This window comes from Giraffa tippelskirchi, chromosome 12 (assembly GCF_054371585.1).
Source record: "Giraffa tippelskirchi isolate mGirTip1 chromosome 12, T2T-mGirTip1v1.2.pri, whole genome shotgun sequence".
Taxonomy (NCBI): domain Eukaryota; kingdom Metazoa; phylum Chordata; class Mammalia; order Artiodactyla; family Giraffidae; genus Giraffa; species Giraffa tippelskirchi.
In genome coordinates, this window is record NC_137286.1 from 19,431,951 (window position 1) to 19,671,965 (window position 240,015).

At 36.8% G+C, this 240,015-nt stretch overlaps 5 protein-coding genes, 1 long non-coding RNA gene, 2 other non-coding genes and 1 pseudogene across 46 annotated transcripts; 5 read left to right on the forward strand and 4 right to left on the reverse strand.

Moving 5' to 3' along the window:
* Positions 1-3,589: 3,589 nt before the first annotated feature.
* On the reverse strand, positions 3,590-80,993 carry MIA2 (MIA SH3 domain ER export factor 2). Of its 31 annotated transcripts, XM_081547778.1 has the most exons (31): positions 80,102-80,993; positions 79,666-79,781; positions 77,763-77,896; positions 75,123-75,209; positions 71,720-72,947; positions 65,200-65,418; positions 64,993-65,093; positions 51,762-51,890; positions 45,165-45,186; positions 44,989-45,077; positions 40,284-40,355; positions 38,758-38,784; positions 38,097-38,207; positions 37,379-37,450; positions 36,397-36,501; positions 32,144-32,266; positions 29,975-30,095; positions 28,501-28,547; positions 27,456-27,546; positions 24,883-25,021; positions 24,136-24,237; positions 23,048-23,108; positions 22,463-22,498; positions 19,137-19,204; positions 17,831-17,913; positions 16,088-16,216; positions 12,970-13,128; positions 10,147-10,269; positions 5,918-5,976; positions 5,027-5,261; positions 3,590-3,919 (listed from the first exon to the last, which is right to left on the reverse strand). In XM_081547778.1, the coding sequence occupies exons 2-31, from the start codon at positions 79,778-79,780 to the stop codon at positions 3,753-3,755; spliced, it is 4,254 nt and encodes a 1,417-aa protein (XP_081403904.1). In that variant the 5' UTR covers position 79,781; positions 80,102-80,993; the 3' UTR covers positions 3,590-3,752. The 31 variants fall into 31 exon arrangements, with proteins under 31 accessions (XP_081403904.1, XP_081403905.1, XP_081403909.1 ...); XM_081547779.1 differs by lacking the exons at positions 16,088-16,216; positions 38,758-38,784; XM_081547783.1 differs by lacking the exons at positions 16,088-16,216; positions 38,758-38,784; positions 71,720-72,947; positions 75,123-75,209 and having other exon boundaries at positions 79,666-80,493.
* On the forward strand, positions 41,784-46,910 carry LOC145528805 (mortality factor 4-like protein 1; annotated as a pseudogene).
* On the reverse strand, positions 64,869-64,941 carry TRNAW-CCA (transfer RNA tryptophan (anticodon CCA)). The gene has a single exon. It is a non-coding gene; the product is annotated as a tRNA-Trp (tRNA).
* A 16,352-nt stretch (positions 80,994-97,345) lies between the features above and the next one.
* PNN (pinin, desmosome associated protein) lies at positions 97,346-104,245 on the reverse strand. The gene is made up of 9 exons (XM_081547818.1): positions 104,094-104,245; positions 103,361-103,432; positions 102,900-102,968; positions 102,314-102,386; positions 102,102-102,196; positions 101,866-101,941; positions 100,777-100,932; positions 100,562-100,700; positions 97,346-99,800 (listed from the first exon to the last, which is right to left on the reverse strand). Exons 1-9 carry the CDS (start codon positions 104,204-104,206, stop codon positions 98,428-98,430), a joined length of 2,166 nt encoding a protein of 721 aa, XP_081403944.1. The 5' UTR covers positions 104,207-104,245; the 3' UTR covers positions 97,346-98,427.
* A 3,693-nt stretch (positions 104,246-107,938) lies between these two features.
* TRAPPC6B (trafficking protein particle complex subunit 6B) lies at positions 107,939-121,721 on the forward strand. 4 transcript variants are annotated; one of them, XM_081547822.1, is made up of 6 exons: positions 107,939-108,293; positions 115,921-115,988; positions 116,931-117,048; positions 118,000-118,083; positions 119,775-119,868; positions 120,578-121,721. In XM_081547822.1, exons 1-6 carry the CDS (start codon positions 108,213-108,215, stop codon positions 120,607-120,609), a joined length of 477 nt encoding a protein of 158 aa, XP_081403948.1. In that variant the 5' UTR covers positions 107,939-108,212; the 3' UTR covers positions 120,610-121,721. The 4 variants fall into 4 exon arrangements, with proteins under 4 accessions (XP_081403948.1, XP_081403949.1, XP_081403951.1 ...); XM_081547823.1 differs by having other exon boundaries at positions 107,939-108,290; XM_081547824.1 differs by lacking the exon at positions 107,939-108,293 and adding an exon at positions 115,419-115,542.
* A 1,391-nt stretch (positions 121,722-123,112) lies between these two features.
* Positions 123,113-145,787, reverse strand: GEMIN2 (gem nuclear organelle associated protein 2). 2 transcript variants are annotated; one of them, XM_081547819.1, is made up of 10 exons: positions 145,636-145,787; positions 145,189-145,273; positions 142,255-142,344; positions 141,923-141,982; positions 137,487-137,600; positions 135,909-135,953; positions 134,687-134,755; positions 133,277-133,387; positions 130,812-130,870; positions 123,113-126,541 (listed from the first exon to the last, which is right to left on the reverse strand). In XM_081547819.1, the coding sequence occupies exons 1-10, from the start codon at positions 145,770-145,772 to the stop codon at positions 126,502-126,504; spliced, it is 810 nt and encodes a 269-aa protein (XP_081403945.1). In that variant the 5' UTR covers positions 145,773-145,787; the 3' UTR covers positions 123,113-126,501. The 2 variants fall into 2 exon arrangements, with proteins under 2 accessions (XP_081403945.1, XP_081403946.1); XM_081547820.1 differs by lacking the exon at positions 135,909-135,953.
* A 129-nt stretch (positions 145,788-145,916) lies between these two features.
* LOC145528810 (uncharacterized) lies at positions 145,917-156,810 on the forward strand. Its single transcript, XR_014070709.1, has 3 exons — positions 145,917-146,000; positions 149,688-149,754; positions 155,639-156,810. It is a non-coding gene; the product is annotated as an uncharacterized LOC145528810 (long non-coding RNA).
* LOC145530634 (U6 spliceosomal RNA) lies at positions 150,472-150,575 on the forward strand. The gene has a single exon (XR_014071951.1). It is a non-coding gene; the product is annotated as a U6 spliceosomal RNA (small nuclear RNA).
* A 5,468-nt stretch (positions 156,811-162,278) lies between the features above and the next one.
* On the forward strand, positions 162,279-222,478 carry SEC23A (SEC23 homolog A, COPII component). 5 transcript variants are annotated; one of them, XM_081547813.1, is made up of 20 exons: positions 162,279-162,453; positions 166,253-166,494; positions 167,879-167,936; positions 168,167-168,253; positions 169,167-169,403; positions 170,603-170,682; positions 171,627-171,771; positions 177,886-178,044; positions 179,441-179,556; positions 183,745-183,868; positions 186,485-186,565; positions 187,944-188,033; positions 189,655-189,761; positions 194,376-194,529; positions 199,426-199,503; positions 201,199-201,360; positions 206,402-206,488; positions 208,706-208,861; positions 210,870-210,935; positions 220,977-222,478. In XM_081547813.1, exons 2-20 carry the CDS (start codon positions 166,274-166,276, stop codon positions 221,064-221,066), a joined length of 2,298 nt encoding a protein of 765 aa, XP_081403939.1. In that variant the 5' UTR covers positions 162,279-162,453; positions 166,253-166,273; the 3' UTR covers positions 221,067-222,478. The 5 variants fall into 5 exon arrangements, with proteins under 5 accessions (XP_081403939.1, XP_081403943.1, XP_081403941.1 ...); XM_081547815.1 differs by lacking the exon at positions 162,279-162,453 and adding an exon at positions 162,520-162,961; XM_081547814.1 differs by lacking the exon at positions 162,279-162,453 and adding an exon at positions 162,525-162,751.
* The last annotated feature ends 17,537 nt before the right edge of the window (positions 222,479-240,015 follow it).

Below are 240,015 nucleotides of genomic sequence, written 5' to 3' on the forward strand. Positions count from 1 at the left end.
CTCAAACTGTGTCTTTAGCTCCAAAGGTTTACACACCTTAGTTTGATGCATCATCATAAGACTAGGAAGAAGGTTAAAGGTACGTGCTCATTTTATACATGGGAAAAGGGTTACCTGCAAAATGAAGAAAGGGAGGACCTGCACCCTCTTCACAAGTTCTTTCTAGGCCGAAGAGCAGTTAAGCAGTATACACATGGAAGGTGAATTCTGTGAAGCTTCCTAGAAGCATACCCGCATAACACTTGGAAATTTTTTACCATACTCTGGGGGGCTGCTGCTGGTGTTTAGTCACTAAGTAGTGTCTGACTCTTCTGCCACCCCATGGATTGTAGACCACCAGGCCCCTCTCTCTCCGTGGGATTTCCTAGGCAAGAGTACTGGAGTGGGTTGTCATTCACTTCAAAGGGTCTTCCTGACCCAGGGATTAAACCTGTGTCTCCTGCGTTGGCAGGCAGATTCTTTACCAACAGGGAAGCCCCTCAGGGGGGGTACCCCAGTTTGAAAACTATAGCTTCTGTGACAAGAAATATTAACATGCTAATTTCCACATTATTTACAATGAAAAATCAGCAGCAACCTAATGACCATTAATAACAGAATAGAGTTACTATGGCAAAGCCACACAGTGGAATACCACACAGTGGTCAGAATGAACTAACTTGACCTACATTTATTAACATGATGGATCCCAAAATAATGTTGAGGTAAAAAAAAAAGCCAACTCATAAAGGATATGTGTGTGTGTGTGTGTGTGTGTGTGTGTGTGTGTGTGTGTGTAGATAAAGATGTTATTGATGTACATTTTTGAAAGGCAGGAAAAATAAACCTATATACTATACATAAACACATTTAACTGGAAAAACAAAAAAACATTCACACCCTTCACAAGAGTACTTACCTCTACAGCATGAGGACAACTGTATCTGAACATTTTTTTTTTCTTGAAAAAAATTAAGGCAAATGTTAAATTGGCTCTCTAGGTAAAGGAATATTCTTTACATAATTGTTACAGAAAACAACCTCGGCTATTTGCAGTATGGCCAAGAATCCACAAGCAAATATAAAAGGTTTGTGGGAGATTATTCCCTGTACTAAAAGGCATCAAATTCAGTAGAGCCACTTGTTTCCTTCCAGCTCATTTGTTCTCATGTTCAGCATAATTCTAATAAGTCTGTTTGTTTCTCGGTCTCCAGTAGATTAGAAGTGGAGAGAACAAATGACTGTGGAAGGCAGAAGCTTACAATCCTCAAAAAAGAATATAACTAATCTTAAGTCATTGCAAAGGAACTTGAAATAGACCTAAACAACCCCATAACAAGCTTTAAATACACTGTAATGATAAATGCAATGACTCTGAAACAATATAAAACTATATTCAAAATATCTCTGTACTGTTAATAGAACACAATACATTTTGGAAATCCTTTCACACAAGATGGTTAAAATAGATATTTGTGTTTAAAAGAATGGATTTTAATCAAGAAATACTTAAGTGAAATTTTCTAAGAAAACACAGTTACTAGCTAAGAAATATCATGACTGATAGAAAGTGAATATTTACTGTGTACAAAGCATAATTTTAACCACTTCCCAATAAAGTATTTTATGTAGTTCTCATAGCAACCCTATAAGACGTATCACCCCTATTTCATATATGAAGAAACTGAAACACAGAAAGTTTTCTTTTAAGAATCTTGTCCAAGGTCATAAAACTAGTAAGCAGTCAAGCAGAATTTGAACCCAGTTGACAAAGCCCCAATATCATACAACCTCTGTCTCTGTATTCTGGGGCCAGTATTTGGGACAGAGGAGAAAGGATAATTCTTTAGGGATACATTCCTAAAATATAGAGAAAAGCCCACACAACAACAAAAACCCAGCAAGGCCAAAAATAAGTAAATAATTTTAAAAAGAGAGAAAAGATATACCAATAGAGGTTTAAATACATTAAAAATTGCAAAAGCAACAATAGAAAACTTTAACTGGGATAAATATCAAACGTGAAGAAGAAAGGAAAATGGGGATGAGAATAGTACAAGTGCATTAAGTCCCAATTTTTCATCTCAAGGAATCAATACACATACAAATTAATAAATTTAAGTTCCTAGATTATATGCATATCTTCTAAAATTCTAAAATCACCAGAATTAAAAAGAAAAAAAAAAAGTTAAAAGAGAAAATGTCTAGGATGTATAACTGGGCATAAGGAATAAATGGGGAAAACTTGAAATTGATCCTTAAATTCTATTATTTGATTTATTCCCAGTTGTTCATATTACCTTAATAAAATGTATTTTTAAACTAATTATGTTCCTTTATTCTGGAATCCCAAAGTATTTTAGACCCCTCAGCCATATCAAGTCTCCTGCCTTCCACCATGCTCTCATCTGCCTCCTTGGTTTATTACCATTCTCTCTGTTATATTTGATTTGCCTTCTCCTCTCTCCTGTCTTAAGCCAAGACAAGTCTTTCCTACCCCAGGACAAAAAAATTTTATTTACTTGATTAGAACATTCCACATTACTCCTCTTACATTTCTCTTCTTTCCCTTTCCAACTTAAAAAAAAAAAAAAACAGTCTTTATTTCCTACTGAAGGCTGCCTTTTAATACTGAATATAATGATGCTTTTTGGTCCTCATTCTACTTATTATTTTATCCAAGCATTTCACATGGAGCCTTTCTTTTTAGCCTTTTTTCTATGGCAGGGGTAAGAATGGAGAGGGAGTGTAAATGCCTCACAAGAACAGCATTTCAAAGAACATCTATTTAGTCTCTTGGCACTAAAGGAAAAAATCCAAGTAAACAACCAAAACCAATCAACTTTTCAATATAAATAGTGTAACACTAGCTATACTTAATTGCTTTTCCTTTCATAATCATATTAATGTGCAAAATGACTAACAATAGAATACAAACCCGAGTTACAGAGACATTCTAAAGATACTGAGTTCAAAGCTCAAAATGACACACTGCCTCAACACAGCTATCTTACAGTAAATCTCAACATTCCCCACTAAAAACAGTAAATATCTTACAAATGAAGAGAAAAACAAGAAAAAAATAAAGCTGCACAGGAAATCAGTGAATTAACTAAGAATATCCAAATTCTGAAATTTGCCATTAGACAATATCCCGGTTTTAAAATATGATCTTTAAGTGTATTAACTTTTTGCACTGGGTCATTCATGTCTATTTATAAGAAAAGGGCACAGTTTTGGTTAAGATAACTGAATGGGAAAGATCCAAAAAGGTATTGTTTTTAGCCTCAAAGCCATTGGTAGAAGTAAAAAAAAACTAACTAATGGAGCCATATTTATGACAAAACTAGCTGATTTTATTATTATCAATGCCAATCAAGTCTTTAAATCAATCAAAATTTATTTAATTAGGCATAAAGTTACTTTCACATTTGTCTGCAACCATAGTAAATACAGTCTTGGCATAGACACACAGCCTTTGGAGTTTAAAATATCCCCAACTGCAGGATTACATTTATAAAACTCTCTTTATTGTTTATGTTATAGTGGATGAATTAAATTAATTATACCATCTAGAACAAAATAAAATGGAAATAATTTACTCATAAGATTCATATTTAAATCATCTTTATTTACAAAATACTATCCTGAGAATTATAATTCCATTAAGCTCCAATTTGAGCAAAAGTATAATCACTTAAGTAACAGCAGTTACTTAAACTGAAAATGAGAGAGAAGTCAAAATTACTTTTGAAGAGAGACCAACAATATGGTCAAGTTTCTTGCGGTGGCTCTGGATGCTCAGTAGTAGGCTCATTTGAAGGTGGAATCAGCCCTGACGGGAACTCACTTCTACTTTCAGGATGTGGAGGTGGGGGAAAAAACCCAGCTCTCGGGGGAAGATAATGAGGAAAACCTCTTGGTGGATAGACATTTCTCACTGTTCAAAGAGATTGGAAAAATACAGGTTTTAACTTTCAGCACGTGCACTGCGAACCCCATAAATCATTAGCTTATAACTCCCAGCACCTATCTTTATTTTCAAAAGATGACACCAGAAGAATTACCTGATTTAACAAAGGAATTTTTACAACATTCAGAAAAACATATGCTCTTCAACTACATGTGATTCACGAGAACATCACTAATTTTAGCGGCAGATTTTTGTCCTATGAAAATCTAACATCTTAACACTTTACAAAAAGAAGAATTATTTCAAAATAGAGTAACTTACTCTCAAAAAGGTTTCATGTAATGTAATTTTCACCAGTCTTAAAATTAAGATCAGTAATTCACAAATCTAATTTGCCAGTATCCTAAAATATTTAGTTATATCAAAAACTGTCTTGAAATTCCTCAAATAAAATTCATTTTAGTTCACTCTAAACTTTAAAAAGAGGAGGAATGAGGGAAGGAATGACTCTATCAGGCAAATGATAAGCTTTTTCCTAGTATATTTATTCTGTATTTATTCTGCTGAAACCTGTAGTTCTAAATGGAAACAGATAGTGATAAAAGCAATAATCATCTCTTTTCTCAAATGTGAGGCTATGAGGAATTTTAATAAATTCAACAATTAGTCCAAACATGATGATAAACACATTCTATGTTTTAAATAAGTAGGACTGCATGGGAGCTACTTATGAAAAAGGATTTTAAAAGATTTTTTAAAATACTTTAGCCAGTCATTTTAATGCGAAAATATAAACTGTAATTATTTTTACTAATTGACATAGTACCCAATTTCTGTCTAATAAGATACAAATAATTTTAGTCTTAACATAAGACGTTGCAAAAAGCCAATGATTTTCTTGATTAGTGAAACAAAGAAGTAATTCTACATCTATTAAGATGAATCAAGTTGAAGCCTCATTACTAATGAGACCTCATTACTGATGGCTGGCAATCTTCCCAATTTGGAAAAATAATGGTACACTTACAGAAGATGAGAAAAATTTTCCTCCATTGTATTACTACATGAATAGAAAGTAAAATTAATGCTTCTGATCTACTCTATAAGACATATATAAAGCTTTATAAAGCATACTTGCGAATGGTGGAGGTGGTGGGCCAGGGAAATCCCTTGGTGGAAAATAATCTCGGGGAGCTCCATACATGCTTCCTGGAGGAGGTGGAGGAAAAGGAGGCCCTCTTCTTATGAAAGGACCCCTTGTATCCATTGGAAACAATGGAACTCTGACTGGAGGACGAGGTGGAGGAACAAAACCAGGTCCAGCTGCTTCATTTTCAATGGGAAGAGATGAATCAGGAACATTTAAGTTCTACAACAAATTGACATACAGCAGTCACTGCAATACCAAAGTTTGCAATAGCTTTCCTTATAAACTTAGGCTTAGAAGAAGGAATCTAGGCACCTAGGCAGAAAGCAGTCTATGATACCATAAAAGGCTCCAGAGAAAGATTCCATTTTCTACATCAGATGGATTTTAGATATCATGAATATTTTATTAACTCAACAGAAAACAGCTTTAACCAACAAAGTAATTGTCCAACTAAATATAAAACATAAGAATAGCCCAAGAGTACCAAAATATACATTCTTTTATCAAGCATATACTAAAAAAAATGCTTATGTTATTATTTTCAAGGTGACCAAAAAACAAGACTGTAAGCACAGTAAACAAAAAACATACTTTAAAACAGTCCTGGATTTAAAATAAAAGCCCAAGAGGGAATTCAAGTTCTTGTTTAACTATATAAACTAAATCAAGCCTTGAGTCTGTCTGTTGTGCTTTATCACCATGGGGTACAATCCAGAAAGGAAATAGCTATAATGCAAAGTATGAAGTACATTTGTCAAAAAGAAAGCAGCAGCTTTTAATCAAAAAAACAGACGCTGGCTAAATTACTATTCTAGTAAACCAAGAGATTAGAAAGATCCTGAATACATGGATACAATTCCACTTTCAATACTTACACCAAGATCATCTTTGCTTTCATTTCTACTGGATTCCATTTCTGAAGATACTGCCCCATCTAAAAATAAAAGTTAAACTATGAAAAATTCATGGTTTATCACGCCATTCTTACAGCTTCAGATCACAAAAGACATTGATATCCCACTCCCCTTGTCGGCACATAAGCCAGCTTGACACCAGCATCCTGTATTAGGGCCACAAGGACAGCTTGAGGTCCGTGGAGCTTTCAGCAGACTCAGAGTTCTGCAAAGGCATATGTTTGTGGTTTCTCCACCACGTGCCTTGACAATCCTGCAAGCTGCATCGTTAAGGAAGCTTCCAGGAGACAGCATTCCTCTCCCTCTCCCCACCTCCTTTCCCTCCTGCCTTCCTTTCCTTTCCTTTCCTTTCTTCCTCCCTGCTCTCTCCAATTTCCTTCCTTATTCCTCCATCACATAACATAGACTAGCCACTGAATTAGCCACTGTTTCTAAATAAATGTGCCTGGGCTTTATCACCAAGAATTGCACAGGCTATGAGAACATAAATTTAAACAACCCTCTCTTTGACCACAATTACCTGTCCCTTCCCAGCCTTTTCATTTCATTACCCTCTCTATACTTGACCTTGGGTATCACTGAAGCTTCCAGTCCTCTGATCTCTCAGTTTCCTCCTTTCTTCATTTCCTTCCCTAATTAGCTGATCTTGGAGACTCCATTGCTAACAGCCAGTCATTAGCGTCTTTATCCTACTGGCCATTTTTCACCTGCCTAGGATTCTTCTAGACAATCTAAGAGCCTGATTCTGTGCTCAGAGTCCCCTGACTCGAGCTTCCGCTGGGATCTCCCATTCTGTTTCCTCCCTCCACCCTTTCTGCTAGACCCATCCTATAGGCAGGTCTCTCCCAACTACTACTTTAAAATTAGACAGAAAAAGAGAATCACCCCCTTACAGCTATCACTCCCCTTCACAGTCAAAAGTTCTTCTAAAACAAAAAAGGTTTTCTATATATATTATTCAGAATTCCTCCCATTTTGTCTCTCAGTTCAGTTCAGTTCAGTTCAGTAGCTCAGTCATGTCCGACTCTTTGCGACCCCATGAATCGCAGCACGCCAGGCCTCCCTGTCCATCACCAACTCATTGTACTCAATCTATGTGCAGCATACACCGCTCCACTGAAATTATATCCCCCAAGATAAAATGTCTTTTTTTTTCTCAATTAAAATAGAACTTTAAATTCTTATTTAATGTAATTTCTCACATTGTTGACTATTCCCTCCCTCTTTCAACCCTCTCAGCCTTCACCTTCTGGGAGGGCACCTTCTCTCCCTCGCCTTTCTAGCTGCTCCTTCTCAGTCCCTTCAGTGGGCTCCATGACTCCTCAGGGATGATCTCTTCAGAGTTCCACCCTCAGCTTCCTCTCCTCTCATTCTCTCCTTGAGAAATGTCACCCATTCTACAGCTCTAATTTGATGTATTCTACTACTGTATTTCCAGACGTTTAAGTCAGATCTAGATATTTCCCCCAGGACTTCCGAGCTTCAAGTGCCTACCTGAATAGCCTTGCAGCTGTATCACAGGCAAGCTAATTTAAGTTCAAAGCTAACTTAAAATATTTCCCACCAAACATTATACTGCTTCTTGCTCCTTGTCTCAGAACAACGAATGGCCCACATGCCTTAGCCAAGAACCCGAGTATCAGCCAAGACTCCCCCTCCTCCTTCACTCCCTTCAATCTGAAGTCCTCCCAATTATGTTATCTCTGTGTCTCTTCACATCTTTCTGTCTGCTCAGCTAAGTCACCACCATCATCCATGTAGATTTCTGTCAGTCTTCTAAAAAGTTACCCTCTCTCCAATCTCAACCGCTCCCTCTAATCTATTCCCCATAACACAACTAGAATAATTTCTCCAAAATGCAGGTCTGATCTGATTATTCTCCATTTAAAATCCTTTAACATGTTCCCATTATCCCACAAGTAGGTCCAAAATTTCTGAACAGGTTTGCAAGGCCTTGAAAACTTTATGCACTGCTTACTTCTACACTACTTGTTTCAATATTCTGACTTCCACTCCATGTTGCAGCCATAATTACACGGCATTCCTACCTGTGTCTTTAAATATGCTATTCTCTCCTCCCAGAACATTATCAAACATCATTCTGGCCCAGTTAATTCCTCCTTTAATTCTCAGCTTATACATCATTTCCTCCAAAAAGACTTCCTCGACAACCCCACATTCAAAACATCACCCCTTCTCATCTAGGTTAGTGGCTCGTGGCCCATAAGCTCCCATAACATTTTGCACTTGTTACTTTTGTTACTATATAGTGCAACTGCCTACAGACCACAGGTATAAGGAATGCTGACCTATTCACCCACTCCAGTATTCTCACCTGGAGAATCCCAGGAAGGGAGCCTGGGGGAGCCTGGTGGGCTGCCGTCTATAGGGTCGCACAGAGTCAGACACGACTGAAGCGACTTAGCAGCAGCAGCAGACCTATTCACTACTGAAACACAGCAGCTACCACAGTGCCTGTTAAATGGTAAACAGTCTATAGATATTTAGTGCATCAATGGCAGGGCTGAGGCACTAACCTGATCCACTACCCTCTCATTTCAGTAAAGCCTAAGGATCAAGACCATGGCTCTGAAGTCAGACAGGGTATCAAATCCTAGCTCTAACACCTCCTACCTGAGCTCTTAAGCACTTTTTTGAGCCTTGGTTTCTTCATCTGTAAAATAAGGGTAATAGTATCTACTTTACAGGTTTATTGTAAAGATGAAATGAGGTCTTTCATTTCATTCAATAAATGTTTACTGAGCACTAGTGTTACTTAATGTATTTCAACCATTTCACACCACTTTCCTTCATGTAAATACCATACACTGATACACCAATAACAAAACATTACATATATATAGAAATTTTTCAGCTTACCAAATACTTCCACACACATTAACTCATTTAACCCTCATAAGATCAAGGGATTCATATCTCAGTTTAACAGGCATTATCCATCAATAACTCATGCTCTTTTCTTTATTTTTGCTTATACTCTTCATTATTACTGGCACAGACCTTTTACCTAAATTTTCAAATTCCCTCAAAAGCAGCTCAAATGCCACCTCTTTCACAGTTTTCCCTGATCCTTCAACTATATGGGCGTTTTCACTTTCTGTGAACATAACATATTCTCTAATGGGACTTATCATTCTGACTAGTATCAGTCAAGCATATATATCTGTCTTTCTCCTCTATTAGTAATTATTAGCTCCTTAGAGCTAAAAACTATACCTTACTATAATTATATTGTCTACCATGTCATGCAGTGTACCTTCTACAGTGAAAGAACTTAAAAATTACTCGCTAAATTAAATACTGTTCAATTACAAAAAAAATGAACAAAAATGTGAAAAATTTTAAATAGCATAAGTTTAGAAATAGATGTTTAATCACACATACTTTCATTCACATTAAGCTTGAATTAATGCAGGAAAACAATTTCAAACACCAAACAGAAATAATTATAATAACAGAAAACCAGGCCACAGGTCTCCTTCTTTGTTTATTATTCAGAGAAGAATGATTTTCCAAAATAATACATATTCCAACTGGATAATTTCCCTCTCCTAAAATATATACCCTTTCCTGAGGAAATCTTTTATCCATAAATTTTTCATTTTCTACTTTTAATCTTTTGTTATGTACTTCTAAAATACATTGGGTGTATGTAATTCCCAATTTCAATGGATTGCTATGAGGTGGTTTAAGAAAATGAGCCCCAGACAAATTGTTGGTTGCTCAGTAAATGTTAAATCTACTTAAGCATGAAAAATTTAAACAAGGTAACTAATTAACCCATCAACAGAGCATGCACTCAAATTATTTCTCTGGTATATTTTCACATATCATTCACATAGCCTAATTTCTCTGATTACTACACAGGATTTATGTAAGTGGACTGGAAAAACTAGAAAATTAATCATGGAACACAGTAAAATTTACCATCATAGGTACACAGAATAAAGTCATTGCAATAGTGCCCAAACCAACCACCAACACATGTGCAGATGCCATGGATGTGTACAAAATAGCAAGAAACATAAAACCAGGAAGTTCTCAGGAAAGAAATTGTGATCTTAAGAGCCAAGCAGAAATCACAATTATATTGGTCCTTTATGCAGCTTCCAGTTCTTTAGTATGCCATCATTACTAAAAAACACATACACTCACAGAATATTTCTTACCTGTTTTATCCAAAGAAGGCATATTAAAACTTCTGAGTTCTGCTGGTCCAGAAAGTCTACCAGAATTAGAATAAAATCTCTCTTGCCTTTGTGGAAGAAGAACTGGATCAGGATATGGCTGGCCTAGAAAACATGTTTTTAAAATATCTTCATTAAAGATAAAAATCAAGTTTGCTTAAATTTAATTCATTGAACATAGAATTTTTCTCTCTAGAAGACTTTGACATATATTCTTGGTAGATGATAGTAAACAATTTTAGGAAAACTACACACTTTACTTAAGGCAATAATTTTGCTTTTTAGTAAACACAAATATGGTGATACCTTGGAGTTTGAAAGTTTCCATTACTACATGTACATCAGAATATATAAACAGAATTTAGTTATATATATTTATAGATAGATTTAACTTTAATTTTAATAATAGTGGAAGGAAGTGGATACATCAATAAATCAAAAAAGGCTTTGAGGAGCTGCTGCTGCTGCTGCTAAGTCGCTTCAGTCATGTCCGACTCTGTGCGACCCCATAGATGGTAGCCCACCAGGCTCCTCCGTCCCTGGGATTCTCCAGGCAAGAACACAGGAGTGGGTTGCCACTTCCTTCTCAAGGGCTCTTCCCGACTCAGGGGTCAAATCCCAGATTCTTTACCACTAAGCCACCAGGAAAGCCCCAAATGCACCAGATGGGCTTAACAGCAGAATGGAAATAACACTGGAAAGAGTCAGTAAACTTGAAGATAGATCAACAGAAATTATTCAACCAAAAAGAGAAAGAAAGGAAAAAAATTTGGCAATAAGATGAGGAGACAGAGATCTATGGGACAACATCAAAAAGTCTGAAAAATTATAGGTTTCAGGCAATTGTTAAACAACATGTCAAATATGTTCCAATTTTATGAGTAACGGTCACTATTGTTTGAGTTCCAGCCTCAGCTCCTCACCTAGCTAACTGTTCTAACCTAAGACTGTCAGGGAAAATCCCTCTTCTGGGACTCAGTTCCCTTCTCTATTTAGTAAGGGCACTGGATAAATTGGTAGTTTTTAAATTTAGCTATTCCTCAGAACCTCCTAGAGAGGTTTTTTTGGGAAATACAGATCTTACCTCCAGAGATCACATTCAGAAGGTGTAATGACAACATCGTTAAGTCAACTATACTTCAATGAAATTCACAGAAAAACAAGGGTGGGAGAATGTGGTGAAACCCAGGTATTTGCATTTTTTTAAGTCCCCTAGATTATTTCTGATGATAAGCCAAGTTTGAGCATCACCACACTAGATAATACTTGGAGGGAGAGGCAGAGCATGTGACAGGGACTCTTGGCACTGACAGCTTGTAAATGCTCAAAAGGAACATCCTTTACAAAAATATGAGATTCCCTGGTGGTTCAGTGGTTAAGAATCCACCTTGCAATGCAGGGGACACGAGACTGATCCCTGGTTGGGGAACTAAGATCCCACGTGTCTTGGAGCAACTAAGCCCATGCACCACAACTAGAGAGTCTGTGAGCCACAAAGAAAGAGCCTGCTAAGACCTAATGCAGCCAAACAAAAAATTTAAAATATATATATATGTATATATATACACACACACACAGAAATACAATACAAAAGCTTGAAATCAAACTCCTTAAGAAAGGGGCTGTAAATTATTCATCTTTATTTTTATCACATCTAAAGTTTAAAATGAATGCTACTCAAGAAAAAAATCCTTAAAAGGAGGATGTTCTATGCCACCTATTAACAGATTCTTAAGTCTGAAAGTCACAGCATATATATTTCTAAATATGAAAACAGAAAGAAAAATATTCAGCTTTCTCAGAATTATTTGGATATTCATTCATTCAACAAATATTTACTGGGCAAATACTACAGGCTTAGCATTTTTCTAGGTTCTAGAGATACAGCAGTGAACTAAAGTGACACAAATCTCTGTTTTTATGAAGCTGATATTCTACTGATATCAAACAAAAGTAACCTCAAACCAAAGAAATATCCACTCCATACGACATACACACACTAACAAAGCAAAGGCTAACTCTTGGAATTAAAGGTTTTTTTAACCACAATATTCTTCCTTCTCCAACTCCTCAGGAAGCAATCTGAACTAGTATTTTTTTTTTAATGTAACTAATTTATGCAAAGAGGTATAGCTCACTTTACATAACAGTGTCTGTCCCTGAAACACTGTGCATAAATAAAAGTTTAGCAAACTGAATAATTTTAATAACATTCCTTGGGCAAATAGAGGTTATAAGGGAATAACAGTTATTGCCTTACTTCAGAATATTCTACTGTGAGTCTTCTGGTAAATATATTTATCTTGACAATTAATCTAAGATATACTGTTCAAGGGCAAAAAGACAATTATAAGAAGGTGAATGGTATAACTGCACAGACGTGATGAAGGAATAGGTATACCTATGTTTATGAAAGCATATCAAAAAAGAACTCCGTAAAAGATATAAAACTACATTCTGGGAGGGGGATGCTTAAGATGACAAGGGCAATTTTTTCACTTTCCTAATTACACATTTCTCCACTGTTCGAATTTTCTAACATAAATATGAACATGTATCACTTCTATGAGCAACAAAAACTATAAACACATTGCATGGTGGGGGTGGAGGGAGGACAGTTTTCTGTAATGTGAATAATTATCCCTAATTATTCTCTTTGGAAATTTATGTTACTACTGTTTTCTAATAGGTATCATGGTTCTCCTTAAGACAGGACACACGTGTTCTTCTCTCTTCTTTCATTCCTGTATGTTGCACATACTGGCTGCCTTTCAAATATACACACTAACTATACTCATTCCATACCTGATGGAGGAATCATCATCCTACGATCTTGTTCCCAGGGAGGTGAAAGGGAACCAGTGTCAGAAGATGCTCTGTGAGGATCAGTTAACCTATCAGAATTTGATTCTCCTCTTTCATTGGTTATCGGATGGTCCAGAGGATTCCCTGGGCCTCTTGAGCCTAATTAAAGAAGAAAGATACAACTGTTTTATCTAAAAAAGTATTATAAGATTTCTCATCAAATAAAATCCAGGCCTTTTTTGAAAGCCAAAACAATGAGATTCCAAGCAAGTTTTCCTAAGATACATTAGGCTATAACTCTATCCTACCAACGCCATTTCTAAAACAAAAGGAAATATTTTGTCATATACACAAATACTTGCCTATAAAACTCATTCTTGAATGTTATTACCATTATTTACATATAAAATCAGTGGTTAAATTGGAAATTATAAATACTAAGTCTGAAAAATAAGAGTAGAAAGTAAATAGCAAAGTAAAGGATTTCAATATCAGATGTAATAATTATGAGATTTTTGTAATTAAACTAATATGCCATAGTCAAAGAGTATGAGGCCTTTAAAACAGTCATCTTAGAGGCTACATACCTATTTTAATAATTCTGCAACTACTCAAAGTATCTTTTAGAAATGTACTCAGATTAACTTAAGAGCCACTCAAGAAATTGCATCTTACTATTGTAGTAAGTAGACTCATGATTCTTCTTCATGACTTCTGCCTCAGAAATGATTTTAACCAGTCTGATTACAAAATTTATATATGCCAAATAAATTTGGCTTTAAGTGGCTTCTAGCAATTTTTAAATATCAAGTTCACCTCCAAAGAGAGCTCACAACTCTGAAGACAAGTCTAAAACAGAGTTTCAAAAGCAACAGCACTGTTGAAATAAACACTCTGAACAAGGTAACAGTCATTTGGATAAGAAAACCTGACATGCTAACATTTATAAAGAAAGAGAATCATTCCAAAGTTCCCTTCCTATGACCACAGAAAGAATGGCACCTCAACTAACAACCCATACTCAATTAAAATGAAAAACACAAATATAAAAAGTTTTAATATTAAATAACAAAATTAATTAATTAATATTTCAACTGTCATTGAGGGGGGCATGAGGTCTCCTCAAAATTATATTGCCCACAAAACAAAAGCTTATTTAACTTTTCAAAGAACAACTTTAAAAAATAATTATTTTAATAGAAATCATTCTAAAATGCTCCCCACATTTCAGTACTTCCTTTAAGAGATAAAATTAATATGACCTTTTCATGCTAACTTGTACCAATCAGTATAAGCATTCTTTTTTTTTTTTTAATTTTAGCAATTTTTAAAATTGTTCTATCTACTCTTGTTGTCAGGAAGCCAACTGACTTTTATGTCAGAAGGTCAACTTTTCCTTATTCCTTCTAGTTTGTTCATCCTTCTAATCAGTTCATCAGAAGGAAAAAAAAGGCTGGGAAAGCAGAAAATTAAATCGGTGAAAAATGTGCAAGAGTCAATTAGGCTGAGATTGTCTAGAGTGAAAAACTGATCTTTAAAGGAAACATTCAAAGACTTTCTCCTGATTGCTTACTTCCAGAGGAAAAAAGTACAGGCCAAGTGACTATTAGGTGAAAAACTGCCAACATGAACACGCTAAAGGTCAAGGTTTTTCATTCAGTCCACAAGTTACATACAATTTACTCTAAAAAGAAATTATTTTCCTTACACTCAACCTTACTCAAACATGTATCTCATCCAAACTTTCAAAAAAAAAAAAATGATAAGAGGAAGGAAAAGAAAGGTCATTCTTCTTTTGTGGGTCATAGAAACTTTCAGTTCAAAGCAACTCTTTTAAGACCTGCTGATAACTTACCTAAAACTTCTGTAGCTTTTCTAACAAACAGTAAAACACCCTTGCAAATGATCTAATCACACTGTATCTTGAAAGTTATTTTAAAAAGAAAGGAAAGTAATTTAAATAGGAGAGGAGAAATCAAAGGTAATTTTTACTGTTATTTCAAATATTCAATTAACTACAAGCAATCCTTGACTTATGTCATTCAACTTATAGTGATTCACATTGACAATTTAGCCAGTTTATACCCTTACTTACAGGGCACTGTTTTTCAGACTGTTGGCTGCAACCCATTGTGGTGTATGAAGTTAATCTTAACTAGTATTCTTTCTTAATGAAATGGAATAGAACTGAATAGAAGTTACCAGAAAGCATCAAAGATAGTAAGGTACTATTTCATGTGACTGGCTTCAATCACACTTATGTTCATGTGTAATATGACATAATATAAACACAAATTCAGGGCTAAAAACCTAAGGCTCTTGATTTTGGAATAAATGTGTTTGAATTTTGCCACAGCGCAAGAGAAAGTTTTAAAGTAACTTGGCAAACAAAATATAGTTGAGAGATCAAAAGAGGAAAACTCCAGATCAAAAGAGGTATACAGGTAACATCAGTGCTGATGAGATAACTGCAGAAAGATCAATAGCTAATGCTTGGGCTTGAATGGCTCTGGAAATTCTCAAAAACACATAAGGGGGTAACAAAGCACACAATCTTGGGTCAGTTTCTCAAAGTATCGGGCTCTTTTAAGGTTCCCAACAAAACTATGCCTACAAGAGAGCACTTCTGAATTCCTTATTTCTTAAAAAAAAACACAAAAGCTAAGTTTTTCACTTTCACTTTCTGATTTTCTACAATAACAAGATCATGAATCATGATAATAAAGTAAAAAAAGATTTTTAAAAAATTCTGTATTCCAATAATCCTTAATTAAAATACAATTTTATGCTAGGTTATATGGTTACTGTATTTCATATATACTTTTATAAAGTTATATATTATGTAGTAAAAGATACAGTTTTTAAAAAGATTTTAAAAAATGATGTATCAAGTCCCTGACCAAAATGTAATCCATTAGAAATAGGTTTCTAAGGGAAAAATATATTCAAATTAGATGTCACAGAGTTCCTTTTCCAAACAAAAATTAACCCAGAGTAAGTGCAAGGAATGCCTGTATTTTTCAAAGGTTTATTTTAAAGATCATTTTAAAGATAAGTTGAGATGAAAATATAAAGTAAGGAAGAAATCTAGAGTAATAAAGATGTTTAAACAATATACCTCTTCCTCCTCCCCCTGGAAGCAAAGGTGAGAGTCTGAGTGGACCCTCCAACAAAGTTGGAGGGGAGAGAAAAGCTCTCATTTCAGGTGAAGGTCGACCCAATGGTGAGGGACCATATGGGGAATGCTCTGGAATAATTAAAACAGCATATTTAAATTCAGTTTCAATTACCTACACTATAGATTAGAATCCTATCGCAGCAATTACCATCGGGTCATTCTATTGTCAATTTAAATTTAATCTCTGTCCTAGATACTAAACGTGCCTTGGGTTTAGCTAATATGGGATAGAGCTATATATAGAACCATGTGTTTAAGTCTATCTACCAAATAGACACTTCAGTCAATGAAAACATCACTCTTTTGGTAACTAATACACTTGAATGATCATACACTATTAAGTAAAAGACACCATATTTTAGAGTTATAAGAGGATTTGAGGGGCATGAAGTTTGTTTGGTTTTGTTTTGTTTTTAATGGCAGTATGCTTCCAGATAGTTCAGCTGGTGAGGGTTGTACCAATAGAAGGGCTCTGTTTAAATCAGAGCCAGATAGGGCCTGTATTGGGCTATGAATTACCTGAGTAAAATTCAGATTTTTAAAAGCAGGAAAAAAAAAACACAAAATACTCTGAAGCATCAGAAATTACTTCTGATTTATCACCAGTGAAAACTCAGTTTTATACATCAAATAAATCACTTTATCATATAACCAAAACTCTGATCATTTTACAAACTTCACCATTCTCAAATAATGGTTAGACTTCCAAAGATCAAAAATCAACAACATTATCAAAAAAACAAACAAACTTCAATGCCACCGAAAATAATACTTTTCAAAACACGCTAAATTTTATTGTGTAGCTTATATAGTATTCAAATGTAGCTACAACAAAAGATCAAAGCATTATTTACCCTGAGACATTTTTGCATTAGATTCATATAAAAATTCTTTCTCTATAACTCCCTCAACTCCAGATTTTGTTCCTATTTGAAATTCATAACAATCTACTATTTCTTAATGTAGAAATACTTAATGAAACTGGACTCTCAAAGTGATTTTTATAACTTTTCAACAGTTATTAAAAGAGGAGTCTACCTAAACAAGTTAGGTTTGTTTTTACTACCCTAGAAGCTTAATTCCAATTCAACCAAAATTATTTTGAAAAATGTAAACTATTTGGAATAGTATGAGATCAGAAAGATGCTAACTCACTAATGAATGGACAGAAATATTAAATACATCTTCCAAATAACTGGTTCTTTTGGGGGTAATTAAAGCAATCAAAACTCAGATTAATAGTTTTCCCACCTTTTTAATGAAGTTTTAAATAATTTAAAACCAGCTGTTTTAATTCTAATTTTTAAAATTCAAGCAAATTCCAAAGAATGATTAATATGTAAACAGTCACAATGCTATTCCATTTAAGCAATCTTTACCCATTCACTTTCCAAAAAACTAATGAGTACCTTACTATGTACCAAGCACTTTGTTTCCCAAGGAGCTCAAGGTACTAAACATACATCATCCTACAAAATGCCACTGAGAAAGCCATTATTCACATTATTGCTAGAGAACAAAACTCAGACTTGGGAGACCACAAGAGAACTCAGATTAGAACCCTATCTCCAAAATCTAAAAAATTCATAAGGAGTAGTGTTAACTCACACTAATATAAATGGTATGTACAAAATATAATAAAATAAGTATTTTTTTAATGAGGGGTTAAAAAAAAAAAACTACCTCTGCCAAATGCTGTATTTGGAACATCAAGTGCATAAGGATCTTTTTCTAAAAGTTCAATTTTAAACTCTGTTTCAGTTAATCTGCAAATAAAGAACAAACATCACTAAGTTACTTATCTAAGAGAAGCACTCACATTTCAAGAAAAACGCCACTATTATAAACTACTTTTTATTATCTCATTATCTACATAAAAGAAACAGGTCCTTTAAAATTATTCTGACCAAAATACCTTTATATATCCCCCACGATTTATTTTAGGGTAACAGGTTCCTTTTGCCTCATGATAGTGATGTTTTGTTGAGGTTTGGAGTTGTTTTGTTCTCTTTCATAGAAACTAGGCTACAAAGAATACCGTATCACAGAATCCAACTTTTAGAAAGATCTTGAAGGGCCCTCCAAGGTCAATGAGTTCAAACCTATTATTTTACAACTAAGGAAAGTGAGGTTAGGAGTTTAAATGATTTATGCAAAATGAAAGTACTCGGGTTAAAACTCAGGGCTCCCAGCTCTGAGTCACATAAGCTTTCCATTGTAGTGTTACCCATATGATTCCAATCATAACATAAAATTGGAATCTGATTAATTCATCCTACTATTTTATTCCTTTCCAAACTTTTTATCTGAAAAATATGACATTTTAAAAGAATCTTATTTCTAGTTCTATACCATTAGATCTGAAATAAAACATTTAATCATATGGCTTTAATTTCTGAGTAGAAAAGACAAGAGACTAAAACTAATACCAGATAATGTTAATAGTACATTCTTCAAGAAATTATAACACTATGGGAAGACTTTTACAGTCTTCATAGAAAACCATTTACTCTTCCCTTCAACTGTATGTTGTACTCTTTTATCCTCTTGTTCATTTTGTTATTGTAAAGCAATGCCATCCAATATAACAAAATCATGGAAAAAGAGAAATAATAAACATTCTATCCATTTATTCATTAAAAGATGCTAATACTCTGTGAATTACCATGTCAGAGAGATTTATCCTTTCTATCTCCATTTCTTATAATCTCCTTCTACCCAGCCTGGTTTAAACAAAATTTTTTTAAGTTATACTTTTTACAAAAAAATCTATGAAAAGTTTCTTTCTGTTACAGTAACCTCTAAAACAAGTGTTTCAAACAAAAAATCTAGTAAATTCTAACAGAACTAAGGTATACTTTTCTACTAGATATGTTGAGTCACTGAAAGTCTGTTTATCCTTATAAAAATATTAACTACTTAATCAAATAACAACTAAGAATAAAAGTCATAAGCAAAGTTTTTAAAGTATTCCTACTAAGATACTTACTTTTGTCTGTTGTGAGCATTTTCTTTCCTTAAATCATTGAGGTTTCTTTCAGCAGTCCGAGCTGCCAACTTAAGGAAAATAATATATTTTTAAAATAAATTTATGAAAACTTGAAATATAAGCATACATAAATATCTCAATAATTGCATACAAATATCACAATCACTTAAGTATGTAAGTATGCATTTCAGTAAACTCAATGTAAAAAAATTTAATTTAGAAAATTATATCAAAAAGGAATGAGTTTTATACAACCAGATGAGCCTAAGGCTGGAGTTTAATCAGGTACTTGCCAAGAAATGCTTTCAGCTAGATGCGAAGTCAAGGATTAAAATTACTTGGTGTTGTAAATATCCAAATAACATGACAAGAGCAATGGAAGAGGACCCAAGCTTAGAAATGGAGACTCAGAATTATTGCGCATGGCAGCATTGGCAGTGGAACAAAGTAACTATCTCTGGAAAGAAAATCACTGTAATTCTGTGAAACTATAAAGGTCTAAAAAGGCTGGTAAAGGCCATCTTTTTAAATGGCTGAATATAATCAAAGCATGCTGCATGTTTATTAAGTACACAGCACTGTAGAGATGCATTCCTTTAGTCTTTTACATTTACTTAAGACACTTTCATTTAATAAAAATCAGAGTACCGATATATATGTTACACGAAAAAAAAGCTTATACCAAGAATATGCAATAAACTCAAATAGCTGCAGGTAAAATTAAGTTTGCATAGAATACTACATGTTTCCCTGTTATTCCGTGGGCTCTCCAGAGTAGAAGCAGGAGAGTGTGGAACATCACACCTGACAGATTAATGCAGTTCACTAGAGCAAATGTGACAGTCACCAAAAGGTAGGTAAATTAATTCAGTCTATAATTTTGAACTGTACCTGAGAATTCACTTTAACTGGGCAAATATTCACCAAAAATATAGCTTAACCACATGTTAGCACTCAATATCAAAAGCATTTCAGGTGTAAATCTTTTCCCGAATTATATAATCAATTTTGTACTAACAAAAAAGACCACCACTGTAACAATTTTTGCTATCAAAATACCAATTCATTTAGCTTTTAATGATGCAGAACTAAAATCATTTCTAAATGTTTGCTAATGTGTAACAGATTTACTCTTAAACATATGGCACAAAAATGTGTAGTTAAGTCAAAAGTAAGTTCTACTCTGATTATAGTATAGTATATATTAAAGATATACCTACAACAAAGAAATATAAAAATAGACTGATAACAATGATTCACACTTGAAAAATTTACACCCAGAAGTTAGCAAAAACTGTAATTTTAGTAAATAACCAACCATATTGTATTCTAAAACATTTAGAGTCAGATATTGAACACTTAACAATACAATACCAAAAAAGATTCTATTAGGTACAGGTGTTAAGAAGGAAAACAAAACAGTCCCTATAAGCTTAAATCTGTGGTAAGAACAAATACAAATAACCACAGTACTTGCCACAGGATACAAAAAAAAAAACAAAGTACTATGACAATTTAAAGGAAGATTAAATCTAACAGGATGGAGCAAAGAAATGCTCAACAGAGAAAGTAACACTAAAATTAAGAAATTATTTATTACAGTAAAATAGTGGAAACAAACTAAAAGTTTATAAAATGAAAAACTTCATAGAAAATATAAAACTTCATAAAAAATATCTATGATACATTAAGAAAGGTTATAAAACAATAATATATGATCTTGTTTTTTTAAACATATATATGTGCTTTATGTCTCAATGTATCTATAAAAGCATGGAATAAAGTATTACTGCTGATTACTTCTTTGTACTTTTCTACATGGTATAAATTTTTGTTCAATGAGTATATATTATTTTAATAAAATATCTTTTTAGTTTGAGACATGAAGGGCATATTTTCTGTATGTTTTAATTTAAGGTCAATGTCATCATTTACTAAACAAGAATTTCAATGTCTTGAAAAGAAATAGTAAAAGACTTGGAATCTAAAAAAAAAAGTATAAGACTTAGAATCTAAAAGGTCAGTGTTTCAATCTCCAATCTTAACTCTCTAATCAGGTGACCTAGGGCTGTTTCCTCATCAGGAAGACCTGAATTACAATACCTATTTTTTTTATAGTTATTGTGTGGACTGAGTGAGTAATATATGTAAAATGCCTTTGAGTACAGTGCCTAGAATATATGCAATACTAATAAACATCAGTTCCTCTCCATCTTTAAAAAATAATTTGCATCTGAGCATTTAGAAAGGGGTGAAGAAGACTAAATTCATTTCCAAGACCAGCATTTTATTTCAATAACAAATCTTCACTTGAACCCTCATTACAGAAGCATATAAAAGCTCAAAATTGGGAAGGACCCTGATATTCAACTTATCTAATTTCTTACTCTAAGCTGAAATCTCCATTCCAAGAAACATCCATGCCTAAAAATAAAAATATCTTCCAAGCTTCAGTACAACAGTGATAATTTAACAGTTAACATTTACTGAATGCCTACTATATGTCAGCTACTTGGCTATCAGAATTATCTTATTTAATGTCATCACAATAACTGTGAAATAGATACTAATAATATCTCTGTCTTTAGGTAAGGAACAGGTGGTAGGTGATAGAGCCAGGATATCAACCAAGACAGGCTGACTCCAGACCCCATATTCACTTACTGTGCAAATCGCTTCCCCTTGAAGACTCTGAGGGGCAAGTCTTTCAAAGGCCAGCTATTAACAACAATTCTTCATGATAGAGAGACCATCCTGATCATTACTCAAAATCTATATAGTTATCAGTTCCTCATACAGTTCCTCCAAAGCACTGACATGTCATTTCTTGTGATGGTCTTTTTCTTAATGTATAACAAGTAGTTAAAAATCAGAGAATCAGATACCTGAATTATATTAATATAACTTTTAGAACTAGGACGGGCTTTAGATTATTACATCAGCTAGTCCCATTGTTTTACAGATGAGTAAACAAGCCCAGAGAATTTAAAAAATTTGTCCACAAGTAATTAGCTGGCAATCCACTGCCTGAAACAAGTCTATGAACGTTGCCTCACCTCCCCCAGAGTATAAGCCCCAAAGAGTAAAGCTCCTTGCAAAGAAGTAATGTGCTAAAAGCAGAGAAGGAAAAATCAGATTTTGTGAATAACTGTATCATAACAAAGTATTTAGTTCATAAGGGATGTAATTCCACTACCGGTGAAATTAAAAGAAACTGATTTAACTCTCCCTTTTTTCTCAGTTGTAAAAGTATACCTTTACACTGCTCATCTAAATTAGGAAAAAGAACAATTTGACAAAAAAGCCTAAGAAAATTTAATACTTACCCAATTATCATGTGCTTTTTTCTCATGAGAAAAAATCTGAAAAAGAAAAGTCATTAAAATACTACTAATAACTATTTTTTCTGTAAAAAACATTCATACCTACAACTATGATTTAATATAAAACTCATAAACTCAAAAATAACTCAATCATCTCCAGAAAGTCAGCAAGTATTATTTTACAGCAAATTTTCATCTACATATGATCTACTCTGTTATACTTCTAAAACAAAAACAATGTAAAGACAACTGAAATTTTTGTCTAGTACATTTCTGTTTTACACAATAATCAATTACAACAGGAGGTACCAATTAAGAGACAACTAGCCAGACTGGCTATATATATACATATATATAAAAGATCCTAATGCTGATATATGTTGATTTATTTATGCAACTCAAATTCCCAAATCAGCAGTAGTTCACTTAGCAACTTTAAACAATGTCTCTTGTCCCCGAATCTTTGCTCCCTATAAATGTTCCGCCACCACATGCAAAACCTCAAGAGACTAACTACACTCCTGCATCAAAACAGATACGAATTCAAACAAATCACCACTGTTTTAAGTTACACACACACACACATACCTGTCCTTGATAAGAATGAATCGTTCTCTCCAACTCTTCTTCTAGATCTTTGGCTCGCTTTCTATAAAGAACAAACAATCATTCTACTCTTAACATAAACTCAGAAATGACAGAACACACCATCTCTACTGAAAATATTAATTAATTTAACACCTAGACTGCTTAGTTTCATGTAACTTTAGAACTCCACATGTTCATCACCTTTGGTGGTGGTGGTTTAGTTGCAAGGTTCTAAAGCATATTTTTTTCCTGATATAATTTAAACATTAGGTAAGCTTTAGGAATACCACTACTTGAGTTTACCTAAAACAGAAATCATGAAAAGATTTAGATGGAATACTGGCTCATTTTCATTTTTAAGAAGCATATTGGGAGATGTATTCAGATGTCTATAGTCTTAATAGAACTCTAGGAAATTAAAGATCTGTGAGAAAGAAAATGCTATTACCTTTATAAGACTAAAAAGACTTAAAGTTCATAAGACTATAAAAAGACCTTATAAGACTAAAAACTTCTTTTGGATAAAATTCAAGCTTGTTCTTCCTAATGTAAAATGAAGTATCACAACTATTTGGAGTACTGCTTAATCTTGTCACTTACTTTCTCTAGGTTTTTATTATTTCTATTATTTTAGGATTGATTATTTCAGTAAGGATTGAGCTAAGGTAAAAACTAGATTTATGGTCTTATAAACACTTCTTCATAACTTTAATTAAGGCTTATTCTTCTTTTTGCAGCATACTCCTCAAATTGATTAATATTATATACATTCTTTCCCATGTGAACCAAAGAGGAAAGATCTTAAAATTAGTCACATTCATAAAGTTCTTAACCTTAACATAATATAGGATTGCCCATATTCAAATCCAACTAATCTAATAGATTTTGAGTTACATAGAATAAAAGAAAAACTTTTTTCCTTTTTATATTTTCTGTATAATCACATAAGAGCAAGACATCTAAATGAAAAATAATAAAACAAAATTATGGGGGATTTTTTTTATTGCTCTATTATTTTTTTCTGCTTTTGGGCTTTTGTATGGATACCCTTCCTACCTCAAAAAGAAAGGGGTGAAATACATTCATACCTATAGGTCTCCAGCTCTTCAGCTGCATGGTTGATCTTTTCATCAGCTTTGGAAAGTTTCTCCTCTTTCTCTAACCGGTAATTTTCCTCCATTGTCAATTTCCTTAAAACAAAAAGTGTTTTATTTCTGTTATTGGATGTCATAAAATAATCAACGGTATATTTTTAATTATATCACAACTGGTGATTTATTCTACTGCTTCCCATAAAGCAACCTGCAAACATCAATAAAAACATCACACGTAAGACAAAAACAAATATACCTGAGTGTGGAATTTAATATTATAGACTCAAATCGTAAAGCACCTTATCCACTACAGTACTACTAATACAGAAGCTTTAAGAGTTCACCATTATCACTTATATTTTTATCATTGAAGAAAAAGTGTTTCAAAATCAAATAACTTTCTTAAAAAAATAAATTGATGAAATGCAACCCAATCGTAAATTAAGAACTTTGAATAACCACATAGTGAAAGTGAAAGTTGCTGAGTCATGTCCGACTCTGTGACCCCATGGACTATACAGTCCGTGGAATTCTCTAGGCCAAAACACTGGAGTGGGTAGCCTTTCCCTTCTCCAGGGGATCTTCCCAACCCAGGGATCAAACTCAAGTCTCCCACATTGCAGGTGGATTCTTTACCAGCTGAGCCACAAGGGAAGCCTAAATGATCACATAAGCTGAATGCAAAACATTTTTAAGCTATTTTATTTGCCACTCAATGGAGTGACCAATAGAATTTATTACCTGTGAAGTATCATTTCATTTTCTTGATATAGTTCAGTCATTACTTTAAGTTTCTGCTGAAGTTTTTGAGTTTCACTTTCAAACTGTGTATTTTCTGACTGTAAAGATGCTTGTTCAGTCTGGAGATTTTTAATACGCTCTACAGAAAAATTTTTTAAATCACAATTAAGGGAGCAAATATTTTGAGCTACACATTAATGTTTTATAAAAATAAAAATTACAAAAACTAATTATTAATAAACTAAATTCTTTCCAACAGAAAATCGATCAGATATTTTGTTCGCCTAAATACCTTTTAACATGTTAAAGAGCTATATAAATTATTATAATTTTTTTTATTTTTTAAGGATTTCCTAAAAAAAATTTCTAAAACCTTCAGTACTCTAATTCTAGCATCTAATTTTCAGTCTAGGAGACAAAAGTTACTAAAATTCTCAAAGTTTTGGTGATGAGGATTTTGAAGGCAAATACTTTAGCTCACTATTTTCTGTGAACCTCTTCCACATGATTAATAATGCATCTTTTTTTCCCTAGGAAAAAGTTGACCCATTAATACTTCTACCCAGCCTCTTTTTAAGCCAAAGTTTTTATACATGTTAAAAATCAAGCCAGAAATTTGGATTTTCTGATAATGAATGTCCCAAAGTCCTGCTGATTTACACCACATCAAGACTGGAAAGGAAATGACCAACTTTAGCTTTGTTTCAACCTGAAAGAATCATCTATGAAAATTAAAATGAACAATTCTAATTAATCATGATTATAAAATAATTAGTGGATGCACTAATTAGAGAAATTATTTCTCTTTCAACATAACATAATTCAACTCCTCTAAGACTAAGGTGACATCTCCCAAAAAAATGTGTATGAATCACGACCATACCACAAATCTTGAAACAAGGCAAAACTCACTCTGCCTAAACAGGACAATTCCAAAATCATACTAACAATCATTAGAATTTTATTGATATATGTCATGTTACATAATTATTCTAAAACATCTATTCATTAAATATACACACCAAAAAGATAGTTTAATACCTTAACATTAAATGATTAAATGTGCAGGAAATTGTCCACATCTGTCTTTCCAAGAAATTTTTAAATCTAGATCAGTAAAGTTTGTTGACCTTTGGCCTTAAGCCATTGCCATGTCATCTTAACAATTCTTAACAAGCCATTGTTAAGTCACTTAACTGACATTCATGTTGGATATTGCTTCTTTTAAAATTGGATCATCTCTATTTAAAAAAAAATTAAGCCAACACTTAAACCTTCATTATATTTTTTCACTTCTACCTTAACTATTTTGCTTCAAATCCTCTGTATCTCAAAATAGCACTGTAAATGATTACCAAAAATGGCAGGGTCAGAGGAGAAACAATTTAGAAGAAAACCTTTCTGTTCTGAATAGAAGATCAATTATAGAAATTCATCTTTCATGACTCCTTAAAATAAGAAAGATTTGCAAGAAAGGACACAAAGTCTCCAAATACTAGTTTTAGAAAAATAGTAATTTGCCAAGATACCATATTAAGTGATGGGGTAACTGGTGAGCAAATTCTTTACTATCCTAGCACTTACTACAGTTCCTTACTGAGAGCCTGTTAATGTACTAAAATAGGGCTTCCTTGAAAGTAGGCTCCATATCTTTTCCTCTTGTAAATCTCCCATGGCTTTTAGTACCATATATTAGCAAAACTTTAAGTTAATATTAATGTTTTTCAAAATTCAAAAATAACCCAACTACCAGTACCATGTGAATAGGGCAATGATAATTTTTTAAATACTCTGTATCTTTCGGTGGTTCAACCTTTTCAAAAAATGCCTTATTATAAACACAGTTTACTTATTTTAGAAATTTATGAAAATATAGATAAGTAAAAAGAAAACAGAAATCCGTTCATGATCCCATATTCAAAGAGAATCACGGCTGACATTCGAGAATGTCCTTCCATCATTTTTTTATGCTAACAGTTATGCTGAATTTTTTTTTTTTTACAAAATGGAATGTTACTTACATCAACTTTTAAAATTTTGGAATATAACAGTATTTGTTCACTTTAGGAAAAAAAATGCTATCAGCAATTTAAAAAATAAATCTTTTCAATGAAAAAAAACCTCAGTTCTACAAGTCTAACATCATTCCCATGTATGTTAATATACTATGCAAGGACATTAGAGGAAAAAACTGTACCATAAAAAGATCTATAAAATATAGAAGTACCACTACTAAAAATCAAATTTGCAATTAACAAAGATTTTTTTAATTAAGTTTTAATTTGCTACTTTTTAACAACTAAAACCACACCAAATATTTGACACTGAAATTGAAAGTACAGCTTTACATGTTTTTTTTTAAATAATGCCATTAATTTTATATAAATATGGAGGAAACAATATGGCTTTACCAACAGTAAAAACTCAGACTAACTTTTCACAAATACAAACAAAAGTAAAAGTGAAAAAAAAAATCAAATTGTATCTCCCCATAATTGATTCAATTAATGCTCTATTCTCTATAAGGAGACGTATTTATTTAGAGAAACTTTGTAAATCTATAGATTATCTACCTGTAAGCTCTTCTTTTGTTTTATCAACTTCAGATAATTGAGTGTAAATTTGGTTTCTTTCTCCTTCTAGGGTTTTTAAAGAAGCTCTTAACTTCAAAGAATGGGAGAAGGAGAAGAAAAAAAGCAACATTAAACAATTATACCAAAACAAACAAAAATCTCAATACACCATCCTAATCCTTTGAAGCTCTTTTACACTCCGATGAAATTACTGCCCAGACTACACAAGCCAACAGTGGAGTTTCCATCTTAGAAAGTTAGCAAAGTCATCAACACATGTAAATATCAAAACAGGAATAAAGAAGTCAGTGACTAATGCTTGAACAGCAGCTGTTTGCTTTCAGCACATAAATTTTGATCAAAGCAATCTTCAAACTACATTACTGAAACTTCACGTAGATCAATAAAGATCAAGATACCACTACTAGCATGAAAGAGAACAGGGATAAACCACAAGAAAATGAATCTAGCACTTACTTCTCAAGATAAGATATGGGGCAATAGAATGTTAGAAAACACTGAGACCAGAGGATGAAGAACATTCAAAGAGGAAAGTATGGGAAAATATGTAGTAAACATTCTTGAAGTGAAGCCGCTTAGTCGTGTCTGACTTTTTGCGACCCCGTGGACTGTAGCCTATCAGGCTCCTCCGTCCATAGGATTTTCCAGGCAAGAGTACTGGAGTGGGTTGCCATTTCCTGCTCCAGGGATCTTCCCGACCCAGGGATCGAACCCGGGTCTCCCGCATTGTAGGCAGACGCTTTTACCATCTGAGCCACCAGGGAAGCCATTCTTAATACAGTCCTTATCCAAAGAAACGAGTGCACACCTTGAAAATTTTTATTACAATAAATTCTAAAAACTAACGATATGAATTTCTAGTTACCATAAAAAAATTAAAAAGCTACTGAAGAAAATTCTAATCACTTCTAAAACTATCACTTATATGGTAACTATAAAATGGATATTTAAAACAGTTACTAGGATATATGGATTTAATCCATGCTTTATTTGTTTCTCTATATTCTTATGTAGTAATGCAAACCTTAGCAGCATGAATCAGTTTCTTCAAAGCTCCTTTTGGTTGATTATCTATAGTGAAAAACAAAAACACAATAACTTGATGAAACAGTACAATGCCACAACAGACAGCCAAATGATTTTATTAGTTCACTCAACTAGAGCTTTATAATCCCTTGCTACAATAAAGAATTTAACCTAAGGCACAACGGCCTCAGACCTGCTCCCAGGAAGCTAAACAAAAAAAGCAATGGAATTATCATAGTATCATGTACACGGTTCTTCACCACTAACTCCAAAAACAGAGTTAAAAATAAGCATTTGGTAGTCACCTAAATCTAGCCCACAGTTTCAATTATTCTTAAAATCCCTCATCAGACAAAATATGAGCAGAATTATATTCCAAATTAAAATAACACTAAGCATGAGTTTTCTCATTAGAAAAATAATTATTTCTTACAAGATAAAGCAGAAGTAAGAAAGTATGAACAGAACTATATGTCTTTACTTTGGAGTGTACTTTTCTTGCAAGACATTAATGTTATCATCAAAGAAAATCTTTAAAAAAAATCACACCTCCTTAACACATTTTTTACTGATATAGAGGATGGAGGGAGAGAAAAGAGAAAGGTTACAAAAGTCAGGGAAACTATCATTGGGGGAAACTCAATGAAGACACCTGAGACCTCTCTGTACTGTTCTTACAATTTCTGTGAGTCTATATATCAAAACAAGATGTTCTTTTTTAAAGTCAAAAGAACTGATCTGAAAATATACTAAGTGGCTAGAGGGAACCCAACTTTTGCTGAGTTTTCATACTGCAACCAGCAATGGCAATCGAATTTGGGATGGTCAAAATTAAAGTACTGTCACCATATGAACCATCTAAATATATGCATCCTGAGGCATTCGTTTATATAACACTCAATTTTCCAACTATTCACCCATCCATTTGATCAGCTTACAGCACAGGGGAAAATAGGCAGGGAAGAATTATGATGCAATGTGAAGACTGCTGTGGTCGTGGTGGTGGTTTAGTCACTAAATCATGTCTGACTCTTGCGACCCCTTGGACTGTAGCCTGCCAGGTTCCTCTGTCGATGGGATTTCCCAGGCAAGAATACTGGAGTGGGTTGCCATTTCCTTCTCCAGGAGATCTTCCTGACCCAGGGATCGAACACGCGTCTCCTACACTGCAGGTGGTCCCCTACATTGCAGGTGGACTCTTTACCACTGAGCCACCAGGGAAGCCAAAGACTGCTATAATGTACAACACATAAAAAGAACAGAGATGAGGAAGGCTGAAAGTCTATCTGTGGCGCTGAAGAAAGATTTACTGAAATGGAGATCTCCTAGCTGAAACAATCATAAGGGATAGTGAGAGAGGAAAAGAATATTACACAAGTATATAAAGAGTATCATGCACATGGGGAACTACAAGGATATACAAGAGCCAGTCATCATTTTCAGTAAAAGAAGGTTGAGTTATGACTTAATACCTAGGTACGCATCATTTTCTGAATCACTCTTCATCTCCAATTCCAAGTTATCATCATCTGTAATGTCTTCACCAAGTACAGCAGTCCAGTCTTTCATCTTTCGTAAGCGCTCTGTCAGAGACTTGACGTTTACCAAAGGGGGAAAAAAAGAGGGTAATGCCTTATGCTGGCTTTACAACCTCCGAATGCATAACTGTAGTCTAAAAATCAATCCACATAGGTAAAAGTACATGAGCTCTTACTCTCTACCCAGCATAAAATATGTAAATACTCTCAAAAACTAACATTTATTTACTATTAAGATCTACTAGTTAAAACTAACAACTGGTTACTCTTAAATCAAATATGAAAAGTGAAAACTGAAAGTGTCAGTTGCTCAGTCAGGTCTGACTCTTCGTGACCCCATGAACTGTAGCCCACCAGGCACCTTTCTCCATGGAATTCTCCAGGCAAGAATACTGGAGTGGGTAGCCATTTGTTTCTCTAGTGATCTTCCAACTCAGGGACCGAACCCAGGTCTCCTGCGTTGCAGGTAGATTCCTTACCATCTGAGCCACCAAGGAAGCCCAAATCAAATAAATATAATACCTAGTGATGGCCCATTTTTGCTAAATGTATCACATGAGTATACAGTAACAAAACATTTCTTATGTGGCATTTCTCACTTGCCACAATAAGAGTAGTCATTAACATAAGAATAAATTTTGTGTGAAGCCAAACAAATCCCCAAGTGAAGTACATGATATATGAAAAAAGATTTCATAGATTCAGTTTATTCAAGTAAAAAACTAGCTGAGGAGATCAACTGTCACAACTGACAAAAAGAAAAAGAAATTCTAAAAGAGAATCTGAGTTGCAACATTAGAAGTTTTGCTACAGTACTTTTTTGAATTTTCTTAAAGAAAGATATTCTTACACTATAGAGAATAAAATAGACTATTCCATGTATTTCTGCGGAAGGACACATCTAAAAAACTGATTCTGCTCTATAATTTCCACCCTTCAATCTCCTCCCTTTTGAGAGTTCCAGGCACAAATATCATGGCCTACAGCTCTGAGTAGAGCTTGAGATTAGCACCTCATTCTTATTCTGTTAGGAAGAGTCCCAAGTCTTTTAGTAAAGTTTAGGAAAAAATGAAACAGTATGCCAAATTATGAATACAAATCCTAACAATGGAACCATCAAAACATCTTTGCAAGCGTGCTAAGTCGCTTCAGTCGTGTCCAACTCTTTGTGACCCTATGGACTGTTGCCCTCTAGGCTCCTCTGCCCATGGGATTCTCTAGGCAAAAATACTGGAATGGGTTGCCATGCCCTCCTCCAGGGACTGTCCCAACCCAGGGATCGAGCCCAGGTCTCCTGCACTGGCAGGTGGATTCTTTACTGTTGAGACACCGAGGAAGCCCCAAAAACATCCCTAGTAGTGAAGTAAATAGTGTAAATGTATAGCTTTCAAGATGACATTATCCACTTCACTGTACAGGTTACAGAATGTTAGCTGTACATCTTATTAGTTAATATTCATACTTGAGTATCTGTTTGCAGCTTAAAAATGTAAGATTTAAAAGTGTAGGCAGGAAAAACTGGTAGAAGGGAGAGATAAGAAGTAGGAAAAAAATCAATAAATCTTCACAGTAATACCAATTATCTTATTCCTAATAGAGTTAAAGTGCAATTAGATTTACTTAAAATATTCATCTCTGTGAAAGTACATAGACCAGTTAATCTAAGCATTAAAGATATTCATATTTATATTCAATGCATATAACTTCATTTGTCCAATTTATAAAATTCTTGCCAACTCTTTTCATCAACAAAAAAAGATGGCAATCTTAACATAAAAGCTAAAATCCAAAATCTTTTGTCTTTCTTCATTAAATACCTAGGCTAAAATAGAAGAGAGAAGAAAAAAGGACACAGAGAATACATATATGTGTGTGTGTGTGTGTGTATATATATATATACACACACACACTACAAATCGACAAGTTTTCAAAGAACATTTGGCAACAAGGATAAAAACACAGTACAACTAGTAATGTTTGCCAAGACGTACATCTCCTCAAATCTTCTCAAAATAAAAGCTGCTAAAAACAAAATTTTTTATATTTCACAATTAGTATAAAGTTCTAGCTTAACTCAGTCATTAAATCAGCAGGGCCATTTACCTTAATCTGATTTTCTTTATCACACAAAACTTGTTCCATATGTACTCTGGAGTCTTCAAATGTTATTTTCTGTTTATTAAGCTCATTCACTTGTTTTCTCCATTCTTCAGCTTCTTGTAAAAGCTGAAATTTAAACACCAAAGAAAAAGAAAAGCAACTCTTATTATCTCATCATATTTACGTGCAGGTACACTTATTTATGGGCTTCCCTTGTGGTTCAACTGGTAAAGAATACACCTGCAATGTGGGAGACCTGGGTTCCCTCCCTGGGTTGGGAAGATTCCCTGGAGAAGGGAAAGGCTACCCACTCCAGTATCCTGGCCTGGAGAATTCCATGGACTGTATAGTCCATGGGTTCACAAAGAGTCGGACACAACTGAGCAACTTTCACTTTCACACTTATGTATGTAAGGTGTATCATTAATAGAAACTCACAAAAAGGAAAAGTAACTCATATTATTGTATCAAACTCAGGTGTAGATGCACTTGTTTATATATACCTAGGTGCACCACTAATAAACAGGCTTCCCCGGTGGCTCAGTGGTAAAGAATTCGCCTGCCAGAGCAGGAGACCTGGAAGATCCCTTGGCGACAGAAATGGCAACCCACTCCAGTATTTTTGCCTGGGAAATCCCATGGACAGAAGAGCCTGGTGGGCTAGAGTCCATGGAGTTGCAAAGAGTCCAACACAACTTAGCAACTGAGCATGCATGCACCACTAATAAATATTATACAACACAATGTGTTGCTAAGAAGGGCGAGAAAAAAGGAGGTGGTGGGGAAGGAGGAGTGTAATGAGGAAAGAAGGGAAGGAAGGAAGGGCTCCTTTTTTCAAAGAACTTTTAAAACATGGGTTTTAAATTAAAATAACAGACACTTTAACATTCTTCAACTACTTACATGATAAATTTATATCAAATTAAAAGCTTTCTGAGACAAACACACTTGTTAGATTTGGCCATTTCTTGCCATTCTTTATATCCCATGTAACATGCCATACCTCATTTATATTAAAATTTATTTTTTAATCATGTGCCATTTTGTGGTTAATTAACCTTCAGAAATACCCTTAATCTAGAATAGATCAAATTCTGCATAAACAGTCTTTTACTGTACAGACTTTTACAGAGGAGAACTTTCTCAACATGAATAAAAGGTAAAGATGGTCATAAAAGATAAACTTAACTACATAACGCTTATTTTAAAGTTTTTCAAATAAAAAATAACAAAAATAAAATTTAAAAACAACCAAGTAACTAGAAAGAAATATTTATATATACCAAAGGGTTAATAACTGTAATATGCAAAAAGCTCTTAGAAGTCAATAAGAAAAATAGGTCCCCTCCCCCAAAAAATAGAATCAGCAAGTAATTTACAAAAGAATCAGCCCATATACATATATATGGAAAAAAGGCCAATTTTATTTAATCTTTAAAACTCTATTTTATTAAATAGTAATTACTGGGTTTCCCTGAAAAATTAAGGCTTCATCAGCATATTCCCTAGCACACAAAAAACCAGCCCTTCTTCACATATGTTAGTAAAATAAGACAATTTTGACAGATTAAAAATAAATAAGAATTGAAGAATAAAACTTGGATTTGGTGACTGGCTGATCTTTAGTGAGTAACTAAGGAGACTGCATACATAGCAAGCAGTCTTATAAGGTTAAAGAAGGAATGTGTTAGAACATGGAGTCAGTGCATACAGTATAGTTTATTTCAAGAATTCTGATGACCAAAAAGGAGTTAGATTAAAGCAGCTATAAAGAGTAAGACAATCTAGATGAAATATTTTCAGTATACAGAATGTCACTTTTGACTATATTGATAACATAGCAAAATTAACACAGGATGTATTGATACCAGCCACCTCCTGAATCTACTAAGATGACAGTAAAGAGGTTTAAGGGGGAAAAAAAGCATAAACCCACAAGGAGAAAGACAAAATGTGATGAAGAAAAAGATAGTTACAGAAGTGGAAAGTGATGGAAGCATAGTAAAAGACCAGGCAATTGAAATCTAAGGCAGAAGATGGTAGAGTCTAAAAGCAGTGGTGACTTGATACAAACCAGGAAGGCTCATGATTTGGAGGTACAAGTACTAGTTTATAAGTGGAATGAAAAGAGAAGGACTGCTCACAAGTCTGTATGAAAACCAGTTAGAGAAAACCCCATGTTCTCCCCACACATACATATACAAACATTCTAATTCTCAGTCCATCCCTCTCTCCCTTTGTCTTTTACATGCAAGAACACATGCATGTGCACACCCACTTACACAGACACACACACATCTGGCAAAAGCCTGGAGGGTTATTCTCTGGAGAGCTAGAATCTGAAACTCTGGGACACCTGACCCAGGTAAAGGTGTGAGTAATAAGTTGTAAACATAAAAGCATTAAGTGAAAACCAACTTACTGAATAGTGAGATACCAGCCCTCCTTACCTCACTAAGCTGCTTACCTCAACCTCCCAAACAGGAACTGTGGAGGATTCATCCCTGTGGAAAATGGTCTTTGAATACCAACAACTGGACACCCTCCAACGAAACACCCTAGCCAGATTACTATGTAGAAAGGCCCACAAGAACCACACACAGGGCTTCCAACTAGATTTGGAGAGTAAACAGACACCCATGTTAAGTAAACAGACACCCATGAATCACCAAACATCTGAAAAAAGACCCTCTTAGACAAAAGACATAGACTAAAACAGAAAACAAAGGAACTCAAAGGAAACAAGGCAACTCAGGGGAAAAAAAAACATCAAAAAAGAGTGGGGGGAAAAAAACATGACATCCTCAGCAAAGTAAGATATTGCATCCAAAGCAAAACAACAAAGAATTCTCACAAGTAAAAAATATCAGAGAATAAGTGAACAAAAGTTTCATAGTCATAAAGAAACCAAAAAAGACATTTTCAAATAATTTCATACATCATACAAAATACACCCCAAAATGAATGAAATAATTCAAGTAAATTTCCCAGAACTGAATCAAGAGCAAGAGTTTCCAGACAGACTGTATCCAATAAATATATGGAAAAAGACCCACACTAAGCCGTATCATTGTGAAATTTCAGAGAACTGGAAATAATGAAAGATACTAAAATTTTGCACAGGGGAAAAGAGTAGGTCACAAAAAAGGTTCAGTAATCCAAGCAGCACTTGACTTCTTACAAGTAAGTCTGGAAAATGAAGACAATAGAGCAATAATGTCAAAGTTTCAAGAAAAAAAAAATGCAACCCAGAAGATATCCAACCAAAATGTTAACAGTATGAGAGAAGAAGACATTCTAAATCATGAAACTTCTTAAAAAGTTTCCTCCTATACTTTTTCTCAGGAAGATAACCAAGGGAATTTACCACGTAAAGCACACACAGGACATAGGAAATAGAAGATCCAACACAGAAGAAGACAAGTCAAAGGATAGGGGTGAAGTGAAATCTCAGAACGGCAGAAATATAACAGACCTACAGAACAAGTTCCTACTGAACTAGGAGGATGGAAGACCCCAGCAAGTACTGCTTCAAGGAAAAAAAATGAAATTAGTAGATTAACCAAAGCCTTTGCACACATAAACAGAATACTTACATAATCTCTAAAAGAGACCTTTATGATTGAAATACAGATAAATTACGGATAGGTATAAAAGAAACAAGACAGTTATTAACTCTATGGCAAATAAAAAGTTGAGTGAAACAGAATATGTAATCAGAGCACACCATGTGGCTTAGCTGTGAACAATGTTTAGAAAATTATAAATAATGTTATCATTAAAAAAATTTCCCACTGAAACATTCTAACTGTATTGGGAGACTAGTAGGAGAGGAAATATGTTTGGGTATGTGGCAGTGTCTACATATGTGAGGAGGAAGAAGATAAAAGTTAAATCCTTACCATATCTGCCACCATAACTGCTTCTGTCTTTAGGCCCCTAGTTGTAATAACTCTCGTGGTATTCTCTGCTCTCCTACAATCTGGCTTTGAAGATTTGTGCTAAATGCTATTTGCTATTATTATCAAAATGGTGAGTGTCCAGGCTTACTTTCACTCCTGGGGGAAGAAGGTTCCAGGAATACAGACCTTTGTATGCTATACAAAAGAGACACCATAGGGTACAGAGGAGATTACCCTGCTGTTGTGTCTCCAGAAATAGCCTACTTTTGCCCCTAGCATGAGTCAGTCATGAGTATGCCTGGAACATTTATAATTATATACTCACAAGTTGAGGAGTCCCTTTACAGTACACACCTGTTTCTGGCTTTCCTGAAGTTGAGAATTTTCACTCAAAGCATCTTTTATAGCTATCTTAAGTCGCTCTTCATTCATCTGAAATATTTTGAAGGTTGTTTTGGCCTAAGTAAAATACAACATAGTGAGATTACAAGAAGCAGTTTAATGGCCCTTTTTTATACACACTCCTTGAAACTTGGGATTAAAGTTAAAAACGTGCCAATATTAATAGGAGAAGCAGCATGCTATAGCAGAAAAAAGGCTGGCTTAAGCTCACGGTCTAGTCCCTCACAGTCTAGTTGCTCTGCCACTAACTTGCCACATGACTTTGGACAAATGATTTAACCTCTCGTAATGGTCTATGTACTACCTGTCAAATTTCATTAACTTTCCATTGTCTCTCTTCCTAGAACTTAAAATCCCCAAGAGCCTTTCTGTTCATTTTGTCTACTAATATTAAGTGCCAATCACCTTCAACAGTGAACAGTACATACAGCTATGGCTCAATAAATACTATTCAATGAAAAAAAATGAACTTTCCTCAGATACTCTGTATTTTACAACTGTATCTAGGGCTTCCCCGGTGGCTCAGCAGTAAAGAATCTGCCTGCCAATGCAAGAGACACAGGGTCAATCCCTGATCCAGGAAAATTCCACATGCCAAGGAGCAACTAAGCCCGTTTACACTAGAGCCCAAGAGCCACAACTACTGAGTCCATGTACCACAACTACTGAACCTCGTACACCTAGAGCCTGTGCTCTGCAGCAAGAGAAGTCACTGCACTGACAGGCCTTTGCATAGCTACTAGAGAGTTAGCCCCCACTGTCCACAACCAGAGAGAAAGCCCGCACAGCAACAAAGACACAGCACAGCCAAAAATAAATAAATTTTTTTAAAAACCTAATCTAAATTCTAATATTTAATCCTTAAATCATAAAAGTAATAGCAAAAGGTAAATGATTTTTAAAGCAATAGACCTATTAAAATAATTCAACTTACTTCAGCTACTTGTGATTTGAGGTACTTGGATTCATCTTCTAGGGACTGGATCCTTTTTGAAATGTCCAACATCTAAAAAGACAGTATCAATCAACAAGTATTTACTGAACTCCTCCAGTTTTCAAGATGCCATTTCAATCAAGTATATTATTAACCTAACACTTTTGCTCCAAAAGTGAGGATTCAAATTAAGAAAACTTCACAGCTATATGCTTAAAGGGATTTTATATGAAAGTTATATAACAACAATATTTCAACTCATCTTTAATATTTCTTAACATTTAAGTTATATATAAGAAGGCCACTAGCATTATATCTTACTAAATAATCTCATACACCTTAAGATCATCCTGAAGATAGATTTTAAAATAAAGACAAATAAAGGGAAGTTTAAGTTCCTAAAACACTTTCTGAGTAATAAAAAAACAAAACTACTATGCATGTGATTATTCAATTTAAATGATTTATGTGAGCTATTCCATAGTGCAAATAAAAAATTCCTATAAGAATATGCAAGAAATGTAACATAATAATGTTAACTTCTAATAAGTGAAAAGAGCTAGAGGATCCATAAAATTTTATTCTCCACTTTATAGCCTTCTGTATTCTTTGGACTTTTTTTTACAGTGCATGTAATACTTTAACCGATACCATATAATTTTTTTTTAACTCAATAACTTTCTTCTTCCTACAGTCTCCTCAAACACAAAAGTCCTACCAACTCATCTTGCTTCGAATGTTTAGATTTCTCTTCCTTTAACTCTTTTTCTAGAATGAGTATTTCATCCTCAAGTTCAGATTTGGACCCAGTCAGCTTTTCATAGAATGCCTGAAAGGAATAAAACTTTATAAGACAGTCATAGGAATATTTGGTCAAGATAAATCAAATGAATATAATCAAATACACACACTATAAGTTAAATAAGTCTAGTTTATATATTTGTTCATTTTTATAACACGAAATAACAGCAATACTAGCAGGTGTTAGCAAACTTTTTCTATAAGGAGATAGTAAATATTTTAGGCTTGAAAGCCATGCATTTTCTGTACCAGCTAAAGTCATATACATATGTAGTGAGAAAGCAAAGACAATACATAAATGAATGAGCATGGCTGTGTTTCAATAAAATTTTATTTACAATAACAGGTGGAGAGCTCAGAGCCTAGTTTGCCAAATTCTGCTCTAAAGCATTATAAAAGCAGCAATGAGAAAAAATCCAATCTCATATAATTAAATACATAAAATCAAAAATAAACTCAAAAGACAATCAAGATAATATTCTACACTGAATTAAGACATATTTTCTGTGGCCTTTTTAATTTAAAATGATTAGTTATTGGATTATCCAATTGGAATTTAAATACTGCAATAAACATACCTCTGATATTTGTGATCCTTCAATAAACTTGTTAAAAGAAAAATAAACCAAAAGAATCAAAGAACTTAATGCAGGCCAAAATAAAACTAGAATAAGTACATACTATATCATACTGGTTAAAAAGCATATTTATATATATTCATATAAATATATATGCATATATTTCCCCAAATTTGACTCTCTGATGATATGAGTTCTCTGACTTGAATCAAAATTACCCTGATATCTGACTTTATCTACAGATTCAAACAGCAATTTTTGTAACTGTAGCACATTATAGTTTATATTCAACTATGTTTACCAATCTTGAAAGTAAACACTGTATGTTTCAAAAAACTATTAAAATTAGAGAAAAACTTCCAAAATATTCATTTTAAAGTAAAAATTCAATGCCTAAGAATAAATTGGTGTGCTTTATTTTATCCACAACATTGCAAAGCTTAAGTAAATGTATTTGCACTTCAGTTTTTGTTCTTTTGTCAGCATGCTAAATTCCTTGTGAAATTCTATTTTATTCAATCTAATAAATTACTACCAGAACAGTAGTTAAAACAGAGGGTCAACAAATAAAATATAATAATTTCAACAAGTTTTTGAGAATATTAATAGGTAACACGAAGAAAGAAAAGGTTAAGAATTCAATTTTATTTGGAATTCAATTTATGACTCCCTTTGGACTCTACTAGGAAATTCTGATCCATATGCTTTGATGATTATAAACATCAGTGACAGAGAACTGCCAAGCTAAACTGAACACATATACCAAAGGTACAAAGTTCCTCGTTTTCTACTTTAACATTAGTATGTTTTTTACAACACTTCCATCTCTAAACAGTAGCAGGACACTCCTATTACAAACCCTTATCTGTCATATCTTAGCTAAATGACAGATGATGACACTTCCCTTCCTTACTATTAGCCAAATCAAACCTGGCTCAGGAGAGCCCACTCTGTATTTCTTCCAAACTCCACATTCAGTGGCATCATTTGGCACCCTGAAATCGGTCATGGTAGGACTATTTACACAACAGAACTCAGCAGGTGTTGCAAACAAAGGCTCATACTTTTTAGATACCAGCACATCACTGTGTGTAACATTCTAGTCAGCTCCTAATCCTTTGATGAGGTAAAGGCAAGAACTGCCTCAACTTACATAATTTACTATTTCAAATTATTCCTAAAATTGTGAAAATGAATTCTATTTTTCCTTCCTAGAGCAATCTGAGCCAAACAAGGAATGATTACCTTAATACATTTCCCAGGAATGAAGAACTAAGAGCGTCCATATAACTCTAGATGACAGTGAACCGAATATGCTTCACTCAAAACAAGTCATCAACAAAAGCTCAAAATTTTTAAATCCCTTATGCTATTTACTAACATTCTATTTCCTATATTTAACTTAAATTTCTCTAAGTTTTAATATCTATGAAATGTGAGTTTTGAGAAGATACATGACTTTTAAAGTTTATATCATTTAGTAAGAACCTTTCCTTTAACTTTTGTAAGTATCTATTTGTTCTTACCTCCAAACTTTGTGCTTCTGTTGACTCCTTCTCAAAGTTGGCATCCTTTAAAGATGACTCTAAGCCTTCATACTGAAAGAAACCAACACTGTAAGTAAAAGTACTATAAATTTTATTCCAAACTATACCTGCCCTCTGACCCACCATTTCCATGAGAAGCAACAGTAAAACCTCACTGCAGAAAGACAGCATCATCCACAGCTTCAAATTTACCACGATAATTTTTATTATACTATTATTGATACTCAACATGGAAAAATCTGCCATTCAAGAAAACAAGATCTGAGTGAGAATCAAGAGAAAAAATGAACAAGAGAAAAAGACAATCTTAGAGGGTTCAGGTAACAGAGTTCTCCTTCAGACAACAAAATAAGTAAGCTTAACATATAAGAGGAACTAAGGACAATCACTGACCCAAAGAAAAGGAACTGCAAAAAGAGCCACACAACCTTTAGAACCGAAAGAGGCAATAGATGAAACTGAGAAGGTTTAAAAGGTTATTAGGCATAGGTGAAGACAATCAGTAAGACGGAAGCTAGATCAGAAGAAAACATCCAGACTGAAGTGTGAACAAAAAGATAAGAAATCCAGAAAAGAACATAAGAGATATGTGGGACATAGTAAAAAGCTAAGATACAAGTATGTGGAATCCCAGCAAGAGAAGAAAAAAAGCAAAAACAATATTTGAAAAGGTTATGATCAAGAGAATTCCAAAACAAATAAGACATTAAGCCACAGATTCTGGAACATCTTGAAGCCCAGGGATGAATAACAGAAGACACCACATCCATACAATTAGCAACACTGCTGAAAATCAAAGAAAAAGAGAAAATCATAAAAATAGGCACATAGTTTCTTATAAAGTTATACACTTCCTGCCATATGACCCACCAATTCTAATACTAAGGTATTTACAGAAGAGAAATAAAAACATATACCCACACACAAAAAAAGGTAGAATGATCATAGCAACTTTATTCATAATAGCCAAAAGATGGAAATAACCACATTAAGAGGTAAATGGACAAAAGAAAATGTGGTATGTTGATATAATGCAAATTTACTTTCAAGTTAAAAAGAAAAACAAAAAAACCACTATATGCAACAACATAGTGAATATCAAAAATACAATGCTACCTGAAAAAAAGCCAGACACAAAAAAGTACGATTTCATTTAGAGAAACTCTAAAATAGACAAAAACTAATAAACAGTGGTTGCTGGCAGGGGTATGGGACTGAATGAAAATGAGGACAAGGGAAATACAAAGGTGACAGAAATGTTTTATATATTAATGAGGGAGGTAGATTCCTGGGTGAATACACCTGTGAAAATTTACAGAACTGCATATTTAAGAATGTCCATTTAACTATTGAAAACTATACTTCAAGTTTTTAAATTGAAAGAGAAAAATAATACAAAAAAAGACATAACACCAAATTTCAATAAAACTTATAGCTGACTTTGACCCACAAACAACATGCCAAGAAAAAAAAAGTGAAATGAGGTGTCCTCAAAGTGCTTAAAGAAAATAACTGCCAACTCAGACTTCTATACAGAACATTATACAAAACGGAGAAATAAAGACATGGTCAGACAAAAACTAAGAGTTATCGACAGTATATTACAGAAAAAAAAGAACAGGAGGTCCTTCTATTCTTTAAGAGGAAGAAAAATCACCTCAGATGGAAGCTGGAAAGGAAGGGAGGAATAAAAAGTAATGGAAAGAATAAATGTGTGGATAAATCCAAATGAATCTTGACTGTCTCAAAGAATAATAAAATTATTTGTGGGTTTATATAAATATAAAGGCAAAACATAATGCAATGGCATATAAATAAAAGGGGGCAAGTGGAATTAAAGCATTCTAAGATCTCTGCACTATCCATTAAGCAGTATTATAATAACATGAATTTATATTAGAACTCAATAAATTAAAAATATATGCTACAATCTCAAAGGTAACCATTAAAAAAATAGAATCCATAACTAACAAACCCACTGAGGTAGAAAATATTGAATTAGTTAAAAACTGTTTCAATCCTAAAGTAAAAAAAGAGAAGAGAAAAAGGCATGTGGGACAGATGGGTCAAATAGAAAATAGTTAAGATGGTAGATTTGACCCCTAATAAACTAGGAATTATATTAAATGCAAATGAACTAAATAGTTTAATTAAATAAAAAGATTTTTTAGACTGATTAAAAAAAAGAAAAACCTATCTGTATGATGTTCAAATCACTAGCTATGAGGGAAATGTACATTAAAACCTCACTGGACAACACTATAAATCAACCATACTTCAATAAAATTTAAAAAAACAAATACCTCATTGAGACAACATTTCACATCTGTTAGGATGGCTATAATCAAAAAGATATAATAACAAGTGCTGGGAAAGATGTGGAGAAAATGGAACACTCACAAGCTGCTGGTGGAAATATAAACTGGCACGGCCACTGTGAAACACAATATGGCAGTTCTTCAAAAAGTTAAATATAGATCGAACAATTCTACTCCTAGGTATATACCCCAAATAATTTAAAACGTATATTCGCACAAAAATTTGAACAAGAATGTCCATAGCAGCATCACTTATAACAGCCAAAAAGTACAATAACCCAAAGGACCATCAACTGAAAAATGAATATGTCAATTGTGGTAAGGAATATTATTTGGCAAAAAAAAGATATATATAGTATTGATATTTGCTACAACATGGATGAATCTTGAAAACATTATGCTAGGTTTAATAAGCTAGTCACAATGAAGCACACGTTATATCATTCCATTTACATGAAATGGAATCCAGAGTAGGCAAGTTTATAGAAATAGAAAGTAGGTCAGTTGTCTAAGGCTTGGGAATAGGGGAGATTGGGTGAAGCGTGACAGCTAAGAGGTGCAGGGCTCCTTTAGGGTGTAAAAAATATGTTCAAAAACATTTTGTTTTTGTTTTGTTTAGTAAATATACTAAAAGTATACTAAATATACTTAAGTATACTAAAAGTATACTAAAATATACTAGTTATATAAATATTCATTTGTATAATTTAAATGGGTGAACAGTATAGTATGTGAATTATATCCCATAGAGCTGTTAGAAAAACTACTTATAATAGTTTCAAAACCCTCAGATACCAGGGAATAAATCTAAGAAAAGATGTGCAAGACCTCAACACAAAAGTATATAAACAACACTGAAAATTTTAAAAAGACATAATTAGAGGGATATACCATGGTCCATCGATAAATAACATTGTAAAAATGTAAATTCTCTCCAAATTAATCTAAATATTCAATGTAATCCCAAATTCCTAGCAGGCTATATGCATGTGTGCATGTGTAAACTGATGAAGTGATTGAAAATTTATATGAAAAGACACAATCTTGAAAAACAAGTCTGGAGATTTACACTGTCAGATACCAAGACGAGCTAGGTAGATTTTAAAAAGCATGGTATTGGTGCAAAGATATATACATATATATGTGTGTATATATATAAAATAGACCAACAGAACAGAAAATATTATAAAAACAGACTCAGATATACACAGTCACAAGATTTAAGACAATAACACTATAGAACAAAGGGGATGGCCTTTTAATAAATGGTACTGGTAAATTCAACAGCCATATGAAAAACATGGAATACTAACCACCAAATCATACATCACAGACTCAATTCTAGATGGATTAAAGACTGATTAATTTGGGGCTGAACTGAGTTTCCTCTCAACATGTGTTTGTTGAAGCCCAATACCTCAAAATGTGACTGTATTTGGAGACAGGCCTTTTAACGGGCATTAAGTTAAAATGAGCCCATTGGATTAAGATAGGCTCTAATCCAGTCTGACTGGTATCCTTATAAGAGAAGGAAATTTGGACACAGAGAAACCAGAAACACGCACGTGCACAGAGAAAAGACAATGTGAGAACAGACTAAGAGGCTGGCCGGTTATGTCAAAATGACAGGCCTCAGAACAAACCAAACCACTCACCACCTTGATCCTGGACTTCTAACCCCCAAAACTGTGAAAAATTTAATATCTAGTCTGTGGTATTGTGTTATAACAGTCCTATCAGACTAATAAAAAGACTAAATGAGAAAAGTAAAAAAATTAAGTTTCTAAAAGATAACACAGATGAATATCTTCATATTCTTGAGTAGACCCAAAAAAAAAAATTTTAGTAGGAAACAAACAGCAGTCATCATAAAGAAGAGATTGACAAATTAGATTGTTACAAATAAGAACTTCTGCTTTCCAAGACATCACTTGAAATATAAAGGCAAACCACAGAGTAGAAGAAGATATTTGTAATACATGTATCTGACACAGGACTTGTATCCAAAATATAGGAAAAATATATATCAAAAGGAAAAAGATAACTAAAGATTTTCAAAAGATAAAAGATAATTTTAAAAATGTGAAAAAAAATTAACTAGGCAACATGAAACAAAAAGGATATATCCAAATGGCCAATAAAACATCAAAGGGTGCTCAACTTCACTGGTCAGGGACACGAACACTGAAATCACAATGAGACATCACTATGCGCCGACCACAACGGTTACAATTTCGACTGGCAATATGAAAGCAACTGAACTCTCATACTTTGCAAACAAAGCATTAATAATCTTAAACTTACACAGAAATACCTGATCCTAGAGGATCCTAACATGAATGTCAACATTTTCAAAAATGTCTTACCTCCTTTTGAACAATGCTAAATTTTTCAAGCAGCTTACATTTTTCTTCAATCAGTGTAGCAAGCTCTACAGCAAGCTTTTTCTCTCTCCCTAAAAAAGAGTTAATGTTATCATGTTTTTGAGTTTATTTAATTACAAACAACAATGATGTGATCTAAAATAGAAAAAAGAGCTTACCCACATAAAGCCGGCTTCTAACCTGAAACAAATTTTTAACAAAAATTACATTAAAATATACATACATTCAGGCAAATATAACTTATTTAACTGCCACTAACAACTTAAAGTGTTTCTTATTACCTTTAGTATAAATGTAAGCTAGCCAAAAAGTATTCTATTTCCATTGAGAAAATAATAGTACATATTAAAGTCCCCCCATTGAAGATTCACATTATTTATTAGCATAATAAAGGCTCTGAAATAACTCTACCTTAAAGATACCTGTTTCATTTCATTTAGCCCACTGCTCCTCCAACATATTTGACCCCAAAACAAACTACTTAAAGAAGCTCCTATTATCATCTCCCCTAGTACTAATATCTAAATAACACAATTTGAAAAATGTTACCATGGGGCCATGGATCTGCTGACTATAAAGTAAAAAAAATTTTTTTCTTCTTTAACCTCTCTTTCAAACAATGAAGGGAAAATTTCAATTTGTAAGGGGGTAAGGCTTAGGACTAAAAAACGATGGGGACATGCCTGCTCCCCCTTCACTGCCCAAATGGCCACAAGGGCCAGAATAAACAAGTGCAGTACTGAGAAAAAACGCAATGGGGATTTAGATAATCTACAGAAGATATATAGGCATAAAATTAAATGAAACAAGATTTAAAAGTCAAGGTACAGTATAATTAGTTAGATGAGGAACAATTAGTGAACTGAAACAGATTCAGAAACTATCTCAAAAGTTAACAGTGAAGGAGGAGGTGGCAGAGGCGGCAGCGGCGGCGAATCTCTTATAAATGGCACCGAAGCAGGACCAGAAGCCTAAATTCCAGGAGGGTGAGAGAGGGCTGTGCTTTCGTGGGCCTCTTCTTTATGAAGCAAAGTGTGCAAAAGTTGCCATAAAGGATAAACAAGTGAAATACTTTATACATTACAGTGGCTGGAATAAATACTGGGATGAATGGGTTCCAGAAAGCAGAGCACTCAAGTACGTGGATACCTATATGCAAAAACAATGAGAACTTCAAAAAGCCAATCAGAAATAGTATGCAGAGGGGAAGACTCGAGGGGCTGCCCCTGGAAAGAAGACTGCTGGGCTGCAGCAGAAAAACGTTGAAGTGAAAACAAAAAAGAACAGAAGACACCTGGAAATGGAGATGGTGGCAGCACCAGTGAGACACCTCAGCCTCCTTGCAAGAGAAGGGCTCAAGCAGATCCTACTGCTGAAAATGAGGAAACATTCACGAGCAGAGTTGAAGTTAAAGATTCCTGAAGAACTGAAACCATGGCTTGTTGATGACTGGGGCTTAATTACCCAGCAAAAGCAGCTCTTTTATCTTCCTGCCAAGAAGAATGTGGATTCCATTCTAGAGGATTATGCAAATTACAAGAAATCTCGAGGAAACACAGATAATAAAGAGTATGCAGTCAATGAGGTTGTGGCTGGGATAAAGGAGTACTTCAATGTGATGCTGGCACTCAACTGCTCTACAAACTTGAGAGGTCGCAGTACGCTGAGATCCTTGCGGACCACCCTGATGCACCCATGTCCCAGGTGTACCAGACGCCACATCTCCTGAGACTGTACGAATTGGAGCAATGTTGGCCTATACACCTCTGGATGAGAAGAGCCTTGCATTATTACTGAATTATCTTCAAGATTTCCTAAAATACCTGGCAAAGAACTCTGCAATTTTGTTTAGTGCCAGCAATTATGAAGTGGCTGCCCCTGAGTACCATTGGAAAGCTGTGTGAGGTGCGTGCACACACCCACATTTGATCTCTATAAACAGCTTTTTGTTTCTTAGTCCTTCTCGTGTACAAACAATGTACTTTGGAAATGTTTGTGTATACCAAAATTGATGTCTGTTTTCTGTTTGATTTTAAACAGAGAAAATAAAAGGAGTTACATCTCCTTTTTTCTTTCCTTTTTTCGTTTCAAAGTTGCTGCCAGTGTATTCAGTTGTAGGGTGTTTAATTGCTTAGTTGACAAAGCTGCTTTTGAACACTGGTGGTTTCTATTCCTTTGACACTACGCACTTTTATAATATGTGTTAATGCTATATGACAGAATGCTCTGATTCCTAGTGCCAAAGGCTCGGTTATGACCAACCTAGACAGCATATTGAAAAGCAGAGACATTACTTTGTCAACAAAGGTCCGTCTAGTCAAGGCTATGGTTTTTCCAGTGGTCATGTATGGATGTGAGAGTTGGACTATAAAGAAAGCTCAGTGCTGAAGTGTTGATGCTTTTGAACTGTGGTGTTGGAGAAGACTCTTGAGAGTCCCTTGGACTGCAAGGAGATCCACCCAGTCCATCCTAAAGGAAATCAGTCCTGAATATTCATTGGTAGGACTGATGCTGAAGCTGAAACTCCAATACTCTGGCCACCCGATGGGAAGAGCTGACTCATTTGAAAAGATCCTGATGCTGGGAAAGATTGAAGGCAGGAGGAGAAGGGGACAACAGAGGATAAGATGGATGGATGGCATCACCGACTCAATGGACATGGGTTTGGGTGGACCCCAGGAGTTGGTGATGGACAGGGAGGCCTGGCTTACTGCGGTTTATGGGGTCTCAAAGAGTCGGACACAACTGAGTGACTGAACTGAACTGAACTGAAGACCTTCATCCATTTGTGCTCCCCCTTTTTTTATGGTGCTTAAAGTAAAGAGCCCATCCTTTGTGAGTCATCCATCCATGTTGTTCCTTAGGCATTTTATCTTTGCTCAGATTGCTGAAGAATGGTGGCTTGTTTCATGGTTTTTGTATTTGTGTCTAATGCACGTTTTAAAAGCAGAGACATTACTTTGCCAACAAAAGTCCGTCTAGTCAAGGCTATGGTTTTTCCAATGGTCATGTATGGATGTGAGAGTTGGACGGTGAAGAAAGCTGAGCGCCACAGAATTGATGCTTTTGAACTGTGGTGTTGGAGAAGACTCTTGAAAATCCCTTGGACTGCAAGGAGATCCAATCAATCCATCCTAAAAGAGATCAATCCTGGGTGTTCACTGGAGGGACTGATGTTGAAGCTGAAACTCCAATACTTTGGCCACCTCATGCGAAGAGTTGACTCATTGGAAAAGACCCTAATGCTGGGTAGGATTGGTGGCAGGAGGAGAAGGGGACGACAGAGGATGAGATGGTTGGATGGCATCACTGACTCGATGGACATGGGTTTGGGTGGACTCCGGGAGTTGGTGATGGACAGAGAGGCCTGGCGTGCTGCAATTCATGGGGTCGCAAAGAGTCGGACACGACTGAGCGACTGAACTGAGCTGAACTGAACATGATAGATGCAATGCATTATGTAGCTACAGTTTTCTGGAAAAGTTAATCTTTTAGAAATTGTTTTTCAGATCTTCAATAAATTTTTTCTTTAAATTTCAAAAAAAAAGTAACAGTAAACCATTAAAAAAAAATGGAAAAAAAATCGTTAAAGAGATAGGGAAGTGAGAAGAGCCAACATCTTAAACAGCAATAGTCCCAAAGAGAAAAAAAACATGTAAAATGCAGAAAAAACTTCTCAGAATTAAAAAATATAAAAGATTTCATATTTAAATATTTAAGATAATTCAAAGAAGAAATAAGAAAACAGTCAAGCCTAAACAAATTATATTGAAATAAGGATATCAAATTAAAAGCCTGTACAGAGAATAGATCACTTACAAATGAATAAGAATCACACTGACAAGAGACCTTTCAATAAGTAACATTAGATATAAAAAGACAAGGAAGTAAAGGATTTTAAAGTATTAACAGGATGAAACTTTAGACCCAGAATGCTTAGATCAAACAAATTGCTGTTCCAGCATAAGGACTTAATTCAAACATCCTCAAGCATACAAAAGTTTTGCCATACAAAGACCAATACTAAACACAATATAGAAAGAAGTATCCAAATATGAGAAGAATTAAATCCAGGAGACCCTACAAGAGATATGTCAATTATTGATGATCAAATATCTTGGTAATATTTACTGCTGTCTTCAGGGATGGAGAAGGAGTGGAGAGGAAAGTAAAAAAGAAAAGAGAAATATTTTTAGAACTAAAATTCTAGATTATACCAATATGAAAGTAGTTTGAAAAGTGAAAGAGACCAAGGGATGTGAGAGTATGCTAAATAAGGTTCTTGTCTTCTCACTAGGAAAATTTACTTTATGAATGTAGAAAGAACTGAAAAGAAATATATAAAAAGTGGAACAAATTAATAAAATATGCTAGGAGAAAGTGGTCCAAATACATCAGTAGTCAATAATCATAATATATGTAGATACAGTAAACTCAGTGAAAACACAGAGATTTTTGGATTAAATATAAAAAAAAATTCATACAGAACTGAATCACTTTGCTGTATGCGTGAAACTAACACAACACAGTAAATCAACTATACGCCAATTAAATAAAAAGAGAAATTCGTAGAGTACATACATTAAGTAAAAGACCACAGAAAGACTGGAAAATATAAGGATGCAAAAAGATACAATAAATATTACCAAAAAGAAAACTGGTCTAACTGTATTGACATCAGATAAGAAACTTTAAGACAAAAGCATCAGTAGAGTTATAGAGGGTCACTACTGACTAAACAGTTAACCCACCAAGAAGAGATATAGCAATTCTAAACATATATCCACCTAACACAATATTCTCAAAATTTGTAAAGAAAGAATTGAAAAAACTATAGAAAGTAACTGATAAATCCATCATGACAGTGGAATTCAGCCGACTTCTATTCTTGATAGATGAAGGAAACAACAGCAAACAAGAGCAACAACAGGTAATACACGAGCCCTACAAATTAGTCAGGGAGCAAGACTGACCTAGTGATGGACGAATACGGAACGATACACGGGTATCTGTTTTCAACAATCCTCAGTGGAATACACAAAGAGCACAGAAAAGGTCTGCGTCCACGTGGTACTCTCATATGTAGCATGGCAGACAAATGGGAAAAGGAAAGACTATTCAATAAACAAAGTTGGGAAAAAGGTTATTTGGGGGGTAGGGTGAGGAGGATGGGGAATTACAGACTTGCTACCCTACACCAACGGGAAAATTAACTCAAAATGGATTGAGCACTTCTGTGCTAAATGGAAATCGTTTTAATTAAGAATTTCTACTCATCAGAAAACACCTTAAGAACAATGAAAAGATGTTTCATACTGGGACATCTGTAATAGATATAATCAACAAGGATATCATCAAGAATACATAAGGAGGGGATGGGAGGAAGGCTCAAGAGGGAGGAGATATATGTATACTTATAGCTGATTCACTTTGCTATACAGCAGAAACCATCACAACAGTGTAAAGCAATTAAACTCCAATTTAAAACTATTTTTTAAAGAATACATAAGAAATTCCTACAAATAAAAAGGAAAAGAACAAACTACTGAAAAGAAAAAGGGGCATAAGACACAAACAAAATATTTCCCTGAAGAACAAATACATATGGCCAGTAAATATAAAGTTTTCAATCTCCTTAGTGATCAAAGAATACATCAGAACCATGGTAAGATACCATTCAAATGGCAAAAATAAAGAATTTCAACAATAATAACTGTTGGAGAGGACAGAGATCAAATGGATCTCTAGGACCTCTTATATATTGCTGTTGGGAATATAAACTGGTACAGACAACTGGAAAAGAATTTAGCATTACCTTTTAAAAGTAGAACCTCCAGCATGCACTAAGCCAAGTAAATCTCAGACCCAGTATATTCCCAAGAGAAATTTACAAATACACAACAGGAGACAAGTATAAGAATTTACACAGCAGCATGATTTGTAATAGAAAAAACCTGGAAACAACTCAAAGGCCCAAGACCATAAAAAATATAAATTAACTGTAGTATATTCTCATGATGTAATATTAAAACAATCAAAATGAGCCAAAAATACAGATGAATCTTAGCAATATAGGATGGAATAAAAAAGTTCCAGAACATTATATTTGGCATGAAACTAAGCAAAATTACTATACTTCTGAAAGATATATGTATTTAATACATATGACCAAAAATAAATTTTTTTTGAGGCACTGGAATATCAACACAGGATCTTGAACAGGATTACCTCTACTTCAGGGAGGCAGGGGGATGAAATGAGGAGGATCATCTAAATATAACTGACGGTCAACGTCTTTGATTCCAGGTGGGTGGTATATTCACAGATGTTTAGTAGACTATTAAAAATAAACACCACTCCAAATAAGAAATAAGAAATAAAGGCAGGGTTTTAGTATTAATATGGAATACTCGTATAAAGAAATTTTTTAAAATTTCAGCACTTTGAAAAATTCCTCTAGGGATTTCCCTGGCAGTCCAGTGGTTAAGACTCCACGCTTCCACTGCAGGGAGGCATAGGTTCTATCCCTGGTCAGGGAACTAAGATCCCGCATGCTGCATGGGGTGGCCAAAAAATGAAAGAAAAAAAAAATTCCTTAAAATCCATATTCAGTTTCTAGTAGCCACAGATTAACATGAGTAGCCCACAAAATGATAACCTGTTTCCTTGAAACAAAAGATACGTTTTTCATATTACTTATTCAACATGAAGACTGAGTGAACATTCTCTTAGTATACCTAGCGTTGGTTACTTACCGACCGAAAACTTCTCCACAAAAACAAGAGAACAGCAAAAAATCCAACAATAGTTGCGCATATCACCAACTCCCATGGAAAACCATACAAGTTGGATTGTCTCATATCTGCAGGCAATGCTGCCACAGCCTTCAAGACAAAGAAAATTAATTTGTTAAAAAGTTTTGATTACCAGACACCAGATCTACAGCACCTTTATCTTGGTGTTCCCAGCCCCTAGAACTATGATGAAATGTTTAAGTCACTCAGCCTATAGTATTTTTGTTATAGCAGCCCTGTCAGACTAAGAGATAAACATAAGTACAAGTTTACATGTAAACACTACTAAAATCCATTTCATAAAATGGCCTGTTATTAACCACTATCACCAAGTGATGAAGGAAAACAGTATGGTGAAATGTAATGATTTTCAAACCAGAGTTCTACAGAGATGCCTGAAAGTGAGAGCAAGAGAGAAGACCAAAGAAAGAAGCTGAATCAGATGCTCTTATCCTGATTCAATCAGTTTAGGTTTTTTCCGTAGAGTATATTGGCTTCCATATAAGATTTACCTAGGGGTGGAGAAGGAAATGGCAACCCACTCCAGTGTTCTTGCCTGGAGAATCCCAGGGACGGCGGAGCCTCGTGGGCAGCCGTCTATGGGGTCGCACAGAGTTGGACACGACTGAGGTGACTTAGCAGCAGCAGGGAGAGATTTACAGTGTGCATGGCTACAAGTCTGGAGTGCCCATCAAAGTGCCTAGGGAGTTGGAGGCGCTGGAAGGGAGGACATTCATGTATATTATAGACATCTGATTATTTGGATTTTTTTTTCAACAAGTATACTTCACTTTTAGTTTAAAGGAAAGAAAAGACTTAATGCTTTGACATCAGGGTGACTTGGGTTCAGTATAAGTGAGATATAAGGAGGGCCTGAGTTTAAGCAGAATGGAGAGAGATGGGGAAAAGAAAATAAGTGCTACTTTTCTGAGAAGACGGTCTGTTAATTAAAATATTTCAAAGTTAAAAAATGAGCCTGCACAAAATTCTGTAAAGCAATTACCCTTCAATTAAAAATTTTTTTACAAATGAGAAAAAAAAAAAAAAAAGATTTACCTAGGGGGTAAAAAAATGGATCTGCTGCTTTGTTAAAAGTTTAAAAACTACTGATGAAACCTTGGCTTTAGAATCTGAATCCCTCTACCATACCTCTATTGCTTCCTTCTCTTATCTGTAATGGGAATAATGCTGTTTGAACATGGAAAACAGGTGCTCCATACAGGTAACTGTTTCTATTACTCCTCTTCCAAAGACTGTGATACTGTAACCATGGCCTTTCCACATTACTTCTTACCCTAGCAAGTCTTCAGCACAAGACAGCTGAAGGCTCTTGCAGCTGCTTCTGTATTTTACCTTTCTCTGGGTCAATTCATCAAGAGATGGAAATACCAGACCACCTGACCTGCCTCCTGAGAAATCTGTATGCAGGTCAAGAAGCAACAGTTAGAACTGGACATGGAACAACAGACTGGTTTCAAAGTGGGAAAGGAGTACGTCAAGGCTGTATGTTGTCACCCTGCTTATTTAACTTATATGCAGAGTACATCATGAGAATGCTGGGCTGGAAGAAACACAAGCTGGAATCAAGATTGCTGGGAGAAATATCAATAATCTCAGATATGCAGATGACACCAACCTTATGGCAAAAAGCAAAGAACTAAAGAGCCTCTTGATGAAAGTGAAAGAGGAGAGTGAAAAAGTTGGCTTAAAGCTCAACATTCAGAAAACTAAGATTATGGAATACAGTCTCATCACTTCATGGCAAATAGATGGGGAAACAATGGAAACAGCGAGAGACTTCACTTGGGGGGGCTCCAAAATCACTGCAGATGGTGACTGCAGCCATGAAATTAAAAGACACTTGCTCCTTGGAAGAAAACCTATGACCAACCCAGACAGTATATTAAAAAGCAGAGACACTATTTTGTCAACAAAGGTCCGTCTAGTCAAAGCTATGGTTTTTCCAGTAGTCATGTATGGATGTGAGAGCTGGACTATAAAGAAAGCTGAGAGCCGAAAAATTGATGCTTTTAAACTGTGGTGTTGGAGAAGACTCTTGAGAGTCCCTTGGACTACATGGAGATCCACCCAGTCCATCCTAAAGGAAACCAGTCCTGAATATTCATTGGAAGGACTGATGCTGAAGCTGAAACTCAAATACTCTGGCCACATGATGCAAAGAACTGACTCATTTGAAAAGACCCTGATGCTGGGAAAGATTGAGGGTCGGAGGAGAAGGGGACGACAGAGGATGAGATGGTTGGATGGCAACACCGACTCGATGGACATGAGTCTAAGCAAGTTCTGGGAGTTGGTGATGGGCAGGGAAGCATGGTGTGCTGCAGTCCATGGAGTTGCAAAGAGCTGGACACGACTGAGTGACTGGACTGAACTGAAGGGATGAAGTGAACCGAGAATTGGTACTGATTACTAATAAGGACAGGGTTTCTTTTTAGAATGATAAAAGTATTCCAAAATTGTGGTGATGGCTGCACAACACAGAGAACATATGCCCAAAAAATCACTGAATTCAGCATCAAAAATGGGTAAATTTTATGTTATCTGATTATATCTCAATAAATTATTTTTTTAATGCAAAAAATTAAAAAGGAGAGCAGTGTTGTGCAATCTGAGGCCCCAGGCTAGTTTTGTGAGAATAGTGCATTTAGTCAAAAAAAAAAAAAAAAAAAAATCATCCAGGTGAAGATACTGTTCACAGAGCAGAATAACTTGCACAAAATTTGGCTACCCCTCTCCATGTCTCTCTCCACTGACAGTCCCATAAAAACTAAGTTTTGATTATTGTTGGTTTTCATGAAGAAGGAAATGTATGCAACCTGAAATTATCTCTCATCCCACAAATCCTTCCATTTCTACATATACTATCTCTTTGAATGAAAAAACTGCCATAACCAGAAACCTGGGAGTCATTCTAGACTACTTTTCTCTCTCTGATCCTTTGTGTCCAATCAGTAAATTCCTACCCACTATAGCTCTTCGCTACTAAATATTTCCCATTCAGTACCTTCTTCTCTGCTTCCCAGGTGGCTCAGTGGTAAAGAATCCGCCTGCCAGTGCAGGAGATGCAGGTTCAATCCCTGGGTTGGGAAGATCCTCTGGAGAAGGAAATGGCAACCCACTCCAGTATTCTTACCTGGGAAATCCCATGGACAGAGGAGCCTCGCAGGTTATAGTCTCTGGGGTCGCGAAGAGTCGGACACGACTGAGCACAAACACACTCTCTTCTCTATCCCTCTGTGACAAATCTGTCACCTCTCCCTTACACTGTGCTCCTAGTTTCGTTATTCTTACATCTAACCTACATACTTCTATCAGGAAGATCTATTTAAGCCAAAACTCTAACTACTGAAATACTTTGAGGGCTCTCCAGCACCTACATCTCTTGGAACCTGCTTATATTTCCAACAAGCATCACTGCACACTGCTCCCTGAGCCCTCTTTACACTCCAGTAACACTGCTCCTAGCCTGATGTACACACCATACTGTTTTCATTGCTTCCTTAGCCTATTCACTCAGTCTGCAGAGGCTTTCATAATCACTCAAGAAAATGTCGTCTCTCCCACCCCTCAATTTCCTCAGCACTTCGTATGTATGCTTCAGTAAGCACTTTATCCATTTCTACCTTGTACTGTTTTTGTCTTCTCTCCCTTAACTGACAGTATGACAGCAGTGGCTCAGACTATGTTTTAGTCTATTTAGACTCTTCATATAACTATCATCTGTATTTACATTTATACATATGCAGACACTAGACACACTATGGTTGAGTAAGTGAATACCAAGGCAATAGAACTTTATAATTTACATAATAAGAAATCAAAAATTGTAACTGCCCCAATATTTAAAGGGGCGTTTGACATTTCTAACGCAAATAGTTTTTTTAAAAAAATACAGTGATATAAATGCCCCTAAACATGTCAACAAAGACACTTGTAAACAGTTACTAAGAAAAATCCCTGCAACCTGACTATAAACTGAACCTTAAAAAAATAAAAAGAAATTGTGAGCACTGGGAGCTCAATATCTCCAGATCTTGACGTTAACCCGACCGTTTACATTAACAAGACAGAAAGACGCGACGAACAGTCTCACTTATGGTAAAGCACCTCAAAAGAGCATTCTCTTTTAAAAGAAACCGCAGAATTAGAATCCCAATTCCCTGTCCAGGCTTAGATGTCCTTTCAAACAACACGAAGTTTCAGCACTTAAAAGGAACTAATTTCAGAGGATCAGTCCTCAAGTTTCTCACAGTCGTGGAAACCACGTGTCATCAAAATAAATAGCATAACCGAAAGGCTAATTCATTTTAGGAATCAGGAAACTCACCTTTCTAAAGTCCTGCTAAGCATAAGCAAATGCTCTCTTCACCTTCCTGATCTCCAGGTCCCCCTACACCACATCAAAACCCGCCCAAGCACCCTAGGAACCTAGCTACTCCCCTGGACACAGGCCGCAGCCCACCGACAGGTGAGAACTGGCTTCAGGACCTCCGGCCACTGCGGCTCAGACCCCAAAGCCAAAGTCTGCAGCTTCCTTCTCCAGGAGGCACCCGCGACCCCTGGGCCAAGTAACCCTGATCGCGCCTGGACTCACCCGGCGAAGCTTTGCCAGGACCAGCCCCAGGTACGGCTGAGGGGCACTCCCGAGCCCCTCCATCGCGCCAAGGCTGCTCCGGCAGTCGGAGCCGTATCCTCGGCCTGGCCGAGCCACAACAAATGAACAGAACACGCAGCGTTCGGTCCGGAACCCAAACCTGCACCGGGCAACCAGAGCAGACCACTGCGGAGCCGGGTACGGGGGGGGTGCTGGAGATGAATGGCGCCGTCGTGCCTCTAGCGTCCACGCTGACGACCCAGGGAGCTTTGCCACCCACCCCAGGTTACGCTTTGCGTCCCGAAGATCCGAAGGTTCAAACCCGCCCGCGCGAGTCTGCGATCCACACTTTCCTTGCCGCCCTACCCCGCGGTTTGGTTTCGGCCGGGCCGCCGCGGGGAGGCGGGGTCGCGGGGACTCCGTTAATTTCCCTTCCTTCTTCGCGCGAGGTTCGTAGACGTGTCCCTGTCTTTCTCTCTTAAAGGGGCCGGCCCTCTACCTAGAGAAGCTACCCATCCTTGGAAATCAAGGTGCTCGAGGCTGAGAGAGTAGCATTTGGCCTCTGGCCCTGAGTTGTAGCGCGGGCCGCAGACATCCCCACCGAAGGTCAAGACCACAGCCAGAAATCCCCACCACCAGGCTGGCGGTTGCTAGACCTCCCGGAGGCCCCTCTGGGTCGGCCGGCTGGGTGTGCGCGACGCGCCTCCTCGGCCCGGCTGCCGGCACCTGGCCCAAGCCCAGCCCCCAGCGCTTTCATCTCGCAGCCCTGCGAGAGCCTGCGGTCCGCACCCAACAGAAGCCTTGATGGCGTCGTACCCCGGGGGAACCCGCCGGCCCAGGGAAACCGGCCGCCGTCTTCATTCCAGTCACAAAATGGCTTGCGGGGCCCGGGCCTCTGCGTCCTGCCAACCGTGTCCGGACTTTGGACAGGAAGGCGTCTCGGGTCAGCTGTGATCTGGGCAAAGTTTAACCTCTCCCACGCAAGAGAACATCGATCGGGCCTTCGGTGCCCAGCGGAGGGTTCCAGGGGCTACTCACTTTTACCTGAGTTACCTGGACACTTGCTGCGCAAAACTCTTAAACTCCATGAGCTCCTAATTACCCAGACGCCAAATCAAACCCCTATGAACCTCAGCTGGGCGTTCGTTCTCCTCCGAAAAGGGGAGCTAAAAGTAGCACCTTGCCCTCTATATTTAGGACCCTATATTTAGGTCTATTGAATAAAATACCCAGGGATGGATCTGTTCTTAGAGATGGGCATTTTCCAACTGAAGTCCTCGTTGAAGCAACAAGAAAAAGAACGGAACGGGTATGTCTTCCTTACCAAATCACCTGAAAGAACTCAGCAGTTGAACAATATGTTATTAGTTCCTTAGGAAACTTCCCTGATGTTAAACTCCAGCAGCAACAAAAGCATTGTGCCATAAAGAATCCAAAAATGGTCCAAGTTCATGGTGGAAGATTTTCGGAACCAAAATGCCACCTACATTTTCGGAACTCTCATTTGCCACATAAGCCTAAGAAGTTTCAGGAACTATCAGTAGCAAAGAACAGCAGAAATTGCTTAATAATTCTCCATACTTAAGGTATTACACAACCTTCATATGTGTTGGACAGTGTGTACTCAAACTAAACCAGGTGTATAGCTTATTAAGTCAAACAGAAGCCAAACTAAAACTCTGTCTTTAAAATTTAAAAGAATCTTAGAACAAAGTATGCCTCAAAACATTGTATTACTGAATGAAAATTCTTCAGTAAATCTGAACATTTTCAGAGAACTACAGAATCGCTTTCAGGACTTATTTACAACCTAAAACATTTTTTTTAAGTCCCTTTGCTCTCCTAGAGACAGTCTGTGCTCTTTTCTAGTTTATCAATAATTACCATCACAAATATTAAAAACATAGATCAGAGACAAAAGGATAAATGAAATTTTTAAAAAATCTACAAATTTCCCCATGGCAAAAACAGTAAACCTTAATTAAACTCAATGCCAGATCCAAACCTAATTTCTGTACACACTTAATAGTCATATTGAAACTTAACCTCTTCCTCTAGATCTTTCAATTCCATTTTTTAAAAAGTTCATGCATGTTAAAATATCCTAATATGTAAGTAAAATTCTAATAAGTACCTCATATCTTTGAGAAAGATTTCAGGTTCTAATATATCCTGCACTTGCCTGTTTCTACAATGACTGTGATCCTGTTTTGACACTTGTGTGGCAAAGGGGTGCTATAGGTGGAGTTGTGACTACCAACCCATAATCTAATTTCATGGACAAAACTCCTGGTCAATTTTTGTCTTTAAATATCATGCAAGTACTACTCTCTTAAAATCTACAATTGAAAAGAGAAATCCTGGGTTAGGTAACTGATAAAAATAAAATTGAATGTTTTAACATATATTCATATAGAGTACATGATTTTTACCATATTTACATTCAAAGTTTGTTCTCCTTAAGTAGATATGGGATTTTGCCACTTATATAGGCCTACCTAAAAGGAAATGGAGAACACGTGCAGTTAGTGTTTGTGACAGCTACAAGGACCCTTACAAGAACATTGGAAACATGCTAACCAGTAAACTTTGTCCACAATCCAGAAACTGATTTCCTTTCTAAAGGGCCCTGTTGCTAAACTATAAATAGGAGTTACTCCCTTTTAATTAAACACTCAGTGTCACTGGCTATAAGATCTAGTCTTTCAAAGCAAGTCAAACATGCTGACCCACATCTTCATTCTCTAATGATGTAAGTAGTTTGTTCTCAAAACATGTTAAATCAGGAGCTACCTGTTGAACAAGAGTTGGGTAATTTCCATTGTTTATTCCATATATAAATGGAGCATTCTAGTTAAGAATATATAAATGTTAGAACTCAAAGAACCTCTTCAATTATAAAGTAGATAAAAGTGGTGTTGATTCCTATTACTTAATTTTTAAAAAAGCATTTTTTTTTTACACAAAATCTAACTGAACTTATCAACAAATACAAACAATTTAGGCAAGAAAAAAAGGAAACCATTTCACCTAAATTTATGGGTGCTTATTAGACACATTAAGATTGTTGGAATTCCTGGTCTGACAGGAACTCTTCAGAATATTTAGTCCAAACATTATGAACTTAAAGCCATATAGAGGCCAAACAGTTGAAATAAGTGTAGGGAAATGAAAAATGCATGTCTACTCAATACAAGCACTGTTCAGCTTGCACTTCTTGTTGCTGTAGAAGAATGGGAGACTATGTATTACAGTCTTCTACTTTTTCAACAGAATGCAGAAATCCAGATTTTTGTATGAATGCACATTTTAAATGCAGGCAACTGATTCATAATGTTTTATACAAAACTGAAGCCAGTCTATGACCAATAGCCTGTCATCTAACCTCAGATATTAGCGTTTTAAACTGAGACTTCCCCAGAGAATAAGTGACTTTCCAGGGTCACAAGATAATTAATACATTTAAAGTCAATATTTTCATGTCTAAAGAATTTCAAACAAGATGTTCATATAAAATGTATTTGACAAAATGTACTGAGTCCACAAAAGTAAGCATACTTAACATAGCCTATATTAAATAAGCACTTAACTGTATATGAAAGGTTAATATGGTGTAGCAACAAATTATTTTTTAACTTCACTGGTATAATTGATGGGGGGATGACAAGTAAGGGCTCTATCAGTAGGACATACTAATAAGTAGAATTAAATAAGCAGTTGAAAGTTTATTACAACTATTTTAGAAACTACATCATCATTAGCTTTTATTCTCTCCTATGCTAGAGCAGATTTCTGAGTAACGTTTTTAACCAACATATTCAACACCAAATCATACTGAGTAAATTAATCATTTCTCTGAGCTTATTTACTAGGTAATGTCAACTCTCTGGACTCACCAAAGAAAGTGAGGAGGAAGCCTCTGAAAGCAAAACAACATGTGTCATTGAGCTTAGTTTTCACAAATACTCTTACAGTCAGTGGCACCTGGTCACCCTAGCTAGAAATCTGGTAAATTTTCCTATGTTTTCCATTTTCTCCTCGCTACTTTCACTAAATCCAGTGAATTCCATCTGCAAAAGATCTATCTAGTTTGTTCTTCCAATCATTTTAATAACCACTATCAGATACTTAGGTCAGAGGTTAAAAAATATGGCTAATAGGCCTAACTCAACCCACAGAACATTTTGTCTGACCTGCATGGTATTTTTTTTTAATCTTAATATTTACCAGCAATTAAAAATTGGGAGAGCTTCCCTGGTGGCTCATTGGTAAAGAATCCACCTGCCATTTTTCACAGAACCAGAACAAAAAAATCTCACAATTCATATGGAAACACAAAAGACCCTGAATAGCCAAAGCAATCTTGAGAAAGAAGACTGGAGCTAGAGGAATCAACTTTCCTGATTTCAGACTATATTACAAAGCTATCGTCATCAAGAAGACAGTAAGATACTGGCACAAAAACAGAAATATAGACCAATGGAATAAGATAGAAAACCCAGAGATAAACCCACTCACCTATGGATACCTTGTTTTTAACAGGAGGCAAGAATACACAATGGGGCAAAGATAGCTTCTTCAATAAGTGGTGCTGGGAAAATTGGACTGCTACATGTAAAAGAATGAAAGTAGAACACTTCCTCGCACCATCTTAAGTCTCTTCAGTCATGTTCAACTCTTTGAGACCCCATGGACTATAGCCCACCAGGCTCCTCTGCCCATGGGGATTCTCCAGGCAAGAATACTGGAGTGGGTTGCCTGAGCCTCCTCCAGGGGATCTTCCCGACCAAGGGATTGAACCTATATCCCTAACACCATACACAAAGATAAACTCAAAATGGATTAAAGACCTAAATGTAAGACCAGAAACTATAAAATTCTTAGAGGAAAACATAGGCAGAACACTCTATAACATAAATCACAGCAAGATCCTCTATGACCCACCTCCTAGAGTAGTGGAAATAAAAATAAACAAGTGGGACCTAATTAAACTTAAAAATTTTACACAGCAAAGGAAACTATAAACAAGGTGAAAAGACACCCCTCAGAATGAGAGAAAATAATAGCAAATGAAACAAATGACAAAGGATTCATTTCCAAAATAAACAAGCAGCTCATATAAGTCAATATCAGAAAAACAGCCCACTCAAAAAGTGGGGAAAAGACCTAAACAGACATTTCTCCAAAGACATACAGGTGGCTAATAAACACATGAAAAGATGCTCAACATCGCTCAATATTAGAGAAATACAAATCAAAACAATAAGATAGCACCTCACACCAGTCAGAATGGCTGTCATCAAAATGTCTACAAACAAATGCTGGAGAAGGTGTGGAGCAAACAGAACCCTCTTACATTGCTGGTGGGAATGTAAATTGATACAGTCATGATGGAAGACAGAGTGGAGATTGTTTAAAAAAAAAACAAACTGGGAATAAAACCACCATGTGTGTGCTTGCTAAGTTGCTTTAGTTGTGTCCACCTCCACAACCCTATGGACTATAGACCACCAGGCTCCTCTGTCCATGGGATTTCCCAGGCAAGAGTACTGGAGTGGGTTGCCATTCCCTTCTCCAAAACCACCATATGACCCAGCAATCCCACTACTAGGCATATAAACTGAGGAAACCGAAATTGAAAAAGACACATGTACCCCAATGTTCATTGCAGTACTATTTACAATAGCTAGGACATGGAAGCAACCTAGATATCCATCAACAGATGAATGTATAAAGAAGCCATGGTACATATATACAATTGAATATTACTCAACCATAAAAAGGAGCACATCTGAGTCAGTTCTAATAAGATAGATGAACCTAGAGCCTATTATACAGAGTGAAGTAAATCAGAAAAAGAAAAGCAAATATCGTATACTAACACATATATATGGAATCTAGAAAGATAGTACTGATAAAATTATTTGCAGGACAGCAATGGAGACACAGACATAAAGAACAGACTTATGAACATAGTGCAGGGAAGGAAGGAGAGGGTGGGATGTATGGAGAGAGTAACATGGAAATGTACATTACCATATATAAAATAGATAGCTAATAGTAATTTGCTGTCCGACTCAGGGAACTCAAGCCAGGACTGTGTAACAACCTAGAGGGGTGGGATGGGGAGGGAGGTGGGAGAGGGGTTCCAGAGGGAGGGGACATATGTATACCTATTACCAATTCTTGTTGATGTTTGGCAGAAACCAACACAATACTGTAAAGCAATTATCCTTCAACTAAAAATAAATAAATTAAAAAAAAAAAAAAAAAGAAAGAATCCACCTGCCAATGCAGGAGACACAGGTTCAATCTCTGGTCAGAGAAGATCCCATATGCCACAGAGCAACTAAACCCAAGTGCAACAACTACTGAGCTCATGCTCTAGGGCCCTCAAGTCATAACTACTGAGCCCGTGTACTGTAACTACTGAAGCCCCTGCACCCTGGAGCCTGTGCTCCTCAACTAGAGGAGTCACTGCAATGAGAAGCCCTTACACCACAACTAGAGAGTAGCCCCCACTCGTTGAAACTAGAAAAAAAACCTGTGCAGCAATGAAGACCCAACACAGCCATAAATAAATAAATATTTTTAAATATTATTTTTAAAAAACAGGCTGTTTTTTAAAAATGGGAGATTTCACACACAAAAAAATCTAGATTTCCAACTTTTCTTGAAATATCAGAAGATCTGGCAAAAAAAAACAAAACTGAAGGTAAGTAGGACCTATATCCTTTGGAGAAGGCATACACTCTCTAGTTGGCTACAGTTCTCCCCTTTACCTGTGCTGCACTCATTTCATTTGAGTTTATAAACCCTAATTTAGACCTTCACGATTCATTTCCTGAACTCAAGTGATAACTTTGTGACTGTGCTCCCTTCCTCTGGTCTTCATCCATTCAATTCTTATTAATATTGACAGTATTGACTGACAGACTTCATACATGAAACCTTTTCACTTTACTTAAAGCAATTATCCTCCAATTAAAAATAAATTTAAAAAATAGTGCCCCATTATTGAAAAGATAGAGTTCAACTTCCTATCACAAATGCAAAGCTAACCTTTCTCTTTAATCCCAGTATTCAACTTCAGTCTCACTTTATATTCAATCAGACTGAATTGCTTATAAATCGCTTATAAATTTATTGCTTATAAATCCAATCAGACTGAACTGCTTATAAATGCCAGAATCTCTTCCACTTCTGTGCTTGTTAAAATGCGCTCTCAACCTAGAATGTTCATCCTTTCTTGCCTGGCTAACTCCTACTCTTTCTTCAAGATCAGCTCAAATAATACCTCTTCTGGGACATTTTCCCAGGCTCCTCCTCCCCACTCTCTCTACCTACCATTTCCAGTCTACCAGGCAGCTCCTCCTGTGTATCAGTAACATTCTGTGGCCATTACAGCACGTACTACAATTATTGCTTTTTTTTATTGTGTCCAACTAGAATGAACTCCTTGAAGGCAACCAGTGTTAAGTTTCATCTTAAAATGTAAATGAGAAGATACAAGTGCTTCCTCAACTATTTATGTGGTAGCAGTAAATAAGAAAAGGAACAAACACTTGCAAAAGACCTTACGTGCCAAGTACTACAGCTAGGTCCTTTTGTAATATTTCATTTACAATAAATGAGACAGAATTTAATAGAAGTTACAATAAATGAAAAAGCAGACAGATTTTAGAATTTTAGTTATGACTTGGTTAAATTTTGAAGTACTAGTTGTTTTTGCAAGATTCTCACATTATATCATTTTGAGGTCACAGCTGACATTCAAATACTAATAATTTGCTTAAGATTAAGTTTCAGTTCATATTATTTCTGAGTTAAATCTTAGTATGATTTCCTCTGATTTAAAAAAACAAGAGAAGGAAAAAGACCTAATGCTCAAGATCAACAAAGCTTAAGGAAAGGTTTTTAAAAATATCTTTAAGAACATCCATGAAACAAAATATTCATGTAAGGGAAAAGCCTCATAGCTTCATATAAGATTTTATGAATAAGAGAAATATTATGCGTCAATAATATTTACACAGGGAGGATTCACTCAAACATAATTTTCAGCTACTCCTATATTTAGTAAAATAAGTAAAATTATTGGATGGCTCTAGTGATAAAGAACCCATCTGCCAATGCAAGAGACATAGAAATTCAGCTACGATCCCTTGGTCGGGAAGATCCCCTGAAGAAGGAAATGGCAACCCACTCCAATATTTTTGCCTACCTCATCCCATGGGCAGAGGAACCTGGTGGGCTGTAGTTTATAGCCTCGCAAAGAGTCAGACACAACTAACTCAACTTAGCACACACATAAAGGGAAAGGGAAAGGGAAGTCGCTTAGTCGTGTCCGACTCTTTGCGACCCCGTGGACTGTAGCCTACCAGGCTCCTCCGTCCATGGGATTCTCCAGGCAAGAATACTGGAGTGGTTTGCCATTTCCTTCTCCAGGGGATCTTCCTGACCCAGGGATCGAACCCAGGTCTCCTGCATTGGAGGCAGACGCTTTAACCTCTGAGCCACCAGGGAAGTCCAGCACACACATAAAAGTATTGAAAAATATCTAAAAGGTCAACTTACCCTTTCTGTAAGAATTACAATTGGTGAAAATGAAAAATTCAGGAAATCATAAACATCAATTTGAAATAAATATTCCAGAAGCTGACGCCAAGAAGCATCTTCTGTCAATTTATAAATTAAAATATGTTAACACTTGATAAGATACAAATTTTGAGTTTAATTTCTTCCTTAATTGCTGTATTAGAGAACAAATAACTTGTTTCTTACCTTTCTTAGCAATGTAATTTTGAGAAGATAAAGAGTAATCAGTTAAAAGGATCTGACTGTTTGACAGGGTATTTTCCATAGATATGTCCATTTCCACCTGAGTAGGCCTTTCAGTGTCTAGTGATGCTTTTAATTTTTCATCACTATTTTCAGAAGATAGAGTTTTGAAATGAGCTTCTTCATGAATTCTCACAGGGAACTCTATTTCAGAGTCTATATCTGCAAACAGAGAGAAATGTTTAGGGTTTTTTATAATGTTTGCTTTGTTGTAGGCTTCCTATTTTTTTTCTAGGCAGGTCATCCTTTGAATCTTTGTGGGTATTGTGATACTTCATTATGGAAAGAATTCATTGAAACAAATTTATAGTCTGTATTAGTTCCTACTGCAGATATAATAAATTAACACATACTTAATGGCTTAAACAACACAAATTTATTTCTGGAAATCAGAAATCCTAAAACCAAGGTTTTGGCAGGGCTGTATTCCTTCTGGAGGTCTAGAGGAGAATTCATTTCCTTGCTTCTTTACCTTCTGGAGGCCATCTGCATCCTTTGGCTCATGGCCCTGTATGTATGAAGATATATATATATATGCAAATCTTGAGAAAATTCATTTTAAAGAGGATTGTTGTCATTGTTGTTTAGTTACTAAGTTGTGTCCAACTTTTTTGATCCCATGGAATGTAGCCCGCCAGGCTCCTCTGTCCATGGGATTTTCCAGGCAAGACTATTGGAGCAGGTTGCCATTTCCTTCTTCAAGGGCTCTTCTGAACCCAGGGAGTGAACCCGACATGCATTGGCAAGCAGATTCTTTACCACTGATCCATCTGGGAAGCCCTTAAAAAGGATTACCCTTCTCCAAAATTAAGAAAAAAATTTAATTTGAAATATATGTGTTATAATTTTCCACATTTGTAATGTTGCACCATATATTTATGTGCATGCCATGTCACACAGACATGAATTCAATTTTCAAATATAGTTTAAACTGATCACTTGATTCAATGAACTAATCAAACAAGATTTTTTTTTTAAAGGTTCTAACTAGTCCTAGCCTGAGGTATAGTAGTCAAGTAAATTGTGGGATTTATTTCTCAGTTATTTTCTTTTTTTTTTTTTTTTTGGAGGGACTGGTTCTTTATTTCAAAAAGACATTTATCAATTTTCAGTATCAAAACAGTTACACTATTGGTTTTTTTCTCCCAGTTGGTCCCCAAAGAGACCACACCAAAGGAGAGAACGTTTTCAGCCAATTAAGCTGCAGGATGCACACCTAACGGACCTCACTGAAACCTCATCAAAAAAGGGGGATTGGGTAGGGAAAGAAGCTTTCAAAGATCAGCACACTGCTAGCCCACAGACTGCAGAGAACTCTCACAGGCAGAGGGTGACCAGTGTGCCCCAACCCCAAAGAAGCAAAGTTCCGAAATAATATAAAATTTAAAAAGTTTTGTACATAAGCTTTTCAAGATTTCTCCAGCACTAACCAATACAAAGCACAGTGAGATGGCACTTTTAGAGACAGCAGCTTCAGACCCAGAAAAGGGTGGTGAGATGAGTTTCATATGGCTAAATCAGTGGCAAAACATAATTTTCTTTCCTTTCTTTCAAGGAAGCAGGAGAGCAAATAAGTGGTCACTTAAACATAAGGGGCACATCTCAGTTACTTTCTAAAACAAGAATAGAAAAGTATCATTGCAGTCCTGAAAAACAATATTAAAGAATAGTCCTAACTGAATTATTCAATATTTAACTTTGCTCTTTGAGTTATGAATGTAACATATCACTTTCATGCTGTCACCTACTTAGTTAGCATTGTCCCAAGTGAGCAAACAGATACCTATAATTTAACAATGCCACATGTGTACATTAAAATTTAAAATGAACAATCAATTCAGGAGTCTGAATATAATTGGACCATTGTAAATACAGGACTCAAATAGTGATCTACAATGATGTTTAATGGCATAAGAGGAAAAAAGACTTATTCAACAATTAATTTCACAAAATTTATGTGTGCCTAGATTGATTCTTTTTAAAATATTATCTTATACTGCACTTGAAATAAATATATGTGAAAAAAATGAAAACTTCCTATATTATTTTCATATTTAATTATACTTCTGAGGTATTATTTTTACATTACTTAAACATAAGCCTTAGGATTTACACTAGAAGCCAAAGCAATCTTGAAAAAGAAGAATGGAGCTGGAGGAATCATATTCCCTGACTTCAGACTATACTACAAAGGTACAGTCATGAAAATAGTATGGTACTGGAACAAAAATAGATACATGGATCAATGGAATAGTCTAGAGATCCCAGAAATAGCCCGACACACCTATGGTCAATAAATCTACAACAAAGGAGATAAGGATACGCAATGTAGAAAAGATAGTTTCTTCAATAAGTGGTACAGGGAAAACTGGACAGCAACATGTAAAAGAATGAAATTAGAACATTCTCTAATATCATACACAAAAAATTTAAAGATCTAACTATAAGACTGGATACTATAAAACTCCTAGAGGAAAATAGTGGTAGAACACTTTTTGATATAAATCACAGCAATATTTTGGGGAATCTGTCTCCTAGAGTAAAGAAAACAAAACCAGAAATAATTAGGACCTAATTAAACTAAAAATCTTTGCACAGCAAAAGAAACCATAAACAAAACAAAAAGACAATCTATGAAATGGGAGAAAATATTTGCAAATGACACGATGGACAAGGGATTGATTTCCAAAATATACAAACAGCTCATACAGGTCAATATCAAAAAAGCAAACAACTCAATCAAAAATGAGTGGAAGACCTAAACAGACATTTCTTCAAAGAAGTCATCCAGATGGCCAAGAAGAAGCACATCGCTAATTATTTGAGAGTGAAGTCACTCAGTCGTGTCCGACTCTTTGTGACCCCATGGACTGTAGCCTACCAGGCTTCTCCGTCCATGGGATTTTCCAGGCAAGAGTACTGGAGTGGGTTGCCATTTCCTTCTCCAATTATTAGAGAAATGTAAATCAAACCTACAGTGAGGTATCACACCAGTCAGAATGACCATCATCAAAAAGTTGACAAACAATGAATGCTGAAGAGGGTGTGGAGAAAAGGAAAGCCTTCTGTACTTTGGTGGGAACGTAAAACTGGTGCAGCCACTAGGGAAGACAGTGTGGAGGTCCCTTAAAAAACTAAAAATAGAACTTCCATAGGATCCAACAACACCACACCTGGGCGTATACTGGGAGAAAACTATAATTTGAAAACATACATGCATTATTTACAATAGCCAAGACATGGCAGCAATCTAAATGTCTATCAACAGATGAACAGAAAAAGAAGATTCATACAATGGACCATAGGCCATAAAAAAGAATGAAATAATGCTATTTGCAGCATTGGATAGACCTAGAGATTATCATATTAGAGGAAGTCAGATAGTGAATGACAAATATATGATATCACTTACATGTGAAATCTAGAAAAATTATACAAATGAATTTACTTACAAAACAGAAATAGACTCATAGACAGAAAACAAACTTATAGTTACCAAAGGGAAAGAAAGGGAGGGCTCAATTAAGAATTTGGGATTAGCATTTATAGACTACTGTATGTAAAATAAATAAACAAGGTCTTAATAATAGCACAGGAAACTATATTCAATATCTTATAATAACCTATAATTAAAAACAATCTGAAAAATAATACACATTCTTATGTATGTTCTCATATATGTTCTTATATGTGTATATATATATTACTATATATATAACTGAATCACTTTGCTGTATATCTGAAATATTGTAACTACTTCAATTTTTTAAAGATTTATATTAGATAGTTATGACTTTCTTACAATTGTTAATAAATTAATAAAGTTTTAATTCAAATAAAATAATGAATATTCTTTCATGTTTAACTGTACTTGGAAAATTCGTTATTTAAATAAGCTCAGTTGGAATCCTTTTATAAAAATAGCTATTAATATTGTAATATAAATAGTTTATCTAATTAATTTGTTTTGTAAATTCTTAGATCAGCAATGTTGGCTTTTTGTAAATGTGGTTACCTCAAGTCTCAGCTTTTTACAAATACTTATTCAAGATCAGCGATTCATATTTCTTATGCATTCTTTACAAATAAGTCCAGTTTTCACTTGTTATTCCCTAAAAGGGGTAGCGAAATTATCTGAAAATATTGGCTATTTTAGCTATTTCTCAAATATCCAGAAAATAGACTCTGTGGCTTTAACTGAATCTTTCCTTTAGTATTCTCTTTTTTAATAGCAAACTTTGCATGACCCTGGTTTGTTTTTCATTAATAGTGAAATGTTTTGAAATATTTGTAGAGTAAGGCATCTTTTTTCTGAACCTTAAAAGAATTTAACACTTTTATAAAAATCCTTCAAAACTAGTTATAATTGCATAAATGCACTGCTTGATTATTTACCAAGCTATTCTCCCAGCATCACTACATGAAATAAATTCTACTAAAATGATATTCAGAATGCCCTGAAGTTTCTATAAATAAGCTCTAAAATATTTTTATATATCTATATTTTGAAACGTCTATATTTCTGGGTTAATATTGCTTTGTTTTATTCTCTCCTTTCCAGTTACTCTTATCTGCTTTTTCACAAATATCTCTTTAGGATCTAACAAGCTTAGAATAAAATAATTTCCTCTAGCCTTTGAAAATCTAGGTCTCTAACGTTTTCAGTCATGGAAATCATCATATCTACACCTTTCGTATTTAGAAAAGTGTTAGAGGTGGCTCAGATGGTAAAGAATCTGCCTGCGATGCAGGAGACCCAAGTTCAATCCCTGGGTCAGGAAGATCCCCTAGAGAAGGGAATGGCTACCCACTCCAGTATTCTTGCCTGGAGAAATCCATGAACAGAAGAGCCTAGCCGGCTACAGTCCATGGGGTCGCAAAGAGTCTGACATGACTTTGGAACTAATACTTTCACTTCACTTAGAATCTAAAGTCTATATTCTGGTTAGAGGATGTTGATCAAGTAAAGAACTCCCATTTTGTACAATATTAAGAAATAACTTAAGATAGTTCTTCTGGAAATTCAAGGAAATCAACTAGCTCCAATGAAATGTGTTTCTTTCTGAGTCTGCAACATTATTGATCTCTTCTTGTGAAAGTTTTTCTGTCATTCTAAGGTTCAATCGTTTCTGTATTATTGGCCAATATTTGTTGAGTTTCTAATCTGTCCATCATAAAGACATCAGAATGGAGACATGAGAAAGTCATGTTATATAACTCCACTTAAAATATAATCCACATGTTTTTAATCATAGGAGTCACTGATGCTTGGACACCTAGAAGTCTCCTCTGCTACCCTAGTCTCTTCTGTTGCCTTCTGTTGAGCTCCCAGAATTGAGAGACTTAAGGGAGAATGTGGAAAACTTTTTATATTGTTTTTGCTTGAGTTTCCATATTATCTTGCACACTTAAAGAAAACCCTTGTTATCACAGATCTTCTTAGGGGGGAGATGAGGAACTATAGATCTAGAATAAAATATTATTTAGAAAACAAGACTATTTTAAATTAATGAAAGGTGTTCTTGGAATAACCTAATAAGCAAAATTATCACCTAACAGAACAGAAAGTCAATGGACATTATCTAAAATAGGTTAATCAAAGAAGAACAATATAAATATTTTATTTAGAAAATAAATACTAAAAGAAATTTTCTCTAAAAAATAAATTATTATCCTTGGGAGAGAGGTAGAAGTAGAATGGACAAAGGGAACAGAGACTGCTTTTGTTTAAAAAAAAAAAAAAGCCTTAGCACTACATATATTTTTAAACCTGTCTATATATAACAGTTTGATTAAAACTTATTGTAAAATACCTAGAGATCTTGAAATATCCATATATATCCAATCATTCCTTGTCCCTTGGGATTTTATGATATTAAGATCTACTAAGGGCTTCCCTGGTGGCTCAGACAGTAAAGAATCCCCTGCAGTGTGGGAGACCTGGGTTTGAACCCCGAGTTGGGAAGATCCCCTGGAGAATGGAATGGCAACCTGCTCCAGTATTCTTGCCTGGAGAATTCTATGAACAGAGGAGTCTGTCAGGCCCCAGTCCATGGGGTCTCAAAGAGTAGGACATGACTGACTTTTACTTAACTTTAAGATATACTAAGTTCCAGAGCAAACCAAATATATTGATAAAAGGGTGATTGACAAGGTTGTTGTTGATTATTGTTTATTTAGAAAAACAAGGATTCCTGGATTTTTCATGTGATTTGTACTTTTAAAAATAGGCTCAGACGGTAAAGAATCGGGGAAACCTGAGTTCGACCCCTGGGTTGGGAAGATCCCCTGAAGAGAAGAGCTACCCACTCCAGTATTCTGGCCTGGAGAATTCATAGACAGAGGAGCCTGGCGGGCTACAGTCCATGGCACCTCAAAGAGTCAGATACGACTGAGCAACTAGCAATTTCACTTCTTCGTGTGTTTAAAAAAGAAATCACATTATAGATATTTTTATACTAACCTGGCTGGCTGTAACCACTTTTCAACATCATATCTTCTACATTATCTGTGGGGTACTTTTCAGCTGAAAATTCTTCTGTTTTATCATTTTCACCTACATTACTTTCATCCAGAGTCTGTTTGGGAAATGTCAATTCCATTTTCTTTGGAGTGTTCTGGAACCTCCAGCGGTTGTTAAAATTATACAATAACTTTTTAAAATATGGTACAGTATCAGAATCATCCGTTTTCTCTAAGACCCTTTCCTTGCCTATTTGATTTTCAGTTTCCATAATTTTTATTTGTTTTATTTCTTGTTCCTTATCAGGGTCAAATTCACTTGTTGAAGGATGTCTATGTTTATCTCCCTCACCTCCTTCATTTTTTCCATCATCTGACATCATTTTATCTTCATTAGCATATGCAAATCCTAGCATAGCAAAACCAAAATCAAACCAACTTGGCTTGAGAATTGAACTGTCATTAGTGATTACGTCTTCTTTTTCTGTTAATATTTCTGTACACGGAATAGTGGGTTCTTCCTCAGAGGATATGGAACTAGGAACATCTTCTAATGGTGGGTTGCTTTCTTTGGATGATAACTCAAGCTCTGTGTCCTCACCTCCAAAGCCCAAATAACTTATAAATCCACTACCAAACCAGCCAGTGTCTTGAGGATTGAGAATGTGCTCTGACTCAGATACTAGGTCAGTCTGTTCCTTTGGCACCGAATCAAACTCTGATTCAAGTTCTTGCTTATGTTCTGTTTGGGGCTCACCGCTGTTTAATTTCTCTGGGTCATTCCCATCTTCCACTATTTGTCTACTTTGAAATGAGCTCTCTTCCTGAGGTTCAGTAACTGATTCAAAAGTCTTTTCTTCTTCAGCTTGGTCATTTCCAAATCCAAACCATCCTTTCACTTCAGGCACAGTTGAAGATGGTGGGACATGATCCTCTCCTGGAATAGGATACTGTTCTATACTTCCAGCTTCTGCTTCCCAATCTTCTGATTCACTAGTACTTCTGATATCTTCAGGAGCCTCTGAAGCTGGAAATTGGTCTTCAAACAAACTACCTTCAGAAGTTGAATAAAAGCCAGGTTCTATCTGGAAATCATTTTCATATACACTAGATTTGTGGTTATTATCTTCTTCATATGGATACATATTTTCACTGTTATCACTGTTTAACTCACTAGCTTCATTTTCAAATATGTAGCTTATTCCAAGAAGACAGAAAAAGTCAGATTCCTGAAAGGAAAACAAGTATATGATTGACATTAATATACTGAAACTCCTTGTTTGTCCAAAATCATTCCAAATGAGTGTCATTTTCCCAAGGCCACACAACTAGCTCAACAGCAGAGCAAAAAATCCTAATCGCAAACACTTGTATCATAACTGACTTTTCAGGGTTAGTGATATAAACCTCAGTGAGATCCACTTGCATTAGGATTTGTTATCAAATAGTTGAAGAACTTTAGAAGAAAAGGCAATCCAGTATTGAGTATATTCTGCAAAGAAACTCTAATGAAAAGGTGTACATGGCCACAAAAACATGCTCCTTGTAAGGGTATACTGAATGGACACATGGAGCTGTGCAGTGGTTTCGGAGTGGAATTTACAGCACATGATCAAAGCTCAGAAAAACCAAAGACTCTAAAGCATGATGGCCTGGTTAGAAGCTACACTAAAACACTTAGGCTTCTTTAATTGAGTTACTGAAAGCAGCCAATGGAGGCAGGGATCCCCTTGCTCATCTCACAGAACAACCAAATTTTCAAGAATAAAATGGTAAAAGCTATTTTTTTTATCTGAAGGTATGAGACACTGATATGCACTGCTCTTTGGTTATCACCATTATAAAATGAGAATAAACTCAGAATTTTACAAAAAATAAGCTTCAGAATTGCAATTTTACAGTATATTTTTGGCACTGCAACACTGTAGGTGATTAAAAGATGTTGGAGCCAAACACTATGGATTGAAATCTTAATCCCGCTGTTTACTAGCTCTGTGACTTTGGGTGAATTAGATGACCTTTCTATGCCTCAGTTTCTTCATTTGTAAAATGAGAAAAATAATACCTTATAGGGCTGTTGTGAAAAGATTAAATGAGAATCAAGAACTTAAAATAGCAACTGTCTCTAGTAAATACTAGCCTAATGTAGCCCAAGGTTATACTACCCCAGATGAGCCAGTCATGCAAGGATAAAAAGGCCCAACCTCTTACCTCTATTCAGGACAAATCTGAAAGGCCATCCCAGCCTCTAAGTTCCTTATAGAATCACCTGAAATCATTGCTGTAACTACATCATAGTTCAACTTCTCTGTCTGTCCAATCCTGCTTTTTCTGGTGTTTCCTTACAAGTGCTATTCCCAAGAGTACTCCCCAGTACACTTCTTGGATGCAAAAGTCCATCTATTTCCCAGGGGACTTGACCTAAGAATCTGGGCCTCCTATATGCCTACTATGTGCTCTGCTCTGTTCCAAGTACTGAAATTCTACAGTAAACAACAGAAACAATAAATAATAGATTGTGATAAGTGCTACGCAGGAAATAAACAGGAAGTTGTTGTTGAAAAGCAATAATTCCTTTAGAATCATCATGGAAGAGCTCTCTGAGGCACTGATGTTTAAGCTGTGACCTACAGCTTAAAGATTAAACAACAGATACAACTTAAAGACCAAACAACAACAACAAAAGGATAAGGAGGAACTAACCAGGTGAAGAACTTAGGGAAAGCATTTTAAACAAAGGGAATGACCTGTTTGGGTTTCTAGGCAGGGAAAGGGCTTGGCATGGTCTAAGAACAGGCAATAGGCCAGCATGGCTAGGAGCAGAGTGGGTGCCAGAAGAAAAGCATAAGACAGGGTCAGCAGAGGGCAGGAACAGATCATGCAGAGCCAGGTAAGGAGTCAGGGCTTGATTCCAGATTCAACGTAAAGCTGTTAAAAGGCTTTAAACCAAGTGAATGACAAGATCTGATTTTTTGGATTTCAATTCATGACTGTGTTAACCAAGAGATTTTAAATTCAACTAATAACCAATAAGGGAATGGCAACACAGTCCAATATTCTTGTCTTGAGAATTCCATGGACAGAGGATCCTGGTGGGCTACTGTCCAAAGGGGTCACAAAGAGTCAGACATTAATGAATGACTAACACACACACACACACACACACACACACACACACACACACACACACACACAGAACAACTATACTCCAATATCAATTAATTAAAAAATAAATTAAATAAAGAATATATTCATTAAAAGGAGAAAGAAGAAAAAGAAAACTGGTAATTGGAAAAGAGAATTCATGGGTGTTCATAATTATTTCTTTTGTTAGAGAAAAAATATATAACTTTATTTTAAAAAAATAAATCAGTTCAATTAACAACCAAAATCTGTTTACTCACTTTTGTTGGTATTTGAACTTCCTCAGATATGAATACTTCTTCAATCTGGACTGCATCTCTGGGAAAATACCCAAAGTCTTTTCCTTTCTATCAAAATGAATAAATATTAGCAAGTAAGAGTGATCAAACCAATAGCTATTGAGCCTAATTTTGTTCCATGTCCTTGACTTTCATCTATTTCAAATCACAAATATTAATTGGTTTTCATTTACTATCTGAAAGAAAGTCCAATGAAATCATATTCCGTTTGCTACTCAACAGAACAGGGTTAATTTGAGGGAACAAAGGGCCAAGCTATAAAATGGCACTTTTTCAGATTTCAGAGGGAAAACCACTCATTTTCTTCCTTTTTCTGTTCTTAATGACCTTTCTTGCCCAGTGGACCACAGATTTATACTAATAAACCTGGAATATCAAAAAACAAGGGACTGGTGACAGTAGCCAAGCTAGATGGAGCTGTGACATATTCAGCATTTTCAGGATGTCAAAATAAGATAAGATGTTCAAACTCTGAAGGGTCAAGATGGATTCATCAAGATCATAAAGATCTACGAGTCCTCCAGAGGGGATTAGGTTCCATTCAACTTCTGTACCTTGGTGACAGAGATCCTCTTAATCTCGTTTAAGTGCCTGCAAGATGTCCCCCAAGAGTGAAGGCTTCACACGGTCACTCTCAGCCCATTTCCTACCCCTGTCCAAATTTAGAGAGTGTATTTCTTTTGGCCCTTTGATTTAGCACCATTACACCTCAATTCTGATTTTTCCAGCTCTTCAGTTGCTGCAACTATTTGAAAACTGACAAAGTGAACTCCGCAGTGTGGCTTCTTTTCTATGGTCGCAAAACCTGGTTTGCAGGATCTTAGTTCTTTGACCAGGGATTGAACCCTGGCCCTCGACAACGAAAGCCCAGGGTCTTAATCACACAGTGTGGATTCTTTTATTTATTTACTTATTTTTGGCTGTGCTGTGTCTTTGTTGCTATGCAGGCTTTTCTCTAGTTGTAGCGAGAAGGGCCTATTCTCTAGTTGCGGTGTGCAGGCTTCTCATTGCAGTGGCCTCTCTTGTTGCAGAGCATGGGCTCTAGGGCACATGGGCTTCAGTAGTCATGGCACGTGGGCTTAGTAGTTGTGACTCCCAGGCTCTAGAGTGCAGGTTCCATAATTGTGGCCCACAGTCTCAGTTGCTTCGCAGCATGTGGGATATTCCCAGATCAGAGATCAAACCCATGTCTCCTGCCCTGGCAGGTGGATTCTTTACCACTGAGACACCAGGGAAGCCCATAGTGTGACTTCTTAAATGGCTATCTGCCTGGACTAGACACCTAAGGCACAAAACTAAGTGTGCTTGAAACTTCACCCTGGCTCCACACATTACATGTTGCTTTGTGCGGAACTATCATTTTCACACATAGTAGACAAGAAAGAATGCTTTCTTTTCTTCTTATGATACCTACTGTTTAATTTTTCTTATAGTTGCATTAGATACCTCCAGTGCATTCAAGGCAGAGAAATAATGTGTTTAAAGAACCATAAACAGTAAGAAGTCTTGGGACCTGCAAAGTCCAGGTTAACAATTCTGGTCAACAGTGTCTGAGGTTCAGTCACATAGCCTCTAATGCTAATAAGCAGGATTGACCCACATAGAATCTGCTCCTTCAAATAAAGATCAGAGGCTTCCTGTGTAGATGCTATACAAGGAAGAGATCTTATGCATATGCTATATGGAAATGATGTATGTATCAGGTTGGTCTTGCTTGCTCAGCTTGGGAATAAAATCATGTGTCATGGTATGTTTTCATTCTAAAACATAATGATATAATCTAACATAACAATCTATTTTCAACTGAAAATATTAATTATTAATTTGTCTATGTTATGTATTCAGAAAGATGATTCAGGTGTCTAGGAATTTCAGTGTAATAGGACTTTGGGCCAAATAAAAGTGTCTCAGTTATTCTTTTTTTCCATGAAAATTTCATATATCTCATTTCCTTAGGCTACTAATCTTTCAGAGGACCTCTTCAATAGCAACTCAGTCCTTTATTTGTTCAGAAAGACATGTCTTTTTTATTTTTTTTGGCCAAGTGAGATCTCGGTTTTCTCAGTTAGGAAATGGAACTGCACCCTTGGCAGTGAAAGGTGATAGCATGGAGCTCTAACCATTGGACTACCCAGGAAGTCCCAAGACATGTCTTTTAATCTGATTAACTAAAACTTTCCAGTCTCTTTTAAACTTGGCCGTTGGTAGCACCAAGGGATGGCTGGGCTTACCTAGTCACCCGGTAATCTCTATAAGTACCTCTAAAGTCTCTCCAAACAAATATAAAAGTTAAGTTCAAAAACTATGCATGCTATGTAAAATAAATTCAAGGCATTCTTAAGCCTTCATCCCAATCAAACTGGCTTCCCCAAAGCTACGTTTCTAGAAATTCTGGAACCAGCAGTGAACATGTCCATGTTTGTTTGTTTAAATATGTCAAAGGTTTTATATATATATATAAAGGTTTTACATATTACATATATATATATATATATATATAGTACTTTGAAATGTTTAAAGTTCTTTTAGAGATGAAAACCAGGCTTTTTCGTGCAAGCTGGTCATTTATTCTGTATTCGATTTATAAGATTAGATACTTACACTTCCTGCCCACAAGTCTTCCCTTTTTCCTGAGAGTTTAACATAAACCGATATCTCTTCTCCCTTAGTGAAGTTCAGGTATCGACAGTCAGGTCCTCTGTAATCTCTTATGGCTAAGACTCTGCTTATTAAAGCTATGTAACATGCAAAGTAGAGAAGGAAAGGGAAAGATAATTAGTTTTCTTCCTGGCACCTACTATATTCCAGGCATCATGATAAGCTCTTTCATACCTTTTATCACTGTTATTATTAAATTCTCAAAACAGCCTATGAGGTAAATAATCTCATCTCAGACTAACAAATGAGCCTTTAATTAAGTCTCAAAGAGATGGTCACACACCTGATAAACAGTGGAGCCAGATCTGAACTGACTTTCTTTTCACTGCAACATCCGCCTTCTATATTCTGAGCTTTTCTTTCTGTTTTTCCCTAAACCTTTCTAGAAATCCATCAGTCTCTCTTAATGCATAACTCATATCCTACTTCTTATATGAGATATCCCTAATTGGTCCAGCCTACTCTGCCCCTTCTCTGAATTTCAAAATTACCTATTATTCTTATGTTTTCATATTGACCTGTCTTATCATAATTTACTAGAATGAAAATCCCTGGAGGAAGAGAAACTTATCTTACATTTTATTTTATTCCTCTTAGATATACACCCCTCATCTTCCAGACCCAGCACATAACAGACCCTTAGTAACTATGAATGATTAATATCCACATATTCTAGAATTAGCCCTTCAACATGTAAAGTAATATACATACCATATTAACTATTATAATTATACTGACATATGTAAAACATTTTGATTAAGTTGTGCAATTAAAGTTAAAATAACTTTTATCAATTACTATAAATGTGAATGTTCTGTTTACATGATATGTGCCTAACCCTAAGGCAACTAAAATGAGATTGTAAAGAAGGAAATAAAAATTGTTTTAATTATTATTATATAATTAGATAATAATGTAATTATATAATGGTTATATTATAATAATATTATTATCATCTAGTAAACATTCTCTCTGTATTAAATTACACATCTAAATTACTAAGGAAAATGTTTACACGTAAAAATTTACTTTTAAATTATTTATGTTAATACTATTTTGCAATTTTAATTTCCATGTTGCACATTAGAAATAATTCTCACATACTGGAGGGATAGAAGGTTTAATCCTAATAATTAGGATTAATAATTAGGATTAGGATTAATAATTAGGATTAATAATTAGGTTTCATCCTAATATATTGGGATGAAAGATGGTAGTCATTTTGTACCATAATGCCAATTTCAGAAAATAAGTTCTTAAAAGAACAAAATGAAAATTAATTTATCATTGTAGAAGAAAGCTTAATATTCAAAGACATAAATAAAATTTTCAACTCCTAAAACTGATTTCAGTATTTTTACATAATAAATTATACAAAAATGATTAATGTTTGATAAAGTTTTAGACAATAAATCATGATGGTATGAAATAAAAACAGTCTTAGAAAACTCATGAGAGTCAGAAACTTCTGATTGTGAAACAGAAACTAAAAAATGTAAGAACTTCATAAAAATAGTTATCAAATGTTTGATTTTTTTAATACAAATCATTTACATTTATCTTAAAAAGTAGTAAAAGTATTAGTTTGTTATTGAAAGCTGGATTAATATCCTTACAATTTCTGATATATTTATATATAAGGTTATCCTTACTCCTTTATATTTACATTAAAAACTATCACAAAATATTTTGCTTCTAGCATGTCTTTTTTATAATGGACTATACCTTATAACTACAAATATTTCCCAATGATATTAATGTTCATTTTTTATCATATATGTCCACAATAACATTTTATATCATTTCAGAGCCTTAGTTTAAGAGGAAAAAAAGAAAAGCAACTTACTTTCACATTCCAAGTCACCACATTTTTTTAAGTCTGCCAGCAGTTTTGTGCTCTCCAAACACTTTGTCAGAGAAATAACCAAAAGGAAGATCCTGTGAACTTTAAGATCCGCCATGCTAAAATAAACAGGAATCCCAAACAAGGTTTAAACTGTTTGTTTAGGTAGTAGTTATGCCAGCCAAAACAGGAGATAACCCAACCTATTTTCTAAATGTAAGAGGGAAAGGTTTGAGGTTTTTCAACCCCTTGATAACTACTTTTTTCTATCGGTGTTTAGGCTTAACTTGAGGCACAAACACTCTCTGTTCTCAATCTTCAGTATCTGCAGTGTCAGGTATCCAGATTATACATAAGGGTTTAATAATTAACAGGGATTTTTAGCTGGAGTCATGTCTTATAAAGCCGGCCCATGGAAAATTCTCTTGCTTAAAGGCACCTTGTGTTCCAGAGAACAATTCTTCAATGGCCTCCACAAAAGGTAGTTCATCTCTTTCTGTTAAAGTCTTCAGGTAGATCAGTCAATAAGTACATAGTATTTGCTGCATGTAAATACCAGCATCAGGGAAGATATAGTTAAATGTAGAAGCAATAATAATTTATATTAAAAGCATGGTTCAGGATTATCATGATGAAAGTTATTTGAAAAAATATCCCACTTTCATATTGTAACAACCTTCCATGTTACCTCTGAAGTTGAAACTTGTATTTAGTTTAGTTAAAATGTATTAAGTACTTATTATGATCCAGGTACTATCTTAAACAATTACACAATCTGATTTTACTTTCAAATCAACTCTCTAAGTAGGTAATATTATCATCCCTATTTTTGCATTATGAGGAAACTGAGGGGATGGGTTAACTCACTTGCCCAATGTCACATAGTGCATGGAGAAGAAATTTAAACCTAGGTCCCGTGACTCATCCTCCTCACAACCACAGAAAGATGTCTACTCCATCTGCAACAATACCATTCCAGAAACAGAAGGCACAGCTTCATACAATACATACAGTGCCATTTCATGTATTTAAAACCATATGCATATTTCTGTATGGAGAGGGTGAATGAGAGAGATGTCTGAAAGACTCCTCCCCCATATGGTGGGAATATATCGTTTGAGTTCCAGTTGTTTTCACTTTCCTCTTTGTACTCTTCTATACTGCTTGACTTTCTTCTTGAAAATAAGTAAGCATATATCATTTTTAAATAACAGTAAGGTTATGGGAATTAAATTATTTGAATGACTTGTTTAGTCACTAAGTCACGTCTGACACTGTTTGCAACCCCATGAAGTGTAGCCCTCCATGCTCCTCTGCCCATGGCATTTCCCAGGTATAAATACTGGAGTAGGTGGCCATTTCTTTCTCCAAATTGAATGATATTGTCACTTAAAGGAGATCAAATGCCTATATTGGGAAATTTTGTGTAAAACACTAGGCCAAAGTAGAATTTTGGAAACTAAGTTTGTCCTGTTTCAATCTTAGGGAAATATTTGTCTTAGTCCTTCTTTGCTGTACCTTTTCCCAGTGTCTGGGCATGCCAGCATGTATGCACTTTGCAGAACGCAGCACTTGCAGCACTTGCAGCACTTGTATGACACCACACTCCCCTCTAGTGCCTGAGCAAGCTAAAGTGAAAGTCTGTTGCATTAAAAGTCCTAAAAAAAAGGATGTGTGTTCTCTATTTGTTTTCCAGAACCAATAATTAGTAGGAAACCTGTTCTCTGAGATCAAAGATTTTTGCCTCTTCAGAAAGAATCTGACAGAGCATGAGTTTGAGGATCCTTTGGTTTACAATTAGAGCACTGCATAGCGGTACATGTGCACAATCAAAAAGGTGTAGGTTTGTTTCTTGAATACTTTTGCAAACCTGTAAACTAGGTTTGTCAAAGATATTAAAGAAGCTTTTCAGCTTCAAATTTTGGCACAGAATTACTTACATAGTCTATAGTATCAAGTCAAGAATGTTCAATAATTAATGTACTTCATCCTTTTCTATATTCAGTATTAAAAATGTTAAAACTAAATTCTTAACTAGTTAATTTAATTGTGTTCTGCATTATGAGACAGACAAACCCAGAGAAATATGTCTGTTCATTTGAATCCAGAAAAACAAGAGAAAAATCCTTCCCTAAGACACCACCTTGCAGAGATTTGCTCTTGCTAGAAATGCTCCCACTTTCTTACTACTTGATGCACTCAAATGATCTCATTTTATGTTCAAACCACTATTCAAATATATTTTAACAAGAAATCTGAAAATGTGGTAGCATAATGTCAACTGTCTCTAACAGATCCAGATGAAGAGGTGGTATATGAAAAGGATGAGAACATTTAGTTTAAAGAAACTGAAGTATCAATTTTCACTGCAAAAATAGTCATATTAACTTAGCCAGAAATTATATAATGGCTGATGCATTTTGCAGCTCAAGAGTTGTGTCAATATTAAAATATAATACCGCTTCTGAGGAGGATTTCATAGTACGAGTCAGGAATACTGATTTGGAAGGCCTATCTTCCAAAAGATAGGCCTTTGGAAGGCTTTCTTCCAAATCAGTATTGAAATCAGTTTGCCAACAAAGGTCTGTATAGTCAAAGCTATGGTTTTTCCAGTAATCATGTACGGATATAAGAATTGGATCATAAAAAATGCTGAACACCAAAGAATTGATTCTTTTGAATTGTGGTGTTGGAGAAGACTCTTGAGAGTCCCTTGAACTGCAAGGAAGTCAAACCAGTCAATCCTAAAGGAAATCAACCCTGAATTTTCATTGGAAGGATTGATTCTGAAGCTCCAATACTTTGGCCACCTGGTGTGAAGAGCTGACTCATGGAAAAGACCCTGATGCTAGAAAAGATTGAGGGCAGGAGAAGGGGGCAGCAGAGGATGAGATAGTTAGACAGCATCACTCAGTCAATGGACATGAATTTGAATAACTTCTGGGAGATGTAGAGGACAGGGGAGCCTGGTGTGCTGTAGTCCATTGGGTCTACATTCGAGTGATCAGACACAACTTAGTGACTGAACAACAACAACAATAGCTTTCTTCAGAAACCATACAGGATGTAAGAGTAACTACTGCACTGAGCTAAAGAATCAATCCTCAAAGCCACGAATGTTCAGTATCTTAGAGGTAATACGACAAAGCAGACCTTCCCATGAGAATATACGGACATAATCATGAATGCTGCACTTCTACTGCTTGGTGATGTTATTTCTGATACTATGTGGTACTACCTTTTCTCTTAGTACCTCAGATTTCCTAAAGTGGGATCATACTTCTTCAACCAGCTGCCTGTTATCCTGGCAGTTTATAAAATAGAGAAACTTGACTACAGTGGTCCCATCTTATCCACGTTTTCACTTCCCATGGATTCTGCTACCTGAGATCTGAGAACATTATATTGAAAATTCTGGAAATAAACAAGTCACAAGTTTTAAATTGTGCACTGTTCTGAGTGGTGTGATGAAATCTCCTGCTGTCCTTCTCCCTCCTGCTCAGAATCATCCCTTTGTCCAGTACATCCCATCCATCAGTCACTTAGTAGCCACCTTGGTTATCAGATGGGCTGTCAAGGCATCACAGTTCTTATGTTCAAGGAGCCTTTGGTTTACTTAAAAATGGCCCCAAACACAGGAGTAACAATGCTGGCAATTCAGATATGCCAAAGAGAAGCCATAAAGCACTTCTTTTAGGTGAAAATGGGAAAGTACTTGACTTAATAAGTGGAAAAAAATCATACGCTGAGATTGCTGAGATCTAAGGTAGAAACAAATCTATCTGTGAAATTGTGAAGAAGGAAAAAGAAATTTGTGCTGGTTTTGCTATCACACTTCAAAATGCAAAAATTACACCCACAATGTCTGATAAATGCTTAGTTAAGAAGGAAAAGGCATTAAATTTGTACAATAAGAAATGCTGGAAGAGAGAAGACATACAGATGGCAAAAAACCACATGAAAGGATACTCAATATCACTGATTTTTAGAGAAATGCAAAACAAAACTATTGATACAATGAGGTATCACCTCACACCAGTCAGAATAGATTTCATCAAAAAATCTACAACTAATAAATGCTGGAAAGAGTATAGAGAAAAGGGAACCCTCCTACCTTGTTGGTGGAAATGTGAATTGATACTGCCACTATGGAGAACAGTATGGACGTTCTTTAAAAAAATAAAAATAAAGCTACCATATGACCCAACAATCCCACTCCTGGGCATATATACAGAAAAAAATAATTCAAAAGGAGCATGCACCCCAATATTCACTGAAGCAGTGTTTTACAATAGCCAGGACATGCAAGCAACCTAAATGCCCATTAAATGAGGAACGGATAAAGATGTGGTACATACATACAATGGAATATTACTCAGTCACAGAAAGGAATGAAATAATGCCATCTGCAGTGACATGGATGGACCTAGAGATTGTCACACAGACTGACATACAGTCAGTATGACATACAGATTTTCATGCAGACAAAGACAAATATGTGAACTCAGTCGTGCCTGACTGTTTGCAACCCCATGAATTGTAGTCCACCAGGCTTCTCTGTCCATGGAATTTTCCAGGCAAGAATACTGGAGCAGGTTGCCATTTCCTACGCCAGGGGATCTTCCTAAACTAGGGATCAAATCTGCTTCTCCCACGTCTCCTGATTAGCAGGCAGATTCTTTACCACTGAGCCACCTGAGAAACCTCAAATACTGTACAATATCACTTATAGTGGACTTTAGAAAAATGGTACAGATTTACAGATGAGCTTATTTGCAAGGCAGAAATAGAGTCACAGATGTAGAAAACAATCTTGTGGTTACCAGTGAAGGAAGTGGATGTGGGATGAATTGGGAGATTGGGATAGACATATACACGCTGTTATATATAAATGTATAACTAATGAGAACCTACTGTATAGCACAGGAATCTCTACTGAATGCTCTGTGATGATATAAATGGGAAGGGAATCTAAAGAAGAGGGGATATATATATATATATATATATTATATATATATATATTTATTTAACTGATTCACTTTGTACAGCAGAAACTAACACAGTATTGTAAAGCAACTATGCTCCAATAAAAATTAATAACAAAAAAAAGAAATGTTGAGAGAGAGACCACATTCATATGACTTCTGTTCTAACAATGTACCTATTTCCAGGTCTGCTTCAGCTGCAAAGAGCCACCTTACCCAAGATCACCCCTTCCTGGGTGATCTGATGAATCTCATTAATAAATGACAAGTGAATACAAAAGCAGGATCATCTCAGCCTAAGGCAGGACACTCTGACAGACATTCCTCACTACAGAGCTCCTTGTTGGGTTGACTGAAGTTTGTAGAGCCTGCACTGGAGTTTGACTTCCCTTTCTGCCCAATCCCTCCTTCTCTCCTCTTCTTTAACAGGTGTTAATCTCTTGAACCCAAAACTCCGCTTCGGTATTTATTACCTAGAGGACCCAATCTCAGATGCTAGTGATCCACAGATGCAAAAAGAGGAGATGGCAGAATGCGCACACTTTGACTTGTCATTGGTGCTAGTCACTCCATGGCTCTTGCTTTTGTGTTGCTCAAGGCCATGTTTTAATTTTGACCACCTCCTCTTATTCTGTCAGTCAGAGTTCTACCAGGAGACAGGCATTCCATTTTGAGGGGGGCACTCTTGAGTGATTGTGGAGTTTCTAATAACAGAGGTGTGGGCAGGGTTAAGAAAGCCCAGCAGGGAATGTAACATCCCCAGGCATGAAGGAACAGTAACCACAGCCTGGAGAGAACTCCAGAAAAGGACTACCCAACACAAACTTGAAACCTTCAGTAAAGGAACTCGGTCAAGAGAATCTCTCTTTTTCTGATCTTCTGATTGTATCTCCAATCCATCAAACCCAGTCAGAAGCTAGCAAATAGGTAACTCTTTGAAGCTGTTCTAAAGTTCTGTGTTCTAGAGATTGCAGAGCAGAGCGGTAAAGAGTGGACTGGGAAGAGCAGAAGAAAATACCCTCCATGCTGTCATTATTCCTTTACTGTGTTGTTTTTGAATGATAGTATGCAATATCCTCTATAGTCGAGATGGTATGTGTGTGATATTTGCTGATCAGGGGACTGAATTGGTAAGTCTCATCAGTGGGTAGGAAAGGAATTTAAAGTTTGTTGAACACCAGCTTTGTATCAATAAGCTTAATATTTCACATGCAAATCTCACCTTCCAGGATAGGTATTATTTATTGAGTGCCTGTGATGTGTCAGCCACTCTTCTAGGGACTGGAGGTATAGGAATGAACAGAGCAAAGTCCTTGCTCTCAAGGACTTTGTATGCTAGTGAAGAGAGACAGAGAAGAACAAACAAGCAAATAAATGAACAGGATAACTGCAAGTAGTGATAACTTATTATGTAAGCCTGCTTAAGATAAAATTGTTAAGGAAAGGCATTTCTGGACAGTGACATTTGATTTAAGATGGGGGAGTAGGAAGGCAGAACATTGTGTTCAGAGGGGAGAATTAATGAGAAAGTCATACTTGATTGTCTGAAGTTTGATTGTGTGTGTGTGTTAGTCACTCAGTCGTGTCCAACTTTGCAACCCCATGGACTGTAGCCCACCAGGCTTCTCTGTCCATGGAATTCTCCAGGCAAGAATAGTGGAGTGGATTGCCATTCCCTTCTCCAGAAGTTTGATTACCAAATATGTAAAGAAAAAAAAATGAAAAGGGCACATTGAATGCATTATAGTATGTCAGAAACAAGGCTCTAAAGTGGAAACTGACTTGGCATATATAATCAAGAAACCTAAAGGCAGGTGGAGAGTGGTCAGAGATGAAGTAGGAGACACAGGTCCAATCGTGTAGGGACTTTTGACTTTGGAAATGAGTTTTGTTCTAAGTGCAGTGGGATGCCATAGGAAGTTTTAAGGAAGAGACTGACATTATTTGTGTTTATATATAACCTCACTTTTTTGCTTTACTAACTCCTACTTATTGTTCAAGCATCTTAAGTTAAATCACTTAATGAATATATCACTCAACTTTTTATTGAGTGAATAAACAAATACATTCCTGAATGAATAAACAAACTGATTTCTTTTCAAGGGCAAGATTCGTCATGCCCCATTACTAAATGAAACTGTATCTTCAGCTATGAGGCTCAACTGCTTCTTTCTCTCATTTCAAAACAAGTCAAGTGATCCTTTTGATTAAATTTGCATTGCTGAAGGTGTGTTACAAAAATCTATAACCCACCCACACTGTAATCAGGGGATTGAGATTAACTTTATGTTAGATCTGTATTTCTAATATCCTCTGACAAGGTGTGAGAATGATGCTGGAACAAAGCCAATGTATTGTGAAAATGCTCATAGTCTTATCAACAAACATATTACCAACACTTGAGCAGATTTTGTTTTATATAACCTGTTGACAGAAAACTATCTCCATAATTATTTTAAAAGAAATAACACTTTCAAGTGACAAAGGTGTGAGCATTTTTTTTCCTTCAGGATCAACAATTCAGAGACATTGGAGGGCTTTTACTGTAAGACTGCTTTCTGGGCCTATGCCAGAGAACTGCCTCATGAGAAAGTTCATGTTGGTATATTAGCCATTCGTATAAAGGTCGAGACCTGTCTTACATGGGATTACACTCTACAGAGTACTGTAAACTAGATCCAACATATCTACTTTCACTCAAGCCCCACAACAGTCCTGCTGAGAACTCATGTCGCCTCCACGCATTCTTCAGGACTCCATTACAGCAAAATCGGCACCTAGAGCTACATACACATGTTTCAAAATTTAGTGATAATAAAAAATTCTTTTTTCCAAAAATTCAACTCAAAGCATGTGAAGAGTGAAATGTCAGCCAAAGAGGCTTTTCTGCCTGTCTGCTTTCCTCACATTTGTAGAACACTTTTTCCCCTCGTATTGTAGAACATAAAAATAAAAACTTAAATGGTGCATGTTAAAAGACTTAAGATCTGCATCCCGAGTATTAAATCCTGATTTTTCATTCTCAATTGGAAAGTCATGTCGGGTTATAGTAATCAAGCAATAGTTCAAACAAAAATAATTAGAAATATTATCAAATTACAAAGTATTGCTTCTCATAGACCTGCACATAAAATTCAGACTATTATAAATTCACAGTAATAAAGAGCTACTCAAACGCTTGGAAATTTTTACTTTGAAACTGTGTGGGCTTCTAAAAATATGCCATGTTAAATGAATCACATTGTGGAAAACACACTTATAGATGTATCTCCATGGCTAGCTTTTCAGATGTTGTTGAATATCTTTATGAAAATTCCTTTGGAGATAAGTAATGTGGGAGTTGGCAGTGCATTTTCATCTGATTTCTTCCAATTCCTTCCTATTGCTATCACGATTAACTTCTTTTTCAGAGTGTCATACTATTTAAGCCAAAATGGAAGGTCTGTATTTTGGGCAGTTGACTATTCAGTGCACTGAATGATGGAGCATCCTACCAGAAACTGTTAAATCTGGGAAATGATCAAAATTTGAGGTACAGTTTCTACTGAATACCATAGACTGCTTTCATACTATGGTAAATTAAAAAAATGAAAAAAATCATTAAGTTGAAACTCATAAGTCAAGGACTGCCTATATACACATATGTGGTGCTTTTTTTCTTTTTCTTTTTTGCTAGTATCACCGATCTGCCCAGTTAATTTCTTCCAAAAGAAAAAACATCTTAGATTTTTCCCTAAATTGCCCAGCATACAATATTTCTCATTGTAAGCATGTATCTGTTCATTAAATGAACACTGCTATCATTTCAATGGAAACTAATTCCATTAGAGCCAGCTTTGCTAAGTATTCTTATGGGAAGATTGTGAAAAGTCTGTAGAAGCTAAACCACAATGCACTATAAACATATGAATCTTGACTATTCTCTAGGAAGCAGTGAGGTCTATGTGAATATATTCCATTTCCAGCATCTGGTGTTGAATAGATGCTCAATAAATGTGGGACTATTATCAGTCCTTAAGAGAGGGAAACCAATCAGCTTAAAGTTTTTCTTAGTAATGGAAGGCAAGGACTACCACTCACTCTCTCATTCTCCACTGTCTTCCTTTTACTGAATAAATAGGCTTTCAGGGACTTCCCTGGCGGACTAATGGTTGGGACTCTGCACTACCAATGCAGGGGGTGTGGGTTTGATCCCTGGTTGGGACAACTAGGATCCCACAGGCTGCAGCTAAAAAAAATAATACAAAAATAAAATAAATAGGCTTTCAATAAATATTTCCTAAATTGAATCACTCTAAAGACAAACTAAGATTGTTAACTTTGCTATGTTGAGAGACTAACTTGTTTGGGTTGATTTAGAAGTAGTAAAAATCTATAACCATTCTTGAGATGATCTTAAGGATAATAAAGGTACAGAAAAGTACACAAGTCTTAACTATACAATTCAGCAGACTCCCACAAATATAACCATTATCCAGGCAAAGAAAGAACTTTACCAGCAACTTAGAAGTTTCCTTCATGACCCCTTTCAGTCATTAACCTCTTCATTCTTCCCAAAGGTACCGCTGTCTTGATTTCTAACACCATTAGTTCTAAAACTATGGATTAGTTTTTGAAATTTGTGTCAATGGGATCACATGATATGTATGCCTCCCTGATTTCTTTTGCTCAATATTTCAGTTGTAGGAGGTATCATGTTGATGATGTAGCTGTGGTTCACTTATTTGAATTGCTGAACAGCATTCCATCATAGGAGTATGTCACAATTTATTCATCTCATTGTTGAGGGAATTTTTACAGATTGGGCCATCTATAAACAAGGCTGCTAGGGATATTATGTATGTATCTTGGTGAAGGCTGCATACTTTTCTATTGGATTCATCGATTCAGTTCAGTCGCTCAGTCGTGTCTGACTCTTTGCGACCCCATGGACTGCAGCTGCAGCATGCCAGGCTTCCCTGTCCATCACCAACTCCTGCAGCTTGCTCAAACTCATGTCCATCGAGTTGGTGATGCCATCCAACCATCTCATTCTCTGTCATCCCCTTCTCCTCCTGCCTCCAATCTTTCCCAGAATCAGGGTCTTTTCCAATGAGTTGGTTCTTCGCATCAGGTGGCCAAAGTATTGGAGGAATTTCAGCTTCAGCATCAGTCCTTCCAATGAATATTCAGGACTGATTTCCTTTAGAATTGATTGATCTCATCTCCCTGCAGTCCAAGGGACTCTCTATGTCCAGTTCTAACTGTTGCTTCTTGACCTGCATACAGATTTCTCAGGAGGCAGGTCAGGTGGTCTGGTATTTCCATCTCTTGAAAAATTTTCCACAGTTTGTCGTGATCCAGACAGTCAAAGGCTTTGGCGTAGTCAATAAAGCAGAAGTAGATGTTTTTCTGGAACTCTCTTGCTTTTTTGATGATCCAATGGGTGTTGGCAATTTGATCTCTGGTTCCTCTGCCTTTTCTAAATCCAACTTGAACATCTGGAAGTTCACAGTTCATGTACTGTTGAAGCCTGGCTTGGAGAATTTTGAGCGTTAATTTGCTAGCGTGTGAGATGAGTGCAATTGTGCAGTAGTTTGAATATTCTTTGGCATTGCCCTTCTTTGGGATTGGAATGAAAACTTGACCTTTTCCAGTCCTGTGGCCATTGATGCGTTTTCCAAATTTGCTGGCATTATGAGTACAGCACTTTAACATCATCTTTTAGGATTTGAAATAGCTCAACTGGAATTTCATCACCTCCACTAGCTTTGTTTGTAGTGATGCTTCCTAAGGTCCACTTGATTTCACATTCCAGGATGTCTGGCTCTAGGGAAGTGACCACACCATTGTGGTTATCTGGGTCATGAAGATCTTTTTTGTACAATTCTTCTGTGTATTCTTGCCACCTCTTCTTAATATCTTCTGCTTCTGTTAGGTCCATACCATTTCTGTCCTTTATTGTGCCCATCTTTGCATGAAATGTTCCCTTGGTATCTCTGATTTTCTTGAAGAGATCTCTAGTCTTTCCCATTCTATTGTTTTCCTCTATTTATTTGCATTGATCGCTAAGGAACGCTTATCTCTTCTTGCTCTTCTTTGGAACTCTGCATTCAAATGGGTATATATCTTTCCTTTTGTCCTTTGCCTTTAGCTTCTCTTTTCTCAGCTATTTGTAAGGTCTCCTCATACAACCATTTTGCCTTTTTGCATTTCTTTTTCTTGGGGATGGTCTTGATCACTGCCTGCTGTACAATGTCACAAACCTCTGTCCATAGTTCTTCAGCCACTCTATCAGATCTAATCCCTGGAATCTTATTTGTCACTTCCACTGTATAATCATAAGGGATTTGATTAAGGTCATACCTGAATGGTCTAGTGGTTTTCCCTGCTTTCTTCAATTTAAGTTTGAATTTGGCAGTAAGGACTTCATGATTTGAGCCACAGTCAGCTCCCAGTCTTGTTTTTATTGGATTTATACCTAGTGATAAAATTGCTTGGATATAGGATCTGCAGAGATATTACTTCAGCAGATACTGCCAGTTTTCTAAGGTGGTTATACAACTTACTTTTTCACCAGCAATACATGAGAGTTCTCTTTACCCCATAACCTTACCAGCACATGGCATTGTCACTTTTTAATTTTAGCTATTGTGGTGACCATCTATTTCTGGACTTTTATTTCATTGGTCTGTTTGACTATACTTGCACCAATATGACAGTCTTACTTTAGTTTATAAAAAGTCCTGATATCTGGTAGATATCCAGATATCCTTCTTCAAGGATTAGGTTCTTCACGTTTTCTATTTTCATATACATTTTAGGGATCCCTGTCAATCCTTACACACCCCACCTCTCCCTTCTCCCACATACTTGTGGAACCTATACTAGAATTATATTGAATTGATAGATCAACTTGATGGAAATTAACATTTTTATAATAATCTTAATGATTGAATCTGGTACATTCTTTCACTTAATTCTAAAATTTCTCTCAATAATCTTTTAGTTTTCTGTGTAGTTTTCAATTTTTTTCAATCTTCCTACCATCTGTTTTTTCTTCTTGCCTTATTGCACTAGAGTTGTCCATTAAGTAAAATGTTGAATAAAGGTAGAGATAGTGAATATCCTTTTTTGTTCTTAATCTCAAGGATAAAGTGCTGAATATTTTACCACTGTGTATCATTTTTAATCATTGCTGGATTTGACCTTCCCATAGTTCAAGGTTTTACATTTATGTTTGTGAGTGAATTGCACTGTAATTTTCCCTTTCTTCTAATATCCGTGTGTCATACTGTTACCAGTGTTACACAGGCCTCACAAAATGAGCTAAGAAGTGTTTGCTCTTCTACTCTCTGGAAGGGTTTGTGCAAAATTGATGGAATTCACTGATGAAATAACTGGGGCCTGGAAGTTTTTCCTCTGCTGTTTCCCTCTCCCCTCAGGGGAAAGGTCTGGATTACCTTCAGAGGAGCAAAAATAAGGCCATCATTTGACTTCAAACAGAAACAATGAATACAGAAGGCAATAAAACAAGGTGTTCAAAATACAGAAGGAAATACCTACCAACCTAGACTTCCATGCGGAGGAAATATATCCTGCAAAAATGTAGATGAAATAAAAGAATTTTAGGATAAATAAAAACAGAGACTACATCACCAGAAGACCTGCATTGAAGGATATACTAAAGAATGTTCTTCAGGCAGAAGGAAAATGATCCCAGATCAAAGCTTGAAGGTGCAGGAAGGTATAAAAAGCAATGGAAGGTGTAAATGAATATGAAAGTATGAATCTATAACAATGTGTTATGAGGCTTAAAACATATATAGACAAACTATATGAAAAAACTAGCATATAAATGGAGCAAAATGTTCTAAGGGTATTGCCTCATGCATAGATACATATTGTAAATTCAAGGACTCTACCACTTGAAAACGTGAAAGTATTAGTTGCTTAGTTCTGTCCAACTCTGCAACCCATGGACTGTAGCCTGTTAGGCTCCTCTGTCCATGGAATTCTCTAGGCAAGAATATTTTGGGTAGCTATTCCCTTCTCCAGGGGACCTTCCTGACCCAGGGATGGAACTCAGGTCTCCTGCATTGCAGGCGGATTTCTTACCATTTGAGTCACCAGGGAAGCCCTTAAGAAACTTTAAAAGAATGTATCAAGTTAATAGAGCAGGGAAACAAAATATTAGTAATTACTCATTCAGTTCAAAAGAAGTCAAGAAATATAAAGAAACAGAACAGGAAAGAAAAAAAATCGATTATTAAAATGGTAAGATTTAAACCTAAATATGTCAATAATTAAAGTTAGGCAGACTATTCCAAATAAAAGACAAAGACTATCATACTGGTTTTTAGAAATATCTTGCTTATAAAACACATCTTTAATACAAGGTTTACAGGAAGCTTGAAAGTAAAATGTGGAAAAGAAATTATGCCAACACTATCCCAAAGAAAGCTGCAGTGGCCATACTAGAATCAAGCAAAGTAGACTTTAAGAAAAAAAATATTGTTATAAGTAAACACATTTGAAAATTCTAAAAGGGTCAATTCACAAAGATGATGAAGCTATTTTGAATTTATATGCACTACAACAGCCTTAAAAATACATAAAATAAAAACAAAAGGAGAAAGACAAATTCATGAACTTCGTGGCAAGTTATAACACACCTCTTGGTAACTGAGCCCATAAAGAAATAAGGATATAAAAGATTTAAGCAACACATCAATGATCTAATAGACATAAACTACAAAGAGCTACAGAATCACTATTTTGTTCAAGGCCACGTAATAGTTATTCAACTAAATATATGCAAGGTCTAACCAAATAGTAGTTCTCAACAAAATTTAATCAATTGAAATTACACAGAATAAGCTCTTTAATGACAGTAGAATTAAACTATAAATCAGTAATAAAAAGATACTAGAAAATTCCCATACATTTGGATTTGTATTTGGTTTTGAAAAGTTTTACGATGCTTAAGTGCTTTTTACTTATTCCACTTGAGGTTCAAGACTATGGCCTTATTATGTTTCCTTAGTTGTGGAAGATCCTCAGCCACTGTTCATTGACTGTCTCTGATCTATTGTTAAATTTGGCTACTCTTGATTTCAAAAAGCGTTTCTCAGTTCTAGAATTCCCATTTAGCTCTTTCTTAAAAGTAATTTTCCATTCTGTTAGATTCTCCATCTTTCCTGAGTTCCTTGTATGTATTAAGCAGTTAAAGTCCAGGATTGATTACACCATTATCAGGATTCCCTTTTGACTCTGTCACCTTTGTGTCTGTTGTCTTTTGACCAGGTCTTTATCTCTTTTTACTCCTGGTTATATTTGATCATGTATGAAAAATTGCACAAAAACTTGAAACACTGGTGATGTCATCTTCATATAAAACAACTTTGCTCCTCTGAATCTCAGATAACAATCCAGTAAGGTTCATTCAATCCCTTTGAAAACTGGTCTATTAATCTGATTCAACCTATTCCTAGAGTATATAGTAACTTGGGGTTCCAATTCAAAGCCTGGGGCAGGGGAGGCTTAAAAGGGCTCCCCTTTTTGGTGACTACTGAACTCAAGGTTTTGTCTGCTTGGCACCTGATTCTGTTCATGTTTTCAGCTTCTTGGTAGCCTCTTCCAGAATAGGTCCTGGGGGAAAAGTAACCCCAAACACGAAGCACCTCTTTGTTTTTCTTCCTTTCTCAGATTTTGGCCCTATAATTCTTTAGTACCTTAATGGTTCTCTGAAGGTTTCAGATGTTTCTATCTATACTTATCTATATATATACACAGACATACACACACATATGTCTATATATAAATCACAGCTTTTCTAGTTCTCAGTGGGGAGATAGGTCCAATGTAACTACCTTAACTGGAAATGATACATTTCTTTTCCATCATGCTCTTACCCCATCACTCTCCTCAATCTGTTCTTTAAAAAAATTTATTCAAATAGCTTGTTAATTTTTGTACAGCAAAGTGACTGGTATGTATTTTTTATACTCTTTTCCATTATATCACAGGATATTGAATATAGTTTCACTGTGCTATATATATGGTAGGGCCTTGTTTTATGAAACTGTCCTGAAGTTCACTAGTGACCTGTTTCTAAATTCAAGGGTTCTTACTCTTCATTAACCTATTTGCATCACTTGGCACATGATTATACTACTTCCTTCTGGAAAGACTTCCTTCCCTGACCTTCAAAAACACCACTCCACTCTATTTCCCTGTTTTTCTGGTTTCTCCTTAGCTCCCCATTCTCTTAAAAGCCAAAATGCCCAGGACTCTCATTACAAGTCTTCTCTTCTTACCCTTGGTGATCTTACCACGGATACACTCAGAACTCTCAAATTTGTATTTCCAGTAAAGAATCCCCTGAATCAACTTTCACTTCCAGTAAAATGTCTTGCTTCTTCTACTGCATAGTCACTTGGATATCCAATAGGAATCTCAAACTAAGTTCCTGACCCACTCAACTTCACTATCCTCAAACCTGTTTGTTTATCCTGATCTTTCCCATTTCAGTTAATAGCAATCCACTTCTACTTGTTCAGGTAAAATCTTTAATCACCCCTGACTTCTCACAACATACACTCCACCAGAAAGGAACTATCTTAAAAATATATCCAGAATCTGATAACAACTTCTACTGCTACCACCCCCAAGTCACTACATTGTACCTAATTATAGTAGCTCCTTAACCATTTGTCACTGGCCTTGGTTCCATTTCATCTTTCCTCAGCACAGTAGCCAGAGTAATTCTATTAAATCTTATCATTTAACCTCTTTGTTCAAAACTCTCTAATGACATGCCGTAAATAAAAGCTAAAGAACTTAAGCCAGAATGTCTCCTTGGGTCCAGCTACAATGGTTGGTACATCTGAAACAGTTCCTTGTTTCAAAGAAGCATATTTTAATGTGATAGGAGAGGCAACATAAGCTGCAAAGAAAAAGATCAAGTCAGACAAACATTAATTAACCATAATTTATTCATGATATTGCCTATAATGAACAAGGCCATATCCAAGGTATCTGATTTACAGCAATGGGATTAAAAAAAAAAATCACTTGTGGAGTTTGAATTCTAATGGGACATATACAATATATCAAAGTACAATGTAACTACATAATACTAAGCATTATGGAAGAAAATAAAGAGGATAGTAAGGGTGTTAAACTTAAATAAGGTCCTGAAATGGCAATGGGAAGTATTATGCTAGGTGAGACAGAGAGTAGTGTTTAAGAGATTTTCAGCTACCTCAGGTTTGCCAAGCTGCAATCCTCCCCATTGCCTTCTTACAGAAGCAAAGTCCAAACATGTAAACAGTCAACAGGTTTTCTGGGCTAAGTGCTTTAATGGCAGTTATCTCAAGAAAGGAAACTGATTTTACTTTTACGCGATGATTTAAAAAAAAAAATTATCTAAAAAACTCATGTTAAGAAACTGAACCCCAAAACACGCTAGTGACTTGCTATTCTGAGGGCAATGGCCTACATTACTATCCCGTGTAATCATCTGTCAATTCAGTAGCCTACGAACTCATTCAATTGCTGCGTTAGTGCTTGGCCCTAATACATGTGTATAATTACCAGAATTCTAGATAGTGCAAAGACAAGCCCTAGACTGGATACAGCTCATCAAAGATGATACTATTTTCTAACTTCTGCGGCCATACCTAACGTTACACTCTTAGAGCAAAGCATTTTCTTAACAGCCTCTTAGATGTCTCTAATTAACAGAGAACTCCAAACTAATTTCAGTCCTTGGTCAGTAAATGTACCCCTTTTAAGCGTCTAAATTTTTCCATAAAAATAATTTCTAATAGGATTCCTGTATGTCTTTTTCCCCTAAGAAACTGTCACTACTTCTACATTCTAACATTTCTTGTATCTTTGTAAGGAACCAATTACACGATTCTCTGAACATAAATTCCTTACAATATCATTTACAAGGATAAAGCAAAACCCAATTTTAAAAATGAAACTTTCTAGTTTATAAATGCATACCACTAAAAAGCTAACAAAGTTATTAGAATTTTCTTTATATACGTCATCAGTACAGCTTAACCAAAATAAAATTGCTCTGAATATTCTAAAGATCTTTTCCTTTTTTCTCCTCATGCATTATAATCCCAAAATAATCTTCTGTAGAAGCACCATGACAACAGTTCAATTTTCTGGATAAAAGTGAGTAAACATTTAATTTGTATAAGATCTTAATACATATAAGTATTTTAGATTCATCGAACAAGGATGCTTTAAGAAAAGAATCAGGGTGTCCTATGGTTATCCCTTTTAAGTGTTTACCAACCTTCTCCCCATAATGGCAACACAAGAAAATAAAGCTTATACTGTATGCTGAAAAGTATTAGAATGCCTAGGTAAAGTGACTCTTGTAGAAACAACTGGCCCAGAGATGCAGATATCTAGCTTTGCAGCTTGAGAAGTTCTACACATTTACTATTTAATTGCTCCAAGCAAGGATTTTTTAACGAGATCTTTCATCATGTTCACTAACATTTATACAATGCAAGAAATGTATGTTGACATTTTAACTCTTACCGTTTTCTTGTCAAGAGAAGGCATAATGAATATTCAAAATTAAGCCTAAAGCTACAGTCACAACAAAAATTATGAAGCCAAAAAAAGACCATCTGCAATTTAAGTGCTCTCTTGTATAAAGCATCAAAAAGTTAATACAAGTACTAGTATTAAGCAGTCACACAAGTCTAAGCCACATTTATTTGCACATGTATAGTTATGGGCAACAGATACTCCAAATTTATACAAATTTATAAAACAACAAATAATCATTTGGTACCACTTGCGTGTTATCTTGCTTACAGATTCAAGTGTAGATGAAGTTCCTTCATTTTGTAAACTTTCACACAAATACTTAAACAAAAATTCTTGAAAACACATATTGGCATGTTTCAGATAGGGCCAACACAAAAGTTAAGACAAGACCACAAACTTAAAATGCAAGTTTTGAATATACTTTTCTGCCTCCCTCCCCTAAAAAGTGATTATTTTCTTTAACAGATGTATATGCTGTATCACAGAAGTAACCATGGAGACAAAAGATGCTCCCATAATCATAAAGAAAATGCCAATCGTACTGTTTTATCTACCAAATGTATGGTTTAAATATGAGAAAACAGGAAAAATGGGGAAATGCTTAGACTAAAATAACAAGGGAGATTAGAAAAATGTGGTATGTGATTTTGAAGAACTATGTTCCCATCAAAGCTGAAAAGATCTGACTTTGACAACTCAAAATAATTGTCTAAGGCAAATAAAAGTGAGGAAACCTTCAAAAACATTCTAATCACGTTTAGTATCTAGTGATAAAAGCTGAAAATGGTATCAAGAGGGTATTTATTATACAAGCGTCAACGAGGACATCCCAAAGCTAATGAAAGAAATGCACATTTATTTCTACAAAAGCAATGTATGATACAGAAGGGAACAGACTTAAAGATTTACCTATTAAAATATACAGATTCTTACTGAAGAGTATAGGATATTTAAAAAAGATGACAAGGGATGTTAATCTTTTTTTATTATTATTGTTTTTACATATTTTGGAACCTCACATAATTTTGATAAATAACTCTTACAAAATTATGCAAAAGTACAAGAATGTCTGGTAAACAAACAGTCTGTATTTTCCAAAAAATTTTTTACAACATGCAATTCTTAAGGCAGCATTCTCCTTACAAGGAAAGGTAATCCTTTAACTCATCAAGAAATCTTCTGCTGCAAATAGGCTAAGAAAGCCTGGCTTCTTCCATTAACGCCTCTTGTCTTTCCTGTCTGATTTTCGGTCTCTTTCACTTCTTGAAGATCTTTTGCCTGATCGACTACTCTCTGATATAGACCTCTTTCTGTCAGACCGGGAATTCTTATCCTTTGATCCTTTTGCATCTCTACCACTACCTCCTTTTGAAGACTTGTGACTTCTTTCTAGTCCTGAGGCATCCTTTCGCTTCCGATCCACGCTCCTTCTGTGCTTTCTATCTCTGTTATGTCCCCGGCCCCTACTCCGACTTCTACTCTCACTACTACTAGTCGTGCTGCTGCTACTGTCTCTACTGCTGCTGCCACTTGTACTGGAGCTGCTACTGGAACTACTTCGACTACTGCTACTGCCACTGCTGGAACTGCTTCCACTGCTGCTACTGGTTGAACTGCTACTAGAACTACTACTGCTACTGCTTCGACTTCTACTCTTGCTTGTTTTATTTCTAGCTCGACCTCTACTTCTGCTCCTAGTTTTGGTTTTGTTCTTACTCTCTGAATGTACCAGCAAGACGGGCTCTGTCACCTCAGTGAGTTTTATAGATTCTACAAGAAACTCCTTTCTCTCAGGTGGTAAATGCCCTTGCTCCTGAATAACCTGAGGTGGTGGCTGTGAAACAGCTAAAGGCAAAGTCTCAGGCTGAGAGAGAGGCTGGGGCTGGAGTACTTGTTGGGGCTGAGCCTGGGACTGAGATTGAGATTGGGGCTGGGGCTGAGGCAGGGACTGAGGTTGAGCGATAGGCTCAGATTTGGGCTCAGATTCTTTTTCTTCTTTTTCCTCAGGCTCATTTTCCATTTCTAGAGTACTAGCATTCTCTTTTGCAGGAGAAACAGATTTACATTCTTTATCTGGCTCAACTTCAAATTCCATTTCTGGCTCCAATTCTTTGCTAGTTTCATTTTCTGAAGGTTCTATGCTTTCAACTTGATTGATTTCCATTACCTCCTGCTCAGCAATTACATTTTTGACACTCTCGACCATCTCTAGCACATCCATAACTTCTTCAGGCTGACTATCCTGCTGCTTCTCACTTTCCCTTACCTCAGTTTCCTCCTCCATCTTTACTTCCATTTCCTGTTTTTGTTCCTCCTCCTCCTGTTCCTTCTCTGCATCACTATGAACTATACCAATTTCCTTTTCCTCTTCCTCTCCTGCTTCCTCTATTTCTACATCATTGTGCTGATTACCTGTCTCCTCCAACTCTTCCTCTCGCTGAACCACCTTACCCTCTTCTTGTTCCGACTTCTGTTCTTCATTACGCACCACCACCTGATGCTCTTTTTCCTTCATTGATTGTCTTCTAGGCCTAGCCTCCATTTTGTTTATTTGTTCTGCAAATTCGATGCGTCTACCTTCAAATAAAGCTAAAGAATAAAAATTTACATGTGTAAAATTTACTAAGATTTAAAAAATTCAAAGTCACAATTTGACATCTGGTCACAAAATGTCATTGGAGTTTTATCTAAATTTTTTTTTGTAAAGAGATGACAAGACTGATTATGTCAAGTAAGTAATTCCAAGTTGATATAAGATGACAAAAGCAAACAACCACTGGAAACCTATACACTTCAAGAAATCAGTAGCAGGCAAAACTATACATTATCTAACTGATGGAAAAACAGGACAACCTTTTGCTATTTTACTGTAGACTAAATGCAAAAGAACAAAACTTCTTTTAAACAATCAGTTTCATGGTACCATATCATGAATTAATTTTTCTGATCCCAAAAAGAAAGACAAATGAGCTAATCTTAGTAGTGATTAGTAGTGTCTACCCTTCCATGTGTACTTCCTCTATGGACTACATCAATCTTCACCTTTTTCTTGATTCATAGCATTTGAACCTGGCTACTAAGAATATCAAACAAAAAAAGAAGTCAGGTCACACAAATGCTTTAGAAAAAAACAGGCATTAAGCACCACCTAATATGTTAAGTTTCCTGTATCTAATAGCTGTCATGAAATAAATGATCCTGTACTCCAAACACATTAGCACCTTAAGAATGTCGTTCTAAAACATTAACAAACTGCAACTGCTACATGAAAGAAAGAAACATGAATGTATGTATGAGTCTGTTACCTTACCCATTAAGGAAATTTCAAGGGACCTCTTCTTTACACTTACCGTTCATTTTTCTCTGAGACTCCTCTATTAATTTTTGGGTAGCAGGACACATTCTTCCAGGAATATAGAACAAATGGGGCTTTGTTTTAGTTCTGATATATTTAATTATCTTGGCATTATGCTCATTCCATTCTTCTTGCTAAAGAAAAGGTAAAAGGTCAGTGCTTTTGTCAACATGAAGGATTACCAATCTTAGAATTCCAAAATATACTCACCAGCTGCGCAAGCTCAACCTTCTGTTCCAAAAGCCGCAGTTCTGTCTGTTTAGCACGTCTCTCTTCAAACAGTTCTCTCCTCTCATTTTCAACCTGTTTTCTTTCTTCTTCTGCCTGCACTTCAAGTTTCTGTTCAATTTCCTGGCGTCTCTTTTGCTAAGGATAAACAATAACCTTTAAAAGCTTATTATGCACCCTGATGTGAAACACTGCAATTTTACCGATGTCTACACACGTGTCACATCTGCAATTTAGGACACCAGCTAATTCAAACTTGGCATCTGAAGCAGACTGCAGTTTCCCTTTCAAGAAATGGGGACTGAAGCCTTTTCATGTAAAAATCTAAATTTTAAAGCTGCTAGCTGTAATATCAGTTACTATTCCATTCCAACACAATATATGAAAGAACTTAACCTGAAAGTTCACATGGAAGAGAAGAGTACTGTCTTTATAGGTTATTTTCAGTTACTCTTTTCAAAGCAAAAAATTGGGAGACAAGTGATATCCTAGAACAAAGAAACTAGTTCACTCTCTCTGAAATTTATTAACTTCCTATAACTGAATTGCTATCTCCCTTCTCCCCGAGAAGCAGTAACTTGGTGTTCAACTACAAGGACACAATTTTGTAGCTTCTGCTTCTAGAGTATGTCTGAGTGTGTTTTAGAAATTATAATTACTTAATAAATTACAGTGATTAACAAGTTCAACTTGCTGTTTGAAAGAAAGTACTGTAAGTCCTGAAGAAATGGAGAGTCTTGCCCAAGACCTGAAAATGAGATTGCTATAGAGCTGAAACCCGAATCCAGGTTCTCCTGAGTCAGATCAGGCTCACTGAACAACAAAGAAAAGTTCACTAAGTTACTTAACAGCACCTCAGAAAGAACCAGTTAATAACAACTTAAGAAAGTTTTAAGTTTTCCCCTAGCTTCATTTTAGGCTGGCAATTAAATCTTTCTCCCTCCTTAGGAAATCAGTAATGCACTTTATGAATCTTACAATTAAATCTTAAGATTTATTTTAAACATTTAACAAATAATCAACTACTGTGACAGCTTAATAAAGGAAGCAAAAGAAAAATTGCATAAATACCCTTTCGGTAGCAACAGTGGATTCTTGTTTAAATTTCTGAAGGGTGCCCATCAACAAGCCAAATATTCGCCGGTTCCTAAAGAAAAACAAAATCCAGTTTCAAAAAGTTCTACTTCATTTAAGCCTGCCATGTCCCCAAAGAAGCACAGTATAGACACTTGAACAATTCCTAAAATTTTCATAAAATTGGATTATTTAAAAAGAGTTGTTTTCCTCCAGAAAGATACTCAAGATACCTTTGCTTTCCCTTTTCATCCATATTTTGATCCTGGATAAGGTCTCTCCGTGTGCGCTCTTTGGAGGTAGCTACAACTGAAGACTGCAAAGCTGGCTGCAGGAGAAAAGAAATCTCAGTAATTTAACTTAACAAACGGGTAGCACTCTACTAAATGTAGTAAGGTGAAAATACTATATTCACCCTCTATGAAGTTCTTTTAATCTCAATTACCTTCTTAACATCATCGTCCTCTGGGTCGCTTTCTTGGCGTGATTCTCGTCGACTCCGACGCTCCCCTCCCAGCCTGACATAGGAAAGGGAATTTAAAAAGGCCAATTCAAACTTTGATCTCCTATAGCTCTCAACCCAGTTAAGCTTTTGTAGTGTAAGACAGGAAAGTAACACAAACTATTTCCTCAATCTTATTTTTCTCCTGACTTTTACTGTGCTTTCTTTTTTTCAGTTCTACTAGTTTATTGCTACCAACTCATCTCCCTCCAATCTCCATCGTGCATGCGTGCTCAGTCATGTAACCCTATGGACTGCAGCCTGCCAGGCTCCTCTGTCCATGGACTTTTCCAGGCAAGAATACTGGAGTGTGTTGCCATTTCTTTCTCCAGGTGCTAAGATTTCTGGTACTGCCATGAAGAACTGAGTTTTGAGAAATACTGGCTGTCTCAGTTCAGTCAACCACCAAGTGAAAAGACTCAGAGTAAGTGATATACTATTCAAATCTAATACAACTCAACAATATTAAATATTTATATTCTACCTCATAAAATAAAGTATGCTTCCAGAATCTTGTCCTCCAACATACCTACTGACTGCCCCTTCAAGGTCTCTCTGTTTGGCTGGGGTTCCTCCTCCACTATCTGAGAATCCACGCCTGCAATAAAAACGTCCAACATAAAACGCATGAGAATTAAGAAAAATGGTTACTTCTATTTAAGAGGATAATTTAGTTGCAGTTATTAAAAACTCCTCTTCCAAATAAAATAACCTCAAATGAACATTTACTTCAATATGGGTGTTTTTATAGCATTTCTTTTAGATCTATGAGAATAAATTAAGTTTGCACATAACTGATATAGTTGCTATATTCTTCAATATCTAGGTGTAACTGTAAATGAAATTACAGGGTAACTATACAGAAACCTACAGCTAATCACAGCTTCAAAAAAACCACTTTTCTTAACACTGGCTCTAGCACGAAATTTGTTTAAACCGATTCATTAATTTAGTACAGTACCAACGGATTAAATTTTAAGGAAATCTTACCTCAGCAATAAACTACCACGTCCTCTACCTCCACCAGGACCAGAAAGGGCGAGCAATCTAGCTTGGATGGGCCTAAAAAATATTTACAAATCAGTACAACAATCGTTTCTAACAGCACCAAACACTTCAACGGGTGCGGTTCACCATCAAGAGAAAATAAACAGAAAAGCTCTAAGATGACGGTTTCAAATCCACGTGTTTGAAACCCGGCAAGAAGCACTTTACTAACTTCCTCGTTTTCTCAAGACAAGTTTCACAGAACTGTATTTATCTCAACACCACTACACGTTAACAGGCCCGAGTCAGGTCCGAATTTCACCAACCCAAAGAAAATTGCACGTGGGCAAGAGCCGGAGGGTGAGGCGGCGGACCGCGTCCCCTGAGGGTCCCAGGGCCAGCCCTGAATAGGGTGGCCCGGGAAGGAGAAAGGCTTTGTGCTGCAGTTCCGGGCCTGCGGGGCCGAGGGCGGGAATCGGCAGTCCCGGCCTTCCCACAGGACGGGAGGCCATTCCGGCGCACCCAGGCTCCGCTCTCCTTCGTCACGCACCCAAGACCCAGGACTTAACGCTGAAGGCCTTGGAAATTCCCACCTCACCGAGGACGGGATCCCACGGCTGCCCGGGAACAGGCCTCGATGTTCCAGTATTCTCAGGGCTGACCGCCCTCCCCGCCCCCAATTCACCCCGGCTTCACGGCAGCCTCTGGGAGCCAGCATTTCCCATCCACTCCTTACCTCACATCATTCGGGTCCCGCCCGGTGAGCTTGCGAATATTCTCATCCACATTCTTTAGGCTCTCTTTGGCCTTTTCTAGCTGCTCCTGCAAAGTTCTCACTGCGACCGCCATCTTCTCCCTGCAGCAGGCTTCGAGACTGCTCTATAGGCCGCGCCTGCCTGTGTCGCGCCGCAAGACGCCAGAGGACTGACAGCTGGGCTCAGCCAATGGCAAAAGGAGTTGTATTTCGGCCTCAACCACTCAGCAACCGGAAGGGGGAAAACTGTCGGCCTTTGTGACTCTGGGCCAATGAAAAGTCAGGCAGGGGTCCCCTCCTTCCCCAATTAGCTGCGGGTGGCTGGGCTCCGCTTCTAGCGCAGAGCCGGGGCGGGTTTGAGAGTACCTGGGTCCTCGGAGACGTGGGTTCGCGGCCCAGCTCTTCTGGTGAGAAGAGCGGGGTCTTCCTGGCCCTTTTAACCAGTAGATGACGTGCCTCTTATCGTTTTACCACCTGATGCCCTCAGAGTAGGGTTCAGGCGAGTCTATTTCCCCGTCTTCCCCCGGTAAATGATTTGATTAGGAGAGGGTGCGGCCATTCCGTTGGTGCGCATGCCCAGAGAGGCGGTGGGCGGGGCGCAGACTTCTCTTGATTAGGTTAAACCTTAAAAGAGCAGACGGAAGCCAGTGAAGGAAGAGGAAAAGTCATTCCTCATAATAGCTAATAATTACTTTGTTCTCTGTGAAACACTTTACGTGCACTATACCCCACAAGCCAAAGGCTTGAATAAACTTGTTATTCAGGCTTGTTATTACTGATAAGGAAATTGAGTCTGGAGATAATGTAACTGTCCTAGGTCGCGCCGGTCCAGAATCATCCTATGATCAGACCAGTGCCAGACTGTACTACAAAAAATGATCAGATCATGTACTAAAAAAAAAAAAAAAGAGCGACGATAACTGGTATTAGCATCTACACCTAAGCTGCAGCTGGTTGGTTTCAAATGGGTTCTGAGGAACAATATTATGGATAATCTTTGTGTTCTCATCCTTCACTCGTTAGCCAGGCATCCTTGCACTAAGCTTAGCAGGCCAGCAGTGTTTAATCCGAGTTACCATTAAATTCATCCAACAATCCTTAAAAGTTCTTAATCTGGACTCTGGAAAAATCCTGGAACAAGATAACTGTGGTTCCTGCTTCCACGAAGTTTGTAGCCTTCTCAGGGAGCAAAGACGCTTCCTGTACTTATGCATTCAACAGATATTTATTAAATGCCTACTATGTGCCAGGCACTTGTACAATACAGATACTGTACAATACAGATACATGCCCACAAGGAGCTTGCCGATGGGAAGAATGAGGAGACAGATAAAAGCATAAGTAAATTATAAAACATGGTAGAAATGGGTTAAGTGCTATACAAAAAAAGAAATGGAAAGCTGGCTAAGAAGGATGCGTGTGTACTCAGTCGTGCCTTTGCAACTCTATGGCCTATAGCCACCAGGCCCCTCTGTCCATGGGAATCTCCAGGCAAGAATACTGGAGTGGACTGCCGGTCCCTCCTCCAGGGAGTCTTCCTGATCCAGGGATCTTCTGCGTTGGCAGGCAGGTACTTTATCACTAGCACCACCTGAGAAGCCAAGAAGGATGAGTGTTGATAAATAATTAAATGATTCTGGGACCTCTCTGGTGGTGCAGTGGTTAAGACTCCTAAACTTCCACTGCAGGGGGCTCAGGTTTGATCCCTGGTTGGAGAACTAAAATTCTGCTTGCAGCTGTGGTATGGAAAAAAAATTACATGGTTCTGATTGTGAGCAATCACTGCAGATGGTGACTGCAGCCATGAAATTAAAAGACAGTTGCTTTTTGGAAGAAAAGTTATGACCAACCTAAACAGCTTATTAAAAAGCAGAGACATTACTTTCCCAACAAAGTTCTGTCTAGTCAAAGCTATGGTTTTTCTAGTAGTCATGTATGGATTTGAGAGTTGGACTATAAAGAAAGCTGAGCGTCGAATAATTGATGCTTTTGAACTGTGGTGTTGGAGAAGACTCTTGAGAGTCCCTTGGACAACAAGGAGATCCAACTGGTCCATCCTAAAGGAAATCAGTCCTGAATATTCATTGGAAGACTGATGCTGAAGCTGAAACTCCAATACTATGGCCACCTGATGCGAAGAACTGACTTATTTGAATAGACCCTGATGCTGGGAAAGATTGAAGGCAGGAGGAGATGGTTGGATGGCTTCACCAAATCGATGGACATGAGTTTGCATAAACTCCGGGAGTTGGTGATGGACAGGGAGGCCTGGCATGCTGCAGTCCATGGGGTCGCAAAGAGTCAGACACGACTGAGCAACTGAACTGAAATGATTGTGAGCATGCTTAGTCTCATTGATCCTTATCACAATCCTGTCTAGTAAGCAGTACTTGGAAACTGAGTGTGGTAATAGTGCCATGAAGTGTAACAGTGTTTCCACGGGAAGATGCTTTTAGAGTCAGCCAAAAAGGTAGGATGTAGTCCTACTTCCTCCTTCCTTTTTAATAAGCTGTTAATCCAATCTGTTACTAACATCCTGAGGAAATTTAACAGTCTTATTTACGGGGGATGATCAATAGAATGCCATGTCCAACATTTAGTAATGCTCAATAAATATTAGTTTCCCCTCTAGTCTCCAAAATATCCGAAGACACCGTGTTATTGTGGTTTGAGAAATTGACCTTAGTAAGACACTAGTCTTTTGCCTAATCTTTGACCTTGCTGGTGGTGAGGAGGGAGAATACAGTTGGGACATAAAGGACCTGATTTCACAAATGGGAAATTTTAGTGCTCGAAAAATCAAGATTAAGATTACGAATTACTCTTCAAAATTAGTCTATTTTCAAAGGGTTTGTTGAAACTTATATGCTTGATTTTTTGTGGTGGTTGAAAAAACTGAAACGTTAGAAGAGACATGTTTAAAAAACAAAGCAAAACAAACCCGCCTCAATTCCAATTATGGTACGTGGTCTTAAATTTTATGAAAGGATATGAAGAGCTGAAAGGTTAACAACCTGAGAAACTCAGCGTTACTTTAGGGGAAGCAATGAATTGATTCGGGGAAAAAAATCTCCTCTAAGTTACTAAGAAAAGAACTAATCAGAGGCGCAGCAATGTGTTTAAGCTAAAGTTTGCCAAATTTAAAGTGCGCATATGGTATAACATTTGTATTTGCACGTCTGCAGCGGTTGTCCCACATCCGCCATAGATGCTTAAATGAACTCCATCCCACAGTGACGTCGCTTTTCTTAAACCTTTCATTTGCACTTTCTGATTCAAATTTCCCTGTTCTTTCCTTACTCCGTCCACCTTGTCCCTTGTACCTTACTCCCAGTAAACTTCCTGGCGGCCAAAATGGCTCTAAATCTTACACCTAGGCTTATCCAAAATGAATTGGGATAATTTCTCAATATACCTAAAATTTATCAGTTCAGTTCAGTCGCTCAGTCGTGTCCGACTCTGCGACCCCATGCACTGCAGCACGTCAGGCTTCCCTGTCCATCACCAACCTAAAATTTATAGCCTGAAAACTGACGATTTATTCACTCTTTACAACTTTTCCTATTTAGGAACATATGGCAGAAGTGGAAGCTTTTAATGAAGCTATTAGACATTGTTGTCAGTTCTAACAAAACAAATTAACAGAGACGGCAGCGGGAGCTCTTCTCTTACCAACTTCGCCACTTAGCACACGAAAAAACCTTCCTCCTGTCGGCGCCAGCGGTTCACCCCGGGTACGGAACTCTGTGACCATAGAGCTGGCGGAATGCCGGGGTAGAGGGGACCGGATGTTGTTTTTTTCACCTCCCCGCCTAGGGGCCGGGTCCGGTCTCCGGGAGCTGGGTTTGGTTCCCGTTGCTGTCAGACTCTCCCGTTCAGCCGTAGGGCTGGGTGGTCCTGGGGTGAGCTCGCCCCGGGACCAGACTCGCTCCAGTACCAGTCTTCGGGAAGCTGAGTGGATTTCTCGGTCTCCTAGCAACGGGGCCCGGCCGCGGACTGAGCCAGCCGCGTAGCTGTCCAAGCAGTTGGCGCCCGAGCCAGAATCCCCAAGCCCGACCCAGACGGGAGCCGAAACCCGGAGCTTGGAAGAATAAGCAGGAAATGGCGGATGAGGCGTTGTTTTTGCTTCTGCATAACGAGATGGTGTCTGGAGTGTACAAGTCCGCGGAGCAGGGGGAGGTGGTGAGTGCTGCCACATGCCCTGACACTCTTGTTTCCACTCCGTTCTTTCCTTCAACCCCTGTCCCATCGCATGCCACTCGCCGCCTCCCGAAGTGTAGACAAATTGGTCCACCTTCATGTATCCTAGTCCACCTTCATGTATCCTAAGCCTTAGAACCTGTCAGCTGTCTTCAGTCTTTCATTCTTGTCTCTTTCGTATCTTATGCTCTATGATACCTTTTTGTCCAGTCCCGTGTCTCTGTCTGGCAGGCTACAGATTTTCTTAGTTTTGTCCCTTCCATGTGTTGTCGCTGCCCTGATTTGCGGCAGAGTTAACTGCTGATTTTGGCACCCCAGTTAATTCCACTGTCACTTCAGCACTTCCCAGTTGTCCACTGGACAGACCTCTCCTAGCCTGAGAATCCTGTCCCTCCCGGCATATCCCTAACCCTCACTAACACTCCAGGAAACTCAAAGAAAGGTTAATGAGATTTGAGGTCGAAGCAAAGGAAACTTTGCATGTGTTACTATGATTAGGAAACACAATGTAAAAAAATTTACTTAGTGTGCATTATATGTCAGAGCTGGTAGCTGGGGATAATGTAATGAAGAAGGAAACGATGGCTCCATCCTCCTGGAGGTTACTTCTTATGTGTGAGAGTCTTCATTCACTAACTGATTCATTTAGAAAATATGTTAAGTGTATTGTGGGCCTGACACTGTTAGATTAATAAGATGAAGTCCCTGCCTCACTGTCATTGGGGAATGTGGGTTCAATGAATAATTAACAGTATTGGGTGGTATGAAATAATGGAGTTGTTCAGTTCAGTCGCATCCGACTCTTTGCGACCCCACGAACCGCAGCACACCAGGCCTCTCTGTCCATCACCAACCCCCGGAGTCCATCCAAACCCATGCCCATCGAGTCGATGATGCCATCCAGCCATCTCATCCTCTGTCGCCCCCTTCTCCTCCTGCCCTCAATCTTTCCCAGCATCAGGGTCTTTTCCAATGAGTCAGCTCTTGGAGTTGTAGGATTTCATAAATAAAGTATTCTAAAGTCATTCTCAGGTCAGAAGCGCTAGTTTGTATAATGCTGTTGATAAAGAGGGGTAGAAAGTAAGGGCAGGACAAGCATCCTAGGCAAAGGTAAAGTCATAGTGGAATGAAAGGTGTAGTGTATTTAAATATGCCTGAGCATTCACTGTGGCTAGATTGAATAGGTGGAGAGTGAAAAGTATTGAAAGCTGAAGCTAGAAAGAGCCTTGTATGATTAAAAACATGGACCTTCTCAGTGGAGGATTTTTAAAAAGAATGACACAGTCCGTTGCATTTCAGAAAGATAAAAGTATTCTTTGGACTGGAGAGGGAAGCTCCTGTAGTGAGAAGCTCCATTATTGTAGGAATCCAGGCAGGACATGATGAAGATCTGGATAAAGAGAAAAGGAGACAACGGTTTGAGAGATAGGAGGCCGAATCTCTAAGACTTGATTAGGTATAGGAATGAGAATTGAAAATTATCCCCAGGTGTTGAGCTTGAGCCTCTGGGTTGGATGGAGAAGGAATAAAGAAGAGGTAAAGATACTGAATTGTTTTGGACTGGTTGAATTTGTGGCACCTTAGGACACCCAGGAAGAGGTACTGTCAGTTTGTGAACTGTAAGAAGGATACTGTCTGTTTTAGGGGGCTGTAACAAAGATGCCAAAGTGATTTATAAACAACAGAAATTCATTTCTCACAGTTCTGAAGGCTGGAAAGTACAGATAAAGCACCAGAAAATTCAGTGTCTGGTGAAAGCCTCCTCCTGGTTTATAGATAGATGTGTTTTGGCTGTGTGCTCACATGGTGGAAGGGGACTAGCTAGCTCTCTGGTGTCTCTTTTATAAGGGCACTAATGCTTTTCTTGAGGGCTCCGTCCTCAAGACAGAATCATGTCTCAAGGCCCCTACTCCCTAATACCATCTAGGGGTTAGGATTTCAACATATGAATTTTGAGGAGATACATTCAGTCTATGGTATTAATTATGCATTAGAGATATTAGTAGGAAGACATCAGGAAGAGTATTGGAAATGAAGCAAATTTTATCCTTTTTTTTTTTTGGCCACACCTTGCAGCATGCAGGATCTTAGTTCCCAGATTGAACTCATGCCCTCGGCAGTGAGTCCTAACCACAGAACCACTAGGGAATCCCATAAAGTCTATTATTCAGATCCATCAGTAATAAGAGACTTTTTTCCAAATTACAAACTTTTGACTTTAACATCATTAACAACCAATAGTTAATGTTTAGCATCTGTGCTAAATGCTAGTGCTGAGTAGCAGACATTTGTGTTTGTGTAGTTAGCTTTCCTTAAATCCTTTTCCCTGGAGAATAATGAGTAACACACCTCTTTTACTCTTTTATCATAAAATCCCTGCTCCCTGCCCCACCACATATGCATCAGCTTGCTTCATTCTACTCTCTTCTACCTTCTTTCCCTCTTTCAGCTCTTGCCCAGGAAAACCTTTTTTAAAAATCTCTTTCCCCCCCTCAATGGGTTAGCCAAAATAAAATGGTTGCTCTAATCATGACTGATAATTTTGAGAGATGTGTTTAGTCCTATAAGAGAAAGGAAATCCAAAAGTTTTCAATCATTAAAAATAACTTTCTTTTCCTATTGCAGTTTGTGTATGGTGGGGAAAAAATTGTAAGGGCATATAAGCAAAAAGGATTTTTAAAAAGTTATGTACTAGGCTTGATGATTAGAATCCATACTGGCATCTTGGTGTATGAGGGTTTGTTAACGTCTCTACTTTCAGTGTGCTTCAAATTTTTCATAATAAAAAATGTAAAAGACATAATTCTGTCATCCAGAGATGGTCTTCATATATCTTTTAGACATGAAGTCATAAGTTTAAGTGAAATCAAGGAAAGACTAATGGTCTCACACTTCAAATCAATAATTTTCCATCTGTGCCAAAGAGGTATTAAATCTAATAATTGAATAACTGGACATTTAGCAATTTTGGGGGAATAATTTTTTTTACATTAATGGATAAAATGTTCCTAAGTTTTTCTTAAAAATTTGGTACTTACTAGTGAGCACTCACAGATGCCAAAGTGAATGAACAAGTAGCAACATCAGAAGGTTTTCCTAGGGCTTAATTCAAAAGTTCATGTGATTAATAGTTAAGATTTAAGAATGTCTGCATATAAGCATATTTCCTGCTTATCAATATATTCTTGGGTGATTCTACAAAGAGCAGATTGTTTCACAAAGAGCATCATGACTTACAGGTCATTCTGCCTGAGCATGTTTGGAAACGGGTGGGGAAATTAACAGAGTGGTGCTGTATGGTCTAGGGGAGAAACAACACAATTTGGTTTTTAGAAAGTCTATAGCATAAATACCAGAGAAGGCAATGGCAACCCACTCCAGTACTCTTGCCTGGAGAATCACATGGACGGAGGAGCCTGGTAGGCTGCAGTCCATGGGGTCGCAAAGAGTTGGACACGACTGAATGACTTCACTTTCACTTTTCCCTTTCATGCATTGGGGAAGGAAATGGCAACCCACTCCAGTGTTCTTGCCTGGAAAATCCCAGGGACAAGGGAGCCTGGTGGGCTGCCGTCTATGAGGTCACACAGAGTCGGACACGACTGAAGCAACTTAGCAGCAGCAGCAGCATAGCATAAATACCAGAGAAGGCAATGGTAACCCACTCCAGTACTCTTGCCTGGAAAATCCCATGGATAGAGGAGCCTGGTAGGCTGCAGTCCATGGGGTCACTAGGAGTCGGACACGACTGAGCGACTTCCCTTTCACTTTTCACTTGCATGCATTGGAGGAGGAAATGGCAACCCACTCCAGTGTTCTTGCCTGGAGAATCCCAGGGATGGGGGAGCCTGGTGGGCTGCTGTCTATGGGGTCGCACAGAGTTGGCCACGACTGAAGCGACTTAGCAGCAGCAGCAGCAGCATAGCATAAATACAGAAAATAAGTCAAAGGAGAAAAAACTAGAGACAAGGAATCAGTTGGAAGGCTCTAACTGAAGACCAGGAGAGAAAGGTTAAGAGATAATTTAAGCAGTCAGGAGAGAGAAGATGGATTTGGAAAAGCATGTACATGATAGGCTCCACAAGGACAGAAATGGTAGGGACCTAACAGAAGCAGAGGACATTAAGAAGAGGTGGCAAGAATACACAGAAGAACTGTACAAAAAAGATCTTCACGACCCAGATAATCACGATGGTGTGATCACTCACCTAGAGCCAGACATCCTGGAATGTGAAGTCAAGTGGGCCTTAGGAAGCATCACTACAAACAAAGCTAGTGGAGGTGATGGAATTCCAGTTGAGCTATTTCAATTCCTGAAAGATGACGCCCCAGCAAATATGGAAAACTCAGCAGTGGCCACAGGACTGGAAAAGGTCAGTTTTCATTCCAATCCCAAAGAAAGGCAGTGCCAAAGAATGGTCAAACTACCACACAATTGCACTCATCTCACACGCTAGTAAAATTCTCCAAGCCAGGCTTCAGCAATACGTGAACCGTGAACTTCCAGATGTTCAAGCTGGTTTTAGAAAAGGCAGGGGAACCAGAGATCAAATTGCCAACATCCGATGGATCATCGAAAAAGCAAGAGAGTACCAGAAAAACATCTACCTCTGCTTTATTGACTATGCCAAAGCCTTTGACTGTGTGGATCATAATAAACTGTGGGAAATTCTGAAAGAGATGGGAATACCAGACCACCTGACCTGCCTCTTGAGAAATCTGTATGCAGGTCAAGAAGCAACAGTTAGAACTGGACATGGAACAACAGACTGGTTCCAAATAGGAAAAGGAGTACGTCAAGGCTGTATGTTGTCACCCTACTTCTTTAACTTATATGCAGAGTACATCATGAGAAACGCTGGGCTGGAGGAAGCACAAGCTGGAATCAAGATTGCCGGGAGAAATATCAATAACCTCAGATATGCAGATGACACCACCCTTATGGCAGAAAGTGAAGAAGAACTAAAGAGCCTCTAGATGAAAGTGCAAGAGGAGAGTGAAAAAGTTGGCTTCAAGCTCAACATTCAGAAAACAAAGATCATGGCATCCGGTCCCATCACTTCATGGCAGATAGATAGGCAAACAGTGAAAACAGTGGCTGACTTTATTTTTCTGGGCTCCAAAATCACTGCAGATTGTGATTGCAGCAATGAAATTAAAAGACACTTACTCCTTGGAAGGAAAGTTATGACCAACCTAGACAGAATATTAAAAAGCAGAGACATTACTTTGCCAACAAAGGTCCATCTAGTCAAGGCTATGGTTTTTCCAGTGGTCATGTATGGATGTGAGAGTTGGACTATAAAGAAAGCTGAGCACCGCAGAATTGATGCTTTTGAACTGTGGTGTTGGAGAAGACTCTTGAGAGTCCCTTGGACTGCAAGGAGATCCAACTAGTCCATCCTAAAGGAGATCAGTCCTGAATATTCATTGGAAGGACTGATGCTGAAGCTGAAACTCCAATACTTTGGCCACCTGATGCGAAGAGCTGACTCGTTGGAAAAGACCCTGATGCTGGGAAAGATTGAGGGCAGGAGGAGAAGGGGATGACAGAGGATGAGATGGTTGGATAGCATCACCGACTCAATGGACATGGGTTTGGGTGGACTCTGGGAGTTGGTGATGGACAGGGAGGCCTGGCGTGCTGCAGTTCATGGAGTCACAAAGAGTTGGACATGACTGAGTGACTGAACTGAACTGATAGGCTCCACAGGACTGCAGTGTGTGTATAGGCTTGGCACCACAGAGGTGAAGGAAATGGAAGTTGTCATTGTAGTAACTAGATAGATGGTGGTGCCGTTAATGAGGTTAAAGAATTTTGGAGGCAGAGCAAGCTGAGGATGCTAAGATAATATCATTTTGTACATGCGTATTTAAGGGGCCTGTGGGACCTTGGAGCTTCCCAGGTGGCACTAGTGGTAAAGAATCCACCTGCAATGCAAGAGATGCAAGAGACATGTGTTCCATCTCTGGGTTGGGAAAATCCCCTGGAGGAGGGCATGGCAACCCACTCCAGTATTCTTGCCTGGAGTATTCCAGACAGAGGAGTCTGATGGGCAATAGTCAATGGGTTCGCAAAGAGTTGGACACGACTGAGCATGCACACAGTGGGACTGCTAGATGACTGTGTCTGCTAAAATCTGTACTAGAAATAAAGATTTAGTAGTCGGAGAAGGCAATGGCACCCCACTTCAGTACTCTTGCCTGGAAAATCCCATGAATGGAGGAGCCTGGTAGGCTGCAGTCCACAGGGTCGCAAAGAGTTGGACATGACTGAGCGACTTCACTTTCACTTTTCCCTTTCATGCATTGGAGAAGGAAATGGCAACCCACTCCAGTATTCTTGCCTGGAGAATCCCAGGGACGGGGGAGCCTGGTGGTCTGCTGTCTATGGGGTCGCACAGAGTCGGCCACGACTGAAGCGACTTAGCAGCAGAAGCGACTTAGCAGCAGCAGCAGCAGTCAGCCCTGTTAGTGGAGTACTTAGAAGAAAGTTCAGCAGATAACGAGGCCTGTGGTGGTAATGGAAGACAAAGGCTTCAAAATATATAACATTTCTTGCCCTCTTGTTGCTGTGTTCTAGTAGGTGAGGATGGAGGAAAATGAACAGTATAAAATTAGTAAAATGTATATTAGGTTAAATGGTGAAAGAAGTTCCTTGGAGACAAATTAAGCAGTGAAATCAGAGCATCAGAATCACTTTTGGAGGGCTTCTTAAAACACAGGTTACTGACCCATACCTACAGTTTGATTCACTGAATTGGGAGTGGGGTTACAGAATTTGCAATTTTTGCAAGTTCCCATGTGATGCTGATGTTGCTAGTCTTGGGACACACTTTGAGAATCATTAGGTAGTTTCTGAAGTGGAATGATACTGTAGTTTTAAAAGACTGAAATTAGTCTCATTGAGATGATGACATTTGAGTGAAGACCTAAAGCCAGTGAGGTGGTCATGTGAGTATCTAGATGGAGATACTAGTATCGAGTATCTAGATAGCCTAGAGCCTGCCTGGCATGTTTAAGGACAGCAAGGAAATCAGTGAAGCTGGATGGAGTGAGTGAAGAAGAGGAGGTGAGGTCAGAGAGGCCCAGGAGTCTGGAATGTATAGGGCTTTGTAGGTCATCCAGAGAATTTTGAGAGTCTTTGACACAGGTGTTATTTAAAGCCTTAAGAGTGGATGAGATTGTCAAAGGAAGAGTGAGGCGATTGCATGATTCCAGAAATAGGATGGTGGGGTCATCAACTAAGATACACTGGGAAATGGAAAGCTTGGATGACTCTAAGAGACATTTTGAAGCAGAACTTAGAACTTAGTGACAGCACAAAAGGAATGACAGAAAAAAGTCAAAAGCGATACCTTGACCTTAGTTTTATAACAGAAAGAATAGTTGAAAATGGAAAAAGCCAGGGAAAGCAGGAAGAGTAATTGGGAAGAGGCTTTGGCATTTCTGAAAAGTAGTAACAGTTCTCTGTTTATCTTACTGCCTTATGAAAATGATGAAGAAAATTCAAATATGACCTGTAATTCACTTTTTCTCACAATGTTTCAGTGAAATGTTTACATTACGGCATTCTAAAATTATTCAAAACTCTTATTTTTTTAAATAGGAAAATGGACGCTGTATAACTAAACTGGAAAATATGGGGTTTCGAGTGGGACAAGGATTGATAGAAAGGTGAGCAGTATGGATTTGAAAATTTTCTTCCAGGTAGGTTATGAACAAAGATGATCCATTTCAAAAGATTGCATAAAACTTGAGATACTCTCATTTTAATTCCTAAATTTTATTTATTCTCTATTCTTTATTCACAGATTGAAATTTCTTTTTAGGTCTGATGCTATTTTAACTCAGTTATCCAACTTTCATGTTTCAAAATTTGAAGAAAATATGTATTTGTTTTAAATTTTTTTCCTGAAAACTTTGGTGTGCTGAAACAACTATCTAAAATCTTGTTGCATTTCCTACTTAAGCTCTAGTAGGTTGTTTATCCTGAATGGAATATGGTTTAAATGCGCACCTTAGAGTCTCTGTTTATGCATGTGACCATGCTCAAATTCACAGAGCAGTTTCTTTTAGTATTCCTTTTTCACTATCTGAAATAAAATGGAACTCTTGTTATATTTTCCTGATCTTCCCTTGTGGCTCAGGTGGTGAAGTATCCACCTGCAATGCAGGAGACCTGGGTTTGATCCCTGGATTGGGAAGATCCCCTCGAGAAGGACATGGCAACCCACTCCAGTATTGTTGCCTGGAAAATCCCATGGACACAGGAGCCTGGCAGGCTACAGTCCGTGGGTTGCAAGGAGTCGGACATGACTGAGCAACCTCTCCTTCTTTCATGTTTTACATAACAGTACCATGATCATGCTCAGCTTTTTTTAAAAAAATGTGTCAGCTGTACCTAAAACTGATTACTGTTAGACTAATTTTAGCCCCATCATTATATAACAGAATGTGAATTCATTGAAATGGAAACTACTTTGCTTTGTGCTTATCACTTTATGACTGTCAGTAAATGTTCAGTGCTATTGTGGCATTTGGAAATTAGTGAATAATTTGCCCCTCCTGCTTTCTCTGGATGAAAAGTACTGTATTACTTCTAGTTGATCTTTTTAGGTTTACAAAAGATACTGCAAGGTTCAAGGATGAGTTAGATATCATGAAGTTCATTTGTAAAGATTTTTGGACTACAGTATTCAAGAAACAAATCGACAATCTAAGGACAAATCATCAGGTATTTAGATAAATTAAGGCCTATTTTTTAAAGTCCTTTATCTTAATATAAATGTCCTATTTTAGTGATTTACTTATTATATAAAACTTAATTTCTCAGAAACTTAGGAATGTTTCTATGTTATTAATATATCATTACTTTTTTTCTCTAAATAGGGTATAGTGAATAAAGACAAGGGCAGTTATCTGTAATGACAGCTGTCCCTTTTTCTCAATAAAATTTTAAGTTTTAAAAAGTAGCAAATATCAGAATGATAACAGTTTTAGGACTTTGTTCTTTCATTATTATTACTTAGTGGTGATAATATGCAGAACCACAGATATATCACATTTCTGTCTTTCAAGTAATTCTTGAAGTCTCATTGTAATTCTTGCCTGTTCAGTTGCCATTGTATTTTTTATTCTTAAAATATTTTGTTAATATAAAAGTTAATAGGTTGCCTGAGAGATTATACAAAAATTGACTTATTTTATAAAATTATAGGAGATATTTAGAATATATTTGGCATTTACTGAAGTATAAAAAATGAAAATAATGTTATCTCTTAGCTACCAGTAGAATTCATTTTTTCAGATAACATGAGCCTTCGCCTAGAAGTACTTGAAATGCTTATGGGAAAAAGTGACTCTGATTATTGGCTGTCTAGGTACGAGTTAATTAGATATAGCTGCTAATTTCACCTAGAATGTATTTTCTTTCACACTAGACTGAATAAGGATAGGAACTGTTTTATGTATCTTTGTATCTTCAGTATCTTTAAAGCATTCAGTAAATATTAGTGTTATAAATGATGAACAACTCTTCAACGTGAACACTGCAAAACTTCTTTGTATAAAGAAAATTTGACCAATGGAAGGGAGAGTTTTAGTAACTTTTAAGAATTCTTAAATTGTTTTGAAGGAAAGAGTACAGATTACATTGACTTTGGATGTCTTTCTATTTTTGGGACAGGGCATCTATGTACTTCAGGACAACAAATTTCGCCTGCTTACTCAAATGTCTGCAGGAAAACAATATTTAGAACATGCATCAAAGGTATTTAATGGAATAAAAGATTGGTTTTTTATTATGAAACAAGTAGAAATGTAGGGAAAAGTACAATGCTAATCACAGTAGACTTGAATTCAAAATGTTTTTAAATTGTTCCTCTTGCCTAAATACTTCTCTATGAAATAGAAAGATATTTATCATATTGAAATAGTTTATATTAACTTGTAACTAAGTAGGCTTATGATGACCAATTCAAGAAACACTGTAGTTTAAATGCCATTAAAAATGTAGTTTAATGATAAGATTCTCAAATATAGTATGGATACATCAGAGAAGATACTCAAGCTTAAAAAACTGGTATTAGCTATACAAAATTATTCACCTCAGAGTTCATATTTACAATCTCCATCAGTATATTAAAAAATTTTTTAATATAGTTAATATTTGTTTCTAAGAATATATGTTTTGTATTAAGTATATCTGCATTTCAGGGTTTCATGTATTTTTTTTTCAGTCTCAAGTAGGAATCAATAAATAGGCCAGATGTATTACAGAAAAGCTGACAAGTTTTAATATATGGGTTCCTTTGTAATGATTAAAATACATTGGGCAGTATGTAAAAGCTGCCTTTTTATCTGTAAAATTTGTGCACACCTAAATTATCTGACACAAAGGCAGTTTAGTGTACTGGGAAGAGTATGAACTTGGGACCAAATAAATCTAGATTTTAAGCTAACTCCATAACTTATAGATCCCCTCTGGACCTTAGTTTCCTTATTAATAAAATTGATTGTAACAATATATTATAAACAATCTCTAAGTTCGCTCCCAGTTTATAATTTCATGATTCCATATCTGATTACCTATCAGTACCCATTTATGTATATTGTAAAATAATTTCTCTATTACTCATACATATTGTTGAATATCATGCAATACAAAAATGTAGATGATAAAATACCTTGGACTATTTGATTGTTGGGTCTCATTTTTGCACTGTCTCTGCTATAGCTTAGTCCCATTTCCTTGTTTCCTTAGCAGAGTTTCTCAACATTGGCACTTTGATTCTTTAAACTGGATAAGTCTTTGTTGTGGCAGGCTATCAGTCTTGAACAAGTCAAGATTCTTGGTTGTAGAAAGCAGAAAACAATTTTGATTGAATGGAATCATACTAGTTAGCTTACAAAACTGATGGGAAGGCTCAGAGAACAGGCAAGAACCATGGGAAGGGGAATCTCCTGGTGGTTTAGTAGTTAGGATTTGCGGTGGCCCAGGTTCAGTCCCTGGTCAGGGAACTGTGATCCCACAAGCCATGCAACATGGTGTGGCCAAAATTAACGAGAAAAAAACGGCACCATGGGAAGTTAAAGCAGCCAGATCACTGTACAAGGAGAGTCTAGTTAGAATCCTTCAAGCAGCACTGATGGTAGACACAAACCACCTTTGCTGTCTCTAGAACTAATTCTAACCTGTTTCCAGCTTGTTTTTGTCACTCATTGTAGATTCAGAGTCATGGACTGGACAACTGAGTTGGCTGAGCTTAAGTCATGTGTCCATGTTTAGTTGCCAAGGAGCTGGGAAATCTAATAAGAATTTTTAAAAATTTGAAAAATTATTATACAGCTTTTCCAAATAAGTGACTTATTAACATCAAGGTTTAACTAAATGTCATATTTATCAATAGCTTTACTGTCTTAGTAAATCCTTAATACTTTTTACACTTTCGTTCCTTTTAGTATTTAGCATTTACATGTGGCTTAATCAGAGGTGGCTTATCAAACTTGGGGATAAAAAGTATTGTAACAGCTGAAGTATCTTCAATGCCTGCCTGTAAGTTGACTTCATATTTCTTAACAAATGTTTTTAGCAGTTATTTTTCAGGTCTGGTGTTCTTTTTGTTTATTTCTTGTTTTTGTTACTTAGAGGACATTTAAAATGCTAAAACCATTTCATTTTACTTTTGTCAATTTTAACACTTAATGTAGTGATACGTAGCATACTTGTATTTATGGTCAATGATTTTTAAATTCATAATAGACAATGATTTCAGAAAATGTGCTAAGGAAATGTAAATTTATAAGACAGCTTAAAGGGTGACCCTTAATTTTCAAAGGAAAATTTTAAGATAGCAAATTTTCTTATAATGTTGAAGATATTTTAAAATTTTCTCGAGTACATATAAAAAGCTAGGTAAAGCCAACTAGTCTATCACTAAACTCCTTTTCAAAAATCTCTTCACCACAGCTACTAACCAAGAATAAAATTGGCTTGAGCATCACTGTATTTCCTTTCTATTCATAGTAATTAGTAATGAAATACTTAAAATACAGAAATCAGAGAAACAAAGGCACTCATTCACAAACCAGATAATCATGATAAAAATGAAACTGACTTGATCAAATAGTGTGAAGTGTGAAAAGTCATTTGATATAGCAAGTTTCTTGACTGAAACAACTTATTAAATAGAGCAGAAAACGGATGTTTAGGCATGTTTTCCTTTTATCTGAAATCAAAATGATTTTCATGTTTTCCTTTTTAGGTAAATTTCAAGTGATGATACAGAAGCTATAGAACCTACTGAAATGCAAGGCTTTACTAGTGTAAACAGATAAATTATTCCTGTATAAAGTATTTCAGATGGCAATATTTAATTACATTGTTGGACATTTGTACTGATATAAGCTATTTGCTAACTTGTATAATGAAAGATGCACTCTTAAGCAGAAGGAAGGTTGTATTTTACCAATTTAAGACAGACCTTAAAGCAGGTAGAGACATTCTACTATAATATACACTTTACTGAAACTATTCAGAATGAAAACCTAATTTCAAATAACTAAACACCAATGCAGGACCCTTATTTAAACGTTTTTATTTGCTTAGAGAGATACATATTTAACCAGAAATGGAGAAGCAAAACTCAGGGTTTGGTAAATTAGCATAAGAAAAGTATGCACCAGTCAGAATCATTTGTGTAAAAATGAACAAATTTTGGTTTATGAATTTGTTATTAAAAAAGCAAACAGTACACTAAATTTTAAACTTTATTATCTTATTGCTTATAATTTATTTCTATTAAGAGTTTTAATGCATGTATAAGGATTTCATTATATACATTGTGTGTTGTGTGTGTGATATATCATATTTAACTGCCTAAATTGCTTTAAAACTTTAATAGAATTCAGTTCTTGAAAGCTCCATTAATGTAATAAAGTAAAATATAGATCTAGATAAAGTGGGATACAGATGTGAATTCAGTGACTCCAGAGCCAAAGAATAATAGGTATTTAAGGAAGGAATTGTTATATTTACTCGTTACAGTCTTGACTTTCCATTTCTCTCTCCATATGTGGAAATGCTGGTGAAGATTCTAACATCTGTATTTTTTCCCCTTACTTTTTAGTCCTCCCCAAGGGCAGAGGGGTGGATGAATCGATAGTCACATCAGTATCCATGGGCCCATAAGCTTCTGTGGGTTGAGGTCAGTGCTCATCTAGTGTATCTCTTATCTCTTCTTTCATCTGATGATCATGAAAGGACAAGCATGGAGATGAAAGCTATCATATTGAGGATAACAGGTGCAGACAGAAAGCACCTGGATTGTGCTCCTGAATTAACCAATCCTGGAACTGCTATACCTATGGACTTTTTCTTTTATAATAAATTCCTTATATTGTTCAGTCTCCCTTTTGTGTCTTTTGTTGTGTGTGTGTGTTCAGTTGTGTCTGACTCTTTGCGACCCCATGGACTGTAGCCCGCCAGGCTCCTCTGTCTATGGAATTCTCCAGGCCAAGAATATTGGAGTTGGGTGCCATTTCCTTCTCCAGGGGATCTTCCAAATCCAGGGTTTGAACCTGCATCTCTTGTGTTTCCTACATTGGCAAGCAGATTCTTTACCATTAGTGCCACCACTTGTAACCAAAAAATAAGCCTGTCTTGGTAGAGGTGAGGCAAAAGTTAGGTTATACAAGAAACAGTATGGGAATATTGAATTTTCTTTTTTCTATAGGGGGAGGGGAAGACAAAGGTTTACATTCAAAACAATAAAACCATGAGGTGCTAAAGACAATATGAGGTTTTATGATCTTGTAGTAGAGAAGGCCTTTTCAAGACTTGTAGAAAATCAAATAAAGCAAAATAGTAGAAAAAATTAATAGCTTATCTTCAAGAAATGGTACTGGGAAAACTGAATACACATCCACATGCAAAAGAATGGAACTGGACCCTTATATCATGCACAAAAATCTACTGAAACTGTGTTAAAGACTCAAGACCTGAAACTTTAAAATTCCCAGAGGAAAACAGGGAAAGAGCTTTATAATATTGGTCTTAGCAATGATTTCTTGGATTTGACACTGAAAGCACTGGCAACAAAAGCAAAAACAGACAAGTGAGACTATATCAAACCAAAAAGCTGCACAGCAAAAGAAACAAGAGAGGGTGAAGTGGCCCTGTGGAACGGGGAAAACTGATGCAAACCATGTTCTCTGGTAAGTGGTTAATACCTAAAGTGTACAGGGAACTAAAACTAGCAAAAAACTCATATAACCCAATTAAAAATGAACAGAGGACTGAAACACATATTACTCCAAAAAATACATACAAATGGCCAACAGGTATATCAAAAGATGCTAAGTATCATGACTAGTGAGGGAAATGTATATCAAAGTTACTACCCCACACCAGTTAGGATGGCCATTAAAAAAAACCCAAACCAGAAAAGATGTGTTGGCAAGGATGTGAAGAAATTGGAACCCTTGTGCACTCTCAGTGGGAATGTTAAAATGATACAGCCACTGTGGAAGAGAGTATAAAGATTTCACAAAAATTTAAAACTAGAACTACTATATATTCCAGCTATCCCACTTGAGAGTATTTATTTCAATAATTTAAATCGAGATGTTGAAGAGTTATTTGCACTCCCATGTCCACTGCAGCATTATTAACAGTAGCCAAGAAGTGGAACCAACCTAAATGTTCATTGTATGTATAAGGATTTTCACTATTTGATTATATTCATTGATGGCACTTGATTTGTACTGGCAAGCAAGGAAATAATACGCAGCCAGTAAAAAGGATGAAATAGAGCTGTATGTATTTGCTTACATGGAATGATGATAATTGGTCCTAGAAGAGAAAGGTTTTTTTTTTTACAGGATACCACACATGCAATATATAAAATATATTATAAACATAAATATACATGACTATGAGTATATCCAAAAGACTTGAAAGTTGTAAGTAAATTGTACAGTAGATTATTTTAAAGTAATCCCACAATAAAGATATTTTTATTTGGGTATCTTTCTCTACAACTTTATATTTTAATTATAGTCATCAACAGCCCTAAGTGAACAGTAAACTTGTGTTGAAGAGCAGATGTATGTTTCAAAAGTAAATATACTGTATGAATGACAAACTATGAGGTAGCTTTATAAACTAGTTTATAAACTATAGTCAGTGGCCTATACTAACCATGATGACAGTTCAACCCTTGTCTACTAGCCAAACCTCTATAAAGGAACTTAAGCCTGGAGATGTCATCAGAACCTGTCTTGGTCCATTTGGGCTGCTTTTCTACTATATACTGCTATATTCATCTTTCTCAATTTCTAACACATTTTTATTTTTTGTCCCCAGATGGTAAAACTGGTAACTTGAACCACTTTTCCTCTAGTTCAGTCTCTAACTGACTTATTCTGCTAAGAGACACAGATGAAATAATCTCATCTTTAAAAAAAAATGAATACAGTAAAAGTATGAACACAATTTAATGAATGCATAATATCCTCCTGACCAAAAGAAGTAATGAATCTTTTATGTGGAAAAAAATATAGGTGCAATCCAATTTATCTGGTCCATACCCCCACAGACCTGATTAAACTATTGTATGGTAGCCATTATTTTCAAAATAATTACCTCTAAATTCTGTATTTAAAATGTGTAATTTCTCAATGAACTTAAAAGATTTCTGTGTCAAAGGGTTGGAAAAATTTTCCTCTTCAATTTCTCATTAACATCAGAAGATACTTTTATTTGTTAAAGACTTGATAGACCCTTCAGCTATATTGATAGTTTGCCTAATTATATTTGTGGCTTAAAGTATCTTGTTTCTACATTCCTGAAAAATATCCTTATGCCAAGTTAAGTTACTACAAAAATAAGTTTTCAGTTAAATATTAGAGACCTACAGCTTGCTGGAAAACAGAGGTATAACAGCGTTAAAATAATTTCGTATACCACTTGTCTTCTGCACATGCAAAATTGCCTTTTTTGTTTCTAGTCCTCAGGAACGTTAATTCTTCTGTGTGAGTAGTGACCATAACTACATACTCAGCCACTAGCCGTGGAAAAGTTATACATTAGTTATAACAATAACTGACACTTTATACCTTTACTAATAATAAATCAGTCCCTAGCCTTACCCACTAAAGATCAAATAGCAAAGAACATGAGGCTATTACAAGGCTACTTGTGGTTATTGGTTGGAGATCTGAACTCTTCATGGTAGACACTGCTGGCTGCCTAGTCAACAGCCCCTCTCCCCTCTTGTCTAACAGAACCATTTTTGGTAGGAGTGACAATGTGCTCACCAATAATTACCTTTTCCAGCCTTCATTCTAAGTAGAAAATATCATAATTCTGGCAAATAATGTGTAAGTTGAGGGTTGCTTGTAATACTTTTCTCCCCTGATATGACATCAAGAAGTGTGGTCCCTTTTTATCCTCCCTGCAATGTAGATTCAAAGAGATAAAACAACCATATCATGACTAAAAAGATGAAAACTCACCTCTACGATTGATGAAAGAAATCTGGATGTAGCCTAGGATATTTAAGATAGTTACAGCCAGCTGCTACACCAGCCCTGAACTTCTCAAACCAGAATTAATGAGAAAAATAAATTCTTAATTTTAAAACCTCAGTTAAATTTCAAAAGCAATATTTAACTGTTGGAATCTTATGACTTGCAATCCTACTCTGGGGAACTTCTGGTCAAAGAAAGGAAAAAGTTTTATATAAAGATATTTTCTATATTGGATTAGCACTGAAAACAGATTAAATATCCAACAATGAGAGAGTGTTTAAATTCTGCTAAAACACAACTTAAGACTACTAGGCTACCATTTAAAACTCAGGTTTTTGAGAGAATTCCCTGGCAGTCCAGTGGTTTGGACTCCTTGCTTTGATTACTGAGGGGCTGGGGTTCAATCCCTGGTTGGGGAATTAAGATCCCACAAGCCATTGGGTGCAACCCCCCTCCCCCACTGCCAAAACCAACTTTTGGAAGACAAAACGGTAGAAAAGATTAAAATACAAAATTATATCTGCTCCATTTATAACTAGTGGCAAAACTATTGGTTGCCCGATCCAAGTTTATTCCCAATCCTCTTTTCCTTTTCCATTTCCCATTAGAAAGATTGGAAAAGCTTACAATTTCATTTCCCCATTCTTCTTGGAGCTAGAGGTAATGATTTTATACATTCAAGGCCAACAGATGAACACAAGTCTGCTGTGAATTTCTGGAGTAGGTTTGCTTTTATGAGAAAAGGATCAGATGTGGGAGGCTCTGCCTCCTTCTCCCACTTTTGTGTCTTGAATAGACACACTGCTCTGCACTGCAGTGGCCATCTCACCATGAGGGAAAAATTAACAGACTTGCAGAGACCTTGGTAAAGTGGAGTCACTGAACCAATGCCAGTTCCTTTAGGCTTCTTGTTATATGAGAAAAATAAATCCCTATTTGAAAAACCATTGGATCCTCTGTCACTTAAACTATGAAACACTCCTACCTGATATAGAAGTAGAAAAACTGTAAGTGATACGATAAAAGATGTGGCAGAAAAATTAAGAGTTGACCTTCATAGTATTACAGAAAATGATTTTTAAAGAAAAAATTGCGTTTATGCAAGAAAGCTTTTAAAAATAAAAGTACCAAGCTTGAAGAGAAAACATCAGACTAATTTTGTTGCTAACTATGAATACACAGGCCATGTAATCTAGATTATCTTAATTCTAATACTAAGGACATTAGTCTGCTCTTCTGTTTTGTTAAAGAGTCAAACAAAATTTAGTAACCAAAACATATTTTCAATAAAATTTTATATGTGTGTATGTAAATAAACAACAAAACAGCACCAAAGACCTCTGTACAATTTCACCATACAGTTTCAATGTAGGATGCTTCATCAATAAATCTTTCACTTCTGCTTTAAAAGCACGTGATTACAGAAAACTGCTTAAACTATTCATTAAAAACTGGGTAAGATCTTTCAAAGATACCTCAGATATTCAAAATAATAATCTATCTTCTGAAGATCAACCTGAGTTGCACAGGTAAAGTTGAAGACTCTTCACACAGTGCTGAAAATGTGACAGAATCTGCGCTTGAACTGGCATTGCACTTCCTCAGACTCAGGCTGTCTTCATCACAAGTATCTTCTATCTCTGAGAGATCAGCTACATCAAGATGGCTCATCGGCTAAGTCACGCTGGTCAAAATACCTGGTGAAAAAAAGAATTTGCACAGTGAAGGAAAGCATAAAATGAAAAGGGAACCTATGAACTGGGAGAAAGTATTTGCAAATGATGTGATCCATGAGGGTATAATTTCCAAAATAAATAAACAGCTCATGCAACTCAATAACAAAAAAACCCAATCAAAAAAATAAGCAGAAAACCTATACAGACATTTCTCCAAAAAAGATATACAGCTAGCCAACAGGCACATAAAAAGATGCTCAACATCACTAATTTCTTGAGAAATGCAAATCAAAACTACAATGAGGTATCACCTCACGCCAGTCAGAATGGCCATCATCAAATGATGGAAAGGGTATGGAGAAAAGGGAACTCTCCTACACTGTAGGTGGGAATGGAAATTGGTGCAGCCACTATGGAAAAACAGTATGGAGGTTCCTAAAAAAAACTTAAAATAGAGTTACCATATGATCTAGCAATCCCACTCCTGGGAATATATCTGGAGAAAACTAATTCAAAAAGGAACAAGTATATACACGTATAAGGACTATTACTAAGCTATAAAAAATAATGAAATAATGCTATTTGCAGCAACATGGATGGACCTAAAGATGATCATACAAGGTGAAGTAGGTCAGACAAAGATAAATACCATATGATATCACTTTTATGTGGAATCTAAAAAATGATACAAATGAACAAAATGATACAAAACAGAAATAGACTCCGGCATAGAAAACAAGTTTATGGTAACTGAAGGAGAAAGGTGAGGGGCAGGGCAGGGGAGAATGAATTAGGAGTTCCCAGTGAGCAGATACAAACTACTACATACAAAATAAACAAGGTCCTACTGTACAACACAGTGAACTATATTCAATACCTTGTAATAAACTATAATGGGAAAAAAATCTGAAAAGAATAGTATATATATATATGCATAACTGAATCACTTTGCCATGCACCAGAAAGTAATACAACATTGTAAATCAACTATACTTCAATTAAAAAAATTAATGTATACTTAAAAATATTAATTGCAACACTAATTCAAAAAGATACATCTATATACACATATAAGGAATATTACTCAGCTATAAAAAATAATGTTTTTGTAATAGCAAAAGACCACAAACAACCCAAGTATCCATCAATAAAGTGACTGGCTGAATAAACTACAGTACATCTACATAGTGAAAGATTACAAGGCTTTTATAAAAAAAGGAATAAGGAAAATATCTACACTGCTACCATGTGATTCCCAGGATTCATTAAGTGAAAAAACAAAGTACAGAATGGAAAGCTAAGTATGTTATGTTTTGTAAGCGTGTGAAGAGTATATATACATTTGCTTATATTTTTTAAAAAACAGTGAATGGGAGGATAAATCAAAAATTAACAATAAAACATAACTACAAAAGGGAGAAAAGAGACTACAGAGGATAAAGGTGGATTCTAAAATGCTTCAATACAAATTACAATTTTAACTTTGGAACAATGTAAATATTTTATGAAATTATAATACAAGTTTAAGTAAAAATAAAATCACTAACCAGACTCCACTAAATGAATCTTCTCCTATACTAGGTTGGTGGCATAAACCAAACAGGAAAATAATTTCAAGTAATCTTAAACATGATGTTCTGATATATGTAACTAGTGAGATATACCATAGACAAAAAGAACTGCAAAGAATTCTCAAATGGACTTCAACAGATTTACTACTGGTGATATTGTTAGTATTATTATTCTGAAACTACTATGTGAATATTGTAGGATAAAGTCAATAATTATGTTATTAAGAAAAATCAAGTAATCTTAAATTAGAACTGAAATATCAACTTGGACCTATGATTTTATTTTTCTTTCTAAAAAATACATACTTCATAGCTCTGTTCAGTGAAAAGGCCTAAATACAATGACCAACCCCAAAACATCAAGCTTCCCTAATGTTCAAATTGAGGACTCTAAGATACCATTTCCTACTTTGAAAGAGGAACGAGCACTCCCAGGAGAAAAGACTAATTCCAGATCTGGAGCCAGAAGTGCCCAAGAAATAACTGAGTCATCTTGGCAGAGAAGAAAGTAAGAAAGCTATAAAATACAAAAGACCACTGAGATTATAGACCGAAAAGCATAGGAACTGATCTGAAGGGCTCCCACTATCCAAAGATAGAACAATTTGACCATCAAAAAGAATGACTATTTCCCTTTCCCTGAATGTGAAGGTCAACTTCACACCACTCTACTTGGGACAACCAGACACAAGAGCATACAGTCTTGTCAAACAAACACCGTTATATATAATCAAACCTCTAGACCTACCTACCAGTTTACAAAAAACATGCAAGATAAACGAACCATTAAACACCACCATGCAGTTAGTTGTCAAAACCAAAATATGGGGAATTTTACAGGTCAAAGGATCCAGTTTTTTCAACAAATAAATAGCAAAGAAAAAAACCGAAAGGGCTGATGGGGGCACTTAAGAGACATACCAGACAAATGCAACATCTGCATCCTGCTTGGATCCTGGTTTGAACAATTCAAACATAAAAAGACATTCATGGGACAATTAGGGAGTATGAAACATGACTGGGCATCAGATGATACTGAGTTATCACCAAATTTACTGGCTATGAGACCAGTATTACAGTCATGCTTTTTTAAAAGCCCTTTATCAGTCAGATACACTAAAATAGGAGAAATAATATGTCCAATATTTATTTAAAATATATTAACAAAACAGATAAATGAAATATCCTGGCGTAGAGTTAGTAACTGTGGAACCTGGGTGGTGGATTGGTCTGGGGGGTTTATTTTACTATATTTTTATGTGTTTAAAAACCTCTATAATAAGGAGCATAAAAAATAATTATGATTGGTAAAATAATTAAGGTGGCTAACAGTTACTGGGGGGCTTCCCCAGTGGCTCAGTAGTAAAGAATCTGCCTGCAATGCAGGAGACCTGGGTTAGATCCCTGGGTTGGGAAGATCCCCTGGAGGAGGGCATGGCAACCCACTCCACTATTGTTGCCTAGCGAATCCCACAGACAGAGGAGCTTGGTGGGCTACAGTCTACAGGGTCACAAAGAGTCAGACACCACACTAAAGCAACTATGCATGCACAACAGTTATTGGATCCTGTTTGAATGGGATCCTACTCATCTGATAAGGTATTTCTATGACTTAGCAGCTATTGCCTTAAAGCTATCAAAAGAAAACCAACAACAAAAAACACAAAAGACTTATAACCATGTAGTTACTTACACTGAAGCTGTTACAACAGAGTCAAGGCCTATGTTATCTGGTTTTCAAGCCTGCTATAACCTATAGACTTTTCTAAATGAAGTCTATAGCCTCAGAAACTTCTGCCCTACCTTCTAAGGATTAAATGAGTTCCTATTTTGAAGCACTAAGAAAAATGCCTGGCACAAATTGCCCAGTAAGTATTAATTATCATCATTAGCATAATTATTATAGATCAAGAAACTACACGCTGAACATGTTTATATTTTGAAAAAGTGTCTTGCTTGGCAATGGGAAAAATGAACACAGTATTACTTAACATCCCAATATTTAAATATATTATAAAGCATTGAAAAGTTATTAGTGTTGGAATAAAAACACAGACCAATGAACAAAAATAGCAAGTCCAGAAAGAGACCTAAAATAAATATGTGTGTGTATGTATACACATACTCTCATACAAGAATTTAGAATATGAAAACATTTTCATGTAAATGCCAGGTGGAATTTTAATGTAAGAAATGAAATAAAAAATTTACTAAATAAAAATATGCCCCAACTGAAAATGAACAAAGGACACAAGCAATTGAAAAAAACTGCAATAAAATGAAACATATTCTATCCTTATGGATAACCATACAAAGCAAATAAAAATAATCTGCATCTTTTTATTACTAGAATGGAAATATTTATATTAACTGAAAACGCTCAGTGTTGAATAGTAGGAGATGGGCACTCTCACCAACATTTTAGTGGGAACCCAGAGTGGTATGATCTTTCTAGAAAGCAAATGCAATAAATATCTCGGTTTTACAAGTACATGCAAGCCCTTTAACTTATTTCCAGTAATTTATCCTTAGGCAATAAATAGAGCTGTATGTGTAAGAATCTTCAATGGAGCATTATTTATAGAGAAAAAAATAAAGGGAATTGTGATACATATAATACTGTTTCCTTATGCTTCAACTTCCTCACTGTAAAATGGAAACAATACTTTCTACCACCATTAATAATGCTATTATAAAGCAAGAAGTCAAGGATTACTTACCTGCTGACCAAGCAGATTAATAAATTCAAAGCAGGAACCCTCTCATCATCTTTGCTGTCCTAAAAAATAAAGAAAAAAGAAAAAAAGAAAGCTGTAAATGTAGTCTGTTATCCTCTAATTTTTTCTTCTTTTATTGTGGCCTCGCAGCATATGGGATCTTAGTTCCCTGACCAGGGATCAAACCCATGCTCCCTGTAGTGGAAGCAGAGTTTTAACCACTGGATTGCCAGCAAAGTCCCAATCACCTAATATTTTTGAAGGAAGTTTCCTTTCAAGATGCAAAACATGAACATTTTATTAGATGACAGTAATAATCACATGGATATAGAAAACATCAAAGAAAATAGAGAAACTGTAGAGTTAAGGATTTCTTGAGAAACATCTAAGATCTTTTAAAGAAAGCTCCTGAATATGTCCTGGAAAGAAGTAAGAGTTGAGGGCTCTAAGGAGGATAACTTGGGAGAGATACTTTTCCTGATTCCAAGTGTAAGACTGAAAAAACCCTGCATCCTAAATGGATACTAATGGAAAAAATGTATATAAAAATATTTCAAAGAAAATATTTCAGATCAGGGTTCTCAATGACGAAGGAAGTTATTTCTGAACTACACATTTCCTAAAATTCACTTTAAATATATGGTAACAAGTTACATTTTGCTCAGAGTACAGGCCATTTAAATTAGTCTGTGCCATCTCATGGAAGTTTAATGAAAGTATTTTGTAGTAGTCAGTGGAGAACAGTTATACATTTTATACAGGAAAAAGGAGGAATGAAAAAAAAATCAGCTTAGTCTGGCATCGAATTAATTTATATCCTAATGCTGCAGGCATGAGTTAGAGTAAGGGTCTAACTAGAAAAATTCAAAACCATTATTATGCCAGAAACTGTTAGTTGACCACTGTGGCTTCTTGATTCCCCTTCAGTTCAGTTCAGTTCAGTCGCTCAGTCGTGTCCGACTCTCTGCGACCCCATGAATTGCAGCATGCCAGGCCTCTCTGTCCATCACCAACTCCTGGAGTCTACCCAAACCCATGTCCATCGAGTCGGTGATGCCATCCAACCATCTCATCCTCTGTCGTCCCCTTCTCCTCCCGCCCCCAATCCTACCCAGCATTAGGGTCTTTTCCAATGAGTCAGCCCTTCGCATGAGGTGGCCAAAGTATTGGAGCTTCAGCTTCAACATCAGACCTTCCAATGAACACCCAGGATTGATCTCTTGGATCTCCTTGCAGTCCAAGGGACTCTCAAGAGTCTTCTCCAACACCACAGTTCAAAAGCATCAATTCTGCGGCACTCAGCTTTCTTCACTGTCCAACTCTCACATCCATACATGACCACTGGAAAAACCATAGCCTTGACTAGACGGACTTTTGTTGGCAAAGTAATGTCTCTGCTTTTAAACATGCTATCTAGGTTGGCCATAACCTTCCTTCCAAGGAGTAAGCGTCTTTTAATTTCATGGCTGCAGTCACCATCAGCAGTGATTCTGGAGCCCAAAAAAGTAAAGTCTGGCACTGTTTCCCCATCTATTTCCCATGGAGTGATGGGACCAGATGCCATGATCTTAGTTTTCTGAATGTTGAGCTTTAAGCCAACTTTTTCACTCTCCTCCTTCACCTGCATCAAGAGGCTCTTTAGTTCTTCTTCACTTTCTGCCATAAGGGTGGTGTCATCCGCATATCTGAGGTTATTGATATTTCTCCCGGCAATCTAGATTCCAGCTTGTGTTTCTTCCAGCCCAGCGTTTCTCATGATGTACTCTGCATATAAGTTAAATAAGCAGGGTGACAATATACAGCCTTGACGGACTCCTTTTCCTATTTGGAACCAGTCTGTTGTTCCATGTCCAGTTCTAACTGTTGCTTCCTGACCTGCATACAGGTTTCTCAAGAGACAGGTCAGATGGTCTGGTATTCCCATCTCTTTCAGAATTTTCCACACTTTATTGTGATCCACACAGTCAAAGGCTTTGGCATAGTCTAGCAAACAAAGCTCATTTTTAGATGGGTACACTGTCACCCAACTAAAATAAACATTTCCTATAGTTCCTTATGGTCATGTGACCAAATTCTGGCCAATGAGCTGTTCTGGCCAGATGTGCCTGTAAGAGGCTCTGGGAAGGCGCTTTAGAGAAGGAGGACCTTCTCTACTTCCCAGCTTCCTTTAGGGAAACCTACTGGCGGAACCTGGATTATGAAGTGAGCTTGGGGAGGGAAACCACATGTGGCAGAACTTGAAGCCCTGGGTTATTGCCACCTTAGATCTAATCTGCCTACCTTCATACTTCCTTTGTCTGAGAAAAACACTTCCCTTTTATTTAAGATAACGTTCTTTTGGACTTACGCAGCTAAATCTAATCCTGACTAACAACATAGTCCACGTTTTGTTATTTCACTGAAATTGTTCTTTACCACTGCAGAAGCTGCTGGGTGCTTCCGATGAGATATAGTGAGTATGAACTTACCACCAGAAGCCTGACTTCAGAGCACCTTCTTGCAAGCTGCCGAATCAGTGAATGAGCCTCCGGTAATAAAGGTTTTTCAAGACAAGCCAATAAAGCATAAAGCCATCTTCCCTATACAGGATTTAAAAAAGTAGTAAGTAGGCAAAGTACACCAAAGTAGTAAGTTTAATTTATAATCACTTAATTGTACCTCAGAAAGGCCGTATCAAGTTATATTGCACCAGCAGTACACATGACTGAGTTTATTTGGAGCAACACATCACTCCAGGGACTACTCAAGAGTATTAGAACAAAGTTTAAATAGCAATTTGTGCAACACACTAAGTTAGCTCCTCAAGCAACCCCAAGTCAATGGACTTTTTTTCCATTTTTTAAAAAAATGGTTTCGCTCTATTCAAGCTTTATTTCAATGACTTTTTCTTGAACAAAAAGATTCACATCCAGGTTTCTTTCACAAAGAGTGAGTGGGATTCTCTTCTACATGAAAAGAACAGGTATACATTTAAACTTGACCAGAAGCTTCTGGAGGGCCAAGATTATATCTTGTGTTTTGACTGGGAGCCTTGAAGCTTCAGATCCACTTCAGATATACTCTGAAGCTGGTATTTTTGCAAATATCCTCAATGGTGAAAAATACTTGTTTTTAAAATCAAATCTAACTGCAAAGGATGATAAAATTTCTTATTAGGGGATTAAGTGGACAATTCATTTATATAACATCTATCAAATTTACCCAATTTTGAAGGTGAAAAATTTTTAAGCTCTGAGTGTAAAGCAATAAAATAGAAGGGCAGCACAGTATAGTTGGTCAGAGTGCAGCCAGACTGCCCCAGCATGAGTCTCAGTTCTGCCAGTTATAACCTGTGTGCCCTCAGGCAAGTTACTGAATCCCTATGTGCTCCAGTTTCCTCATCTGTAAAATGGAAATAATAGCTCATAGGTTACTGAAGGATTCAAGGAGTTATTATACATAAAATCCTTAGAACAAAGCCTGGCACATATATTTGCTATTATACCTATTTCTGGTATTCTTTAGTGTACTGGATTTCAAAGCCATTTAAGAAAATGCATTTCAAACTTCTTCAAGCCAGGACTATTTGAAATGGGGTCTGCAGACTGGTAGCCATTCTGTTTGTTACTGATCTGTGAAAAGATAAGCAGCTTCTCCCAGGATATAAACCAACTATTTGGTTGATTTTTTTTCTCCCCAATGCAAGACTCTCAATGAAGGAAGTACTATGTTGATTAACATTCTATTGTAAGTTCCTTATTTTACTGCAAACAAGCATTGTCTGCATTATACATATAGATAAATAACACATACATATATACAAATAATGTAGAGCTTACATATAAGGTAAGTATATATAATTTTGTCTGCATTATGAAAAGAAAAAGATGCAGTACTACCAATTCTGGAGTAAAGTCTCTTTCCCCAAACCAATTATTCAGATATTCCAAGACACTAGTTACTGTTGCCTAAAAAAATGGGGAGGGGAAAGACATGGAAGAACAGCATTAGTAATAAAACACTGACAAGTTCAAGCTGAGTTACATTAAGTTCAGTGAGAGAGCAACTCTGCTTAAAATGGACTTCTTTAGATTTAAAGAGAAACCTTTGACTCTATTTAGTAATTTGATTAGATGGAACACTCAGTGAGATGAGGCTTTTTTGACAAATATTTTTATATATTTTCAATTATCAATACGGTTTAAAGCCTAGGATTTAGTTAGTAACTACTAATTTAGTTGAGAACTGTTTTTTTTAAATTCCACATACTCTTAAAAAAAGTCTTTGCATAAATACCTTCAGCTTATTTTCATTAAATCAAAGTACAAATCTAAAGACAAAGTTAGCTAGAGAAACATTAATTTTAAAGCTATATAGATAGAATCTTCCAAATTCTCTAGCTTATTCTAATATAGATGGGACACTTACAAAAGTCACTCTCATTGAATTTAGTATAATTATTAGAGTATCTTAATGTAAATGATCAAGTAAGTAAAACTGTAGGCCAGTATATTATTTACAACAGAGTATGACTTGTTAAAAAAAATTTATCTTCCAAGGGTATCCAATATATGTGAATACAAAACAATCAAAGTTTTATTTGCTCTTTAAGTGGGTAACAGAGTTCCTAGTGCTGAGAGACTGAACAACTAAAATCCATATTGCTTCCTTTTTGACCCAAGAAATTCAAATTTCATTCTTAATGAAGTGTGTACAACATCTGGAACTAGAAATAGCAATCTAACCTTAGTATTTTCTTCAAACCCCATAATCTAAGACTTATAATTGAAACATAAACGTATGAATAGTTTAGCACCATGATCAAGAGCATGAGTTCCGAAGTGAGATCAACCTGGGATTGAATTCCAGTGCTGCCATTAAAACTTGCTAACAAACCACCTGCAAATGACTTAATCGCCAACTGTTTCCTCATTTATTAAAAAAATGTATATTACTAATAATTCCCCATATAAGGTTGTAGTGAGGATTAAATAAGAATTTTAAAGCGTTTAGGACAGGGTCTTACATACTGTAAATATTAAATAACTGTATTCAAATATCTTAACACACACTGCAAACAGAAGAATGCATATATTCTTATTATTATTAGATATATTTTACCTGATTCATTCTGCTAACAATACTAAGCAAGGGAGGAAAACCAATCTGAAAGAAAAATGAGACTGAAGTTTACTAAGTGGCATTACAAAGAGGAGGCTTCATTTTTTTTAAATTGGTGAATTTGTCAACATGCTGTTTTATAAAAACAAAAAATAGATACAATTCCTTCATTATATATTACAATAAAACATTCCATGAACCATTATGCTAATAATGCCCAAGAAAACAATGTCTTGACATTTGAATACATAAATGTAAAAATATAGAATGATTTGAGTAATGAAGATATTAAAATAAAGTATGTAATAAAAAACATAGTATAGTATTAATAAGTTGTGCACACTCAAAATCTTTAGCTAAAGCAAACATTTTGGGGATGCAAGGGTTCTTGAATGAATTCTTTCAAACCTAATCTGCTTTAAATAAAAAAATTACTTTGGAATTTAATGTTGGGAGCTTTGATTATGAAAACAGTACCGACTTATAAGAAACTTAAGTGGACACGCATTAAAGTGTATTTTGCAATAACAAACGGAATAAATATATATTCTTTGCCAAATTAAAAAATTTTGAAAAGTAACATACATTAGGGATATAATCCAACAGAACAAGTGCTGTATAAGAAACAGCATCAAATTAGCTCTCAAAGAACTGAATCTGTCTACACTCCCACCACCATGCCTAAGAGTGCCTGTCTTCCCAGCCCTTATTAAGAGGGTGTCAAACTTGCTTTACCAATACGTAAACTGAAAAATGCCAGCTCAGTAGAGTTGTAAGTAATGTTTTTATTTTAAGTGAGTTTGGGCATCTTCTCATATAAGAACAATTTGCATTTCCTTCCTGTGAAATGTCTCTTTACATCCTTTGCTCAGTTTTTTTTTTAAATTGGGGTCTTGGTCTTTTTTAGTGATTTTCAGAGCTTTTACATTTAGGGGATGAACTAATTTTAAATGAGAAAAACAAAACGTGGCACCAAAGAGAAAACAATAAATACCTATTCAACAGAACAGACAACATGGAATAGGGAGTTACCAGTAATGCAGATGTATAAACATCTGCAAGCCTGGGGGCAGGTGAATATTGAAGGACAAGCAGCAGCTGGCCACATAATTTATTATTAAAGTCATATGAAATGTAAATAATCTTTATATTTATAAAATATAAATTAAATATAGCCTCAACATTTCACCGCCAGAATATGCAATTTATTAAGTAGTTTTAAGCACCTGAGTCATGTTTTCCTTTGTTTCCCTGACTACTCAGAACTCGTTGTTTGACCCTTGCCTAATCATTAAAAGAAAAAACTCCTATCTAGCTCAAAAAATTATTAAACAGCTAAAGCACACACTGTTTTAGAAACTAGGCTGATATAAATCAGTCATATATTATTTGCTTTTTAAAATATTTTTACAATCTTGGAAAACAAAAAAGCTATTATGTTTCTACGTTTAGCAAATGGGCTTACAAAAAGTCAGGAGACTGGACTTGGCGTAAGCTGTATTCTGCTAAGTCTATACACTAAATCTTGCACCAAAACTATGACCTGTTTTTTCTTTGTTTAGTCACAGTATCACTTACTTGTACATAATCGATTCCAGGATTTTCACTTGCAGCTGGTCCAATAGCCCCTTCAGCACATAACCTTTCACCTAGACAAAATTTTTTCCAGCCTTCTTCATCTTCAGATTTTGGCTTAAAGAAAAGATGAATTTACTTAAGTATTTTCTTTAATACTGAACAATGAAAAAACAAGTGAGGATTCCTTCATATTCCCACCACTTCACACTTGTAATGGAGTGAACTGTGTCCCCTCACCGTGGATAGAGCGGGTCCTAAGCCAATCTGACCGACATCCTTGTGAGAAGAGGAAATTTGGATGAAAAGACATTAGGATGTGTATGCACACAGAAAGCAATGTGAGGACACAGCTAGAAGATGACCATCTGCAAGCAAGAGAGAGAGACAGAGAGGCCTTTAGAGAAACCGACTGACACCTTGATCTTAGACCTCTAACCCACAAAGCTGTGAGAAAATACATTACTGTTTGTTAAGCCACTCCATCGGTGGTGGTTTGTTACAGCAGTCCTAGCAAACCAATACACGACCCAAGTGGTCACACCATATGTGGGACATTTTTAGTATGGATCATACTTTAATGAATACTGGCAGCCAAGTTCAGTTCAGTTCAGTTCAGTTACTCAGTCGTGTCCGACTCTTTGCGACCCCATGAACTGCAGCACGCCAGGCCTCCCTATCCATCACCAACTCCCAGAGTCTACCCAAACCCATGTCCATTGAGTCAGTGATGCCATCCAGCCATCTCATCCTCTGTCATCCCCTTCTCCTCCCGCCCCCAATCCTTCTCAGCATTAGGGTCTTTTCCAATGAGTCAACTCTTTGCGTGAGGTGGCCAAAGTATTGGAGTTTCAGCTTCAACATCAGTCCTTCCAATGAATATTCAGGATTGATCTCCTTTAGGATGGACTGGTTGGATCTTCTTGCAGTCCAAGGAACTCTCAAGAGTCTTCTCCAACACCACAGTTCAAAAGCATCAATTCTGCGGCACTCAGCTTTCTTCACCGTCCAACTCTCACATCCATACATGACTACTGGAAAAACCATAGCTTTGACTAGATGGACGTTTGTTGGCAAAGTAATGTCTCTGCTTTTAAATACGCTATCTAGGTTGGTCATAACTTTCCTTCCAAGGAGTAAGCATCTTTTAATTTCATGGCTGCAATCACCATCTGCAGTAATTTTGGAGCCCCCAAAAATAAAGTCTGACACTGTTTCCCCATCTATTTCCCATGAAGTGATGGAATGTGGTTCACTGGAGAAGGGAATGGCAAACCACTTCAGTATTCTTGCCTTGAGAACCCATGAACAGTATGAAAAGGCAAAAAGATAGGACACTGAAAGATGAACTCCTCAGGTCAGTAGGTGCCCAATATGCTACTGGAGATCAGTGGAGAAATAACTCCAGAAAGAATGAAGGGATTGCGCCAAAGCAAAAACAATACCCAGCTGTGGATGTGACTGGTGATAGAAGCAAGGTCCAATGCTGTAAAGAGCAATATTGTACAGGAACCTGGAATGTTAGGTCCATGAATCAAGGCAAATTGGAAGTGGTCAAACAGGAGATGGCAAGAGTGAACATCGACATTTTAGGAATCAGTGAACTAAGATGGACTGGGATGAGTGAATTTAACTCAGATGACCATTATATCTACTACTGTGGGCAGGAATTCCTTAGAAGAAATGGAGTAGCCATCATGGTCAACAAAAAAGTCCAAAATGCAGTACTTGGATGCAATCTCAAAAATGACAGAATGATCTCTGTTCGTTTCCAAGGCAAACCATTCAGTATCATGGTAATCCAACTCTATGCCCTGACCAGTAACGCTGAAGAAGCTGAAGTTGAACGGTTCTATGAAGATTTACAAGACCTTTTAGAACTTACACCCAAAAAGATATCCTTTTCATTATAGGGGACTGGAATGCAAAAGTAGTAAGTCAGGAAACACCTGGAATAACAGGCAAATTTGGCCTTGGAGTACAGAATGAAGCAGGGCAAAGGCTAACAGAGTTTTGCAGCAAACACCCTCTTCCAACAACACAAGAGAAGACTCGACACATGGACATCACCAGATGGTCAACATTGAAATCAGATTGATTATATTCTTTGCAGCCAAAGATGGAAAAGCTCTATACAGTCAGCAAAAACAAGACCGGGAGCTGACTGTGGTTCAGATCATGAACTCCTTATTGCCAAATTCAGACTTAAATTGAAGAAAGTAGGGAAAACCACTAGACCATTCAGGTACGACCTAAATCAAATCCCTGACAAGCAAGTACGTGCTCAAAAGAGGGTGATAAAGATGTAAAATTGATATAAAAAATAATACTCTGAGAATGCTTACAAGAATGAGGCCTATTTATCCCAAGGAAGGAGACATAATTACATACTTCACATAAAAGGCTGTCCAATCAAAGAAGGAATAGATTTATTCTACACTGTCAGATGAAAAAAGCATGATCTAAAATTTTTTTTAAAAAAATTTATTTATTTATAGTTGATTTATAATATTGAGTTAGTTTCAGGTGTATAGCAAAGTGATTCAGTTAACAGAACAATTTCTATTTGCACACATCACCTCACAAATCATTTTACATACACATGCAGTATTCCCGCCTGAGGATAAAGAGCTTTCATTAGATTCTCAGAAGGAAAACAAAACCCCTAAAAGGTAAAAGCCTACTGTCCTGGAACAATGTTTTCCCATTACTCCATTAGGTCAGAGACTGTTTCTGCTTCAGGTAGCACTGAAAATCCTAATTATTACATACGGTTGGTGCTTACCAAATGATTAGATCAATCAATCAATGTTCATATTTACATAGTTGCCATCAGAGGTTGCTTTAAAAATTCTTCATCTTATTATTTACATGTTTTACATCTGCCATGATGAATATATGTTACTGCTATATAATATTCCCGTTTTGATGGAGGATCTTCATTTATTAAATCAATTAATTATGTTGTCATTTCTTTTTCGACAAAATTATTTCATCATCGTGTTACTGATGCAGCCTCTTTTTGAATTATGTAGGTACCCAAAAGTCCTTACCCTGAGCAAAGAAAAAATGTATCTACCTCCCTACCGCCCTCTCCCTCTTCTTACCAGGAGGCCTCCCTGTACAGTGAAAGGCTTTCGAATCAGACCAAGTTTGGTCTGTATCTCAGCTATAACTGTTATGAGTTAAATGATCTTGGGCAAGTGATGTAAGTGTCTTTTACATTTTCCTTAGAGCAGAACTTCCAACTAGTATACAGAAGCATATAGAGAGGTCACACTGAATCTCTCAGATTTCAGCTGGTAGTCTTAGGCCATGAGAGCAGCTTCCTCCATTTATCCCAAAGTGACATCATTTAAAAGATGTTAGGAAGCACTGCCTAGAAGAAGCTTCTAAAATCTGAAATCTATGGGGAATTCCCTGGTGGGGCAATGGTTAAGACTCCATGCTTACACTGCAGGAGGCGTGGGTTTGATCAGGGTTGGATCTTGGTCAGGGAACCAAGATCCCACGTGGAGCGTAGTATGGCCAAAAAAACCCCCCTGAAATCTATGAACCACCTGAAAAAATGAGCAAAATTGTATGAATAGGTGCATTTTCCCCCCTCTGAAAATAAATAGCTTTCATTTGATTCTCCAGAAGAATATGAGACTCCCTAAGAGGTTAAAGAGCTTCCCTGGTTGCTCAGTGATAAAGAATCGGCCTGCCAATGCAGGAGTCTTGGCTTCAATCCCTGGGCTGGAAAGAGCCCTTGGAGAAGGAAATGGCAACCCACTCCAGTATTCTTCCCTGGGAAATCCCATGGACAGAGGAGTCTGGTGGGCTACAGTCCATAGGGTTGCAAAGAGTCAGACATGACTGAGCGACACACACTTTTACTTTTTCAATGGAGATACAGACACAGGGTACAGACTTGTGGACACAGTGTGGGAAGCAGAAGGTGGGACGAATTGGGAGAGCAGCATGGAACATATAAATTACCATCCTCCAATTAAAAATTTAAAAAAATTAGTCTAAGCTGATAAAACATGAAATAGTACTTTCCAGTAAGCATGACAAACTTTACTAAAAAGTCAGTCACTGGTACTGGCACCATTACCTCATCAGGAAAATCCAAGGAGCCTTTATTCAATCTTTTTGTAAATACTGAAAATGTATTTACTTTCTTGAAAACCAAATGTCTAGAAAAACCTTTACAGTCTTGTAGAGAGTGATCCAAAGTCTTTCAAGATGTGGATTAAGGGTATCATAAAGATAACTTGCATTACTTATTCTATCCTTTTCAGGTGAAAAGACAATGGAACTGTTACTATTAATGGTAGATAGGAGAGAACGAAAATAATAGGGATTAAACAAGAGAGTCGTTAAGAACTGGAAGTAAATACGGACTATTTCAAATAGTTATACACTTTACAATCTAAAGAGAGAAACTTACATACCATGGTCACATTTCTATCCAACTGTTGTGATTTCCAGTGACTTCTATGTCTGTTCACACTCTAAAGGAAGAGAAATCAGACAAATGATCTTCATAGAATGGATAACTCAAAAGAAATCAATAGCTGCACAACATTCTAACAATCTTAAAGCCTGGGAAATGTTTCAAACTGTATTATATCGAATGATAATAATAATAATAATTTGGTAATTGATTCATGAATATTCTTATCTTTATATATTTAGTAGCCCCAATTTTTCCAACTACAGTCGAAGAACAGAAATAAATCTGAAGGAAGGCTTTAATTTGATGAAATGATTAAAGTACACCTACCTGCCGAACAGTTGAAAATTGTGCCACTTGTTGCTGCTGCCACTGAAGAGTGGGGGAATAGCCTTCGGGGGCAGGCTGGCATCCTGAAAGCTAATCAGTTCATAAATTTTAGAATCAATGTTAAGTGTTACCACTACAATCTCAAGCCTCTGCAAAGTAAAAGCAGAATCAAGAGGAAAAATGAGTAATAAAGCAAGTAAGACTACACAAGAAAGGAAGTACTTTTTGCAGATGTAAAAAAGGCGGCAATTCACTTATGTCTGAGTTTAAGACATTAGGAAAAGATCTTTATATAGCTGCTTTAGTAAAAGCAATCTTGAATAGTTTATAGTTGGAGTTTCTACAAAATCCAAATATGAGACCTAAAGATATAACCCAGTACTACCTTTCTATAATAGCAAAACTGTTTGAAACAAAAAGACATAATGCAAATAAAACATTCTGGTATGAGCAGAATGCAAATAATTCAAGACATTTGACTTTACAAGGGCTACTTTTGTTTCTCAAAACAGCACATAGGTCACAATTGATCACGTATTGCCTTGAAATAAAATTGAGTGTGGTCACATTTTAAAAGTCAGGTATACAAGATATCATCTGTCATCAACTAAAAATTTCTGTAAAGAAATCATATGAAACATTATAGTGTCTGAGTTAAAATCTCCTGATAATAAACATCAGATAAACAAATTACTTAGAACGAAAAAGGAAAAGGAACTGTAGTAATTTAAAAACTCTGCTCTCCTTCCACCATCAGTTCAGTTCAGTCGCTCAGTCGTGTCCAACTCTCTGCGACCCCATGAATTGCAGCACGCCAGGACTCTCTGTCCATCACCAACTCCCGGAGTCCACCCAAACCCATGTCCATCGAGTTGGTTATGCCATCCAACCATCTCATCCTCTGTCGTCCCCTTCTCCTCCCGCCCCCAATCCTACCCAGCATTAGGGTCTTTTCCAATGAGTCAACCCTTCGCATGAGGTGGCCAAAGTATTGGGAGTTTCAGCTTCAACATCAGACCTTCCAATGAACACCCAGGATTGATCTCTTTTAGGATGGACTGGTTGGATCTCCTTGCAGTCCAAGGGACTCTCAAGAGTCTTCTCCAACACCACAGTTCAAAAGCATCAATTCTTCGGCACTCAGCTTTCTTCACCGTCCAACTCTCACATCCATACATGACCACTGGAAAAACCATAGCCTTGACTAGACAGACTTTTGTTGGCAAAGTAATGTCTCTGCTTTTAAATATGCTATCTAGGTTGGCCATAACCTTCCTTCCAAGGAGCAAGTGTCTTTTAATTTCATGGCTGCAGTCACCATCAGCAGTGATTCTGGAGCCCAAAAAAATAAAGTCTGACACTGTTTCCATTGTTTCCTCATCTATTTCCCATGAAGTGATGGGACCAGATGCCATGATCTTAGTTTTCTGAACGTTGAGCTTTAAGCCAACTTTTTCACTCTCCTCTTTCACCTTCATCAAGAGGCTCTTTAGTTCTTCTTCACTTTCTGCCATAAGGGTGGTGTCATCCGCATATCTGAGGTTATTGATATTTCTCCTGGCAATCTACCATAGGTTAAATAGTATTGAGTGGACCTTCTGTGACTACTCCATCCAGACTAGTTCTCCCTGTTACTTACTAGTCATTATATGTTAACTTTTTTCACAGCAATAGACACAATATATAATTGTTTGCTTTTTTAATGTCTTCCTCAGGAGAAGCAAATTCTACAAGGGTAGGGACTTTTTCTGATCCCATCACTTCATGGCAAATAGATGGGGAAACAGTGGAAACAGTGTCAGACTTTATTTTTTGGGCTCCAAAATCACTGAAGATGGTGATTAAAAGACGCTTACTCCTTGGAAGGAAGGTTATGGCCAACCTAGATAGCATATTTAAAAGCAGAGACATTACTTTGCCAACAAAAGTCCGTCTAGTCAAGGCTATGGTTTTTCCAGTGGTCATGTATGGATGTGAGAGTTGGACGGTGAAGAAAGCTAAGCGCCGAAGAATTGATGCTTTTGAACTGTGGTTTGGAGAAGACTCTTGAGAGTCCCTTGGACTGCAAGGAGATCCAACCAGTCCATCCTAAAGGAGATCAGTCCTGGGTGTTCATTGGAAGGACTGATGTTGAAGCTGAAACTCCAATACTTTGGTCACCTCATACGAAGAGCTGACTCATTGGAATAGACCCCTAATGCTGGGTAGGATTGGGGGCGGGAGGAGAAGGGGACGACAGAGGATGAGATGGTTGGATGGCATCACCGACTCGATGGACACAGGTTTGGGTAGACTCCGGGAGTTGGTGATGGACAGGGAGGCCTGGCGTGCTGCAGTCCATGGGGTCGCAAAGTGTCAGACACGACTGAGCGACTGAACTGAACTGAACTGAGGGACTTTTTCTATCTCATCCTCTATTGTCTTCCCAGTGCCTGGCGCATACAGTTGCTTAGTTTAATAATGTGCTGGATAAATAAATGAATGAAAAAGGTTCACAGTGGGCAAGTAGGTAGAAAAGTGTGATACTTGGGTTTCCATTTTTAAAAAACAAAACCTAGTCAAATTCAAAACATACAAACTACTCTAAGATTAAACACCAGCCCAATAATAATTATGAACTGGAAAAAGGTACCTTAAAAATAAAGGCCAGCATAAATAACCTATTTAAAGACTCCATGAAGATCGGACCATGCTCCTAAAGTGTTATGAGCATATCTCCACTAATGCCAGGGTTACTGAAAGCCTCTCTGGAGGCATTAACGCCAGCTGTCCTTTTGGGGGAAAAAGTACAAGCACATGTCTTACTGAGCATACAGCAGTCAAATCTTACATTGTAACTGATCCTCTCTGATACTTTCTGACACTATAGGGTGAACATCCGTCTTTTAATTTGTGGGGAGGAAAAAAAATCCCCTGACGCGTAATAACACTCACAGAAACATTCACACTTTGCTTCCTTTTCAACTTCTTTGGGTCAATTTGAGCTACCACAACATCTGGACATTGAGCTGCTTCGATCCTACAAACAAGTAATAAATGCAAAAAACGTGATTACTATTGTTCACGATCCAACTTCTACAGTTCAATATAAAATTACAAACTTCAGAATTGCAATTGAAGCTCTAAACAATACATTTCTCAAATTATCTGGACTGAAAGCAATCTAAGAGCATGTATCTCGTCCCGAGTAATCAGGTTTAATAAAATGAAGTTCACAGAAACTCGCTCACACAAAGATGTAATCAAGGCATTTTGTTCTGACCGAGTATGGGGACGGAACAGAAGTGGGGCTTTATCGCACTTTGGGGTCGAGCGGGGTACGGGCGCGGTGCCCAAAGGCATAAGGACAACCGGCCCACCCGCACAGGGTCCAACACTCACTGGACCCGCCTCAGGTATTCCTGTGGAGTACTCGGAGGTACGCTGGGATCGAAACTTTCCGTCAAGTCGAAGGGCTCCACCGGCAAAAGCCGTGGCATCAACTCCTCCACCGCAGACTCCGCAGGTGCCCACGCCATAGTTTTCAATAAGGAGCCTCCCACCCAGCGCATGCGCCAGAGCTGGAGGTCACAGCGCAGGCGCACGTGGAGGCGCGTTCGGCGCGGAATTGAGCAAGAGGCCGTCCCTAGGGGGCGTAACTGCGCATGAGCAAACCTGAAGCTTGTCCCAGAGTTTAAGGGTCCGGTGGTGTAGTGAAAGACTGCGAACTTAGTTCCTGGTAGAAGTGGTTCTGAAGTTTTTTCTGGGTTGTATTCTTATACCTTTCTAAGACTGAGGGTTATTAACTTTTATGCGTCGTTAGTATTTAGGGAACTGTAAGTACTTTTTAAGTTAATGAGCAGTTACTGTAACGATCATTTATTGAGCTTTAAATTCACATCACCTGCATTTCCTCATGTAATTGTTACTGTCTTTTGAAGTAAGTGGTATTATGCAAGGTTTGTGGGGGCGCAAATCGACTGAAAGAGGGGTTAAGGAAACTTTGTTCTAAAGAAGACCCCTTGGAAAAGACCCTGACGGTGGGAAAGATTGATAGCAGGAGGAGACGGGAGTGACAGATGATGAGATGGCTGTATGGCATCACCAAGTCCATGGACAAGAGTTTGAGCAAACTGGAAGATGGTGAAGGATAGGGAAGCCTGGCGTGCTGCAGTCGACGGGATCGCAGAGTCAGACACCACTGAACAAGAGCAACAAAAGAGAAGAGCCAATTCCAACCCAGATTTATCTGATGCCAAATGAATGTAAAATTAGTTTCCCAGAGGAATTTCTTGTACTTGGCTGTGCCAAAGATCCGTTTACATTTAACCAAAATGAATATTATTACTAGAGTAGCCATCCCTTTTTCTTTTTAAGAAAGATTTCTTAAATAGTGCAAAAAACAAAGTTAATGCCAGCACCCAGAAGTTATCATTATTAATCTCAGGGGCAATCTTGTGAGGGGGTACTATTATTTCCACTTTACAAGTGCGTAAACAAGGCAGAAATGGATTAAGTTAACTTATGCTAGGTCACAAATTGCAAGAAACAATGAAAGTACTATGTCTCAGTCTTTTCTAAACAAGCTCTGAGTGAATACAATTGTTTTCTAAGGTCTGTTTAATTTAAGGTTTTTTGTTTGTTGTTAAATCAATCTTTAGATTGCAAGAAGTTGTTTCAAAACCAGAATGTAACTTTCTAAACTGGAGATAAAGGACACTCTTTAGGTTAAGAGCTAAAGAATTAGTGCTTATAAATACTAACTAAACAATTGGGAGACATGGAGAGAAACTGCCTGGCTGCAAACTAAAAAGTTATTTGGTTAAAAAATCTTACTGATTTTAGAAGAAACAAACTTATAAGAGATATGGAGAAACACTCCTGTCACCAAACATTTTGGTGATGATCAAGAATAAATTAGGAATCATAATGTGTCATTTCTGGATTTTCTTACACATACTTTTTTCTTTGGAAACTAGCTTATTAGCAATTTCCCCCCATTTTTCTGTAGAAAAGAACCTACTAGATCAACCACAAAGGGAACAATTCTTAATACTGGACTCCATATATAAGTGTGTGGCAAAACTACACATGGATAAAGGAAACAAGGAGAGAGATAACAAAATGGAACAAAGCTTGTCCCAGGAAATAATAAGAAAATCTTTTCAAAAGAAGTGTGTAATAAAGTACATCCATAATTCTGAAATGGTTCTAAAATTTTAAATACACAGGTATGAATTCATTCAAGAGAGAGGAAATTAATTAAACATTTATAAGGGTTGCTGTCTGCTCTTTAAAACTGATCTGGCTTAAAAGAATTAAGGAATGAATTTTGGAACACGTTTAATATGGTTATAAATAGGAAATTGCACTACGTATTTTTTTAAGTCTTTATTGAGTTTGTCACAATACTGCTTTTGTTTTATGTTTTGTTTTTTTGGTCATGAGGCATGTTAGCTTCCTGACCAGGGATAGAACCTACAACCCCTGTATTAGAAGGTGAAGTCTTAACCACTGGAACACCAGGGAAGTCCCCTGCACCAAGTAGTTTTGAATGTTTTGATTGAGATGTGAGACAGTTGAGATGAAAATATATTTTGTTGATGAAGTTATTCTGAAGAAAAACTTAACTTTTTAGAAATCCGAACTTCTAAAACTATAATAACCATTTCTTCCTAGGAACAACTATTTCTAAGAACTGCTTCTGAGGCCCTGTTTTTAAAGATTTCCACTCACTTCTCAGTTTTCAGTAGAAAGATTTTTATGTTTCAATGTTTCTCACATTGGTGCTGGCTGTGGGAGTAATATGAAGGTTGTGAGAACAGAATACTCAATGTCTGTTTATTGATGACAGCAGCATCTGCTAAGTCAAACTTGCAGAGCTAAATGCACTATTTGTCCCTGTATTTTATGTCCTTTTAAGCAGCTCAGTTATTTTCAAGTATTAATGTATATGAGAATTATCTTGAAGAAATTCTTTAAAATACAGACTCCTGGGTCCTGTAACTCTCTCCTCCAGAGTTTCTGACTCTGTTTATTGGTTGTAGGACTCTGAAAATTTTAGAAAACATTCCAAGTGAGAAACATAGCTTAGTCCATCTATTTTATCTTTTCCTCCTTATTCGTTAAGATTTACTCCCCTAGAATTTGGGGCTTCCCAGGTGGTGTTAGTGGTAAAGAACTCATCTGGCAATGTAGGAGACATAAGAGACATGGGTTCAATTTCTGGGTTGGCAAGATCCCCTGGAGGAGGGCGTGACAACCCGGTCCAGTATTCTTGCCTGAAAAGTCCCATGGACAAAGGAGACTGGTGGGCTACAGTCCATAAGCTCTCAAAGAGTCAGACAGGACTCAAACATCTTAGCACACACCCTAGAATTGTTCTGTGTTACCATACTTTGTCAGTTCTTTTCTCCTTGGCCACAGTCTGAAATTTCACTTGTCCCTTTATGCCATTAAACTTTAATAAATTCAGTCATCCAATTAACGTTTCAGTTCAGTTCAGTTCAGTCGCTCAGTCGTGTCCGACTCTTTGCAACCCCATAAACCGCAGCACGCCAGGCCTCCCTGTCCATCACCAACTCCCAGAGTTTACCCAAACTCATGTCCATTGAGTTGGTGATGCCATCTAACCATCTCATTCTCTGTTGTCCCCTTCTCTTCCTGCCTTCAATCTTTCCCAACATCAGGGTCTTTTCAAATGAGTCAGGTCTTTGCATTAGGTGGCCAAAATATTGGAGTTTCAGCTTCAACATCAGTCCTTCCAATGAATATTCAGGACTGATTTCCTTTAGGATGGACTGGTTTGATCTCCATGCAGTCCAAGGGACTTGCAAAAGTTTTCTCCAACACCACAGTTCAGAAGCATCAATTCTTCGGTGCTCAGCTTTCTTTATAGTCCAACTCTCACATCCATACATGACTACTGGAAAAACCACAGCCTTGACTAGACGGACCTTTGTTGACAAAGTAATGTCTCTCTTTTTCAGTATGCTACCTAGGTTTATCAGTTTTCTATTATGTGTCTGACACTGTCCTAGGCATTGGGCTTTATTAGGTGATGTGGGGACAGTGGAGGTTTGCTGTCAGGAAATGGGGACAATTTTGAGGAGGCCAATTCTGAGGAGTCCTGTTCCTTGGTTAAATACCTATATGTGATTTTTTAGGCCTGACGATGTGTGCATGCTCAGTCGCTTCAGTCATGTCTGACTCTCTGCGACTCTATGGACTGTAGCCTGCCAGGCTCCTCTGTTCATGGGATTCTCCAGGCAAGAATACTGGAGTGGGTTGCCATGTCCTCCTCGAGGGGATCTTCCTGACCCAGGGATAGAATCAGGGTAATTTCAGGTTCTCAAAAACTGCTTTTCTCTTTCTTTGGGCTAAATGTTTTATACAGATTATCATGATATGTTGTTATTCTAAGTGGTAAGTATAATTATTATGTTTATTTTCAGATGAAGAAACTGGTTCAGAAAAGGTTGTATAACATACCCAGATCATACAATGAGAAAGTGGATGGAGGTGAGAGTCCATCTTGCGTAGTCAGATTAATGAACCATTGCTCTAAAAATTACTATGCTCCACAAGATACAGCTCATCACCTGTGAGAGCCTTGATGACCCACTGGCTGTAGATTAGACAGAGGCAATTCTATTAGGTGCAAGGTCACACCTAGTCTAAGGTCACACCCTTTGGGCATGAGCAGTCAGTCTCTTTATCTCTGAGAATGCTGTTCTTAAGCTTTTGAATCCAGATCCAGCAAAACTGACCTGATGCCAGAAAATTGAGGCAAGGTCTAATTTAATTATAGAAACCCCAAACCCAAAACTTTACTCCCCTTTTAAAGTAAAAATACAAATCTAGCTCCTTCCTTTTAAAGTAGGAGTTCTCTTCTTTGCTACATGGTTTTAATAATTCTTATGTTCTTTGGAAATCAAATAAACATTAGATAAAAAGAAAGTGAAAAAAACTTTAAAAAATATTTTTTAAAAAATTTAAAAATAACCATGTTCTGTTTCTCTAGCTATAACTGAATTAAGAGCAGATCATACAATTTCATTTGTTTTGTTTGATTACATGTACTCAGTAATAATTATGGATTTGGTCAGAGTGGCAGAATGAAATGATATTGAAGTATAATACTGATGGGGCACTCTGTGGAATAGAAACAATTGCTGTTTGAACAAGAGCTAGAAATTTTAATGCCAAGTCTCTCCAACATTTAAAGAGGATATGACAGTGCTCGCTTCGGTAGCACATATACTAAAATTGGAACGATACAGAGATTAGCATGGCCCCTGTGCAAGGATAACACGCAAATTCGTGAAGTGTTCCATAAAAATAAATAAATAAATAAAGAGGATATGACAGGCATGAAACTAATATAAGTGCTCTAAGTTTTAAATGGACATAAACACCCTGACCTTGGATGCTACGGGATTGGACTAACTGATCACTGAGATCTATTTGAGTTTAGAATTCTATAACTCTCGTGTATAATTTATTTTTTTGCAAATTTATAAATTTTTTTATTGAAGTAGAGTTGAATTACCTTGCTGTGTTTGTTGCTGCTGTACAGCAAAGTGATTTGGTTATACATATATGTATATATTTATGCATTCTTTTTTTAATATTCTTTTCCATTATGGTTTATCATAGCACATTGAATATAGTTCTCTGTGCTATGCAGTAGGACTTTGTTGTTTATTCATTCTTTGTATAAAAGCCTGTATTTGCTAGCCCCATCCTCCCACTCCATCCCTCCCTCTTGATAACCACCAGTCTGTTCTCTATGTTTATGGTTCTGTTTCTGTTTCATAGATAGGTTCATTTGTGTTATATTTTAGATTCCATATGTAAGTGGTATCTTGTTATTTGTCTTTCTCTTTCTGAATTACATCACTTAGTATCTTAATTTCTAGCTGCATCCATGTTGCTACAAAGGGCATTTTTAAAATAACTGAGTAGCATTCCATTGTATACATGTGCCACAACTTCTTTATCCATTCATCTGTTGTTGGATATTTAGGTTGTTTCCATGTCTTGGCTATTGTGAATAGTGATGCTGTGAACATAGGGTTGCATGTATGTTTTTCAATTAGAATTTTGTCTGGATCTGTGCCCAGGAGAGGGGTAGCTGGATCATATGGTAGTTCTATTTTTAGTTTTCCGAGGAATCTTCATATTGTTTTCCACAGCGGCTGCACCAACTTACATTCCCATCAACAGTGTAGAAGGGCTCCCTTTTCTCCATACCCTTTCCAGCATTTGTTGTTTGTAGACTTTTTGATGATGGCCATTCTGACTGGTGCGAAGTGGTACCTCATTGTAGCTTTGATTTGAATTTCTCTAATAAATTGTGATGTTGATTATTTAGGTCTTCGGCCCATTTTTGGAACTAGTAAAATAGATCTACATTTTCATTAAGGTCAAACATGAATGAAAATTTATCACCATGTGTATACTGCAATAAGAATAGGTAAAACAAAGCAACCTAGATGTCCATCAGCAGATGAATGGATAAGGAAGCTGTGGTACATATACACAATGGAATATTACTCAGCCATTAAAAAGAATACATTTGAATCAGTTCTATTGAGATGGATGAAACTGGAGCCCATTATACAGAGTGAAGTAAGCCAGAAAGAAAAACACCAATACAGTATACTAATGCATATATATGGAATTTGAAAGATGGTAACGATAACCTTATATGTGAGACAGAATAAGAGACACAGATGCATAGAACAGTCTTATGGACTCTGAGGGAGAAGGTGAGGGTGGGACGTTCTGAGAGAATAGCATTGAAACATGTATATTATCATATGTGAAACAGAACACCATACCAGGTTCGATGCATGAGACAAAAGCTCAGGGGTGGGGCAATGAGATGACCCAGAGGGATGGGATGGGGAGGGAGGTGGGAGGGGGGTTCAGGATGAGGAACACATGCAAACCCATGGCTGATTCATGTCAATGTATGGCAAAAACCACTACAATATTGTAAAGTAATTAGCCCTCAACTAAAATAAATAAATTTATTAAAAAAAAATAGGCAAAACAAACTTCTGAAATTGAAAAGGATTCATCATTCAAGGTGATTTAAAACTAGATAACAGTATAATGAAAAACTATTCTATGAAATTAATATAACATTCCAAGATTATTTTTCAAATTTTTTTATCACTTTGCTGATAAAGGTCTGTAGAGTTAAAGCTATGGTTTTTCCAGTAGTTGTGTATGGATGCGAGAGTTGGACCATAAAGAAGGCTGAATGCCGAAGAATTGATGCTTTTGAACTGTGGTGTTGGAAAAGACTCTTGAGAGTCCCTTGGACAGCAAGGAGATCAAGAGACTCAATCCTAAAGGAAATCAACCCTGAATATTCATTGGAAGGACTGATGATGAAGCCGAAGCTCCAATACTTTGGCCACCAGACATGAAGAGCTGACTCACTGGAAAAGAAACTGATGCTGGGAAAGATTGAGGGCAAGAGGAGAAGGGGGAGATAGAGGATGAGATGGTTGGATGGCATTATAGACTCAGTGGACATGAGTTTGAGCAAACTCCAGGAGATAATAAAGGACAGGGAAGCCTGGCATGCTGCAGTCCATGGGGTCACAAAGAGTCAAACACGACTTAGCGACTGAACAACAATGATTGTAGTCGTATGCGCAGACTACAACACTATGTGGAATATGTTATCACATATTCGATATATATGGACACTCTGCCGATGCTTAGTATTACTTTTTCTAGTGAGTACTCCAAAAATAGTTGGGCAGTGTCTTATGATGTCACCATCTGAACACATAGAAGACAATCCATGTTAGAAAAAACTGCAGCTGCTTCATGTATTCCCTGTTCTAGCGGTTAGGATTTGGTGCTTTTACTGTTGTGGCCCGGGTTCAATCCCTGGGCAGAGAACTGAGATCCCACAGGACAAAAACCAAAAAACTGATTAAACCAAAAAGAAAAAGTAGAGGCGAAGGCTCCATCTGGTGGTGAGCATACGCAATTCCAAGAAATTGCATTTTCTGACTGTGTGTGTACTACTGGAATCTCCAGTTTGGAAAAATCTGTGGGTTCAAAAGTGGGAAGGAAAATACTGGCTGTTACACATTAACTAGTGATTAAAGTGATTAATGACTGAAAACAAAGTCATAGGTTGTTTAGAATAATTGCCCCTAGATAGTCCCTGGAAAAAGTCCGAGGTCAAATATCTTTGGGAAATGTACACAAATGCCACTCTTAAAAGAGTCACAATGAATATTAACATATTAAAATTCTTGACAAGTGAAGAGACCTATTTTACATAACTGTCATTTCCAGACTTTATTTGACCACGGGACCTCTCCTTCTTCCTCTCTCTTTTAATTTGCTGTTGTTCAGCCACTCAGTTGTGTCTGACTTTTTGTGACCCCCATAGACTGCAGTATGCCAGGCTATTCTGACATTTTCAAAAAATACCAGTTTGAAGTAATTATCTTAGGAGTATTTGCTTTTAAAAAAGACGTTTTCTGTGGGGGGATTTATGTCAGATTTTATAGTTTAACAGTCAATCTAAATACATAAGAATGATGATGATAAAAATAGCATTTTATAATTGTTTAGGTTTCAGCTCAATTCATAAATATTTGGGGGAACAGTCATTTTGTGCTAGGACTTACAAGGTGGTGTAACTGAAAGCAAACAGTTATAACAGTTGCATGTTGGTAAATATTTAACTAGTATCCTTCAGGTTTACAGATTGATCTAAAATGCCTTCACCTAGGGATGTCTATAATTAAATTAGAAAGCCAGTAAAGATTGTTTTTGGAGATTTTCCCTTTTTCCAATTCATTGTCTGACTCCTTTCTCAGGAGCTCAAGAAAATTTCCATTCTCAAAAATGGCCATACTCTTCAAAGCAATTGACAGATTTAATGCAATACCTGCCAAATTGCACAAGTACTAAAAATTTTATGGAACAACAGAAGACCCAGAATTGCCAAAGTAATCCTGAGGAGAAAGAACAAAGTTGGGGGTATAACCCTCCCAGACTTCAGACATTACTACAAAGCTAGAGTAATCAAAACAGTGTTGTTTGTTGTTGTTCAGCTGCTAAGTCATGACCAGCTCTTTGAGAGAAGAATACTGGAGTGGGTTCTCCTGGGAATCTTCCCAGACCAGGGATCAAACCTGTGTCCTCTGCATTGGCAGCTGGATTCTACACCACTGAGCCACCAGGGAAGCCCAAACAGTGTGGTAATAGCACACAAAACAGACATATGGATCAATGGAACAGAAAAGAGAGAGCCCAGAAATTAGCTCACACATGTATGGTTAATTGATCTTCAACAAAAGAGGCAAGAATATAAAATGGGGAAAAGACAGTCTCTTAAGCAAGTGGTACTGGGAAACCTGGACAGTTGCATGGAAAAGAATGAAGTTAGAACACACTCTCACACTATACACAAAAATAAGCTCAAAATGACTTAAGACTTAAATATGACATGATACCATGAAACTCTTAGAAGAGAACATAGGCAAAACATTCTCTGACATAAATCTTACCAGTATTTTCTTAAATCAGACTGATCTAGTCAAAAGAATATCTACACATATCTATATCTATGTATCAGAATCACTTTGGTATATACCAGACCAAAAACAAGCACAACATTGTAAATCAACTATACTTCAATTAAAAAAATTTTTTTTCCCATTCTCTATTCTTCTTCAGATCAAAACTTCTTAACTTTCAATATATCAGGAAAAATAGTCTTAACCATTTACCTTTATTAGGTAATGAAAAGGACTCATTATCCTTTTTAAGTTTATATCGTCAAGTCATTTCATGAATAACTGATCCATATTTAGATTAAAGGGATATTCAATAAAGCCATTATTAAAAAAAGAATAAAAGGATAACGGAAAGCAACTTTGTTGGAAATTTAAATAAGTATCTAAACATAGAAAATCCCAGTTTTCATTCCCTATTTTCCTGGTTTTGAAGATATACCCCAAATGGGCAATGTGCTCTGAGTGCAACTACCTTCTCATTGCCTGCGATAGTGTGTCTGGAACACATCCATCTTGCACATAGTAACTTCAAATTCCAAATACATTACTACTGCATGCTATGAATTGCTTATTGTTACTTCTGGTTCTTTTTGCAGTTGCATCATCAAAACACAAGACTTAAAGAATTTTCTGAAACCTTTAAAGGTTCATCATTTTGTTGGATAGAGGACAGCCATCTTCCTTGCTACCTAGCTGCAAAACATTTGTATTTTTAGTTTAATAAATGAGCAACTCAAAGAATTTAATTTCTAGATTATCTGTTTCCTTCTTATCATCTTTGTATACAAAACTGCTATTAGCATATATCCCCTTAAGAATCTTTTTTTTTTTTTTTTTTACAGAGTTCCATCGTTTATGAAACAGAGACTCCATTTAAGACTGTTCTCACAGAGTGCAGTCACTTGGATGGGGAGGAGGCTAGTGGACCTGTGACTCTCAGGAACCTTCCTGCAGTGGCCACAGCTGGGGGACGGATGGTGTCTACCCTTTGTCTCTGTCTCCATCCTGGGTGTCTGCTCAAGGATCATCCTCTTGTGGTTCTGACCTCTCTGACATTGGCCCTTAGGGGCCTCTTGACTTGGCTGTTGTCATTCCAGATTCATGTACCCTGCCTCTTCCTTGAGAAACCTGAGGATTCCTCAGACTGGAAGCTTCAGATTCTCCAAGAGCAAATCAGTTAGTGCTTTGAATTCACATGTTAACAAACAGGTTATTTAGCATCACTCGAAAAGAGTAACACAAATTACCTCTAACAGGTGGGACTATGGATGGATGGTTGTTGTTGTTTAGTGGCTAAGTCATGTCCAACTCTTTTGAGACCCCATGGACTGTAGCCTGCCAGGCTCCTCTGTCCATGGGATTTCCCAGGCAAGAATACTGGAGTGGGTTGCCATTTCCTTCTCCAGGCCCTTAAGAATCTTATCAAGTAAATTATCCATATAAACATCATAAAAGATGAAAGAAATTCCATAATATAGCAAAATAAGATCATCCAGATGCTTATCGCAAAATCTTGTGGAATGAAGTTATTCCTTTTGAATGAATAACTAAATGAGAATATCACAGTTTTTGTCTTTGGAAATATATTGTTGACTCGTTAATTCTTCAGTTTGAAACATTCATTTAGGAAATGGTCATCTAAAGATGACTGCTTATTGCCAAATTCAGACTTAAAGATCTAAAGATGACTGCTTATTGCCAAATTCAGGCTTAAAGATCTAAAGATGACTGCTTATTGCCAAATTCAGACTTAAATTGAAGAAAGTAGGGAAAACCACTAGACCATTCAGGTATGACCTAGATCAAATCCCTTAAGAGTATACAGTGGAAGTGACAAATAGATTTAAGGGACTAGACCTGATAGACAGAGTGCCTGATGAACTATGGACAGAGGTTCGTGACATTGTACAGGAGACAGGGATCAAGAAAATCCCCATGGAAAAGAAATACAAAAAAGCAAAATGGCTGTCTGAGGAGGCCTTACAGATAGCTGGGAAGAGAAGAGAAGCAAAAAGCAAAGGAGAAAAGGAAAGATATTCCCATCTCAATGCAGAGTTCCAAAGAATAGCAAGGAGAGATAAGAAAGCCTTCCTCAGCGATCACTGCAAAGAAATAGAGGAAAACAACAGATTGGGAAAGACTAGGGATCTCTTCAAGAAAATTAGAGATACCAAAGGAACATTTCATGCAAAGATAGGCTCGATAAAGGACAGAAATGGTATGGACCTAACAGAAGCAGAAGATATTAAGAAGAGGTGGCAAGAATACACAGAAGAACTGTACAAAAAAGATCTTCATGACCCAGATAATCATGATGGTGTGATCACTCACCTAGAGCCAGACATCCTGGAATGTGAAGTCAAGTGGGCCTTACAAAGCATCACTACGAACAAAGCTGGTGGAGGTAATGGAATTCCAGTTGAGCTATTTCAAATCCTCAGAGGTGATGCTGTGAAAGTGCTGCACTCGATATGCCAGCAAATTTGGAAAACTCAGCAGTGGCCACAGGACTGGAAAAGGTCAGTTTTCGTTCCAATCCCAAAGAAAGGCAATGCCAAAGAATGCTCAAACTACCGCACAATTGCACTCATCTCACATGCTAGTAAAGTAATGCTCAAAATTCTCCAAGCCAGGCTTCAGCAATACGTGAACCGTGAACTTCCAGATGTTCAAGCTGGTTTTAGCAAAGGCAGAGGAACCAGAGATCAAATTGCCAATATCCGCTGGATCATCGAAAAAGCAAGAGAGTTCCAGAAAAACATCTATTTCTGTTTTATTGACTATGCCAAAGCCTTTGACTGTGTGGATCACAATAAATTGTGGAAAATTCTGAAAGAGATGGGAATACCAGACCATCTGACCTGTCTCTTGAGAAACCTGTATGCAGGTCAGGAAGCAACAGTTAGAACTGGACATGGAACACCAGACTGGTTCCAAATAGGAAAAGGAGTACATCAAGGCTGTATATTGTCACTCTGCTTATTTAATTTATATGCAGAGTACATCATGAGAAACACTGGGCTGGAAGAAACACAAGCTGGAATCAAGATTGCCAGGAGAAATATCAATAACCTCAGATATGCGGATGACACTACCTTTATGGCAGAAAGTGAAGAAGAACTAAAGAGCCTCTTGATGAAGGTGAAGGAGGAGAGTGAAAAAATTGGCTTAAAGCTCAACATTCAGAAAACTAAGATCATGGCATCTGGTCCCATCTCTCAATGGGAAATAGATGGGGAAACAGTGGAAACAGTGTCAGACTTTATTTTTTTGGGCTCCAGAATCACTGCTGATGGTGACTGCAGCCATGAAATTAAAAGACACTTACTCCTTGGAAGGAAGATTATGGCCAACCTAGATAGCATATTGAAAAGCAGAGACATTACTTTGCCAACAAAGGTCCGTCTAGTCAAGGCTATGGTTTTTCCAGTGGTCATGTATGGATGTGAGAGTTGGACGGTGAAGAAAGCTGAGTGCCGCAGAATTGATGCTTTTGAACTGTGGTGTTGGAGAAGACTCTTGAGCGTCCCTTGGACTGCAAGGAGATCCAATCAATCCATCCTAAAAGAGATCAATCCTGGGTGTTCATTGGAAGGTCTGATGTTGAAGCTGAAACTCCAATACTTTGGCCACCTCATGCGAAGGGTTGACTCATTGGAAAAGACTCTAATGCTGGGTAGGATTGGGGGCGGGAGGAGAAGGGGACGACAGAGGATGAGATGGTTGGATGGCATCACCGACTCGATGGACATGGGTTTGGGTGGACTCCGGGAGTTGGTGATGGACAGAGAGGCCTGGCGTGCTACAATTCATGGTGTCGCAAAGAGTCGGACACGACTGAGCGACTGAATTGAACTGAACTGAACATCTGAAGATTCCTAGTTTAAGATTTTGTTCTCATTATTAGAGAGCAATTTCTGTATTTCTCTCTATTCCTATATTCATCTTCTGAATTCTCAACTATATTCAACGAGAGCTGGAAGCATAGTACAAAGATCATGAAAGAAGCTACAGTACTTGGAGCATTGCAAAAAGAAAACTGAAGGATAATGCAATAGTGATGACTTAAAGATTCTATCATCTTAGGTAATTATATCATTTTCTATTTTCTTATTATTTTAGTATATTTTAAAGCATAGTTTGGAACAATTAATCATTAATGATGAAATAATTCCATGGATGATGAAGTAGCAGAATGTTGCAAGACAGGAAAAATAAGACCAGTAAGATTCCATGATGTATCCTAGATTTACAAGAGTTCAGTGGACCCATGTAACTACTGTAAATAGAATTAAGTTTTATCCTATTTTTTAAAAATAAACTTTCTCTTTCTTTATTGGAAGACCTTTAAGAAAGAATAAAAGTTGTAAAAAATCAATCCTTACAAATAGTACTCCCAGAAGGGGAAATCTTTGAAAACTAAAGTTGGGTCTAATTGATCCTAATATGTAGAAGGGTTAACTCTTAAACTCATTAATCTTTAAGTACATAAAGACAGATATAATTGAATTTGTTACCCATGCTAACATTTATTTCATTGTTATAGGAAACAAAAGCATTTTGTCCAGCTGAAAACTTAAACATTATGAATTCTTAGACTTCATTGAGTTGGATGGCAAAGATCCCTCTCTGTGGACCATAAAATTAACGAAATTACCAAAGATGCTGTACTTTGATTTATTCCTCACAGAATTCCAGGATCCCAATGGATCCTCTCATCTGTGTCTATTTACCCTACTCATTCTTAGATCTTGTTTTTTTCTGTGAATGTCCATACTCCACTTTTATATCATTGTCTACAGCTATTTACTTGCTGTACTTTCAGTCAAGAATCCTTGTTAAGGTGGCACACTGACCCCACTTTATTTGCAGGTCTGTACAGAATTTTGGCCTTTGATTCCCATTTCCTCTTCAGGATTGTTTAAAATTTGACAACCAAAGTCATCCTCTTTTATCTTACAAAACAAGCTTAGAGAAAGTAAAATATATATTTGCTACGTATCTTCTTTCTTGTGACTATAAACTTTGAAGAACAAAAAAAATCAATCATTTTCTTTATGCAGTAAAATGCTTATAGGGCTAAGCTTGGCAAGAGTTTTAGGTGTCCTTTTTGGAAATAATTTCATGAACAATCTGGACATGAAATAACTCCTGCCATATCAATAAATAATAAATGTCACAGCCATCAGCAATTTTGGAACACAATGCCTTCTGTCCAGCAGAATCTGCCATGCCCCCCTCTCTACCCTCCACCCCCAGGTTTGCTGAGAAGCTAGGGGAAGCAGCCATCTGCCACATTTGCCACTCCTTAAGGTTAACAAGGAATTAAGGATGTAAACAATAAGGAAAGAGGATTTGGCCCCAGAGAGTTGAGGTCCATATGAAAGGAATAAATTCAGTGAGCCCAGAGACTTGTATTTTCCCATACATAGAATGCTAAATTCCTTAACTTGATATCGGATTTCCCTTCAGTTCAGTTCAGTTCAGTCGCTCAGTCGTGTCTGACTCTGCGACCCCATGGACTGCAGCATGTCAGGCCTCCCTGTGCATCACTAACTCCCGGAGTTTACTCAAACTCATGTCCATTCAGTCAGTGATGCGATCCAACCATCACATCCTCTGTCATCCCCTTCTCCTCCTGCCTTTAGTCTTTCCCAGCATCAGGGTCTTTTCAAATGAGTCAGTTCTTCACATCAGGAGGCCAAAGTATGGGAGTTTCAGCTTCAGCATCAGTCCTTCCAATGAATATTCAGGACTGATTTCCTTTAGGATGGACTGTTGGATCTTCTTGCAGTCCAAGGGACTCTCAAGAGTCTTCTCCAACACCACAGTTCAAAACATCAGTTCTTTGGCACTCAGCTTTCTTTATAGTCCAACTCTCACATCCATACATGACTACTGGAAAAAACATAGTTTTGACTAGGCAGACCTTTGTTGGCAAAGTAATGTCTCTGTTTTTTGATATGCTGTCTGCTGCTGCTGCTGCTGTTTGTGTCAGTCGTGTCCGACTCTGTGCGACCCCAAAGACGGCAGCCCACCAGGCTCTCCCGTCCCTGGGATTCTCCAGGTAAGAACACTGGAGTGGGTTGCCATTTCCCTCTCCAATGCATGAAAGTGAAAAGTGAAAGTGAAGTCGCTCAGTCGTGTCCAACTCCTAGCGACCCCATGAACTGCAGCCTACCAGGCTCCTCCATCCATGGGATTTTCCAGACAAGAATACTGGATAGGTTGGTCATAACTTTTCTTCCAAGGAGCCAGCGTCTTTTAATTTCGTGGCTGCAGTCACCATCTGCAGTGATTTTGAAGCCCAGAAGAATAAAGTCAGTCACTGTTTCCACTGTCTCCCCATCTATTTGCCATTAAGTGATGGGACCAGATGCCATGATCTTAGTTTTCTGAATGTTGATTTCCCTTACCTCACAATAATCTTTGATGGTCAGACTGCCTGCCCCACTCTGTCGTAAACTTGTATATAGTTTGACTCCCCCTCTTGCCTCCTTGGAGCAGTTTTCTCAGGGCTAGTGAGATGCTGCCTCTGGGCTCAAAGTCCTTAGCATTTCCACCAAATAAAATACCTCTCTACTTTAAGGTTGTGACTATATTATTTTTTTTAGTCAACAAACTCCTCACTGAAGGGTGGGGTTGCCTCAGACCATCAAGCTCCAGTATCTTTCCAGTCAGTTTCTGTCTTCCCCATTTTGCTGAATTCTTTTCTTGGAAAGAGAAGCAGAAAACACATCAAGATTAATCAACCAAAGATTGTAGAGGGTGTGTATATGTGTGTTTGTATGTGTTCAGGGGGCAGAGGTGGCAGAGGCAGTGTAGGAGGGGAGGTAAACTGACTAGGAATACATTAATAGTGTGTAAATAGTATGTAAGTTCTTCCAGACCGAACATTTGGCCTTTTTTGCCTACGCAGTATCACAGCATCGCTTTTGTGCCTAGCACAAAGCAGACAAATGTTCAGTAAATGTTTGTTGCACTAAGTGAAAGAACGAACTTCTCACTTTCCTTTTTCAGGGGAGATGCGGCTTGTTCTTGGAATCAACCAGGGCCCTAGAGGAGAGGATGTCCTAGGGAACACCTCAGTTTCTCTCAACGAGGTGAGGAGTCTGGCGACAGAAGGTCCTACATCGTGGAGGCCCACGGGGAGTGGGCTCCGCCGTGACTCCGGGGAGAGGAGACCGCATCGCCACGACGCAGCCCCACCCGCGCGTTTTAGTTCCACCGGGCTTCCGCGCCTCTCCCGGGTATTCGTGTCAGGCTTGTCACTGTCGCCCCGCCCCTCCAGCTCCGTCTCCGCCTTTTGCCCCTCCCCTCTCTCCTCCCCTTCTCCAACCTCCGGGCTCCGCCGCGGTCCCGCTCGCTCCCCTGCCGTTCTGCGGCTCCGTCGCCCCGCCCTCAGGATGGCCCCGCCCTCCAGCCCCGCCCCTCCTCTCCCCCGCCCCTCCTCTCCCCCGCCCCGCCCCGCCCCCTCCCTTTGACGTGGCAGAGGCGGCACCAGCCATGTTGGTCCAGCCGAGTTCTGTGCGCAGGCCGGGGGCGGGGCTGCGCGGTCCCTGATTGCGGTGCCACGGTCGCTCCCGCTCGGCGGAGAGGACGAATTTGTAAGGTAGAGGCTGCGACAGGCGCGGATCTCGTACGTGGTGGCACTGTGGTAAGGATCGACTTCGGGGCCGCGAGCGCTCACTGGGAAGCGGGGGAGGGGCGGCGGCGGGTCCGCGGGCCGGAGTCGCGAGGGTGGTGCCCTCTCTGCCCTCTGGGTGCCCCGGGCCAGGTGGGAGTGCGCTGGGGCTGCGACCCGGCCCGGTGGAGGCTGCCTTGAGCCCCGAACTTGTCACCTTCTCACCCACCACCTCTGCTTACTTCTGTCAGGGCCTGGGAACCGGCCCCCTCACCCACCTCCCCCGGATCAGGGGTGAAAGATGAGAGTCGAGTGAAAAACAGCAGTTAGGGTATCTCTCGCAGCACCCCACCCTCGCTCATGGCCGATCTGCCTTACCCACCGCACCCCACCCCACCCCACCCCATCACCGCTCCTGGGTACTTTGGCTTCTTGGTTCATTCCTTGCCTCATCCGAAGAGCCCTAGACTTTGACCCGAAGTGACTTCGTCACTCGTAGTTTGGCCTTTGGAGTTAAAAGGGATAAGGAGAAAAGTGCCAGGTAGAGCTCACACCTTGGGCCTTGATTACAAATAGACTTCAGTTTCCAGATTGGACCCACCTTCCATACTTCCATTCCCTAAATATTTTCCCGTTTTGGTGATAAGGGAAAAGTCATCGTAAATCCGCTTGTAATCACTGGAGTGAGTTTATGTTGAATCCATGTTTTCACAGGAGCTTCCTCAAGGTCCACCCCTCAAAGTCGTCGATAACCAGCCAAGTGAACTTGGTTAAAAGAAGTTTTAGATTTAAAATAGATGTATGTTAAGTCTTCCTTTTCTGCCTTCTCCAGTAGTCTTAACAGACATCATTTTGGAAGTTCAGTCATTTTTAATTGGCTCAGAATTTTAGATTTGGAAGGGGCCTTGTAGTTTTCCAACCCAAACCCCTCACTCATCTTACTGATGAGAATTTGAGGATCTGAGAGGTTAATCTATTTGGGCAGTATAATAAATCTAGTCGTGGGAAGTAGTTGAAGATGCTTCACTGAGGATTTTAGGACAGAAAAAGGGAAAGCCACATTTAATTGTCTGTTAACAGATACATCTGATTGGAAGGAACTCAAATATTACTTGCAATTTACAATGTTTTTCACTTAGCTATCTATAAAATGGCTAATGGGTATATATCCGATGTGCTAGGTTAAAGTCACTTAATGTTTCTTTACTTTTAGCTATACCATGAGAAAGTATTTTAAAGTAATTCCCAATGATTATAAGTTGTGCTGAAAATGAGACATTTCTTTAGAATGGTCTTTTATGTTTTGTACCACTTAAAATGTAATGACTAGTATATTGTCTGCATCTTAGTTTAGTGTTTGAATCAAAATTTTTTAGTTTTATGCTTTTATACAGACAATACTAGGGGAGAGAGTGCTTATCAAATAATGCCATTTCATAAAGAGCTGGTTTGCAAACAGACTTTATTTCAGATATGCTGTTGTTGAATATGGGACCAAGCCTGGCCGCATTTGTTCTAGAATGAGTGATTTTAAGATTTATTTCTCTGTTGGAAAGGTGAGGGAATTTGGGGAGGTGTTTTGCATGTCTTTATAATTGGACCAGTTAAGAAGAAAAACGTGGGACATTTTTCAGACTACTGTCGAAAAGTGATAATGTAAGAAATAAATAGATGTGATTAAATGAACAAATAAGATCTTAGAGCAGAGCAATTGAGAGGACAAACGTGAGGAAGAAGAGGGGATTTGTACTCAAATACCAATCAGGTGATATTCAGTATGTCTCAATAAAAAGTAGGGATGTGGAGTTACAATTCAGTCTTGTTACCTCCTGTAGAAACTTAAACCTGGCCATTGCCTGTGTGTATATGTCTTCATGGTAAGTTTCATAGAACCTTCCTCTACCAGCTTCCGTGCTTTTAAATTAAGCCCTAGAGTCCTAAGGAGGTGATTCTCAGGACCTCTTTATACTCTTAAACATTATTGAGGATCCAGAAGAAAAGAAAAGAAAAAAAAAAGTAGCTCAGTCACGTCCTACCCTTTGGGACTCCATGGACTATACAGTCCATGGAATTCTCCAGGCCAGAATACCGAAGTGGGTAGCCTTTCCCTTCTGCAGGGGATCTTCCCAACCCAGGGGTCGAACCCAGGTCTCCTGCATTGCAGGCGGATTCTTTACCAGCTGAGCCGGGCTTAATAGAAGACAGGTGAATTTTCGGATCTACTTGCTGTCTGTTTTGATATGTTGTCTGGTTGAATCGTATGAAGGAAATCTGGCCTCACATAAACATGTAGTTGGAAAACTCTTATTGTTTCCTATGCTAAAACTGAGGTTGGCATCTTCTAACTCCCCTCTGATTATCCTTGACCTTTGTTTTATCATTGTCTTTCAACAGCCACTTTTTCTCGAATGCTTATATTTTTTCAAAGCCATCTCCTATATTTAGCTTTAAAATAATCTTTTCTAAAAAATCTAGTTATCTTAGGATTTCTCCCTACCCTTTGTCAATCTTTGAAAAATCCATGATTGCTTTTGCTTAGTATAAAATTTCCTAGTTGTCTCTCAAATTCTGATAGGAAATACAGTGTCTAATTTTTATTTTCTTATTATATTTTCAATTAGGATATAATTGACTAATAACATTCATATTTCTTTTAAAGAAGGGAAAGTTCTTAACCGTTTAAGATAACTTAGATTTGTTAAGCATCAGTTTCTGTAATTTTATTATCAAAATAAATTTGAGCATTTTTCTGAAAACTGTTATATCTAATAATACCTTTTCTTCCCTCACTTATATTTTAGAATCAGTTCCTGATCCCATCATTGTTCTTAGCAACTTCAGCATCCATGCTGGCTCTGTTGGTACCCTGCCTTCATAATTCTTCACTTCTCGATGCCATTCATCCCTCCTACAAATCTTTTAGCCAGCCAGATAGTACTTAAAATTCTATCTTCTTAGACCTTTAAATTATATAATTTCCCTCCATCACTAACCACTGCTGCAGTTGGAGAGCATAAGATAGACTTGTTGCCTAGGTAGGGAGAGCTGGCGTCCTAGTCAAGCAGTTAAAGATTAACAAGATGAGTCTTTTGATACTGGGCCCTAACCAGAATGGCATCTCCCTGTTCTGGTAATAAGTTTAAATGATTATATTGAAATTATACATCTCAAATTAGAGTTTAAAATGCTCTCATAAGTTGGAATGTTAGAAGTATTCTGAATTAAGTTTCTGCAAAAGAAGAAAATGATGTATGCATCATATGGAACACGCTTATCATGCATTTATTTCTTGTTCCTCAAATGTCCTGTATTAGCATGATAAAAAATTACCTGTATAAAATAGAAGTACCTCGTTTTAGAAAAATCTTTTTGTTGTGTACTCTTAAGCATTATCTTTAGCAAGTTTAGTGGACGCTTACTACCTTCTGGATAGAAAAGCATGAATTTTAGAATTTAATGTTTTTGACAATCTGTTTATTAGAACGATGTAACTCACCAGGCTGATACAGAAAACTTAGGACCTGGATTTTCCCCATTTTTGACTTAATAGGACATCAATTTTATCATTTATTATTTTTTCTGTAGTTTTTTTCAAGAGGGAATGAAAAAGGATAAAATACCTCTTTTGGAGCCTAATGAGCTTTGGGTTCTGTAGAGCCATTCATTATTTTGTTATAATTGAGGTCATTGTTCACTCGCTAATTTTTTTCTGAGATAAATATTTTCTTTCGTTTATGATTTCTAATGGATGAATATCAGTGGAACTGGGAAAAACATACTTATTTTGAATTTTCTTAATAGGATTTAAAAATATCTTTTACTTTTGTTACAGAAATCATAATCAAGCTCTACAATGACAACCTATTTGGAATTCATCCAACAAAATGAAGAACGAGATGGAGTCCGATTTAGTTGGAATGTTTGGCCATCGAGTCGATTGGAAGCTACAAGAATGGTTGTTCCAGTAGCAGCCTTATTTACACCACTGAAAGAGAGACCAGATTTGCCACCCATTCAATATGAACCTGTTCTCTGTAGTAGGACAACTTGCCGTGCAGTTTTGAATCCTTTATGGTAATTAAAGTATATGGAAAACACTAAAGGGTCCTTATGATTTAAAAATGTAGTTTCTTTCTTGTTCATTTACATTAAATGTTTTTGTTTATAGTTATTTTTTCAAATTAAAGTAGAACCAAAGAGCTATAAAATTTTAGACTCATACTAGTTGTAGTGAGTTAAAAAGAAACCAAATGTAAAATTGTCAGTATCTAAATCGTTAGATTGTATCATTAGTCTCTAGATACTGATGCTGGCTATCACCTCATTTTGTGTCATTTGAAAAGTTATAATTGAGTGGTATGGTGTTTCAAAAATGTTATGATTTCTTGTTTTATAAGCCAGACTCTGAAGAATCACCCTTTATTTCTCTTTCTACTCCCTCTCTTTCTATTCAATCCACTGGCAAACCTGGTGAATTCTGTCTTGAGAACATTACTGATCCTGTCTCTTACTCTCATTCTCTGCTAGTACATGGTGCTTCAAAAGATGGTAATCTTTTCTTGGGTGGTCTCATTATCCTCCTAACTGGTCTTCCTGTTTCCATTCTTGCCTTTCAGTAGCCTCTTCTCCACCCAGAAGAGTGGAGAATTACACTTAGAATGAAAAATCCAAACCCCTTATCAAGACCTGTAAAGCTCTATATAATCTAGCCTGTGTATATTTTTGCCTTCATCAGTATCATCCATTTTCTTCATTTTCACCTACATTACACCTTATCTTCTTTCTATTCTTGGATATACCTAACTTATTTCTACCACAGACTTTGTACAGTAGCTATACATGCTGCCTGGATTGCTTTGCCCCCAGATTTTCCTGTAACTGATTTCTTTTCACTTCAGTTACATTTTAGTTGTTTATTAATGAAGGCTTTCCTTTAAAGTTGCCCTCCCAAATATATCCTCATGTCTTGCTTTGTTATTTTCAGTTTTTATTATCACTATCTAAAAGTATTTTCTGCATTTATGCATTTATTGTTTACTGTCTTTCACTTTTAGAATATAAACTTTATGATAATAGGGACCTTTGATCTCATTTACGTCTTTATCATCAGCACCTAGAATAACGGCATTCAATAACTATATATTTTTATTGAATATGAGTTTTCTAGAGCTGAGTTTAGAAGTTACTGAGTCACTTGGAGAAAAAAAATAGGATTATCCTAATTTACTGTTGGTATTTGCTGTATATTAAAAGTTATAATATATTCATTTTGGTGAGCTTGTATGTGTTAAAATTATGAATTAAATATTGGCAGCACCTAAAAATACATGGTTTTTAAAGATTGCTTTCACTGTCAATTTGAATTAATTCATTTTCAGAAAGAAGTTAATTTTATTGAAATTGGAATTACTGCACAGTTTAGCTGAATCATAAGCTATTGTATCTTTTCTTAAAACAGTCAAGTGGATTATCGAGCAAAACTCTGGGCTTGCAACTTTTGTTATCAAAGGAATCAGGTAAGGAAGCCCCCAATGTAGATGTTAATGCTGTAATACTAATACTGGTCTATATATGTAGGAAAATACATATTTAAAAATAAAGATTAATTTTTTATAGGATTAAATAAATAAGTGATTAAAGTATCTATTTTTAAGTAATTAAATGATCAAGAAATAATTCTGTTCAGTTTAAAATTTCATTACTTGGTAATAATTTGCTAAAATATTTTGCTTTTTTCTACCTGTAGTTTCCACCGACTTATGCTGGTATATCTGAACTGAATCAGCCTGCTGAACTTTTACCTCAGTTTTCTAGCATTGAATATGTAGTTCTGGTAAGAACATAAGAATAACTCTTTAAGGAAGTTTAAAATATCCAGTAATTTAGCAGTACTTTATAACAAAATAATTATTCAATTGAGCTGACTTAAAAGGCATCATTCTTCATTCTCACATTGAACTGATTGAGCATTTCAAAGGTAAGAACTGTCAAGGTCAGTTTGAGCAAGGTAATTTCTATTGTGGTTATTTGAAAGGTGGCCAGGATTTTCGGTGGGGAGGTTTGATTTGCTATATTGAGTAGGTCAATAAATAGTAAAGTATCAATTTTGCTTTGTAGTTGGAAGGTTAGTTACAGATACTTGGTCAATAGGATACTGGAGCCTAATGATATATTCCCCAAGTCTAATAATGAAATTACTCTCGAATTGGTTCTTTTTAAGAAAATAATTTTTCTTCCCTTTCTGAACAGCTTTACATAGTTTATTTTAATACTTAAGTATGAAGGTAATATCTTTTTATGAATGTTGTAGAGAAAGCAGAATATGACTCAACTTGAGTCTGTCAATAATTTGTCCACTCCGACTAGTTTCTAGTTCCCTTACAATGCAATTCAGATTAGATAATTATTTTATAAAAATCACCTAATTTTCTTTTAAGCTTTAAAGTTACTGTTTTCTTATTTTAGAAGAAATGCTTGTTGTACGAAATGAAACTTCATGCAGTTAAGTAAAATTGAAAGTGAAAATCCCCTTCGTGTAACATAACTAATGTTCATAAACTTAATTTTTCAGTTGATGATGTATTGGATATATGATCTGTTTTATTTGTAAAATGGCTTTATTAGAATTCCATTGTTAAACATATAATAAATTATTTAATTAGTTCTCTATTGATTATCCTATGTATTGAGCTGAAGTGTTACACTTTTAAAACAACATTTCTTTTTATCACAATATTTTTTAAAAGCGTGGTCCTCAGATGCCTTTGATATTCCTCTATGTGGTTGATACTTGCATGGAAGATGAAGATTTACAAGCCCTGAAAGAATCTATGCAGATGTCACTAAGCCTTTTACCACCCACAGCTTTGGTTGGCTTAATTACTTTTGGGAGAATGGTGCAGGTTCATGAGCTTGGATGTGAGGGCATTTCAAAAAGCTATGTCTTCAGAGGAACAAAAGATCTGTCTGCCAAACAACTGCAGGTAAACAGCAAGAATGGTAGTTTACCTGTCTCTGCATATCACTCTATATATGTCTAAAAATGCCTTCTAGATATATGTTTCCAGAAAATATTATGAATGACTAATATAGTTGTGTTATAACAAAGCCTTTAAATTTAGTGTTGGCTTTAGCTTTCTTTTGTTTACCTTACACTGTAATCAGAGAGATTGAAGACCCTTCACTTTTGAGGTATCTGTGAAACTTAGAGTGAAACTGAAGCTATTTTACTAAAGATTTTTGTAGGCTTGTAGAAGAGTCATGCTGAAGACTGAGAGAAGGCAACCACCCAGTTTTAGCTTTTGTTTCTTCGCATGTCACTTAGGAACTAAACACTTTGTGTTTGGCAAGGGGAGATATTTTAAGGCTCAAGAGTTAATAGGTGAACCATGAATATGTATATTTTTCCATACACTGGGATATTTTTGTCTTTGGAGCAAATTAAAGCCTTGTCTTCCAAGGCAGGGAATTATGTGCAATGTACTAGGATTAGCTTGGTATATTTTTCAAAATCTTTTTCTGTCTAGATATTTTGATATATCATGAGAGGTATTCATATTACTTTAAATGAATATGTTCATCAATTGGAAGATAGTTGAGAGGGCAGAGAATGTTCATATAGGTCAGAGAATTAAAAGCATAGGCATGCAAGATGTTTATTACTTTATAACCCCCGTTTATACAATTCCTTATTATCACTCCATCATATTTATTATTACACTTATTTAGCTAATGCTTTAACTTTTGTTGGTTTCACCAGATTTAAATTTCCATACAGTCGGGGACTATTTATATTTTTCACCATTACATACCTGGCTCATAACAGATACTTGAACTATATAGCTGCTGAAAGGAATAAATGAATACAAGTTAAGAATACAGACATTCAAGTTATACAGTAATTTATTTTGACTATTAATTAGAAATGAAGTATTATGAGCTAGTTTCCCCCTTCTTTGCTTACATAGCACTTTGTACTTTGCTTTCTTATGATGTTTATTTCATTGTATCACTATTTACCTGACAGTCTCCCCAACTGGAACTTTTGCTTTCAAGGGAAGAAATTTTGTGTTCTTTATTTTTGTGTTTCTAATGCCTATGGAAGCACCTTCCATGCCATAAATAGTTAATACATCTTTGTAGGAGTAATTAAACGGACATGACAGAAATAATCTCTTTACAGGAAATGCTGGGGCTCTCTAAAGTACCAGTTACTCAAGCAACACGTGGTCCTCAGGTACAGCAGCCACCTCCTTCCAATAGGTAATAAATATGGCAAAAAACTCACAGTTTTACAGTTGATACATCTGTCTTCACCCTTAACTTGAACACAGGCCTTCAGTGATACCATACTGTTAAATATTTTTAGGAATATAAATACTGAGTTAGTATACTCTTTAAAGAGTTGAGGTAACATCACATTGCTGAAATTGTTGGTTTTTCATCATTACAGTGTAAGGAGTTACTTTAGTTTTGATATAGTCTTTAAAAATTTTTTTTAATATTGGAGTATATATGTATTTTTTTGATTTATGTGGGGCATGTGGGATCTTCCTGGATCCGGGATCAAACCTGTGTCTCCTGCATTGGCAGGCAGATTCTTTACCACTGAGACACCAGGAAAGCCCCTGGAATATAGTTTTGATATATTCCTGATTTTCTGTTTTTAAGTTCAAAAAACTTAATTTTTGTGCTTGAGGGCAGCCAAGCAAAAATAGGTCCCCATAAGCTTTTTATTTTGCCTTCTTAGCTTTGTGGGTGGCTTTTTCTGCTAAACTTACTAATCAGAGGTGGTATTAGTAAAATTGAGTCGATGTATCTTCTCATAATTAATCCAGTAACTCTAAAACTTACTAGATTGGTAAACGGAAGATACAGTCCCAAAGTAATACTTGGTTTGAGTGTTTTCTTTACAGTAATTGTATTCACTGAGTTCCTCAGCAGTAGAGAGCATCACTTAGGAACTTACTTGAAATGCAAATTCTTGGTCACCACCCCAGACCTACTGAAACAAAACCCTGGAACCAGCAATCTATGTCAGTGCAAACCCTCTCACCAATTCTTATATACACAGAAGTTTGAGAACCGTTTGGTCTGCCCTGTATTCAGCTTCTTTTTCTCTATTTTTAAGAAAGTGGACAATTTGTTTCTTAAACCTTCACCCACAAACATTTATCAATGGCTTTTTATTTTATTTTGTTTTGCAGATTCTTGCAACCAGTACAGAAGATAGACATGAATCTCACAGACCTGCTGGGAGAACTGCAGCGGGACCCATGGCCTGTACCGCAGGGAAAGAGACCTTTGCGCTCCTCTGGGGTGGCACTTTCCATAGCTGTAGGACTCCTTGAGGTAGTGACAGTAACTTTATTTTGGAATGTAAATGTGTACATGTATGTATGGACTGCTATGCATAAGATGATGCTGGGTGGAAAAATCAGGTCACAGGATAGCACATACATGGTTTTATTTCAAGTTTGATCTGTGGTATATCCTTTGGTGTGTAGAGAAGCTTCTGGAATGATGTTTACCAGATGTTAAGAGTGGTGGGATAAGGAGAATTTTGCGAAATAGAATTTGAAAATTTTAAACTTGACATATCTTAGCTTTGTATCAATAATTAGAAGAGTCTTTGTAAAAAAAAAAGTTTTTTTTTAAAGTTTGAAATGCCATTAAGTTTATAGAAAAGTTGCAAAGGACTTTTTTCTCTGAACTATTTGTGATTAAGTGATGTTCCCAACTCCTTGAATACTTTAGTTGTATTTCCTATAAACTAAGATATTCTCCTACATAACCACAATACAGCTTTTAAAATCAGGTTTTAAAAAATGTGATATATATATACACTGATGTTTTATACAATACCAAACGCTGATGTATTGTTGTGTTGTTGTTCAGTTGCTAAGTTGCATCTGACTCTTTGTGACCCCATGGACTGCAGCACACCAGGCTTCCCTGTTCTTTACTATTTCCAAGAGTTTGCTCAAATTCGTGTCCATTGAATTATACAATACATAACACTGATCTATTACTACCATCTCATTCTCAGAACTCATTCAAGTTTCACTGATTATCTCAATAATTTTTTTACTTGAAAGATTTAATTCAGAGGCATGTAGTGATTGGGCTTCCCAAGTGACACTAGTGATAAAGAACCTGCTTGCCAGTGCACAGGACATAAGAGATGCAGGTTCGATCCCTGGGTTGGGGAGATCCCTGGAGAAGGGCATGGCAACCCACTCCAGTATTCTTGCCTGGAGAATTCCGTGGATAGAGGAGCCTGGTGGGCTGTAATGCATGGGGTCATAAAGAGTTGGACATGACTGAAGCGACTCAGCACATGCACGCACATGCAGTGATGATGTCTGTTTAGTCTCCTTCACTAGGGTACATTTCCTCAGCCTTCTTTTACTTTCATGACCTTGGCACTTTGGAAGATTCAGGCCAGTGGATAGAATGTCTCTCAAATTAGGTTTGTCTTGATGGTAGCCTCACAATTAGGTTGAGGTCTTGCATCATTGGCAGGAAGATCACAGAAGTAATGCTCTGTTCTTTTTATAGCCTATCGGGTGACACATGATTTTCATTTGCCCCATTATTGATTATGATCACTTTGATCATTCATTAAAATGTGTCTTCCAGGAGTCTCCACTGTAAAATTACTCTTATTTCTCTTCCCTTTATGATTAATAAACATTAGATGGTGAGGATCTTTAAAAACCATGAAAATTTCCCATTCCTCATCAAACTTTCAATTTATTCATTTATTTATTAATATCACTGTGGATTGATGGTTTCCTGTTTTGTATGAGTTATAATCTGTTACTTTCAGGGTTTTTTTCTTTTAACTTTCTAGTTTGACATAATTCCAAACATATGGAAAAATCATGAAAATCGTTCAAAGAATTCCTTTATATCTTTTACCCAAATTCCTCAAATGTTAACATTTATTACATTTGATTTGTCCTTTTCTCTCTAGATATTTATATAGGTGGTGAAACCGTTTGAAAGTCAGTTACGAATATGTCCCTTTACTTCTAAGTACTTTAGTGTGTATTTCTTAATTACACAAGAAATTCCTTTTATAATGCAGTTCATTTAACAGTCATGAGATTAACATTGATAGAACACTGTTTTCCAAATCTTTAAACTTTATTCAGATTTCACCAGTTATCCTAATAATACTCTGTATTGTATTTAGTTGTTGTGTCTCTTTAGTGTCCTTTATTCTAATAGTTCCTCAGTTTTTCTTTGTGTTTTGTGACATTAATATTTTTTTAAGAGTATAGTCTAGTTATTTTTTTTTAATTTTAATTTTGAAATTTTTAATTGTAGGACAATGGCTTTACAATATTGTGTTAGTTTAGGCTAGTTATTCTATAGAATGACTTTTAATTTGGGGTTATCTGATCTTTTCTCATGAGTAGATTGAGCTTTTGCACTTTTGGCAGGAATATTGCAAAAAATATGCAAATACTGATTTGCTATCTGCTTAGTGCAGCATCTCAGGAAGTCCATGACGTTACGTTAACTTATTTTATTACTGTTGATTTACTTAGCTTTGATCACTTGGTCGAAGGGGTTTCTACCAGGTTTCTTCACTGTAGTGTTATATTTTTCCCACTGTAAGTATCTAATGGGGAGATTCCTTGTGTACTCATCAAACTTTTACCCAATAGTTTTAGCATCCAATCATGATTCTTGCTTGATTAATTATTATTATAATGGGTTTTAAATAGTGAATTTCTAATTCCATCATTTCTTCTACATTTATTGACTTTCTACTTGAGGAAGAGTGTTCCATTCTTCATTTATATGATTGTATCAGTGTGAATTCTTATTTCATCCAATGGATTATATTCCTTTACTGTCATTATTTATTTTGATACTCAAATTGTCCAGATTTGGGCAATGGGAGCCCTTTCAAGCTGGCTCCTGGGTCCTTATTATATGTCCTCATCATTTTTCATACATTTACTTGCTTTCTAGTATAGTAAGATGTTCAAGGCTCATCTTACATGCTCCCTGCCCTGGACATGAAATCAGCCATTTAGAAGCCCTGGTTTCATTTAGCTTTGTTTCTTTTAGAACATAACCATGCTTCTACTTCTGCTTTATTGACTATGCCAAAGCCTTTGACTGTGTGGATCACAACAAATTGTGGAAAATTCTTAAAGAGATGGGAATACCAGACCACCTTACCTGCCTCCTGAGAAGTCTGTATGCAAGTCAAGAAGCAACAGTTAGAACCAGACATGAAATAACAGACTGCTTCCAAATTGGGAAAGGAGTACGTCAAGGCTGTATATTGTCACCCTGCTTATTTAACTTATATGCAGAGTACATCATGAGAAACGCTGGGCCGGATAAAGCACAAGCTGGAATCAAGATTGCCGGGAGAAATATAAATAACCTCAGATATGCAGATGACACCACCCTTATGGCAGAAAGTGAAGAATAACTAAAGAGCCTCTTGATGAAAGTGAAAGAGGAGAGTGAAAAAGTTGGCTTAAAACTCAACATTCAGAAAACTAAGATCATAGCATCTGATCCCATCACTTCATGGCAAATAGATGGGGAAACAATAGAAACAGTGAGAGATTTTATTTTTTGAGGCTCCAAAATCACTGCACATGGCGACTGCAGCTATGAAATTAAAAGACACTTGCTCCTTGGAAGAAAAGCTATGACCAGTCTAGACAGCATATCAAAAAGCAGAGACATTACTTTGCCAACAAAGGTCCGTCTAGTCAAAGCTATGGTTCTTCCAGTAGTCACGTATGGATGTGAGAGTTGGACTATAAAGAAAGCTGAGTGCCGAAGAATTGATGCTTTTGAACTGTGGTGTTGGAGAAGACTCTTGAGAGCCCCTTCGACTACAAGGAGATCCAACCAGTCCATCCTACAGGAAATCAGTCCTGAATATTCATTGGAAGGACTGAGCTGAAGCTCCCTTACTTTGGCCACCTGATGCAAAGAACTGATTCATTGGGAAAGACCCTAATGCTGGGAAAGATTGAAGACAGGAGGAGAAGGGGACGACAGAGGGTGGATGGTTGGATCGCATCACCAGCTTGATGGACATGAGTTTGAGCAATCTCCAGGAGTTGGTGATGGACAGGGAATCTGGCGTGTTGCAGTCTATGGGGTCGCAAAGAGTCCGACACAACTGAGTGACTGAACTGATGGTTCATGTACTCACTTTTACTAGAATATCATTGCTTTTATGTCCTAGTGAATAGAACTGAGAAATAGATATATATAAGAAGAAGAAAAATGTGTATATATATATATATATATATATGTTTCCCTCTCTCTATATATCTATGTATTTATATACATACACACATACCCATATAATTAAGTGTATGTGTGCATATGTGTACACATACATCTACATTCCCCTGCAGACATCTATGTCTATCTCTATTAAAACCGTAAACACTATATATATTAAAAACCAGGAGTTCTTTCAGCTATATCTAATTCCGATTCAGTACCACAGGGTTTATTCTATCCATTCCCCTTTGAATATTTGTAACTCCTTCTTTGACCGTGAGAAGCTGGCTGTGACTATTCAAAATATATTTACTTATTTGCTCAGTCCTAGAATACACATAGACTAGTTTTAGAATTTTTAGCTCAGACCTCTGTGAAAAAAGCCTAGAAGTTAGGGCTCAATGTTTATTTAACATTCTGAAAATATATGAAACAAAATATACTATACTCAAAAGTGAACTGGGTTAGTTATCCACACCCTCCCCCGCCTTGTGTGGTTATGTTTTTCATTTGTTGCACATTGTGTGCATTTCTTTTTTAAAAATCCCATTCTTGTTTTGCATGTGTGTATATGTATAGTGAAACATTAACATGCTTCCAAATCAAAGTTGTACAAAACTATATATTCAGAGTAGTGTCAGTCCCTTTGTTGTATGAAATTTGTCTTCTAGTAAATTTCTTAAGAAAATGTAAGGGAACAGAATTTCATAAGCTGTCTAATGTTTAAACACTTTTTTTGTGGCTTTTTTATAGTTGAAGGATAACTTGGCAAGATACAAAAAGCCTTGGTTCTCACTTTCTTTTTGGTAGTTTTTGAAAATGATGCTCCATTGTTTTCTTGCTTTGATGATTTTGAGAAGACTGATGCCAGTCTAATTCTCTTGCCCATGGAAATTATTTGATCATTTTGCTTGGAGGTCTTGAGGAATTTATCTTTACTATCTTAATAACATTAGTAGAGTGTCTTGTGGGTAAATTTTTTCTAGTGTCTGGTGACCCTTTTTTATATGTGTATTCAAATCTTTTGTTTCTATAAAATTTTCTTGTATCATAGTTTTAAGTGTTAGTTTTTTTCATTGTTTTATCTTCTTTAAGAACTCCAGCTACACATAAATTGGGTCTTTGCTTGTTTTCCATTTCAACCCCCTTGTCTCTGCTCTTTTCTTCTTTATTTTGTTTTTATGCTCTTGGGTATTTTCTTGCTTTTCTTCCGTTTCCTCTAAGTTTTCACTGGAATCCGGCAGTTGTTCTATGCTGCTTGCCAGCTCCCTTCCTCTTTCTTCCCTGTACTTTTCCCCAAACTTCCCTTGCTCTGTGAGAAGGTTTGCATGGGAAATAGCTCACTGGGACTTCGTGTTTATTATTTTCCTTATAAGTAATTCGAAGTTTAAATGTTTTTTGTGTTCTAGTTATGAAGATGTGTGGTTTGTATACTTTTATTTGTTCTTCTTTACTGATGTTTCAGCTTTACATGATTGCTGGTACATCAGCAAGATGATACCCAGGATGAAAAGAGTATTTTTATTTATTAATCTAGTTTAAGAAAGTTATACAAGTAATAAGTATACCTAATAAAAACATTCAAACAATATATAAGGATATATGAAAATGAAAATTAAAAGGCAGTTTTCCTTGCTGTCCCCTAGATTAGTTAAGTATGTGATTTTTAAAATTATTACTAAGGTTTATATCACTTACATTCTTTTCTGCACTTAATCTTAGCCAAAGGCCCGAGAAGTGATACATTCTTTTCTGAATGTAATGAAAATGCACTCTGCATTTTTATTCAATAACTGCTTATAGAAATTAAAAATAAAAGCATTTTAAATATGGTATTATTCATTATTAATGTGAAACAAATAGAGTACCCTATTTTCTTCTTCTTTCCGTACTCCTTCCTGTCTATTACTAGTTAAGCAGGAGGAACAACAATGCTTATAGGGATCAGGTTTATAGATAATTTTAAAATTAGAAAAGATAAAATTAGGAAAACATGGCTATTAGAATAGAATTTCAAAAGAAAGATATTAACATCTTGTGTTTAAATTTTGTTTTAAACATTTGATTATTTTTGAAATATGTGTGCTTTCCTATTTTTTAGAAAGAATATATCAAAATTCACTATCAGAAATGTATATCCATATGTTTCCCTTTAAACTCTTCTCATGGGTTACTTTTTCCTGATAGTGTACTTTTCCCAACACTGGTGCTCGTATCATGATGTTCATTGGTGGTCCAGCCACTCAGGGGCCTGGAATGGTGGTTGGAGATGAATTGAAGATACCCATAAGATCATGGCATGACATTGAAAAAGACAATGCCAAATATGTCAAAAAGGGAACTAAGGTAAGTTTGATTTTTAAGTCTTTTTGCCTTGTTAGAAAAATTCATTTGATGAAGCAGGAGTAATGTAATTACTTGATGATAAATCTGATATTGTGATGATCCTATAGCTGCCATTCAGAATTAGAGAAATAGTCCTTTTTTCCTTGATAACTTAGGGTATTTTTTTTCTGGTTTTAAATTTTAAAAACTTAATTTTGTTGTTTAGTTGCTCAGTTGTGTCTGACTCTTTGCGACCCCATGGACTGTAGCACACCAGGCTTGCCTTTCTGTCACCAACTCCTGGAGTTTACCCAAACTCATGTCCATTGAGTCGGTGATGCCATGTGACCATCTCATCCTCTGTTGTCCCCTTCTCCTCCTGTCTTCAGTCTTTCCCAGCATCAGGGTCTTTTCTAATGAGTCAGATCTTCACATCAGGTGACCGAAGTATTGATAACTTTAAAAATTTAATATTTTTTAATTAAATTTAATTTTTTAATTAAAAACTTGATAGTAGATACCAGTAGGTGTCACTTTAAAAATTAATCCTGGGAGAAAACCTGTGTGTCTTTTTAATATTCATGTTAAAGAATGTCTTTCCCATAAGGAAGAATTCTTAAATTTTCCTTTTTCTCATTTCCAAGAGGCTACCCTTTAGATGTGAATATTATTCATAATTTGAATAGTCCATCATTTTTTCATGAGTTGTTCTCTGTTCATGAAACATCAATTTTACCTGGGTTTGTGTCAGTACATTTTTACTACTTTTGATTCTTGACACCCTTGTATTGGTTCTTCTTGTTAATTCCCAACCATCCCCCTTTTAAGAAAATTCTCTAAAGTTTACAATTTTAGCTTAGTTGTGCTGTATTGTCTCATATTTTTTTTTTTGGTAGTCATTGTTCAATTTTTAGTATGTAGTTAATAACAGATAATTTTTGTTACTATTAATGGATACTATTTTCCTGACACCTAATTTCCCTTTTGAGCTTGGAATATTTCTTAGAGCTGCAAAAAAAGTTTTATATTTGTTTATCTTAATGCTTTTGTTATTGTCTATTTTTGATATTACCTGGGTATAGATTTAGCCAAGAAAAAGTTCTGTGTTGATTCTTCTATTATTTTTATATATGAAGAGCAAGATGTTCACTATGCTTTTCTTCAAGGTTAACTTGATTGAGGAGTTTATTTAGAAAGAATAGCAGTTAAAGTAAAGAATGTGAAAGTGCCAGACTTACAAGAATTTATTGTATTATTTTATGAGACATTATAGAAAATTAAATTAGGACAAATCACATTTAAATTATTATGGACTCTGAACATTTCTTAGATCATCTTCATCTATTAATGGCGAAAGAGTTATAGGATGATGAAGTTTGTACATTGCTTTGATTTGATCTTAAAAATTCTGTTGTAGCATTTTGAAGCATTGGCTAGTCGTGCTGCTACCACTGGTCATGTTATTGATATCTATGCATGTGCGTTAGATCAGACAGGTCTCCTGGAGATGAAATGCTGTCCTAACCTTACTGGGTATGTACTGACATTTTTATAAGTTTTGCAATTATAAACTAATAATGAGAGTTTACAAATAGAAACCAATGACAGTTTTGGAATGACAGTAACTGAGTCATCATCCTGCCACTGTAGGGCAACAGCTGTTAAGTTTTTGATACTCCTTTCAGTGATGTTCACTTTAAATTTTTTCTAAAATACAGTTAAAAAGACACAAGTTCTGTTTAAAAAGCTCAACTTGATACTGTTAAGTCATTTGTTGTATTTTATTACTTTAGTGGCTTTTGTGAAATTTAATCAACATACCATAAAATTTACCCATTTAAAGCATATATTTATTTTACTTTCTTTTGGCTGTGCTGCATGGCATGTGGCATGCGGGATCTTAGTTCCCCGACCAGGGGTTAAGCCAGTGCCCCCTGCATTGGGAGCACAGAGTCTTAACCACTGGACAGCCATGGAAGTCCCTAAAGCATATGATTTATTTTTTTAGTATATTCTATCACCGTAATTTAATTTTAGTACATTTACATTATCCCAGCAATAAACTCTGCAGCCATTAGCAGTCACTCTCTATTTCTCCTTCCTTCCCCTCCCCTTTCAGCCTAGACAACCACTAAACTACTTTCTGTCTCTATAGATTTGCCTATTCTTGATATTAGAGGGAAGCCATTTTGTCCTTCACCATTAAGAATAATGTTAGCTGTGAATTTTTGTAAATGCTTTTATCAGGTTGAATATGTTCCTATCCCTAGTTTGTTGGATTTTCCTTTGAGTGAGATGGGAAGTCATTAGTGAGTTTTCAGGAGAGGAGTGATATGATTTGACTAAATGTTTTAGAAGGGTCATTGATTTCAGTTGTCTTCAGCAGTGAGATACAGGAATAACAAGTGGTGGTATCGCAGGTGGTGAGACATGGTTGGATTTTGGGTATATTTAGAAGGTAGAAGATTTGCTGATAGGTTGGATCTGGGGTTTGAGAAAAGCAAATGAGTCTAGAAGGATTGTGCTGTTCTTTATTGAAATGGGTACGACTGAGAGGAAGAACAGTTGGGGAGAAGATTAGGAGTTCAGTTCTGAACATGTTTGGTTTAATATGCCAGTAGACATCCGTTGGAGGAGTTGAGTAGGCAGTTGGATATTAGAACCTGGAAGGCAGAAGATAGGTCTGGATTTATATCTGTAGATATAAATGTGAGGGTTGCCAGAATATTACAGGTTTTTTTAAAGTAATAAAAGTGGATGAGGTTATAAGATTGTGTAATTTATCACTGTGCAGGTCGTTGGTGACTTTCCTAAGAGCATTGAAAGTTGACTTAGAATGAATAAGAAAAAGAACAGGAGAGGGGATTGGGAGCAGCTGGTATAGACCAGAACTGCTCAGACTTCCATTTCACATTTACACCTCAGCTGGATATCTTGGTAAAATGCAGATTCTGGGTTTAGTATGCATAGAATGGGACTTGAAATTCTGTTTTTCAGACAAGACCCTTGGTGATGCTAATGTTGGGGATCAAGGGCCACACTGACTAGGAAGGGTATAGACATCTCTTGCATAAAAGTTTGTTGTAAAAGGGAGCGGATAATAGGGTGCAGTATATGTTGCCATTAATTTAGGATGCTTAACTAGGTTTAGTGATAACGTAGATCATTATAGATCATTATAGATGGTATGTTTATAAAAGTAGAAAATCTGAAAGAATGTACATGCTGACTGTAAAATCAGTATGTTAGGTTGTCAAGACTTCTAAATCAGGGTCAGTGTACAAGCTTCAATTATATTTTTGTATACCAGTAACAAATACAGTAGACCCTTGAACACCATGAGTCTGAACTGCACAGGTCCACTTATATGTGGATATTTTTTCAGTAAATATACACTGAATTACTACACCATCCTTAGTTGGTTGAATCTGGGGATGTGGAAACGTGGATACAATGGGGTACCTAAAAAGTTTTACATAGATTTTGACTGAGCATAAGGGTCTGTGTCCCAACTCTGGGTTGTTCAAGAGTCAAAAATAAAGAGCAAACAAAATTTAACAACATGCAATCTATGATAGCATCAGAGATGACATAAATTAGGACTTTAACAGTATCAAAAATAAAATTACTGTTGAGTACTTCCCTGGTAGTTCAGTGGCTAAGGCTCCACACTCCCAATGTAGCGGGCCTGGTTTCAATCCCTGGTCCAGGAACCAGATCCTGCATGCCTCAGTGAAGACCTGGTACAGGCCAAATAAACAAATAACTACAATCTCATTTAAAAAATTACCATTGATTAATTATACCACATCAGTTTTATTCTTTTGTCTAATTTAATTTTTGATTGTTTTTATTATTTAAAAACTGCTCAAAATGTTTTTATTATTTAAAAACTATACAAAATGTTTATAAATGTTTGTACTCATGTTGTTTATAAGTATATGTGTCCCCTTTTAATTTTTTATTAAATTTTTTTTTAATCCCCCATTTAATGTAAACAGAAATTTTACATGCCTTCCCCTACTTAGCATTTTTTCCTACTTTGCATTTTTTTCTCACATCCTGGAAATGATTTATACAGTTGACTCTTGAACAATTTGAGGATTAGGGGAACTGACCCTTTGCATAGTGGAAAGTCTGAATATAATTTATAGCTGGCCCTCCATATCTGTGGTTCTTCCATATTTTCAGTTCTACATTCTCAGATTCAACTATCAGTGAATAGTATGGTTCTGTGTATTTACTACTGGAAAAAAAATAACACACGTGTAAGTGAACCCATGCAGTTCAAAACCTGTGTTGTTCAAGGATCAATTGTATATTACTCCACTGTGTGGATATACTGTATTTTATTCAGCTAGTTTAACAGATGATCATCTGGATTATTTCTAATTTTTTATTACTGTAAAAAGTATTTAAGTGAATAGACTTGTGCCTATATTTTGCTTTTTGTTTTTGTTTGCCCAGTGATCTTTGGGATGGATTCCTAATAGTGTTTGCTGGATTAAAGAGAAAATACATATTTAATTTTGTTATATATTGTCACATTCCCTTGCATTTGGGTTGCACTATTTTCCATTCTCATTAGCAATTATGAAAGTGCCTGCTTTTCCCACAGTCTTCTCAACAGAATACATTGTCAGACTGCTTTGCTGATTTATTAGGGTGGAAATGGCATCTCAGATAGTTTCTATTTGACAATTAATGTTTTTTTAAAACTTGAATTTACAGAAGCACATGGTTATGGGGAAAAAAATTAACAGTATTTAAGTGCATAAAGTGAAAATGCTCCCAAAGTATCCCTGTATTCTCATTCACTGGATGTAACACTGTTAAGTTTGATGTGACACACAGAGACAAAATATGCATATACACATACACATGTAGATACTTGTTTTTAAAAATGAGAATGCATGCCGTTAACTCAGCTGTCTTCACTAGCAGGGAGAACTGGGTAACTGGGGTAGGAGAGACACATATGTTCAGGTCAGTTCAGTTGTTCAGTCGTGTCCAACTCTTTGCGACCCCATGAACCGCAGCACGCCAGGCCTCCCTGTCCATCGCCAACTCCCGGAGTCTACCGAAACTCATGTCCGTCGAGTCAGTAATGGCATCCAACCATCTCATCCTCTGTCATCCCCTTCTCCTCCTGCCCTCAATCTTGCCCAGCGTCAGGGTCTTTTCAAATGAGTCAGCTCTTCACATCAGGTGGCCAAAGTATTGGGACTTTCAGCTTCACCGTCAGTCCTTCCAATGAACACCCAGGACTGATCTCCTTTAGGATGGACTGGTTGGATCTCCTTGCAGTCCAAGGGACTCTCAAGAGTCTTCTCCAACGCCACAGTTCAAAAGCATCAATTCTTCAGTGCTCAGCTTTCTTTATAGTCCAACTCTCACATCCAACACATATGTTACTGTGTACCCATTTGTGCTTTCTGAATTTTGTAATGTATGATGTATAACCTATTTAAAAAAGATTTTTAAAAAATTACTGAGGACAAATATAAGTGTTAGGGGCACTCAGGTACCCTCAGAATTGAGATTATTTGTGGGGTAGGAATATTTTCATATAATTGACTTTTTAAAATTAATGTTAATGAACACATTTTAGGAAATAACTTTAAAATGTTGTTAGTAGTGTTGAGAAATAATTTGCTTTTCTGATTTTAACACATGGACCCAAGTACTCGCATCACATTGTTTCTTATTCTTTTCATGCAGAGGATACATGGTAATGGGCGACTCTTTCAACACTTCTTTATTCAAGCAGACCTTTCAAAGAGTTTTTACCAAAGATATGCATGGGCAGTTTAAAATGGGCTTTGGTGGTACATTAGAAATAAAGGTAAGAGCCAAAACTTAACATGTGTTGTATATTACCAAGAGAGAAATTTGTAGGCTTGATCATAATTTTAAAATACCATCAGTCAAATTCAGTATATACTTTGAAAATAGTGCTTATTTTATATTGAAACCTGGAGTTAGAGATTTTATTCACCATAATACTGTTCATTATTAAACATATAAGGAAATTTTACTTGAGCATCCATAGATAATTGTTAAAACAAGAAGAAATCATGTAAGTAAAATTTCCTTTGACTCCATTTTTTGTTTATATAGGGTTTAACTTTTTAAGGCTAGGTATACCTCGTTTCTTGTGCTTCGCAGGTACTGTTTTTCACAAGTTGAGGATTTGTGGCAACCCTGTGTGGAGCAAGTCTGTTAGCACCATTTTTCCACCAGCATTTGCTTATTTTATGTCTCTGTCACATTTTGGTAATTCTCACAATATTTGAAACTTTTTCATTATTATTTCATTTGTCATGGTGATCTGTGATCCGTGATTTTTAATGTTACCGTTTAATATCATAATTGTTTTAGGGCACCACTAACCATGCCCATTTAAGACAGTGAACTTAATCAACAAATGTATATGTTCTGATCACTCCATCTGTCTCTCTCCCTCTTCTCAGGCCTTCCTATTCCCTGAGACACAATAATATTTTAAATTAGGTCAATTAATAACCATGCAATGGCCTCTAAAGCATTCAAGTGAAAGAAAGAGTCCCACATCTCTCACTTTAAATCAGAAGCTTACTGAGGAAGGCATGTCAAAAGCCAAGACAGGCCAAAAGCTAGGGTTCTTGGCACCAAACATTTAGCCAAGTTGTGAAGGCAAAGGAAAAGTTCTTGAAGGAAATTAAAAGTACATGAATTATAGCAAAAAGAAAGTGAAATAGCCTGATTGTGGATATTTTTAGTGGCCTGGATAGAGGATAAAACCTGCTATGACATTCCCTTAGGCCAAATCCTAATCTCGAGCAGTCCCTAACTCTCTTCAATTCTTCGAAGGCTGAGAGAGATGAGGAAGCTGCAGAGGAAAAATCCGAAGCTAGCACAGGGTTGGTTTAAGGAAAGAAGCCATCTTCACAATATGCAAGTGCAAGGGAAGCAGCAAGTGGTGATGTAGAAGCTGCAGGAAAATTATCCAGAAGATCTAGCTAAGATAATTAATGAAGGTAGCTAATTAAAACAAGTTTTCAATGTAGGTGAAATGGTCTTCTACTGGAAGAAAATGCCATGGAGAACTTTCATAGCTAGAGAGAAGTCAGTGTCTGGCTTCAGAAAACAGTCTTGACTCTTTTGTTAGGGGCTAATGCAGTTGGTGACTTTAAGTTGAATTAAGACTCATTTAGCATTTCTGAAAATCCTTGGACTGTTAAGAATCTTCTCTCCATGCTCTTTAAGTGGAACAGCATAGCCTGGATGACAGCATATCTGTTAACTGCATGTTTACTGAATATTTTGAACCCATTGTTGAGACCTATGCTCAGAAAAAAAAGGTTCTCTTTTCAATACTAATGCTCACTGAAAATGCACCTGGTACTCCAAGAGCTCTGCTACAGATGGACAATGAGATTCATGTTGTTTGCATGCCTGCTAACCCAGTATCCGTTATGCAGCCCATGGATCAAGGAGTAATTTCAACTTTCAAGTCTTATTTGTTAAGAAATATGTTTCATAAGGTCATGGCTGCCATAGACGGTGATTCATTTAATTAATCTTGGCAGAGAATTCACCATTCTAGATGCCATTAAGAACATATGTGATTTGTGGAAAGAGGTAAAATATCAGCCTTAACAGACATTTGAAAGAAGTTTCAAGCCTCATGAGTCTCTGAGGGGTTCAAGACTTCAGTGGACAAAGTAATTACAGATAAGATACAGTGGAAACAACTAGGGAACTAGAATTACAAGTGGGGAATTAGAGCTGACTAGAATTAGAGCCTGGGGACTTCTCTGGTGGTCCAGTGGCTGAGACTGTTCTCCCAATGCAGGGGGCCTAGGTTCCATCCCTGGTCAGGGAACTAGATCCTTCATGCCGCAAATAAGAGTTCATATGTTGCAACTGAAAGAAGCCACGTGCCACAACTAAAAGATCCTTCATGCTGCAGTAAAGATCAAAGGTCCTGTGTGCTGCAACTAGGACCTGGCACAGCGAAATAAATAAATACTTAAAAGAAAATGAAATGAAGCCTGAAGATGTGACTGAATTGCTACATACTCATGATGAAACTTGAATAGAGAGGAGTTTCTTCTTAAGAATGAGCAAAGAAAGTGGGGCTTCTTGAAATAGAATCTACTGGTGAAAATACTGTATAGATTGTTGAAATGACCACAAAGGATTTAAAGTATTATATAAACTTAGTTGATGAAGCAGTGACAGGGTTTGAGAGGACTCACTCCAATTTTGAAAGAAGTTCAATTAATCGGTAAATTGCTATCCAACAGTGTTGCATACTACAGAGAAATTGCTTGTGAAAAGAAGAGTCATTCGATGCAGCAAACTTCATTGTTGTCTTAAAGAAATTGCCACATATATCCAGAAAGCTCTAATTCGAAAAGATGCCGATGTGGAGCCCACCAATATGGAGGGCTGACTGTATATTCTTATTTTGCAGACCTCAAGGGAAATAAAGATTTCAGGAGCTATTGGACCCTGTGTGTCTCTCAATTCTAAAGGACCTTGTGTGTCTGAAAATGTAAGTCACCTTTTTTTCTAAAAAGAAAATCGTTAATTCTCAGGGCAGATCCAGTAGAGACCTGGCGTGGCAGTATGTAGCATTGCTTTCAAAATTACTGTGTGGGCTGCTTTTCAGTAGAACGTGGTTCAGCTTCCATTGGTATACCTCTGTTTGTGGTTGTTCTTTCCACATACTACTTTTCCCATCCATCCCTAAATTAAAGCTTTTGTACTGTCACTAGACTTCTATTTTTTATGTCTAAATTATTCCTTGCCCCATTGTGCTTGGGGGAAAAAAAAGCAGCTATTATGATTTGGAAAGTTGGAGACTTCTGAAAGTCAAAATTAATCCCCTCATTTTTTTCATTAGTAGAGTTTCCATTGGAGTAATTAAATTAGATTTAAGATTTTGAAAGTGAAAGTGAAAGTCACTCAGTTGTGTCTGACTCTTTGCGACCCCATGGACTATATAGTCCATGGAATTCTCCAGACCAGAATATTGGAGTGGGTAGCCTTTCCCTTCTCCGGGGGATCTTCCCAACCCAGGGTTCTAACTCAGGTCTCCCACACTGTAGGCAGATTCTTTACCAGCTAAGCCACAAGCTGAATTAATTCCTTTCTTTTCTATTATTCCATCTAGGAGATGTATGAGGCACTTTGAAATGGTAAAATTACGTAGCTGTGAAGAAAATGATGAGATAAAATACAAAGTGTACAATCATCTTTGAAATGACACTTTAAAAATTAATTTTAAGCAGTTTGCATGGTAAAAATTTAAATCTAAGATGTTTTCTTGGAAATTAGACTGCTTAAATTACACAGTTCTGATCCAAAGAACCTGTATTCATATATGTGTATGTTAAATCACTATCTCTTTAAGTGGATTAAATCATTGGATAGAAGGATAATGTTAGTTGTAATTACTTCATTAAATTGAGTATACTTTTATTGTCTACAATATGAGGAACTTATGCTAATACTTTTATAATTACTTAGCAAGGATTTGAATTAATTTTATTTGTGTGAAAACTGCTTAATTTTATTTCATGGCATATTTATATGATCTTAAAAAAAAATCTTAGACATTTGACATTTATTGAATTAGTTAGAAACCTGAAGTAAATGTTTTCTCACTGTTATTTTTTTCTACTTTTCCACCTTTATATATGTGCATATATGTGTGTGTGTGTGTGTGTGTGTGTGTGTGTGTGTGTATAGTGTTAAATTCCCACTCCAGTATTCTTGCCTGGAGAATCCCATGGACAGAGGAGTCTGGCAGGCTGCAGTCCATGGGGTCGCAAGAGTCAGACACGATTTAGTGACTAAACCACCACCACCACCGCCAGAGATAAATTATATTCTCCAGCTTTCAAATATGCTGTGTTTTATTTTCACAGGAGATAGGAACAGGCGGCACTTGTCAGTGGAAGATATGTGGACTCAGTCCCACTACAACCTTAGCCATATATTTTGAAGTTGTCAATCAGGTATGACTTTTATATATGAATATTGAAATGTATATTTGAAAACATAATTTAGGCCATGAGTATTTTCAGAGCTATGACCAAAAGCTTATTCTGTTTGGAAATTTTTCTTTGTCATTTTCTGTTTCTCAAGGCTACACTCCTTGGTGAGAGGACATACTATATAATAGAGATGTCAGGGAGAGCTGCAAATATGCAACCTTGGGCAACCCAGCTTTTAGTCTTTTGTTTTAAAACTGTAGCATAAATAAAATCTTAAATTCTGTTCTAGTTATGCATTTTTGTAGGTAGGTATCTAGTTCCTCCTAGGTGTCACAAGGTATATATTGATATATGAGTCCTTTTGAAAATAAGTTTAAGATATCAAAATTTATAGAAAAAGATTAAAAGGTAAAGATGCCAATATTTGTAAAGATATTTTTTTCTGCTGCAGGAGAATATTATCATATTAAAGAATGATGCAACGTATAAATATTGATATACCAGTAGTTATTGGGCATAAAATGAACTATGAAGTATTAGTAGTGAGCCTTCCTAAGATAGATGCAGTAATTTTTTTTTTAACCATTAAAATTTGTGAAAAAGATAGTGGCTCTTATTGACAGACAGTAACAACAACAACAAAGCAAGAATGTCTGTTGTCAAAGGGCATGAAGAAAGTTTCCCTTTTGACCATCTTGTTTCTTTCTGAGGATTATTATCATATATTACTGTTGGTCTCTTCTCATTAATGGTTTTCTGTTGGTCATCTGTTCATCATGTGATTATCTTCCTAAAATCTCTGTTTTCATCTTATGTACCTAGGGGAGGAGAACTTAGCTCAAGTTCTTTTATTGAATTGTAGTCAATTTAAAATGTTGTGTTAGTTTCAGGTGTGCAGCAAAGTTATACATATATATTTTTCTATTCTTTTTCAGATTCTTTTCCCTTATAGGTTATTACAAAATATTGAGTATAGTTCCCTGTGCTATACAGTAGGTCCTTGTTGGTTATCTATTTTATATATAGTAGTGTGTATATGTAAATCCCCAAATCCTAATCCCCCACCCCAACCTTCCCCTTTGGTAACCATAAATTTGTTTTCTATGTCTGTGAATTTATTTCTGTTTTGTAAATAAGTTCATTTGTATCTTTTTTTTAGATTCTACGTATAAATGATATCATATGATATACATGTTTCCCTGTCTCTCTTACTTAGTATGATTATATCTCAGTCCATCCATATTGCTGCAAAAGGCATTATTTCATTCTTTTTTATGTTAGTTCCATTTCTTTTTATCCATTACTGTTAGGCAGAATTGCCTCACATATGCTTTTTTTAAATCTTTTAATTTCTTTGCACTTCTTCCTTCATTTTGCTTTTTCATGTTTCTCTGAATTATATATTACTTGAAATTGGTTTACTAGCTTGACTCAATCCCGTCTTATCCTTCATAATTTTTCTCCTTTCCCCAATCCATTTCTCTTTCACGTGGCAAATCACCAATATTCTGTGTGGCCTTGAAATAAGCATCCTTCTGATCGATTTTAGAATGAATTGTTAGTGCTAGGATATGCAATCCTTGAGTATATGACAACATTGTAATAGACTTTGCTTAGATTCTACTCTTTTATTTTTATGCAGCATAATGCTCCAATTCCTCAAGGAGGGCGTGGTGCAATCCAGTTTGTGACTCAGTATCAGCATTCAAGTGGGCAGAGACGTATACGAGTGACCACCATTGCTAGGAAGTAAGTTGTATTTGTTAAGAGATTTAATTTATATGTCATGCACCCAAAACTGGCTTCCTACTTTGAATGACATTTTGGAATGAAGTTAGTCTGGAAAGGATTCTTAGATGAGGTGAGTCTAGACATGAACAGGCTTTTGGTCTATTTTTGTTTGTCTTGGACTTTATTGTCTGGGTAGGAAGTGTTGGTCAGTATAAACTTAGCCTGATCTAGGTATGGTCTAGAAAATGCACACTGAAGGAAGGCATCATAGCTCTCCTTTTATTGAAATGTTTTTCAATTCCAGCTTCATTTCTGAAAACCATGAGACTATTTTGGTGAGTGATGGACACGGCCTAATGTTTCAACAGAGTGTTGTGTTGAACGGCCTTTTAAATAGTAGAGGGCAGTATGTAGAGAGATTAGATATATTGTCCTGCTATAACTTTGCTCTGACTTAAAATCCTTGAATGGATGTTAAGGGAATATATTATTCTTTTGAAGAAAAAATGCCAATTGAGCTTTCCTTTATATTTGTTTAGATTTCATACTACAAACTTTGACGTATTGATTCTTGGCAAATAGGTCAATTTATTTATGCCCCCTCAACATATCCACATCCCACCCCAACATGCATGTGTAACTGAATTTGGAATTCAAAGTATTTGCTTAAGGAAACAACTGAGCATGTCAAATTGAGGGATACTTTACAAAGCCCCTGGCTTAGACGCAACAAAAATGCCTTAGAAGGCAAAGAAGCTGTTAGTAACTTGTCCAAATTAAAGGAGACTAAAGAGACATTACAACTAAAGCCAGTGTGCGATCCTGGATAAAATCCTGTCAGGAAAATTTTTGCTATAGGGACATTGTTGAGACAATTGGGGAAATTTGAATTTGGTCTACATATAGGATGATAATATTTTATCAGTTTTTTTTTCCTTTAACCACGGACTTTATTGTTTGAATATTTGCAACTATTATTCTATACACAAATTTTAATTTCTTACAAAAGTCTATATTCCGTATTGCTAGATCACTTCACTCTCCATTTTATGCCAAATTTCCATCAAGAACTATTTTCCCAAATCCCAGTCTCCAGATTGTGTGGTGGTGGTGGTGTTCATTTGCTAGGTCGTGTCCGACTCTTTGCGATGCCATGGACTGTAGCCTGAGATTTTCCCAGACAAGAATACTGGAGTTATATCAGTGTTTAATTTCATTAATTTTGTAACTGGAGCTGTATAAGGGAACTTTTTTTGTTCTTAGGAGATACACAATGAAGTATTTAAGGAGAAGGTGATATATCTATCTTTAATTTACTCTCACAAAGTTTGGCAAAAGAAAAAGTGTATATATATGAAGGAAGAGAGAATGGCAAAACAGAATGTTACAGTGCTGACAGTTGTTTAATCTAGGTGATGAATATATAGATTATTCTACTCATTGCTTTTATGTTTGAAATATTCTTAAAATGAGAAGTTTTAAAAAGAGGTTAATTTTTCAAGAGAAAGGGAACTTTTGTTGTGAGAAATTTTTCATGAATTTATAGATCTTCAATTTTTTTTTACACCGAATTTTTGAGACTATTTGTAGAGACATACCATGTGTATTTTGGTGCCATTTATATCATTGTGTCTCACCAAAGCACCCGCTCCTTCAAATTAACCTATCCTGGCCATTTTCAATAATCAAGTCTTATTTTTTTCCCTTTATTTATTAGAAATATGACTTTAGGGGCTGAGGCAAGTGCATTTGTTAAGTGAATAAAAGGACTTAAGTTCCTGAGATATAGTCAAGTTATCCTGTGTTGTATAGAGAAAATAACTGTGATCTGGAAAGTTTGGTTTGAAACTAGTGGTAAGAATCATAGTGAAGGAGTATTCAAAATACAGAAGACAGATATTGCGATGTGTACAAACCCTTTAAACTAAGAATAAAATTTTAAATTTATGGCTAAATAACTTTTTAAGTAGTAAATTTGTATGTGTTTGCTTGCTAATGTGTTTTTAACTCCTGAACCATTATGTTTTCAGGAGAAAAATGTTTCAGCAAGTGAATATCATGTTCGTACAAGTTGGGGAAATACCCATTTAAAACAATTTTGCTTTTGAGAATTAGTGGTCTAGTGGTCCTAACCATTGATACTTCAACTGCTGTGGGCCCTAGTTCGCTCCCTGGTCAGGGAACTAAGATTCTGCAAGCCCTGCTGTGTGGCCAAACAAACAAGCAAGAGCTTTGTTTTTAGTTCTATGATATTTTTTTAGTTAAAAAGTAATTAAATTAAACTATTAGTATAATCACTAAGTGTTTAAATTATACTAAAAATAACCTTTAAAATTACCAGTTCTTATTCCTTTATTCATTCTCATTGTTTTCTGCTTCTTGGTATTTCATTAGACTGAGATAATCTATGGCTATAAGTCACCTGGAAAATATTAAACAATTATTTGTCTACTTGAAAAAAAATTAAAAGCAGAGGAAGAAAGGAGAAGAATTTGAGTGTTGCTGCTTGAGTTTTCTTGGGTTCCCTTCTTAGAGCTCTGAGTCATGTAAAAGTGGTTCAGCTTTTCACGAAGCTATAAGTATTGCCACAATTGCTTAAAGTGAGGTACTTTAGGAAAAGGATCAGCTGAAGCATTAAAAAACTCTGCCTGTGAAATGTTAGACAAACAAACAAAAGCTATTGCTGGGTCTCCCCATTATCAGCTTGACTGGATTAGATTTTTAGAACAGGTGAGTTTAATAAATTGTGTTATTTTATATATAATATCAAATGAATCACTTAGACTAAAATTTTACTTATTATTTTTGATTGGTTATAGTGTGTCAATATGGAGAGAAAAGAATACACAATAATTTTAATTAGGTAATTTTTATTACTAATGATTGAATTAAAGACCAATGAGAAAAAATTGTGATACTTTATTCATTTTCCAGTTTAGGAAATGATAATTATTTAGTCTGAGAGAAAACTTTATTTTTTGTGTTTCCATTTTCCTGTTTTTATAAGATTGAAGATTTTATAAGATTGAAGAAATGAACTTTTAAAATCTGATATACCAACCCATGTCAGTTAAGTTCAGTTCGGTCACTCAGTGGTGTCCATCTCTTTGCAACCCCATGGACTTCTGGCTCTTTGCGACCCTGTGGACTGTAGCACCCCAGGCCTCCCTATCCATCACCAACTCCCGGAGTTTACTCAAATTCATGTCCATTCAATCGGTGATGCCATCCAACCATCTCATCCTCTGTCGTCCCCTTCTCCTGCTGCCTTCAATCTTTCCCAGCAACAGGGTCTTTTCCAATGAGTCACTTCTTTGCATCAGGTGGCCAAAGTATTGGAGTTTCAGCTTCAGCATCAGTCCTTCCAATGAATATTCAGGACTGATTTCCTTTAGGATGGACTGGTTTGATCTCCTTGTAGTTGAAGGGGCTCTCAAGAGTCTTCTCCAACACCACAGTTCAAAAGCATCAATTCATCTGTGCTCAGCTTTCTTTATAGTCCAACTCTCACATCCATACATGACTACTGGAAAAACTATAGCTTTGACTAGACGGACCTTCATTGGCAAAGTAATGTCCCTGCTTTTTGATATGCTGTCTAGGTTGGTCATAACTTTTCTTCCAAGGAGCAAGTGTCGTTTAATTTCATGGCTGCAGTCACCATCTTCAGTGATTTTGAAGCCGTAAGAAATCAAGTCTGTCACTGTTTCCACTGTTTCTTCATCTATTTGCCGTGAAGTGATGGGACCAGATGCCATGATCTTAGTTTTCTGAATATTGAGTTTTAAGCCAACTTTTTCACTCTTCTCTTTTACTTGCATCAAGAGGCTCTTTAGTTCTTCTTTGCTTTCTGCCATAAGAGTGGTGTCATCTGTGTATCTGAGGTTATTGATATTTCTCCCAGCAATCTTGATTCCAGCTTGTCCTTCATCCAGTCCAGCATTTCTCATGATGTACTCTGCGTATAAGTTAAATAAGCATGGTTGGCAATATATAGCCTTGACGTACTCCTTTCCCGATTTGGAGCCAGTCGGTTGTTCCATGTCCAGTTCTAACTGTTGAATTTTCCACAGTTGTTGTGATACCAACCCGTGTATCTGTGTGCATACACACACACATACCTATGCTGTTATTTTTATGTGTAAAGATCTTAATGTTTTAAGGAATGTGTTTGGAAATCTACTGCTTCTGTGGTGGCACTAGTGGTCAAGAACTTGACTGCCAGTGCAGGAGACATGAGACACGAGTTTCATCCATGGGTCAGGAACGTCCCCTGGAGGAAGGTGTTGCAACTCACTCCAGTATTCTTTCCTGGAGAATCCCATGAACAGAGAAGCCTGGTGGGCTGTGGTCCATGGAGTCGCAAAGAGTTGGACAGGACTGAAGCGCCTAGGCACATGCAGTTATTTTGGAGGATTTTATTAGGTTTGGATGTATTTTTCTGAAAAACAGTGAGTACTATACTGAAACTACTATTAGTGATTTTTTTAACCTAATTTTTCTAGGTAATATTGGAATTTTGAAATATTGAAGCAATTTTCTGTATCTTTTAAATTTAAATCTCTGTAATAGCCAACTAAGGTATCAAGAACATAATTTAGCAGCAATTCTGTGTTTTCTTCTCGTTTTTAGCTGGGCAGATGCTCAAACTCAGATCCAAAACATTGCTGCATCTTTTGACCAGGAGGCAGCTGCCATTCTTATGGCTCGGCTGGCAATTTATAGAGCCGAAACTGAAGAAGGTCCAGATGTGCTTAGATGGCTAGACAGACAGCTCATTAGACTGGTAAGAAGTAAACATACTGTTCTAAATCGGTATGCATTTATTTATGGTCAATATTTTCTGATAATCTCTTTCAAAGGTACTTGACAGTGTAACTGAAGGACTGTGTGAGGGACTACTGATCAAGTCGCTGAGAAAGGCATAGTAATGAATAGTAGAGTTCATTGATCTCTTCCAGTAAATGAAAATGCTTTTTTTCCTTAAAATGAAGGGGTGACAATTATGTAACCTATTATTATTTTGGGGGACTGATATCAAATTAATTCCCAATTTAATTGCTGTATTTGTTTTTACCGTATTTTTGCAAATTTTCCTCCACTGCTAAGGTTTTAATTTTCTATTTTTATTTCAGTGAAAGTTTGAAGAGAAATTAATTAGGATATAAAAATTATACACATTAACATACAAAACATAGACAAGTCTTTATTATCTATATCTAGGCTACCAAAGTATATATGTTAGTAAAGTTATTAAGAATGATAATTATACTTGGGCTTTAACATGTCAGGAACCCATTACTTTCCTTATGACCTAGAATGCTTAGTTAAGTTCTGTTCTTAATGATTCCTATTTACTCAGCAAATTCTGGCCTATAATTTCCTTGAAAGTACTTCTTCAGTTCTTCCTTGAGTTTGGAAACTCTATTGAGAACTCTCTTTGCTAGGCTATCAAATTTCTTTTTTGGCAGGAAGTTTTTGTGTTCTTTGTCTAAATTTTCATGTATATTTAAAACATTATTGAGGGAACTAGTCTTTGTTTAATAAAGTTAACCATTTTTGTAGCATCATCCATTGCTTTCATTCTTTCACTTTTGAGGGCATTTCTATGCTGGCACCTCTTTGTGAAGAAAGCAGTGTTAATGACAACATCAGCCTGTCTTTTTTTGACAAGAGTCATAAAACCTCTCTTGGAGCCAACCATTAATTGGACACCATCAGTACAAGTGCCAGGATAGTTTCTCCAAGGTAGACTTTGGTTTCCATATAAGAAGATCAAAACATTAAATATGTTTTGCCCTTTGCTTATTTAGGGCAGCAGAAAAGTCCTCTGGAATTTCACTGTTATTTAGCAACTTGGATGACATTAGTGAAATCTGTTGACTTGTTCGCTTGAAAAGGGAAGCTGTTATTTTTCAGCCAGTTATACAAACCTCTTTAACATCATGTAACATGTCATGAATGCATTCACTTTTTATATTGTTTTACAATGGAACCTTTTTAATTTCTCAGACTTCATCTTATCCTAGCATCTTACTTACTGTAATTTTACATGTAGTCATTATTAGGTTCTTATCCACTGTGTCACTTTTTCTTTTCTAGATAATAAATTTTGCTCTGAAATATCTTGTTTCCTGAGCTTTTTCACTGATTGTGACTATGCAATTTTAACAAATGCTTTACTGCTTTGAGAATCTAAAAGCTGTTTGAAGTAATCAGCACATTTGTTTGTCATATGGTTATGATTTGTAGTAAAGTACTTTTTCCGCTTTGCTGGTGCTATCACTGCATTTGTAGGTTATGACATATGACATGAAATTGAATAGTAAAACTTGGGTTATCAACCTGTGTAAAACCCACTGATAAGTAGCTTTCAGTATGAAGCTGGACTTTTTCTGGTATACTAGTGGGACCAGGCACTTTAGTTGTGCTGTTTTTAAGGAGGATTGCTTCTGTCATTATCATTTTCTTATAAAGGTTAGGCTTTGACCCTTTGGGCCCATTTATGTGGCTGGCTTTATGCATAACTAATTTCTGAATTAAAGACTAAAGTTCTTTCAAGTGTTGTTATTTTCTCCAAGAAAATTGTGTTACTGTCGCTTTATTTGTCCAATCTTACTACTGCTAAATAACTCAAACAGTGGATCTTTGATATACTTCCTGTTTGCTTCAGTTTTTTTTTTTTTTCTCATTTGTGGTAGTGTTCTGGTTGGGTTGTAAATAAGAACTACTCCTCACAATTCCAGTAATTAATGCTAGGGCATTTGAGTGTTCAATAAAATTTTAAAAAGTCGCACAGAGTTGGACACGACTGAAGTGACTTAGCAGCAGCAACCCAAAGATTAGAAATTTATGTATGTGTATATTACACAAAATTTATATTGTTATCTGTGGCATAGGCAATATTTATAAAAAATAAGTTAATGTGTATTTAACCTCTGGATGAAAAAGGACTTTAAATATGAAACATATAATCAGGAGCCATTAAATAAAAATATTAAAAGATTTATTACATTCAAATGAGACAAAAGTCTGTGTGGTAAAAGTACCATTAGCACAATTTATTACCAATATTATTACATATATGGCAAAATGTGAAAATTTTCATATATAAGAGCTATTGCAAATCAGTAGTATTTGGGTAAAAGATAAGCAGAGGTCATGGACAAGGAATTAGCAAAAGAAGGAATGCAGTGACTGATAAAAATGAAAATGAAAAACATGAAAAAGTTCCTGATCTTATAATAAAATCAAATGATGTGTGGCATACTGGCTTTTCTGAAGAATCTTTTCAATGTGTTTGATGTTCTAGATCTCAGGTATATTTTATATTTTAGACCAGTCCTTCCAGGAGAACTTTCTACAATGGCAGAAATGTTCTGTTATTGGCACTGTCCGTTATGCAACTACTACCGACATGTGGCTCTTGAGTACTTGAAATACGGCTAGTGCAACTGAGAAGCTGGATTTTAATTTAATTTTAATTAATTTAAATTTATCATAGGTAGTGGCTTTCATATTGGACAGTGAAAATTATTATCCTAATCTATATGTTTCATCAGTGAAATGTTATTAGGCGCATTGATGTCAGAAATCCTCTTATTCCCAGATACCAAGTTCTATTTTCTGAGGATTATTGCCGCAACTGCAGCTTTTTTATCCTTTGGATAGCTTTGGTTCTAAAATGATTTTTCCTGAAAGCCAAAAATGTGATCAAACCAATTATGCCTTTTATGTGCTCTTTATGGCACAGATAGCTACGTAAATGATTTAGTTGAACATTTTAGGCTACAAAAGCCCTGTACTACTTTCAGCAGTGAACCTTTTGTTACTTCTTGCTTGTTATTTTTGCCCTTGATCATATGCAAGTACTGATAGATGTTGCCAGGAAGTAGGCCAGTTACATAAGTACTATAGAAACTTTTCAGGTCAGAGACTTTGCTGAAGAACAAAGAGGAAGCTACCATTTACTGAGTGCTTAGTGTCAGCCATTGTGCTGAGCACTTTCTCCTGTGGATTATCTCAGTTATTTTGATGCCTTTTGTTATATTATTATGGAGGGTTTACTTCCCTATTGCTAGAGTATGTGTCTCCTTTATTGCCTTTTAGTTTCTGCCTTTGTGTTCTTTCTTTACTGGTTTACCTGTTGATCTTGATTTTCTTTTCCTCAGTAGCTCTTTCTTTTTGGTGTTTTTTTTTTTTTTTTACAATATTTTCTTTTGTTTTTTTTTTTTTAATAAATTTATTTATTTTAGTTGGGGGCTAATTACTTTACAATATTGTAGTAGCTTTCGGCATACATTGACATGAATCAGCCATGGGTCCACACGTGTTCCCCCTCCTGGACCCCCCACCCACCTCCCTCCCCATCCCATCCCTCCGGGCCATCCTATCGCCCTAGCCCTGAGCATCTGTCACATGCATCGAACATGGAATGGTGCTCTGTTTCACATATGATAATATACATGTTTCAATGCTATTCTCCCAGAACATCCTACCCTCACCTTCTCCCTCAGAGTCCATAAGACTGTTCTATGCATCTGTGTCTCTTATTCTGTCTCGCATATAGGGTTATCGTTACCATCTTTCAAATTCCATATATGTGCATTAGTATACTGTATTGGTGTTTTTCTTTCTGGCTTTCTTCACTCTGTATTATGGGCTCCAGTTTCATCCATCTCAATAGAACCGATTCAAATGTATTTTTTTTAATGGCTGAGTAATATTCCATTGTGTATATGTACCACAGCTTCCTTATCCATTCGTCTGCTGATGGACATCTAGGTTGCTTCCATGTCCTGGCTATTGTAAACAGTGCTGCGATGAACACTGGGGTACACGCGTCTCTTTCAATTCTGGTTTCCTCGGTGTTTATGCCCAGCAGTGGGATTGCTGGGTCATATGGCAGTTCTATTCCCAGTTTTTTAAGGAATCGCCACACTGTTCTCCATAGTGGCTGTACTAGTTTGCATTCCCACCAACAGTGTAAGAGGGTTCCCTTTTCTCCACACCCTCTCCAGCATTTATTGCTTGAAGACTTTTGGATAGCAGCCATTCTGACTGGTGTGAAATGGTACCTCATTGTGGTTTTGATTTGCATTTCTCTAATAATGAGTGATGTTGAGCATCTTTTCATGTGTTTGTTAGCCATCTGTATGTCTTCTTTGGAGAAATGTCTGTTTAGTTCTTTGGCCCATTTTTTGATTGGGTCGTTTATTTCTTTTTGGTATTTTTTTGAGTGTACCCAATTTTATACCATCATTTTGCCTTTAGAGCCACTATGGTATCTTGACAGTACTTCTTTCTGTCTGTAGACTGTTGTCTTTTTTAGGTAGGGTCTTAGGGGGCACATATTGAGCTCTTTGGGCCATCACCTAGAGCTCTTTATTTGTGTCTCTGATAAGTGTCTCTGATAAGAGACACTTAGTTTTAAAAAATTCAAACACTTGTAAGATGAGTTGTTCTGCACTGAAGCAAATGTATTATTTGCTTCCAAAATTCAAATTTCTGTCTTTTTTTTGTAATCGTTCTCTTGGTAAGTCTATAAATAATATCCCAGTTTTATCCTGTGTCAAGTATCTGCCTCCTAAAGAAAATAACTTTTTAAAAATAGAAAACACATAGGCAGAAGTTTTAGCTCTGTGCCAGAGAATGTATTACTAACAAGTTTTATTTTATTTAGTGTCAGAAGTTTGGTGAGTATCACAAAGATGATCCAAGTTCCTTCAGATTTTCAGAAACTTTCTCCCTTTATCCACAGGTGAGTAGACAAAAGATCTGTGTTCTTAGTGTTGACAGTAGCGTTGGGTCTCGCTTTTCCTGTTGTCTTTTATTTACTCATCTTACAGGATTATTCTTTTGGTTAGGTTTTAAGTTTTGAGATAGCTAAGAAAATAGTATTATGGTTGAATAGTTGGTGAAAAGTAAGTAGTATTTTTATGATAACCTTGCGTATAGCATTTATTTGTGGTGAGTAGAAATTTACACTGGAACCTTATCGGGGAGCACAATTTGGTATGAAGCAGATTAGCTTTCCATCTGATAAAAGGGATCTAACTAATTGCAGTACTGCTGAAAGGATGTAATTTTAACAGTCTGCTAGTCTTATGGTATCGTTGCCTGAGGACAACTTTATGGAGACATCCCAGATAAATAGAAAAGAACTTTTATCTTACAGAACCTTTCTGCTTGGATAGTGGAGTCTATTGTCTGTTGTTTTGGTAGATATTCTCAAAAGTATAGGTTTATATGATGAGTAATAGAGATAATATTTATTCAGCTGAGTATATTCGAAGTGCAAGTAATTTAGGAGATAAAGATGGTTGACATGGATTCTGTTTTCAAGGAGCTTTCATTTTGAAGGGTGAGATCTGAAATATATGTAAACAATGCAGAACAGAAAGTGAGACACAACACTACAAGAGAGACACAATATTTAAAGGAAACTTTAAAGAATCCTTCCAAATGGATTATTTGGTGTATCTTTATGGAAGAAGTGGTATTTTATTTTACCTTAACCTGGAAGGATGATTAATATTGAGATATTAACAAATTCAAAGTTTTGCTCCTCACAAAAACTTTGTTTAAAGCTTTGACCTTCTTTTCAGAGATACTTTTATTTTTTGAAAATATTTTATTGATCTGTAACCTAGAAACTCCATGTTTATAGGGGGAGACTTCCCCAAGTCTGTAGTTGAGATTTTGGAGAATTAGAATAAGGCAGAGTCTACTTGTCTTTATGGAGAAGGGAATGGCTACCCACTCCAGTATTCTTGTCTGGAGAATTCCATGGACAGAGGAGCCTGGCAGGCTATATATAGTCCATGGGGTCGAAAAGAATCAGGCACAACTAAGGAACTGTCACTCACTCACTTGTCTTAAGGGAGGCAACCCTTTGTGTTTTGAGAATTCTCGGACCTCACTTCATAGCAGAAAATAGTAAGGGAATCGAGGGCAGTAGTCTAAGTTATTGTTGTTTAGTCACTAAGTTGTGTCCAACTCTTTTGTGACCCTGTGGACTGTAGCCCACCAGACTCCTCTGTCCTTGGAATTCTCCAGGCAAGAATACTGGAGTGGATTGCCATTTCCTTCTCCACGGGATCTTCCATCCCAGGGATTGAAACTGTGTCTCCTGCATTGGCAGGCGGATTCTTTACCATTGAGGCACCAGGGAAGCCCTTAGTCTAAATATTTGACTTAGATCCAAACAAGCGGTTTTTGTCCCTAGTCTTGTTTTTCTTTTGAGTTATCTCTTTTACTTTTTGGTTGTTGTTGAGTTGCATTTTTAAGTAACTGATAAATATCATGGGTAAGATTCTGAGAAATACAATTTAGAATGTTCTTACTGTAAGTTGTTTTTTTGTATTAATGGTTGTAATCAAATGTGTTCATAGTAGTAAACTTCTGTTGCTGTATTACAATCAGTAAAAGCTATCTCGCATGTTTTATCTTGTAGTTTATGTTTCATTTAAGAAGATCTCCTTTCTTGCAAGTTTTTAACAATAGTCCTGATGAAAGTTCATATTATCGTCACCACTTTATGCGTCAAGACTTGACCCAGTCTCTCATCATGATTCAGCCTATTCTGTACGCTTATTCTTTTAGTGGACCACCAGAGGTAAGAGGGGTAGAAAAAGAAATTGGTTTTGTTACTGTGCTGTGTGCTATTAAGAAAGTAAAACAACTAGGTTTTTCTTGAAATATAGTTATTAAATGTAAGAATTTAATTCACGCACGAATCTCTTGTTATTCATATATTGTCAATATTTATGAGTGCTTACTATATGCTAGATAAAATGCTAGGCTATATTAAGAAATTATTAAAAAAATAAACAGGTATAAGAGACTTTTTATTTATTAAAAAAAATTTTTACAGACTTTTTAAAGATCATTTTATCTAGTCATTTGGTTGATAAAAATCCAATAGGGATCATGACTAGTCTTATGTCTTTACCAATGTCTGCAGGTAATGATGATTCTAGAAACTGTATTCCAGAGTTTAGTGTCTGTTAATTAGGGCATTCTATATAAACAAAACTTCTTGTTTTAATACAGTCCCATTCTCCTATAGTCTTTTGGAACATAAGATCAGTTCAGTTCAGTCGCTCAGTCGTGTCCGACTCGTTGCGACCCCATGAATTGCAGCACGCCAGGCCTCTCTGTCCATCACCAACTCCCGGAGTCTACCCAAACCCATGTCCATCGAGTCGGTGATGCCATCCAACCATCTCATCCTCTGTCGTCCCCTTCTCCTCCTACCCCCAATCCTACCCAGAATTAGGGTCTTTTCCAATGAGTCAACCCTTCGCATGAGGTGGCCAAAGTATTGGAGTTTCAGCTTCAACATCAGACCTTCCGATGAACACCCAGGATTGATCTCTTTTAGGGTGGATTGATTGGATCTCCTCGCAGTCCAAGAGACTCTCAAGAGTCTTCTCCAACACCACAGTTCAAAAGCATCAATTCTTCGGCGCTCAGCTTTCTTCACCGTCCAACTCTCACATCCACACATGACCACTGGAAAAACCATAGCCTTGACTAGACAGACCTTTGTTGGCAAAGTAATGTCTCTGCTTTTAAACATGCTATCTAGGTTGGCCATAACCTTCCTTCCAAGGAGTAAGCGTCTTTTAATTTCATGGCTGCAGTCACCATCAGCAGTGATTCTGGAGCCCCAAAAAATAAAGTCTGACACTGTTTCCACTGTTTCCCCATCTATTTCCCATGAAGTGATGGGACCAGATGCCATGATCTTAGTTTTCTGAATGTTGAGCTTTAAGCCAATTTTTTCACTCTCCTCTTTCACCTTCATCAAGAGGCTCTTTAGTTCTTCTTTACTTTCTGCCATAACGGTGGTGTCATCCGCATATCTGAGGCTATTGATATTTCTCCCGGAAATCTTGATTCCAGCTTGTGTTTCTTCCAGCCCAGCGTTTCTCATGATGTACTCTGCATATAAGTTAAATAAGCAGGGTGACAATATACAGCCTTGACGTACTCCTTTTCCTATTTGGAACCAGTCTGTTGTTCCGTGTCCAGTTCTAACTGTTGCTTCCTGACCTGCATACAGGTTTCTCAAGAGACAGGTCAGATGGTCTGGTATTCCCATCTCTTTCAGAATTTTGCACAGTTTATTGTGATCCACACAATCAAAGGCTTTGGCATAGTCAATAAAGCAGAAGTAGATGTTTTTCTGGAACTCTCTTGCTTTCTCGATGATCCAGCGGATATTGGCAATTTGATCTCTGGTTCCTCTGCCTTTTCTAAAACCAGCTTGAACATCTGGAAGTTCACGGTTCATGTATTGCTGAAGCCTGGCTTGAAGAATTTTGAGCATTACTTTAGTAGCGTGTGAGATGAGTGCAATTGTGTGGTAGTTTGAGCATTCTTTGGCATTGCCTTTCTTTGGGATTGGAACGAAAACTGACCTTTTCCAGTCCTGTGGCCACTGCTGAGTTTTCCAAATTTGCTGGCATATCGAGTGCAGCACTTTCACAGCATCACCTTTGAGGATTTGAAATAGCTCAACTGGAATTCCATCACCTCCACTAGCTTTGTTCGTAGTGATGCTTCCTAAGGCCCACTTGACTTCAGATTCCAGGATGTCTGGCTCTAGTTGAGTGATCACACCATCGTGATTATCTGGGTTGTGAAGATCTTTTTTGTACAGTTCTTCTGTGTATTCTTGCCACCTCTTCTTAATATCTTCTGCTTCTGTTAGGTCCATACCATTTCTGTCCTTTATCGAGCCTATCTTTGCATGAAATGTTCCTTTGGTATCTCTAATTTTCTTGAAGAGATCTCTAGTCTTTCCCAATCTGTTGTTTTCCTCTATTTCTTTGCACTGATCGCTGAGGAAGGCTTCCTTATCTCTCCTTGCTATTCTTTGGAACTCTGCATTGAGATGGGAATATCTTTCCTTTTCTCCTTTGCTTTTCACTTCTCTTCTCTTCCCAGCTATATGTAAGGCCTCCTCAGACAGCCGGATGGGTCATGGTGGAGAGGTCTGACAGAATGTGGTCCACTGGAGAAGGGCATGGCAAACCACTTTAGTATTCTTGCCTTGAGAACCCCATGAACAGTATGAAAAGGCAAAAAGATAGGACACTGAAAAATCAACTCCCCAGGTCAGTAGGTGCCCAATATGCTAATGGCAATCAGTGGAGAAATAACTCCAGAAAGAATGATGGGATGGAGCCAAAGCAAAAACGATACCCAACTGTGGATGTGACTGGTGATAGACGCAAATCCGATGCTGTAAAGAGCAATATTGCATAGGAACTTGGAATGTTAGGTCCATGAATCAAGGCAAATTGGAAGAGGTCAAACAGGAGATGGCAAGAGTGAACGTCGACATTCTAGGAATCAACGAACTAAGATGGACTGGAATGGGTGAATTTAACTCAGATGACCATTATATCTACTACTGTGGGCAAGAATCCCTTAGAAGAAATGGAGTAGCCATCATGGTCAACAAGAGTCCAAAATGCAGTACTTGGATGCAATCTCAAAAACGACAGAATGATCTCTGTTCGTTTCCAAGGCAAACCATTCAATATCACAGTAAGCCAAGTCTATGCCCCGACCAGAAACGCCGAAGAAGCTGAAGTTGAACGGTTCTATGAAGACCTACAAGACCTTCTAGAACTAACACCCAAAAAAGATGTCCTTTTCATTATAGGGGACTGGAATGCAAAAGTAGGAAGTCAAGAAACACCTGGCGTAACAGGCAAGTTTGGCCTTGGAGTACAGAATGAAGCAGGGCAAAGGCTAATAGAGTTTTGCCATGAGAACGCACTGGTCATAGCAAACACCCTATTCCAACAACACAAGAGAAGACTCTACACGTGGACATCACCAGATGGTCAACACCGAAATCAGGTTGATTATATTCTTTGTAGCCAAAGATGGAGAAGCTCTGTACAGTCAGCAAAAACAAGACCAGGAGCAGACTGTGGCTTAGATCATGAACTGCTTATTGCCAAATTCAGACTTAAATTGAAGAAAGTAGGGAAAACCACTAGTCCATTCAGGTATGACCTAGATCAAATCCCTTATGAGTATACAGTGGAAGTGACAAGTAGATTTAAGGGACTAGACCTGATGGACAGAGTGTCTGATGAACTATGGACAGAGGTTCGTGACATTGTACAGGAGACAGGGTTCAAGAAAATCCCCATGGAACATAAGATACAGTTGATTATAAAGATATATACTCAGAAAAATGATAAAGCTATCCATTTTACCTTCTTAGCAAACTGTCGCAATTATTTTAATATGTTTTCAAATAGGTAGTTTTTCTGTTTCATAATTAAAACAACCTGTTTACTTAAAAGTGTGTAATGACTATATTTGAAAATAATAACTTTAGGAAGGGTCAGTATAAAGAGAATGTAATATCTATTGGTTAATGATCTCTAATGCTGCCTTTATTTACTTTAGTAAAAAAATAGTGGGTAAAAAGTTATATTTTGTTGCTGTTTTTTAAAGTAATTTGTCATAGTTTTTACTTTTCTAGAAAATGCATTTTTAATTGGTCTAGCTATACATTTGGTCTCATAGTTGTTTGAAAGAGGAAAGTAAGTTTTAGAAATACCTTTTTTTTTTTTAATTTCATAGTAATATATGTAAGTTGTAAACATCTGGAAAATGTCAAAAAGTGTTTAGAAGAAAAATGGAATCCCACTGCCTGCTCCTGTCAAATTCCAAACTCTCCATTTAATCCATGAATCCCATTCATTTCTTAGGGCTTTTGCATTTGAAGTTATCCTCTTTCTCTTCTGCATTGTCACTTCTCTCATCATGATCATTCTCATTAACATAGAAACCTTAGTGTCACTCCTGTTAAACAAAAGCCCCTGGACTTCACATTGTCTCTTAATTGCCGCCTCATTGCTCTGGTCCCAGTCACAGCTAAACACAGAGAGTTACTTGTTGTCTATATGTTCCCATGTTACATTCTCTTCTCAACCTATATTAGTCAGACTCTTGTCCCTGAGATTATTCTGAAACAACTCTTATCAAGGCCACCAAGCCCTCATCTTGCTGGAACTCACCACAGCATTTACCCAGTGAGGACTCTCCTTGAAAATCTTTTGCTCTAGGCTTCTCCAAAGCCTACAGCACCTACTGGTTTTCCTCCTCCTCACTGCCTGTTCCTTCTCAGACTCCCCTGCTGGCGTCTCCCTTTCTGAACTCTAAATGTTGGTGTGCTCCGGGCTCAGTCTCTGGCTTCTGTAGATTCCCTTGAAGCAGTGCAGTCTAATAACATAACTCTAATTGCCATCTTCATGGATGTGATACCCAAATTTATGTCAGTTCAGGCCGCTTCCTTCTATTTCATATTCAGAACTATGATTCCATCTCCAAATTTTCTCTGTCCCAAGCCTTTCCCCTCTCACTCAGTGGTGCCGCACACCATCAGACTTAGGAGTCATCTCTGATTTCCTCTTGACTAGACTCTATTTTCAATTGTTATTTCAGTTTAGCAATTCCTCAGAAAATTAAATTGAAACATCCTTTGAGAATTCATAATAGCAAGAGGTTTTAAGTAGTAAGATAAAGATTTAAAAAATTTAAAAGATCCTAAAAAGATCAATTTTGTATTTTTAAGTAAGTAATTTTTCCTTCTTCCTCTTTCATTATTATCCTCACATCAGCCGGTTCTTCTTGATAGCAGCAGCATTCTTGCAGATCGTATTCTCCTCATGGACACATTTTTCCAGATTTTGATTTATCACGGTGAGGTAAGATTCCCTTGTGTTTAAAGCTATGCACGTAGTTTCAGTAAAGTCTTTTAATTCGTATTGCTAGAAGCTTTCCTCCCTTTACTATATGACTAGTGTCTCCTCTATGATAAACTTTATTTCCACTTTTATTAAGTTATGTGTAAAATGTGATTCTTCCTTTTGTGAATTTTTAGACTTAATTTGCAGTTGACCTGTCTGTGGTTATTTTGTCTGTTTGTCTGCACATAATTGGAGAAATGAATTTTATACAAAGCATAGCTGTGAAAGTAAAACTGAGCATATCATACTTTTGGGTTTTACCTGAAGACATTGAGAGGGGAAAAGTCAGTAGGTGGGCTTTCCTTTTTATTATTTCATGTAACCATTTAAAAAGTATTCTGGGACTTCCCTGGTGGTCCAGTGGTTAAGACTCCATACTCCCAGTGCAGGGGGCCTAGGTTTTATCCCTGGTCCGGGAGCTAGAGCCTGCATGGTGCAACTAAAACCTGACACAGACCCCATCCGCACCCCCCAAATATGCCACATGAAGTATTTAAAGTAAAAAAAAGAAATTTCAGTTGATCTTAAAGATTCATTTAAAGCACGAGCTAGTTAAAATTTATAACTTAATTGGATTGGTAAATGATTGAAAAGAGCAGCAATTGAGTTTAATCTAGGTTATTTAGCATAACTCTGTTCATTCCTGTATTTATTCATTCAGGCAGTATTTAAGTGCTTCCTCTGTATAAGAAAGTACTGAAATCTAGATGCTTTGAGAGATACAGATCTCCTTTTTCATGAACTTATACTCAAGCTTATAGTCTAGTATTCAGTAACTTGTGCAGGTATATTTTTCCAGTGTTATAACTGTAAATGATTTTAGATTTGCACTGTAATAGGGAAGGGGCTTTCCAGGCGGCACTAGTGGTAAAGAACCCACCTGCCAGTGCAGGAGACATAAGAGACATAACCCAGGGTTTGATCCTGGAGGAAGGCAAGCAATCCACTCCAGTATTCTTGCCTGGAGAATCCCATGGACAGAGAAGCCTGGAGGTCTGCAGTCCATAACGTTTCTAAGAGTCAGATGCCACTGAAGTGACTTGGCACGCATGTACTCAGGGAAGATCTTATTCAAAATATCATTTTAAATACATGGGACTTTTAAAGACCTATTGATTATTATTTTTAATTGATACCAGTTACTAGAACTATGTAGCTTTTAAGAATAATGCCTGTGATACTAGCTCTGTGACAGAGCTAGGTTTTTGATGATTTCTTTTGTCTTTCGGTAGTTTTATTTCTTCAAATAGCTCATTAACATGCCTAAATGAGAAATCAGAAATTCAGATGACTGTTGCTCTGTTAAATATAGAGATATAAAGATACGCATTGATTGATTCAATTAACTTAGAAATCAAGCCAGGTTAAATCTTTGGATGATTTAATTAAATGGCATTTTGGAGTCATTTACCTTAATAAAAGTTGATTAATAAAATCAATATTTTTACCTTAAAAAATATTGATTCAGATGCTCTTTTATAGGTATATTATCTTTATAATATTATTGCTATTATTATTAAAGTTTTTACCTTTATGTATCTTGTGAGAATGTAACTCCATTGGTAAAGATTCATAATAAGAGGTAATTAATTTTGAAGTCTCTAGGAAATGTTCTGTACCAGAAATCCCCTTTATTTATCATAAGCTTAGGTAGATACCTTTTTATTGTTGTTGTTCAGTTGCTAAGTCATGTCCGACTCTTTGCGACCCCATGGCCTATAGCCCACCAGGCTCCTCTGTCCTTGGAATTCTCCAGGCAACAATTCTAGGGTGAGTTGCTGTTTCCTTCTCCACGGGATCTTCCTGACCCAGGGATTGAACCCTTGTCTCCTGCATTGATTTGTGGATTCTTTACCACTGAGCCACCTGGGAAGCCCAGTGATACCTTTTAGCTAACTTTAATATGATAACTTTAACATAATAAGTTTTAAAATTTTTCTTCATTATTATTTGTTTTTACTTTTAAAGAAGAAATATCCTAATTTTGTATCTGTTTACTCAAGAATACTGAAATTAGTATTTGTAGCTTAAAAAAATTAGTAACTTAAAAATAAATGGGATAATATTCTATGATTTTCTTATTTTCTGACGATTGTTTCATTTGAAAAAAAAAACTTAAAATTTTTGGTTAGGCAAGAAAAAAAGTAATAATTCCTTTAATCATTTTAAAATTAGACCATAGCTCAGTGGCGCAAGTCAGGATACCAGGACATGCCAGAATATGAAAATTTCCGCCACCTTCTGCAAGCCCCAGTGGATGATGCCCAGGAAATCCTTCACTCCAGGTTTCCAATGCCCAGATACATTGACACTGAACATGGGGGCAGCCAGGTAATACTCTTCATTTGTTTGCATGTGTGTTGCTGATTTTACAATGAATTGTTCTTATTTGCCTTCTGACGTTAGTTTGAATAGACTGCTTCACCAGGTAAATGAAAAGGAGAGAGATGGGCTGATGGTTTCCAGAGGAAGGTGTGCTTTCTTCCTGCCTTAGTTTTGAGAGCAGAGCAGTAAGATCATTGACTAGCTGACTACAGGTGGTGGTTTCTCCCATCTTCTTCCTCCAGCTCCGCTCTAGTAAAGAGCCAGGGTGGTGTTTTGGTGGTATGCTAGCTTTAGTTGAGCAAGTAGATATGAACAGCTTAGGAAATAATTTAGTGTACTTTTCTCAGATCTCTTTGTTTACTGATAAAGTCTATGAATATGAAGTTTGTGGTAACATAAATTTTGTTTTCCTCATTCTATCATTTCACTTTTCTAGAAAATGTCATGTGATAGGAAAGCATTATGGCATTATAAAAAGGTGTGTAATTTTTACAGTTATGAGGGCTAAATAAGGTACATATACATGTACATATAGCCCTTTTTAGCCTTACAGAAGACTCAATTAGGACCCCATAACATTCACTCATTTTTTTTTCTGTTTTTTAAAAAAAAATTTTTTTATTTATTATTTTTGGCCACACTGGGTCTTTGTTGCTACGTGGGCTTTTCTCTAGTTGTAGTGAGCGGGTACTACTCTGTAGTTCTGGTGCACAGGCTTCTCATCGTGGGGGCTTCTCTTGTTGTGGAGCATGGGCTCTACTAGGGTGTGCGGGCTGTAGTAGTTGTGGCACATGGGTTTAGTAGTTGTGGCTCCCAGGCTTTAGAACACAGGCTCAACAGTTGTGGCACACGGGCTTAGTTGCTCCATGGCATGTGGGATCTTCCCAAACTGGGGATTGAACCCGTGTCTCCTGCACTGGCAGGTGGATTCTTTACCACTGAGCCCCTAGGAAAGCCCAACTGTTGAATCACTTTTACTGCTGCCTTTTAATTCTTATTAGAGGTATATAAATTAATTATAGGTTATTGTAAATTTTTTTCACTTGTTCCTAAAAGCAAGCACAGACCTTGCTTTGTTTATTGATGTATCCCTAGTGCCTAGCACAGTATTACAAAATAGGTAGTAGATATCAGTAACTATTATTCAGAAATGATAGCAATTATTATTAGGGTTTTACTGTATTTATAATAGAAGTTTCTCTACCCTATTGAGAATTTGCAAAGCTGATAACACTTGACATAACTTCTCTCATTTGATTCTCTAGCAGTCCTATTGTCGTTTGCATTTTACAGATAATAAAACTGAGACTTAGGTTACTTGTGGCCAAGGAAAACTGTAAATGGAGGAATTGGGATTTGAATCCAGATGTCCTTTAGAAGTAGAAAAAGATTTTGTATGGTACTAAATTTCAAATGATAGAACTGTCTTGTTCTTTTAATGTGAAATAATAATTTATGAATTGTTCTCTCATTGATGTCTCCCCACATGTAGTGCTATATTTCTTTTTAATTCTGGTTATTATTTCATGATGATAAGGCATAGTGGATTGATGGCCAAAATGTTGGGCGTGTGCTCTTATGGAATAGCCTGCAGTTTGAAAAAGTTTGAGAGTCATTGTTTAAAGTGAAAGAGCATGTAGAGACTTTGAACCTTTGGAGACTTTGAACCTTTGTTGATGTTTCAGACCAGGCGTTTGGTAAATGTCACACTAACTTTGTCATAATTGTTGCATACATAATCTTTATATGCTGAATTTTGAATTCTACAATTTGTATTTGTTACTGTAAATGTTATTATTACGTATGATTTGGAGAGGTTACACTTATTTGTGGTATACAGTGGCCTACATATTTCAAGATTTATCTCATTTTTTTAAAGTTTCATTTTAATAAAATTAATTTTATGAAAACATATTAAATGGAATTGATTTTGTATGGCATAATGTATTTGTTTAGCCTATATTAACCAAATCTTATATTTGATGGATAATATTATTTCTCCTTTGCTTTTAAGGCTCGTTTCCTGCTTTCGAAGGTTAACCCCTCACAGACTCATAATAATATGTATGCCTGGGGACAGGTAAGTGTAAATAGCAAATCGTGGAAATTATCTCTGTGTTTTTTATAGTTCTTTATTTTAGTGAAAGCTACATTTTTTGCCTTTGTTTTTGGTAATGGTTTCTGTTGGAAAAGTAATAAAAAAAAAAGAGGTGAAAATAGAATTAGCATTTGGTGACACCACAGAAAATACAAAAGTGATTATATATCAAATATATAGAACCCTTTCATATTCCAAGCTTAATGTGTTTCCCTTGAGACAAAAAGCAATAAAGTGTATAATAAATGAACTAGAAGGTGATGATTTAGACTTAATGCTAGGCTATGAACCACAAAAGGCCACAGTACGCTGGGAGTGGTCAGGGATTGTGGTTGAACAAGAGAGGCTGGAGGCCTGGACATCATTATCAATATATTTTAATTTGGTAGAAATTCTACCTCTTGATACGCTATATCACCATTTATCAAGTGTCCAATCTGCAGGACTCTATATTGGTTACTTCAGGATCCCAGCTATCATCCCTGCCTTTGAAGAGCTTGTAGTCTAGTATTAGAAATAAAACACATACCTAAGTCGTTAAAAATACAAGGCAGAGTGGGTTGTGTGCTTTTAGGAAAATTTAAGTGTTATGAGGGGATAGAGGAGAAGGAGGGGAAAGGGTCACATGATGGCAGAAGAAGAGATATTTCCTTTAGAGTGCTTATTATTCCAATAAGTAGAAATTGTGTGAGGAAAAGAATTCTAGGTAGATGACAGTATGGACTAAGATAAAGAGTATATGTCAGGATGAATAGTAGAACAATAAACTGGAAATGTAATTGTGCAGTCAGTTATGGAGGCTCTTGAATATCAGGCTGAGGACTGAGGAGCTGAGTTTTTATTTGCTAAGTTATGGAATGTCATTGAAGGTTTTTGCCCAGAGGGCCAATTTTGAGTCTTGGATTATATGGTTGAATCTTAAGATTAATTGGAAGCAGTCTGTAAGTTGGAACTGTTTCTTCTGAAATAATCCAAGTGAGAGAGAAAGAAGATGAGATGGTGAAAAGGAATAGATTTGAGTTATATTCCGAGAAGAGACTCAGTGAGATTTGATTAGCAGTTGCAGGAAAGTAAAACTTACTCTGGGACAAGACAGCTGTATGCAAAATCTAAATTCTGATTGGGTTCTGGATTAGAGTAAACAGCTTATAAAAAACATAATTGGGATGACTTGTGAAATATATAGACTATATGTCAGATACTAGTATAGTAACAAATTTCTTAAGAGTTATTATGGTGTTGTAGTTATGTAGGCGATTGTCCTTGATCTTGGGAGATATATCCTAAAGTGTTTGACGATAAAATATTGTGATATCTTCAACTTGCAAAAATGATTCAACAAGAAGAAAAAAAAAAGGAAAAATAGATACAAACAAAATGTGGCAAAATGTTCATCATTAATTTTAAGTTTAGTGCTGTGTTGGTATTCATTGTACTTTTTTCTAAGGTTTGAATTTTTGAAAAATAGTTGAGGGAGAACAAGGTAGTAAGGAGTTTTAAGCCTGGGTAACTGAGGACAACATGTGCCATTAAGAATGAAAATGAAAAGAAAACGTTTTAGACCTTGAGTTTGAGATACCATCTAGATGCCCAAATGAGTAGGTTGTTGAAAATTTGGGTTTAGCGATCAGGGCAAGGATTAGACAAGTGATACTTAAAGCCATCACAGTGGATGCTTGTCCAAGAGAGACTAGAGAGGCAAAGGAAGGATGAGATAGAACCTTGAGGAAGTACAAGAGGTAGGAGTATTTTATATGTAGTCAGAGAAGTGGAAGGAAAATGAGAGGAACACCATGTCTTAAATGGTGAGGGAGAACTTTATAGAAGGAAGAAGAAGGGAGTAACAAATACTGAGATGCTGCAGATATTTGATTTGAGGACTAGGCAGTTATTTGTGCCCTTGCTAAAGCAGTTTTAATACAGTCATTGTGTAGAGGATAGATTGTTAAAGAATTAATGAGTGGTGAAGAAGTGGAGGTCATTAAGTGTAAATGATTCTTTTGCAAATTTAGCCTGAATGAATAGTAGAAGGATGATTGTTATTAGAGTAACGGCACAAAACTTATTGGTAGACTTAAGTGTAAGGAGCTAATGTTGGGGAGACACAGAAGAACAGTGTATGGATGTTTAAGATCCTCAGAAGGAGACACTGTGATCACATTATGTGGAGTTTAAGCACTGGTAGGGAGGCAGGGGAGAAGCCAATGGCACCCCACTCCAGTACTTTTGCCTGGAAAATCCCATGGATGGAGGAGCCTGGTAGGCTGCAGTCCATGGGGTCACGAAGAGTCGGACACGACTGAGTGACTTCACTTTCACTTTTCACTTTCATGTGTTGGAGAAGGAAATGGCAACCCACTCCAGTGTTCTTGCCTGGAGAATCCCAGGGATGGCGGTGCCTGGTGGGTTGCCGTCTGTGGAGTCGCACAGAGGCAGACACCACTGAAGCGACTTAGCAGCAGCAGCAGCAGGGAGGCAGGACATTTCTTTCTGCAAAAGCAAAGAGTGAAAAGAAGGGTGAAGACAGAAGGATTTTGAGGTAGAGAGGAAAACTCGCATTGGAGAAGCCTGTTCTTTTCAGTAATATATTATTTGCTAGAGTGAGAAATTCTGGGGTTAAGGACTAGATAACAGACCAGGTTAAAAACAGCTGTAAGAAATATAAGAAAGCAATAGAGGATGAATAAAAGACTTACAGTAGTGATGAGGGTCCATTTTATTTACTAACAATTTCTTGAGCATGGTTCCATAATGTTCTTTAGCCATACTGTGTTGTTAGGCATTGCATCAAAGATGAAAGAACTGCGGCTAATTTAGAACTAGAGGTAAGAAAGATGGACACAGCAAAGAGAGTAGAATATTTGAGAGCATTGTTAAACAACTGACTATGGGGCCCAGGCTGGTTAGAAGAAAGCAATAATTGGAATTCAGGCCCTTTTCTTTGAATATAGTGAGTGAATGAGTGAAATTTGCTCAATTGTGTCCGACTCTTTGCGACCCCGTGGACTATACAGTCCATGGAATTCTCCAGGCCAGAATACTGAAGTGGGTAGCCTTTCCCTTCTCCAGGGGATCTTCCCAATGCAGGGATCGAACTCAGGTCTCCTGCATTGCGGACGGATTCTTTTACCAGCTGAGCCACAAGGGAAGCCCAAGAATACTGGAGTGGGTAGCCTATCCCTTCTCCAGGGGATCTTCCCGATCCAGGAATCAAACCAGGCTCTCCTGCATTGCAGGCAGATTCTTTACCAACTGAGCTATGAGGGAAGTCCTTTGAATATAGAGGTGCCTCAAAAGTTTGCCTTGAATTCTCTACATTTTAGAGAATTTTCTCTGGGTGATTGTACCCATTCCTGTGGCTTCAGCTTTTGTTTGAGTCTTAACTTGTAAGTCTCCGTCTTTGCTTAGGCTTCACAGTGACCTGCAGACTGGAGTTTCTATAACCACCAGGTGCAGAGCACTTGAGTTTCCTGTAGACATTTCATAAGCAGCATGCCCCCACTTGAGCTCTTTCATACCATCTTGCACTTACTGACTTGCAGGTTTTTTACAGAGGAGCCCACCATTCTCTCAGTTGTCAGGGCTTAGAACTTTAGTCATGTACATTTTCTCCCTTCTGCCCCTAATGATTGACTTATTTTCCCTGGCCATTCCCTCCTTTCCCCGTCGCTAATCAAGGTCAGGCCCTTGTTACTGTTCACATAGACTGTTGGAATTACCTGCCGGCACCGCTTCAGCCTTGTCCTCCCATTTTGGCACTGGTTAAAGTGGTCTCCCTAAAACAGTTCTAAGTCCAAAGCACTGCCTGGAAATCTTTAATAACCCCTCTATTGAGTTACTGAAAGCTCTATATTGCTATTGAGGGTCCTTTGTGGTGTGCTCCACATAGCTTTGCCCACTTTTAGCTACTGTTTAGTCTTTTTAATCAAACTGGTCTTCTTACTGCGTTCTAAGTATCCTGAGCATGTAACTTGCCCTTGTCACTGCTAGTCACACATAGCAGCCATCCCTCAAGGCTCAGTTTTAAAAGTTTACTGACTCCATGAAACTTTTTCTGTGATTGTATGACCGGATATTGTGGAATATCCCTGACCCTTCATTCCCCTCTCTTTCCCCATCTATTTCTGATGGCACTTATTTTTCCTGTTAGAATATAAATTATTTGAGGATAATAACTGTGTCACTTTCATTTTTGACTTTCCACAGTACCTTAAACATTAGCACATATTGACTATAATACATCTGCACAGGACAATAGAGATTAGAGTAGGGGAGTCTGTGGAGATGCTTTAGGAGTTAAGAAGCTTTTGTGATATAGATAGATAAATTGAGTCCGTGGTCTAAAAGTTCGCAAAAGTGAGGAGGTTTTTTTATAGCAAGGAAAGGAACTTACTCCTGGAAATTGTTCAAAGGGTACATAGAACATGTGAGAAAAATTTGTCTCCGCATAATACATGTACATATAGATTTTCAATATCATCCCTCACCATCTTCCACTTGGCAGGAGGGAACAAAAAGCCAAGTATAATACTGTGATGTGGAACTTTGGACTACAGGATGTCCATGAGTTAGCCTTTCTTTTATACTTTAGTCAGTTGAGTATTGGTTTTGGTTCTGGATCCCACAAGTTAAGAGGAACTTATTTAAGAGAAGAAAATCACAAGAATATAGAAAATATAGCACCAATAAATAGAGTTAATGAAAATAGTAAATAATCAATATGAAGGGGAAGTTAAAGGATACTTTAAAACAGTATTCATCAGGGGTCGTTTATCAATTGCCGTAGGGACTAGGTGAACAAATGAGTGAAATGGCTGCATATAAGAGACCCTGTCACACCCATGGTGGATTCATGTCAATGTATGGCAAAACAAATACAATATTGTAAAGTTAAAAAATAGATAAATAAACTAATTTTAAAAAATGAAAAAAAAAAAAAGAGACCCTGTCAGTCTCAGTGTCAGAAAGCAGTACCTGAGGCAGGGGGCTATGGCAGACTAGGGTTTATGGGGAGGGTCCACAGATCTTTTTCTAAAGGGAGTGGTTGCTCCTCCCCTCCAGATGACTGTTGCTGTTCACGTAATTCAATTAACAAAGTGTTGTGAGCTCACGTTATGAAGTCCAAATAAAACATAGCTCCTTGTGGCTGAATTTCTGCATTAAGAAATCATGGCTTAGTTCTTGGAAATAATGACTTGTTCTTTGCTTTGGGGGATTTAAATTACAATGTGGAGATGTAGATGGAAGGCTTATAAAGAACCTGTTGAGCTGGCTTAAATGTTAGGGCTCTTGTTTATGCCTCTAATGTTCCTATTTTCAGGCAGTAATAATTAAGTTCCAGTTTAATTATTATAGGTTATATTATTATAACCTATGGGTGAATTGAGGTGGAAAACCATCATGGATGTATTTTAAAAAGAAAAAGGGTACAGTTGAAAAACTGAGATCAATCAACTGGAAATTTTTGATAAGATTGAATTGAGCATTAGTATTTATCATTTCAAATAAGATCACAGTATATAAATTAGAAAACCCATATATATTTTGTCTGGTCTAGGAGAAATAGATCTGGGATTGGGTGAATTGAGGTGGAAAGGCATCAATCCATGTGTCATTCTGGGCTGGTAGTTGAAAACTCTGCAAGTTACCAAACTTCCCCATGCCTTCTTTCCTTATCTATTGTAGAGTTTAATGACACATACTTGATATGCCCAGTAATGCTCAGTAAATATTAGTTATTAGTTTTCCTTGTTGTCACTGGAGAAAACAGTCTCTCTCTAAAGATATTTAAGATAGGAAAGAAAACCTATAATAATATAACCTGTAATAATTAAACTGAAACTTAATTATTACTGCCTGGAAATAGGAACATTAGAGGCATAAATAAGAGCCCTAACATTTTAAGCCAGACCCTGAAGGAGGGAGATCATTTCATTGGGTGACTATGATGGAGAAGGAAATCCCAGGCCAAGGAACAAACATGCATATTGTTTATCTTATTCACTCATTCATTTATCCATCCACCCATCCATCTATTCAATTTTGAAAGCTGTCGTCTTTGGAGAAACCTAAATATGCTTAGTTGTTATTAAATGAGTTCTTTTTATTCATTTGATAAAACCTTGTTCAAATATTTGCAATCATTCGGTTAAATTATATCCTTACACTGTATGGTGGTTTTAATTACGTTATCAGGTCTGTCTCTCCTTAGGTTATTTTATAAAGTTTTTTCCTCAAAGAGGCAGTTAAAAGCAGTGTGGATTTCTTCTCATTATTACATTTTAGAAAATATAATAATCTTTTCCAGAAATGCATCTGGTTTAGGAAAATTTAAGAATTAGTCATAGTTATACCTTTAGGGGAAGCTGGCATTTGATCCTATCTTTTATGAATAGAATCTTATGAAAACAAAACAACTCCTTTTAGATTGGTTCCAAACTATTTGAAAGATCTTTCAGTCTGTGTTGAATTAGTTCATGTGTCTAAAAACGATAAAATTTTGGTCTGATGTATTTAAATCAGTGTTTCTCAGTCTTTATACTTTGTTAAATTTGAAAGCATCCCTTTTTTTTTTTTTTTTTAAATTACTTAATTTATTTACTCATCTAATTTTTTTATTTTTTATTTTATTTTTTTACTGTGCTGGGTCTTTGTTGCTGCTTGTGGGTTTTCTCTCATTGCTGCCAGCAGGAGCTACTCTTTGCTGTGGTGGACAGGCTTCTCATTGCAGACGCTTCTCTTATTGCAGAGCACAGGCTGTCGGGTATGTGGGCTTCAGTATTTGCAGCACTCAGGCTCAGTAGCTGTGGCTCACGGGCTTAACTGCCCTGAGGCATGTGGGATCTTCCCGGACCAGGGATCGAACCCATGTCCCCTGCATTGGCAGGCAGACTCTTAATCCACTGCACCACTAGGGAAGTCCCTGAAAGCATCCCTTTTTTATAATGCTGTTTGAAATGTCAAAATTAAATAAGTGTGATAATTAGAAGTAAGAAAGAAACCAAGAGCCCAAGGTCTTTCTTGACATATGATTTTTATAAGAGAAATTATGTTAATATTTTTATAAATAATAATAAGCTGAATCTGCACTGTTTTAGTCATTATACTAAGATTTTCATGCACTCTTATTTATTAAAACACTCTTGTGAGGTGAGTACTATTAATCTTATTTTTCAGAAGAGGAAATTGACACTTAGGTAGATTAAGTAACTTTCCCCAAATCACATAAATTGTGACAAGGGTTTGGATTTGATCCTAGGTCGTTCTAACTCTAGAATCTGAATTTTTAACCATTAAGCTAAATTGATGATTTAAAGTTAGGGAGTTAACATGATAGCCAAGCATTTTGCTAAAAATTATGAAATCTAATACTTTAGTTTTCTTCTTGTCAGAAATCCAGAATCCAGTGTAAGTATTATCCATGGATGACCTGACGGGGGCGCCGCTGCAGCACTGCCTCAGTGACGGTGCTGGAGGGCGCTTTCTGCCCGAGCCTGGGTGTATGTTAAAGAGAAAAAGGGTACAGCTGAAAAATTGTGGTCAGTCAACTGGAAATTTTTGATAAGATTGGGTTGAGCATTTAGTGTTTATCATTTCAAATAAGATCACAGTATGCTGCTGCTGCTGCTAAGTCGCTTCAGTCGTGTCCGACTCTGTGCGACCCCTTAGACGGCAGCCCATCAGGCTCCTTTGTCCCTGGGATTCTCCAGGCAAGAACACTGGAGTGGGTTGCCATTTCCTTCTCCAGTGCATGAAAGTGAAAAGGGAAAGTGAAGTCGCTCAGTCATGTCCGACTCTTAGCGACCCCATGGACTGCAGCCCACCAGGCTCCTCCGTCCATGGGATTTTCCAGGCAAGAGAACTGGAGGGGGGTGCCATTGCCTTCTCCAAAGATCACAGTATATAAATTAGAAAACCTATATATATTTTGTCTTTACTAGGAGAAATAGATCTGGGATTGGGTGAATTGAGGTGGAAAATGTGTAAAGTGGAAAAAAATTCAGGTATAGTTACAAGAAGAAAAAAAAAGGAGCTATTGGCTTATTGCTAGTTTAAGTCACATTTTTGATACCTTACTTCCTATGTTAACTATGAATGTAGAATAAGAAGTATTTCAGCCTATGAAAGAATAGATTTTCTAAACTAGATAATAATGTAGGCCAACTGCGTGTGTCAGGTATTGTTCTGTTTGCTTTACACAATTTAACTCATTTAATCAATATAACAACCATATGCAATAGGTTCTGTTCTTATCTGTATTTTACAAATGAGGAAACTAAGACTCAAAGAGGTTAAGTCACTTCTTCAGAGTCATATAGGCAGTAAGCAGCAGAGCCAGGATTTGAGCTCAGTCTATCTGGCTCCAGTCTCTAAGCTCTTAATTCCAGTGCTGTTATCTCCCTTCATTATGTAGTTTTTCAAGTTCTTATGAACTCACATATGAAAACATATAATAAAATTGATTTTCCTTTATTCAGGAGAGGTTATGGCATGTCTGTGGCTATGCAAGATAAGAACCACAAGAGCTGTAAATTCTTATCTCACATTTGCCACTAATTTGCTGATATCCTCTGAAAATTACTAAATTTCCTTATTTTAGACTTTTATATATACCTATAAATAAGAAATTGGATATCAGGTGAAGAATTTAAAAATCCAGATATAAAATACTCCAGGAAACTTTCTTGCTACAATAAAATTTCATTATTAGTGGATTGGATTACTAAGATCATTTCATCAACACAGTTTTTATTAAAATAGAAATCAGGAGTTTCCCCTAACTCCTGTTAATTACATAGAACCCACAAGAATCAATGAAAATGACTTGAATGAAAATATATGTGTGTTTTATTTAAAACATGATATAAATTCTCTTCCTTCCAGCTGGCAGTTCTGTTAAAATATGTGTAATTGAAATTTTATTTTAGTAAACAGGCAGCAATGAGGGAGGCTTACTTCTTAGTAGAGATAAAAGCACCAATGCATTCAAGACAAATTAACACTTTACTACTTTAAAGACTAAATTGGATATGGAGCTATTCTAATGCCAATTGATGAATTGCAGTACAAATCTGACTCTGACCACTTGGGGTTAGTGCAGACCCCAAAAGTTAAAGGACATGGTCCACAGCAAGACCTACCCTACTTCAGATGCCAGCTGAAAGTCGAATCCCAGGTTACCCACATTTCTGACCAGCTGGCTACAAATCCATGTGTGAGGGGTGGTGAGAAAGGGAGAGTGGTCGGATGGGAGATGGGTGGGTGGGGTGGATAAGAGGATGGGTTCCCACAACCCCCCATCAGGTTTGGTAATTCCCTAGAACAACTCACAGAACTCAGGAAAGCACTATATTTATGATTATAGTTTTATTATAAAACTGATAATAATTCCTTTTCCCATGGAATTGGGATTTGTCATCCTCCCAGCTTATGTATTGATGTATTTATTCCTCAAATAGGAATCTCCACTTGGCTTTGGTATACAGTGGTTTTTTTTTTTTTTTTTTTTGCTTGCTTTTGCCTTTGTTTTGTATGATTGATTGAAAATCTAGCCCCCCGCCCCCCATCCCTTCCTCCCTGGAGGTCAGCCTCTCTTAAAGCCTAGCCATCTAATTGCATGGTTGATCTTTCTGGTGTCTGGTCCCTATCCTGAGTTATCTCATCTCACAGCATAAACTCTAGTGTGATCTGAAGGGCTCATGAATAACAGATGCTGTTGCTGCTAAGTCGCTTCAGTCGTGTCTGACTCTGTGTGACCCCATAGATGGCAGCCCACCAGGCTCCATCGTCCCTGGAATTCTCCAGGCAAGGTAACAGATGCTACTGTCAGGTAATTCCAAGGATGTAGTCTCCCTCTCAGGAATCTGGGACAAAGACCAGTCAGATTCTTTATTATACAAGAACATAGACATTATTCTGCTTAAAATGATTTCCTTGTCTATTTTTTTTTTGCACATTTACTTATACATTTTAAGATATCATCCTATATTTTTAATCATAGAAAATATGTTTCTTTTCTTCTAGGAGTCTGGAGCACCGATTCTCACAGATGATGTTAGTTTGCAAGTGTTTATGGATCACTTGAAAAAGCTTGCTGTGTCAAGTGCTGCTTGATGTGCTGAACTTACTAAGACTGAGAAGATGAAATAGTATTTGTTTCTTTTTTTCTCTTCTTTTCAGTTAATCTGTGGAAATCAACAGATCTCTGTAGACTCTTTGTATTAGTATGGTTTGAGACAGCATTTGGAAAAATGTTCATGTTTGTAGATTAAACTAGAATATAAGAGCAATACGAACAAATTTGTTTTCTTGCCACAGTATTATAACTGGTTTTAGAAATTTGAGGTATTTATAAATTAATTATGTTAAAAAGTAAAAATAGAGTCTGCCTTGCACTACAGGGATATAACTCATTTGTATGTTGCAGACAAATTCAAAGTGGCACTGAGTGTTCCTGACTTTTTGAAAACTTGTTTCTTAATTTTAATCAGAAAGTAAACAAAATCATCAACAGTAATGATAAATGTGAACATTTTTGCCTATTCATTGAATATTTTTCCATGATATTCAGCACTTATGTATACACTTTTTCTGTACTTACTCTGTTAAGGCAGATTTATTTTTATGATGACTTGTTTAGGAATTATTTGACTTTATATATGATAATTTTCATGAAGATAATTTAATGTTTTTGGTCATTTGAAAAAAATAGTTTAGAGATGAAAGTTGTTTTTGGGTGACAATTCCATAATTGATAACATGTGAAATTCCCACAAAGGACCCAACTATGTGAGTAAACATATTTTTTTTAATAAAGGGAGATAGAAAAGAAATAGTTTTGTCACAGTACATTTTAGAAAGGCTTTGCAGTAAAAAGACTATTGTAACTTTTAAACCAAATTTAGTATTCACTGCATGCTTTTGTTATTTCCTTTGTTTTTCTGAGGTAAATTTTATATTATATCCTTCAGTATTTTAAACTCTTGGGAGTTTACACACTACTTTCTGTTTTTGCTTACATTTTGTGAACTGTATTAAGTTGTAGTTCTTACTGAAACAGTATTATCTAATATTTTGTTGAGTTTTATCATGTGATGATGCTCAGTTCTCTTAGTATCATTCACTTTTACCTTTTAAAGTTTACTTGTAGCAGATGTTTACATTGCTAAAGCCAGATATGTTTGACAATGAAATTTACATCAAGTACTGCAATAAAAGGTGGTGCTACGATACGGGCTTAGAAGGACTGTGCGATGATTGTACTTGCATGAATACAATCATTTGATGGTAAAACAGACAGATACTTTAAATGAATTGTTTCCATGTTTTATTTGATTAGAGTAAATAAATTGCTCTGTTCCAGTTTATTTGAACTATGATAGGTCTAAATACCAATAAAAATATACATCTGCTCTGTTTTCCCACTTATTTTGAAATCTAGTAATCGTGAAAAGCCTAGTGTAAAATTAGAGCATTTATAAAACCTGCTATTAATGGATTAAAAAGTCACTTATTAAAAAAAAAAATAACAGCTTTATTGAGTTTTAATTCACCTCACACAATTCACTAGTTTTTAAATATTCATGCAGTTGTGTAGGTATAACCATAATCAATTTTAGGGCATTTTCATCCCCCAAGTAGTTATTTGTTTTTGCTGTCAGGAACTGAGAAGAGTCCCTGTGATGATGATACGTGTTTAGTTGGCCTGGCCCCTTTAACTTGGGTCCTTCAAGAATGCATTGTTATTTCTTCTCTTGAGTGATGAGTTGTACTTACCCCTAAACTGTCCTCATTACAGCTGAAAAAACTAAAGTGTTAATACCTTTGTATTTAAGGGGTAAGGATGAACAAATATATCATCATATCCTTTTAACTTACCATTTGAAGGAAATCACCTGGATTATTTTTTAGCTATTACTAAATTGCTACCTATTTAAATAGACTTGAAGGAAGAAATGTTTAACCCTTTTTATGAATTTAGAGTGGATAGTGAATATTTGCTAAATCATGAGCAGCACTGAAAAGCTTTGGTGTGTCCAGAACTGTTTGGGAATTCATTCGTGAACCTACTTACCCTTGGTGGCCTTATCTCTAAAAATGAATTTAGATCTCATCTATGCACAGTTATAGTTTGTTGTAACAGAATAAATTTATTCTTTTATTGGCTGATTGCAAAAGCTATCTGATATTTTCTCTATCCACTTCTCCACTTGATAAACTTTCGTCTCATATTTCCTAGCCCAGACTGCATCTAAGGAATGTGCTTGTTGTCCAGACCAGACCAGAAACCAAGGAATCATTTTCAACTCTTCCTCTCCTCAACATCTTTAGTAACCAGATTGTACCAATTCCAGCTCTTTAGTATCTCCCTAATCTGTTTACTGTTCTCCATTTTACTGCTCTTCTGCCTTCATCATATCTCACCTGGTTTGGTGAAATAGCTTTCTAACCAGCCTGCTTTCCCCAGTCTCTTTTTCTCCATGTGTTCAGTTCACTGAAACCTGGGTTATGATTATGTCACTCCCTCTGCCCTCATAATAAAATCCAAACATTTTGACCTGGTAACATTGTATACTATATATCAAATCTATAGCTCTCCCTAGAAATAGTACAAAGGATGCAGTTGAAAAGGTAGGGCTGGAGGGTGGTCTCTAGTTCTACCTAAGCTTTTGTCTTAGGCGTGGTGTTTGGAGTCAGTATAGTGACGGGAGCAGATGCGTTCTTTATTGGCTGCTACAGATTAAGTGCTGTGGCTTATTGCACTGGGCTTTAAAAAAAATGAACATATTTTTTGTTATTTTTCAAGCAATACTGACAAATTAGGATTATTTGTTTCCTAATGTCTATCTTTATATTTTCTGTTTCTGATGTACTTGCATACATACTTCTTGTACTCTTATGTACTTGGTTTATATTCATCTTGAGCATTTTACCAAGTAATTTCAGAGATATTTCTGTTTTTTGTTTGCTTTTTGATAGTCTATGAAATTAATACATTCTCCTTTTGTATGTGCATTGTCCCTTCTTTGTTTAACATATTAAAACAAAATCTTGTCTAACATATTATCTGGTGACTGTAATAATAGGCATGCAATAACAAGTATGTAATACTGAAGTTACATTACTAAATCACATTTTTTCCTCTGTCATCCCTATCTATGGCTAATACTGACTGCTAAGTTACTGCTACTGCTAAGTTGCTTCAGTCGTGTTCGACTCTGTGCGACCCCATAGACGGCAGCCCACCAGGCTCCCCCGTCCCTGGGATTCTCCAGGCAAGAACACTGGAGTGGGTTGCCATTTCTTTCTCCAATGCATGAAAATGAAAAGTGAAAGTGAAGTCACTCAGTCATGTCCGAATACTGAATAAATATGTCATGTCCTAATACTGAAATAAAGCCAAATATTTGGGTTGAGAATGTGATACTTGGGGAATTGAGGATTTTTTTCCCTAAGTAAACGTAGAAAAACATATATAGTAATTAATACATCTGAAGCATTTGGAAGATGGGTAGAAATATTAACTTTAGGCTTTGTTAAATCAACATAACATTAGCTATGTATTTTTAAAAGTTAAGGGTAACAAAGATAAAACCAGGATACATACTTTTTAAGCCAGAATATGTAATTTCCAAACCAGTAGAGGAAAAGAAGCAATAAAAGTAATTTAATCAATTAAGAAAAAACAAGAAAGATTAAGAAGGCAGCGTGGCAAATGGGAGAGCATGGTAAATTAACACAAAAAGGAAGAAGTAATGGATTAATACTTTTTTAGTGTATTTGATGAAAATGGAAAAATACCTATTGGCCTTTCACTATAATAAATAATAACATTACATGTACTGTTTTTGAACATTCTGCCAATGTCTTGAGGCTATAAAAACTGGTGTTTTCATATACCATACAGAGTATAGCCAGGTTGGTCATTCTTTATTCATAGTTGAGTGAATAATTGCTTTATTATTTAAAGCAACAGAAACACAAATAGGGAAAAAATGATAAGTTTCATAGCTATTCATAAATATTCCATTTCACAATTAATTCCTGGATTCTTAAAACTTTCTTTAAGATCTATCCTAGTGGCTTTCAAAATGCTTATTGGACTAAAAAATTCCACTAATATATATAAACCAGAGAATTCAAGATAAATCCCTTTTAAATCTGATAAAAATCCTCCAAAATTTTTCTTTTGCAAAAATGAGAGCAAATAGCTCAATGCTGGTGAACATTGACATTATTTGATCCATTGATTTAGAACAAATGTCCATTTATGGTGAAAGTGATGAAGGCATTTGAACATTGCTCTTTTAATGTTTTCTGATCATTTAAGACCAACATCTTTTTGTTGCTTTCGTGGCATTCTTCAAATTTGATTATTTAATGTAAATGCATATCTTCCATTTTTGTCATTGCATAGCTGATAGTCTTCTCTACAACTGCTGTGTGCTGCTCTTCACAATTTAAAAATACAGGAGCAATTTAAAAAAATGTTTTACTGTGCACTGTTTAGTTCTGTTTAGACCGAAACTATTTTAATTTCTTATCAACCTCATCTAAAACTTTGCACCAAGGAGAATTTCTAAGTTGTGCCATTAATGTAATGTTTTATTTTCTTGGTCAGTCCTTTAGTTTTAAAACAGTTCAAAAAGAAAGTTTTAATTATAAAGATACTAAAACTCAGTAAAGGTTTCCATATGCACACTAAAATTTGTACTTACAAAAAAGATTACACCTCAAAGTTCACACTGTTTCACTGTTTTAAAATTTAACCACAAACAAAAACTCTGGGTGGCCATATAAAGACTGAGTGAATTGTTTCTTCATCTTTGTAATTACCACTGTTTATTGAACCTACTGTTTAAACTCTAGGATACTTTGAACAATGGATATTGAAGACCAAAAAAAAAAATCTCTTCAAGAGAGACAAATGATTCAAAAACTGTTACTAACTTAACCTTCCAAAGGCAAGGTTGTCTGTATGTTGGGACTGGATTGTATGGGATTTCTCTGAATTAAGTTCTGAGTATGGGACAAACACAATGTTTATGAAAGGATAGGTCGTAACAATGTAATAATCAGAAAGTTATATTATAACTCAGGGGTAGCCACAGCAATTGTATAGATTGTAGACCAATAAAAATTGTTTCAAGCTGGAGTATTTTATCACTGATATTATTTGGAATTGCTGGGATATGGCAATAAAACTCAAACCAAGTGCTCTGACCTTGTTACACTGCTGTCCTTGGAAACAAGGTTATTTTCTCATGAGTTATATAAGAAATTTCAATGAAAATTATAAAATATTTAGAATTGAACAATAAAAGTACTCTATCAAAACTTGTGGTATGGAAAAAAAGATTATTAGAGGGATATATTGTTTTAAAGGCAACTGGAGAAAAAAGATTGAAAATGAACTTTGTATTCAACTCAAGAAAGTGAAAATGAACAACAAATAAATCTAAGGAAAGAAGGAGAAAGGAAATAAAGATAAAATAAGAATTTTAATGAGATAGAAAATAAATGGAGGAGATGCTTCATAAAACCAAAAAGATAATAAGCTTTGAAAGTCTTAAATGCATTTTGAAAGTGAAGAAGGAAATTCAATATCAGATCATCTTCTGAATGGTTTTTCAATGAAAATCTTAAATGAACAATTATTTAAATTTTTTTGGTCCAGGCCAATTAAGAAGCATAATTGTTTAGTGTTTAATTACCAAGCCATCTAAAATTTGTTCTCTAATGAATTTCAGGGAAAACTTGATGTTAAAATCATATGCTTACTCCTTATGAGTGTAGAAGTACTTATGAAGTTGAGAAATTATAGTTAAAACAGTTCATTGAGACCGTTAAGTCCTATTTCCTTACCCAGTTCAAGAATTCCCTCACAATATCCCTGATGGTTGATTTACCTCTGTAGATCACTTGCAGTTACAGTTAAGACAGGAGAGCTGTAAATTGCTGAATCCTACAAGGGACTTTTCATACACGACCCAGATAGTCATGATGGTGTGATCACTCATCTAGAGCCAGACATCCTGGAATGTGAAGTCAAGTGGGCCTTAGAGAGCATCACTACGAACAAAGCTAGTGGAGGTGATGGAATTCCAGTTGAGCTATTTCAAATCCTGAAAGATGATGCTGTGAAAGTGCTGCACTCAATATGCCAGCAAATTTGGAAAACTCAGCAGTGGCCACAGGACTGGAAAAGGTCAGTTTTCGTTCCAATCCCAAAGAAAGGCAATGCCAAAGAATGCTCAAACTACTGCGCAATTGCACTCATCTCACACGCTAGTAAAGTAATGCTCAAAATTCTCCAAGCCAGGCTTCAGCAATACGTGAACCGTGAACTTCCAGATGTTCAAGCTGGTTTTAGAAAAGGCAGAGGAACCAGAGATCAAATTGCCAATATCCGCTGGATCATCGAAAAAGCAAGAGAATTCCAGAAAAACATCTCTTTCTGCTTTATTGACTATGGCAAAGCCTTTGACTGTGTGGATCACAATAAACTGTGGAAAATTCTGAAAGAGATGGGGATACCAGACCATCTGACCTGTCTCTTGAGAAACCTGTATGCAGGTCAGGAAGCAACAGTTAGAACTGGACATGGAACAACAGACTGGTTCCAAATAGGAAAAGGAGTACGTCAAGGCTGTATATCGTCACCCTGCTTATTTAACTTCTATGCAGAGTACATCATGAGAAACGCTGGGCTGGAAGAAACACAAGCTGGAATCAAGATTGCCGGGAGAAATATCAATAACCTCAGATATGCGGATGACACCACCGTTATGGCAGAAAGTGAAGAAGAACTAAAGAGCCTCTTGATGAAGGTGAAGGAGGAGAGTGAAAAAGTTGGCTTAAAGCTCAACGTTCAGAAAACTAAGATCATGGCATCTGGTCCCATCACTCCATGGGAAATAGATGGGGAAACGGTGGAAACAGTGTCAGACTTTACTTTTTTGGGCTCCAGAATCACTGCTGATGGTGACTGCAGCCATGAAATTAAAAGACGCTTACTCCTTGGAAGGAAGGTTATGGCCAACCTAGATAGCATGTTTAAAAGCAGAGACATTACTTTGCCAACGAAAGTCCGTCTAGTCAAGGCTATGGTTTTTCCAGTGGTCATGTATGGATGTGAGAGTTGGACGGTGAAGAAAGCTGAGCGCCGCAGAATTGATGCTTTTGAACTATGGTGTTGGAGAAGACTCTTGAGAGTCCCTTGGACTGCAAGGAGATCCAATCAATCCATCCTAAAAGGGATCAATCCTGGGTGTTCATTGGAAGGTCTGATGTTGAAGCTGAAACTCCAATACTTTGGCCACCTCATGCGAAGGGTTGACTCATTGGAAAAGACCCTAATGCTGGGTAGGATTGGGGGCGGGAGGAGAAGGGGACGACAGAGGATGAGATGGTTGGATGGCATCACCGACTCGATGAACATGGGTTTGGGTAGACTCCGGGAGTTGGTGATGGACAGAGAGGCCTGGCGTGCTGCAATTCATGGCGTCTCAGAGTGTCGGACACGACTGAGCAACTGAACTGAACTGAACTGAACAAGTGACTTACACTTTTAAAGAAAAGATAGTGAACCGGGAAGGATTAATATGTGACATACCAAAAATAAGCCTTGACCAGAATTTGATGGTGAGCATGTTTTACACAACACATTCTGAGGACTATAACCATTGACCTACAAAGCCATCTGGCCCTCTGATATAGTCAGTAAATGAGGGCGGGGCAGCCCGTAATGCAGGAAGTCTGTGCTAGTTTAGAAATACACTTTCCAAGCAGGACATCATGTACCTACTTCCCAGCAGAGACCTGTATGTTTCCCAACTGCAGTAACCAGAGTACAGGTAGAGAAAAGGGGATGAAAAGCCAGGGGGTGCAAATCTGTTTCCTAGGGAAAATGTTGCCTGAGCTGCTGCTGGGAAGAATTCTTTTTTCTGATCTGTGTCAAGATCTTGCTCAGTTGCCTTAACAGGGTGAAGCAGCCACAGAAGGATCCTATATGTACATTTAAACTTGTCTGAGGACTGCGCTGTTTGTTTTAGCAAAACAGGGAAATCCATAAAATCAGCAATTTTTGTAGGAGTTAGACATTCTTCTAAGGATAACAAATCTGTAGATTACTTAGGAGTTACAGGAAAGACATCATTTGAAGTGATAGCGTACTGATTGTAGAACCTCTAATGAGGGAGGATCACATTTCACTAGATTTACTGGTTTAGGGCTGATAGTTCCTGTCTTCAAGACAATTTAAAAATAACTTAATCTGCAGAAAATTAACCTTCATAAAATCCTTGTGATTAGTTGCTTAGACAACAATTATGGGTTAGACAGACATGGAAATCCAGTGGCGCAGATGATAAAGAATCTGCCTGCAATGCGGGAGATCTGGGTTCAATTGCTGGGTCAGGAATATACCCTGGAGAAGGGAATGGCAACCCAATCCAGTATTCTTGCCTGGGAAATCCCATGGACATTTGACCTGGCAGGCTACAGTCTATGCGGTTGCAAAGAGTCAGACATGACTGAGCAGTTAACACACTAGACAACCATTATGGGTTAGATAGATGTGGATATTCATGGCATTAGAAAAAGAAATTTGACAGTCTGAGCAGTCTTTACACCAACAGACTACTGTTCTGTGTGTATTACATCGTCTCCTTTTTAAAAATTTTATTTCTTTAAATTTATTTTCAACTAGAAGATAACTGCTTTATAATATTGTGTTAGTTTCTACCATATATCAACACAAATCAGCCATGGGTATACTGATGTCCGCTCCCTCTTGAACCTCCCTCCCACCTCCCACTCTGTCATCTTCTTATATATTTGTTTACAGTAGCACTTTCAATTATGTTCATTTATTAAGTATCATACAGCTTTTGATGTGGCTTGTTGTAAATGACTCTAATGATTAGTTTCCATATGGAGTCTAAAGTCCAGTATGGTTTCAGGGAGCTTATGCTTTGTTACTGCAGGTTCTCTGGCAAGAACATTCATGGCACCCATTGTGCTTACTCAGCCTCTATGGGAGACAGCTACATCTGCTTCTCCATCTGCACCTTTCAGTTTGAAGTCCATATGTCCATATCATTAGCTGTCCAGCTGTCTAATGAAGGAAATTAACTGGATTCAAACGAATCTCCACCTTTCTGCAAGATTTTCCACAAAACAATAGTTATGTGGAATGCTGCAAGGATTTCTTATGATTAAATAGATATGAAACTGTGATGGCTGAAAAGAGATATGTTTAAACATGGCCAGAGTTTACTTTTATTTATTAAGAATATAATCACAAAATATGTTTAATAATGAAGTAGCCATGCTACATGTTATATATGGCTCTGCACCTGTCATAGATAAAACCCACTCACAAATAAAATCTAAGGTTGCCACTAGAGGGTAAAAATCCCAAATCCTTAACATGGTATTCTAGACATATCAATCAGCACGCCCATAACACTCAGCAAGTCCTCTGCTTGCAGCCCCTCTGCCGAGATAAGCAGTCAGTCCCAGTTTCTTCCTTAAACAAAGGCGTGGGATCATTTAAAGGCACCTCTAATTTGCAGACTGGCTGCTAACCTATAAAGTGATTTGGCATGAAAAAGTTTTCCCAGTAAGGATCAGTTCAGTTTAGTTGCTCAGTCATGTCCAACTCTTTGCAACCCCATGGATTACAGCATGCCAGTCCTCCCTGTCCATCACCAACTCCTGGAGCTTGCTCAAACTCATGCCCATAGAGTCGGTGGTGCCATCCAACCATTTCATCCTCTGTCGTCCCCTTCTCCTCCTGCCTTCTATCTTTCCCAGCATCAGGGTCTTTTCCAATGAGTCAGTTCTTTGCATCAGGTGGCCAGAGTATTGGAGTTTCAGCTTCAACATCAGCCCTTCCAATGAACACCCAGGACTGATCTCCTTTAGGATGGACTGGTTGGATCTCCTTGCAGTCCAAGGGACTCTCAAGAGTCTTCTCCAACCCCACAGTTTAAAAGCATCAATTCTTTGATGCTCAGCTATCTTTAGAGTCCAACTCTCACATCCATACATGACCACTGGAAAAACTATAGCCTCGACTAGATGGACCTTTATTGACAAAGTAATGTCTCTGCTTTTTAATATGCTGTCTAGGTTGGTCATAGCTTTTCTTCCAAGGAGCAAGCATAAGGATATCCCAGTAAGGATAATGGCAATTAATTAGACTATGTATACTTCCTTTCCTCTAAAATTTGAATAGGAACTCAGCGGCAGCTGTTCTGTAATGAGAGGAAAAATGACAGAGAAGAAACAAAAGAGTGGAAGAGGCATGTTGATTGTAGAATCAGAGGGTGAAGGTTCATGAGCCGTGGCGGTGGGAGGGTTCCTAGATGGCCTTGAATCTTGAAGCGTAGCTATTTCTGGAATCCTTTCACCCTTACTCCCAAATGTGTTGTCGTTGTTGCTGTTTAGTCACTCAGTTGTGTCCAACTCTTTGCAACCCTGTGGACTCCAGCACCCCAGGCTCCATGGGTTCTCCAGGCAAGAATACTGGAGTGGGCTGTCACTTCCTTCTCCAGGGGAACTTACCAACCAGGAATTGAACCCATGTCTCCTGCGTTGCAGGCAGATTCTTGAACCAGTTGCAAATGTGCCCTTACATCAAATCCCCACTATTGAAAAACAGTTAAACTTGTTGGTGAAACAATGGTCACAGTGACAATGATGATACTACCTTTTCACCTGGCTGTTGGAAAGAAAAGGGATTCAGCACTGAGAACACTAATCAGAGATAGTGAGATATGTGGCACATTTGAGTCCCAGAAGATGCTTTATCTGCTCACTTGGAACAGATAAGTCTCACCTGATTGGGTGTCTTTCTAACACTATCCAAGAGGATTCCTAACTTATAGCTTTCTGAAGACAACAAAAAGTCTTAATATCGATGAGTAATGGGAATTACACATGACTCACTCCACGTCTTTGTAATTAGTGCATTGAATGAGCAGGGATCATGAACCATAATTTTGAGAGCTACTGTATTTTTATCTCTGTCCCTTTAAACTTGTTTAGTGTGTGTAATTTTCCATCCATCAACCACTTGAGGAAGACCCTAGCAGGTTGATAATTTGGGCTTCGCTTCTACCTAATAGATCTCTCTTAAGTCATAGACATAGTCCCACTTAACAAGAGCCAGATTCTTGCTAGGTGGAAAGCATTCATCATTTCATTCACAGTTCTGCATGTGGTCTATCTTACAGCTCACGCTGTATTCTGTGCTATCTAGTTATCTTAGTCCAAGTCACTTGTTTCACATTTATCCACAAGAAGAGTATAAACTATACATACACAGAGAATTCCATTGTCAGTCTCTGGTTCTTCTCTCAGTGAAGCTTCCTAATCAGCATGTCTTGGGAATGGTTCTATTCTCCATACACTCTTTTCCCAGGACCTGGAGATTGCCTCCTGGGTCCGACCTGTTCACCTCTTCCTCCACAGCGTTTGCTCTGTGATACACAATTCTCATTTTAGGACCTTTATTCCAAGTCACAGGATTTGCTTGTAAACAGCTCAAAGTAAACCTGAAGAGACAAGTCTTTATCAATGAATTCTAGTGGAAGGCTACATTTGCCTCTCAAATGCTAGACAAGGCCATCTGTCCGCTTTTCCTGTTAATGAAGGTGGTGACCTGATGCGCGGCTTTGTGTAGAATGTTGGTGGTTATGTTCTCCTCTGCCCACTGGCTCTGCTCTGCTGGTGGGGCTTCTCTGCTGGCTGTAGCCATGGGAAGGGTGTTTCAGTGATGAGAGTCCCACCCTGGTGGGAGTCCATGCTGAAACTGGACACTCCTTTGCATAAGTCTATGACACCTTGTGTAACACCTTGTATGTTTCTCAGTAATTGTCGCTAAAAAATATCTCAGAGATACTATCATTCACTCACTTTATATGCAATACTATGTAGGTCACATAAGTGCTGATAGACTAGAGATGAAAATTATTTATAGAGCAATGCCTTGTGCTAAAAATATCAGTTGCTGATGATTCTAGAAAGTTAGAAAAAGAACTAACCTACCACTCAGATATATGCAGGGAGGGAGACATGAAGTATTTTATCATTTATCCTTCCTGTAAAGAAAATTATAATTTCATCTCAAATAATCAATGAAAAATTTCTATGTGTTAGATGATTCATGCATTAGAATGTATTTGTCCTTTATTTCTGACTTTTGTACTTTAATGAAATTAATATTAAAATATTTCTTGCCATGTCTTCTGTACTATTAGATTTTAGAAGGACTGAAAAACAAACTTGTCAAGAGACAAAAATTATTCTGTGCTTTTTTTTCTGTTAAGGGCTGTGTCATTACATTTCTCTGTATTATTTTCACTTTCTACTTATTTGTAGAATTGCTGAACTAGTTCGTGAATTGAGTGAACATTTTAATTCACTGTGATTTTTTATGTTAATATTATTAGGCCTTCAATAAACAAAAGAGAAAATGACTAAGGGAAGAAAATAATGACATAATAAAAATAACAAGGAAAGCATTTCAGAGAAATGTTTGAAAGTGATGAAGAAATTTCAAACGAGGTGAAAATAGCTTGAAGGCACTAACACTTTTTCACCACACAGGGGCAGCAGCTACTACGTAACTGGAAACAAGTCTTTTTTTTTTTTTTTTTTTAAGTATTTCTCCTCTACTTTAAATTCTGGACATTTCTAATTATTTTTTGTGATTTTTAAAGTATCAATGCCCATGCCTTAGTGTTTGATTTTTGAAAGCTAATCCCTACTCCTGTCTAAAATAATTGGACCCCCAAAATAAAAGAATAGTTTGTTGAAAGTGTACAGAATTGGAAAGTCTGAGTTAATCTCCACATCATGCATGGAAAATTTTAAAAATCTGAGTTCCCAGAAGAAAATTACAAATACACAAAATTTAAATTTTTCTGTAAAGCAATTCTTTTAAAAGTAGCAATTGTGAAAAAAAGAAAAAATAGCAATTGTGGACTCTGCAGCACAATTAAGAGAGACTGGGAGGGGATCCCAAGGTCACACATAACCCTAAAATCTCCAGATTGACCACGTTTTTGACCTGTAAGTTCTTGCAGAATATTTAATATTTTAGTCATGTTTCATTTGGTTACCATCTAAATATAGATTTAAAGTATGATGTTTGTTTTTTAAGCAAAAGCACAATAACCATAACCAGGAGAATTTGTGTAAGAAAGTTATATTTAGTGGAAGATCCTAAAATGTCAAAAATTCTCTGAATCTTAAGTTTCCACGCTTGAGTGAATTACTTATCACATGAGTGGAGATCATCTGTGGGGATAAACAGCTTTGGTAAATGTTAGATATAGTGGGTATTTCAGCTATTTTTAAACATCAAGGTTTGAGCATTTGCTATTTCCAGCAGGAGTAATCCAACAGAGTTTAGATTAAGAGGTGCTTTCCTATTTTTCTTTAGTATAATCAATGTTTGTCTATCTAGCAAATAGGGGGAAACAGATACAGTCTATCTCTTTTAAGAAGAAGAATCCACGGGAGTTGATATTAAGCACACAGGCAGGGGACAGAGCGTTCCGAGTGAGGTGCTTAGGAGCATGACTGCACGGGTTTGAGCCCCAACTTTGCTCCTCCCCAGCTGAATCACTTTGGGCACGTTTTCTAACCTCTCTGAACCTGCTTCTCACAGTACCTACTCATAGGGTTCTGTGAGAATTAAATGATTAAGTGCCTGTAGTATGCTTAGAACAGTGCCTGGCACTTATTAAATGCCCTGTAAGTGTTGGTTGTTATCATTGTCATGGGAGGCTTTACTCCTCTCTGACTCTTCATTGTCTGTTGGGCACCCCACGTTATTATCTGCCTTTTACAGGTAAAGTAACTAAGACTTAAAGACCTTATAAAAGTGTGCACAGCTGATAAGTGGTAAAGTCCATGGATTATATCATACTGATTGTACACAAATGCACCATGAACTGTAACTTAATAACAAACTTAATAGTAGGTAATAACGAATTGAGCAGGCACTTTTGTGCCTTTGTGCCAGGCACTGTTTTATGTGCTAAGGATAACCTCTGAGACCGGCACCATTATTATTTTCATTTTGTCAATGAGGAAATGAAGGCACGGAGTGATCAAATGACTCATGCAAGATGACATAGCTACTTGGTGATAGACTTGAGAGGTAAGTCCAGGTAATTTGCCCCAGAATCCATGACTTATTTTTGCTATTTTCCCTGGGGGTGATTAAAAGTTCCTATGGAGCTGCTATGGAGTCCTGAGATGAGGGAAGGTCATGGGAGGAACTCATTGAAAGAATGTGACTACCAGTTGCATGGAGAACTGGACCAATACAATTAATGCTCCTCACCCCTGCCCCTGTCCTTGGAATGATGCTCTGCCCAGTGTTCCCACACTAGAGGCTCTTTCAAAGACATAGCCTTAAAAGAATAGGTGTTGATGAGACCGTCTGAATTGAAAAGGTGACAGAACCTAATTAAAGCCTCTGTATAAGCTTTTAAGGTTCTGGTGGGTGAGTGCAGAGATCAGCTCATCTAGCAGCCACCCAAGACAAGTCTTGCATGCAATATTTCTGGTTTATTAAAACTGTCACCCACCAATCTGGAGTGGTATGCCCCTTAATTCTTCCTTGCTCTCAGTGTATGGGGCCAGTTGAACCAACAAAGTGTCATTTGGTCATCACTGGCTCAAGCTGGAAAGCCATTCCATTTGGTGTTTGGTCATCAGCCTTCCCGTCGCTGCCTGTGGCCCCTGTATCTTGTGGATTGTCTCTCTTGGTGATGCTTCAGAAGAGCCCAGTCAGGAGCCCAGCCAGGAGCTGACCAGCTCCCACGCCTGCTCACAGGGGTCCTACTGATCTTCCCAAACTCAGTCTGTCCACACCTTGGCCACTGGCTGTGGGCTTCCATCACCGCCCCATGCTGCGGTGATCTCTTGCTTGGTATACTGATTTGTGACTTTTCAAGTAACTTCAGGATCCTTCATTAAAGTTTCTGAAACCTTCTGTTGCTCTCTCTAGCTCTCTGCCTGCACCCAGGTACACCTGAGTAGGGGTTAAGTGCAGTTCTCATAGACCTTCTTCACACTGCTGTCTCCTTCATTATAATTGCCTGTTAGAATAGAACTCCAGGCAGAGAAAGACTCAAACTCCTATTGATTTGGGATTTACACTTACCAGAACTCTCTACTACTTATCTCCTCCACCGCAAGTGTTTTGATATTGAGTTGAGGCGTTCAACCTCATAAACATGTCCTAGATATCCCTCTATTACTCCCACCCACCTCCTACCTACTTTCCTCTCCCTCTGTACCCAGACTCCTGATTTCTTTAATTTAAATGGAGGTATAATCTATTTCCAGCACTATCATTACTACCAGCATTGTCACCATCACAGAATATACAGCATATTCCCAGGCCCGGGTATTATATTAGGTATGTGTTGTAAAGAGACTGTTGGAACCTGCAAGAAAATCTAACTTACAAGAGTCTAGGGGGTTATTTCAGTTGGGCAATATCTGCTTCTCCAAATTAATCCACTGGGAAAATACAGTAGATGAAACAGCTAAGATATACACAGGTCATATATTGAGGGGTCATGTAGCCAGGTTAAGAAATTTAGATGTTATCTTAAAGGCACTGAGAATCCTATGGCAGATTTTAAGCAGGGCAATGTGTGATCAGACTGGACAATCTGGAGGTTGGTAAGGCTCACTTCAGTTCAGTTCAGTTGTTCAGTTGTGTTCGACTCCTTGTGACCCCATGGGCTGTAGCATGTCAGGATTCCCTGTCCTTAACCAACTCCTGGAGTTTACTCAAACTCATGTCCATTGAGCTGGTGATGTCTTCTAACCATTTTATCCTCTGTCATCCCCTTCTCTTCCCGCCTTCAATCTTTCATCAAGGTCTTTTCAAATGAGTCCTTTTCTTCCAAGGAGCAAGCATCTTTTAATTTCACTGCTGCAGTCACCATCTCCAGTGATTTTGGAGCCCCCCAAAATAAAGTCTGTCACTGTTTCCCCACCTATTTGCCATGAAGTGACAGGACCAGATGCCTTGATCTTAGTTTTCTGAACGTTGAGTTTTAAGTCAACTTTTTCACTCTCCTCTTTCACTTTCATCAAGAGGCTCTTCAGTTCTTTGCTTTCTGCCGTAAGTGTGGTGTCATCTGCATATCTGAGGTTATTGATATTTTCCCTGGCAATCTTGATTCCAGCTTGTGCTTCATCCGGTCCAGCATTTCTCATGATGTACTCTGCATATAAGTTAAATAAGCAGAGTGACATATACAGCCTTGACAGTCTGTTCCATGTCCAGTTCTAACTATTGCTTCTTGATCTGCATACAGATTTCTCAGGAGGCAGGTTAGGTGGTCTGGTATTCCCATCTCTTTAAGATTTTTCCACAGTTTATTGTGATCCACACAGTCAAAGTCTTTGGCATAATCAATAAAGCAGAAGTAGATGTTTTTTTGGAACTCTCTTGCTTTTTCGATGATCCATCGGATGTTGGCAATTTGATCTCTGGTTCCTCTGCCTTTTCTAAATCCAGCTTGAACATCTGGAAGTTCACAGTTCACGTACTGTTGAAGCTTGGCTTGGAGAATTTTGAGCATTACTTTCCTAGCATGTGAGATGAGTGCAATTGTGTGGTAGCTTGAGCATTCTTTGGCATTGCCTTTGTTTGAGATTGAAATCAAAACTGACCTTTTCCAGTCCTGCGGCCACTGCTGAGTTTTCCAAATTTGCTGGCATATTGAGTGCAGCACTTCCACAGCATCATCTTTTAGGATTTGAAATAGCTCAACTGGAATTCCATAGCCTCCACTAGCTTTGTTCGTAGTGATGATTCCTAATGTCCACTTGACTTCACATTCCAGGATGTCTGGCTCTAGGTGAGTGATCACACCATTGTGATTATCTGGGTCGTGAAGATCTTTTTCGTACAGTTCTTCTGTGTATTCTTGCCACCTTTTCTTAATATCTTCTGTTTCTGTTAGGTCCATACCATTTCCGTCCTTTATTGAGCTCATCTTTGCATGAAATGTTCCCTTGTTATCTTAATTTTCTTGAAGAGATCTCTAGTCTTTCCCATTCTGTTGTTTTCCTCTATTTCTTTGCAATGATAGCTGAGGAAGGGTTTCTTATCTCTCCTTGCTATTCTTTGAAATGGGTATCAATTCAGTTCAGTCGCTCAGTCATGTCTGACTCTTTGCGACCCTATGAATCGCAGCACGCCAGGCCTCCCTGTCCATCACCAACTCCCGGAGTTTACCCAAACCCACGTCCATCGAGTCGGTGATGCCATCCAACCATCTCATCCTCTGTTGTCCCCTTCTCCTCCTGCCCCCAATCCTTCCCAGCATTAGGGTCTTTGCCAATGAGTCAACTCTTCCCATGAGTTGGCCAAAGTATTGGAGTTTCAGCTTCAACAGCAGTCCTTCCAATGAACACCCAGGACTGATCTCCTTTAGGATGGACTGGTTGGATCTTCTTGCAGTCCAAGGGACTCTCAAGAGTCTTCTCCAACACCACAGTTCAAAAGCATCAATTCTTTGGCGCTCAGCGTTCTTACACCATGCAACTCTCACATACATACATGACTACTGGGAAAACCATAGCCTTGACTAGACAGACCTTTGTTGATAAAGTAATGTCTCTGCTTTTAAATATGCTATCTAGGTTGGTCATAACCTTCCTTCCAAGGAGTTAAGCGTTTTTTAATTTTATGGCTGCAATCACCATCAGCAGTGATTTTGGAGCCCAAAAAAATAATGTCTGACACTGTTTCCACTGTTTCCCCATCTATTTCCCATGAAGTGATGGGACCAGATGCCATAATCTTAGTTTTCTGAACGTTGAGCTTTAAGCTAACTTTTTCACTCTTCTCTTTAACTTTCATCAAGAGGCTCTTTAGTTCTTCTTCACTTTCTGCCATAAGGGTGGTGTCATCTGCATATCTGAGGTTATTGATATTTCTCCCAGCAATCTTGATTCCAGCTTGTGGTTCTTCCAGCCCAGCGTTTCTCATGATGTACTCTGCATAGAAGTTAAATAAGCAGGGTGACAATATACAGCCTTGACCTACTCCTTTTCCTATTTGGAACCAGTCTGTTGTTCCATGTCCAGTTCTAACTGTTGCTTCCTGACCTGCATACAGGTTTCTCAAGAGACAGGTAAATGGTCTGGTATTCCCATCTCTCAGAATTTTCCACAGTTTATTGTGATCCACACAGTCAAAGGCTTTGGCATAGTCAATAATGCAGAAGTTGATGTTTTTCTGGTACTCTCTTGTTTTTTCGATGATCCAACGGATGTTGGCAATTTGATCTCTGGTTCGTCTGCCTTTTCTAAAACCCGCTTGAACATCTGGAATTTCATGGTTCACGTATTGCTGAAGCCTGGCTTGGAGAATTTTGAGCATAACTTTACTAGCGTGTGAGATGAGTGCAATTGTGCGGTAGTTTGAGCATTCTTTGGCGTTGCCTTTCTTTGGGATTGGAACGAAAACTGACCTTTTCCAGTCCTGTGGCTACTGCTGAGTTTTCCAGATTTGCTGGCATATTGAGTGCAGCACTTTCACAGCATTATCTTTCCTTTCTCCTTTGCTTTTTGCTTCTCTTCTTTTCATAGCTATTTATAAGGCCTCCTGAGACAACCATTTTGCTTTTTTGCATTTATTTTTCTTGGGGATGGTCTTGTCTCCTGTACAATTTCACGAACCTCCATCCATAGTTCTTCAGGCACTCTGTCTATATAGTCCCTTAAATCTATTTCTCACTTCCACTGTATAATCATAAGGGATTTGATCTAGGTCATACCTGAATGGTCTAGTGGTTTTCCCTACTTTCTTTAATTTAAGTCTGAATTTGGCAATAAGGAGTTCATGATCTGAGCCACAGTCAGCTCCCGGTCTTGTTTTTGCTGACTGTATAGAGCTTCTCCATCTTTGGCTGCAAAGAATATAATCAGTCTGATTTCGGTGTTGACCATCTCATTGTTTATTTCCTCAAGCAGACAGTTAGATTCACTGTCACATTCTTGGTTGTGT

Coding starts and splice junctions, on each gene's coding strand:
- PNN (XM_081547818.1), bottom strand. CDS start 104,206: ATGGCGGTCGCAGTGAGAACTTTGCAGGAGCAGCTAGAAAAGGCCAAA. Junction 102,387..102,899: donor CTTGAAGGGGCAGTCAGTAG/GTATGTTGGAGG, acceptor TTCCTATGTCAG/GCTGGGAGGGGAGCGTCGGA. Junction 102,197..102,313: donor AGGACGATGATGTTAAGAAG/GTAATTGAGATT, acceptor TTTCTCCTGCAG/CCAGCTTTGCAGTCTTCAGT.
- MIA2 (XM_081547778.1), bottom strand. CDS start 79,780: ATGGCGGATCTTAAAGTTCACAGGATCTTCCTTTTGGTTATTTCTCTG. Junction 51,891..64,992: donor TTGTAATTCTTACAGAAAGG/GTAAGTTGACCT, acceptor TTTGTCTTGAAG/GCTGTGGCAGCATTGCCTGC. Junction 10,270..12,969: donor GATGATGATTCCTCCATCAG/GTATGGAATGAG, acceptor CATGTTTTCTAG/GCCAGCCATATCCTGATCCA.
- GEMIN2 (XM_081547819.1), bottom strand. CDS start 145,772: ATGGCGTGGGCACCTGCGGAGTCTGCGGTGGAGGAGTTGATGCCACGG. Junction 141,983..142,254: donor AATTTTCAACTGTTCGGCAG/GTAGGTGTACTT, acceptor CTCTTCCTTTAG/AGTGTGAACAGACATAGAAG. Junction 130,871..133,276: donor CTGAAGTCAGGCTTCTGGTG/GTAAGTTCATAC, acceptor TTTATTTTTTAG/GACAGCAAAGATGATGAGAG.
- SEC23A (XM_081547813.1), top strand. CDS start 166,274: ATGACAACCTATTTGGAATTCATCCAACAAAATGAAGAACGAGATGGA. Junction 168,254..169,166: donor GCATTGAATATGTAGTTCTG/GTAAGAACATAA, acceptor ATTTTTTAAAAG/CGTGGTCCTCAGATGCCTTT. Junction 183,869..186,484: donor GTGGTACATTAGAAATAAAG/GTAAGAGCCAAA, acceptor CTTATTTTGCAG/ACCTCAAGGGAAATAAAGAT.
- TRAPPC6B (XM_081547822.1), top strand. CDS start 108,213: ATGGCGGATGAGGCGTTGTTTTTGCTTCTGCATAACGAGATGGTGTCT. Junction 118,084..119,774: donor ATTTAGAACATGCATCAAAG/GTATTTAATGGA, acceptor CGTTCCTTTTAG/TATTTAGCATTTACATGTGG. Junction 119,869..120,577: donor AGTATCTTCAATGCCTGCCT/GTAAGTTGACTT, acceptor TTTCCTTTTTAG/GTAAATTTCAAGTGATGATA.